The 257,173-nt window shown below is 34.4% G+C and overlaps 1 protein-coding gene and 1 pseudogene across 1 annotated transcript; both read right to left on the bottom strand.

The window, feature by feature from the left end:
- Positions 1–31,667: 31,667 nt before the first annotated feature.
- Positions 31,668–151,382, bottom strand: LOC149574904 (DEAD-box ATP-dependent RNA helicase 31-like; annotated as a pseudogene).
- A 94,534-nt stretch (positions 151,383–245,916) lies between these two features.
- On the bottom strand, positions 245,917–249,397 carry LOC149574903 (uncharacterized). The gene is made up of 2 exons (XM_089812147.1): positions 249,264–249,397; positions 245,917–247,933 (listed from the first exon to the last, which is right to left on the bottom strand). Exon 2 carries the CDS (start codon positions 247,877–247,879, stop codon positions 245,963–245,965), a length of 1,917 nt encoding a protein of 638 aa, XP_089668273.1. The 5' UTR covers positions 247,880–247,933; positions 249,264–249,397; the 3' UTR covers positions 245,917–245,962.
- Positions 249,398–257,173: the final 7,776 nt, after the last annotated feature.

The raw sequence follows: 257,173 nt of genomic DNA, 5'->3' as shown, positions 1-257,173 counted from the left end.
TTCTTATAGAAGAATGCCTTTTGGGCTGATGAATGCAAGGGCTACATTTCAACAAGCCATGGACAAATCTTTTAAAGGATTGATAAACAAGTTTATATTCATCTACATGGATGACTTAGATATCTTTTCAAAGGACCAAAGCACTCACATTTCTAATTTAAGATAGGTATTCAATAGATGTCATAAATATGACATATCACTCAATCCTAAGAAATGTTCGTTTGGGATTACTAAAGGGAAGCTCCTAGATCATATCATCTTTGAATCTAGAATCTCCATTGATATAGATATAATTGAAGCTATCTTGAAGTTATCACCTCCTCACAATAAAAAAGAACTTAAGTCTTTCTTTGGAAAGATAAATTTTGTGCAAAAATTCATAAGTAGATTTGCAGAGATATTTCATCCCCTTAATGATTTACTCAAAGAGGGACAAAAAAACATAATAGGTTCCAAAGATTAAGAAATAATTTGAGGATATGAAAGTGGCCATTTCTATAGCCCCAATACTTGTGAGTCTAGACTATGGACTACCTTTGAAAATATACTCTTTTGCTTTAGAACATTCATGTGATGGGATTCTCATGTAGAAGAAGGAAAAATAAGATGAAAGGACCATTGAATTTATGTTCTTCCCTCTAAAAAATGCTAAGTTGAACTATTCTAACCTTGAAAAATGGTCTTGTTCTTTAATCAAAATGGTAAAGATGTTCTGCCATTATATATCGAGAAGAAAAGTATATGCAATTGTGCCTGATCCAATGGTTAAGACATTGTTGATGAAAAATGAACTTGGTGAAAGATGAGGAAAATGGATGGCAATCCTTCAAGAATTTGATTTATAGATTCAAACCATGAAGTTAGTAAGAGACCAAGGATTATCAAAAATGATAGTGGATAACCAAATTGAAGATGAAAATAAATTCTAGTTTGATGGAGAAATAGATGTGGAAGATCATAAAAAGATTGTAGCATCTCAAGTCGATATTGACCAAGGTATAATAACAATTGTGTGGAATGAGGATATTGTTTACTACCTTTTACAAAATTAGTACCCCAATTGGATGAATAGTTCATAGCATGGTAGAAAATTATAAAAAAGGAGTTATGAAGGAATTTTCTTAAAGTGTTTGGGATGCAAGGAAGGAAATGAGGTTTTAGAATAGTTTCACAATAAATATGGTATAGGGCATGGTTTAGTAGAAGCAACTAGTCATATGATTTTAAGATTAGGTTATTTCTAGCCCATGATATTCAAAGATACTTTTGAACATGTGCATACTTGCCATATTTTTTAGACTAGTGATAACAGAGAAAGACATCCTACAATGCCATTACAACTAGTGTTCAAGGTATGCCCCTTCACAAAGTGGGGACTAGATTATATTGGTCTAGTGAACCCACCATCATCAACTGGGCACCCTTTTATTCTCATAGCTACTAATTACTGTACATTATATATAGAAGCAAAGATGTTCAGAAATTGCATGGCTAAGGTGGTTACAAATTTCTTAGAAGAACACATTGTTACTAGATTTTGGATACCATTCTCCCTAGTGTATGATAACGGATCAACTTTTGCATTGGTATTCCTAACTCAATGTCCACTAGAAAATTAGGTTATTATCAAGTTATCTCCAAATTATTATCCACAAGGAAATGGTGTGGTTGAATCTATAAAAAAGAACTTGATCATGGTAATAAGACGTTTGCTGAAGGAAAATCCTAAAGATTGGCATACACAACTCAAATATGCTCTATGGATAGACTGAGTTAGGGTCAAGAATGCTTTAGGGACTTCTCCATATCTTCTTGCCTACAGATAAGAGCTAGTATTACCACTTAACCTCAGGATTCCTATTTTGAAATTCATGAGTGGGTATGCTAAAGATGTAGACAGAGTACAAATCAGATTGATGAATCTTTTAGAGATGGATGAAAAACAAATAGCTGCTTTGGAGCATATGGTGAAACATCAAGTTTTTGTCAATAGATGGTTTAAAAAGATGGCCATGATAAAGTCTTTCAGAATATCCAACCTTGTTCTACTCTGGGACAAGGCAAAAGAAAACTTGGGTAGCCACACTAAGTTTTAATGCTTGTGGATTGGTCCTTAGGAGATCACGAAAATTCAAGGAGAAAATACTTTTAGGTTGATTTCATTACAGGGGGAATTGGTTCCATTGTTAGTTAATGGGAAATTTTTGAAGCATTACTTTGAAGCTTAAAAAAAATATAAAAAATAATAATTTGTAAGTGTGTTTATTTCTACAAGTGTGTTTCTTTTTAGTTGCGTGTTTTCTTTCAGTTGCGTGTTTATTTTCAAAGTTGTGTCAGTCCAAGGGTAAATGTATTCAAGATTTTATGTTGACATATCTTAATAACCACTCACTTAGTTTTGACTTTTGGGAAGAGGTATTTCTTTTTCACAACATTTTTTTGATTTTGTTTCTTATACCAACTGAGGAATGGATGTTACTTGCAGTAATAGGGGACTTTCAGTCTTGAATTTAGAATTGTAGATTAACAAGTTCTCAACACTTTGAAAATTTAAAGATCAATTATAAATTGGGTTTTTTCAAACTAAGGTTGAAGGTAGCAAGGGATAGTCTAAACCCTACTAGTTCAAACAAAAGGGTCTTCTTGAAGGAATTGCTAAGATCATTGTTTGGCATGAGAGTTTCTAAAAAATTATTAAAAGATGAATGCAAGGGATGTTCACAAAAGATTGAATCTGAGAAATGACATCAATGTCTTGGTCACACAGTCTAAGTGTGGTTAGGGTATAGAAAGAAAATAAAAAAGAAAAAGGTGTTAAGAATTAAGGATTCTACAAAGTCTAAGAAAGGTGATCTAACTATAGGGATATGCACTCTAAATAAGCTATCCAGTATCAAAATCATTGCTTCATCAAAGAATAAAATAAAGATATTATGAGCTACATGAAGCAAGTATTAAAAATATTACCTAGGACTTCAAATGAAAAGTGACAACCTATTAAGAGCCCTTAGAATTGATTCTCTCATTTGGTCAAACAAAGGACTGATAAACAACTTTCGTGAAGATTCCTAACAAATGGATCAGAAGGGGTGGAAGATTGTTTCCAAGTTGTTGGAAATTTTTTATAGACTACATTCTAAGATAATGAAGGAAATGAATAAAATGAACACACATTGATCTTAGAGATTCAAGATTTTGAGGTTTTGACTATAAAGTGACTCAAATTATGCTTGGAATATTCAAGATTTAGTTGGTGTTTGACACATATAAGACGAATGTTTGTTGATGAAGAAATGTATTTGTCATTTCTTCATTTTGTCAAGGCTATTTTTTGTGGTTTCATAATGCATGCCCCATTTCACCTAGATATGGGGACCCCCTACTTTATTTTTTAGCTTTCTAGATCCTTAGTTTGAGGTCTGAGTCTTTTTTAGGGTTTTTGCCTAGTGTCTTTGGTCAAATCTATGTCCTAGTTTGAAAACCCAAGTTTGGAAATTAGAATTCAGAGGGAGACTCATTTTTATAAGGAAAATGGCACACCTAGTACACCTCATTAGGTGCACTAGTGTGCCAAACACCAAAGAGAAAGCTCTTTCTCTTGGAAAGTGTGCAGTAGCGCAACTGCGCACCTCCAACAGGTGCACTAAGTCCTGGGTTTATAAAACCTGGGACCCCCCTCCCCTCCTTAATTTCTTCCCTCAAGTTTTGCTTCCCACATAATCACACCTCCCAAGGTGCACCTTGCCTCCTTTATTCCACCTGCACTCAACATAAAACATCCAACATCAAAAGAAGGTGTGTAGCAACACACTTATCTAGGTGCACTATTGTACACCTTCTTCTATTTTGAATCCTTAAAAACTAACTAAAAACTAAAAATCCTAAGTAAAGGTGCATAGCTACACACCTTTATACCCATAAGTATCCCTTAAAGGATAAAAGGGTACACATTTAATGCACCACATGAGGTGCACTAAATGTGCATCCTTTTGTGCCTATGTATTCTAAGGGTGTGCACCTTGTGCACCCATGAGGTGAAGATGCACACCCTTAGTAATAAAAGGGTCTAAGTGTAAGGTAGAACGCCTAGCACACCTCTAAGGTGTGCCAGGTATGCTCTTTTTTGCATTTAAGGGATAAATTTAGGGTTTTAGTTTTTTTAATGCTTAGGGTTTGTGGGTTTTTTCCATGTCATCATTAGGGTTGGTATTAATTAAATTTTCTTCAACTCTAGACTAATAGACAATATTTTTGTGCAAGATTCAATGGCTTCTTCATCATCCTCCCTAGCTACAAAGCTGATCCTGAAACCAATGGTGTTCAAGTTTCAAGGTGTTCCTGCAAAGTCATGCGTCCAAGATGATTATTTAGAGATTTGGGATGTCAAACTTGGTCATACAGATTGGAATGCATTCTTAGTATTGTGCAACAAGCCTATAGAAAGGTCCCCATTGATATCCACTCTTATATGATCAAGACTAGTCAACGCTACATCACACCCAGTATGAGTACATTCTTTAGAGTTGATTATGACACTCGTAGAGAACTATGTTTTTGAAGAAAGGGTCATGAAGAGTATAACTAGATAGATCATCCTTGATCTCTAACCTAAGAACATAGAGAAGGTGTTCTATCTTTCAAGGGCAGATCAATTCATTAGACTAACTTATCACTAGAGAGAAAGATGGTACACAGAACATGTAGAGGAAGCATCTAAAATCATCCAGTCCTCATACCTCATTGAGAAGACTCCTCTAGGGTGTAAAGTAGGCAAAGTGGACATGACAAGAGGTTATATGAAGGAAGATATTGGATATTCTATAATACTCTTGAGTAGAGTCATGGGGTTGCTAGCTTCAGGACACCTGAATATATAGATGGTGCACTTTATTGAGACCATCAAGATGGTGAAGATGCCAATTGATTGGGATTCTATTCTTAGTGAGAACTTGGATGAATAGTTGGTGATGGATAAGAATAATCATAAGTTCTACATGACATCATATTTGGTATACTTGTTAGCTACAAGGGCAACAGATTATTCAATACTCTTCAAAAAGGGCAGTATGTAAGATGCAAATGCATGGCCCTATATGGTATATCCCTAGCTAGTGAAGAAAAAGCTTCTAGAGCACAAAAATTAATATAGGTTAGTAAATGATGCATTTATATTCGTAATTATCTAGTTCATTAAGGGGGATTATGCGAAGAGGATGTTAGAGGAGGTAGCGACAAAGATTTCAAAAGTTAGAGCCTATTACATCCAATATTGAATATTCATTTATTTTAGGGTAGTGGGTATGACAATCAATCCCAAGAAGCTCCTGAGGTATCCAAGTGGAAGACTTATACTACTAGAGATTGCTTGACAACTCTTGTTTGCCTACAATAGAGTAAGGAAGCAACATAAAATAACATGGTTATGGCCTATTACTATAGGACCATTTAGTGTGGTCTAGAGACAAGATATTCCATCTTTTGAGTCTAAATGGGATCAATATCCCTTGGAGGAATATAACTCTCCTCACCCTTATTTTGATAACATTAGAAGGGTGTAATATTTAGCTAGTAAGACATTTCAACATGAAGATGCAGTTGAAGACCACTGGATGAACATAGTAGACGACTATGATATCTGTATAAGGGATTATTATAAGATTACTCTCTATCTAGCAAGCAGTACCTTGAAGATAAAGGTTCCCTTGAAGGTTATACAACAATATACTAAGGATTTCCTTGCTCCATTGTTCAATAGAGACAAGATTGGTGATCGACCAATTATGAATGCTGAGATTGATAAGGAAGAAAACTCAGATATTAATCACAGGGCTAAGCATGTTATCAAACTAACCAAGGATTAGATTAAGAGACATTTCAAATTGGATCCAATTCCTCAAGTGGTAGTCTTCCACACTACAAGCTACCTAGCGAAAGGTTGAGGAGCTAAGGTAATAGTGTCCACTTTTACAGTTCAGTCCCTAGTGAGGCTAGAAACAATGCACCAACTTGATAGAGAAGTTGGGTATTATAAGGCTCAGAAAGCTAAAGGAAAGAGGAAGAGAACTTCTCCCCAACAAGCTAAGCCAAAATAATAACCAATTCAATCACCTCCACAGCTAGGGGTAGATAATGTACAAGGGTCAAAGAATGTTGAAGCTACACAGACCCAGGATAATCCTCAAGTGCTACTGACTAAACAAGGGCAAGGAGGAGCTAAAGTAGAAGTAAAAGAAGTGTCTCCACCTCAACAAGAGGTACAAGCCTCCCCATCTACTCCTAAGAGAAGAAAAATGAAGACTCTAGTCAAGAGGAGACAAAAGGTGATTAAGAGAGTTATTCCATTTCCATTTGTCCCAAAAGTTATCCTAGAAGAAGAGGAAGAAGAGGATGATGGGGACAAAGAAGATAGCCTTCCTTTGAACTGGAGGACTCATCTTGCCAAAGCCATAGAGTTGGAACAAAGAAGAAGCTCCACAATTACACCACCATCCTTTCCTAGATAACCTATTCAGTCTACTACATAAGAAGATGAGCTACAAAAATGCATTGATGAGTAGGAGGGGAAAGGGAATGATGTCTTTTAGATGTTAGATTTTGATTTTATGTTAGTTAACACTAAATTGGTAGGAGACAAAATAAGGGATACTTCAACTAATAAACCTCAATAAGAGGATTGGAGTTAGTTGCCACCTGAGACACAAGGACCCAAAGTAGCTCCAACATTGTCAAATTAGGTTATATTTTGCATGGATAAAGGTTCTACTACTTCTCTCCTTCTAAGAAATGAAGAAGAATAAGTCCAAGAAAAATAGGAGGAAGAGCCACAATAAATATCTACTAAGGAAGTGTTAGAGGAAGGGTAGATCTGTGACTACCCTCAACAAACTTCCCAAGACATAGAGGTGAGAACTGTAGACTCCACAAACACAAAGACTCCTGATGTGGATCTCTCACAAAAGGAGAAGACTCCATAGAGGAGTGATAAGGGGAAGAGCATAGCAAAGAAAACTCCTTCATCTTTAAAAGGTAAATCTCCAATGGAACATGTTCCAAGATGGTGTAGGAAAGAGGTGATTAAAAGCAAAAGGCAAAAACACTCCATTGAGGAGGAGGATATGAGATAATTAATTGAAGTTCTTAGAAAACTTGAGTCATTGCCAAAAGATACATGGGAATTTGCCTTCATTATGAGCGATCAGAACCGAGATTCATTTTCTCATGTTGCTATCCCTCCTCTGCATACAAATGTTGAAGAATTATATAATCAAGGAGGTTATACTTGGGAAACCCATGTTGGACACTACCAAGTTGATGGTGACAACTAGGATTAACGAAGTGTTTAGGAACTTAGAGTAGGATGACACAAAATTAATAACACTTTGAAAATAGAATGAGATCCTAAAAGGATATGTGAATGAAGTTGTTGGTCACTTAGATCCTAAAAATCCTGAAGAGACTTTGAATGCAACATTGGAGAAAAGGGATAGGGAGATAGTGCAACTTGATCCATTTTTAAGAGCTTGTTAGCAATGGAGAGAAAGTTTTGAAGAGAAAGGTGTGTAGATCATACAAGGAAATCTTAAGCTGCTACACCATACACAAGATAATGCGAATAAGCTAGTGGCCATTTGGAATCAAGATTTTGGTTTGATGGATGAAGTACATACCTGGGGCAAGGACCCACAAATATTATAGTCAATCAAAGGTCAAAGGTATCAGATATTAATGGTAGTATATTTAGAGGAAGAGTTAGATAAAATTGATGATTGGATAGAGAAGATTGTGGATGGCAATTAAGTAATGGTAACATTACATAAGGAGATTCATAAGCTTAAGGATCAAACCCAAGAGTAAATTTTGGAGGTAGAGAAACATTATAGTGAATCATGCTTAGATATTTTTGAGGATGATGCAAGGGAAAAATTAATTATGGTACAAGTAGTTGTTGAATAGTTTCAAAAGAATTTTGAAGAAGCTTCTAATGATGATGATATTAGACAAGCATTCATAACATAAGAAGCATTATTAGACTTGGATGTGAAACTAAGAGACTTTGCGGAGACTTGCATCAAGGTGGGCAACTATAGGCAGAAAGTGAAGGACAAATATGAAGCTTTAGATTTGCTAGATGTAGCTCAAGTCCTTGAGCTTATTGAGAAATTCAAGAGAAAATAACCAGACATAACTCTAGTATGAAGGGGAACAAAACCCAAAAGCTAGAATTTTAGTTTTGACACTTGGTGAAATTTTACATTTTTTGAACCTACTTCTGAGGTGTGTAGGTGTGTTAGGTGCACCAGGTGCGTAGGTGAACTTCTTCTAAGGTGCGTTGCTTCCGAGGTGCACTAGAATTTTTTGAAGAAGGTAGATGTGCGTCGATAGTTAACTACTAGTTCTAAATTTAGAGCTTTCCATGCATCAAAAATGCATTCTAATGGTAGTTTAATTCCTACAGGCACCTAGTGAAGATGGAGCTTCTATTTTTGGCACTTCCAAAAACTCCTACATCATCTAATGGCTTTATTCTTCTTATTTTCTCATGTTTTCTTTGTTTTAAGACATGTAAAGGCTCATGCATCCATTTAATGATATAAATATTGATGGAGTCCTACTAAGCACCAGTTAAAGAGTCAGTTTGTATATAAATAGATTTATTTTATTAGTTTAGAAGCATATGTTTGCATAAATTCATCTCTCACTCTCAACACAAATTGAGGAGAAGATTTCTTATAATAACAGGAATGTAATATGTATTGCAGACAACCATTATTCTGATGTAATAATATATGCTATTGGCGCTCACATCTGGAGTGTAGTGATTCTTGCTTAAGTGTGTTATATTTTGTGGATTTATGTTCATGGAATGTAATTGAGCCAATAGTTTTATTGTGTTTTTCTAGTTGTGCAATCTTTTAATTCTGGTGTTTGCTGTGGGTCTACAAATTTCATTGATGTACTTATGCCATATTGTTCCTGCATAGCTTTTTGTCTCTCATGAAAGCACTTTTTGTGGCCTTGCAATATGATGAAAAGTGAAACATCTTATAGTTATTGAATTCCCATTGATGATTGCATCAGTCGAATTAAGGAAGCAATGCTCCTATTTTTATTGGTTACCCATTGATCTTTTCAAAGGCTTAACTCACAAATGCATTGTTTCTGTGGCTTATGTCCATTAGGATTTTACTTTTTATGTTATTTTCTTGAACTTCTTGTTACCCTATCTTCATTATTTTCTTTTACAAACACTTGGTTAATTTAGGAATTTATATAGTTTCATTGTTAGATTGCATTCATTTAAAAAATAGAAAAATAGAAAAATTTATTTCTTTTTTGTATGTTTTATTCTTTTGAGAAAACGAGAAAATTCTACATCTAATTTGAATTGTTTGAACCAGAAAAGGCCTCCTCGTGAACACTCACATTTATCTTCTACTAAACAAATTTCAGTAGGTTGCAAGATCCCCTGAAACCTTGGAGTTGATCCTAGATTAACTTTTCAAGGGAGGAGTTTGAAAGTAAGTATCATTTAAAATAATAGCTCAACAAGACCACTTCAATTAAAAGATTTAAAACTTACAACAAAGTAAGTACTATGTTAAGAGATTTAAAAAGGCCTATTAAGAATACTATGTTAAGAGATTTACCCTAATTCACTAGCTAGAATGTATGAGTGCCTAATCTTTTAGTTAGCACTCTGATGCTTGATTACAAATCCCCCCTTTCCATTCCTAATCCTTTCCCTGATCTGATAGACTCTTTTATGTACTTCACTGCTTGGTTGCTCTACCTAATTTTTTCTTCTAACATCCAAACATAGCCTCTTTCACATACATAGTTCTCTCATTTTCTCACTCTGATTTAGGTTTTGGATCCTCCTTAAATATGCAATAGGTGAAACTTCTAGATTAAAAAATGGTATGTATTCAAACTTTTTTCATTTATGCATTCTCTTTTTTTGATTGGTTACATGTCTTGCATAGGGATGCGTGATAAAAAAAAATGTTAGTTATCTCCTTGAATTACTCCTTCATCATTAAAACATGAATAAAAGTCATCCAATATGATCTACCTAAGTACTTGTGTCATTTAAAACATATTTAATAAAACAATCTTACTCAACATAAATAGTCATGATGCTCGACCATAACTTTTATACATATGATGTCACTCGACATTCACAATACTCTGATTAAAATGTCATTTTTTATACTTGCTTAGCTTGACACATAGTGGAGTACTTGACAACCATTTATTTTTTTGGTAGTAACTATTTCTATGTCCATATGTGATATTTACACAAATCAAACACATTACTTGGCCTTAGTAGGATGGCTCTAATGTAACTAGATCCAAAACTCCAAGTCTAGGTCTCACTTACCCAAACTTCCCAAGGATTATCCTAATCCTATAGCTTTACTACTTGACCCTATTCCTAAGATAATCTCTCATAATTATCCCCTTCTACAAGATCTATTCCACCAATTTATACTCCACTTCTTTTCTCCCTTAACCCACCTAGGCTCCTAGCCAAACATTTCTTGCTATCTTGCAAGGTAAGGCTCAGATCCCAATGCAATATCCAAAATACATCAAAGCTTCTTCCTCAATATTGATATAAGCTTCACTATAAATCTTGGCTATTTTCTCACAAACTCACTTCACCCAACTCCAAATATCTCTTATTAATCCTAGTAGCCCTCAGAGCCCCCAATTAGGCCTCCTATTAAGGTTTACAATCAATAAACCTTAAAAATTGAAAACAAAACCTACTAAAATATCTAATGATCTAGATACTCTTTTCAAATATCTTTTATATTTTTTAGTTTTCAGAATTCTAACCTATACATACATAACTGGAGCATAAATACCTTATTTTTAAGGGTTTTGAGGGTTTGGATGCAGCATAGAAAATATTGACTAAAAAGTCTTACCAAATGATCTTGCCTAGTAACCAAAATTGTCTCAAGGCACCTCCACACCTTTTTCTCCACCTCTACTTCTTGTATTGGCACAAACCAATCTCATATACTCAACTGCTAGCTCTGTATCAGCATGTAACTCCTAGTCGAGTACACTAGATTCGCCTAAGGAATGCTTGGAAATATATCAAACCAAATCTTGTGCACTCCAAAATTAATATGTACACAATATAAAAAATTCTATTCTTTTTTCCAAAGGGCCATGGCTATTTGACTAGTGGAAATTGAAAAAGAGCCATTAAACTAACTACAACCCAAAATAAGATAGTGAATTGTATAATAACAAAATAAATTTTAAACACCTATTTTATCATCACTTCAAGAAAAAAAAATGATAAAGAAATATTTACACCCACTCCCCTAACCATCCATGAAACAAATAAATCCCAATCAATCCATTGACATTGGATGTTAGGGTATGCAAGTAGACTATGATTGGAAATACTTCAAAAATGTACTCTTATTCAACTCCAATTCATACAAATTGAACACCAACCATTCTCCTGGGTGTGTAATGGTTTTATATAATGTTTGTGCATGTGTGGAAACCTCCTTTATGGACCCCATAATTGAAAAATGCAAGTTTATTCATTTTGGGCAAAAAGTTATCGAAGTTTTCAAATGCAACTTTTGCAAAATTATATAATTGCTTGAGTAACTTTTGCAAATTTTCCCTCTAACTATGTATGGATCCAAAAACCTTACATATGGGTTCCATATATTCCAAAACTAACTTCTAATACCATTCCTCAACATTATAGTTTTTGGCCGACTCTTTGTCAACCCTTTACCTAGGCAAGTCATTACAAGCAATATTAGAAATTGTAAGACTCTGCATTCATTCACCTATCTATCTACCCCTAGTCACACCCTTGGGGATTTATATTTAGCCTTTATTCATTTATGGTTGGCTAGAACCATCTACAAGCCAAAATGTGTTGGGACCTTAACCTAGATCCTAGGTGCTTATGCACCAATCTTCCCCTATAACAAAGAACTCAAGGTGGATCAACATTAAGAAGTTTAGTCAAGATTTCTTTCTTCTTGAACTCACTCTTAGCTATCCATTTTTACTTAGATTCTAGTTGATTCCTCCATTTGATGAGATGGTCCATATAGATACCATATCTAATCTTCTTCTTCACTCTAGAATCCATAGCTTTTTCAACTTGAAGCTTGGATTTGGTTGGAATACTAACCTCCTTAGTGTCCTCCTTGACCTTTTTTTCTTGATTTACCTCTTTAATGTTAGGTCCTTTATGTTGAATAAGATCTTTCACATTAAAGGTAGAAAAAATTTCCAATTTTTGTGGTAAGTCTATCTTGTAACATTAGAATCATACTTTTCTAGTACTATACATGGCCCTGTCCTTCTCATCTATAACTTTGCAGGAATTCCTTTAGTAAGTCTAGCTTTGTTTAAATGCACTAACACCCAATCTCCTACCTCAAACTACACATATTTCATGTTTGTGTCCATTTTTTACTTCAACTTTTGAGTAGCTTCACCCAATTTCCTCTTAACCTGTTCATGTACTTCCCTCATGGATTGTTGAAAATCATCTACATGTCCATTCATTTCTTCATGTTATTTTAATTCTCTAAGCTCATGTATGTCTCTTAGATGATAACCATATACTATTTGAAATGGACTTTTCCTTATAGTCATGTTCATACTTTCATTATAAGAAAACTCCACTTGTGATAGGACTTGATCCTAAGTCCAACCATACACTTTTTTTAGACACATTACTAGGTTTCCAAGTACCCTACTATTCACCTCAGTTTGACCATATGTTTTTGGATGGTAAGTTGAACTATGGGCTAAATTTGTGCCTAATCTCTTCCATAAACTTTTCCAAAAGTGTCCCATGAACTTAACATCCTTGTCAGAATCAATGTTGATGGGTAACCCATGTATTCTCACAATCTCCTTGAAAAAGAGATGAGCTATGTAATTGGCATCATGTGTGGTTCTACTTCTATATCCTCCTCTAAAGATGCTAACTATGGCATTCATAATGTATAGGTTATGTTCCACACTAAATAGGTTGTATTCCAATGACATGTGCATTGTAATCATTGCTTAATTATTTAAAACAAATATAGTCACATTTTATGTTGGAAATTAACATCAAATAGATTATTCCTCAAGTACTCAATTTTAAATTATCTTTATTTAGCTTATTTTATTGATTGACAAATGCACTAGAATCTTTTGTTTTCCCACTCAATCCTTCTAGACATTTAACTGTGACTCCATAGCCTTCCTAGAAGGTAATTTTCTTGTCATCTTCTGTGGGTGTTGTAATGAATTCAAATCCCTACATTTTACTTAATATCATGAGTTTTTATTGTATTATTTGATAATTAAAAAAGGTTTTTTTTTCAATTTATTATTTCAATGCAATATTTCATTTATTGATATTAACAATACATGTAGAAACATTATATAGCCACTAGAGTTGAGTTTGTCTATCTCATGATTTTCTAGTCTTTCCTTAGTTACCTTTGATGTGTTAAGATGTCTATAGAAATGTTGAAATATGTTATATAAATATAAAGAGTAATTGGTACATAATTTCATTGTTAATAGTATCATATACCTTCTACTTGGTGCTGTATGTCCTTTTTTCTTTTCAGATTTCTCCTTTGCATCCAAAAATTAGGCCCTTTCATCCCCTCTCTATAATCATGGGGCAATGCTCGTACTTTTTGTTCTTCTTTAAATGTGTCCTATTGGTTCCTGACATACTTCATATGTTATATATTTTTGAGGGACCTTTCTTTTTTTGAATGTGTCATTTCTAAACAACATAGCAAAATAGTTAATCAGATCCTCTTTTAACTTTTTATCTTTTTCATTCTATCATTTACATATGGTGGGACCAAAGATCTCCAATGAATTTTAATTTAGATTCTTATAAAAAAAAAACATTATTTATTACAAAAAAATTATTGGATCATAAGTCCAAAATGAGTGATCAATAAGTAAATTATGATTGGACTATATACAATAACAATTTTATAGCACTTGGAACATTCTCTATCTTAATGGAAAGAAAATACTTAGTCACCACAAATGTGATTGACAATGTTCTTGTACTAGAAATAAGGAAGATATAGGAAATGATACTATGAAATCACCACTAGTGGCCTTTGCATCCTCAGGTACATGTCCTACTACAAAGAAAAAATTCCACTATTAATGCCCCCAAGAAAGAACACTTAAAGGGAAATAAACACATAACAAAAGAGAATGAAAATATGGATCTACCAACTCTGGAGTTAGTATGATGTGTAATAGTCAATGTTTTCATGTTGTTTATTATCAAAATTGCATTCAAAGATATATGTGGGGGTGATGGACTTAGATGAGGCGGTGTTTGCAAAGTAACATGTATAGAAACTGAAGAATAATACATTAAGTATATGATCAATAACACATTGGTAGAAGTACAAGGATATATAAAATTATGAGTTGATTTATGTATAGAACATGGTCATCACCTGAACTACTTGAGTACCCTGATCATGGCAACCAACTTCATGAGGATACAAAAATTCTTGTAAAAATAATAGGTACATATTTTAGTTCATGACATACAAGAGTATAGAATATAAATCATTAATGAACTTATGGTATAATTAAAGATTTTATGACTTCTTACTTGCAAGTCTTGTGCTCTCTGAATCAATTACCCCACCCTCTCTTTTATCTCATTAGTTTGAGGTATTATGTATGCTAAATAAATAATTTTATTATTATTATTTTTACAACTTATTATTATTTCCACAGTGTTTGTGGAATATGTGATGCCTTCATCACATAATGGAGAGTTCGGCTTTATATCAATGTCCTTAAGTATTGAGGGTGACTTTCCTTGAACATCCATATGTGAAAATAATATTAATAATATTATCAAAATTAATCCAAACCCTTAAACAAAAGAATATAATAATATAACATTTTACCTTATCTAATATGCGCCATTACAATAGGTTTACCTACTAGGTAGAAGCACCTAGACCCACATTCCTTTATGTGGTATGTGTAAAATCAATGTTGCACTATGACAAAAAATACATATAAAAAAATGTATTGGCAAAATGATTCCAATGGACTTAGCAAAACTAATTAATAATAAAATAGTATATTGGAGTCACTAATTGGAGGTTGGTTTTAATGGTATATAGTAGATACCACCTCCATGATAGTAAGTTTTCTTTATATCTATGTGATTTAAATTATAATTGATTAGCAACAATTCCCTCACACTTATATATTTTATTCAACATAAGAATGCACAATTTCTCTTACATGCCTCAAGTATGCACTTAAGTTGCTTATTAGTTGACCTAGGTGATGTACTATTTATAAACCTATAATGTTCCCAATTGATTTTGGTCATATATCAACATACATAACCAGTCTTTAAATTTGATCATTATCTTTCTATTGTATATAATTTTTTGAGAGTTCATATCTATGCATACTTTTTTTATATCAAATAAGTTGTATTCAATTTTTATAATTGTAACAAGGTCTAATATACTCCATCAATTCAAAAAAATTTTGGTAATAGACCTTCATGTTTGTTGAGCTATCATTTTGCACAATGTTGAATGACAAGGATCCTATTGAATCCCTCTCTTAAAAAGTTGATAGAGGAAAAACTCCAAGGTTTTAGATGGGTTTTTCAACCTACTAGGTTTTCTGAATTGAAGATAAATATGTATGTTCATGAGGAGGCCTTTGCTGGTTCAAACCAATCTTCACAATTTTTTGTTGTCTAAAATATAACCACAAAAGAGATATATTTTTGTATTTTCTATTTTAAAATGAATGCAATTTATCATATGAATTCCTATTTTAACCAAGTGTTTGGAAAGAAAATAAAAAAGATAGAGTAATGAGAGATTAAAGCAAATAATTAAAAGGGAAATACCTAACAGACATAAGCCAATAGTAACAACACATTTGTGAATTAAATTATCAAAAGAATCAGGTAGGAAACCAATGAAATTAGGAGTAGTGCTTCCTTAACTCCACTGATGCAATCATCAATGGGAATTCAATATAAATTGAAAGATGTTTCATGTTTCATCAAATCGTGAGGTCATGAATAGTGCACTCATATGAGACAAAATGATATGCAAGAACAAAGATGATCCTTTCTCCAATTCATCACAACAATGGAATTTGTTAACATAAGGAAAACACTAGAACTAAAAGGTTACACAATCATAACAACACAATAAAATTGTTGGCTCCATTATTATTCATCAATGTGCACTCACAAAAATAACACACTTTGGCAAGATTTACTATACTCATAATGAGAGCACCAATAGCATATATTATTGCATCAAAATAACAACCTAGAGTATATATTATATCAATGTATTTATAAGAAATTATCTTCTCCATTTTTTTTGGGAGTGAGATCTCTTTAAATGCAAACTTATGCTAAAAAAGTAATAAAAAAATCTAATTATATACAAAATGACTCTCTAAATGGTACTAAGTAGTTATCCACCCTTGTATATATCTATTAATGGGTGCATGAGCCTTTACATGACACAAAAGAATAAAAGAATAAGAATATAAGAAGAAGGAAGTTTTGAGATGATTTGTAAGTCTTTGGGATCTTTAAAAATGGAATCTTTTACTTCTTTAGGCATTTCTGGGAGTTGAACTGCTGCTAAAATGTGGTTTAAGTGCATGGAATGCTCTAAATTAGGAACTGGTAGTTAACTATTGGTGCACTATTTATTCTTCAAAACCATTAGTGCACCTCTGTGAAAAGTGCACTTGTGCACCTATGCACCTTGGTGACATTTTTTAAAAATAAAAAAAATCTAAGTGTCAAAATTGAATTTCTAGCATCTTTCTTTTCTTCTCCTTTAGACCAAAATGATGTATGGATGTTTATTCTTGAATTTTTCTATCATCTTTTCTACTTGAGTAACTTCCATTAAATCTAAAGCATCATACTTATTCTTCACTACTTGTTGGTAATTACTAACTTCTATTTGAATCTCCACAAAATCCTCAAGCTTGGTGTCTAATTCCAATAATGCTTCTTCATTTTTAAACACTTGTCTAATGTCATATTTTGATGAAGATTTTTCAAATGTTCCTTTAAATTGTTGGACTAATGATTTCTTCTCAAAAAGATTGGTCTTAGTATCATCTTCAAAAATATTAGGGCATGCAACATTATAGTACCTCTCCACTTCCAAAAATTTCTCTTGAGTTTTGTCTTTAATCCATTGGATCTCCTCATGTAATCCCTCTATTAATTTATTTCCTTTAGAGAGATCAAATTTGCACAATCCATTTTATTACATTGATTTGTTTATAGATTTTATTATATAAGGATTTTTACCATCATTGTTTTGAATCACACTACGTGATCCATCATTAGGATGAAAGAGAGCAAGAAATGCAATCCAGTTATTAAACTTATCAAGCTCCTCTATAGCATATACCTCCATTAACATCTAGTAGCTCTAACCCTATATTGATCTTAATGCTTTTTAGTCCTTGGCCCAAGTACATACTTCATCCATTAGCCCAAAATATTTGTTCACTATGGAAACTAACTTATCAACATTTGATTGGATGTTGTGCAACAAGTTCAATTTGCCTTGTATTATTTGCACTCATCTCTCTTCAAAACTATCCTGCCATTGTTGAAATGCCTCCAAAAATGTATTCAATTTTTTTCCTACCCATTTTCTCCCTAGTGCCTCTCCAAGAGTGACCTTTAGACTCTTGATGTCGATAGGATCCACTACTTCATTCAAGTTTTGCTTGATGGGTTTTATCAGTTTTGATTCATCCTAATCCATGTGTCAGAACACCTCCTTCAAGCATGTGGTGATCATTACTTTATCCATGTCCATTGCAGGATTTCCCAACATAGCCTCCTTAATTTGGTAATCTTTTGGAGCCATTTCTTTGAGTTTAACGTGAGGAGGAGGAATAGCGATATGTGTGAGAAGGCATTGGTCTTGGTTTTTCATTATGAAGGCCAATGTTCTAGCATCACCCTTAGGTGGATTAGGCTTCTTTATCACTTTAATTAGTTCCTTCATTCCTTCTCTTTTGTCAGCTCCAACTACCTTTTCTATCAAAACATAACCTCCCTCTTTAGCCATGATGGTGTGGTCCCCATAGGTGACATATAATTAGCTAAAGAGGTTGGTTGTGTAGTAGGCTCCTTTTCCTTATCACTTCTCTCTAGAGTCCTCTCATGCCAAGGAAGATATTTAGAAAGAGTCTCTATGCTCTATGGGGCTAAGGAACTAGCCTCTATACTCAAGGAGTTTGTTGAGTTTCTTCTAGTATTTTTCCTTCCTCGATTCCTTGTTCTTATGTTTCTACTTGAATGACCAAAGGAGGTAGAGTTACTGATCCTTTGTCTAGAATGACCATATCTTGTGATGGTGGTCATATTGGAATGCCCACTTGAGACAAAGGAGGCAATTTATTCCAATCCTCTCCTAATGGCTTACTTGTGGGAGTATCTCTAATATTCTCTCCCATCATCTCAGTTCCCACTAGCATAAAGTCAAAATCTGAGAGGTCAAAGACATCAATTCCTTCACCCTCCATCTCTGCTATCCACTTTTATTTTTCATCTTTTGAATTTGATACTTGGATAGTCTCTCTTGGAGTAGATGGAGGTGTCATTGTAGAGATTCTTCTTCTCTCTTCCTCTACATCTTTGGCCAAGTGGGTTCTCTCGCTCAAGGGGACGAACTCTATTGTTTCTTGTCCTTCCTCATCCTCAGATTTTGGGATGTTCTCTAGAACTTATGGGGACAAAGTATTTTTCTTCTTCAATATCCTCCTCTAAGTACCCACCACACTTGTTTTTGTTCTTGCTCTCTTTGGAGATGAGGGGGAGGTTTCTTCCTCTATAGTTGTTGTTGGTGGGATCCTTTGTTCTTTTGTCTATTCCTCCTCTTGCTACTCTAGTTTTTCTTTCTCTAGAGGTTTCTCTTCCTCAACTTGAGGTTCAACTTACCCTTGCTTGGGTTGTGCATGTTCTGGAGGTTCTTGGGCCTTAGTTGCTTGTTTCTTTTCCTTTGGGGCTTCCCTTTTTATCTTGTTTCCCTTATCTACCTTGAAGTACTCAACCTCTTTCTTGTATTGACATACCTTTTCTAGCCTTACTAGGGATTGAACAAGGTAGGTTGGTATGGTGACCTTTACACCTTTACCCTTCTGAGGCCTAGTTGTGACTTGTAGAGGTATGGCCTGGGGAACATGATCCATCCAAAATGGCTTCCATATCCATTCCCTTGTCAGCTCAACCACATTTTTGGTGTGATGATCTATGTCATCATTTTCCTCTCAATCTTAGTGTACATGATCAACCTATCATAGATTTTGTCTCTATTATACAAAGGATCCATGACTTGGCCCATGTCTTCTTATGTTGTTTCCTCATCCTGTCATAAGAACAAGTGAGTTGGCATGCTATCTCTAGGAGTATCAATCTATCTAAAGGATATATTGGGAGCTTTTTGGGGCACAATAGAGTACCAGCTACCTATAGATATGTGAAAGTCTTGAATTGAATGTAGTAGGCATATATTTCTACGATTCAAGTTTTTGCCTCTACTGACATTATTTTTGCATAATCACCTTCAATGAATTGAATGATGGAAAAAATTAATCTATCATTGAACACTTTGTATTCTACACTCTACAGTAGGAGCTTCTTTTTAACCAATTGTGGGTATACCATATAGGTCAAAGAATTTTTATCCTATATTCTTCCCTTTCTATACAATCCTAGATAGTTAGTAGTTATGGATGCTAGCAAGTACACCATATATGTTGTCATGTAGAAATGAGGATCAGTCTTAATGGAGACTAGCTACTCATCTAAGTTATCACTTAGGATGGTAGCCCAATCAATGGGCATTTTTGTGGTCCTTATGGTTTCAATGAAATGAACCATCCATGTTTGAAGGTGACCCATTATAGGAAGGCCCATTACTCTATTGAGGAGGACAATATTTTTTATGTATCCTTAGGTCATATCCACCTTGCCTACTCTTTAGCTCAAAGGTTTCTTGTCAATAAAAAATGAGGCTTGCACTAACTATTTAGCCTCTTTCTCATTCTCTCTATACCAACACTCTAATTCATTGTATGACATCTACAGGTACTAGTCCACTCTTGGAAGGTGAAACATTTTCTCTATGTTTTAGGGTTAGAGGTCCAAGAATATTTCTCTTGTGACACTCTTCACTACCTTCTCCTCAATCACATAATCAACTACCAAAGTCATAATCAGTTTAGAAGATTGAATTGATGGGGGATATAAAGTTGCATTCACTAGCCCAAACTAAATCAATGTAGATACCATCGTTGACCTTTCCTTGGGTTTATTGCAGATTGTTAGAAAGGCATTCTAGTTGATGTGGCCTAGTTTTGTGTCTCGAATCTCAATGTGTCCATCTTGGAATCTTGATTTCTTTGGTGCTCCTTAGTACTTGAAAGAAACAATTTTTGGTGCCATTTTCTTAGCCATGAAAGATGATGATGATGTCATTTGATATGCATGAAAGAGGAAAACATTAGTCTTATGGATATCAAAGGCAAAAATGAGACCTAAAAAGAACCTAGAGTGACTCCAAAATAGGTCAAAATTAGTTAGAATAGACAAAAACATAGTTCGCCCTCTCCAATAGCCATTTGTGCATTTTAGTGCACCTAGTGCACCCTTATAGATGTGCCAGTATGCTTGTTTAGCCTTTAAAATGGCTAAGTGTGTAGTTGTGCATTAGGGTACATGCACACCTTGGCAAGGTGTGCACATGCACGAGTGGCATGTGTACAAAAGGGGAGTGATTGCCTTAGTATTTTAGTCCTTGTGTATAGAGGTGCACATGTGCACACCCCATTGAGGTCCCTTAGTTGTTTTTAGTTTATTTTTAAATATTTTTTAGTGTTTTTTGGATGTTCAGAGGTGCGCACATGTGCACCTCTTGAGGGTGCATAGGTGCGCACCTCTTAGGTGTCTAAGCTTGGTGTTATATGTAGGGGAGGATTGGAGCAACACACTTGTGGAGAGGTAGCGGGTGTGGAGGTGCATACCAGAGAGGGAGTGAGAGAGAATGGAGAAAGGGGAGGGGTTAGGGTCTATTTATAAATCCCTTTGGATGGGGTGTTCATGTTTGCACCTCTTGAGGGTGTGCATGTGCACACCTCCAAAGGATGTGCATATGTGCACCTCTTAAAGGCATGCATGTGTGCACCCTATTTTATTAAAGATGAATAATTGCCCCTTCTAATTCTGATTTTTAGCTTCCTACTTCTATCTAACTACACCTAATTGAAGGCCAAGTTCAACCTAGACCTAGGGGAGGGTCCAAAATGACTTGGGCTCTAGACTAGAAGCCTCAAAGGGGAATTTTAAAAATTGGGGAGGGGGGCATTTATGAGTTACAAAATGGGGCATGCGTTGTGAAACCACAATAATGTTGACCATGGAAAATAGGCCTAAACTGTGTAATAAAAATTGTTCTATGCAATATATCCCCTAGTTAACTCAAAAATTAGTTCTATTAAAGGAAGTTCATTGAATACACATTTTTTCTATAGATGGTGTTTGTACCTCGAGGGAACCTCAATGTTTCCTATGTTATCATCATCATAAGAACATCACCCACCTTGATAAATAAAAAATTTGATACATTTATTAAATTTTATTCTAATATTTTGACCTCTAGTTAATCTCCTTCTTTTAGACCTACTGCATGTCTCACTCTCATCTTCTCTTCCTGAATTTCCTTTGCTCAAGGAAAACACATCTAACAAGTACCTATTTGGTGGTACCTACACTCCATTAAATGAGATAGATAATTAGTAGAAGGAAAATCATTATTGTGAGGGGAAATAGATTTTAGGATGTCATGGAGGGAGATGATAAGAATTTTTAATAGATGTCTCACTAGAGGTTGTTGATATTTTGCAACAAAGGCTAATGTTGAAAAAAACATTTATCCATAAAATTGATGTTGAAATTAAAATTTGAATAAGCTCAACTAGAGCCTCACGTATTCATAACTATGTTAAATTTTTTCTAATGTTGATGTTTTCAAAAATGAGTAGTTGGAATGAGCTATAACATATAGGAGGGAAAAGAAAGTGGCATGAGTTATACCATGTGGATGGCAATGTGGTTTTGATGAGAAAAGAAATCAATATTTTGACAATATAGTCTTGTTTGTCCCTCAAATAATATAGGAGGGTCAAGAAAGTGGAATGAGCTATAACATGTGGATGTCAAGGTAGTTTCAATGAGAAAAAAAAATCTTTCTCAAAATATGGTTGCTAAAGCTTGGCTTATTAGTAAACCACTCCAAGATAAGTATGAAGAGAATGAAAGTGAGTAATAAATATTTCCTATAGGGTGTATTGAATTATACCTTTTGATCCATGACACTATCCACAATCCTTGTCAAAGGGGTTCAGGTTCCTACATATGTAACTCATTTACCTTATGTTAGCTTGCATTTTAATTGAAGGTCAATCATAATCAGATTTACATGCGCCAAATGATACATATGCAAAAAATTACATATTAGAAAATGTGAACAGATTTATTTCTTCTTACAATAAGAATTAATCATATCATTGTATATTTTTTATTCTTTACCTTTTGTTTATCCAGAATATGTAGGATCCTCAACAAAAGTGTTCAAGATGATTATACTCAATTGCTCATTTCCACCAAGGGTGACAAAATCACGCAACATATATACATTTAATCAACACCAACATTGGGAATCATAAGTATTACATTTTTTATTTGGTAAATAATATATTAAATATATGGGTAATAATAGAAACTTATGTACCATCATAAATATGTTATAATCTATCACATATATATCATCATAAATATGAAATCCATTACATATGTATCATCATAAATATGTTGCAATCCATCACATATGTATCAAAAATAACCATCCATCACATGACTAATAATTAATTGACATTCCATAAATAAACTCAAAGCTCAAAAAATGTCACACAAATTGAGGGCTAGCCAACACTCTCTATGTCTCCAACTCCTAGTGATGGCATGGTGGTACTATTATGACCCACTAGAGGTGGAACATGAATTGAAAATTAAAAGTTACATCATAAATTTATTATGTAATATAATTAGAATTCAAAACATAATAAATTAATGTAGCAACCATATAATTCAAATAAAAATATATCAAGGAATCAATATCAAATATATGATGCACTAATTGCATACCTCATACATTTCATTGATCTTCTTCTTCATCCAACTCATCATCATGACCATCACCATCACCATCACCATTATCATCTTCTTCATCACCATCACCATCACCATCACCATCACCATCACCATCACCATCACCATCACCATCACCATCACCATCACCATCACCATCACCATCACCATCACCATCACCATCATCACTATCACTATCACTATTGTCATAAAAAATATCATCACTTTCTTATTCTTCTTCTTCTTCATGAACATTTCCATCAGTAACATCATCAACTTATTGTTGGTCATGATCATCATCTACATCATCTTATACTTTTTCAGTATCTTATTCTTCATCACATTATATTTTAGCATCCTTCCTCTTAGATCATGTCTAACAAAAAATAACCAATCTAATTTATGTGAAACCTATAAGTAAAAACCTAGTCACATTGGCTTGGAAGAATATCAGGCTTATTTATAGCTCTCTCAAATAGCCTTACAATAAACATTGTAAATCTAGTATCATACTCAATAACAATTTTTTCATGATTAATTGTATTGAATCATATCTTGTACTATGTGGATGATGAAAATAACTAATTTGAAGTACCTAAAGTTGCACTCAAGTATATCATCCAAAATCCCATAGTATCTATTTTATGATACTTGGGGAAGTATGTCACTTTTAGGTGAAATTTTAGTCACTTGAATATTATAATTATTATAGAATCAAAAGTTTTCTTCATGTCTTCTATCTTTTTCATGCAAAAAGTATGACTATTGTATCACATACCCTTGTAGTGTTTCACCTACAATATGTTAAACATGTAAAAATGTAAGAAAAAAAACATGTATATATGTACATCATTGTAATAAAAAAATTAAATAATATAGGTGATTAGTACATATATACATATATTTTTATCTCTTAAGCTATAAGCTAAATTAATTTCCCTTGGTGTAACATTAGAATCTTTATTATAATGAGCTTCTTTAACCAATGAACTCACACCTTCCCATGGTAATGCATGACCTGATTGTTGACATTGTTGTCATCCAATCAAGATTTTTTGTGACATAAAAATGTGGTTCATCTCACCATCAAGAGACTATACAAGAAATAATTAAAAATTTACAACTGGTGTATATTAAAGATTAAGAATAAATGAAGTACAATACACACACACATAAGATTAAGAATAATTACCTCACTTTCCTCATTCCACATTTTCCCATTATGTATTCCTCTTCAAATTTTTTAATTGAGTTGAGAAACCTTTGATGTAAACCTAAGAAGGTATTCAGTAATGTACTCCATAGTCTGGTATACCATATATCCCTCCATGACATAGTAGGTTTTGTGCTCTTCTAGTCTAGAAAAATAGACTCATTTGGGGAGTGGTTTAACCTTCCAATATATAATTATATTAGGACATTCACAAGGCTCCTATGATTTGATTCCTTCCCTCCAAGGTCTAGGAAAATCCAAACTAGTCCCAATTCCCAAGCTCTTTAGGCTTCTCTAAGAAACCCCTACACCACAACTAGCACTCTTACCCCACAACTAGCACTCTTACCCCTTCTGCTACAAGATATTTCCAAGAAATTTTTTTGAACACCCCTATTGGTCCTCAAACAAAATAACTTTCCAACCCCAATAATGGATTTAAAACATCCCCTCAACTTAGGCTTCTAGCATGGAAAACTTGAAAATTAGGCCTAATACAATTAGCCCTCCAACACCGGTTCCCCATGTCATTCAAAAATAGATTGAAAAAGATGAAAATATATTTTTATTTTCAAATACCCATTTCAATGGGTCATACAATATCAAATTTCCACATGTGGGTTTTTTCTCTAAGTACCCTAACCACAAAAACCCTCAATGAACCAAGAGTTTCCTAGTTTTTCAGAACATCCAAAAAATTTAATAGTAAAATATTTGAATGAATTCTCCAAACCAGCTTAAACATTTATAAAATCCCCTCCCCGATTTACTTAAGCAACTAGTTCTTGTATCCACACCCACAAGACCTTTGGACTGCATCAAAACCTTAGTTCATTGGCTCAACACTCCAAGTGATCAACCAATGTCTCAACTCCAATATTTCCAACCATGAAATTATGGCCGAGTATACTTAGAAACATGTCTATTTTACATGTCCATCACACCCCACAAATCCATGATGGATTTAGCATGCAGTGTTTCAAGACTGTGTAATTCTTGCTTTAAAACCTTAGTCACAAAATGTTTCAAAACAACACTATATATATATATATATATATATATATATATATATATATATATATATATATATATATATATATATATATATATATATATATATATATATATATATGCAAACCTACTCTAGTACAATGAAACTATATACACAAAGATCAAAGTAGGATCTACTAACTCTTAAAAAAATACAAACAATAAGAAATGCAATAACAACAATGTACTCCAAAGCTTTCCAAAATTGGTTAAACTTGTAATAAGTGGCTTATTAAAAGCCTTATAGACCTCTTGAATTATTTGGACTCATCCCATAACTAATTCCACCCTTATTTTGCAAAGTTCTCAACTTTTGTCAAAAATTTGGAAAATTTTCAAGTTGTAACTTTGCAACTTTTACATCTTTTGCACAAAATAGCTCCAATCTTTACCAAGTGACTTCAAATCAAATGCATGGATGGATTTTGACCTAAAATAATATTTCAAGTTCTCGGTCAACCTTTTTACCAATTTTTGACCATAGTTGACTCGTCTAGACAATTGATCCTAGAAAACAAGAATGTCTATTTGACCATCAACTGATGTTTCTAAACTCATTTTATTTTTGGCTCAACCTAACTAGTTTTTTTGTCTCAAGGGTTTATTACAAATACACACATACACACACCTAAGTCTATTTCATTAGTTTTCACTAGGTGCCCCTACACCATACTCCTGAGGTATAAAATAAATCAATCCCCATGAGTTGTCAAATCAAAGATAGATTTTTCATGTTTTATGATGTCATGTTCATACATTCATGTGCCCTCTACTTTAGGTAGTCCAGACCACTTGAATAGATACTCCTTGTAATTACCCTTCCTTATGTTCTTCACTATCTTGGTGTCTATGATGCTTCCAAACTGTACTAGATGAGGTGGAGGAAGATTTGTAACCTAGTCATCTTCCTAAGATGTTTGAACCAGGGGCAGGGCCCTAGCTCGGTTGGCTAAATCTTCCCTGTTGTAGGGGGTTGGTCATAGGTTCTAGTCTCCCCCGTCCTCGTGGTACTGGTGGGCGTGTCGCGCCAATGCTATCGGTCACGTTAAAAAGTTTACCAGGCGCATTTTTAAAAGAAAAAAAAAAAAAGAGATGTTTGAACCTGTTTAGAATAAACATTTTGTCTAACCCCTTATAGGGATATAGGTTACATACATTAAAAATTGGAGATATTCCCAAGTCAGGTGAAAGTTCAAGGTCATAGGCATTGGCACCATACTTATGAAGTATCCTAAGTAGCCCAAGTTTCTTCATTTGTGACTTAGTGGGTTGTCCTTTTGGAATTCTTTCCCTCCTGAGATAATCCATGACCAAATCCCCCATTTTGAACTTAACTTCTCTCCTAGTTTTAACTTCATCCTTATGCTTTTCTACATTCTTTTGCAAAGCTTTTTTAACATGTTCATGTATATCTTTAATATGCTCAAAAATTTTTTTTGCCAGTGCACTTCTCTTTTCCATATATCTAATGTCTCTAAGCTCCAAAACTCTCCTAACATAATACCCATAAACAGTTTCAAAAGGGCTTTTTCCTATGCTCCTATTTACAGAGTCATTGTATGCACACTATGTTTGTCCAATCACTAAGTCCCACACTTGTCCATGTTTCTAGGTTAAGACTCTTAAAATTTTTCCTAAAGACCTATTAACCACTTCACTTTGACCATCTGATTATGGGTGATATGAAGAGGATAAAGACAAATTGGTGCCAAGTTTCTTCCACAATGTCCTCCAAAAATGTCCTACAAACTTAGAGTCTCTGTCATGCACAATGACAAGAGGTAGACCATGAATCCTCACATCCTCTTTGAAGAATAGTCCTACTACATATGAAGCATCATTTGTGCTCTTGCATGGTATAAAATGTGTCATCTTGATAAATCTTTCAATAACAACGAAAGCATTTCCATACCTCCTAACTATTTTAGGCATTCCTAGTACAAAGTACATACTAATTCATTCCCAAGGCCTAGTTGGAATTTTAAGGGGTTGGTAGAGTCCATCATTTGATGGGGTTCCTTTCTCTCTCTAGAAAATAGTACACTATTCTACAAACCATCTGACATCTTGATACATCATAGGCCAAAAGTAGGATCTATTCACCTGTTCTAATGTCTTATCTATACCAAAGTGAACTCCAAGGCTACCTTGCTGGTTTTTTTTGATGATATTGATCCTCATGAATCCTTGTGGTATACATGATTGTGATCCCTTGAAGAGAAATCCTTCTTGTAATATGTAGTCAACATAATCCATATGACAACCATTAGTAGAATTAGAATAATTCTCAAATGCTTCTACAAAGTCTACATGTTGTCCAAACCCACACTTTGGCATTCAATTTCCTACACTAGTGTAAGTTCCCTTCCATAGTACCCTATTATAAAACTTAATAACAAAGATATGATTAGATTTAGGAAGAGTAAGGAGATGAGATGTCATGTTTCTGTCTCTTGTGTATAAAATGTGAATTATATATTGTTAACATACACCTTATGATAGAATGATGATAAGATGGTTTTGGGATCTAAGTATGTCATGATTGGAATTTTTCTTATTAAACCTGAGATCTTATTTGAAATCGATATATATATTAGTTATTGTTGTGCTTAGTATTCTATTTGGAATTACGTTAGGTTGATAAGAGAAGACCCTATGGAATAAAGACTCAAGGTATCACAACTTAGAAACTATGTCAATGGGTTCATGATATTTTATGGCCTATTAAGATAATTGAATTAGATGGTTATTATGGAAAGATGAATCAACACCCACCCTTATGATATTACTTATAATTATTGATGAAAATTGTTATTAAAATTGGATAAGTGTCTACATGGTAGAACTTGATATGATGTAATGTAATGGATTTATTCTAAGATTGATTTTGAAACTATGTGACTATACAAACATCCTGATTACCTGACATAATTGATACACCTTATAATGTATTATCTCATAATGATAATGGGATACTATTAGTAATCAAACTATATTTAATGAAATCAAAGGATACTAGTTGTGATGTTTACATTTTGGTGATTTTGACCTAATATATGTATTTGGAACTAATTTTCATGTTGATTGATTTAATAGTATATATTTAACATTTCATTATTATGATTGGAAATGGATTATGATTGTGTTTAGAATGTAAGTTTGATCATTTGACTAGATATTAATCTTGATATGCAAATTCTGATATTTAATGTTTTAAATGCTTTATATGAAAATGATTAGAAAATAAAATTAATTTTGATGTTAAGGTGAATTATTTAATATGAAATTTTCATGCACCTATATACATGTATTTTATATGATTTTTCATTGGCCTATTGATGTTTGAGTTTAGTGTGCATGCAATTGGACCATAGAATTTAATCAGGGAAATAAGGTCCAAACTTATGTGAACACAATTTAGCCAAGACGAATCTTTGGAAGATTCAAAAGCCTGATTGTGATGTGTAAGTTTGCATGTGTGTGGTAAATTTAATCTCATAAATACATTAGGGATATGTCATGGTGATGTGTAATTTGTTTTAAATGTGTCATTTGACACTGGTGATTGTTTGTGTATTAATGACATGTCACCTAGGGTTTTGGTCATGGCAGCACTTAATCTTAAACTAATTTCCTTTCAAAAGATTTTAGCAAATCCACTTGGAGAAAGGATAGGATATGTTGGTTTTTTGATGCATTATGTTTTTGAATTACCCTGATGAAAATGAAATACATCTAAGGGCAGCTCCTTCCCATCTGCAATGTATCCTTTTAGACATCGGGCCAACTATAAGGCTAGACCCTTCTTCTACTTCAGGCTCTGCTAAACCTAGGCAAGTGGACCTATTAGATTCTTCATATGGTACTAGTATTCAAAGCATAGATTGAATCTAAACAAAGTAGATTAAATCTTTATATCTTCTATACTTATACAAAGATCATAGACATGAAATAGCTAATGACATGGCCTATAGAATTGATAAGCTAAGTGAGGGCATCCTTTCATCTCTTAAATGGTAAGGGAAATGGATGACTATAATTTTGATTTCAGAAAATCCCCAAAATATGTAGCAGTAAGAACAAGTTGATCCCATAGCTAATCAATGCCTTATCTATTGGGAAATACCACCAATTACATACATACATCTATGATACTAGTAAAATATTCCATACATAAAGATATCAGACCTATCTTATCACTTTGTGAATTAGATGTCATTGTTCATAAAGACCTCATTCTCATGAAGTATCCTTCTCAAATAACTAGCAACCCTATCAAATACATCAAGCATTTACTTGGCCCTTTGTTCCAACATCAAAACATAACCGACATACAACCTTACAAGGATGCGAATGGGTCTAAGTTATTTGTTCCTAAACCTCAAAACATTGTAGATTATAGAGATAGGAGACAAGAATTAGAATGAAACTAAGAATATTCTTTCTCATTTGTATTCATTTCTTTGAAACTATACATTTAAATGCATGTAAAAAACTCATAAAAACACTAAATACATCATAACTATCTATATTATCTTAACTATTGTTGTTCATACAAGAGAAATATGCTAAAGAATGGTATCACAATCATGAAAACATATAAAAAACTAGAACCCTAGTCTCAAAATAGTCAAAAAAAATCTCAAGATTGGAACCTCTACAATGAATCAGAAAGAGAGAGATATAGGAAAATAATGAAATCCTAGATCTAATCTAGATGTGACATGTGTCCAATTGAATCTTCATTCCTTGTTGTTGTAAAATATCTCTCATCTTTCTATAATTGAAACCTGATATGATTCTCATCATTGTTATGTAACAAACTTGAAATATCTCTTCCTCAATGATGAAAACCCTTATGTTGCCAAAATATTTGAAATGTTGATAATCCATCCAATGAATTGATTTGGAGATGACAAAACCCACCCTAACTGCATTTTTATTGCCTCTAGCATTCACCCAGTTCACCATTTCACTGAAAATCAAATCTGAAATATCCTAACTAAATGAAACTGAAAAATGGATACCTAAGACAAAACCTTGAATAACTTGAACTAGTGGCTTCCTATGTGAAAAAAACTCCAAAAATGGAAATTTTGTTCTCTCTTGGTTCCTACGATATATAATTGTGCTATATTTTCTTACCAAAAATGCCCAGAATCTCAAAATGAAAAATAGGCTCCTGTCATGGCTCAAAGACTGCAGTTTAGTAAATATTTAATTTCAACCTAAAGTTTAAACTATAGGTTAAAAACTATTTTGAATTAAAACTGATGCACATGATTTCAAAAGGAAAAATAATAAAATATTAAATTTTTCATTTTTTGTAATTCTCCCTCTAGAATTTCCTCTAGGTCAAACTAGGTTTGACCTTCCTATGACATATGTCACATTGTGATTTGCCTACTCTATGCCTTGTCATTTACCTCCACCACCTACACACCATGTGCCACACTGCTATTGGTCCTTGTCCTTCCATGCCATTCTGAGCCTGCTACCACATGGTGGCCTCTAATTGGGTTGCCATCTTGCATGACACCTCAACACAATGCCACATCATTGCGACATAATGATGTCACATGTGGCACCTCTATCCTTGTCATTGCCTCATCACCATGCCACATCATCCTACCATGTCATTGGTCCTTCCACATGGTGGCTTATCACTATGTTGCTATACCACCTCAGCGACTACCATGTCACTAGTGACACATCAACCCTTCACCATGTGTCACTACCTCGGTAAGCGCACTAGGCTCTGAAGACTCTACCATGTGTCACTATATAATTCATCATTTTTGTTTGCCACTTACTTGTCCAATTTTGATTTTTTAAGAGGATCCACATCATTCTCCACATCATCATTCTGGTTCATGTGTTTGTTCAAAATTGTCTTCTCTCTAGTCGGCCAAGTGGAACTCATGCACAAGTTGTTTGTGGCTTACAAAAGCCATCGTGTCTTTAAGACACTTAAGGTTATCAAGGCTTGGTATTTAAAAGCACAAAAAAACTCTCCCCTACCCAATGTGGGACTAAGAAAAGCATAGAAAAATGGCATCATACTAGCCCTAGAACATTTTTTAGACCCATCTTTCCAAGAGTTACTTTCTTTAATCACTAGAGGTGTATCCAAGCCCATAGAACAATAAACTCATTTGCAAGTTGAACAAGCCTAGTCTTATTTCCTTGCAATCCTTTTGTATTATTATAGTATCCAAGCCATGCCTAATAATTTGATGCTTTAGTGTCCACATTGATATGAGATAAAGCATGCTTTACCTTCATATCTATTTTTGAATCTGTAGTAGGTGGTAGTGTCTTTGTAATGATCAAGTTTTTCACATTATCCAAAAAATGCTCCTCCCATGGGGAAATCAACAAAATGCTCTGACCCTCTTTACCTTTGCATCCAATTGTACCAAGTCTATGTATGTATTTTTCTCAATCAGAAGGCATACCAACCTAAAATACAAGAGTGACATCAGGATAATCAGCTCCATGAGTTGAGACATTGGATGTAACAAGTATAAGGCCTTTTGATTTTTGAAATTCATCAGATATATGTCTTCAATAATTTTGAGATTTTCTTGAATGAATCTCACGAACATTTTGTTTCAACATAGATAAATTCTTAGCAACTAGCCTCGTAACCATAGTAGTTGTATAGAAAGCTAGAACCCTATAATTATGATCCTTTGTGATATACCCCTTTAGAATAGCATAAATTAAGGAGAAATGCATCTCATGTGAGACAACAATTGATGACTATATAATCTTTGAGTGAGTTTTCTTGCTACCCTCTTCAACTATGTTGATAAATCCATGTTCCTTTTTAAAAATAATTTGGGACATTTGGTTAACCTCTTTAGGAATTGTAGCTAAAAATAATAGAGTATGCCTTTCTTTGAGTAGAGAAACAATTATTCTTTGTATTGATTTACAAAATCTCATGTCTAGTAAGTGGTCTACTTCATTAGGTATAAGAACTTTCACTCCTTTTAAATGTTGTGAAAAAGCTAATGTATTTTCAATATGGTCCTGAAGCCTTCTTGGTGTGGCCATTAACATCTGGAAAGGATTTTCTTGAAGACAATTTTTCTCTTGAGGCAATTTTGTACCACCAATCATGACCTATACACCAATATGGGCATGGTACTTCAACAAAGTTCCAGCCTTTGTAGTTGCTTGAGATGCAAGTTCTTGAGCGGGAATAATTACAAGTATAATGATAGGAGGCCTTTTCTCATCTCTATAGATGGATGGTAACTTCAAAATAACCTCAATAGAAGGAAGCAATAATTCTATCATCTTTCTGGTACCAGTTTTAGCCTTGGCCAACAAATCTTTGCCCTTCAAGATAAAAGGAAGAGTTGTTTCCTAGACGATTGTCATTTGTTCATAACTAGTATCTCTAATTGCCCTTAGCAAGAGTGGTGAGATATTATAGTCCTCAAATCTTTTTCTTAAAAAGGCCACATCTTAAATAGTATAGTGATGCCAATTTCTAGCTCTGAAGCTCTATTTGCTTGATGGAACCAGCCGACCCCAAAGTGGGTCCAACAAAAGAAAAATTCAAACTAAAACAACTGAACTCATAAAATGGCCTACTAGACCCATCATGCTGATTAAAATTAAAATTGATCACTGGAAAATCAATTGAAAATTATTTCACCTCTTTCTATGAACTACCAATTTCTTGGCAAGGGGTCCTTTGACCGGCTTTAAAAAATGACAAAATAGATAACTGAGCCTTAAGACCTAACATGTTGGTTCTTTGTTCCACACTCTTGTACCTTGTTAGATATTGTCTCATGATGAATTTGGGGTCAAAAGATATTAACCATCAAAGATGCCTTCTCATAACTGCCTGCAAGCAAACATGTCAAACAACCATAAATTGCATTCAGATTTGGCTTTGAAAATAGGTCAAACTAACACTTGGGGGCATGAAAATTGGGGCATTGGTTCACTATCATGAGGAGAGTATAATTATAAAACTTGGTCTCATGATGAATAACTGAGTGAATTTGGCAAGTAGTCAAAGTGAGGTACTCACATTTGCAAAACTGGGAACAGTGGTAGAAAAATGATTTTTGCAAATGGAATGAACCTTGGAAAGTGTGTAAATGGATTTGTCAAGACTTGTAGACTGACACACTTAAATAATTTTTAGAGTAGAATACAGTGGTACTATCCATTTGATTTCACTTACCATAGATTTTCAGTTATGACATCCCACATAGGGGTACTAATCAACCTGCATTTTTGGACAACAGTAAAACATCACAAATTGCATTTGCAATCAAATTCAAAAATTGATCAAACAGATTTGTCATGAGCTTAAATATGAAACATAACAAGTCTCTAACCTCTAAAATTCAATACAAAAGGAATTTTATCATTTTGATCAATTGGGTCAAAGTTATAACTGGTCAAATAGGTCCTCCCAAAATTTTGAACAATTTACATCAGCATGACAATAATAAATAGCCAACTTTGAGAGATTCAAAACTTAGTCAAAACATGTCAAAATGACATGAAATTGGAAACATAGGTTACTTGATATGCATACTAAAAATTCCCAAAGTAGAAAGTCATGAAACATTACTAGGCACAAGATATTTAATTACAAACTAGGCCTCCTTTTGCTATTTGCCACTTAGGCAAAAATGCAGATTTGGACATTGCTCAAAACATAATTTCACAGAATGACTCAGAATGGAAATTTATCTTCATGTGATGCATAGATATACTAAATGTAAGGTGTTAGAAACATTAAAAACCTTTTAGGCCTCAAATGGATAGCCATGTACACATGCATTGAATGTGCTTTAAGGGGCTCAAAAGCTTGGAATGGTACTCAAATCAGGAAGGCAATTTCGAGTCCCAATATGATGGATCACTGTTAAGGGAAATTTTGAATTCAAACTTGACAAGGATTTTAGAGGGTCAATAGGTGGTCACAAAGTGCCTTTTTTATGAAAATATGCTACCCATATGTTAGCATAACGTGTTAGGGGCCTAAATTTGACCATTTTATTGCTTAGCTAGCCTAGGGGAGGCCTTAACCAATGCATTCTTCCACCAATTCGAAAATTGAGTTGTCCCATGAGTTCATCCCCATCTTTCCACTTGGTCAAAATAGCAATGTTGGTAGGGACAAGTTTGTAAAGGATAGTGGCTTGATGTTTTTGCCAAAAATGAGATGGTGGAAGAGCCTTTTTAAGAGACTTGGACATACTAGTGGGGTGTTCAACCACTCTCTAAATTTAGAAACAATTAGGGTTTGGAGGGAGCAAGGATTAAGGAGAAGGGAAATCTACAACAACTTTCATTTTGCCTTTATCTTGGACCAAGGTTGGTACCCATGCCATAACTCTTATTTGCACTTGCTCAATGATGTTGTTCTTGTTTATATTGTGTTAAAATTCATGTCATGTGTTTGTGTTGAGATTATTGGTATGTGCCATTGTTGTGATGGATTTATCTTGCATATTTTTCACTTTTTTTGTGTGTATGAATGTTAATGGGTGTGAAGGATTCACTCACCCTTGGAAGGGAAGAGGTACCTTGGGTGAAGGGGTTAGTTGGGCTCAACAAAGTTGAGATATTTCCCTCTTTGAGAGGGTTTTGTTGTTCATGGAGTATGGGCTCTATTGAGTCCATATGCCTTGTTTGTTATTATGGGAGGTATAAGTGTATTTATGTGATGAGGAGGATGCATTTTGATATCCTTGAAGAGGCATTATACATTTTCAAATGTATATGTGTATATGAATATAGCATTCTCCTCTTTAGAGAGCCCACCTTCACCCATTGTTTCATGATTCCAATGGTAAATCATTGTGTTAAGCCTTGGAAGTGTGCTATATGTTGTATGCATTATTGGTGCTTGAGTGTAACCTATTTGAGCCTTGTTTCCCCAACTTAGTTTGTGGCTTCTTAGAAGCCTAGGATGGGAGGTGAGCCTCCATGATTCTCAATTTTGCATTCCTTTTGTAGGTTTGTGAGGATGGGATCTATAAAGAAGTTAGGGTTTTCCCCTTGGCATTGTTGGAGAATCAAGTTTTGTGTTGATGTATCATGTAGTTGAAGGAATCAATCTTTTACATGTCATTTTGTAATGTGTTGTGATGGAAGAATCTCCATTGTGGTTTTATGTAGTTTGAGAGGGATTTACATCCTATTGTATATTAATGTGAATGAGTAAGCTAAGATTGGATGTTATACATATAAATGGCATTGTAGGAAAAGATGATATTATATTCATAGTTATTTAATAAAGAAAGAAATAGTTCATGTGTAAAGGAATACCCATGGTTGTGAAGTTTATGTTGAAGTCATGTAGTTGAGTTACTTCTCCTCATGTAGATTTATGTATCAATCTGTAGTTAAACTTTATAGATTACTTATGTGAGAGAAACATTGTAATAGGTATTCAATTTCAACGTAAGTGGTTTCATTATTTTGATGTAATGGAAATAATTTTTTATATGTTATAATAGTCATATGAATGCATGATAAATATTTCACTATGTTCCAGTTAATAAGCAATTCTAGATATGAGGTTATTTATCATTTGGAAACATAGCTTTGATTTTGTGTGAACGTATCTATGTGTTAAACTTTTGAGATGGTAAGTGTTAATAATCTTATAGAATAGATGGATGCAAAGCAATAATGTCAAATTTATAATTAAAAGGAATAAAGAAGCCATCATCAAACCCATAATCATAGTCTCCTAAAATGAGAAGAGAGAAAAAATGCATTAAACCCTTAGTGAAGCATACATGTACATGTAATTTTACTCTTTGGATTTTGTATGGCAAGTAGGAAAAATAATCCTCTACCAATTACAATCCAATATATTATTCAAATAGAATATACTCTTGCACCTTCTTACATAGGTAGATCAATAGGATACTTGATACCTTAAAATCCTATATCCTTTGATATCACATAGAAAACAAATGGGTATATGAACACTTCTTAAGATTCACGTGACCCTTGGGTCACATCGATATGCTTTAAAGAAAAAGATCTAAAAATTTGGAAAGGACCCCTTTGGGTTAGTGGCCCCCTCCACACCTCCCATCATAAGTCACCTTTACAATGTTCAACTGTGCCAAGTCCTCCCTTTGGCACGTGCAAATGGAGGGAGAGGGAGTGCTTCAATTACAGTGCAATCCTTGGAGAATTTGTACCTGTGCTTGAGTGCTTGGGAATAAAACTCACTCCATGCACTTAGGATGGGTTAGAAAGATGAGGAGGCATGTGTCTCTTCATGGAGCACTTGGTAAGAGGAGAGGAAAAAAGTTTAGCGAGTTAGGAAGATTATTGAGTTAGTGAGTTAATGGATAAGAGTTAAGATATAGATGATGGGTGTGTATTGATGGGTAGTAGTTAGGAATATAGTAATTTGGTTAGTGAGGAGATTAGGAGGATAACCACATCTTGGGATTGGTTGTCTTTTGTTGAGTTGATATAGAGATTGGCTAGTACATATACTAACATAATTAAATGATGTTCATTAGATATATAAATAATGACATTTCTAATATATGTTAATTAATATAGATATATTAAGTATTATGATTATAAAATTTTATTTGATATATATATCTATATATATTTAATAGATGTTATTTATTTGACACTTTGAGAATTGTGATTTCCTTGATATAATATATTAATAGAGTAGATGGGTTAGGGTGTCATAGAAGCATAGTATCTATGTTAGTGTGGATATTGATAATATTAAATGGGCATATAATAAATATTATTTAGTGTTAACATTGGAATGTATAATTTGATGGAGTGAGTTATATAGAAAAATATCTTGGATGTGAATGTGTGTGTGTGTGTGTGTGTGTGTGTGTGTCTATAATATTAAGATTAGTTTGCATTGTACAGAGAAGTGAAACTTGACATCAAAAAGATTGGTATAGATTACCTGATATACATAATAGTTAAATTATCATCTTCATATAGCGGCTATGATACTAAATAATAATCTATTTGAGTCACCATTATGTAGCATAGTCAACTTTGTAAGTGTGAAGATGTAATGTTGCTATATATACATATAAATATAATTAGATAGTTGATGTAATTGATAGTTTGTTTATTAATTCATATCATTTTGTAAATGGATTCCTTATCTTGAATTGGTAATTGTCACATCATCGTATTGATCTTTTAACTTATGTAGAAATTATTCATCTAGGAGTCATGATCTAGATTTACACGTTGAAAATTATGGATACATTACATCATACAAATGAAACTATATAGTGTCTAATGGTAAATATGGATAATTACTTATTTATGTACATCCATTTGAATACAATTCAATTGTGAAACTATGTTCAAAAGATTAGATGTGGTGTTTAAGGCCCAATTGGAATTATTAATACAACATGATACTCTTAAGTATATTACTCTATACTAAATCATTGTTTAAAGAGATCCTCTTCTATAAGTGAAAGTAGTAGGTATCAACATATACCATACTCTAATGAACATAACCATTATTCAATACCCTGAGTAGACATAGTATGAATGCCTAACTATTTGACAACCTAGTTTCAACATGCATATGTCAATTTGTGACTCCTTAAGATTGTCTTTCAAAAAAGGGAAAAAAATAGTTATGTTTTTGCCTTGTAAAATTTAGGCATGACATTCTGGTATCAGAGCCAAGTTTTGTAACACTGGGAATTAATGGGTCCATGAATGAATGCACAATTTGAATGTTAGTAAGAAAAGAGGAACTTCTATGAAACTATTTTTCAAGCTAGTTACCTCTATGAATGAGTCGAGTGAGAACATAATGCTCTTAGGTAGACAACTCAAGGCTAAGTGATATTGAATGATTGATGATAACAATGAGATTGTAATAACAATATAAAGATATGATAATACAATAAACAAAAATAACATCTTATTGCAAAAGAAAGTATGCTCTCCTAAGATAATCAAGCCTTAATAGGTAATGTCTTCTTAGAAGAAGAAGTAAATTTTAGACCTTAATTGGTAATATTATTCAGTCATAATACTTATATTTTGAAACTTCAGAGGGTCAAAATACATTAAAAGTATGGAGTGAGAGTAGTGTTAATGTAGACTGTGTGAAACTAAAATGCTTAAATAACATGAGAATGAGGAAATCTATATAATACCCCTTGATTTCTATAAGATCTAAGTGAACCATGATCATGTTGCATATAAAGAAAGTTTTAAGACATACGATGATTCAAAAGGATCGAGTGAATTTGTGACTTACTTCAATCATAGTCTATCCTTGAGTAAAACTCAGAAATCTTCATGAAATTACTTTTATTCCTTTGGATTAACATAGTACTCTTATTTAAAATTTATAAGAATAACAAATAGAAGAGAATCATAATATTGTCAATAGCTACCCTACTATGGAGTTTATACATAAATGGTAATGATGATGATTCGACTATCATGATAGTAACTCTATATTTTACAATGATGAAAGCCACACATGAAGATAGGGAGTAGGAGATTCTCATTAGAAGGTGAAATTTCAAAGGATTCTTATAGCCCTACAAGTACCCCCTTATGTAATACCTATTACAAAATTCTTAGTGTAAACCCATGCCTCATAGAATTGTTTAATACACCCTGAATGGTGCTTGTTACAAAAGTGTGTTAGATTAATATAAAGGATTCTGTGGGTCCTTCTAGTCATGAATTTTTTAGTATTGCATTCCAAGGTGTGTGATAAAAACCTTGATCCTTTTTGTATAGCCAAAAGGTTGTTAGTATAAATTAGAAGTTGAAGCCCTGGCTTCAGACAACTTTTGATAGTCTTTGACAGTAATAAACAAAAAGGTAAGAAACCATAGAATGAGCTCCCAGACTCAACAACCCCACCAACAATAAGAGTTGGATCTCACTCTTTCCTATTTCTAGAAAAGATTGAAAATACAAGAGACTTTTATTTGATTCCTCATGTAGCTATAAGACAACTTTCCTCTTCTTCCCATCATGAAACCTTGGTACGACTACATCATTCTTGAAATTTCAATTTGATGTGAATTATTGTTATTCTTGATTTCTATACATTTTTCCAATTACATGATGTATTTATTGCATTATGGTCCCATTGCCTTAGGTACATGCCTTGTTTTAATTGAAAATTTAACATTATGGCCACACTTGTGGTTGTTTTCCTTTAATTGGCTATTTTTCCTTGGATCTAAGTTATTATGAGGTATTTTATTGTGAATAGTGTTGATAATTATGTCATAATATAACTTATGAGATGGCTATTGATGTAGAGTGTCATAGGGAAGACTACAAAAAATTTGCTTCTAACCAATTAGGCTCCACAATATCACAAGTTTATCCAACTGACTCCAAAAAAATGCCAAGGTTTGGGAATGAATTATAAGGTGTTCTAAAAACTTCTAGGGTCATAAAAAACCTTCCAAACTCACTTATCAATATGCTATAATGAGTTACTAGCAGGCTCATAAAATAGGCTACTAGGCCAATTTAGCAATTTTCCAAGGATTTTATAACTACAACATCCTCAAAAAAATTAAATAGGAATGGAATTTGAAGTATTTGATAACTCTTAACACATACCAAAAGATCGAAACTTGGTTTATTCCAGCACTCCAAGGATCAACCTAGGTACACAGTACAAGTAGGGCCCTATTTGGCTTGGTTTTCAAAGGAAGACCAATGGAATGGGTGCATAAACCAACTATAGGTCTTTGGAACTCTTCAAGGGAATATTTTCATCACCAATCCACTCCCATTTGATCAAAACTTTATTGCTGATTCACAAACTAATTCAAAAACTGGTAAATTTAGACTAAATCTACCATGCAATTTAGTCTAGGGCTTGCAAGCATCATTTGTTCCCTTTGTTTCTGCAATCAAATCTTTTTGAATCTGAAAGATAACTCCTAAATCTACTATTTGGGTTAGGCTTTGTGCCATTCTAACCATACAACAAAGAACTATATGTACAAATTGCACAAAGCCCCCATTTTCACGGATTTTCAGGTTACCAGCAGTAAAACGCTTGTAACTTTTGTTATATAGCTCCAAATTCGATGAAACCAATTGAATTCAAAAGATAACTGAAAAGAGAAAATTTCCACAATAGAAAATCACCATTTGCAATCTGTACAACACACAAAAAACCTAGGAAAGAACACATTTAAGCAGAAAACAAGAAATTTTTTATTGATTTTTGAAACAAAACATACATTAGACAATTTTTTCTATAGGGAAGGCTGTATTAGGCTTATATACACTTGTTTAACTAAAAAAATACCTTTGAATTGCTTGAAAATAGTTATAAATCCCTTTTGACAACTTTTAAGCAATATTGCAAAAATTGCTTTGCAAGTTTTAAGCAACTTTTAGTGTATTTTGCAATATGAATATTGAATGTTGTATAAGACTTTTAAGACCTTCTTAAGACCTATCCTATACTCTTTTCACCCTTCTTAGGATGTATTAAGTATTCTAAAACCTATTTATTTCCCTTATAGGTCTCAAAAGTTCACGGTTTATAGAAACACCAAATGAACCTTGAGCCTTTACAAATGGGCTTATTAATAAATCTACTTTATCCTAAGACCTTTATTGCAAGCTTCTTCATATGTTGAACTCCATGGATAAGAAAGGTGTTGTCTTGGATTGGGCTTCCTTGCACTAGCTATACCAAGAGGTATTCCTAACAATCTATGTAGAAAATTGGGACACCATAAGATCATCTTGTTATAAGATATGAAGCTTTTAGATAGGGTCCCTAGAACATCACCCCTTTTTATATCATAAATATGAACTCATTTAAACTAAATGTAGCATAGAAGAAGGTTTTAATTCAACTAGTTATGATGTGAATAGACACCATGTTAAGGACCTCAAGTAACGGTGTTAAAAGTCATAAAATTATTTAATGAACACTTGAATAGTTAGACCTAAGTAAGGATGTGTATCATTACAATAAAAGAGAAGATGAAATGTTCAAAATAAGAATAAGGAACTTGGAGTAGATACTATGGAATATGAGTATTGACCAAATATCTATGCCAAACATAATAGTACATAGTGACCAGGTTGTCCAACTATGACTCAACCAAGAAGATAACATAGCGGACACCAAGTGTCTACATTTTATAACTAGTAAGTAAAACTCGATATTTAACTAAAATAATTTAATTCTTGGAATATTAATGGAAGATAAAAAACCCCATCAAGGAAAGATATCGTTCATCAATAAGTTAAATTTTTGACCACAATCGTAAAACTTAGTCAATGCCTAGGAATGTAAATAACTTAGGACAATGAAGAATAAAGTTAGTCTGTAAGAACTAATAGTGAATATAAAAAAATTAAAAGAAAATAATTACCAAGCACAAGGTATTTTATATAGAAATTAGAATTAGGAAGAAAATAAACTTTAAACTTAAGTATAATTGAGATAGAGGAACAATTTTGAGTAAATGGCACCATATGTAGGTTAATAGTACTATTGGTTAAAATATGCTACCCATATATTAGCATAACATATTAGGAGCCTAAATTTGACCATTTTATTGCTTAGCTAGCCTAGGGGAGGCCTTAATCAATGCATTCTTCCACCAATTCAAAAATTGAGTTGTCCCATGAGTTCATCCCCATCTTTCCACTTGGTCAAAATAGCAATGTTGGTAGGGACAAGTTTGTAAAGGATAGTGGCTTGATATTTTTGAGATGGTGGAAGAGCCTTTTTAGGGGACTTGGAAAAACTAGTGGGGTGTTCACCCACTCTCTAAGTTTAGAGACAATTAGGGTTTGGAGGGAGGAAGAACTAAGGAGGAGGAAACTCTGCAACAACTTTTGTTTTGCCTTTAGCTTGTACCAAGGTTGGTACCCATGATATAACTCTCATTTGTACTTGCTCAATGATGTTGTTCTTTTTCATATTGTGTTAAAACTCATGTCATGTGTTTGTGTTGAGATTGTTGGTATGTGCGATTGTTGTGATGGATTTCTCTTATAGATTTTTCCCTTGTTTTTGTGTGTATGAATGTTAATGGGTGTGAAGGATTCACTCACCCTTGGGAAGGAAGAGATAACTTATTTGAAGGGGTTAGTTGGGCTCAACATTGAAGTTGAGAGATTTCCCTCTTCGAGAGGGTTTTGTTGTTCATGGAGTATGGGCTCCATTGAAGCCATATGCCTTGTTTGTTATTATAGGAGGTATAAGTGTATTGATGTGATGAGGAGGATGTATTTTGATAGCCTTGAAGAGGTATTATACAATTGCAAATGTATATGTGTTTATGGATATGGCATTTTCCTCTGTGGAGAGCCCACCTTCACCCATTTTTTTCATGATTCCAGTGGTGAATCATTGTGTTAAGCCTTGGAAGGGTGTTTATATGTGTTGTAATGATATGTTGTATGCATTGTTGGTACTTTAGTGTAACTTGTTTAATCCTTGTTTCCCCATCTCAATGGGTGGTTTCTTAGAAGCCTAGGATGGGAGGTGATGTTGGAAATATAAGAGGAGTAACTAAGATGAGAGGGGTGAATAAATTACCACTAAAATAAATCCCAAATCCCTTTAGATGTCAATGAAAAATAAATTCTGAAAACTAAATGTTGTAGATGCTGGACAAACACACATAAAATGTTGTAACTCGATAAATACTAAATATGATTGGTAAGTACTTAACATGAAAATCTTAGATTCTATCTATGATTGCCATTATTTTAACTTAGATGCAAACATGTGAAATAAAATAGCATGAACACATTTGACACCAGGATTGAACATGGAAATCCAATTTGGGAAAACCACCAATTACAACTAGTTACTATTTTTGCTCTTCTAAAGTGAGCCCTATTAGGAGCCAACCCTGTTAAAGGTTACAAAACACACTGTCAAGCATGACTCTATTAAAGGATTTAATCACCCTGTTAGGAGTGGCCTTATTAGAGGTATTTAGACAATTCAATAGAACTGCCACCTTGTTAGAGGTTTTACAAATAGTTGTTAACCCAACTTTGTTAAGAGATTTAGATCACTACTACAATGGTTAGAGAGTAACAATGAGATGGCCTAATTTTTTATGCAATTGAATTACTAATTGTAGATCTCTATTATGGCTTGTACTTGATCTTTCTTGATCAAATATATATTTTTAGCTTCACAGGGATATTTTTCTTATCATTCTAATTCACTTCCTTGCTGCATCATTAGATCTTCAAAATCTTCCATGCATTCACATTTTTACACACTTTCAAATTCTCAACTTGACCTTATACTTATATCATTCATATTATCAAGTCAACTCATATATAACTTAGAATAACTAATATTTATCACCTCAATAGGCTGGAACTAATAGATAAATTAATTAAACTCAATATGCCAAAATAAGAAAATTCTTCTTTATCTAACCCTTCTTGGTAGACACTAACTCGAAAATGATTTTCTTTTGTTAACCAAGTGAACTCGGTTAACACTGCATATCTCTGAAGATCCTTTAGTAATTGAGTGAGCTCAATTAACATTGGTTCTATCCAAAATTTCCTTCATTAATTAAGTAAGCTCAGTTAAAACTCATATTCTATAAAATTTCCTTTGATGCCTAAGTGAACTCAGTAGACACTACCTTCTAAACTAGGAAAACATAGGAATGCTCAGTAGTTACAAAAAACTATCTTAACTACCCAAGTGAGCTTGGAATGCATTGATTGATAATGATATGACATTTGTGTAACATCAAAGACAATACACACTTAATCAATTGTATCCAATAGGTGAGCCTCCATGTTTCTTGGTTTTGTGTTCTTTTTGTAGATTTGTGAGGATGGGATCTATGAAGAAGTTAGGGTTTTCCTCTTGGCATTGTTTAAGAATCAAGTTTTGTGTTGATGTATCATGTAGTTGAAAGACTCAATCTTTTCTGTGTCATTTTTTAATGTGTTGTGATGGAAAAATCTCCATTGTGGTTTTATGTAGTGTGAGAGGGATTTACATCCTGTTGTATATTAATGTGAATGAGTAAGTTGAGCTTGGATGTTATGCATATAAATGGCATTGTAGGAAAAGATGATATCATATTCATAGTTGCTTAAGAAGGAAAGAAATAGTTTGTATGTAAAGGAATACCCATGGTTGTGAAGTTTATGTTGAAGTCATGTAGTTGAGTTACTTCTCCTCATGCAGATTCATGTATTAATAAATAGTTAAACTTTATAGATTACTTATGTGAGAGAAATATTGTAATAGTTATTCAATTTAAACATAAGTATTTTCATTATTGTGATGCAATGGAAATATAAGTTTCTATGTTACAATATTCATATGTATGCATGTAAATATTTCACTATGTTCCACTTAATAAGAAATTCTAGATATGAGGTTATTCATAATTTGGAAACATAGCTTTAATATTGTACAAATGTGTCTGCATGTTAAACTTTTGAGGTTGTAAGTATTAATAATCTTATAGAATAATGGATTCAAAGGAATATTATCAAATTTATAATTAAAAGGATTAAAGAATCCATCATCAAATCCATAATCATAGTCTCCTAAAATGAGAAGAGAGAAAGAATGCTTTAAACCCATGGTGAAGCATGCCTATACATGCACTTTTACTCTCTGGATTTTGTATGGAAAGTAGGAAAAATAATCCTCTTCCTATTATAGTCCAATATAATATTCAAATAGAATATACACTACCACCTTCTTACATAGGTAGATCAATAGAATAAATGATACCTTAAAATCCTATATCCTTTGATATCACATAGAACACAAATGGGTATATGAACACTCCTTAAGACACACATGACCCTTGGGTAACATCGGTATGCTTTAAAATATATATAGTTTTAAAACTTTGTAAGGGACGCCTTTGGGTCAGTGGTCCCCTCCACACCTCCCATCACATGTCACCTTCACACTGTTCAACCAAGCCAAGTCCTCCCCATGACACATGTAAATGAAGGGAGGGAGTGCTTTGATTACAGTGCAATCCTTGGCTAATGTGTACCCAAACTTGAGCACTTGGGAATAGTGCTCACTCCATGTGCTTAGGATGGGTTAGAAAGGTGAGGAGGCACATGTCTTTTCATGGAGCACTTGGTAAAAGGAGAGGAAAAAAGTTTAGCAAGTTAGGAAGACTAGTGAGTTAGTGAGTTAGTGGATAGGAGTTAAGATATAGATGATGAGTGTGTATCGATGGCTGGTAGTTAGGAATATAGTAAGTTGATTAGTGGGGAGATTAGTAGGATAGCAATGTATCTTGGGATGGGTCAGATTTTGTTGAGTTCATAAAGATTATTTATTACATATACTAACATAATTAAATGATGGTTATTAGATATATAAATAATTATATATCTAACATATGTTAGTTAGTATATATATATTAAGTATTATGATTATATCATGTTATTTATTATATATATAATAATATATTTACTAGGTGTTATTTATTCAACATTTTGAAAATTGTAATTTCCTTGATATAAAATGTTAATAAAGTAGAAGGGTTAGGGTGTCGTAGAAGTATAGTATCTATGTTTGTGTGGATATTGATAATATTAAATGTGCATATAATAAATATTATTTAGTGTTGACATTGGAATGTATAATGTGATGGAGTGAATTATATAGAACAATACCCTGGATGTGAATATGTATATGTGTGTGTGTGTGTGTGTGCGCGCATGCGTGTGTAATATATATACATAATAGTTAAATAGTCATCTTCATATAGGGGAAATGATACTAAACAATAATCTAAGTGTGTCACCATTATTTTGCATAGTCAACTTTGTAAGTGTGAAGATGTAATTTTCCTATATATATAAATATATATATATATATATATATATATATATATATATATATATATATATATAAAATGTAATTGATGGTTTTATTAATTCAAATCATTTTGTAAATGGATTCCTTAGCTTAAATTGTTGATTGTCACATCATCATATTGATCTTTTAACTTATGTATAAATTATTTATCTCAGAGTCATGATATAGATGTACATGTTGAACATTATGGATACATTACATCATGCAAATGAAACTATATACTGTTCAATGGTAAATATAGATAATTACTTATTTATGTACATCCATTTGAATACAATTCAATTGGGAAAATATGTTCAAAAGATAAAACATGATGTCTAAGGCCCAATTGTAATTATTAATACAACATGATACTCTTAAGTATATTACTCTATACTAAATAATTTTTTAAAGGGATCCTCTTCTATAAGTGAAAGTAGTAGGTATCAACATATACTATGCTCTAATGAACATAACCATTACTCAATACCCTAAGTAGATGTAGTATGAATGCCTAACTAGTGGACAACCTAGTTGCAACATGCATATGTCAATATGTGACTCCTTAAGATTTTCTTTCAAAAAAAAAAAGATGTAATTTTTCCCTGTAAAATTTGGGCATGACAACTAGCATCACTTTCCTACCAAGGGAACCAACTACCTCATTTGAGGTTCCCTTCTTGTTCCTTATAGTGAAGGTGTATGCTTGAAGTTACTTAACCCATTTTAGGTGCTTTTGACTAAGCTTGTTCTACCTAATCAAGAAAGTTAGAGCATGATTATATGTATACACAATGAACTCCTTTAGAAGAAGATAATGTCTCCATTGTTGAGAGACTAAACTATTGCATAAAGTTCTTAGTCATATGTGAAATACCTTTTCTTGGCTTCATTGAGCTTCTTTGAGAAGAATGCTACTAAATGTTCATCTTGACTTAAGACTACCCCAATGGCCAAGTTGCTAGCATCACATTCTACTATGAATTCCTTGTTAAAATTAGGCAACTTGAGGGTTGGACTCTACTACCTTTTTCTTGGAATATTCAAATATCTCATCTACTTTAGGGGTCCATACAAACTTGCATTTGACCCCCCATTTCAAGGTGTTAAGAATGGGTGCCATGACATGACTAAAGTTACTTATGAACTTCCTAGAAAAGGATGTCAAATCATGAAAAATCATAAAATATCTTGCTGACCTAGGAGTAGGAAAATTCAAAATGACTTTTACTTTAGACTTATCTATTTTTAATCTTCCTTGTGATACACCAAAAACAAGATATACCAGTTTAGTTTTAAGAAACTCACACTTTTTCAAGTTAATCATTAACTTCTCTTGATGAAGTTTCTTCGAGACTATATCAAAGTGTTGTAAATGCTCTTCCCTTGTGATGACCTATATTTTCACCATTCCAAAAAAATTGAAAATATTGTGAAAATTAGGTAAATGTATTCAAATATGGTTTCATGTATTTTATTGCAAATATTTTGGCATAGAAACCCTAAATTGATTAGCCCATCCCCTTTTTTATTTTAAAATTTTAAGTTATTTTACATAACTTAAGATTATGTTAAGTATTTTAACCATGTTTTTTACCTAGCCAAAAATATTTTATCCTATGGTCAATAATTTACCTTATCCTAAGTCATAATTTAGGAATATTGGTTATCCTTTCCCAATCTCCTAATGAAGTGTCAAACTTTAAATTGAAAAGGTTATTAATCAAGTACCCTAATCTGGTGCATAGGTTTTGAGAGTATCACTGTAAGTCTATTCTTTTAAAAAGTTAAAATATTTTTTGATCTTGTGTTCTAGTAGTTGAGCATAGGGTTGTAAGTCAAAATCCTTAAGTATAAAATTGAGCTTTGATGATACGAATAGAGATTGATCATAAATGCATAAGTGGTAATTTCCATAGGGCATCAAGTATCCCAATGATATGAATAAAGGGAAAGTGTAGAATCATAAGTTGTGTTACAAGGGTCATCTGATGCTATGACTAAGGTTAAGCATAAGACTGTGAGGTTTATTGCAATGCCTTCGAAAGTTATGACTAAAGTGAAATGTAAGATCATAGGATCATTTTCAAAGATAGCATTAATAGTCTAAAGCTACGATGAGAAGACTTTAACCACCAGCATAAGTTCATGGCTTCCAGGAGGATATAACTATTAGGGTCTCTGACTATATGATAGACTATGGAAGGTAAGATTGGAGGGTTATGGTTTTTAGACTCATGGGGTTATTATGAAAGTAAAATTCAATGGAGCTTAAGATTAGAACCCTAATGGGACAAAAATGCATAAAGTGACTTTTTTAAAATGAGAAAAGACAAAGGTTTCCAAACAATTAGAAATTTGAATATAAAATTAAAAGGGCTTAATTGGCTATTAAAGTCACCAGACTTTGAAGTGACACCTATAGTAAAAATTTTGAATCCTCGTGCATACAAAAATTTAATGGAGTAAATGAAGTTGATGAAGCACATGCATACATAAAGACATTCTCTATAATCGAGATGATTACCAATTATCGAGCTTTGAGAAAGTAATTGAGTTGCATAGCATCCAAGCTACTAAATTGTTGAATTCTTTCTTGTAAGCTTCAAGGATCAAGGTTTATTTACAGTAAAAATGTACAAGATTATAGGTGACAAGGGGAAATCCAAGGACAAATAGGTAGTCTAAAAATCAACATCAAATGTGGGAAAATCCAAACAAAGAAAGTTGAACAAATATGAAGAAGAATGGATGTGACTATTACTTGATACATCAAATGCAATTTTAGTGAGTGACCATGATTTTAGGGATCCATATATGTATTGTAGAGATGTCATATGCCTAGACAAAAATGGGTATGAGATTTTTATGTTCTTTTATAGTAATAGATTCAAGAAATCACCAACCTCAAACCCATGGTAGAGAAATTTGGAAAATATCACATCCTGAGAAGTATACATGGATGTGGATTTACTAAAGGCTCTTATAGCATCGTATAACCCTACAAAAAAATCCTTTCATAAGTAGGATAGGAGAATACTATTTATACTAGACTATGACTCTTACATTGAATATTTTGGGCTTGAAGGTCATATGAGTGTAGAGATTGATATCTAGGATTTTCAAGAGAAATCTGAGAGAAATGTTAGGTTTTATACTAGGAAGGTGATGCTCCATCATATTTCGTATGAGTTCAAATTAGTTGGATATATACCAAATATGGTTGATAAGATGCTCTCAATAAATAAATTCTATAATTATCTTCATAATACCATCTATGGCTTGCATAAGGCACTCAAGACTAATGGTTTAGGTGTGGTGTATGGAGGACCTTAGCTCACGGATCTAAATATTTTGAACCCATTTACAAATGTTGAGTATGATTATGTGAAATATATTATTGAAAAAATTCAAGAACAAATTGAAGCTACTTAGATAGGAAAATTTGGAAATTTGAAATTCTGTCATTATTCATTGGTGATGCATTTCATTTTATACAAGAACATTGTCTACTTCAGTATAGATTTCATTGATCAAACTTTAGACCTTGATGGAGAATTTCAAATTTAGCTTTGGACCTAGGTATGGGACATGAATTACCCTAATTCTAGTTATGTTTCATTTTTTAATAATTTCACTTCTTTTGTTATGAGAATGTTAGGTTCTCGACAAGTTAGGATTCTTGAAATTTTAAATAAATTGTTGAGGCCTTCCCTATTAAAAGATGATGCTAAATTAGATCATAACTAGGGATATGTACTTTTGTTTCAAAATATCTCAATTATGAGATTTTATGCTTTCCCTCAACCCCCATATATTGCCACTATATATACATACTAGGTTGGGAATAATTGAATTCATGTGGCAACACATTATGATGGATAGGGAATATATAGGCTCTAAGTTGCACAAAGGAACCTTTATGTATAGATGTTTTAATATTGATGATTTCACAATTGGGAAAGAAGCTATTGATCATATTAATAGATTTCTAATACATTATAATTTTTCTTCTGCTCCTTATAGAATTTATGATCCTAAGAATGTAGTCAAGAGTGCATTAAAAGAAATAAGAAACTACACTCTCCCTAACAACAAAGAATTAAATATGAAGATATCCAAAGGGTAGAGAGGGAACTGAAGAAGAATGACCTTAATTTTAAGAGTGTTTTCTTGGAAATTTCCTATCCTTTCAAGTTTCAAAAGTTATTAGAAAACTATAACCATATTATGTCTCAAAGGCCACAAAAACCATTAGGGGAAGAAGACAGAGTAAATCTAGACTCCCTTGAGCTGGATGTAGTTCTAGAAGAAATAAATGAACTTGAGAAATTGAGGACATTGCAACTAATGCCTAGAAAGAGCCAATACTTTTCTGATATGAGGCAAAACTTCTTGCAAGAATGGGTAAAGGAAATTGAAAGTTTCTTGATAGATTTGTAATTGATTATAGCAGGATTGAATGATGGGATCATTCAGGTAGAAAAAATCTTAGAAGATGATGAATTCATCAAATCAGAAGAGTTTTAAAATTCCATGTATAAAGTTAAGAAAATTGACATTGACATTGACATTAAACCTATGGGAATCAAAGAAAACTACCAAAGAACTCATTGATAAATTATTGGCATGTGACCTTGACAGTGAAACCATGACAATAAATGAGGCAAGAGACCTTTTACAAAGGAGCAGTATCTAGTGGTGCCTAGATGGGACTTAGGAACAAAAATTGTGTTGGATTAAATAAGAAGGCAAAGGAAGTTGATATCATATGAAGCATTTGGTGTATAGGGTCTACAAAGAGGCTCTGGTTTTAATATTGACACTAAGACATTAGTTGTGTGAAATATTTCTCCAGAATCAAATAAGGCATGATTGATGGATGTAAAAGATACAACTCAGTGTAGTGCAATAATATGGATATTGGACTCAACTATTAGTAGTGATATTTTAAGTGCTTTAAAGAATTTATATTTTATGAATGAGACCAAGGTTGAATATGTTAGAAACAATAGTCCACCAAGATAACTTGGCGGGGGGGGGGGGGGGTGTGGGGGTGTGAATCAATTATCTGACAATTAAAACATTTATCTTCTTTAAAAAAAGTTAACCATTCAACCAAAGTAAACAACAACCATAATAAGATGCACGTAGATAATTACACCAAATATGTTAACTATGGAAAGCCTTTATCAAAGGGAAAATTCCAATGGGAATGATGCCCACAAGGTGATGTACTAAAATAAATATTCTTTGTTAGAGGATGGACCCTATTAGGAGTCTATTACAACATTTAGTACATAAAGTCCCTATTGGGAGACTTTGAATCACTATTAGGAGATTCCAACCCTACTAGGAGTTGTGCCAACCCTGTTAGGAGTTGTAGTACAATGTATTCTAGATGAGCCCACTACCCAAACATGCAATTTCAACTACAATAAGAGCTCACTTCTCAAACATGCAATATAATGTTATGTTCTTCTTTCCTTTGTTCCTATCAATTGAACCACTTTCAGATCTTGTAGACCAAGTCATGAACCTTGGATCCAAATATCAAACCTTGGATCACTTAGCAAAACCTTGGCAATGAAGTTTCCTTCACTTTCTCTCTGCTCTACTCAACTCCACATTTTACGCTTACTATTGCTTGTCATTAATCAAAAACCATACCTCATGATAAAGGATAATGTCTTTCCTTTATATTGAGTCCTCAAAATAATTCCTTGAGTCACTTGTTAGACCTTCTTAATTAATCATTATAGGACCTCATTAAGAACACATTACACTTAGTGATACCATTAATATTTTGTGTTTCAAATTGAATAAATTTTTTTACACACAATATTATAATGAGAGAACTTATCCACATCATCACCAACATGTCTCCTTCATATTATCAACCTCGATTCTTAGAATAATAACTCTACTAAGAGATATAAAAAGTTTACTAGAACATGCCTCTGTAAACTCTATCTCAGAACAGGCATCACCAAAACCTACATAACTTCTTCCAGACTTATCATTTCTTCTTTCTAAATTAATTACATATACTAGATACTCATAAGTATCTCCCATAACCTTAGATAGTTAGAATACTCAACTAGTCATCCGTACAAACTTGATCTTTCTATTGTTCTTCTATCAGATACCACAAAAAAATACTATGTTGATACAATTAAAAAACTCAGTCATGAATGAAACATACCATCATAGTAGCATATCTACAATACTCCCCCATATAATATCATCAATGTTCATGCTTGCAATAATCTCCGACTTTAGCATTGATGACAGCATAGATGAAAAACATATAGTTGCAAGAATGCCAACAAACTATTGTTCATCTTTCTTTTCAAATCCTCTTCATAAATCATTATCCCCCATATACATACCTCAATGTGATTTCTATCAAACTATCATTCCATGCTTGTTGTACTCCTGCCAAACTTCTCCAACTATCATGTTGTATGTTTTTTTCACTATTTTTCATGTCAAACTTCTCCCTATTTGACATCAATGTCAAAGGTTTTAGAAAATTTACTACATCAAACTCTAGAACAATTGATTCTTACTAAGCTCAAGTGTCCAAAGACACTATTTAAAACAATATCCAACAAGAGTCCTAGATAACTTTGTCCATCATAGATACTCCCCCATATAGGAAGCATCAAAATTTAGTCAAGACAACAATGGTGCTCTGTTACACTAGACTAATGCACTCTTGCATCTTCTACTCTGATGTAGGAAGGGGCATAACCCCAAGCATGCCTCACAAATACTCAAAAGTCTCTTTGCAAAGAAGCTTAGTGAATATATCTACAATCTACTCTTTATTGGTTACATACTCCAATCTAATTTCCTTCTTTGCAAATGTGCTTGGTCTTAGAATGCAACACTAGATTCTTAGACATATTTACCATGCTTGTTTTGTAACAATGTATAACAATAGGTTCACTAATTTCTATCCTTATATCATTTAGCATCTTTTTCATCCAATTAACTTGATTTCAATTGTTTGCTACTGCAACATATTCTTCTTTCACTATACTTTGTGATGTACAATACTACTTCTTGCTTAGCCAAGAAACCAATCTTCCTCCAAGAAAGAAGGCTTCATCACTGGTGCTCTTTCTATCATCCACATTGCCTTCCTAATCTGTATCAGTATAAGCACTTAAAATGAAATCATTAGATCTATCATACCACAATATAAATTTAGATGTTCCTTTTAGATATCTAAATATTATTTTAATTGCTGCATAATGTGCTTCTCTAGGATTAGCTTGGAATCTTGCAATAATTCCAACTGCATTTGCTATATCCGACCTTATATGAGTTAGATATTACTATCCTCCAATCATAGATCTCTACTTCTTCTGCTCAACAATAGGTGTCTCATCCTTTGTAAATAACTTATGTCCAATTACCATAGGTGTTCCAATGGGTTTACATGTTTCTAAACCAAACCTTTTTAGTAAATCCTTCAAGTACTTAGTCTAAGAAACAAATATTCCTTCTTTATTCTATACAATCTGTAATCCTAGAAAATATTCATCTCTCCTATCATACTCATTTCAAATTCTTTCTTCATTTCTTCTGCAAATTTCTCACTTTCTTCATCATTTCCTCCAAATATGATATCATCAAAAAATATTACCAAAATCATCAAACTGTCATCAATTTCTTTCCAATAGAAATTACTATATGACATACTTTTTCTATATCCAAGCTTTGTCAAATGCTTGTCCAACCTTGCATACCAGGTTTTGGGTTCTTGCTTCAAGCCATACAATGCTTTCCTCAATCTTCATACTATGTCATTGACATCCATCAAAGTATAACCTTCAGGTTGCTCAATGTACACTTCTTCTTCAAGTTCTTCATTCAAAAATGTTGACTTGACATCCATATGATACTCTTTGAATTTATTTTGTCCTACATAGGCTAAGAATAATCTTATTGCTTCTATTCTAGCCATTGGAGCATAGGTCTCCTCATAATCTATTCCTTCTTGCTGTGAGGAACATTTACATACCAATCTAATTTTTTTCCTTACAAATTCATCTTGTTCATTCATCTTGTTCTTGAATACCCATTTAGTTCCTATCATATTCTTGTCTGCTAGTTTGGGAACCAATTCCCATGTCTCATTCTTTACTATCCAACCCAATTCCTCTTTCATAGATTTTTTCCAATGATCATCTTTACATGCTTCATCTACATTCTTAGGCTTGACTTGAGATATCAAACATAGTTCTTCATTGACTCTACTTCTTGTCATCACACCTTTATCTTTGCTTCTAATGATCTACTCGGATGGGTGATTTTTTATCATATTTTTTCCTAAAGTAGGAGTTGCTATCTCAACTCTTGGCTCTACTAAAATTTTTGAGCTTTGTTCCTACCTTGAATCTTCTTCATTCTACAAATCATTATTCATCTCAAGAAATACCTCATTGTTCCTTGGCTTAGTAACAACATCATCATTTGAATTGTAATCAACTATTCTTTCTTGTATCCTAAATTTCTCACTCACGTTTGCACTTTCCATAATAGTCTTAGTTCTCTGATAATAACATCTATAAGCCTCTATTTTCAATGAATAACCAAGAAACATAACTTCATCACTTCTAGCATCAAACTTACCAATATCATCATCTCTTTTGATATAACACATACTCCCAAAAATTATGAAATACTTAATTATAGCTGAGTGACCAAACCATAGTTCATAAGGGGTCTTGTTTCTATCTTTCCTAACTCACACTCTATTCAATAGTGTAGGCTATTGTATTCATAACTTCTCTCCAAAATGTTTTGGATACATCATTCATAGCTAAAATAGCTCTTGCAGCTTCTATAACTAACCTATTCCTTCTTTTTGCAATGCCATTCTATTCAGGGGTTCTCGAAGCTGATTATTATCTTTTGATTCCATTTTCTTCACAAAACATGTTAAACTCATTTGAAGTAAATTTTCCTCCTCTATCTGATCTTAAACATTTAATCTTCATATCAGATTCATTCTCAACTCTATTCTTGAATATCTTAAACTTATCAAATGCCTCATATTTCTCTTTAAGAAATGCAACCCACATCATTCTAGAAAAGTCATCAACTAGAATCATAAAATACCTTTCACCATACAATCCTTTAGTCTTTGTAGGACCATTGAGATTTATGTGTATAATCTCCAAATTTTTTGTAGTAGTAAACTTCTTGTAGGAAAAGAAGTTCTATTATGCTTTGCCAACACACATTCCTTACAAATTGTGTTAGTAGGCTTTACAGTCTTTTGCAAATCACTAACTGCAAACATACTACTAGTCTTCACAATACTATTAGAGTTTATATGAAAAAATCTCTCATGTCATAACCAATTGTCATCTGCCTTTACAACCAAACATATCATTTCAATGGGATTCAACTGAAATACATTACCTCTAGATTTAGTTCCTTTTCCAATTACCTTTCCATCTTTTTCTTTGATCATGCATGTCTTCTCTATGAACTGCAACTAATAACCTTTGTCCACTAGTTGTCCAACACTCAAAAGATTGTGCTTTAAACCATCAACAAAGTATGAATCCTCAGTGTTAGTTTTACAATCAAGAGTTATAGATCCAATACCTTTAACTTGGCATGCTACATTGTTTCCAACTTAGACAATTGCTTCCATCCTGACTTTTGAAGTTAACAAAATTTTTCATATCACTAGTCATATGATGTGAACAACCACTATCAATTATCTAATTAGATTTCTTCTCAACCTATGACACCAAAAATAATTTCTCTAGACTTTCTTCTTTAATTGTCACAAATCCTATTTCATCATCACTAGAACTCACTGCTTGTTCATCATAATTGTTATCTTCATTTGCATACAAACACTCTCTGTCTTTTCTAGATTTGTAATTTCCCTTATAGTTTTTCTCTCTTTTATGACACTTAGATGCATAATGACCATATTCATCACAAGTCAAACATTTAATGATTTTTTACCTCATTTTTCTATTTTTACTAGAAGGGGTACTCCTCCTTCAATCTTTCTATCTTCCTCAAATTTGTTGCTGCTAGAAAAATCTCCTCTAGCACTTGTGCTCCTTGATAAACTAGGTCGACTATTCAAGGCACTGAAAGTTGTTTATGTTTTGGTCAATTCTTCAAACTATCTAAGCTCATTCTCAACTACTTCAAGTCTTCCAAGAAATGACTCTATGAAATCTTTGGTACAAGATATCAAAAAATGTATCATCTAAACTGCTGACTCAAATGGTGGTGTTAGAGTCTTCAATATCTTCCATATAACCTCATCATCTTCTTTGGTTCCTCCTTGAGATCTAATACTTGTAGTAATTTTTGATATCCTTCTTATATATGTTCTTATAGATTCATCTTCCATCATTTTACCATCTTGAAATGCACAAATCCAACTTTGTAGTCTCAACTTCTTATAATGTGCATCACCTTTAAAACTAGTTTCCAAATCTTCCAAATCAAATGTGAAGTAGCAAGTGTTTTTACCTGATTCTATTCAGTTTCATGAAGTGTAGTCAATAGTGCTTCTCTAGCTCTCATGTCACACATAAAAACATCTCTTTCTCCCTCAATACAAGTTTCCAAATCCTTTTTAGCAATGATTGTCTTCGCTGATTTTGTCAAGATCTAATATCTTGGACCCATACACAATAGATGTGTCTTCATCTTTTCCTTCTAGTTGTCATAATTTGTTCCATTGAACTTCAGACTATCTTTCCTGAACATGCTCATCATGGATCTACCAAAGTTGTTAAACTTTATCTTCAAGGACCTAATGCTTTGATACCAATTGTTAGAAATAATAGTCCACCAAGATAATTGAGAGGGGAGGGTTGAATCGGTTGTCTGACAATTAAAACATTTATCTTCTTTAAAAAAACTTAACCTTTCAACCAAAGTAAACAAAAACCATAATAAGAAGCACATAGACAATTACACCAGATATGTTAACTAGGGAAATCCTTGATCAGAGGGAAAACCCCTATGGGAATGATGCCCACAAGATGATGGACTAAAATAAATATTCCTTGTTAGAGGATGGACCCTGTTAGGAATCTATTATGATATTTAGTATATAGAGTCCTTGTTAGGAGACTTTGAATCCCTATTAGGAGATTCCAACCCTATTAGGAGTTGTTCCAACCCTGTTAGGAGTTGTGCCAACCCTATTAGGAGTTTTAGTACAATGTATGCCAGATGAGCCCACTGCTCAAACATGCAATTTCAACTCCAAGAAGAGCTCACTACTCAAACATGTAATTTAAAATTATATTCTTCTTTCCTTTGTTCTATCATCTAAACCAATCACTATTAGACCTTGTAGACTAGGTCATGAACCTCAGATCCAAATATCAAACCTCAGATCACTCAGCAAAACCTTGGCAAAGAATTTTTCTTCACTTCTACTCTTCTCTACTCAAGTTCACATTCCTCTCTTACTGTTGCTTATCATTAATCAAATACCATACCTCATGATAAAAAAATGTCCTTATTTTATATTGAGTCCTCAAAAAATTTTCCTAAGTTGGCTATTATACCATCTCAATTAATCATTATAGGACCTCATTAAGAACATGTTACACTTAGTAATACCATTAATCTGCCATCTTGCAACTTGAATAACTTTGCATACATACAATATTACAATGAGAAAACTTAGCCACCTCATCACCAACATGTCTCCTTCATATCCTCTACCTCAATTCTCAATTTAACAACTCTATTAAGAGATATAAAAAGTTTACTAGAACATGCCTATGTAAATTCTATCTCAAAATAGACATTACCAAAACTTACATAACTTATTCCAAACTTATCATTTCTTCTTCCTATGTTAACTACATATACTAGATACTTAGAAGTTCTGCCATAACCTTTGATAGGTAGAATACTCAACAAGTCATCTATACCAACTTGATCTTTCCACTATTCTTTTGTCAGATACCACCAAAAACTACTATATTGACATCAATGACAAACTCAATCATGAATGTAACATACCATTATAGTAGCATATCTACAATACTTCCCCATAGAAATATCATTAACATTCATGCTTTCAATAGAATATATTGAGGATCAACTTTCCCAAATTTTTAGAGAATACATTGATACTAGAAATTTTTATGAAGAAGAGCTCAAGAAGAGCTATGTGCTAGAACAAAGGATGAAGGAATTGGAGGATAAAATGCAAGAATTAGAAAATGAGATTGTCACTTTGAAGGAGCATCTCAAAGATATGGAGGAAAGTAGAATTGAAGTTAGAGCTAAGGAATCAAAAAGACCAAATGAGAAAATTTCTCCCATGACTAAATACAAGGTAGTTGGGACTTAACATGCAGTTGTCATGATGGAGATTTAAGCTCCAAGTCAAAACAATGAACTGAAGGTGGGCATGCTAAAGGGGATGCTATATGACATATTAGAGGTATTGAAAAGGATATCCCAGCAAGTTCATAATGTTTTAATCTCCTTAAAAAGTTTAGAATATGTGTGCAATGAACCTCTCACATGGATTTCCCCTATTTTTAATCAATGGGGCCAATACATTCAATTCTTTGATAGGTTAATTACTCAAATTCTAGAGTTTCCTAAAAAGATCTTGTTGGAAATATAAGAGGAGTAACTAAGAGGGGAGTAGTGAATCAGTTACCACAATAATAAATCTTAGATCTCTTAGATGTTAGTGAATAAAAAAAAAACACTGTTCAGGCTGAAATATTGTTGTAAGCACTAAATCACTCAAAAAGCATGAAGAATTATTGCTACTCGACAATCACTAAAATAAATACTTCTTAAGATGTTTAATGTGATTAATCTTAATTAACTTAATTTTATAATCACAAAGCAAATAACAGGAACACATATATCACATAGATTTAATGTGAAAACCCAATTTGGGAAAAATCATCAATTGTAGGTAGCTGTTATTTTTCACTCTTGTAAAGTGAGCTCTATTAGGAGCCAACCTTGTTAAATATTAAAAAATACATTGTTGGCTGTGACCCTATTAAAGTATTTAAATCACCCTATTAGGAGTGGCCTTGTTAAAGGTCTTTAGATACTTAAATCTAGAAATAACACCTTGTTAGAGGATTTGGCAAATAGTTGTTAAGATAACTTTGTTAACAACTATGATACACTGCTACAATTATTAGAGAGTAACAATCATACAACCTAATTAATAATGCAACTATATTGCTGATTTTAGATCTTTTTTCTATTTTGAATAATTAATTCTCCTTGATCAAATAAAACTCTACAATTTGGCCAACTTAGGATACTTTGATATCCTTCCAATTTGCTTTCTTAATTTATCTTTTCAATATCATTCTTCTCTCATTCAATCCCACAACTTTACCTTATACTTATATCATTTACCTTGGCAAGTAATCTTGAATACTCTTTCAAATATTCAATATTCATCCTTTAAGTTGGTTGGACTTGACAAATAGATTCATCAAACTAAATATGTTGAATCAAGAAAATCCTTCATTAGATGACCTAGCTCAATCAACACTAACTTAGAAAAGACTTTCTTTAGACTTCCTTTTTTAACCGCATGAACTTAGTTAACACTGCATCCTGAACTTAATTCCCTTTGTTAAACAAGTGAGCTCAATTAACACTAGTTCCTTGTCAACTTATCTTTGGTGCCTAAGTCAACTCGACATACACTATCTTCCTACACTTGATTAACTTTGGAACACTTGGAAAACACTACAAACTATCTTCATTGCTTGAGTGAGCTTGGAAGACACTAACTAGTAAAGACTTGACATTTTGTGGAACATCAAAGATAATATACAATTGAACAATTATTTTCAACAATCTCCCTCTTTGACATTGATGGCAACACAACATATCATAATACAATGAAGTTTTAGAACAAAATAAAAGCGAGGATAATATCCTTAGTTTCATTTTGATTCTCATCCATGAGAAATCCCTTGATCAGTGTGAACTCCCTTTGTCATCAATCTCTGATTACAATGAATGCAATATCAAACTCTCTCTCTCTTTCAAGTTTATTCTCCCTCTTTGACATCTCTGACATATATAAAAATATCTCTAGTATATGAAAACAAACTCTCCCCATCAAACATAAAATATCTTTGATGTATGACATCAAACTCTCCCTCGTTGACATCTCATGCCAAAGATGGTACTCAATAAACTTGCATGTACTTGATGTACTAATTCATATACAATCTTCCCTTTACAATACCACATCAACTTGACTGATCTTCAACATGCTCGGTTGATGTATCACTAAAATTTGATTAGTGAGCTTTAGATATAGGAATAACCCCTAGCTCACCTCTTAGATACAAAAATGTAACATCAGGTAGTGGCTTGGTGAATATGTCTACAATCTATTCTTTTGTATTCACATATTCCAATCTTATTTCCTTATCTTGTACCAATTCTCTCAAGAAATGATACTTTATTGCAATGTGCTTGGTTTTGGTATGCATCATAGGATTCTTGGAAATGTTAATTGCACTACTGTTGTCACAAAAAACAATTGGATCGTTGATTTCTTCCTTCAAACCTAACAACATTTTTTTAGTACCCTTCATATAACTCATGATTCTTTTTATTGCCATCATATGATTTTCTTTAGGATTAGCAAAGAATCTAGCCACCATTCCAACTACTAATGCTATATCAGGTCTTGTATGCACCACATACTAAAGTTTTCTAATCATTTATATGTATGTAGTCTAATATACCTCTTTTGAGTATGATCTTTGGAAATCTAATGTCTAGTAGACATAGGTGTTCCAACTGGTCTAGAGTCCTCCATTCCAAACTTCTTTAATATCTCCTTCATGTACTTAGATTGAGTAATGTATATACCATATTTCTTCTATTGAATCTACAAGCCAACAAATAATTTGATCTCTCCAAACATTGACATTTCAAATTCCTTACTCATTTCATCAGAATAAATTTGCACAAATCATCATTTATAGTAAATAATGTATCATCCACAAATATTTCTACCAACACAATCTTCTTATTTGGTCCTTCTTTGATGTATAGGCTATTGTTATCATTAGTTCTTTGAAAACCAATCTTTATGAGATAATTATGTAACCTTTCATACCAATCTTTGGGGGCTTGTTTGAGACCATACAAAGCTTTATGTAATTTGCAAATCATGTCCCTTTTGCTAGGATCAATGAAACCTTCTGGTTTCTCTATATAGACTTCCTCTTCTAAGATTCTATTTAGAAATTATGATTTCACATCTATCTAATACACTTGAATCCTTTGTGAGTTGCATATGCAATGAGTGTTCTAACACCTTCAAGTCTAGCAACAAGAGAAAAAGTTTCTCCATAGTCAATACCTTCCTTTTGAGCATAACCCTTATAAACTAATCTTGCCTTGTTTCTTGAAACTTCTCCATTCTCATTCAACTTACTTTTAAATAACCATTTTGTGTCAATTACATTCTTATCCTTGGGTCTAGGAATAAGAGTCCAAGTTTTGTTCCTTTCTATCTAATCAATTTCTTCATTCATTGCTTCAATCAAAATTTCACTCTCTAATGCATCTTTTATAGATATAGGTTCAGATTTAGTAAGAAAACATGTAAATTTTAATTTTTTCCTTGTCATTGTACCAACTGATTGATCTCCAATGATTTTCTTGAGTGCATGATGCCTTCTAACATATCCAACAAGTCTAGGATCCTTCTTTTTGAAATCACTAGATTCACCATGATCTTTTGAATCATGTTTAGGTCCCACTATCTATGACTCTAGTCCATCAGACTGTGACTAAGTTTCTACTTGTTGAAACTTAGGTCTTTCTGATGATCAGGTTGCATTAGCTATAACTTAGGTTGAACTAGAGATTTTGGGGACTCATGTGGTGAAGACTATTGATTGCCACTTGCTTTAACTTTAGGTATGGTATTAGGCTCATAGTAAACAAATTTTCTATAGTCTTCAAGTTCCTTACTACTTTTTTCTTCAATCTTTTCTACAAACTCATCAATCTTCACATTTTCACTTTCTATAATTTTGAGTAGATAAATTTAGACATTTTTATGCTTTGCTCTAATTTAAGTATCCTAGAAATATGCCTTCATCACTTTTCACATCAAATTTTCCTTTTCTTGACTCCTTTAGAATATAACATTTACTACCAAATACTTTGGAGTAACACACATTAGATCTATAGCCATACCATAATTCAAAAGGTGTTTTCTTTTAATTCTTCATCAACTAAACTCTGTTCAAGGTATGAACTACAGTGTTGATTGTTTCCTTCCAATATTTGATAGCAATGATCTTCTCTATCATCAGGGTCCTTACACAATCTATGATTGATCTATTCCTTCTTCCAACAATGTCATTTTGTTGAAGTGTACCAAGTGTAGACACTTGCCTTTTGATTCCTCTCTCATTACTTAATTCATTAGAAATAAATTCTCCTCCTTTGTTTGTTCTTAAACATTCCACTTTCTTTCACATTTCCTTCTCCACTCTAGCCAAATACCACTTAAACTTTTGAAAATCTTCTAACTTATCCTTTAAGTACATTATTGTCATTATTCTAGAGTAATCATCAAAAAATAAAAGAAAGCACTTATTTCCACAATACATTTCTATTCCAGTAGGTGGTCTATATAGACTAGCTCCAACACTTCTTCAAAATGATAGTTTTTTTCTTTTAAAACTTGTCTTTCCCATCTTACCAATTTGACAATTCTTGCACATGCCCATGTCAAGTTTCTTGAGATTTGGAATGCCTCTAACTCTTTTGTTCTTACTTATGTTTACTAGGTTATCAAAATTCACATGACATAATCTCTTATGCCATAACCAACTTTCTTCTACTTGAGAAATGAAATATGAACTTTCATTTAGATCTAGGTAGAATAGATTACCTTTTGTTTTTTTGCCAATCCCAGCCAGATTTCATTTCCCATCTATCAGATTGGTCTTTCCATTCATGAATTCTACCTTGAATCAAATGTTATTCAATTGAGCCACACTAAGTAGATTATGCTTCAGTCCTTCAACCCAATAAGAATTATCATACCTTTCACATAACATGGTTCATCATTGCCAAATCTAACAGTTCCGCCATCATAGTGTACCAAGTTCTCAAATTTAGATTTTTCACCAGTAATATGGTGAGAACAACCACTATCTAAGTGTCATCTTATCATTCTCATCATTTGACTCATTTTTAATAGCAATGTAAACCATTTCATCATCTTCTTCACTACTATCAGAATCTTTAGCAATGTAACAAGATTTTTTACCTTTTACCTTGTAGTCCTTGTAGCTTTTGAAGTACTTCTTTCCATTGCACTTATCATGCTTCTTTTCTTCTTTTCCTTCTCTATTTGGACACCTTATAGAAATGTGACCAACTTCTTCACAAGAAAAGAAGATAAAAGGAAAATTTACTTTGTATTTCCCTTTTTTCTTGGGAAATATTCTTGCAAGTAATGCTTCAATGACTTCAAGATATTCATTAGAACCATCTTCATCTTCATTATAAAATTTCCTTTTTGATTTTGTAGCTTTCTTCTTGAGTGATAGCTTGGCTTGAAATGTGGACTCAAGGTTGCTAGAGTTAGGAACATAATTATCATAGCTATCTAATGCAAATGTTGTCAACCTTCCCACTAGTGCATCCAATGATATATCATTCTTGGGATTGCATCTCATCTCTTGAATTGCTGAAACTCTAATTGAATATATAGGAAGAAGTGTTCTAAGAACCTTTCTTACGACTGTTTCATCATCTTTTTTCCTCCTAAGGCTTGGATTGCACACAGACAGGCTTTGATCCTTTCACTATATTTTGAAATATTCTCATCTTCTCTCACCCTCGTTTGATCAAATTAACCTCTAAGACTTTGTGCCTTATCTCTTCTTACATTTTCATCTCCTCCATAGATGGCTTTAAGCTTGATACACATCTCATTAGGAGTACCACAGTCTTTGACTTCATCAAATTTAACATAATTGAGAGTTGAAGCAATATCAATCATCATAATGTTACGAATCTTCTTTTTTGTAATTTCTTCAATAGTCATAGTTCTAGTCGGTGCCACATACTTGGTGTCTTGGTACTTTAGGCCTAAGTCTCCAATGGTTTTCAAATGCAATCTCATGAATTACTTCTATGCCTTGAAGTTATCTTTATTCAGCTTAGGGATCTCCCTTTTATAAGATATCTTGATCTTTAGGTTAGGTCCTTGAAACCTTCTTTGCAAGCACCAAAAACTCTGATACCAATTATTGTAAATATAAGAGGAGTAACTGAGAGGGGAAAAGGGTGAATCAATTACCACAAAAATAAATCCCAAATCCCTTAGATGTCAATACAAATAAAAACCAAACACTACTAAAACTGAAATACTGTTGTAACTTGGTTAGCACTTAATCACTCAACAATCACTAAGAAAAATTACTATTTGTAAATCACTAAAATAAATGATGTTTAAGATGTTTAATTTAATTAATATTAATTAACTTAGTTGGAAAATAACAAAGAAAATAACATGAACACATATGACACCAGTATTTAACGTGGAAACCCAATTTGGGAAAAACCACCAATTGCAACTAGTTACTATTTTTCACTCTTCTGGAGTGAGCCCTGTTAGGAGCCAACCTTGTTAAAGGTTAAAAAATACACTATTAGGTGTGACCCTGTTAAAGGATTTAAATCACCATATTAGGAGTGAACTTGTTAGAGGTCTTTAGAAACTTCAATCTAGAAATGCCACCTTGTTAGAGGATTTGACAAATAGTTGTTAAGATAACTCTATTAAGAGATTTGATATACTACTATAGTTATTAGAGCATAACAATGATATGACTTGATTGTTGATGCAATGGTATTGCTGATTTCAAATCTCTATTCTAGCTTGAATAATTTATCCTCCTTGATAAGATTAAACTCTATAGCTCAGTCAACTCAGGATACTTTGATATCCTTCCAATTCACTTCCTTGATTTATCTTTTCAATCCCATGCTTCTCTCATTCAATCCTACAACTTGACCTTATAATTATATCATTTACCTTATCAAGTCATCTTGAATACACTTTTAGATATTCAACATTCATCCTTTAAGTTAGCTAGACTTGACAAATAGATTCATCAAAATAAATATGTTGTCTCAAGAAAATCTTTTGTTTGTCGACCTAGCTCGGTCAACGCTAACTTAGAAAAGAGTTTCTTCAAAATTCCTTTGTTAATCACGTGAACTCGGTTAACACTACATCCTGAATTGAATTCCATTTTTTAACCAAATGAGATTGGTTAACACTGGTTCCTTGCCAACTTCTCTTTGGTTCTTGAGTGAACTTAACATACAATATCTTTCTACACTTGATTAACTTTGGAATGCTCAGTAGACATTGTAAACTGTCTTCATCGCCCAAGTGAGCTCGACAGACACTAACTGGTAAAGACTTGACATTTTTTGTAACATCAAAGACAATATACAATTGAACAATTACTTTCAATAGATCTTTATAGTAAAAGAGGCATTAGAAATGGTGAAATAATTATCTAGTGTCTTTACAAACAAGTCACAGGTGATCCAAAGTAAAGTGAAGATAATGAATAAAGGTATTGATATTTTTATTTCTCCCATTTTTGATAAAGAAAATAAGTTGAAGGATTGGAAAGAGTTGTCAATATCCTTTGATCACATCATGACGTTGGAAAAGGTGGCAACAATCTTTGATGGGGATGATGATGACAACTTATTTTATGATCTAATAGTTTCTTTGTTCAAGATAGAAGTGGATCAAAAGCCCTCATAGATTTTAGGTGGAACAAATTTTTTAATGATCCAAAATCTATTAGAGGTACTAAGTGGTTGACTAAGAGAGAAGTGTATGTATGGGAAATAGTTAATGAAATCAAGGCCTTGCCCATAGGGAGTAGTTAGAATATAGTTGATGGAGACAAATTAAGACAAAATAAAGGAATAAAAAGACTCATATTATGGTATCATACATTTGCATTTACTTGATATGGATACACTTGTGCTACAAAAAAAGATTGTACCTAAACATGAGCTTGCCAACTATCAAATTTTGAGCTACTTCCTAAATCAATTTAGCTGTAGGGAATATTTGTAAAATAATTTTTTGTCTTCTTTGTATCTTTTTTTTGGATTCATGTAGTGACATGATTCTTCCCATATCTAAATCTTGTTTCAACCTTATTCTATAAAAGGATTTCCAAGACTGGGAAGAATGGTTTGAATTTCAACTAGGTGGTGAATAATATCATTTGAGTCAATTCAATATTTTGTCTTAAATCTTGAAGTGTTTAAGCTTAATCTATTTGAAAATTTTGAAGTGAATGAAATTTTGGTTTTAGCCTTACATTTTGTCATAAGTCTCATATCAAAAATATGTATAATTCTCAAGGAGATTAATACAAGAAATGTTGCAAAGTATTTGTGTCCAAAACTTTTTTCTCTATTTTCATGCTTTTACAATTTTGAGAATAAATGAACAAGTATTAATCTATTTGAATGGAATTTAAGTGCTTTGTATATCATTCTCATTTTTTATTTTAATTCAAGTAATTAATTAAATGCTTATATGGAACGATAGGATCATTTAAGGTATGACAGGGATATTGTAAGTAGAGAATTCAAAAGTCATCAGTTGATACATTTAATTGCAAGACAATTAAATAGATCTATTAATATTGATTGATATGATTCTATTGTGACAATGGATTAAGGTACTAGTCATTTAGTTGAAGAATCAAGAAAATCAACCTTAGCTTTGCATGAGTTAAATATTAAAAATTAAAATCATTAAATATTGCTGTCAAAATGTGATATAAAGTTGGTCATCACTTGTCGCAGTGATTTATCAAGTTAATTATTGCCTAATATAAATGTTTCTTTAAATTTTAATTATAGAAAGTTTCAAGACCAAATCTATTGTAGGGGATTTGTGAGAAAAGGTATTATTCATGAATTGTCAAATCATTAGGTTGACCCACCTTGGTTTAGCAAAGCCAAAAGAGTAGAAAGCATCATTGCTTTGTTGCTTGGTCCAGATCAAATAGGATGCACCAGGTATTAGAAATAGCTAACTCCTAGGTATCATCTTATTTGTTTTTTTATGGCATTATTAAATATTTTAAATTAGAAACCAACAAAAATGGAAACTCAATTAAGGAGTAATGTAGAGGTATATTGAAGTGTTATAGTACATGTTAGATTTTTTTCCTATTGGGTAAATCAGAATTATTTTGAGTCCAAATACTTGTTTGATGGGTGTTTTCTACTAAGATCAAGTCCTGTGTATTTTTTGATAGGTGATTTAACAAGCTTTCAAGGTTTTCTTATTTTAAAGTCAAAATTCCCATAATTAGTGGGTGGTGAGTTAGAGGTTATAAAACCAATGTCATTTTAGTTTGAAATTATGTATAGAAGAGAAAATACATGAGATTTTGTTAGAAAGAATCTAGAAGTAAGTATTCAAGGGGATCTTCTTCCAAGAGGAAGGAAAGGTTGGTCAAGAAAGAAAAATGAATCATCAAGAATGCTAGACCCTCAGGAGCAAGCTACAATCAGTAGGAAAACACATTTTTCTCTAAATGAAAAAGAATATTCTTACAAAAGCTCTAAGTCTATTAGTGAACCTTTTGATGATAATTTTTATGACACCCCATAGGTTATAGGTCAAAAGAATGTGATACATCAAGATCTAATAGATGTAGAACAAATGATAAATAACAATTTGTTCCATAACAACCAAATTTCTATTTTTTCAAATCCTCCTCATATGGAGTTAGAACGTATTTATTCAATTCATACAAATCTTGTGGATATAGACACGACTTCTAGTTCTGAAGATGTTAGGCCAAATCTTGATGATTTGGGAATATTGAGAATGCAACTTGTTGAGTAATTGGTAATAGAAAAATATCTCCAAAAGGATAGGGAGGAAGAGATTAGAAAAATAATAGAAGAAAGAGAAAATATACTTAGAAGCATTGCTACTCTGAAAGAGAAAAATGAAAGAGATGTTGCTCCTTAGAAACCAACAATGTTGGATGATATTTTTAATCTAAGGAAGGAGTGAGAGCACTTGTTGAGCAATTAAGAATTTGAGAAAGAAGGCTCTGTTGCTAGACATGTATCAAATTATAAAACTATACCAGTTGAAACTCATGAAGATAAAAATGCAGGATCCTCTATGGTTGAAAAGAACAAAGGAAAAAAAAAAGGTGACTAGTATTATAATCAATGAGCCTATAAAGTTAAAAAAGATTCAAGTTACTATGTCAGCCTATGATATAAAATTGGAAAAGAAAATAAAAGAGAGAGAAGATTTGGCATAGGAATTAGACAGAGTAGAGAATGATGTTGATATTGTTGAAATGAAGAGGAGGATTTAATTTCTCACAAAAACTTCCAATATCTGGACAAAAACTATTCCTAAAATAGGTATGCCTTCAGGTTCCATGTCAAAAATTAATGCTAATAAGACTATTAAATTCGATATTTCTCCTTCATCTTCTCCAAAAGTGAATGCTAATGTTAAGATAGTTTCAAACATTAGTACAAATAATACCTCTAGCTCTAGTGGTAATACTGGGGTTGGAACAAAAATAAGACCAATCGAGTTAAAGGGATATCTACAATTGTGTTTTAATGGGATTCCTGGCTATCCAAATGCTATTGCACAAGAATTGAGAAATAAAATCACTAAATTCTCTAGGAACAATGTCATTTCTTGCGAAGACCATTTGAGATGTTTGTTAGACTTGTTAAATGACTATGAGGTTGAGCATTAGGATTTAGTTATGAAATTTTTTGTACAACCATTAACTGAGGATGCAAGGGAATGGTTTAAGATATTTCCTAAAGGATCTATATCTTCATGGAAAGAGATGGAGTATTTCTTTAAGGAGTATTATGGTGATAAACCTAATGCAAGCCATATCTTGAATGAATTAAATAATATAAAAAAGCTCCATAATGAATCTACCCTAAATTTAAAGCTAGATAAAATAAGGGAATGCACAAATTGTTTCAAGTTATTGGGATTTATGATAAGTTTATATTACCACTTATTTTAATGTGTTTGATGGTAAGATGGGATACCAATGAAGAGGTAAGGATCCAAGAACTCTTAGAGATGCTTTTAGGATTGCAACAAACATTTAAAATAATATGAAAATATCTAGTAAGTTGGGTAGTAAAAGAAATGATGCAAGACTATTTGGGACTAAAGGTAGAAAAAAAGGTGATAAAAAACCTCCAAGGAACAAGAAGAAAGAGGTAGATAAGATAGATTAAGTTCTTAGTGCCATTAGGGATCTCAAAGTTCCTACAAATAGAAATGACAAAGGTCTTCCCATAGATAGACCTTAGTTCCAAGGGAATTTCAATAGGCAAACTAGACTTCACAAATATCCTTACAATACCCAATAGAAAGATGGAAAACCTATTTTTCCTCCTCACAAAAATAAAAATGAAAAGATCACCCTTGATCCTCTACAAAGAGCTTCTGTCAACATGACAAATGATTCCCAATGGTGCATGGTATGTGAATTACCCCAATCATTAGAACATTGTGTTGTTGCCATATATTTTTCTACTTGTCAGAGTGAAGATGATGAGAGATTTGACCAAGAAAACAACACTAATGATATAGTTTGTAACATGGTTGAATCTTACTATGATGATGCATCTAATTGTGATGATGATGATAATGATGTATATGTGACAAGATAGATTCATGATACTATACACCAGCAATTTTTCTCAAATGAAGATGAAGTAGATGATGTAACTTGCAATATGATATATTCAAAAGATGAAGTGGTTTTAAGAAGACCTAATAAGGAATAAATTGATAACATCACTGCTAACATGGTTGCATAGGTACAAACAAGAGGTATGTTGTGTAGAAATAATAGTGCTCAAGTAGCCAATATCTTTTTTAAGAAAATAGATCCTAAAGAGAATAAGATAAGAAAGCTCAAGGATGATCATGATATCAAGCTTAAGAATGTGATCAAGAGATGGGAATCCAAGAAATTAGATGCTTCAAAAGTTCCCAAGGCTCAAAATAGGGATGGGAAAAAGGGAGAAGAAAAATCATCTAATGCAACTACTAGAAATGAAGAACAAAAGAATCATGACATTGCTAATGTTTCTAAAAAATAGAAAGACATAAAAGGTATGCAAATAGAAACTCATCCTACCCATCTCATTGATATGTTATCTATGTTATCACAAATTATTGTAAAGGTTCCACTCTCAAAGTTGTTAAGAATCCCAGAGCATAAGGATAAAGCCATAATATGGATTGGGAGTGTTAGAGAAAATGTTGATGTAAATTATAACTCAAGTGAATCTTAGGAACTAGTATAAATGGATGTTATTGTGTCTCAAATCCCACCTATGTACTTAGATGATTTAGTAAATCAATGCTTGGGAAATATTGACCATTTTTCTTAAGTAATATTATAAATGGAAAGACACTAAAAAATTGTAGGATAGACTCTGGTACATTGAATATAGCAATTCCTTTTGAGTTCATAGAGAATTTAGGATTAAAAATAGACACTGCCCAAGGTAGTGTTAGAAATAGGGAATACTAAGAGGGGGGGTGAATCAGTATTCTAAAAACTTTAGCCTAAAATGGGACATTATTAATTGTCTTATAACTTGCATATGAAAGTAAACTCACAATGTTAAATAGTCAACATAACCATGCAATAAGAGAAATCCTAACACCATATTTTGTTAACTAGGGAAACACTGGTGATGGTACCCACAAAATGATCCATTAATAAAAAGTATCTAGTTAAAGATATTGACCATGTTAGGAGTCTATTACACACATATAGTTTCTTGGTCCTTATTAGAGGATTTAAGGCTTGTTAGAAGCCTTAACCCTATTAGGAGTTGCTTCAACCCTGTTAGGGGTTAGTGCATATACCTATACAAAATGATATACAAGCTGATCCCACTACCCAAACATGTAACTTACAATGTAATTTTTTGATACAAAAAGATAAATACAAAAACCTCTCGCTTGTTGGTTATATCTTCAAAATCTGATATGCCACTATTGCTCATCATATAATCCACAATATTTTGATCATACATTAGAATTTTCATCACATAAAGTTTGCATAGTCTTCATAAGAAGCACACTTTACTTCATGTATTGTAATATGCCTTTATACCTTTATAATTCACAAAACATTGTCCAATCTTCCTTCAAGCTTTCCCATGCTTGGATAAATATAAAATTAACTCTTTCACTCTTAGGGTTAACATCTAGGATGTCATCCCTAATTAGTCAACTAATTGTTTTGTAAAAAAAATAACTCCTTAACTCATAATTAACCTTTTTATGTTATGCTTTTTTCTATTTGTATGCTATCACAACTAGTAAAACTGTCATATCTTCATTTTTACTAACTATACTATTGCACAATTAATCCTTACACTTTGTACTATTTGTTCCTAACTATGCACATGCCAATAAAAAAATAAATTCATTTGTACATATCAAATCTTATCCTAAGACAATTTTCAAGTCTAACTATAGAATCTTCTTCTCCACATAATGCCTTATTTATAAAAGGTATATATTGCCAAATCTTTTAAAACTTATCCTACTTATCCAAATTTCCAACAAGTAGACGATGTAGTATGGACCAAAGAGAAGTTGTTTTTATAGGGACAATAAATGAATTTCCTCATAGATTGTCTACCTATCTTGACAAAGAGTTCAAAATCAGTGTATTGGTTGTGGATATCCCACCTCAGTATGGTATGCTACTATTTAGGAAATGTAGTACAAAAATAGGTGGAAGCCTTCAATGTGACTTATCCCATGTACCTTTTCATATTGATGAAAAATTAGTGAAAATCAATAGAAGACTCAAAAAAATTATATGATTGAGAAAACTATTGATGATGAGATGACATGCTTTGTAGATACTGCTATCAATTCATTCAAAGATGAAGTTCTAGTTTTAGAAAAGGAGTTTTCCAAACCACCTATTGTAGTAGAGGTTGAAACAAAATCAAAGAAAGGATACTTATGGGCTATGTACTTTGATGAAGCATGCTATAAAAATGGATCTGGAGTAGGTATTCTTTTGATTTCTCCTAATGGGATTACTTTTAATTTTCTTTCACCTTGATTTTCCCATGTACTGATAATGTTGCAGAATATGAGGCTTTCCTATTATTCTTAAGAATAGCCTATAAACATGGAACTAAATGTGTACATGTAATTGGTGATTTTGAATTTATTGTTTCTCAAGTGAAATTAGTCTATGTCTATAAGAATAAAAAGTTATGGCAATATAGAAATGTTGTATGGGATATAATAGAGAACTTTGCTACATTTGGGATATCTTGGGTGGAAATAAGTAACAAGAAGATGGCTGATCTATTGGAAAAAAAATTCTTTAAAGCATTATGATGTCACATTTGTTGGCATATCAAAAGTAGAAATGTAGACTAGACCATTTGTCCCTAATAACATTAAAAATAGGCAATTTTTTGGTGATGATAGAGATATTTTGAGATTCTTGAACTATGAGGACCAGTTCTAGGGTCAAGAAATTGATTGTGCTAAATTGGTTGAAATAGTAGAAGGTAAGGATATTATTTTTGGAAAAGAAGTGGTTCATCTTAAAACAAACAATATTCCCAAAGGACTAGTGGTCATGGAAATTGTTTTGATAATCATGATAGATCCAAGTTGAATGCTAAGGAACATGATGCTAAAGATTTAGAGGAGATTAATCTTGGGACTGAGGATGCACCATAAAAGGTATATACTGGTAAGAAATTATCTCCCAAAGTGAGAAAGGCCCTGATTAACTTGTTAAGAAAGTATAGACATGTGTTTGTTTGGTCATATGATGACTTAAAGGCCTATAGAGAATATTTCTTTCAGCATGAGATCCCAATAAAGGAAGTTTCCAAACCTTTTAGGAAGAAACATAAGCCTATTAATCTAGCTTTGGCACAAAAAATGTAAGAAAAGTTAATGAAGTTGAGGGATGCTAGAATTTTCAAGTCAATAAGGCATTTTTCTTGGGTATCTAATCTTGTCCTTGTCACAAAGAAAAATGGAGATATAAGATTGTGTGTTGATTTCAGAAAATTGAACATTTCTTCATTAAAGGATAATTATGGCTTGCCTAATATGGATGCCATGTTGTAAAGAGTTACTAGGTCAAAATTAATGTCAATGATGGATGGTTTCTCAGGATATAATCAAGTGATTGTCAAGGAATCAGAACAATATAAGACCACTTTCACAACACTGCGAGGAACATATGTATATATTAGAATGTCATTTGGTTTAACAAATATTGGTGCTACTTTCTAGAGAGCCATGGATGTGGCATTTTTAGAATTTATAGACAAATTCTTAGTATATTAGGATGACTTGACAACATATTCAAATAAAGAAGATGATCATTGCATGCATCTTGAAAAGGTGTTTGCCAAGGCTTTGGAATATGGAATTTCCTTGAATCCAAGGAAATGTTCTTTTGGAGTTACTGAAGGTACACTCATAAGGTATATTATTGGAAAGGAAGGAGTAAGGATGGATCTTGACAGAGTGGAATCCATTGACAAGATTTAGAAGCCAAAAAATGTGAAAGGTATTCAATCCTTTTTTGGGAAGATTAATTTTTTGAGAACATTTGTTACAAACTTTGCAAAAATAAGTAGACCTATCTCAATGATGCTCAAGAAAGGTTTTGAGATTAAATGGGATGGTGAACCAACAATTAATTTTCAAAAAATAAAACAAGAAATTAAGGATGCCCATGTTCTAAGAGCCCCTGGTTACTCAAAGCCCATGCACATATTTTCTTTTACTTCATTCCATATTGTTGTAGCAATTTTGTTATAGAAAAATGATGAAGGATTTGAGCAACCCATTGCATTTTTTAGAAAATCTCTTCAAGCTGCAAAGTTGAAATATCAAATAAATGAGAAATAGGCTTATGCACTAGTTAAGGCTATGAAGAGATTTAGGTTTTATCTCATGGGAGCTATTTTGATTGCTTTACCAAGTGTTGTAGTAAATGATATATTATCTTAGCAGGAGGCATCATGAAGGAGGTATAGATAGATCAATAGGATTCAAGAATTTAATATAGACATCCAAATTACTAAGTTAGTAAGAAGAAAATGAATTGCAAAATTCATACTCATGGGGTTATGATGAAATTAAAATTCAATGTAGCATAAGATCAGAGCACTAATAGAACAAAAATGCATAAAGTGACTTCACTAAATTGAGAAATAACAAAGGTTTCTAGCCAATTAGAAAAATAAATATAGAATAAAAAGGGCTTAGTTGGTTGTTAACATCACCAAATTTTGAAGTGACACTCATACTAAAAATTTTGAGTCCTTGTGCATGTAAAATTTTAATGGATAAAATGAATTTGATGAAGCATGTGTATACAAAAAGGCATTCTCTATAATCAAGAAGAGTACCAGTTGTTGAGGTTTCAAAAAATAATTAAGTGCCAAAGAATCAAAACTACCAAATTTCTAAATTATTTTTTATAAGCTTCAAGGTTCAAGGTTTACTTGCAGTTAAAATGTCTAAGATTGGAGGTGACAAGGGGAAATCCAAGGAAAAAGAGGTGGTGCAAACATCAACATCATAGGTAGGAAAAACCAGACAAAGAAATTTAAACAAATATGCATAAGAATAGATACACTACTTGATTCATCAAATGCAATTTTAGCTGATGGCCATGATTTCAAGGATCCATATATATATATATATATATATATATATATATATATATATATATATATATATATATATATATATATATATATATATATATATATATATATATATATATATATATATATATATATATATATATATATATATATTGTAGAGATTCTATATGCCTAGACACAAATGGGTATGCTCTTTTTATGTTATTTTATGGTAACAGATTCAAGAAGCCAACAACCTCAAACCCATGGCAGAGAAATTTGGAAAAAATAATATTCCTAGAAGTATATGTGGATGTGGATTTAGTGAAGTCTCTTATAGAACCATATAACCCTACAATAAAATCCTTTCATAAGTAGGATATGAGCATATTGTGTAAAATTGATTGTGCCTCTTTCATTGAAGCTTTTGGGCTTGAAGGTTAGATGAGTGTAGAGATTGATATCAAATATTTTCAAGAGAAATTTTAGAGTAGTGTTAGGTTTTATATTGGGAAGGTAATGCTCCATCATATTCCATATGAGCTCAAATTAGTTGGAGATATACCAAATAAGGTGGATAAGATTCTCCCAATAAATACATTCTATAATTATTTTCAAAATATAATCCACAACTTGCATAAGGCACTTGAGAGTGATGGTTCAAATGTGGTGTATGAAGGACCTTACCTCATGGCTCTAAATATTCAAGACCCATTCACAAATTTGAGTATAATTATGTTAAATATATTATTGAAAAATGTAAGAACAAATTGAAGCTTCCCAAAGAGGATAATTTGGAAATTTCATTGCTAATGCATTTGATTTTATACAAGAACATTGGCTACTACAAGACATATTTCATTCATCAAACTTCAGACCTTGATGGAGAATTTCCAGTTCATATTTGAACCCAAGTATGGGACAGGCATTACCCTTATTCTAGTTCTCTATTATTTTTTAATAATTTTAGTTTTGTTGTTATGAGAATGTTAGATGCCCAACAAGCTAGGATTCTTGAAATTTTAAAGAAAATTTTGAGACTTGCCCTATTAAAAGATGATGTTAAATTAGATTATAACTAAGGAGATTCATTTGTGTTTCAAAAGATCTCATTTGTGAGAGTTATGCTTTCCCTCAACCTTCACATGTATTGCCAAGATATATACCTAATAGGTTGGGAATAATTAAATTCATGTGGCAACTCATTATTATGGATAGGGAATATCTAGGCCCTAAGCCAATACTTCATTGATATGAGGCAAAACTTCTTGCAAGAATAGATAAAGGTCATTGAAATTTCCTTGACAGACTTGCAATTGTTTGCAGCAAGACTAAATGATAGGATCATTCAAGTAGAAAAATTATTAGAAGATGATGAATTCATAAAATTAGAATAATTTAAAAGTTTCTTGTATAAATTTAAGAAAAGGGAATTGACATTGACATTAAAGCCAAGGGAGTCAAACGAAAAGACCAAAGAACTCATTGAGAAACTATTAGCATTTGACCCTGACAGTGAAACCATGATAGTAAATGAGGCAAGAGACCTTGTACAAAGGAGTGGTATGCTATTGGTGCCTAGATGGGACTTGGGAACAAAATTTGTGCTAGTACAAATTAGAAGTCAAAGGAAGTCAATATCATATGAAGCATTTGGTGCATAAGGTCTGCAAAGAGGCTCCAGTTTTAATATTGACATTAAAACATTAGTTGTGTGGAATATTGCTCCTGAATAAAATAAGCCTTAATTGATGGATGTATAAGATACAACTCTCTATAGTGCAATAATATGGATGTTGGACTCAACTGCTAGTAGTGAGATTTCAAGTGCTTTGAAGCATTTCTATTTTATAAATGAGACCAAGGTTGAACAGATTAAGGATCGACTTGCCCATACTTTTAGAGAACACATTGATACTAGAAAGGTTTTTTTGGAAATGGAAAGGAGTAACTAAGAGGGGAGGGGTGAATTAGTTACTAAAAAAAAAATCCAAGTCCCTTTTAAGATGTAACCACAAATATAAAACCAAATCCCGTTGTAGCTTGGTTAGCACTAAATATTCTATTGTAACTCGATTAACACTAAATATATTATTGTCACTCAGCTAGCACAGAGATAATTAGATCTTAAGATATTAATGTGATTAGCTTCTATTAGATTAGTTTCAAAAACATAAAGGAAATAACATGAACACAAGAGACACCAAGATTTAACATGGAAACCCAATTTGGGAAAACCACCAATTGTAACTAGTTGCTATTTTTCACTATTCTCAAGTGAGCCTTGTTAGGAGCCAACCATGTTAAAGGTTACAAAACACATTGTTAAGTGTGACCATTTTAGAGGATTTAATTCACCCTATTAGGAGTGACCTTGTTAGAGGTCTTTAGACACTTCAATCTAGAAATGCCACCTTGTTAGAGGATTCATTGAATAGTTGTTAGGCTAACTCTATTAGGAGATTTGATTCACTGCTACAATTACTAGAGAGTAACAATGACTTGACCTGATTGTTAATGCAACTAACTTTACTAATTCAAATCTTGGTTATGGCTTGACTACTTGATCATCCTTTATCAAAATGTTCTTTGCAGCTCGATCAACTTGAATACTCTACCCTTTATAGATATCCTTCAAATTTTCTTCCTTAATTCATTTTCTTCAAATCCACTCTTTAATGCTCAACTTGACCTTTCATATATATGATTCACTTTTTCAAGTTGGCTTGAATACTCTTTTAATCAAACAACTTTCATCCCTTAAGTTAGCTTGTATTAACCAATAAATTCATCAATCTAAATATGTTGATAATTGACTAATACAAAATTGAGTATTCAATCAATATAGAGGATCCCTTTGTTAACTGACCCAACTCAGTTAAAATAGGAGTTCTAATTTTAATCAACCCAATTCAATCAATACTAACTTCATGTTGATTTTCCTTTGATAAATGACTAACTCGGTCAATACAAACTTTGAACTTGGTTATAACTAAATGCTTGACATATACAAGAAATTGCCTTCGATTCTTGAGTGAGCTCGGTTATCACTAAATTCTTGATAAAGGGTTCATATTTTGTGTAACATCAAAGACAACATACAATTGAATAATTATTTTCAATAATCTCCCTCTTTGGCATTGATGGAAATACATGTCATAATATAAAGAAATTTTAGAGCCAAATAGAAGTAAGGATAATATCTTTAGTTTCATTCTAATTCTCATCCATGGGAACTCCCTCTATCAATGATAACTCCCTCTAACTTTCAGATCTCTTCTTATGAAAAATGAACTTTCTAGTACAAAATTTATTTGATAGGACAAAAAACTCTCCCTCTTTGACATCTCATTCCAAAGAAAACAACCAATGTATTTTCCATGTACCTAATGTACTAATTCATATGCAATATACTTTGACAATACTACATCAACTTGACTGATTTTCAAAATGCTTGGTTGATGCATCACTAAACTTTGTTTAGTGAAAGACCCCTAGCTTACCTCTTAGATACAAAAATGCATTCTTAGGTAATGGTTTGGTGAATATGTCTACAATTTGTTCCTTTTAATTCACATATTCCAATCTAACCTATTTGTCTTACGCTAATTCTCTCATAAAATGATACGTACAATGTGCTTTTTTTTTGGTATGCATCACTAGATTCTTGGGTATGTTAATTGTACTAGTGTTATCACAAAAAGATAACTATTGGATCCTTGATTTCTTCCTTCATACCTAACAATAGTTGTTTGAACCAAATGATGTTGGAACAATTAACTACTGCTGCAACATATTCTACTTTTTTTTAAGACTTAGAGATGTAATTATATTTCTTGATTGTCCAAGATACTAACCTCTTCCCAAGAAAGAATTCTCCACCAATAGTTCTTTTCCTATCATCATTACTTCATGCCCAATTAGCATCAATGAAGGCTTTCAATTTAAAGTTGCCTCCTTTCTTACCACAAACCATAATCTTTAGTACCTTTTAGATACCTCACAATTATTTTCATTGCCATCATATGATTTTCATTTGATTTAGTAGAAAATATTGCCACCATGTCAACTACTAATATAATATTTGGTCTTGTGTGTACCACATACTAAAGTTTTCCAATCATTAATCTATAACTAGTTTGATTGACCTCTTTGGAGTCATCATTTTTGGAAAGTTTATGTCCAATAGACATAGGTGTTCCAACTAGTCTAGAATCCTCCATTCCAAATTTCTTCAATATCTCCTTGATGCACTTTGATTGAGTAATATAGATACCATCTTTATTTTGTTGAATTTTCAAGCCAAAAAAGAATTTAATCTCTCCAAACATTGAAATTTCAAATTATTTACTGATTTCCTCAGAAAAATATTTGCATAAGTTATCATGTTCAGTGAATAATGTATCATCTACAAAGATTTATGTTAGCACTATCTTCTTTTTTGGTCCTTCCTTGATGTATAGATTGTTGTTGTCATTTGTCCTTTGAAAACCAATTCTTACTAGATGACTATGAAATCTTACATAATAGGCTTTGGGGGCTTTTTTGAGAACATATAAAGGTTTGTGTAATCTACAAACCATATCACTTTTGTTAGGATCTATGAACCTTCAAGTTTCTCAATGTAGACTTCTTCTTCTAGGATTATATTCAAGAAAGTTGAATTTACATTCATCTAATATACTTTGAATCCTTTATGTGTAGCATAAGCAAGTATTATTCTAACACCTTCTAGTCTTGTAATAGGAGCAAAAGTTTCTTCATAATCAATACCTTCTTCTTGAGCATAACCTTTGCATATTAACCTTGCCTTGTTTCTTGTATCTTCTCGATTTTCATTCAACTTATTTATGAATACCCTTTTTGTGACAATTACATTTTTGTCCTTGGGTCTAGGAACAAGAGTCCAAGTTTTGTTCCTTTAAATTTGTTTAATCACTTCATTCATTGCCTTAATCCAACTTTCATTGTCCAATGCATCTTTTAATATTTCTAGGTTCAAACTCAGTAAGAAAACATGCACCTTTTAGTTTTTTCCTTTTCATTATTCCTTTTGACTAATCTTTAATGATTTTCTTAGGTCCATGATGCCTTTTGACATATCTAGAAAGTATAGGTACCTTCTCTTTGTATCTAGAACTTGTTTCACTCTATTCACCATGCTCAAGATGATTTTTTGAATCATGCTCAGGTCCCACTATCTATAACTCTAGTCTTTTAGATTATGACTCAGTTTGCACTTGTTGAAACTCGATACCTTCTAACTAAGACTTAGGTCCTTCATACTATGACTCAGGTTGCATTGGATGTAACTCTGGTTGAACTAGAGAGTTAGGGGACTCGGTTGGTGAAGACTGTTGATTTCCAATTACATTTTCTTGAATTTTAGGTGAAGTATCAGGCTCAAAGTAGATAATTTTTTTGTGGTTTTTAGGTTCTTTTCTACTTTGTTCTTCACCATTTTCTACAAAATCATCAATTTTTATATGTGCACTTTCTATGATATTGTGAGTAGTAAGATTTAGAGATTTATATACTTTTCTTTTGTTGGAGTATCCTAAGAATATGCCTTCATCACTTTTCACATCAAATTTTTCTTTCCTTAATTCTTTGAAGATATAATTTTTTCTTCCAAATACTTTGAAATAAAAAACATTAGGCTTATAGCCAAATCATAATTCATAAGGTGTTTGATATGTGTCCTTCTTTAGCTAAACTCAATTTAAGGTATGAATTACTATACTGATTTTTTTCTTCAAGTATTTGACCATAACATTTTTCTTTATTATCAATGCTCTTGCACAATGCATAATAGATCTATTTCTTCTTTCTACTATGTCATTCTATTGAGGTGTACCAGGTGCAAATACATGTCTTTTGGTTCCTCTTTCATTGAAAAATTCATTGGATTCATGTGAGATGAATTCTCCTCCTCTATCTGACCTTAGACATTTTAGTTTCTTTCCTATTTCTTTCTCCACTCTAGCCAGATGCCACTTTAATTTTTGAAAGGATTCAAATTTGTGTATTAGGTACATCAATGTCATCATCCTACAATAATCATCAACAAATAAAATGAAGTACTTGTCTCTGTAGGACCTAGAAAATGGGCTAATGTCTAACATACTATGAGCAAATCACAAACTCAATAATCATATGTTAACACCCTCTAGTCTACCATGAAAGTCAAATGAATCAAAATAAGAAAGCAAATCTAAAACTCCCTCTTTCATTTGTAGCTCCCATGTCCTTCTTTCTTCTCCATATGATGTAGCTCCAAAATTTCCTACAGTGCACACAATATTGAAGAAAAAGCCTATGATAATGATGGTGCTATGAGAATACTTGAAGTTTTGATTTGAATGTGAAAAATGGTGTGAGAATACAGAGAAGCTAAGGATCCAAGAACTCAAGAATTAAGGACTAAAAATGAGAGAAAAAAGTGCTCATTTTATAATCAACACACAAGGTGAGAGCATAGGATTTTTCACCCTCAGATATGTGACTTGGCACAAGATTCTTTTGAGAATCCATGACACATATGACACAAGATGCCAAGTGTAGGATTCTATGATGCTTGGAAGTCAAACAAGGCTAAATGTGGAAGAGAATCTATGACAAAGGAAGCCAAATATGGATGTGTAAGAGAATAAGAATATTGGATTATGACATATCGTGGCCAAATGTCAATGAAGAATCAACATGGTGTCGTACCCAAATGTCACAATGATGTCAATATTTTGTGGAATATTTGAATTAAAAATCCTTTATTCCACAAAATAGAAATTAATGAAAATGGAATTAATGGTGGAAAATGTGACTTAGGAAATTAATAATTTCCATGGTTTGTGAATGATAAATCAATTAATTAATATAATTAATTAATTGATTAAGGATGACAATTAGGAAGAATAATTAGTAAGAACGTTAGGATTAAATTATGGGTTATTTAATCCTATAGAGAAAATTAGTAAATGATTGGCTAGTTTGATTTAATAAGTGTGACAATATCCTTTGATGAAAATGTGATGATGATACAAATTGAATAGGATGATGATAGGTAGACCAAAGCCATGGTCAAATTGATTGATTGATTGAAATTGATAACATGCCAAGGACACATGACATGAACCAAAGATATGTAACATTTAACTAACATTGTAAATGCTATAGGATTGAGATTGATTGATAAGATTGATCATAATAATATCGATGGACATAGTCAATATTATTAAAGTGGTTTGATGATGTCATGATCTGACATTGAGAGCCTTGGCAATGTCAAAGATTAGATGCCATGAATGATAGTTTAACCTAGCACTGGGAGCCATGATAGTACTAAGGCTAGATTGATAGGATTTGATAGATTGATAGGTTTCCAAGGCAATAAAAACCACAACAATACCTAGGAATAGACAAATGATGGAAGCTTTGGGATGTTTGACATGTTTTGTGATGATTTAGACTTATTCCAGGCGATTCTAAGTTGATTTGGGGTGATTTTGAGTTGATTTGAAATGGTTTTGCAATAACATGCAATTGATGTGAAAGAGGATAAGAATGATGACAAACACTTTTGAGATATGATCAAGTTGGCCAAAAGATTAGAATTAGTAGAATGAGAAAATGGGATGAATTAGTATGGAAAAGTGATGTCAATTCAGGGGCTCGAGAGTATTTTCAAGGGCTAACTCTCAAGATAGTGACCAAATAAAAAAAATGATAGCTCAATTCTTTCACAATGAAGATACAAATCCAGTGCAACTAACGGTTCAAAAATTGAAGTTGAAATGCAAAAGTTATGCCTTCGAAGTGCAACATAGGGTCTCCGAGAGTAGTTCCAAGCATCCTACTACCCCAAGTGTGCCAAAAACTCACCCAAGCACACCCAATGCACATTTGGTAATTCCAAGTGTGCCATGACAATACCAAGTGTGCCAATGGTCCACTTGGGAAGCTCAAGTGTGCTTAGAAAGTGTAGAATGTGCCTTGGAAGGCTTCGGGGGCCAAAAACAACCTGATTGGACTCGTAATGACTTGAAAATTTGTGTGAGTGTCCAAAATGGTGGAAAGAGGTCAAAAAATGAGTGAAATAAGTCAAACATGGTCAAATTTGGTCAAACTTAGTCAAAGAAAGGTCAGGTTGAAGCTGGACTAGGTGGAAAGCCCTAGAAGGTTGACAAACAATGTAGGATGATGCAAGAATGTAAGAATGCAAGATGAAGATGATTTGGTGCATCAAAATACATGATAATGGTGATGAATGAAGAAATGAATGAAATAAGACCAAAGAGATGAGATGAGGACTAGTTAGAATGAAGAGAAGTCTTTTGCTTTCAAAGAGTGCACTATATGTCAAATGGAGTTTCATTTTGATCAAACTATAGATGTGAACCATTTTTGAGCATCTACATTTTGCCCCTCTTTGATACAATGTGATTTAGAGTGTTGTGTCAAATAACACTAATGGGAAGGCCATAACAACATGTCCCAGTAGGAATGATATCTATGGGTGCCCCCTTGAGAAATTGATTGAGATATGTATATGGTGGGTAAATTTGTCGATAATGAGATGCAAGGTAGCAGATGAAAAAGACATAAAAGATGGATGAGATGAGAAGACTTTTTCTTTTTTAAAGTGCTCAATATGTCAAATGGAGCTTTTTTTTGATATGGAAAATGGAATGAAACACATCATGGCATAAAGGGCCAGAGTGCAAAATGTAGACCTCTTTGCACAAATAAGCACGATGCAGACAGAAAATGACATTGTCCTTCCTAAGGCATATATACATGCCCCAACCTCTCAAAGATACATTTTAACCAACAAAAAGTAAAAAAAGACCATGAATCATCCGAACCACTCTCATAGATCAATTATATCATCAAGTAGCATAAGAACATGATCAAAGAAAAACAAAGCAAAAAATAAATCACTCACTAAACAGCATGAGCCAATAGCTATTCTTATCCATTATTACTTTCTTTTTAGTGTTTGAGGTCTTCAAATGGTGTTTGATAGGTTGATCATGTGATGGTTGTGATTGTGGATTCAGTTCATAGGTTCATAGTGACATGTTGGACTGAGTGTTGGTTCACATTGCTCAGATAGTGTGATTGTCTTGAAAGTGCAGTGCTTTAAGTTTTAGTATACAAAGTGCAAGTGTTTATGCAAAAGGGATGATTATGTACAAGGTTTATTACAAATTTTTTATTTGTTTTGTGATTTTTAGGGTTTTTTGGGATATTTGATGTTTTTGTGTGACTGGTTTCTTTAGGACATTTTATGATTTTTAGGGTTTTTTTAGGACATTTTCTGATTTTTAGTGATTTTTTTAGGACACTATGATTTTTTATATGATTATTTGAGGACATTTTATGATTTTTTAGCAAATTTGTTTAGGACATTTTATGATTTTTAATGAATTTTTTAGGATCATATTTGAATGTTTGGGATTTTTTTAAGGATCGTATTTGAATTTTTAGGATTTTTTCAAGATCGTATTTGAATTTTTAGGATTTTTTCAGGATCATAAAAGCATATACAAGTGTTATCTCCAATCTTTTATGTGATAATTCCAATGGATAAATAGTGCTTAGGGATATGCCCCTAGTTCAAATTCAAACTCATGCACCATGTAGGTAATATGCCTCTAGACAAGACACAAACTATGTACAAAGGCCAATCGCAAAGTATGTGCAGACTGGTAATGTGTTAGGTAAGATAACAATCTATATTAACCAGTTCATGAGCCATGGTCAAGGAGCCAAGGGTGTCTTGTAATATGAAGGATATGATTAGGGAATAACAAAAGGGAAAAAACCAAATGGAATCCCGATAGATGGAGGAGCAACAACTGATTACACATGGTGCCTATTTGCTAGGTTTTCACCATGGTACTTGCCCAAAGCACCTATTTTCCAGGTTTTCACTTTTCGACAAAAAATTTATCTTGACTCAAATTTTCATGCCAAGATGCCTGTTTGCCAAGTTTTCATTGAGGCATCCATTTTTTCATGACTATTTTCACTTCTTTCTTTTCTTTTTTCATGATTTTTTTCACCTTTTTTTTTTCTTTTTTCAGGACTTTTAGACAGAATCACAAATGTTGTTGATGAATTTAGGGAAGAAATTTGTTGTTGGTGCTACTAGCTAATAATCTAGGGACCCACAACTGACCATAACTACGTAGGATTTTAGCCAAATCTATAGCTAAGATCAAACCACTGGAAAGATCTCAAGACATACCATCATGTACTATATGTAAGACAGTGTCTGCCTCTTATGAATCAAGGCATCTAAGGATAAATGGGTCAATGGATATGTTGTGTGGGATGTCACTAATGATGGCGTGCTCAAAGGCTTGCTAGATAGATGTTATATTTTGGGTGTTGGGAAAATTAGGTAGCTGGATTTGGGGACAAACAATTGGATATAAGGAAGGATTGGGAGGATTGAGACCAACGTCTTCCCACATGAAGGTTGATTGATAGTGCTCAAAAAGGCTTTGTGGCATGTTGAACACTGGAACATTAATATTCATGGCATCATCTTTTTCACCTTGTATCCTTGGAAACTACTTAGCTTTTGATTTTTTATGGTCTAATGCCACCTTTTGGTTTTCACCAAGGGACCTAATTTTGTAATTTTTTTCTCTTTTTTCTTTGCAACTAGAAGGTGGAGTTGGCTCCCCAAAATATGCCAATGTGTTCTCTTTAGGAGAAATTTCTTCTTTATGATTTTCAATCATAATGCCTTCATAGATTTCAAAGTCTTTTGTGAGAGCATCATCATTTTCGAATTGATCAAAAATTGGTGGTCCATGTTGGTCCCAATCCAATAGTTCAAGATAACTTGGGGGGATTCCATCATCAGTGTTGAATGGGCTTTGGTTAAAGGTATGGATATGGGCATTATATTTTTTTGTATCATTGGGGTTATACTCAGAAGCTAGAGGAATGTTGGTTTAAGGTGGGATATCCTCAAATGCCTTTTCATCGTTCAAAATATCCATAGTCTTACATGTAGGTACCATAGTACTAGGAGAACCTATTCTCAATGGTTTAAATCCAAGCCCCAAACTAGGAGGTTGTCCTTTTGTAGTGATAGGTTCAATTATACCTTGTTTCTAAGAACCAAGACCGCTATAGCCATCATAGCAGTGTTTCTATATGATAGTAAACCCAAGTCCATACTTGCTAGGAGATATCAAAGTGGGTTTTTGTTTTGCTTTATCTTTCTCAATGCATTCAGAAGTATTCTCATAGACATGTTCTTCAGCTAGGCCATGTCCACTAATGAAGTTGATGGAAGTGGAATTTTGTGTACTAATCTTAGAATGCTGGTCTTGTAATAAATGTGATTTACCATAAGATTGGGGAGAAAGTGGTGACTCCCTAATGTGAGACACTTGAGACATAAAGTACTCTCCACACCCATTATCTTTAGTCTTCATATTTTCCTTGGCCTTACTAAGGAGTATATCTACATCAACATATTTAGAGGAATCTGTGGGTTGTGCTTCATTTTTTTTTGGGACTTGGTATGTAGTAGCATCTCTTAGATTGGGACAAAATTGGAAAGGGTCTAGATCACCAGGGATGGTAACCTCCACATTATTATAGGAAAATTTTAAACATTGATGATATGTAGAGGGAACCACTTTCATAGCATGAAGCCAAGGGCATCCTAGTACCATGTTACAATTCATTTCTATATCTAGGACATGGAATAATGTATCTTCAGTAGCTAGACCAACTCTGATGGGTAATATGATGATGCCCTTGGAGAAGTGTTCACCATCATAATAAGCTTTTATTGTGATTCTCCAAGAAGGATCCACATCATCTTCAGAATAACCCAAAACTTTGACAACCTTAAGAGTATAGATGTTTAGTCCTACTCCTCCATCTATCAAGACATGTCTGACTTTAACATTGTGGACAAAGACTTCAAGGTGAAGGGGATCATTGTGGTTGGGTTTGTCTTTAGCAATATCCTGAGGGGAAAAGGTGATATGTTGTGATGCAAAAATAGGTTCCCCACCATGGCTTGGAACTGGGCAACATCAATGTTATCTAGGACTATTGAATCTTTAAGGGCTTGATCCAAGATCTTTTGATGTTAGGGAGATGTACGTAGTAGGTCCAATATGGATATTTGAGCAGGCATCTTGCTAAGCTGTTCAACAAGGCTATAATTAGATGAAGTAGGAACAACAAGTCTACTAGGGGGTGGAGGTCTAGTAGAGGCAGTAGGCCTGGAAGGAGCTCCAAGTAGGGTGATCTTGGTATGACATGTAGTGACAGTACAATGGAGGTCTTCAACCTTTAAAGTGAATGTGGATATGTGGGAATCAGACTCATTGAAATAGTTAATAGTGTAATCATATATAGTGTGTGTGTAGTTCACATTACCTTATGAGTTAGAGTTTGAACTAGAGGGCTTCTCTTTGTCATGATTACCCAAAGGATATCTGAAGATAGTGTGATCAGAGTTGGATGCTAGCAGTGATGGATCAACTATGATTATACCATCATCAATGCGGTCTTATATTGTGTGCTTTAGTAGGAAACATGATGAGGTCTTATGTCCTTTGGTACGGTGGTAATCACATAATTTTTGTCATCCCACCAATCTGCTTTAGTTAATGGCTCATCTTTGATCAAGGGTAACTATAGGAAGTTATTATTGAGTTACTATTGTATTGCCATCTCAAGAGGTATCCTTAATGGGATGAATTTTCTATCCTTGGTTCTAGGGTGTCTTCGGGGTTTGTCCTGCATGTAAGTCTTAGTTTTCTATTGTAGAGCTGATGTTTGATTGGGAGTTTGTGAATTTTTAGGATTTGCACCTTTCAAAGTCAGTTGAGGTTGTGATGTGCTAATCATATGGGCATCCACAATGCCATCATTGGTCACATTCTTGTTTTTGGAGAAAAAATTTCCCTTTTCATTAAACAAGTTGGTATTTGTGTTCTCCTTATTTATCTTGAGGATTCCCTTACGGATAAGAGCATCTTCAATACTAGCCCCTTTTTTCATCAGTTTAGAAATAGTGCTTGGACTCTTGATTTTTAATTCATGCATTAAGTTTAGGACTAAGTTTTCAATGCACAAGTTCACTTTTTGTTCTTCAAGAATGTCTAGTGAGCATTGAATGACTAAGCTTCTCCAACGAAGTAAGAATGTGATGAATGGTTCTCCCGTCTTTTGTTTAGTTGAGCATAAATTGGAAAGTGTCACCTCATTCATGATGTTAAAGGAAAAGTGGGAGATAAACTTTTCTGCTAGCTCTGACCAAGATTTGATAGTACCAAGAAGTTTGGAGTACCATTCAAGTGTGGGCCCACCTAGAGAACTAGGGAACAATCTCATGAGATAAGTGGGCTCATCACTGAGTTTGGTATAAGAGGCACAAAATTCTTTGATGTGATCAATAGGGTTTCCTTTTCCTTGATATTTTTCAAACCTTGGAGCCTCAAAGTGTTTTGGGAATGGAGGCATATACAGACTTTTATCAAATGGATTAGGGCGTAAGTCCCTTTTTGTATATAGACCCTATTTCTTTTGGACTCCCAATGCCTTGACTTGTTTGGAAAGTTGTTTGAATTATTGCAATAGCTCTTCATTAGGGTTTTGCATGATAGCTTTCCCTTCAAGTCTTTTGTGCCTATGAGTAGACTATTTTCTATGGCAGGAGCTATGTCTATTCAGTTCTAACATTTCTGTGTTTGATGAGTCTAGTGATGTGTCACTAGGTGGTGGAGGTATGTTGGCACCTCAAAGAAAAAAGGGTCCCTATTGTGACACATGTTGGGGTACTTGTTGTGGTATTTGATATGGCACTTGTTGCAGTATTAGCTGTGATTGATGTACCATGTGTTGTTGTTGTGCCATTTGTTTTGGTTGTTGTTGCGATGCCTTTGTTGGTTGCATGTGAGACCATGTGTGTGATTGTTGTTGTAGAGGTATCTACTGGGATTGTTGTGATACATGTTGTTATTGTAACAGATGTTGCTGGTATGCAATTTTTTGCTCAAGGCATCTTTGGTATTCCAACTATTGTTTGAGTTGCCCTTATTGTTTAGTAAACATGGCTTGTTTTTGTTGGAATTGTTGTTGATACATTGCATGTAAGTCAAGTGGGTTTACATTGGATTGTGTGTTAGGAACATTGGATGCTTCCACCACTTGAGGTTGTTGTTGTTGTTGTTGTTGTTGATATATCACATGTGTATTGGAAACATTAAGTCCTTGGACTATCGTGGGTTGATATTGCTAGGGTAGTTGGTTATGTCCTTGAGAAGTGATCATCATGTTGGTATTGTTGCTTTGGCACTTTTGTGTGTTAGAGGTTTCTTCTTGGGAAATCATATTGACTTGACAATGAGGTGCATTCCTTTTGGGAATAGGTGTAATGCCAATAAGAATTTTCCTTTGTGTATCCATAGGAATTATTGTAGTTGATGTTTCACATGATGTACTTATGGGAGGCTCCATTTGACATCATAAAACTTGGTAGAGTTAGGAGAAAAGGTGCACTTTGTTGATTTGTCTCCAGAGGAGGTATGTCTAGAATCCCTAGAGCACAAGTCCCTTTAGGTGTGTCTTGTTGTTGCATCATGTGACTAAAATCAAGTCTTAATGTCCTCTTGGGATATTTAGGGAGAGGCTTATTTCCCTTCATTGGTTGTGGTTCATCAAACAAAGGATTAATATTGATGTGTTCAAATGTACTTTGGAGGATTTCAATTGTTGGTTCTTGATGGGACCTTATAGGTGCCATTATTGCATTTGAAAACTCCAAAGGTTTTTTTCCCTTATCTAAGTGCAAATTAATCATGGGTTGTACATTTTCAATTATTGTGTTGGTTTGATCTTTGGACTTAGGTCCTGTTGGTGTTTTTGAACTACTAAGCAACAAAATTCTCAATACCAAGATGACATTGCTCACACAATCTAAATACTAGCCAATTCTTATTAACAATTGTATGTGCAAACCGTTTGGGCCCAACTACAACAAAACCAAGGGTGGTTTTCTACTCTTCAGGGTCTGCAAAACTAGGGGGGGTATACCCAGGGATGATTCAAGACTGGGAAACACTGTATGAGGAATATTTTAGTTTCATTCTGATTCTCATCTCAAATCCTCAAATACATGCATAATTCATGACAATTTTCTAAACACATCCCATATAATAGATTTGACCAAAATTATTCTATAGGTCTGCAAATGTTCTCAGTAATAGTGGCTTACTGAAGCTAAACATTCCATGCAAACAAGTATAGGCCAACTTTGAAAATCTTCAGGAAATAAAAGTAAAATTGATTATAATTCTACATTTGAAAACCATTTATCATAAATTTCTCTTTCAGCTAAATCAATTTGACCAGTGCCTAATCCATTGGGGTTCAAAGTCTACAAATAATCCTTAGATCTAATTTGTTGCCTTACAAATTTTTTTATTAGCAATTCTTATCAGAATTCATCATTTAAAAATCCTTTCCCCTACTACAACAATCTTATCAAATTCATCAAAGCTTTTACTTAATCCATTGAATTAATAGCAGTGATGAATAGATATACAACCTAACTAGATTGCATTCAATTGCACAAGCCTTTACTTATACAATATCAAGATAACCAAGTAATCAAAAGGAGACAAGATTCAAAAAGAATTGATATGGGGACAACTCATAATTTGTATTCATTTTCTTTGAAAATTGTATACATTTACAGTAAACTCAGAATGACCTTCAGAAGAAACATAAGGATCATTCTATTATTCATATATTCTCAAGAACTAACAGAGAAAATACATCACAAACTTACTCCAAACAATGGACCAAAAATAGACTAAGTATATCACATAGCAAAAATAGAATTCAGACCCTTTCTCTAGCCCTAGAATCTCACTTATATAGTGTGAGATGCAACAAGCTTCAGGCTAAGAGAAATTGATAGGTGTCCTTTACAAGGAATATTTACATACACCTATTACAAAATGACAAAAATGTGGGTAACAAAAGATATCCAAATCAAAACATTCTTTTTTGGTGCGTTAGCTTCTGTCACATGTTCTAATGTTGCTGAGTTGGCTATTAATCTGATTTCTCTTCATATGCAACTGCTAAATTAGCCAATGATGAAGTTTGTTCTAATGATGGAACATTAGCCTCTACCTATAGGCTTTCATCATTTTTATCCTATATGGTAGGAACAACTTCTACCTTTTCCCCTTCTTTAGTTGTATCAGCATCTTGTGGTCCTGAGCCTATAACTGAAAGTGACAGATTATTCTTGTCTTCTTCTTCTAGTTGGGCTTGAGTAGTGATAGTGTCAATGATTTGGATTTCCTCACCCTGCACCTCATCACTGTCAGTTTCATCTTCATCAAACTATTCACCATGAGCCATTTCTACCATCCACTTGTCAAATTATGCGTCATCTGGCCAATTGATTTGCAAAAATCCCTCTGTCTTTTTCATATACACTCAGCTTCATTATCAATATCAATGAATTCTTGCTTTAAAGAATCAAAGAATATTTGGGCTTTCACCATTTCTTTTGTTGTGGTAGCCCACCATGCATGCCCTGTTTTATTTATAATTCTGTTCATCCTTAAACAAAAAATATCATCAAGCTCTTTCGCCCATTCATCTTTGTTTTTCAAATTATTGCTTTTATCTAGGGCACAAGGAAACAAACTAAATTTTTGGCTCTTTTATTTGTTTAAGTAGCCTATTATTATCTTCTGTAAATGTATCCTTTTATTGTCAAAATCAACAAGATCAGAAACAATGTTAAAGGTTTTTTCAATCTGATCATGAGAATTATTTATAACAAATAAACACAAAAATGTCATTACTTTCTCCCTTCTCACCCATTTATTCACAATAGGCTTTAGAGCCTCATCATTGGCTTTCAAATCCTCCTAGATACTGATCACCTTGACCAAGTGATCATGAATTAGTGGCCATTCAAATTTGTCTCCTAAATATGTGAGAGCTTTTCTTAGTTTATCTTCATATTTGGACTCCAATTCTACATGTAAGGCCCACAATTTACTCTTTTCTTCTTCAAAATCCTTAGTAGTGTAGTATTGTGGCCTTTGGGGTGTATCTGGCATTTCTATGAGGGTGGTAGATTTGAAGGGTTCAACTGGGGGCGAGGGTATGTTATTCTAGGCCTGTGGATTTTCCCAATAGCTTGTTCTCAGGCTCAACTCTCTTTATTAACTCTTTATTGTAAGCATCCACAACTGCCTCATATTTTCTCTATAATTCAATCATTTCCTTTTCCTCCCTTTTTGCAATAGCCAAGGAAAATTGAGAATAATCTACATTCATGTGGGCTGCCTGTACATGTGAAGTATCAACAACTCTCCTTACAATAATATTCCCTATTAGTCCTAAATCATCAGGCTGTGATGATATAATCCTGGATCCCCTTCTTAGTGACCACATAACAAGAGTAGCTTGGTCATTACTAAAAGCAGTTCCTACAAACTCCTTTTTATTTGGGTCTTGTAACTCCAGTTTATTAGAAACAGAATTGAAAATCAATGCATCTGCAATATCCCAATTAGGCAACAATAGTATGTTAGAAGTCTTTACCATTTGCCTTCCCTCTTCAGGGGCAATGTTATGGAACTCTTGCATCATTTGTTCCTTTATTTGGTTTTGGATGGAGGCTTCATCCATTTCTGGATCCTCTATTTTCATGTTCTTACATCTTTCCTCAAAATTGTGCATGTTTGCCCTCCAAGAAAACTGATGGAAAGCCCTAGAATTTACAAAACTATCATCTGAAAAAAATTGTTGGCTATTTTGTTCCAAAATAGGGTCCAATTCTGTTCTCCTAAAATCAGCTACAGTTAGCTCAAAGCTTGGCACATGAGGATCCTGGGGGTTCCCTTCATCAATCTCTGCTTAGGTAACAAAAACTCCCCCTTGTCACCTAATTTGTTCAATTTTCTCATTAGTGAGCTACTCCTCCTCAATTCTCAAAGGGGTCTGTGAAGGTGAATACTCCTCAACATGAGGATCCTCCTCTCTTATTATTTTTCTCTTCTTTGGGGAGGGCTCAGAAGGCCTCTCTTCCAAAACATTACTAGTGGACTCAATTATTTGTTTGTCTTTGTCCACAGTATTCCTTTTATTTTGAATAACAGTATACCTCGACCTTTTCTAGATAGTTAATTGACCTGCCCTTATATTGGGAGTAAAACCCAATCTTCCCATTACTTCCCTGGCCTTATCCAGGTAGAAACTAATAAATAATTGCTTCTTCTCATTCATTGCCTCTATTATTTCAGGAAAATTATTCATAAGTTTTCTCATCTTATCTACATTTATAACTGCATCATCCAAAGGACAATAATCTGGATCAAAACAATGAATGCAATCCAAAATTTTAGAAAAGACTCTCCACTTTTCTTTTCTAGTCTCTTGCTCCTACAAGGAGTACTCATTCCTTATTAAGTCTTTAGTAAAATAAAATTCATGCTCAAATTTACCAAGCTTAATTGTGTGCCTCAGAGCCAAATGATAAAAACCTTCAGAATCACAAAAATGAGGGTGAGAAGTAGCCATCTTATAAGGATCCAAAATCTTGTGCAAAGAAAGCCAACCCCCTTTTGTGATTACAAAATGATGACCCACTATGAAAGTAGGAAAAATTGTCCCCTTTGTCTCTTCAATAGAAGGGTTTCCTCCACTCCTCCTAGTTGCCACAATATTTTAGCAACTCCTACCTTCAAAGGCAGTTGGTAAGGTAGTACGTGAGGGCTTCCTTTAAAACCATATATTCTAAATATAGTAGAAATAGAGTATGGAATAACATCTCCCCAATTATGTGAAACTTTCAAACCACTTGGATTGTCCATAGGCCTAATGAGATTCATTAGTGCTTTGGGGATTCTGGGATTGTCCCTCAATAGGAGGCATCTCAGCTTTGAAGTGAAATACCTATCAAACCTGACAAAATTGGCATTCTCTGCATCCCAAGTCATATCTGCACTCCACAATTGAACTAGCAGTACTTCTCCACTCTCTTCTCTATTTAATTCTATTTCTTTACTAAAATATGTAACTCCCTTGAACAAGAACATGTGCATTAATAGAGAATAATGGCCAAAAGTTTGTTCCACCTTACCCATAGCAATTCCAGTCAGTCCAATGTGAATCTCCTCAGCTAAGTAGGAAGAAAAATCAAAAATTATATCCACACCAAAAGAGGAAATCTGAGTGATCATATACATAAAATCCACAGGCATAAACTCCTCTTCATCTTTCCAAAAAACTTTACACAGGGACCTATATATTTCTATAGCCTTGGAATTGAAATATGCCCTTTTGAAAGGCTCCCTAGAGGATGCTATTATTGCTGGCAGTGTTCTAATTCTATCTATGTGTTCCCTCAACACACCTTTCCTAACTGCATCTTTCTTAGACATATATTCATTCTCTAACCCTTTCAAATCAATGGGCACATGATAATAAGTGACAGTTCCTAAACTGAAAACCTCCCTAATTTCCTCTGTGCTGATTGTAATCAAGATTTCACCATTAGTTCTCCTCACTACTCTAAGCACTTGGTCATAATTCTTAGCTATAGCTTCCAAAAGATCAAAGTCCATGAAAACACTGGGAACCACTAGTTTCCCTAGATCAAAATTCCAGATATTGGCATGTGGGGAAAAAAGGTTCCTGTCTGAAAACCATTTTTTGAACAAAACAAGACCAGTCTGTGAAGTTTTTGCATCCCTAACCTAGTTTCCCTTATCATACAACCCATTTTCTATTCTCAGCCTAGGGTTTAATGAAGTTAGCCTTTTAACTTCTACAGTTTCAACGGTGGAAGGAGGGAGCAGTTCGAGCAAATCATCGTGGACATTCCTATCCAAATAGTTCTCTTGACCAGAAAACACTTTCTACTTTGGAGCCATTTTAATTAAATTTTGAAGAAATTGAAATAGTGCAAGGATTATAGTGCAAATACTTACTTTGAATTTTGCTCTAGTTCTTCTCAGTGTTACCGCAATCTTTCTGCGAACAAACTACTTCACAGTCTTACCAAATCCAACACGGTCTTCTCAATAACTACTTCTACTTAGAAATGGTTTGAATCTTTGTTCATGTAAGGTGGAATCAAGAAAATCTTTTGTGTTATACTCTATTTTTCCTCACACGTGAAGTTGTCATCTCGCATAAATACACAGGGTGGCATCACCTTCTACATTCAAATTTACAAGGTAGATTTTCAAAAAATCCTACGATCCAAGGATGCAAGCAAAGATGACTCATGTTCCACTTGACAAGTTGGCAGTCAACCCAATGAAAATTTTCCATGTGTACCTTTCCTTCATTGTTGGCACTTCTGAACTGGACCCACAAAATTTTGAGGACACATGTCTCTGAGTCGCTATCTTGCTATACAATAAAAAGTGAGCACCTTGCCATAGCGAGATAATGACCATTGTTGATTTTGCATTGATCATGTAGGAGATATTTGATGCATTACTTAAAAGAAAAATGGTGGGCCCCTTTTCGCTATGTCATTGTTCGTAACCTTCATGCAACTCACCATAGCGAGATAGCGATGATCGTAGATCTAAGATAGATTTGATGATCAGAATCTTTCATATGTTTTATGAATTAGGGCGTGGGTTCAATTATTGATGATGTGAGGAAACCCTGCCCCATTGGCATTTAGATTCAATTTTAAAAAAAACTTGGCCATATTATCATGCTTCTTGGGGCCCACATTTGTTTATTTCTCAGTTGGGCACTATGTCACTAATGGCGAGAAGAACAAGTTTCCCAATAGGGACATAGCGACTTCTGGGGACTCATCAAAATTTAGGGCTAGAAAGATAAAGGCAAATGAAGTCATAAATACCCTCATTAATGCTTTTGACACACAATAAAATTGCACGTCCATCACGTAGCTTGGAAAACTTACAATCACCAAAAAATTTAAAAGTGATTGTCGGCCATTACTTTTTGTGAAGGCACCATGTCACTAACGGTGAAGTGCTGAATTTTTTTGATAGCAACAAAGTGACTAATCAAAAAAGTTGAGATTTCTATTGATGCCTTTTGTACTTCAGTGTTGTAACCCCTTTTCAGGTTCTGACAAGTCTGTCACAAAACATGATCAAATATTTATGATATAATACAATCTCTGATCACCATATCTCCATTTGATGGCACCACTCTTTAACTTAGCAGCGGTCACTATGTTGCTAAGGGTAAAACACTTGCATCTTTTCATAGTGAGATAGTGATCACTGTAGATCTTTTAGGGATCGGGCAGTTAGAAACATAAAAGAAAAGGTGAGACTCAGGGTGCGAAAAGTTTGAAAAGGAAGGGAATATTTGCATTTTTAAAGTTTTGAGCCCCAAAAATTTAGAAGGAAACGAGACCCTGGGTTTTGACAAGAAAATTCAAATGCTACCATGATTTTGCAGGATTAAAATGAAAACCCTAGTCTCCAATTGACAAATCCAATTCTGATTTTTTAAACAAATGGAAAAAAATATTTTGCAAAAATTAGACTAATAGTGGCTCTATCTGGGGACATTGAATCCTTTGGTTTCAAGTGAGGGCTCAAAATTTCTAGGAGAAGTAGACCACACACTTGATCTTTAAACTAACAACTTAGAGAGAGCAAGAACATAGAACAAAAGAATATACAAGGATTGTACAGAAAAGACAAAGATTATACAGAATGTAAAAGGAAACCTAGACTACTGTTCATGGAGAAAATAAGTATTTTTCAAGAAAAATAACTCTTCAAGAACTATCCATGAACTGGCAATTCAAGAATATTGTCTGATAGATCTTTGAGTACATAAGAATCCTCACCCCAAGTATTTTCAATTAGATAAGGGCCTAACTAGATAGGATCAAATTTTCCATGTTTTCCTTTATCTTCTATCCTAGCATTCCACATAAGGACTAAATCTCCACTTTCAAATTTCTTGCTAACTGTTCTCTTATCATAGAGTGCTTTAACCTATAGTTGCAACTTTTGGTTTTTGATTGATGCTTCTTTCCTGGTCTCAGTAAGCCCAACTAGTTCATCCAATCTTTCTTGCATATCATCAATGATGTCTTCATCATACATTTGAATGTAGTTATACAAACCTACCAAGTTGTTCTGGGGCATTTTTGCTTGAATTCCATACACCATATCAAATGGAGCTACACCAATGGCTTTCTTCACAGTTACCCTGTCAGCCCATATTGCTAACTGTAACTTGGAATCCCATGCTTTCTTGTTATCATCCAAGGTTCTCTTAATAACCTTTAACAGGCTCTTATTTATGGATTCAGCTTGTCCATTTCCTTATGGATGATAAGGAGAAGATGATGATTTTGTTATTCCATATTTATCAAAAAATTTGATGAATTCTTCAGACCTAAAGCACATTGAATTGTCTATTACAATTTTCTAAGGACAACCAAATCTAGAAATAATATTATTCAATAGGAAATTGTTGACAACTTTACTTGTTGCATTTCTTGTGGGGTTAGCCTCTACCCACTTTGTAAAGTAGTCAGTAGCCACTAGAATCCAAGAATAGCCAGTGCTAGACTTGGGGGAAATCTCTCCTATGAAATCCATACCCCATTGTTGAAAGGGTGCTTGGACCTCCACTGGCTTCAATGGAGTATTACCTGAGAACTTCAGTTTTCCAACAAATCTTTGACAAGGGTCACATTTTCTAATCATAATTTGAGCATCCTTGAAAAGAGAGGGCCACCAAAATCTAGCCCTCATCACTTTATGTGCAGTGGTCTTGGCCATATAGTGTCCTCCACACACTCCAGCATGCATTTCATTTAAGACCTCTTTTTCCTTTTCTTGATCAATACACTTTAGCAACACTCCCTCAAAATTTCTCCACCATAACTTTCCTTGGACAATTATGTATTTGATGGCTTGTAATTTAGTACTCCTCTTTTCATTTTTAGGCAAATGGGGAGGAGCTTCCATGTGTTGCAGGTAATATATAACATTAGTGTACCAATCACAATGATCCATGTCACATAAGTCAGATCTGAGGTCATCAACTACCACTTTTATTTGATTAGCATCCAAATTAGATTCAGCCATGAGTTTAGCCAAACCTTGACCTCTTACCAACTTAGTTATCTATATTTCAATATTGAATTATTGGATCCTATTGATCCATCTACACCTTCTGCCTGATACTTCCTGTTGAGAGAATATATCCTTCACAACTGCACTAGGTACAAAGGCAATGACAATAGCACCTACTAGGTAGCATCTAAAAGCCTTTATAGCCTTCACTAAAGCATATGCCTATTTTTCATTTATCTCATATTTCAATTCAACAGGCTGCAGTGACTTACTGAAAAAGGCAATGGGTTGTTCATATCCTTCTTCATTTTTTTGTAACAAGACTGCGACTATAGTGTGAAAGGACGCAAAAGAAAAAATATTCATAGGCTTTGTATAATCTGGGGTTCTAAGAATCAGAGCATTTGTTTATTGCAGTTTTAATATCCTAGAATGCTTGTGAAGGCTCACCATTCCAATCTATAGTACCTCCCTTCTTGAGCATCTTTGAGATAGGTCTGCTAATTTCAGCAAAATTGGTAACAAACCTTCTAAGAAAATTAACTTGGCCAAAGAAGGATTGAATTCCTTTTACATTCTTTGGCTTGGGGACTTTATCAATAGCTACTACTCTCTCAAGATCTATTTTCACCCCATCTTTAGACACTATATGTCCTAGTAATCTGCCTTCTGTCACTCCAAAAGTACATTTCTTTGGGTTCAAGGATACTCCATATTCTAGAGCTTTGATAAAAAATTTCTCCAAATGCCTGCAATGATCCTTGGCCTTCTTAGAATACGCTATAAGGTCATCTTGATACACAACCATAAATTTGTCAATATAATCATGAAATGCCACATCCATAGCTTTTTGAAAGTAGCTCCTATGTTAATCAAGCCAAATGGCATCCTTACATATACATGTGTTCCCCATGGGGTTGTGAAGGTTGTCTTAAATTGTTCATTCTCCTTTACCAGAACTTGATTATACCCAGAGAAACCATCCATCATGGAAATTAATTCAAAACCAGTTACTTGTTGTAACATGGCTTCCATATTTGGTAATCCATAATTATCCTTCAAGGATGCAATGTTCAAGTTCCTAAAATTGACACATAATCTTATGTCTCCATTTTTCTTTTTGACAGGTACCAAATTTGAAACCCATGTGGAATGCCTAATTGGTTTGATTATCCCCCCATTCCTTAGTTTTATCAACTCTTCTTGCATCTTAGGAGCCAACATAGGGTTTATTGGTCTTTGTTTTTGTTTGAAAGGTTTTACATTATACTTTAGTGGTATGACATGTTGGAAAAAATCTTCTCTATACGCCTTAAGGTCATCATATGACCATGCAAAAATATGTCTATACTTCCTAAGCAAGTCAATTAATGGTTTTCTAATTTCAACAGGCAGATTTTTGCCAATATAAGCCTTTTTTGGAGCTTCATTAGTACCAAGGTTTATCTCTTCTAATTCCTAAGGCTTGGGGTCCTTGACTCCTAGTTTGATTCTATCCTAATTATCAAAAATAATTTCCAAAACTACTAACCCCTTAGGCATCTTGTTGGTTTTCAACTGCATAATCTCCTGGCCAAAAATGGTTTCCTTACCATCTATGGTTTCGATTAAATCACTGCAATCCATTTCCTAGCCATGGTACTTGTCTTCATTTAACAAAAGATTTATAATGTCTTTTTCATCTTCAAAGACTTGCCAATTTTTAATGTTATCAGGTATAGAAGGTTTATTTTGTACCTCGATTTGAGAGATTCCTACAAATAATATCTCCTTAGGTTTGATTGCTACATTTGCTAATAAATCTACCATTTTATTTTGAGTCCTATCTCTCCATGAGATACCAAATGCATCAAAAGATTCTATTTGATCCCAAACTGCATTTCTATATTGTTCTAATCTCTTATTCTTGGATGCATAGGTTTCTTTTATCTAGGAGATAACTAGTTCAGAATCACCTATGACATGCAATTTTTTTATTCCATGATGTGTAGCAACTTTCAATCCTAGCAACAAGGCCTCATACTCTGCTATGTTATTTGTGCAAGAAAAATTCAAAGTGAATGAGTATCTGAAAGTATTTTTGTCAAGGGAAACAAAAACTACCCCTGCACCCTCTTTAGAACTAGCCCCATCAAAGAACATTTTCCATAATATTGGTGAATTCGTGTAACATTCAACTTCATGTTCAATTACAACAGGAAAATCTCAACTTCTTGAATAGTCAATTCAGCTTTGAAAGCATTGACACCAGTGTCCAATAAAAAAGTGGAGTCTCTGTCAATTTCTTCCCCTAAAATGTGACTAACCCTAGGCTCTCTATTCACCTTGACGGCTTTATCTCCAATATGAAAAGTTACATAAGTCAAATCACATTGCAGGCTTCCCCCCATAGCAGCACTCCATTTTCTAGAGAGCACCATTCCATAGTGTGGAGGTATATCCACTACAAGGACAGACATGGTTAACTCTACTTCAAGATATGCAACTAATTTGAATGGTAAAGAATTTATGGTGCCTACGACTGGGACTTCCCTAGCATCCATTCCTTTGCATCTACCCTACTTGGTATCCACTTTCAACCCTAAGGCTTCCATTACTTTAAAAGGCATTATGGTGTCAGAAGCCCCTGAGTCTATCATACTATTTTTTAGGGTCTTCCCTTTTATGATCAAACTGAGGAAAAATGGGTCATCTAAAAACATTTGGGGGATCTGGGATATGATACCACTATCCTCTACTACTAATGGGGTTTATGGGATAACAGTTTGTTCTACAATAGTATTATTGTTTCCTATCCCTCCCAACCATGATAACACCTTACTCTTATGTTCTTCAATTCTAAGAAGTTTAGACAAAGGTACTTTTACATTATTTGGGACAACATGGATATCATATCAATGGGTTCAACAATAGTGGGTTTTACAAGAATACTTGGAGCTGAAGTCTTTTGAACAGTAGGCACCACTATTTGCTTGATAGTGTCAGGTCCTGACTTCTTTCCTTGCACAATTGGCTTTGTTGTTTCATTCATTTGAAATTGAACCTTCTTTTTTGGTTCCCACTTCTTAACGTTGTTGTCTTTTATCTTAAGCACATCTATATTGACCTTCTTACTTTCATCATTCATTTATGGGTAATGTATTTGATGAATACAGGGTAAGTGCACCATGTTGTGGTGCCAAAAGGGGGGTATAAGTGGACACCTTTTCCTGAAATCAACAATTTCTGAACTTCAACAAGAATTTGAAGATAGTTACACTCAAAATTTTAAGATATGACAAAAATAAAAGTCATAGTCCTCTGAATCTAGTTTCTAAACTACTAATTTTTTTTCAAAATGGTTTAGTTTTAGGTCCTCAAAAATGGGGGCCACAAAAAGTGGTACTGCTTATTCCAAAAAAACATAACATATTACAAAGTGTGGCCCCCCTAAAATTTTAACTTTTTTTTTGAAAATCTTTAATCGCTCTAGTCAAAAGTTACCTAACACTATGTAGTTTATCCCAAATTTTTTGGGTAATTTTATAATGTGTATTTTTTTTTAATGAATTTTTTAATCAGACACATCCCAAAAATGTGAAATATCTGTGTGCTCCCCCTAGAAATGATTGAAAACTAATCTAAAATCAAAACCTTTTTTTTTCAAAGTGTGTAGAATGGAGTCTAGTTTCTAAAAAACTAAGTTGTTGCAAAATTTGATGAACGAGCTAAAATCTATAGCCCAATTAGTACATGTTGGTTTTTGACCAAAAATGGACATACATTCAAAAGAAATTATAGATGAAAGGCTTGAAATAGTTGAAATAAAAAATAAATTATATGGTTGTGTAGCTAACACAGAGACCTACAATGTCATGTAACCTGATTTTTACAATGTCATGTAACCTGATTTTATCAATGCTCAACCACAAGGAAACTGGAAGAAGAGCACACAAGAAAAATCAATCATTTTTTGTATGTTTGCAGAAAAACATGTTTGAGACCAATTTATAGACTCCAAAGCTTTGGGTTGGATCCCCAAGGCAAAGCCAAACATTAGGTTTGGTAGAACATAAAGGTTTAAATAGTGCATGTGCCCTATAGTGCATGTGTGCTATAACGCACCGAACTATTTAAAGCCTTTTAAATTTACTTTTAAATAGCATGTACGCGCTTTGTAATTTTATTTTTTTTGAAAAGTGCACACGCACTTTAATGCGTACACACTATAGCGCATACACGCTATGGCTTGGCACACCCAAGCCATAGTGCGTGCGCACTATAGTGCGTACACACTATAGCTCGTGCGCGCTTTGCAAAACTAGAATGAGAAAGAGAGGTGTCATCTTTTTGGCACCACAACTTGGTGCACTTACCCTACACTAGATGGCTTTCCTACATCATTATTTACTATTCTGTTTCTCAAATTGTAGTTACTATAGACTTGAGAAATCATTTCTGCTGTAATTTTGTCAATCTCCTCTTTGGAGGGCATTTTTAAGCTTGTGTGACCTACATCAGAAGATGTAACACATACCTTATCTACATCATAACCTTCAGCATCTGAAAGCACTTGTTGATGATGTAAATGATAAGAAATTCTTTGAATGGTAATATCAATTTCAAGTTCCTCAAAATTAGAATCTACAAAGTCATCACACATGCTCACCATATTGCAACTTATATCATCATGGCTTTTCTCTTCACTTTCTTCTTCAGGCTGCATACCTTGATCTTGGGCAAATGACTGAGCAATAGCACAATAATAAGAAGAATGAGGTGATTGACATATAATGTACCATGGTACATCATCATTCATATTTATAGTGTTCCTTTGTAGGGGATTTGGGGTACCCTTGTCCTTCACATTTTGTGTCTGGTTGGGGATTGGCTTACCGTCTTTCCACTAGGTGGTGTAAGGGTAATTTTGCATTCTAGGTTGCCTATTGAAATTGCTATTATTCACAGGGGTTCTCTCAGCAACATTTGGCTTATTGAAGTTAGTAGGATTCATCTTCTTTAGTATTGTAGGTTCTTCTAGCTTCTTTCCTATGGGATTTTTATCACCCTCCCTTTTGTTATTGTTCTTGGGATTAAAAAGCTTTGGATCATCCCTCCTACCTAGTTTTCCAGATGCCTTCCTATTATTCTCTATATTTACTGCAACTTTATAGGCATCCCTTAAAGTCTTGGGATCCTTATCCCTCAATTGATAAGCCATCTTGCTATCTAAAGCATTGAAATATGTTGTGAGACAAACATCCTCATTCAACCTCATAACTTGAAATAGTTTGTACATACCTTTCTAGAATCTTACATTGAAGTCGAATGTGGACTCATTTGGATTTTTCTTGATTTTATTGAATTCATTCAACATGAATTCTACATTAGCATTGTCTCCATATTGCTCCTTGAATAATTTCTCCAAGTCACTCCACGAGGTGATACTATCATCAGGCAACCTCCTAAACCAATCCCTTGCATCCTCAGTTAGTGAATGCACAAAAAGTTTCATTACCATATCTTCATTTTCAACTTCATAATCATTTAACATGTCAATGAAAATTCTCAAATGTTCTTCACCAGTAACAACATTATTTCCAAAAAACTTAACCACTTTGTCTCTTAAATCAAACGATATGGGATGTGGAGCACTAGGAATACCAAAAAATGATATTTGTCTATACTTTTCAAGGCATACAGGTTTCTTCTAAAAACTAGGAACATTTGAGGTACTTGCTATGTTAGCTTGGTTTAGAGGAGCAGCTTGGGATTGTTGAGGTTGGACAAAGGGGACTTGGATGCTAATGGTGGAAGATGAGGCAGGGGCAAATTGGAATATTCCCTGAGTTGAGATTATTGTACCACTAGCTGGTGCAGGAGTTGCAGGTGGGATAGACAAATTGGGCCATGAAGCCAATGCAAAATTAGATTTTATGAATTGGATTTTTCTCCTAGTTTCTGCAGCTTGAGCTACATTCTCAACCTTCTCCAGTTCTTTTGCAAGATCTTCCTTCACCTTTCTAGCCTTCTCCAGATCTAGATCTAATTTTGACATGGAAGGTTGTATGGGTTTTCTTGGTAGAGCTTGAGGTTCATTTATTTTGATTCCTATAGCTTTGCCTTTCCCTTTATCTATAGCTTTTGTAGTGGTCTCTATAGGGTCCACTTGAATAGGTTTATAGGCTTGGACTTGAGCAATAACTAGTTCTTGCCTTTGATTCAGGCATTTTTCTTGTTCTTGAACTTTAGCTCTCAGATTGTCTACATCTCCAAATACATCAGTATGGAGAGTTGTGGTATTTTCTTCTAACTTTTTATTCTACTCCTTCAAGGAAACCATCCTTTTCAACAGAGTATCCCTTTCTATTATGGCATCCAAGGTGGCTTGCTCCTTCTCCTTTTCAAGACGAATGCATTTAGCTTCTTCCTTAGCAATTCATTTCTTCAAAACTCCTATCTCAGAATGCACTTCTTTAGGATTTGCAGAAGTAGCTTCTGAATTAGCAGGATCATCCAGATCTATAAGATTGGGCTCCACGTATGGGGCTGCTTTGGGATTAAAAGGATCATCAAATGAACTCCTAAATCCTAACTTATGGTTCATATCTACTATGAGATCTGGTCTTGATGAAGAAATCCCTACCGTGGACACATCTTTGTCCTAAAAAACTCTCTCATCTGGTAATGGGGTACTGCAAATGCCTCCTAAGAGTCTTGTAGTCTTAGATTCAGAACTGAGTGAAGAAGACTCTCTCCCTAATACTGGTTGATACTAGGAATTGATGGATGCATTACCTCTGGGTTTCTAGGTGGGATTTGGATATGTCCTTTTCTTATTCTAGTTCTTCCTACCACCTTGGGATAAATTAGTGTACATAGGTACATCAAGATTGGCTCTCATGTAAGCTCTTGTGTTCTTTCTCTTGTCAGCCATATTCACTTTTTGTTAAAATAAGCACTAGCTTCAAAACCTCAACTGAATCGCCACCCTATTCTCAGGAAAATACACAATGACAATTATTTTTGACTCAAAGGAAACACCACACAAATAGAAATAGAAATATTTGACATAGATAGACCAATCACTGAGATCATAAGACTACAACTCTTGCTTGTTAGATAAGACACTTGGATAGGCTAGTTACGTCAGTGTGTCACTATGGTACTTGGGCTATTCTCTTTTTAAATTCTCAAGGTTTGTCACTAAAATACTCCCTTATAACCATGGAAAAAACTTAGATAACCTGACACACATGTACACAATAGAACCAAAGAAACTATAGTACTTTTCATAGACGTGTTGGACAACTGCCCAACAGAGTCGCCATTTTGTTGGTGTTTTTGAACTACTAAGCAACAAAATGCTCAATACCAAGATGACATTGCTCACACAATCTAAAGGCTAGCCAATTCTTATTAACAATTGTATGTGCAAACCATTTGGGCCCAACTTCAACAAAACCAAGGGTGGTTTTCTACTCTTTAGGCTCTACAAAACTAGGGTGGGTATACCTAGGGATGATTCAAGATTGGAAAACATTGTATGAGGAATATTTTAGTTTCATTCTGATTCTCATCTCAAATCCTCAAATACATGTATAATTCATGACAATTTGCTTAACACATCCCATATAATAGATCTGGCCAAAATTCTTCTATAGGTTTGTAGATGTTCTCAGCAATAATGGCTAACTAAAGCTAAAACATTCCATGCAAAAAAGTACAGGCCAACTTTGAAAATCTTCAAGAAATAAAAGTAAAATTGATTATAATTCTACATTTGAAAACCATTTATGATAAATTTCTCTTTCAGCTGAATCAATTTGACTAGTGCCTAATCCATTGGGGTTCAGAGTCTACAGAAAATCCTTAGATCTAATTTTTTGCCTTAGAACAAATTTTATCAACAATTCTTATTAGAATTCATCATTCAAAAATCCTAATGTCCCTCAATAGGAGGCATCTCAGCTTTGAAGCGAAATACCTATCAAACCTGACAAAACTGTTATTCTTTGCATCCCAAGTCATATCTACACTCCACAATTGAACTGGTAGTGCTTTCCCACTCTCTTCTCTATTTAATTCCATTTCTTTACTAAAATATGTAACTCCCTTGAACAAGAACATGTGCATTAATAGAGAATAATGGCCAAAATTTTGTTCCACCTTACCCTCAGCAATTCCAATAAGTCCAATGTGAATCTCCTTAGCTAAGTAGGAAGCAAAATAAAAAATTATATCCACACCAAAAGAGGAAATCTGAGTGATCATATACATAAAATCCACAGGCATAAACTCCTCTTCATCTCTCCCAAAAACTATACACAGGTAACTATATATTTCTATAGCCTTGGAATTGAAATATGCCCTTTTAAAAGGCTCCTTGGAGGATGCTATTATTGCTGGCAATGTTCTAATTCTGCCTATGTGTGCCCTCAACGCACCTTGCCTAACTGCATCTTTCATAGACATATATTCATTCTCTAAACCTTTCAAATCAATGGGCACATGATAATCAATGCCAGATCCTAAACTGAAAACCTCCCTAGTTTCCTTTGCACTGATTGTAATCAAGATTTCACCATCAATTCTCCTCACTACTCTAAGGGCTTGGTCGTAATTCTTAGCTGCAACTTCCAAAAGATCATAGTCCATGAAAACACTAGGAACCACCAGTTTCCCTAGATCAAAATTCTAGATATTGGCATGTGGGGCAAAAAGGTTCCTCTTTGAAAACTATTTTTTGAACAAAACAAGACCAATCTGTGAAGTTTTTGCATCCCCAACCCAGTTTCCCTTGTCATACAACCCATTTGCTATTCTCAACCTAGGGTTTAATGAAGTTAGCCTTTTAACTTCTACAGTTTCAATAGTGGAAGGAGGGAGCAGTTCGAGAAAATCATCGTGGACATTCCTATCCAAATAGTTCTCTTGACCAGAAAACACTTTTTGCTTTGGAGCCATTTTAATTAACTCTCAAAGAAATTGAAATAGTGCAAGGATTATAGTGCAAATATTTTGAATTTTGTTATAGTTCTTCTCAGTGCTACTACAATCTTTCTGTGAACAAACTGCTTCACAGTCTTACCAAATCCAACACGGTCTTCTCGATAATTGCTTCTACTTAGAAATGCTTTGAATCTTTGTTCACGTAAGGTGGAATCAAGAAAATCTTCTATGTTCTACTCTATTTTTCCTCACATGCGAAGCTTTCATCTCTCATAAATGCTTAGGGTGGCATCACCTTCTGCATTCAAATTTACACTGTAGATTTTCAAAAAATCCTACAATCCAGAGATGCAAGCAAGTATGACTCATGTTCCACTTGACAAGTTGGCAGTCAACCCAATGAAAATTTTCCATGTGTACCTTTCCCTCATTGTTGGTACTTTTGAACTGGACCCACAGAATTATGAGGACACATGTCACTGAGTCGCTATCTTGCTATACATAAAATGTGAGCACCTTGCCATAGCGAGATAACAATTGTCATTGATTCTGCATTTATCGCGTGGGAGATATTTGATGCATTACTTAAAAGAAATATGGTGGGCCCCTTGTTTCTATGTTGCTATTCGTAACCTTCGTGCAACTCACCATAGCGAGATAGCGATGATCGTTGATCTAAGATAGATCTGATGATCAAAATCTTTCATATGTTTTATGAATTAGGGCATGGGTCCAATTATTGATGATGTGAGGAAACCTTGTCCTACTGGCATTTAGATTCAATTTTTTAAAAAACCTGGCCATATTACCATGCTACTTGGGGCCCACATTTGTTTATTTCTCAGTTAGGTGCTATGTTGCTAACGACGAGAAGAACAATTTTCCCAATAGCGACATAGCGACTTCCAGGGACTCATCAAAATTTAGGGCTAGAAAGATAAAAGCAAGTGAAGTCATAAATACCCTCATTAATGCTTCTAACACACAATAAAACCACACGTCCATCATGTAGCTTGGAAAACTTACTGTCACCAAAAAACTTAAAAGTGACTGTCGGCCACTACTTTTTGCGAAGGCACCATGTCGCTAACGGTGAAGTGCTCAATATCTTTGATAGTGACAAAGAGACTAATCAAAAAAGTTGAGATTTCTAATGACACCTTTTGTGCTTCAATGTTCTAACCCCTTTTTAGGTTCTGATAGGTCTGTCACAAAATGTGATCAAATATGTCTGAAATAATACAATCTCTGATCACCGTATCTCCATTTGATGGCATCGCTCTTTAACTTAATGACAGTCTCTATGTCGCTAAGGGTACAACACTTGCATCTTTTCATAGTGAGATAGCAATCACTGTAGATCTTTTAGGGATTGGGTGGTCAAAAACATAAAAGAAAAGGTGAGACTTAGGGCGTAGAAAGTTTGAAAAGGAAGGGAATATTCACATTTTTTTAGTTTCGCGCTCGAAAAATTTAAAAGGAAACAAGACCTAGGGTTTTGACAAGAAAATTCTAATGCTACCATGATTTTGTAGGATTAAAATGAAAACTCTAGTCTCCAATTGAAAAATTCGATTCTAATTTTTTAAACAAATGGGGAAATATATTTTGCAAAAATCAGACCAACTGGTCCCTCCACATTTGGGTTGAACTTGATAATTTCTTGGGCTACCAAAAGTTTGAAGCTCTTGCAAATTTTTTTGTCTTAACATTCCCTAGCCATTTCTTCATTAGTGATTCCATAATTAGTAGCAAAGTCATCACTTAAGTGTACAACACCTTGTTGCATGTTTGATGTATTAGAGTTGAAGGTACGGGTGTTGGGTTTGCTGAATTCAAAGAAGTGTGTTGTTCATCCTCAGGTGTGGTTGGTACACTTCCACCTCTAGGTGGTATCGGCACAAAAATAGGTTCAAAGTTAGGACTCCATTGAACCATCCCATGTGTAGGGGAATTGTTTGGAGGAAACCTCATGGTAGGTGCATTGCTTCAGGTTTGTTGCATCATCTCTTTATTATGGTGATCTTGTGGAGACATGTTTAAGGGGTTCGCAAGTAAAGGTTGTGATGACTCAATTTGATCTTTATAAAATGTTTGTTGGGTATTCTTTTTCTTCTTTTGTCTTGGGTGAGGTTTTGGTTGCATTGATGCCTCTGAAAAAAAGGGTTGATGAAGTTCATCAAGCCTCTAAGTTGATTGTGTCCTAGTAAGTGCTGACATGATACCTAAGGATGCAAATGAAGTGGAGGAAAGCCTAAATGGAATTTATACCTCCCAAGTGTGCACCTAAACTACCAATTGTGATTAGACAATACCAAGTGTGCCCTTGGTACACTTGGGGCCCTAAAGGTAAGCAATTGGTAAGTAAGAGGTATGTAGTGGGTAAACAGAGGTGTTAGGGTGCCTAAAATGAAAAATGTGAATGTTTTGAGTGTTTTCTATGGTTTTGGGATGATATGAAGCCTATGGAAGTGCAGATTAGGGTTTTGGAACCTAGAATGAAGTCCCTAATTACCAAGTGCACTCTAAAACTACTAATTGCACACCTGAAGTGTGCAGTTGGTAAAACAGGGGTGTAGTTGGTAAAACAGGTCAAAACTTGATAATGAGGATGTGGGTATGCAAGATATGACTATTTTTTTGGATTTTTAGGTGTTTAAGGATGTTATGCAACCTAGGAAAGTGCCAAATGAATTGAGGTTTTGACATGCAAGATGCAAATGTCCTAGGGAAACTATGCAAATGCAAATGCAAAGTGATGTTTTGGAGGTTGACTAAAGGAGATGAAAATGATCCTATAGTATGAAAAATGAGGGTTAGGGTTGGATTTTGGACTTGGTAATAATGATAGGGGTTGATGTATGCAAGGTGGACTATGAAAGAGATGGTGTCCTAGGGTTGATAATGATGTTTGGGATATGCAAAATGAGGATAAATGATCAAGAAGGCAATTTGGTTGATAGGCAAGTTGATAAGGTTTGATAGTGGAAATGATGCTAAGGTTTTGAACAATGTAATATGAGTAGAATATACCACTAGGGTGAGTCAAAATGATGTTTAGGGACACTAGGAATGTGATTATGCTAATGACAAAGGTATATGCAAGGTTTTGAACTTAGGTGAAATCTTTAGAAAGTATTTTGTCTAGGAGTTTAACCTTGTGATAATGGACTTTGGATCTTGACCAAAAAGTGATAAAAGACAAAAAGATCAAAATGATAAAGATGAAAAGGTCAAATATATTAGGACATAGATATGGTTTTACCAAATCAAATGATAAGAAAAGATAAAAAGACTAGTCAAGATCCATCATCCATCAACACTAGGATATACTCTAAGACTCATACTTTGTTCAAATTTTTGACTAAGTTCAAAGGTTTTGGGGTTCAAAATGATATTTAGGTGACTTAAAATGATGGTTATGATGATTGGAAATGAAATATGGAAATTTCATAAGGTAAAAAATGATATTTTGGGTGCAAGATGTAGTTTTGGGTCAAATGCAGAATGAGGAGGTACAAAGGCTCCTAAATGTAGTTTTGGGGTCTTAAAGTGTAGTTTCAAAGCCTAAAATGGTCATACAAGTGCCCAACTACAACCTAATAGCACAATGTGTGCTCTAAAAATACCAAATGTTCCTATGGTGTAGTTGGGGCTAGTTTGGGCACAGTTGGTAGTTTCATGGCATAGTTGGGAAGCTAGGTTGAGTATCTGTTGAATCAGAGCAAGGTGGTTTCCAAATTGCTATGCTAGGAAGCTAGGATGCAAGGGTTGATGTTAGGATGGGTTAGAAGATGTAGAATGGAGGTTATGACCTAAGGAGTGATGTCCTAAGTGAAGACAATGAAGGCTAGGAGATGTAGGATGCAAATCGGGGCATGTTGAGACAAGGGGACTATCTAGGTACCTAAGAACACTGTTAAAGCCTCAAAATGTTGTCTAGAAGCCCAAAATGGGTTCTCAGACTACCAATTGCAACCAAAAACTACCAACTATGCCTATGGTGTAGTTGAGGCTAGTTTGAGTGTAGTTGGTAGTTTCGAAGCGCAGTTGGGAAGCTAGGCTGAAACTAAGGCAATTTTGAGAGCTGCGGTTTCCAGATTGATGTCACAGTGAGCCAGGTAGTAGAGGATAGTGTTAAGACTAGAATGAAGATTCAAAATGATTTTTAGGACACCTATAATTATGGTCAAAGTGTTCTAGATGAGGGTTGGTTATGCAAGGATGCAAGATGGACAATGCAAAATGCAAGTTTTGGGTTGAAATGCAAAGAATGAATAATGCAAACTAAACCTTAATGAATGCAATGTGAAGGAGGAGGGATGCATAGTGAGGACCAGAAGATGCAAGATTAAGCCTATATGATGCAAATATGAGGCCTAAACTATGGTGAATTCAAGTGGTTCTATGCAAGGATGCAACTTAAGGTATGCCAAGAACTTCTAGGGATGTAGTGTTCCATGTTTCCCAAGTTTAAGTTTGAAATTTTTTGGCCAAAGTTGTAATGTTTTGATAATGTTTGATTTTTGAGAAGGTGTAAACAATATCCAAGGTATAAATTTGAATGTTGTCTTTTATCTTGATTAATTTTTTACACACACACAAGAAACATTAAGACAAGAATAGATGTTATTAAAAGTGAACAAACACACCACAACCTAGGTTTTAAGACTATATCTACTGAATTCCTACTTGAACCAAAGTTCAACCACACTTATCTAGAGTGTTCAACCTAGGATATTGGCACCATAGGCTCCCCCTTATATTTCACTCACTTCTCAAGGCTACCAAGATTCGCTTCCCAAGGGGCATGACTTCTCAAGGGACTGTTGCTTCTACTAAAGACCACAAGAATGTAGGATGTCTTCACGGGCATGGGTGACCCCTTGGGCCAGTGGATAGAAAGAATTTTTGCCACTAAAACACAATTTTTAGTAAGGGAATTTCATTCAAAAAGTGAATGATAAACTTCCTCAAAAGGTCTCCCAGCCCCAAGAACTGGGGTTTGATGCACCACAAGGGTACTGGAGGAGAGCCATCACTCAGCAATACCGCTGACATGGCTTTCACTATAATTAAGTTTTATATAATGGCTAGAAAATTGACCTAACTTTTGGCTTGTTACTACGTTGAAGTTGTCCCTCGACATACCCAATATCAAGTATCTTGGTCCAAGGTAGGCTTCCTATAGAGGTTATACAGATTTCTCTTACACCCAAGATCCATGAATGGCGAGGGGAGAGGATACATCCAATGTAACCCCTAGGGTTTTAAACACTATAGACACACCAAGAAGAAAAGAAAAAGTTCATTTTACACACCAAATTAAGTGTTATATAATCTAGGAAATCCACACACACATGGTTTTGACAAACACACAATGGCCTTCAACAACATCCTACAAACAAACATTAGTAGTTTTCAATGATTAGTATTAATCCAATGATTGACACATACTACAAACAAGCCATCAGTAGCAAAAAAACCTCTAAATTATGTCCTAGAAGCAAATAGAAGTCCTAAATGCAGATTCTAAGTGATATGTGTGCTCTTTGTGAAGTAGGTGCACTCTGACAAAGCAGAATGCACCCCAAAAGGCCAAAATGGCTTAGAATGCCCCCAAGTGTGCTAAAATAGTGATAACTATTCCCATGGTGTAGTTGGGTCTAGTTTGGGTAGAATTAGTAGTTTCTAGGTGCAGTTGGGAACCTAGGTGTAGATTGTGGGGAAATAGTGCATAATCAAGACCCAGAAACTGAAGATTTTGAAACCTAAACTAACAAGTGCACCTAGATAGTGTAGAGTGTGCCCATGGTATAGTTGGGTCCTAGAAGGGTGTAGTTGGTAATTTCTAGGCATAGTTGGTAAGTTAGGAGCAACAGACAGGGGTTATGGTGTCTCCTAGGCCCTTAAAGCTGCTTCTAGGTGTCCCAAGTGCACCCTTGATAGAGTAGAGTGCACCCTAGGGCAGAAAGCTAAAAAAATGCATGAAATGAAAGGATATAACCATATTAATAGAACCCCTATTTAATATAGGTGTGATAAGGAAGTGCAGATAGTTGTTATACCCTTCCAAGTGAGCTTTTTCCTTGCACCTACAAGCACAAAACAAGAAAACCCAAGTTAGATAAGCATGTTCATGTTGGGTTCACCAAATGTAGGACCTAGAAAATGGGCTAATGTATAACATACTATGAGAAAATCACAAAATCAATAATAATATGTTAACACCCTCTAGTCTACCATGAAAGCCAAATGAATCAAAACAAGAAAGAAAATCTAAAACTCCCTCTTTCATTTGTAGCTCCCATGTCCTTCTTTCTTCTCCATATGATGTAGCTCCAAAATTTCCTATAGTGCACAAAATATTGAAGCAAAAGCCTATGATAATGATGGTGCTATGAGAATACTTGAAGTTGTGATTTGAATGTGAGAAATGGTGTGAGAATACATTAAGCTAAGGACCCAAGAACTCAAGAATTAGGGACCAAAAATGAGAAAAAAAGTGCTCATTTTATAACCAACACACAAGGTGAGAGCATTGGATTTTTCACCCTTAGATATGCAACTTGGCACAAGATTCCTTTGAGAATCCATGACACATATGACATAATATGCCAAGTGTAGGATTCTATGATGCTTGGAAGTCAAACAAGGCTAAATGTGGAAGAGAATCTATGACGTGTCATATGACACCTCAATCCCACCTAAAGCCAAGAATCTATGACAAAGGAAGCCAAATATGGATGTGCATTAGAGAATTAGAATATTGGATTATGACATATCTTGGCCAAATGTCAATGGAGAATCAATGAGGTGTCATACCCAAATGTCATGATGATGTCAATATTTTGTGGAATATTTGAATTAAAAATCCTTTATTCCACAAAATAGAAATTAGTGAAAATGGAATTAATGGTGGAAAATGTGACTTAGGAAATTAAAAATTTCCATGGTTTGTGAATGATAAATCAATTAATTAATAAAATTAATTAATTTATTGAGGATGACAATTAGGAAGAATAATTAGTAAGAATGATAGGATTAAATTATGGTCAAATTGATTGATTGATTGAAATTGATAACATGACATGAACCAAAGATATGTAACATTTAACTGACATTGAAAATGCTATAGGATAAAGATTGATTGATAAGGTTGATCATAATAATATCAACAGACAAAGTCAATATTATTAAAGTGGTTTGATGATATCATGATCCGACACTAAGAGCCTCGACAATGCCAAAGATTGTATGACACGAATGATAGTTTGACCTAGCATTGAGAGCCATGACAATACTAAGGCTAGATTGATAAGATTTGATAGATTGATAGGTTTCCAAAGCACTAAAAACCACAACAATACCTAGGAATGGACAAATGGTGATAGATTTGGGATGTTTGACCTGTTTTGTGATGATTTAGACTAATTCTAGGCAATTTTGAGTTGATTTGGGGTGATTTTGAGTTGATTTGAAATGGTTTTTAAATGACATGAAATTGATGTTAAAGAGGATATGAATTATGAAAAAAACTATTGAGATATGATAAAGTTGGCCAAAATATTAGAATTAGTAGAATGAGAAAATGGGATGAATTAGTATGGAAAAGTGGTGTCAATTCAGGGGCCCGAGAGTATTTTCAAGGGTTACCACTCAAGATAGTGACCAAATAACAAAAATTATAGTTCATTTTTTCACAACAAAGATAAAAATCCAATGCAATTGACGATTCAAAAATCAGAGTTGAAATGCAAAAGTGATGGCCTTTGGAGTGCAACATAGGGTCTCTGGGAGTAGTTCTGGGCATCCTATTGCCCCAAGTACGCCCAAAACTCACCCAAGCATGTCTAGTGCACACTTGGTAAGCCCAAGTGTGCCATGACAGTACCAAGTGTGCCCATAGAAGACTTTGGAAGCTCAAGTGTGCTCAAAAAGTGCAGAATGTGCCTTGGAAGGCTCTGGGGGCCAAAAATAGCCTAATTGGACTCAAAATGACTTGAAACTTTGTGTGAGTGTCCAAAATGGTGGAAAGAGGTTAAAAAATGAGTGAAATCAGTCAAAAATGGTCATGTTTGGTCAAAGTTAGTCAAAAAAAGGGTAGACTAAGGTTGGACTAGGTGGAAAGCCCTAGAAGGTTGATAAACAGTGTAGGATGATGTAGGAATGCAAGATGAAGATGATTTGGTGCATCGAAACACATGATAATGGTGATGAATGAAGACATGAATGAAAGAAGACCAAAGATATGAGACGAGGACTAGTTAGGATGAAGAGAAGTCTTTTGCTTTCAAAGAGTGCATTATATGTCAAATGGAGTTTCATTTTGATCAAACCATAGAAGCAAACCATTTTTGAGTGTCTACAGTCTCCATAGTAACTTTCTATGCTAGTAGGTCCACAAAGATCCATATGAAGCAGCTCCAAAACTTCTTTAGAATGATAATTCCTACTTTAAAAACTTTTTTTCCCGTCTTCCCAAATTGACACTACAACATTTGTGATCGAATTGTAACGGTAGTATAATTTGTGTTGATTTTCATGTTTTTTTTGCAATTGTCTTTGACATTGTGGCAATACCGATGTTGGCATTGTAATTGTGATGCCTCATGACTATAAAAAAAAAAAAAAAAAGAATACACAACATAAATCATTCCACATTTTTTTTTATTGTGGAGAGTTGTGCAGGAAAGAGGGTTGAGAGCTCCAACAAGGGTGGAGAGATGTGAAAATTGTTGTGCCCTTCATTATTGTGATCTCTAAATTTTGTTGATGTGATCTTTGCATTTTGTTGTTGTGCCCTTGGTCTGCACTTTTTTTTGTGTGATATGTTTAGTTCATTGTCATGCTCTTTCTTTGTAATTTGGTTCATTCCCTTGTCATCTCTTTATTTTTTTGTCATGCCCTTGCTCTACATTTTGGTTGTCATGCCCTTGTGATCTCTATATTTCATTTATGTGCCCTTACTCTACAATTTCATTGTCATGCCCTTGCTCTACAATTTTGTTTCCATGTCATGCCCTTATGATCTATGTACCCTTGCTCTATGATTTCATTGTCATTCCATGCCCTTCCTTTGAAATTTCATTGGTGTGCTCTTGCTCTACCATTTTCTTCAAGGGCTATGTAAATTTTTGTTTTTTTCCTTCTAAATAGGTATCTCTTTATATTTCCTTCTGAACATGTATATTTAGAGATCTTTTTTAAGGTTCTTATTACATCTTAGCACAATAAAAAAATTGATCTAGCTACATATGTATTCTAGAATCTAAATAATAAAATAATAAAACTCACTCAACCTATGCTAAGTGACTTACCTCAAGATCCTGCACAAAAATAATGCAGACTAGGAAAAAAGGGTAGAGTTCACAAAGAAATTTTACAAAAACATGTCATAGCATATATTTTTAGAAAGAAACTAGCCATAACCCAGTAAATTGGGTCTAGTTGTTGATTAGTTGGGTTGATTAAAAATTCCCATAGAATTGTCATCAGATTAGGTACAATAAAATGAACAATCATTTTTTCCTATCTAGTAGGATCAAATATGGTTTTCCATGGTCTTTTTCCAAGCCACATTACATATGGTATTTCTGCAAGCCATATTTTGTATGAATATTTCTCATAAAACAAATAAATTCCAAAAAAAATAGTCTCTTGAGGCCTCTTACCCAATTGTTCATGTTCTTGTCTATGCTTCCATATTGTGCATATTCTACTATCATTGTATTCTATATAATTATTACTCCACTTTTTATCCATCTCATGGGATGACCTCTCTATTAACACATTGCAATAAATGATTCATGCCTCCCTTCACTATGGTACCTCTACAAGATTTCTCCATTCCATGTGATCATGATTTCCTCTAGTTCCAACGTGATGCCTACCAATGTTTGACTTTTGAATAAAAGTTTAGACAATCTTTTTAACAAATATCATGGTAGCATTCTATCAAATAGTTCATGTGCCTTGTCTATATTGCTTGATTGATGAGTTGCCACTAAGAAGTGTTGTTAGATAAGAAGCTTCACATTTATTTTTATTCCTCACATATCATTTTGTGGATACCGGCTTCTTATCCTGTTTCTTCAAGTACCCTTGAACATGGATTATTTTGAAGTTGATTTGTATTTTGTTAATGCTCAATATTTCATGGCTTGGTGTGGACCTTTAGTTTAGAAACCCAATTTGTGAGGTGGTGATTTAGAGACTCAAAACCTCTTCCACTAAATATTTTGGAAATATTCTATATGGGATGTCATCGAAGAGGACAAGTCACAAAAGTTTTGAAAGCTATCCAATAATTTTATAGGAATGTTCTTTGATCGCAGGCTAGAAATTGAATTATTTTGTCAAATGGTTCATATGCATTGTGACTCTTGTTACATTCTTGTCTAGAGAAACCTTTAAAGATTTGAAACACCAAGTTTATAGCAAGCATGAAACACCAATCTCTAAAAATCATGTAGTGTGCTCTCAGGCTGGAAATATGATTTTTTGTTCTCTTGAATATCACTATAGTGGAAATCAAAGACTCGACATCTTCAAAACAACATGGAATAAGGTGACATCAAGTAGCACATATTAAAACCAATTCTAAAAGTAAATTATGACGAAACTCCACTGAATACATTTGATCAAACACTTGGAATCCCTCTTTATTGAATTGCAACTTATCAAGCATTTAGTATATCTATGATTTCTCTCATATAGAAAATAAGGCATGTGGAGCAAGGTCAAGTGGTGTAAGTTGAAAATGGGGCCTAGATCATGGCATAATTCTTAAGGCTCTAAATCTCCAACACCAAATGGTCATACATGTGCAGGTATGGAATAGAGAGAAACCATTTGCCTTCCCATGTGGTGGCTCTAAGTCATTTAGAGGTGATATAATGTAGGTAGAATAATGAAGCTTGGATTAGATTATCACTTATATTCCTCAAAACTTCAAACTCACTAAATAATAAGCTTAAACTTCATTTTTGTATGATCACAAAATGCAATAAACCATGCACATTATCCCTTACCATGTAGAAAATTCAAATCATTAAGAGGTACATGTTGTTGGATGGGGCACCAAGATCAAGGTCAAAATAGTTTGAGATGGTTCATCTTTGAATGCTCCCAGGAATTTGTAGCAGCATTTCTCATTAATGGAAGAATAACTTCAGTGAAGGATTGAATGTAAGGAGTTGAAGAAACAAGTTATGCTTTTGTGTAAATGCCATAATCATGAGGCTTCCATAATATCCTCAATGTTGTCTAGATGTTTTTTCTACAGTGTAGTATCTTTCTAAAGCCACTCCTTCTCCTTCTCTCTTGTGCTTAAATTTTGATTATCAAACTTCTAAATATCTATCTCTGCCTTATCTAAAATCAACTTCACATTATGTTGCAACTCTAGCATAGGTGTTTGATCATTGATAGCTTTCATTTCAAAATTCAAGTTTTCAAGATTGGTCAACACCCTCACTTGAGGACCTCTCATGTCAAGAAATTTTTGTATTGTTTCAAAAACATTTTCTTGCCTCTAAGCTAATAGTTCTTCAAGTGCATTTTCTTGTAAAATATTAATTTTGTTGAACAATTGTAAACTCTTAGAAAGTGCATTGTTGTTTTCATGTATGTCAAAATAATAACTAACATTACTATTGGATCATATAATAATGAAGTAATCAACCTAGTTAATCAGAAATTAGACTAATTTAACTGGTGTTTCCAATGCCATAGTACCTACTGCAACATTTTCCTTGATTATATCTAGTGGCTCCTCTAATATCCTCTATGTTGTCTAGCTATTGTTTCTATCATGTAGTCTCTTTCTAAAGTTGCTCCTTCTCCTTCTCTTTCTAAATTTGTTCCTTCTCCTTCGCTCTCATGCCTTACATTTTGATTATCAAACTTCTGAATATTTACCTCTACCTTATCAAAATCAATTTCAGCATTCAAGTTTTCAAGATTGGTCAACACCCTCACTTGCATACCTCTCATGTCAAGCAATTTTTGTATTATTTCAACAACATTTTCTTGTAAAACATTAATTTTGTTGAAAAATTGTAAACTCTTAGGTAGTGCATTGTTGTTTTTATGTATGTATGTATGTATGTATATGTATGTATATGTATGTATGCATGTATGTATATATGTATATTTGTTTGTATGTATGTATGTATGTATGTATATATGTATGTATGTATCTATATATATTTGTATGTATGTATATACATATATACAGATGTATGTGTGTGTCTATGTATGTATGTATGTATATATACAAATAGATCTTGTGGATTATGGATTATGGATTATGGCACAAAAGAGGGTGGAGAGCTCTGAACGAGGGTGGAGAGCTCTAAACATTGGTGGAGATCAATAGAGATCTAGGATTTTGTTGTCGTGTCCTTGTGATCTTTGCATCTCGTTGTTGTGCCCTTATGAACTTTGTATATACATGTATGTATGTATGTATTTATGTATACATATATATACATATTTATATGTATATTTATTTATATATGTATTTATGTATGTATATAAATAGAGAGACCTTGATAAAATAGAAAAACAATAAAAATCACTCAACAGGTACCATGGCCATAGATGCAATGGCAACGCCTATTTGTAAGTAGATTCCTCTTTTTCTCTCTCATTTTTCATGAGTTTATTTCACTTGAACTATTATTTCTTAGGGGGAATTTTGTAATATTGGATTCATTTAATGCAGGAGGCAATGAGGACATTCCTGCATGTACCCATGTGATAAATTTCTCATTAGAAATGAAGATGGACTTCCCCTAAGAGTAGTAGGAGGTGGTGAGGACATTCTAGGTACTTTAAAGATTAATCTCATGACATTCGAGGTAACTTACCATGCTTATACAAGTATGGATGTTTAGGTAATTAAAATTACATTTAATAAAATGAATATGTGCTTTTAAACAAGATTTTGTCACATTTATTATTGTCACAATCTTTTAAACATAACTATATAAGGAATGAGTTATGATGTATATAGGTTAACCTTACATTAACTGTAAACTAAAACACAATAGTTGCATCGGGGTATTATAGTATTGTAATTATAGAAAATTGCCTAATTCACCTAAGTGGGTGTATGATGGTGAAGAGTTGTATTAGGTGAGTAAAGCTCACCAGTGGTTATAGGAATACAGATATGCCAAAACAATTAGAAACTAGAACTACATAATCATTAGAGTGAGTAGTTTAAAGGTCTTGATCCCATGGATATGGGTATGTAGGTAGCCTAGTAGGTAGATTATACCTCTAGTTTGCAAATGCCTTGGACATAGTTAGGTAGCACTTAACTATTTTAAGACATTATATGTAACAAGTAGCAATTAGTTTGACATGAAACCTTGACAAATTCTTTTTTTCCTTTTAGATACATTCGAATCCACCATGAACCAACAAGAAGTTAACTTTGAATAACTTAAGAAATTTTACCACCAAAAAAAGAGTGGCCTATATGCTTTTCAAATAGAATTTCTCATTGCATGATGCATTTGAGGTAAAAATGAAGTTTCAAGTGAAGTACATTTTTTATTTTAATCAAAAAACCTTCTAATTATTTTCAAAATGGTGAGCCCAAAAATATTGTTTGGCCAATTTACAAATAGAAATCTATTTTGAAATATAGCAAAAAACAAATCTTGCAATTACCAAATTCTAATATATAACCTACCATACCATATTACGGGTCAATGCAAAACTAAAATATAAAACCTTTTACTTCTTAGTAACATGTCTACAGAAAGAGAAAATAAATCTCATACCATGTACATACTAAATTGTGAAAAATAATATCTCAAGGAGCTTGTAGGCTCATGCAAACATTCTCTAACTATTGTGCTATTATAATTGTTGACTTAACAATCACATTTATTACTGTCTTCCTTGTGCTTTTTACCTATCACCATCAACATCTCTAACCCAATTATTTTTTTCTCCCATTATCTCAACCCTTATAGGCTCTGCATCATCTTGAATTTTTACAAAGCTACGATGCTAACCAATTCTATGATCAGAAAAATTATTTTCCATATCTCTGTTCTCGTATTTTCCCTCTGCATCATATATAATATCATTGTGTTCAATACCTTCATAAATCTATTCCTCTTACTAGAATCTTCTGTCGACTTTCTATTATATTTCTCTAAATTCATTTAGTATGTCCATAGTTTTTATTTTTACTATTGTGGTCATCATAATATCTTCTCTTTTTCTCCCTTTTTTGGTACCCTCTCAAATGATTCATTGTCTAAATCTCTTTTCTTAGGGACTTCATTCATAGATTTTATGCCTTTGTCACTATAATTTATTGGTCTAGTTGTTGATTAGCTGGATTGATTACAAATTCCTATAGAACTGTCTTCAAATTAGGTATGATAAAACAAATAATTAGTTGTTCCTAGCTAGCAGAACTTTCTTATTACTGTCTTCCTCATGCTTTTTACCTATCACCATCAGCATCTCTACCCCAATTACTTCTTTCTCCCATTGTCTCAACCCTTTTAGGCTCTATATCATCTTGACTTTTTACAATGGTATGATGCTTACCAATTCTACAATCAGAAAAATTATTTTCCATATCTGTGTTGTATTTTCCCTCTGCATCATATATAATATCATTGTATTTGGTACCTCCATAAATCTGATTCTTATGATCAGAACCTTTTGTAGAATTTCTATTATATTTCTCTAAATTCATTCTAGTATGTCCATAATTTTTATTTTCACTATCGTGATCATGATCATATCTTCTCCTTTTCTCCCTTTTTTATGGTACCCTCTCAAATGATTCATTGTATGAATCTCTTTTCTTAGGGACTTTAGTCACATATTTTATGCCTTAAGCAATATGATTCATTGTTCTAATTTTTTATTAGCTAGGTTGATTAAAAATTCCTATAGAACAATCATCAGATTAGGTATGATAAATTCAACAAGCAATTGCTTCCAGCTAGAAAGATCAACTGAATAACCTTAAATTTTGTAGTCATAATAGAAAAAAATTATGTAATGTGTGATGTTGGAGAGAGTTCTTTCCTAACAAATCTATTTCTAAAATTCAACATTGGTTATGAACATTATTAGGAGACTACAACACTCTTACACTTATAACTCGTTTTCCTATTATTTTTATATTTTGGGAGAAACTAGATGGTTCTTTTTTGATAATCACAAGAATCATCTGGTCTCTCCCAAAAGATAAAAATAATATAGGAAAACCAGTAATATGGGTAAGCGTTTTGTAGTCTCTTGATGATGTTCATAACCAAAGTTGAGTTTTAGAAATAAATTTGTTAGGAAAGCACTCTCTCCAACATCACACATTCCATATTTTTTCTATGACATTGTTGTCCCAATTCTAATGGCTAGTCGTTGGTTCTACAACATTGCTACCACAAATCTATCTTTATTGTGATAGATAGTTTGATGGCTAGTTGTCAAACCCAAAGCATAGTTATCACATAAATGTCGCATGTGTAACTGTGTCTCTGACGTATAGTTGTCACAATTGTGATGGTGTATTGACCAGTCTAGCCTCAATTCATGATTGCTTTATGTGTCACCATTGCAATAGAAGCCCTTGCCCTCACAATTTGTGATGGAAAAAGTTTGACACCCATCTGATGGGAGCTAATTCCTATTGGTGTCACTTGGGCAATGGGTGGTTGTAGCAATTTGACACCAAATGTAGTAGTGTGAAAATTTTTGTAGATCGCCATATTAGGTTTCATTAGACCTTGAATGCCTCTCACTCTTTTATTATTGGTTATGTTGACCAATTTATCAAAATTCACATGACACAACCTTTTATGCCATAACCAACTTTCCTCTACTTGAGCTACGAAACATGAACTTTTAGTTAGATCTAGATAGAATAGATTATCTTTTGTTTGATTGTCAATCCCAACTAGATTTCCTTTCTCATCTAGCAGCTTGGCCTTTCCATTCATGAATTCTATCTTGAATCCAATGTTGTTCAATTGATCCACACTAGGTAGATTTTGTTTAAGTCCTTCAACCCCATAAGCATTGTTACATCTGATTTCATTAGTCAATGCAATGCAACATTTTCCTTTTACATAACAAGGTTAATCATTTCCAAAACTAACACTTCCACCATCATAGTGTTCCAAGTGCTCAAATTTTGATTTATCACCAATCATGTGGCAAGAAAAATCACTATCAATAATCTATGTATCATTCTTGCCAATATGAGAAATGAGGACCATCTTATCATTTTCATCATTTGATTCATCTTTAATAGAAATGTAAACCATTTCATCTTCATCACTACTATTAGAGTCTTTAGCCATGCAACAAGATTTCTTACCTTTATCCTTGTCGTCTTTGTTGTTTTTTAAATATTTATTTCCTTTCAAGTTATCATACTTATTTTCTTCTTTTCCTTCTTTTTTTGGACACCTTGTAGCAATGTGACAAACTTCTTCGTAAGAAAAAAAATATTAGGGAAATTTCACCTTTGTACTTTCCTTTTCATTTAGGGAATTTTCTTGCAAGTAGGGCTTCAATGGCTTCAAGGTAATCATTAGAATTATCTTCATCTCCACTATCATACTTTTTTCTTTTAGATTTTTCACCTTTATTCTTGAGTGATAGTTTAGCTTGAAATGTAGACTCAATGCTACTAGAGTTAGGAACATAGTTATCAAAGTTATCTAACTCAAAAGTTGTCAACCTTCCCACCAATGCATCCAAAGTTATATCATTTTTGGGATCACAATTCATTTCTTGAATAGCTAAAAGTCTAATTGCATAAATAGGAAGAAGAGTTTGAGTACCTTGCTAACCACTATCACATCATCGATTTTCCCTCTTGCAGCTCTGATTGCACTCACACTTGCTTTGATTCTTTCACTGTATTGTGTAATGTTTTCATCTTCTTTCATCCTCATTTGATCAAACTAACCTCTTAGAATTTCTACCTTAGCTCTTCTCACATTATCATCTCCTCCATAGATATCTTTTAACTTGATCCACATTTCATGGATAGTAGGACAATTTTTTACTTTATCAAATTCAATATAATTGAGAGTAGAAGCAATGCCAATCATCATTATGTTGTGATTCTTCTTTTCCACAATTTGGTCCATAGACAAAGGTCTAGTAGATGCTACATACTTGTTCTCTAGGTATTTTAGGCATGTGTCTCTGAAGTTTTTCAAATGCAACTTCATGATTTCCTTTCATGCTTGGAAGTTATTTATGTTCAACTTAGGAATTTACCTTTTATAAGACATCTTGATCTTTCGCTTAAGTCCTTGAAACCTTATCTACAAGCACCAATAGCTTTGATACCAATTTTTGGAAATGGAAAGGAGTAACTAAGAGGGGAGGGATGAATTAGTTACTACAAAAAAAATCCAAGTCCCTTTTAAGATGTCAACACAAATATACAACCAAATCATATTGTAACTTGGTTAACACTGAATTTATTATTGTCATTTAGTTAGCACAAAGATAATTAGATCTTAAGATATTAATGTGATTAGCCTTTATTAACTTAGTTGTAGAAATAAAATAATAATAACATGAACACAAGAGACACCAAGATTTAATGTGGAAACTCAATTTGGAAAACCACCAATAGAAACTATTTAATTTTTTTCACTATTCTAAAGTGAGCCCTATTAGGAGCCAACCCTATTAAAAGGTACAAAACACACTGTTAGGTGTGATTCTATTAAAGGATTTAATTCACCCTTTTAGGAGTGGCCTTATTAGAGGTCTTTAGACACTTCAATCTAGAAATTCTACCTTGTTAGAGGATTTGTTGAATATTTGTTAGGCTAACTTTGTTAGGAGATTTCATTCACTACTACAATTATTAGATAGTAACAATGACTTGACCTCATTGCTGATACAACTGACTTTTCTGATCTAGATCTTAGTTCTAGATTGATTACTTGATACTCCTTGATAAGAATGTTCTTTGTAGCTTGATCAACTCGAATACTCTACCCTTTATAGATATCCTTCAAATTTTCTTCTTTAATGCATCTTCTTCAAATCCACATTTCAATCCTCAACTTGACCTTCATATATATTATTCACCTTGTCAAGTTGGCTTGAATACTCTTTTAATGAAAAAAAATTTATCCCTTAAGTCAGCTTGTATTAACCAATAAATTTATTAGACTAAATATGTTGACAAATGGCTAATACAAAATTGAGTACTCAGTAAACATAGAGGATCCCTTTGTTAACTGCCAACTCAATTAGAGAAAGAATTCTAATGTTAACTAACCCAACTTGGTCAATATTGACTTCACATTGACTTTCCTTTGGTAACTGACTAAACTCAGTCAATACATACTCTGAACTTGGTTATAAATGAATGCTTGACATATACAAGAAACTGCCTTCGATGCGCAAGTAGGCTTGACTATCACTGACTACTCTGTAAAGGGTTGACATTTTGTGTAACATCAAATACAAAATATAATTGAATAAATGTTTTTAAAAGTTGTATGGAGAAGGTCTCAAGAAGAGATATGTGCTAGAACAAAGGATGAAGGAATTGGAGGATAAAATACAAGAATTAGAAAATGAGATTGTCACTTTGAAGGAGCAGCTCAAAGCTATGGAAGAAAGTAGAATTGAAATAAGGGCTGAGGAATTAGAAAGAATAAATGAGAAAATTGGTCCCATGATTGAAGACAAGGTAGTTTGGACTGAATGCACAATTATTGTGATGGATATTTAATCTCCAAGTTAGAAAAATTAATTGAAGGTGGATGTGCTAAAGGGGGTGCTATATCACATATTAGAGGTATTCAAAAGGATATCCTAGCAAGTTCATAGTTTTTTCATCTCCTGTCAAAGTGTAGAATATGTGTGCAATAAAGCTCACACATTTCTCTACCCTATTTTTAATCAATGGGGCCCATACATTCAATTCTTTGATAGGCTAATTATTTTGATGGCTCAAAAGCTAGAGTTTCTTGACCAGATCTTTATAGTAAAAAAGGTTTTAGAATTGGTAAAAGAATTGATTGGTTTCTTTACAAGAAAGTCACTGGTGATCAAAGTAAAGTAAAGCTAATGAATGAAGGTATTGATATTTTTATTTCACCTATTTTTTTATAGTGAAAATAAGTTGAAGGATTGGCAAGAGTGGTCAACATCCTTTGATAACATCATGACTTTGAAAAAGGTTGCAACATTTTTTGTTGGGGATTTTGATTACAACTTATTTTATGATCTAATTAATTCTTTGTTCAAGATAGAAGTGGATATGAATAGGTTTGTGTTGAGCTATCATTTTACACGATGCTAAATGGCAGGAATTCTTGCAAACTCTTCCCTTGAAAATCTGATTTTGTGAATCGACTCCAAGGTTTCGGGCGATCTTGTGACCTATTAGAATCTACCTAGTTGAAGATAAATGTGAATTTTCACAAGGAAGCCTTTTCTAGTTTGTTTTGATTTCGGATGAAATTAAGAATCTACACACTGTTTCAAAAATAACACTAAAAAAGAACTATGTTTTTGTATTTTTTATGTTTATTATGAATGCAATAATTCATAATAAAGTAGGAGTAGTACTTCCTCAATTCCACTAATGCAATCATTAGTGAGAAACTTAGTAATCATATGATATTTCACTCTTCATCAACTTGCAAGGCCATGAAAAGTGTGCTCATGCAAGACAAAGATTTATGCAAGCACAATTTGATGATTTCTTCTCAAGCTAGTTATGTCAACAGAATTTTTCAAACTGTAGCAAACACTATTGGAAATGATTGAAACGATCATGAATGAAGAATGATGGAACTGGTAAAGAATGTTTTCAATCATTTTTTTGTCATTGATGTCAAACTTGCTACTTGCAGGAATGACAATTGCTTAAGTGATCCAAATACTATCAATTGGTTGATTGACAAGGAGGAGGCAATTAATAAGATGTAACTAGAGCACCTAGAGAAAGGATGAAATTATGATGTTGTAATGAAGTATAAGGATCAGCTAAGCCATTGATGAAATAGTGTATTGATGACATACTCTAAGACATAGGGAATGGACACACTAAGACACATCAAAGATGTAAGGTTTAACTAAGTCATTTGTAGAACCTGACTAAGTTCATTTGTGAGTGTCGAGCAAACTAGTTAAAGCCAAGAAAGTTCAACTTTAGTGTGTGCTGAGCAATCCTTTAGGTGCTAAGAATCAAAAAATGGTAGTGGATGCCGATAAAATCAAGAATCATTCAGGTACTAAGTGATCCAAAAAATTGTATAAGCTGAGTAACACAGAAGGTGCTGAGCATCAGTAAACCAATGATGTCGAGTTGTTGCATTATTGATAAGACAAAAAGATTCGCCAGATTAGTAACGATAAGTTTGTTACATTGAATTTTGTGATTTAGTTGGATGATAAGGATGATGAGTAGATGTCACAAAATTTTATGTAAACCATGCAAACCAATTCAAGGCAAACACTAATGGACTTATCATGAAGTTTCTGGAAAAAATAATTTGGAGGGAAAACAATATCATTCTCTCAAATCAAATCAAAGTTATGAGTGGGAAGATTTGAGTGGGAAATGAAGAATATAACTTATTTATAAGGAGCTACAGGTAAGAGATCAAAAGTCTGAGTGAGGGATTTGGTCATAAGTGTGGTCGTGTAAAGAAACCAAGAGAAGGCTACTGTGAAGTGTCAAGAAGAGGACACAGTGAGGAGTAAGCATAGAGCATCAAGACTCTAAGTTGATCAAGTGACCATAGAGTGAATTGGCATAATGAGTGGAAGAACTCAAGGAGACAGATCTTGAAGGGTGAACAAGTTGTTACACTGCAAGGAAGAAAAGCCAAGCAAAGAAAAGAATTGAAGAGTGATCTGAAATCTACAAGGTTAGAGTTATAATCTTTATCAGGTCAAAACCTTTCTAATACTTTCTTACCATTGTATTAGACATTGAAATCCTACGTTGCTAGGTTAGTGTTGTCACTTAGGTTTTCACCCTTGTCCAAAGCCTATGTGTGAGGACAACCTAGTGAAACATGGAAACAACCTCCAAGCTATGGGACTTGAATTGTGAGGTTGAGTCTCCGGAGAAGGCCGGTTTCCTCTTACTATCAGGATGCACCTAACTACTCTTGGAGAAGAAAAGAGAGAAGGAGAGCATGAAAGAAAATCTACCTAATCTAATCTAAAGAGGTGATGCACCAAAATAGAGTGTTCAAACCAATCTCTACCCATATATGCACTATTGAACAAGAATGAAATTAAGGATATACACATTCAGACTTGCTTTAATCAAATAACCACACGCAAATCAGAAAACCAAAATGAATGACACAAGGAAGAGATATTCACTTATATTATCATTCATAGGCCAAGGAGATATAGTCATGTGGATCAGAGATCTCTACAAAACACCCGTAAGAGGCAAAGAATTCTTGCACTTTCATACCAATGGCTAAAGGAGATAAGGCAGAAATCATATAGTTTAGAGGCAAAGGAAAATTTTACACTAAAATTGTAGAGCAATAGTAGAGAAAAGGCAGAGAAGGATTGACCTTAACAAAATCTACAAAATTTTCCTTTATAGTGCAAGCATAACTGAGATTTTCCCTCCAAAACTATCTTGCAACCACCCCCATTGAGTCCTGCAGGGAACAATCATGGGGATCTGAGGAGATCTGATCCTTTGTGTCAAATAATGCCTTGAAGAGATAGAAATGGTGCCATTAAGTCACTCTGACCAGGTAGATAGATAGGTCAAGGTGGTAGAGTGTTCCTGTATGTTTCGTATTCACTTCTGGTAGCTGGAATTGATCATGAAGATTAGATTCATGTAAAAATCTTGACTTTCTTAGTTCCTGAGCACCTGAATCAGAAGAGTCAGCAAGTCAACCTATCTTTGGAACTAAGATGAGCCATGTGGAATAATGAGTTTATTTCCTTTTGCCAGCTCGCGAGGTCCTCCTGAGTTGACCATGCCTTTTAACTAACTGCGCCATCTTTTCTCAAAAAATTGTGACCGCTACGTTATACTAAACATTTGCCACTAACTGTCAATGCCTCCATCGGACCCACTGGGCACGTGTCACCTAGGTGCTATGTCGCTATGGGTATCCTTTGAGAACTTTCCCATAGCGAGATAGTGCCCAACATTGATCTTCTTTAATCTAACGATCATGAAGACTTGTCATTTCCTGCACTTTTCCTTTAAACTTCTGGGCCCACAAAACACTGTCAACACACTTGGAATCTGACTCAACCTGGCATCTTTATATTTTTGAGACCTGGCCCCATTGATCCACGTGGAAAAAGGGCACTATGTCACTAACGTTAACATCCTCACAGTTCTCCATAGCGAGATAGTGCCTGTCGTGGATCTTCCTTTAGATCTACGGTGAGCCACACTGTGCATCAAGATTGCCGAATGGACCAATGAAAAATTGCCATCGTAATATGACCCATCTAACAACTTCCATCAAGGACAAGTCATACTATCACTTTGGAAAAGGGCAGGCCCATTATGTCATTTGTGCCACATGTCGCCCAAGCGCTATGTTGCTATCATTAAAATTCTCACAGCTTTCCATAGTGACATAATGCCAACTGTGGATCAGATCACATTGGATGGTGAGGGCTCATCAAGTACCTAGCTATAGGGAGGGTGGGAAAATGACATCATCTGGGACACATGCCCTCCACCCGCTTTCTCATATTTTTAAATTTCCTTCTATCTCCATAATGCGGGGAAGAGGGGAACTGTAGATCAACTTGTATCAGATGGTGCTTAGAGATCTATAGAACTGTAAGCCAAGTCAGCTAGACTGACCAATGAGATGCTCCCTATCATACACTGACTCACTTGACAATTTGCCATAGAGGATGAGCCATAATGTTACTTTTGGGAAGGGTGGGCCTATGACGTCAACTGAGACAAGTGTCGCCAAATTTCTTCCTCGCATTATTTAAAGTCTTGGCAATCTTGATAATGCGGGGAAGCGCTAGCCCTAGATCCTCAAAGATCTGATGGTGATCAAAACATGTGCTCTAAAACCTCTACAACCATCTATCATGACATCACCTAGGACACGCGTCACCAAGGCATTATGTCGCTATGGTATATAGTGTGCAACTTTCAATAGCGCGATAATGCCCACCATTGATGTTCCTTAATCTGGTGGCGAGCAAGATGGATCTGACCTATTAGTATACCAATAATGAGAACTGGCCATGTGCCAACCCATCTAACAAAACTTCATTTGTGGCTCGCCAAGGGAAGTAGGACCCACAATCACTTGATGTTGCCACCATATCATTTTTTGACTAGGCACTATGTCACTAATGACGAGAAGCATGGATTTTTTGATAGCACCATAGCACCCTCCAGTGCCGTAACTTTCCATTGAAACTTGACGAAGACCTCACGTGACATCATGCTATCCATGCATCAGAAAGGGGCATTCCTACATTTTTTAAACATCTCGCATCTTGAAAATGCGAGGATGTGTCGACCGTCGATCCTCTGAGATCTGACAATGTGCAAGGTTGCAGGCTAGTGGAAGGAAATTTAGGAAATAAGGAAATAACATAAGGTTTTTTATTCATTTTTAATAATTTTGGGCCATTAAAATAATATAAAAGCTGGGAACTAGCTGTTGGACAGGTTGGGCATTTGAAATTTGAATTTTTGGCAGGAGACAAAAAATGGCAACATTTTTGGCAACTCATAGGGGATGCAAGCCTACTACACATATGACCAGTGGCCTGAAGCATCCATTGGGCTACAAAGTTGAGAAGATATAGATCCTGAGCACTATGAAACCCTAACCCTACCTCTGAGAGGAAAACCATAAAACCCTTGTCTCTACAACTGGGACCAGAGACGAAACCTTCATCTACAACCTTCAAAATTTCAAAACTTCTTGTCTCATGGAGACAACTGTGCTCATGCACTTCTTGGAAAATAGGAAACAAACAAAAAGGAAAATACTCTAATATGTACATGGAATCTCAAACCCTATCAAAAACATGGCTTAAGATAAATCCCATTGACTGGGATAAGCAGAATCTCACCATCAGGCTTGCCTAACTGGAAAGCATTGGCCTGCTTGCAACTGATAATTAGATAGGGGCCACTCCATAATGCATCAAACTTTGAGTGTCTTCTTGGTTTTTCCCTATTTGCATCCCATTTTAAAACCAAGTCCCTCTCCTTGAAGATCCTAACCCTAGCCTTTTTGTCAAAACTCTTTTTTACCTGCTGCTGGTGTGTCTCTAGGGTTTGCATAGCTTTCTTTCTTTTCTCTTCTAGCTCCATCAACTCTGCCATTCTTACTGTCATGGCATCATCTTCAATCAACTCTGGCTGATGAGCTAGCTCTAGTGAGGGGAACTCCAATGAAATTGGAAGCCTTTCTTCTCTACCATAAACTAACACAAATGTTGAATTCCCTATTGACCTTTTAGGCTTATTCTATCAACCCATAATGCAGTCTTCAATTTTTTATGCCAACACCTCTGATTATCTTGTATTGTCCTTTTCATGATCCTGATCAGGTTCTTGTTGGAGGACTCAGCCAAACCATTACCCTGGGGGTAATAATTTGAGGATGTACTCAAATAGATATTATGGTCCACTGCTCATGCACAAATCTGAGTTCCAACAAATGATTTTGCATTATCTAAAATAATAGTTGAAGGGGCACCAAACCTGGTCACAATTCCATCGAGGAACTCAACAACTAAAGATTCAGTGGCATCTTTCAATGCAACTGCCTTTGTCCATCTAGTGAAGTAATTTGTAGCAGCTAAAATCCACTTGTGACCAGAACTAGAAGAAGGATTGATAGGGCCTATTAGATCCAATCCCCATTGAGCAAAAGGTTGATCCACCTTAATAAGATGAAGGGGAAGAGCTGCAAGCCTTTGCTTGCAAGAGAAGAAGGCACATTTTTCACACTTTCTTATGTACCTATGATGATCATGAAATAGAGATGGCCAGTAATAACCAACCCTCATGATCTTCATTGTAGTTGTCCTTGCTGAGAAGTGGCCACCATCAGAACCATCATGAAGCTCTTTGATCATTCTTTTAGCCTAGTCTATTTCAAGGCATCTTAATAGGGCTCCATTAAAATCTTTTCTAAAAAGGATACCATCAACTATGACATAAGGAGTTGACTATAATCTATACTGTCTCCTTTTAGTTCTATCTAATCCTTGAGGGTATACATTGCCTAATAAGAAACTCTTCATGTCATCCATCCAACTCCTTGGGTCACCATTTCTTACCTCTTATTGCTCCATCAGTATCATAGTAGCTTCCTCATCAGGTTCCTAAGATGATAACATCTGATTACACAACCCCCTCCCTCTTACCAGCTTGATGATTTGGATGTCAACATCATATTCCATCACTTTAGTAATCTAGCAAGCTCTTTTCTCACCAATATCTTTTCTCAAAAGGAAATCCTTCACAATGGCATGGGGTACTAACAAATGAATCTTATTATGAGACAGGAGGTATCTAAATTTCTTTAAAGCTCTGATGACTGGAAGGGCTTGCTTCTCTACATAGTTGTATTTATCTTCATACTCTTTAAGCCCTTCACTAAAGAAAGCTATGAGCTACTCTTCTTCTTGTCATTTGTTTGAGTCAAGATAGTAGAAATACTTGACTCACCACCTAAGGTATAAAGAATGAAATCTTTCTCAAAATTTGGATTCATGAGAGTAGGGGCTGAGGCTATGGCTGTCTTGATCTCTTCAAAAATTTCCTTCCCTTCCTTGGTCCATGTAAAGACCATACCTTTCTTGAGAATAGCTGTAAGAGGTTTCACCATGGTAGCAAGATTGGGGATAAATCTTCTCACAAAATTTATCCTACCTAAGAAACTTTGCAGCCCTTTCTTGTGTTTAGGAAAAGGGAGGGAAAGTATTTCTTTTGTTCTCTCTGGATCAATGGTTAAGCCATCCTTAGATACAATATTTCCTAACAATTTTCCTTGGTTAGTAGCAAAGACACACTTGCTTGGGTTAAGGGAAACCCCAAACTCTCTGCATCTTAGGAATACCTGTCTTAGATGACCAAAATGATCATCTACATTCTTTGAATACACAGTGATATCATCAAGGTAAACAAAGACAAACTGGTCAATCAATCTTTTGAAAGCCATCTCCATTGCCTTTTGAAAGGTAGCACCTACATTAGTTAGCCCAAATGGCATCTTACAATAAGCATAGGTACCCCACTTGGTGGTAAATGCAGTCTTGTATCTAGTAGACTCCTTAACCAGAACTTTCTAATACGCTCTTACCATTGTATTAGACATTGAAATCCTACATTGCTAGGTTAGCTTAATAGCTAGGTGGATAAGCCTCAGGAAAAGGATAGAAGATCCCCAGGAGAAGGATAAGAGATCCTCAGGAGAAGGATAGGAGATCCTTAGAGAGGGATAAAAGATTCTTTTGAGAAGGTGACTATAAATCCCATGGACTTGGGTGGGCCTAACAACTCTATGTAAATCCTTTAATAGGGTGACATTTTATGTTGAATGTTCTTAAGTCCTCTAATAGGGCACACTCCTAACAGGGTGTAAAAATCCTTTAATAGGGTCACATCTGACAGTGTGTAAAGCCTTTAACAGGGTAGGCCTTTAATAGGGCAAACCATTAGAAGTGGTTGAAAACTATTGCATAGTAATTTTGTGGGTATCATCCCCACCCTAGTTTTACCTTCTTATTCTTGGAGTGTTTCTAGGTCACCAAAATCCTTAGTGTTATGTGGTGGTGCATGTTTACTTTTCATGATTGTTTAATTTTTAATTGCATGCATAATAATTTCAATTATATGCCATTAAGGATTTGAAAATTTGTATTGAAAATTATTGGACCTTGAATAACTGATTCACCCCCCCTCTCAGTTATTCTAAAAGAATTCTAACAAAGATCAAAACTAAAAGATTGCACAACCATAAAAAAAGTAATAAATCTTTGGCTCAATCACAATTCCATGAACAAAATTCACAAAAAATATGACACATTTAGGAAAGAATCACTACACTCCAAATGTGAGCACCAAAAGCATAATTTTATTGCATAATAATGGTAGCCTTTATTACATATTACAATGGAGTATTTATAAGAAATTGTCTCCTTAATTTGTGTTGAGAGTGAAAGATATCTTCATGCAATAAATGCTTTTAAACAATAAAACAAACTAATTATATACAAACTAACTATCTAACTAGTGCTTAGTGGGACTCCATATATTTTATATTCATTAATTAGGTGCATGAGCCTTTACATGTCAAAAAAAAAAAAAATTATGAGAGAAGAAAGAATGAGAAAGCTCTGAGTTGAGTGGAAGTGTCCAGGAGTGTCAAAAATGGAAGCTGGTCCTTCATAGGGTGTTTGTAGGAGTTAAACTACCATCAGAATGCATTTTCGATGCATGGAAAGCTCTATTTTTGGAACTAGAAGTTAACTAATAGTAGAACATTTTGAAAATGTACACCTATGGAGTTGTGGACTTGTGCACCTGTGGACCTAAGGAGCTATGCACCTCAAAATTGTCCAAAATCTCAAAATTTTACTAAGTATCAAAACTAAAAATTTGGCATTTGGGTTTTGTTCTTCTTCATCCCAAAGCTATGTTTGGATGTTTGCCCATGAATTTCTCTATAATATTAGTAATTTTAGCCTCATATTTATCCTTGACCTTTTGTCTATAATTGTCTACCTCAATTTGGGTGTCAACAAAATCCTCGAGTTTGGTATCCAATTCTAACAAACCTTCTTCAGTCCTAAAGGCTTGCCATATATCTTCATCATCAACAACTTCCACAAAAATCTTCCTAAGATTCTCTACCACTATCTCTACAAGAAACAACTTCTCTCATTCCTCATCTTCAAAAATATCCAAGCAAGCATCACTATAGTGTCTCTTTGCTTCCAAAATTTTCTCTTGGGCTTGGTCCTTGAGCCAATGAATCTCCTCATGTAATGTTTCCATTACTTTATTGTTGTTTGTTATTTTCTCTATCCAATCATCAATCATATCTAGCTCTTCTCCTATATATACATCAATCAAAACTCTATACCTTTGCCCCTTTATGGCTTGCAAAGTTTTTAAATCCTTACTCTAGTCCCTTACTTCATCCATAATGGTAAAGTCTTGCTTCAAAATCACTATGATTTTATTCATGTTCTCCTATGTAGCATGCAATAACTTCAAATTTCCTATGATAATCAGAATACCTTTCTCCTCAAAACTTTCCCACCACTACTGAAAAGCTTTCAAAAATGGGTATAGTTGTACACTCCCCCTTCTCTGAGTATAGTATTCAAAGTCTCCTTGGGGCACTTAGGATCTAGAGGACCAACTACTTCAGTTAAATATCCCTTTAGGATCTTGATCTGCCTTTGAAGTGTTTGAAGTTTGACATTGTCTTGCTCCATGATTTTTAAGACTTCTATGATTCTCATGGTCACCATCAATAAGGCTATATCTCATGTGGGTCTTCCCAACATAACCTCTTTCAACTGATAATCTTTGGGACCAAGGCTTTCTACATCTGTGTCTTCAGGAGGAACAACCAGTTGCACAAAAAATTCATGGTCCTATGTATTGGTAACAAATGCCAACAGTCTTGCCTCATGTGATGGGGACTAAGGTTTATTCAAAATTTCAATAATCTCATAAATGTCTTCCTCAGTAGCATGGAATTGAGGTCTTGTACTCATTATTTCCTTTTGGAGCCATCTCGAGATGCGCCCAGCTGAATACCTGCCTCTTAATGACCAAGGAGTATGTTCTACTACCTCATTCCCCTTATCACTCCTTCTTAGATTTGTTTCCTATTGTGAGGGTTCTCCTTCCATGTTCTCAATCTCGATAGACCTTGCAGCTTGCACCTTAATGACTTGGGAAGGTGACTGAGAATACTCCACTATTTGTCCCTCCTTTGACACTTCATCGGTAACCATTTGTTCTGGTTCCTCCCCTTGTGATGGTTCCTTTTGAACGTATTCTTCTTTTGAACTCTAAGGTAGAGGAGTAATCAAGCCCTTATCTACCCCCATGACTTGTGACAAAGATGGGGGAGCAAGATCAGGACCCTGTGAATTTGGTGGCATCTATGTCTAGTCTTCATGTTGAGGTTCACCTATAGGGGTATCCCTTATCTTATCCCCAACTAGTTTTGTACTGATGGGCATAAAATCAAAATCTAACATTTTAAAAATGTCATCACCTTCTTCACTTTGCTCATCCACCCATTGTTGTACTTCATCTTCTAAAGAAGAGACTTCCAAGGGTCCTGCTAGGGTGGATGGCAATATGCCTGTGGTACTTCTTCTTTCTTTCTTTCTTGGTGGCTCTGACTATCCAAGTTCTTCTCTACAAGGGTAGCTACTCTTCTTCATATGTCTCCTATTCTTCCTCCTCTTCTCCTTCCAAAATGGTTTTAGGAATAGACAAAAAAGGCACCATTCTCCTAGTCACCCTTTTCCTTTTCTTCATTTGGATTTTGATCCTCTTTTGTTTTATGGAGGCAAAAGGGGATGTTGGCTCTTATTATGAAGGAGGAATGTAAATATGTTTACTCTCTCCCTCTTTTTATTCACTGGGCACAAAGGGAGGCAATCGAGGGTCATCTTGGACTTGAGTAGCTCCAGTATCCTTAGACCCTTGTACACTCTTTTCCTATTGTTGGGGAGGTACTTGTGCTTCACCTTGTCCTGTTTGAATCCTCTGAGGGGAGGTCCTCTTCCTCTTGTTCTTTCCTTTCCTCTCTGGAGGATGATAGTATCCAATTGGGTGATCAAGTTGGTATATTGTCTCTAGCCTAGACTAGGCCGCAAAGGTAGGAATTGTGACTTTCCTCCCTCTACCTTTCTTAGGGCAAGCTTGAGCATGAAAGATCACCATGTCACATATTGGAACAAGTTGAAAAGGTTTCTTGATCCAATCCTTGGTCATTTTGACTACATGCCTTTCTCAATGATTAATATCATCACCCTCCTCCCTATCAACCTTGGCATTCATGATCGGTCTCTCTCCTATTTTGTCTGAGTTGAACTGGGGGTGCAATAACTCCCATGAATCTTGTTGCCTTACTTCCTTTGGAATGTCCAATTTGAGAGCCTTCTCTGCTAGATACAAAGTCATCCTACAATAGTCCCTTATGTAGACATCATAGTCATTTGTGGCATTCATCCAGTGATATTCAATGACATCTTCATGGCGAAACTCCTTACCAGCCAAACTCTCCACTCTCTTGATATTATCAAAATAGAGCCTAGGGTAATTATACTCCTTGAGGGGATAATTCTCCCATTCTGAGTCAAAGGATAGAATATCTTGCTTCCATTTGACCTGGTATGGTCCAATGACCAAGGGCCATGTCTAATAGGGTCTACTTTGTCTCTTCACCCTCTCATATGCAAACTCAATCTGTCAGGCAATCTCCAATAACACCAATTTGTCACTTGGATATCTAGGGAGCTTCTTGGGGTTGATAGTGGAACCAACTACTCGTAGATATGTGAATGTCTTGAATTAGATGAAGTAGGCCTTGAGAGCTATTATCTGTGCTTTTGCCTCATTGGAAAACCTCTTTGCATAATCTCCCTCTATGAATTGGATGACCACAAAAATGAATGCGTCATTCACAATTATGGATTCTTGCTCTGTACAGAGAGCTTCTTTATTACCAACTGAGGGTAAAAAATATAGGGCCAAGCATTAGGATCCTACATACTACCTCTCTTGTACAAACTAGGGTAGTTTTTCACCCTTACTGCAAGTAGATATATCATGTAAGAAGTCATATAGAACTTCTTCTTGTCCTTAACTACCCCTAATTGCTCGCACAAGTTCTCATTTAGTGTGGTTGTCTAGTCCAATGGAATCCTTGCCATCGTGATTGTCTCAATGAAGTTGACCATGAAGGCGTTGAGGTGGCTAGCTACTCATAAACCCATGACTCTTCTCAAAAGGATGATGGAATATCCAATGTCATCCTTCATATATCCCCAGTCATGTCCACTTTTCCTATGACCTTTCCCAAAGGAGTTTTTTCAATGAGATATGAGGACTGGATGATTTTCAATGCTTCTTTAGGGTGCTCCTTATACCATCTCTCTGTTGCTTCATAGGAGAGTCTAATGAATTGATCTACCCTCAAGAGATGGAAGACCCTTTCAATGTTGTCAGGGTAGAGGTCCAAGACCACTTCTCCTATCATGCTCTTAACTACTCTCTCCTCAAGGACAATGTGTTGTGCCAGTGTCATAATCAAGTCCACTGACTATATTGATACTGGATGTGAAGGTGCACTTACCAACCCAGAATGTATCAAGGTAGATACCAAAGTAGATCTCTCTGTAGGTTTTTTACAAATTCTAAGGAACTCTCCCAAGTTTATATGCCCCAAATTGGTATCTTTGATTTCTGCATGATCATCATGGAACCTCAATTTTGATGGTACACCTTGGAACTTGAATACAATAGGCTTTGGTGTCATTTTCTCTTTGTGCATGACACGAGGACAATGTTTATAGCTCAAAATAATGAAAACCTTTAAAAAATAAAAAATGTAAATATATAAAAATATAAAAATGTAAAAGCACTCAATTACTCTTTAATTGACTATTTATGGAAAATAAAAATTTAAAAAAAGGTGGGTCCTTTTATTTTATTTTTAATTTTTTAATTTTTTAATTTTTTTTTTAGATTGAAGGCACGAGAAAGCGTGCAACATTGTTTAATGCATGCAGCAGGTGGAGGTGCACGACACCATTTAGCACATGCGACAGAGTGGAGGTGTGTGGCACCATTTGGCATACGCAGTGAAGTGGAGGCATGTAGCACTATATGGCACATGTGGCACCATTTGGGGCACATGGTGGAGTGGAGGCATGCAGTATCATTTGGCGCATAGACCGTAGGGTCTGTGGTAGTAGTGACTGCACATGGTGCAAGATGCATTGTAGTGGTACTTTGTGGATGCAAAGTGCACAGACCACAGGTGCGAAGGCTTGCACAATGCAATAGCATGCATGGCACAAGACTATACATTGTGCACACCTCAAAATAGGTGTGGAGTGTGTTCAAAGATGTTGCAAGAGCTTCGGTAGAATGATCAAATGTTTGTGATCTTGGAAATGAATGAGGCTTTGGAGGGGGAGGCAAGGGTTTTATAACCCTGCCCACCCGTGAGGTGCGCAGCATGGACCATGTGGGTGGTGTGCACCTCACACATTATATGTGGTGCACGGGTGTGTTTTTAAAAATAAAATAAAAAATTTTGATTTTCCAATTTTTGACTTTTCTGGTTTTTTAATTTTTTGACTCTAACATTTTCCCAAATCTTGAATCATGAATTCAAGAACTCAAAAAAAAGTAGGGGGCCCCCATTCCTAGTAGGGAATGGGGTGTGCATTGTGGAACCAAAATAATTTGTAACATAATCAAAGGCCATCACATATGTCAGGTCAAATTTTTTTTTTAATGATCTAGAAGTTGTTAGAGGTACTAAGTGGCCAACTAAGACAGAAGTTTATGTGTGGGAAGCAATTGGTGAAATTGGGGCCTTGCCAATGGAAAGTAGTTAGAAGATAGCTAATGAATACAAATAAAGACAAAATAGAGGAAGGATACAAATAATATCAGGGTATCTTACCTTTGCATTTACTTGCTATGGATACACTTGCACTACAAACAAAGACTCTACCTAAACATGAGGATGTCAGCTATAAAATTTTGAGCTACTTCCCAAATGTAGAGAATATTCATAAAATGATTGTTTCTCTTCTCTATAACTTATTTTTGAGTCATGTAGTGACATGTGTCTTCCCATATTTGAAGCTTGTTGCAGTCCTTATTCTATAAAAGGATTTCTAATATTGGGAAGAAGGGTCCATATTTTAGTGAGGTGATGAATATTGCTATTTGAATCAGTCAAATATTTTGTATTAAGTCTTGAAGTGTTTAAGCTTGTTTTCTTTGGAAATTTTAAACTGAATAAAATGATGGTTTTAGCCTTAGATTTTGTCATAAGTCTTATATAAAAAATATGTATAATTCTTAGGAGATGAATACAAGAAATGGTGTAGAGTATCTATATCTCAAAATTCTATCTCCATTTTCATGCATTTATGATTTTGAGAATAAATAAACAAGTTTCAATTTATTCAAATGTGATTTAAGTGAGTTGTATATCATTTTCATTGTTACTTTTGATTCAAGGAATTAAGTAAATGCTTCTATGGAATGATAATGTCATTTAAGGTATGAGAGGGATATTTTAAGTAGAGAATTTGAAGGTTAACAGTTGATACATTTAATTGTAAGCCAATTAAATAGATATATTAACATTGACTGATATATCTCTATGTGGCAATAGATTAAGGAACTTTTCATTTAGTTGAAGAATCAAGAAAATCTATCTTAGCTTTGCATGAGTTAAATATTACAAATCAAAATCATTAAATGTTGTTGTTAATGTTGAAACAATTGATTAATTGTGTATTGTCTTTGATGTCACACAAAATGTCATATCATTATTAGTCAGTGTATGTTGAGCTCACTCAAGCATTGATGATATTTTTTTTATGTCTAGTGAGCATTCTAAAATTTGTTCAATTCAAAAAATAGTTTCTACTAAGTTAACTCAGGTGCCAAAGGAAAGTCTACGAAAGACGAGTGTTAACCAAGCTCACTTGGTTAATGAAGGAAATGTTGGATGGAACTAGTGCTAATCAAGCTCACTCGGTTACCAAAGGAACTTTGTGAGTATGCGGTGTTGATCGAGTTCAATTGATTAACATTGGAAAATCATTTTTGAGTTAGTGTCTACTGAGAAGGGTCAACTAACAAAGGATTTTCTTATTTTGGCATATTGAGTTCAATTGATTTATCTATTGGTTCTAGTTGATTGAGGAGATGAATATTAATTATTCTAAGTTGTATTTGAGTCAATTTGACAATATGGAAGATATAAATAAAAATTCAAGTTGAGGGTTAGAATGTGTGTGAAGTGTGAATGCATGGAAGATAATTGAAGATTTGATGATGCTAAGAGGAAGTGAATTAGAAAGATAAGAAAAATATCCTTGTAAAATTGAAAAGATATATTCGATCAAGAACTATCAAGTATACAAGCCAGAATTGAGATCTATAATCAACAATTCAGTTGCATCTAAATCAAGTCATGTCATTGTAGTAGTGATATAAATCTCTTCATAGAATTGGATTAACAGCTATTTGTAAATCCTCTAACAAGGTGGCATTTCTATTGACATTTTTAAAGACCTTTAACAAGGTCACTCCTAACTAGGTGACTAAATCCTATAATAGGGTCACATGTAATAGTGTTTTTTGTAACCTTTAATAGGGTTGGCTCCTAATAGGGCTCATTTTAGAAGAGTGAAAAATAGTAACTAGTTACAATTGGTGGTTTTTCCCAAATTTAGTTTCCATGTTAAATGTTGGTGTCAAATGTGTTCATGCTATTTATTTTATGTGTTTGAAAATAATTTAAAGTATTAAGTAATCATAGATAACATCTTAAGATTTTCATGTTAAGTGTTTTTTGAGAATTCTCAGTATTTACCAAGTTACAACATTTTTAGTATGTTTTCTGAGCATAAGTAGAGTTTAGTTTTAAAGATTTATTGTGTACTGACATCTAAGGGATCTGGGATTTATTTTGTGGTAACTAATTCACCCCTCCCCTCAGAATTACTACTTTTATATTTTCAACAATTGGTATCAGAGCTTTTGGTGCTTGTAGTAAAGGTTTCAAGGACCTAAGCTCAAGATTAGGATGTCTTACAGAAGATAGATTCCTAGGTTGAATAGAGAGAACTATGTAGCATGGAAATGATTTATGAGGTTACATCTAGAAACTATTAGTGATTTAGGTTGTACGTAGCTTGATACTGAATACAAGACTCCTTATGGAACATTATCAATAAAAGATATTGTTGAAAAGAAAAATCATAACATCATGATGATTGATATTGCATCTGCTCTTAGTCATGCTAAATTTGATGAAGTAAAAGACTACACTATCAGCTCATGTAATATGGATCAAACTAAAAGACATTTATGGAGGAGATAAAAATGTAAGAAGAGATAAAGTAGTAAGTCTTAGTGGTCAATTTGATCAAATGGAAATAAGGGAAGATGAAAACATTGCAAAATATGTAAAAAGAATCAAAGCAAGTGTGAGCGCAATCAAAGCATCTGGAGGAGACATTGATGAAAAAATAGTTGAAAGAAATGTACTCAAAAATCTTCTTCCTATTTATGAAATTAGAGTGTCTTCTATTCAAGAGATCAAATGAGATCCAAATAAAAAATAACTTTGGATGCTCTAGTTGGAAGATTGATAGCTTTTTAGTTGGATAACTATGATAACTATGTTCCTAGTTTCAAAGGTATTGAGTCTACATTTGAAGCCAAACTCTCACTCAAGAAAAAGAGTAAGAAATCAAAGGCTAATCAATTAGGAAGTGAAGGAGAAATAGAAGAAAGTTTTCACAATGATCTTAAAGTTGTTAAATCCCTACTTACAAGAAAATATTTCAAAGGCAGAGGAAAGTACAAAGGTAAAATTCTGCTAATTTGTTTTTCTTGTGAAGAAGTTGGTCACATTGCTGCTAGGTGCCGAAATAGAGAAAAAAAAGGATGAGAAGAAAGGAAATGAGTACAAAAGAAAGAAGGAATTCAAGAACTACAAGGGCAAAGGTAATAAATCTTGTTTTATGGCTAAAGCTTCTGATAATAATGAAGATGAAATGGTATATATTGTTGTAAAAGATGAATTTGATGATGAAAGAGATGAGATGGTACTTATCTCTAATATTAGAAAATGAAACATGGACTATTGATAGTGGCTACTCACATCATATGACTAGAGACAAAACAAATTTTGATCACATGGAATATTATGATGGTAGTAATGTGAGATTTGGAAATAATGAACCTTGTTGCATAAAAGGAAAAAGATGTATTTCATTAACCAATGAACTTACATGAGATAATGCTTATTGGGTTGAAGGACTAAAACATAATCTACTGAGTGTGGAATAGTTGAGAAACATTGGATTCATGGTAGAATTCATAAATGGGAAGGCCAAACTACTAGATGGAAAAGGGAATCTAATTGGATCTGAAAAACAAAAAAAGGTAACCTATTATATCTTGATCTTAGTGAAAGTTCATGTTTTATTGCTCAAGTAGAAGAAAATTAGTTATGGCACAAAAGATTATGTCATGTAAACTTTGATAATTTGGTAAAGATAAGAAAACATAGAAGAGTAAGAGGTATTCCTAGCCTGAGGAAACTTGATATGGGTCTATGCAAAAATTATCAAATTGGTAAGATGTGAAAGACTAGTTTCAAAAGCAATAACTATCATTCTAAAGAAGTATTAGAGCTTGTGCATGCAGATTTATGTGGACCTATTGGAATAGAGAGTTACATTGGAGATAAGTTTTTCATTCTTTTTGTTGATGACTATTTTAGAATGATGGTTGTAATGTATCTAAAAGAAAAATTAGAAGCTTTTCAAAAATTCAAGTGGTATTTGGAAAGAGTAGAAAAATAAACTAGCAAGAAGTTACAATTTTTGAGATCAGATAGATTTGTTGAATTCATCTCCAATGAATTCTACATAGAAAAAGGAATTAAAAGACAAGTAATAGCTTTTGGTACACCTCAATAGAATGACATAGCTAAAAGAAGGAACAAATCCATCATGGATTGTGCAAGAACACTAATGATAGAGAACAATATTGTAATCAAATACTGGAAGGAAGCTATTAGCACTGTAGTTCATACATTGAATAGAGTATAGCTAAAGAAAGACTCAAATAAAACTCTTTATGAACTATGGTATGGCTACAAATCTAATGTAAGTTACTTTAAAGTATTTAATAGCAAATGTTACATCTTGAAGGAATCTAGGAAAGGAAAATTTGATGTCAAAGGTGATGAAGGCATATTCCTAGGATATTCCTATAGAAGTAAAGCATACAAATGTTTAAATTTGTCTACTCATAAAATCATAGAAAGTGCACATGTGAAAATCAATGAGTTTGCGGAAAAGAGTGAAGAAGAAAGCAGCAAAGAGCCAGAGGATTATAGAATATTTTTTTTACTGTGAACCTGATACACTGCCAAACCTATCTGGAAGAAAGAAGGCTTCACCTCTTGAGTCCCCAAAATCTCCAACAATTATCAAGTTATAGACAATGCAACCTGAGTCATAGTTAGAGGCTATCGAGCTAGAGCAAACCGAGTTTGATGGACCCGAGTCATAAATAATGGGACTTGAGCTTGATATTGAAGTTGATGATGAAATCAGTGAAACTCATTCCAAATCCAAAAAGCTTGTGTTAGAAAAATATGTTAGAAGGCATCATGCACCTAATTAGATCATTAGAGATAAATAAAATGGAATAATGACAAGAAGCAAATTGAAAGGTGCATGTTTACTTGCTGAATTTGAACCTAGAAATGTTAAAGATGCATTGGATAATGAAAGTTGGATTGAAGCAATGAATGAAGAAATAGAATAGATAAAGAAGAATAAAACTTGGACTCTTATTTCAAGACCTAAGGATAAAAATGTAATCGGCACAAAGTGGGTATTTAGAAATAAGTTGAATGAAGATGGAAAAGTTTCTAAAATAAAAGCAAGGTTCGTATGTAAAGGCCATTCTCAAGAAGAAGGTATCGACTATGGTGAAACTTTTTCTCCTATTGCAAGATTAGAAGATGTTAGAACTTTACTAGCATATGCAGCTCATAGAGAATTTAAAGTTTATCAAATGGATGTAAAATTTGCATTCTTGAATGGAATTATTGATGAAGAAGTCTACATTGACTAGCCTAAAGGTTTTGTAGATCTTAGCAAAAAGGACATGGTTTGCAAATTAAACAAGGCATTATATGGTCTCAAGCAAGCTCCCAGAGCTTGGTATGAAAGATATCATAACTACTTGATGCAAATTGGTTTTCAAAAATCTAATGATAACAATAGTCTATATATCAAAGAAGGACTAGATAAGAAGATTGTGTTAGCAGAAATATTTGTTGATAGTACTCTATTCATAGGAAATGATGACTTATGCAAGGCATTTTTAGAAGAAATGAGTAAAGAATTTGAGATGTTTATGTTTGGTGAGATAAAATTCTTTATTGGATTGCAGATTTAGTAGAAGAAATATGGTATCTACATTACTCAATCTAAATATATCAAGGAGATATTAAAGAAATTTGGAATTGAAGACTCAAGACCAATTAGAACCCCTATTTCTACTAGACATAAGCTTTCCAAAATTCCAAAGAGCTAGATCAAACCACATATAGATCAATGATTGGAAAATTTCAGTATGTAGTGCACAAAAGGCCTAATATTGCATTAGCAATTGGTATGGTGGCAAGATTCTTAGCAAATCTCAAAGAAAATTACATGATGGTAGTTAAAAGAATCATGTGATATCTAAAAGGTACGAAAGAATATGGTTTATGGTACAAAATAGGAGGCAATTTGGATTTAAAAGTAGTCACTGATGTTGATTGGGTAGGAAGTATTGATAACAAAAAAAACACTAATGGTGGAGCATTCTTTCTTGGCAAAAGACTAGTGTCTTGGACAAGAAAGAAATAGAATTGTATCTCTCAGTCCATAGTAGAGGAAAAATATATGGCATCAATAGTCAATTGTTCTAATATTGTTTGGTTCAAACAATTTTTGGTAGGTATGAGGATAGAGATCAAGGATCCAATAGTTATATCTTGTGATAACACTAGTGCAATCAATATATTACAGAATCTAGTGATACATACCAAAATGAAACACATTGCTATAAAATATCATTTCTTGAGAGAAGTAGTACAAGATAAAGAAGTCAGATTGGGATATGTGAATAAAAAAGAACAAATTACAAACATATTAACCAAGCCATTACCTAAGGATGCATTTATGCATCTAAGAGATAAGGTAGGGGTCATTCCCCTATTTGAAGCTCACTAAATGAAATTTAGTGATGCATCAACAGAGCATGTTGAAGATTAATCAATTGGTGCAGTATTGACAAAGGAATATTGCAAATGAATCAATACTTGAGGTACATTGATATTCTCAAATTATTGTCTTTGGCATGAGATGTCAAAGAGGGAGAAGTTTTTTGTCATATCTTATAGAAATTTTGTGGTGAAGTTTTCTCTCCTAGAAATTTTTTAAAGAGATGCCAATGAGGGAGAATGAACTTGGTCAAACAAAAGTTTTTTGAAAGAGGGAAAAACTAAAGATAGAAAGAGTTCACATTGATAGAGAGAGTTCTCATGGATGAGAATATGAATGAAACTAAGGATATGTTCTTTACTTTATTCTTGCTCCAAAATTTCATTGTGTCATGACATGTTTTATTGCCATCAATGCCAAAGAGAGAGATTATTGAAACAATTGATTAATTCTAGATTGTCTTTAATGTTACACAAAATGTCATATCATTGTCAATCAATATATGACAATATCACTCAAGCATTGATGATAGTTTTATGTGGCTACTGAGCATTCTAGAGTTTGTTTAGTTTAGAAGATAGTTTCTACTGAATTAACTTGGGTGCCAAAGGAAAGTCTACAGAAGATGACTATTAACTGAGCTGACTTGGTTAATGAAAGAAATGTTGGATGGAACATGTGCTAATTGAGCTCACTCAAGTACCAAAGGAACTTTGTGAGTATGCAGTGTTGATCAAGTTCACTTGGTTAACATAGGAAAATTATTTCTAAGTTAGTGTCTACTAAGCAAGGTTGGCTAACAAAGGATTTTCTTGTTTTGGAATATTGAGTTAAATTGATTTATCTGTTGGTTCGAGCTGACTGAGGAGATGAATATTAATTATTTTAAGTTGTATTTGAGCTAACTTAACAATATGGAAGATATAAATAAAAGGTCAAGCTAAGGGTTAGAATGTGTGTAAAGTATGAATGCGTGGAAGATAATTGAAGATTTGATGATGCTAAGGGTAAGAAAATTAAAAGGATAAGAAATATATTCTTGTGAAGCTGAAAATATATATTTGATTAAGAATGATCAAGTATAAAAGCCAAAATTAAGATCTATAATCAGCAATTCAATTGCATCCAAATCAAGTCATATCATTATAGCAATGATCTAAATCTCTTAACAAAGTTGGCTTAACAACTATTTGTAAATCCTCTAACAAGGTGGTATTTCTATTGAAGTGTCTAAAGACCTTTCACAAGGCCACTCCTAATAGGGTGATTAAATCATCTAATAGGGTCACACCTAATAGTGTGTTTTTTAACCTTTAATAGGGTTGGCTCCTAATCGGGCTCACTTTAGAAGAGTGAAAAATAGTAACTAGTTGCAATTGGTGGTTTTTCCCAAATTGGGTTTTCATATTAAATCTTAGTGTCAAATGTGTTCATGCTATTTCTTTTATGTGTTTGCAACTAAGTTAAAGTATTAAGTAATCACCGATAACATCTTAAGATTTTCATGTTAAGTATTTGTCAAGCATTTTCAATATTTATCGAGTTACAGTATTTTCAGTGTGTTTGTCGAGCACTAGTAGAGTTTAGTTTTAAAGATTATTTTGTACTAAAATTTAAGGGATCTAGGATTTATTATTGTGGTAACTAATTCACCCCTCCCCTCTCAGTTACTCCTGTTATATTTCCAACAATTAAAATGGGATATAAAGTTGGTCATCACTTGTTGCAATGATTTTTTAAGTTTATTATTGGCTACTATAAATTTGTCATTAAATTACAATTATAAGAAGTTTCAAGACCAAATCTAATGCAAGGGATTTGTGAGAGAAGGTATTACTCATGAATTTTTAAATCCTTAGGTTGACCCACCTTGGTTTAGCATAGCCAAAAGAGTAGAAAGCATCATTACTTTGTTAGTTGGTCTATACTTAAATAGGATGCACCAGGTATGGGAAGTAGCTAACCCCTAGGTATCATTTGTTATTTTTATGGTATTATTAAATATGTTAAATAAAAAATGAACACCTTGTCTTGCTAAAGATTAGTATGTCATCAAGATAAAAAATAACAAAATTACCTATGAGTTCCACAAGTACCTCATTCATTAGTCGCATGAAGTTTCTAGGTGAAATTGTGAGACCAAAAGGCATCACCAACCATTCATATAGGTTGTTGTTAGTTTTAAAAACTATCTTCCACTCATCTCTAGGCTAGATTTTGATTTGGTGGTATCCAGACTTTAAGTTATTTTTTGAAAAATAACAAGAAACTCCTAGGTAATCCATCAAATCTTCAATTCTAGGCCTGAGAGATCTGTATATAATAGTGATTTTCAATTTTCCACATAATCAATTTTCCATCCTTATTCAAAGATAAAATAGTAGGCTCTACAAAAGGATTTAAAGTCTTCCTTATTAGACCCTTATCCAAAATCTCTTGAACTTGTTTTCCTATTTCCTCATTTTGAGAAGGGCTAAGTTGCCTTGTTTGGTAAGGTAGATCTTGGTATCAAATATATTTGATGATTCACATCCCTCATAGGTGGTATATTTTCAAGTATGTCTTTTAAAACAATGTCCTTCTACCTATCTAGTAAGTTCTTCACTTCTTTATGCACCTATACTTCATTCTACTTCCTAGGTTCCCCTTTTGGTTTCAACACAAATACATAACCCTCTTATTCAAATTTTTGTTGAGATAATGGGTGTTGCACACATTGCATAATATTGTTATATTTTATTATTTTATTTTTATTATGTAATGTTGTACCTAGATAGACGTGCAACATGTAAAGATTCCCATGGAATATTCTTGATGAGTTGTATTGTAACATTGTGAAAAAATTTCATGTAATTATTTAATATTGGGGAAAAGAATTAAATGCCCAATATTAAATGTGGGGTCAGTGGGTTAGGTAGCACATGGTTTTAGCACATGGTTTATGTAATACCACTTAGTGGTTTTGTGGGACTTGCTACTATATAAGCAGCCACAAGGGTAGTTGTTGTAGAGAGAGACAGTGACAAGGAGAAGACAAAAGGCAAGATTCAAGCGGGACAAAGCTTGACAGGTTAGCCAAGGGAGCATTTGTGAAGGTTGAAAGCATGGCATGGGATGTGTGGATTCATGTTTCTTCACATAGTTTGCTCAGTTGTGGCTATGGCCATGAAGGCTTCCATGGTTGTATGGCAATGGTATTTTTTGCTGAATAATACATGATGATGGATACTTTTGGAGGCTGGGTTTTTCCCTCAATGAGGGTTTCCCAGGGTATATCTTGTGTCACAATTTTGTGGGTATGTTGTCTATTCTCTTGCATGTGGATTTTAATTCCATGTTTATTTTCAAATCTATTATGGGTTATGTGGAAACAGTTATATTCTTTGTTGCCAAGTTTCCTTACAATTTTTACTTTAAGACTTTAAGGAACTCCTTTTCTCCTAGAAACATGACACTAGGTCTTATTAGTTTGTCTTATACCACATCAATCAATGGATCCATTTGGAAATTTCTCACATTCTTGGTTATGACGTAGGTATTATCTCCCCATCATGTACTGCTTTAACATCAAATTTCCAAGGACTTCCTAATAGTAGGTGGCAATAATTCATTGGAAAAATGTCACATAGGAATTTATCTTTGTATTCACCTATTTCAAATTCTACATAAGTGTGCTCATCTAAGAGGACATGTTGATCCTTGTTTAAACAAGATACCTTGTAAGAGCTGACATGGGGTAACCTATTCAATTTCAACTTGTTTACCATCTCTAAACACAAAATGTTTTTAGTTGATCTTGAATCCACTATCACTTTACATACCTTTCCATGTGATTTGCATGTGGTCCTAAATAGATTCTTCCTTTGTAATGGCTCCTTGTGTCAAGTTATCTTTAGTAAGGTCCTCCATAGCATCATATTCTCTCCTTCACATACTAGTCTTGCCTTTCCCATGGGTGTTGTCACATTACTGGTCTCATCCCCTTGAGTTAGTGTAGTCCTCCTCTCCACTATTTGGGTATTGGCATTCCTATCAAGATACCTTCCCATGGTGTGCCCAACTTATTCAAAATGGTAGCATTTCCCTATGAATACAGTAGTACATCTACTTTGTCCTCCAAAACTTCCTCTTGATGGATTTTTGCCCCTATAGTTTCCCCTATTGCTTCTTACTTGGTTTTCTTCACTTCCTTCAAGTGGTATATTCTCGTTGTTCCAACTAGAACTCTGTCCTCTACCAAAGAATCCTCTTCCTTTGTACCCTCTCAAATTTTGACCTCTTTGACATTGCTCCCCTTTCCTCTTCAACTTATCATCTTCCCTCAAAGCTAGTTTAAATTACTTGTGAACATTATCTAGAGCTCAAATGGTATTCATCTTGGATGTTTTGTCTCAAACCATGAAGATACCTGGCTACTTTTTCTGCCACATTTTCTTGTCTTTTTACCTAAAATTGAGTCTATGGAACTCCTCATATATCTACTAACATCTAGGTCCTTTTGTCTAAAAATTTGCAATTTTTTTAAATTTGGACTTGATAATATGCAAGCAGAAATTGGATCTTGAACCTGATCACCATCCTTTCCCAAGATGTGATCTTCTTCCTACATGTTTGTGCTCTTTCCTCTTGCATAACATTCCACCATATCAAAGCTAGTCCTTTCAACCTAGCCTTTTCCATAATTACCTTATTTTCTTCTTCCACTTCCTTGATATCAAAGTGGTTATTCAAAGCATCTACCCAATCTAGTAATTCTTCTCCATTAATATTTTCATGATAAATGGGTGATCCATCAAAGTGATCTCTATTCAGAGATTTTAAACCCTCCACAAACATCTTTTGTTTATTTTCTCCCTCAGATGGTGAAGCGACATGTTTATTCAATGAAGTTCCCTCTAATTCATCCTCACTATTAGTGATATATCCCCAATTTTTCATCTTTCATTTACCTTTGCCCTTACTTTGTTCTTCTTTCACTTCTTTTTTCTGAGCATCTAACGTTTCTTGGATGATTTTCTTAACAACATCTTCATTCAAAGCCTTAGGAGTCATGGTTCCAACTTTTGTCTCTCCTACGAAAACTGGTTCTGTAGACACCTAAAAACCTTTAGAAATAAAGTATTTTTATTTTCTGAAAAATTCCTAATGACATCATCATTTATTAATTATTTATTTATTTAATCAATTAATTTATTTTTATGCCATTAAATCCCTTTATCTTAATTAAAATATTTAATTAAGGAATCCCTCCCAAAAATGTTTAAATCTTATTTAAACATTATTTTCTTATTTATTAATTATTTAATTAATAAATTGACCAAAAAACCCAAAATAAATAAAAATTTTATTTTTTGCCCAAAACTTGGCCAATTTCCTTAAGACCACTAACCTCTTCCAAAATCTTCTAATCCTTCTTTAATTTTGATTAAAGGCTAATCCCATCATTTCCTACCCTTAATCCCAACTCAAAATATTTAATTAAGATTAAATATTAATCCTCATGTTTATTAAAAAAGTTTTAATAAATATCTCCTCAACCCAAACCCTTGAAGTAAATAAAACTTTATTTATTTCCTAAAAATCTAATTTATCCTCATCCTAAGAAGTTCTAGACTCTTTTAGAAAGTCTTCATCCTCATCCTAGGAAGTTCTAGACTATTCTAGAAAGTCTTTATCCTCATCCAAAGTCTAGACTCTTCTAGAAGATGTCTTTAAACCTAATCCTAATCCCCTCCTAACCTTGTCACATTCCCTAAACATGGGTTAAAAGTTACTAACCCAAGCCAAAGTTAACAAATATCTCCTCCTTCACCCACCCTCATTAAATGCCATCCACTTGCCTATCCCTAAGATAATCCTAAACCATCCTAATCCTTCCTCTAATCATTTGAACAATCCTAAGCAAGCTTAAAACCTTCCTAATCAAGCCCAAGTCAAAATTTCTCTCATCTCCCTCAAAATATCTCAACCATAAAACTTTATGAAGCCCACTAGGCCATAAATGACTCTTCCAAGCCCTTTTATTGCTCTTACAATTCATTATGAGGGTCTTTATGAAGATTTTATCCCTTGAACCTCCTTTGTTGACTCATCCTTCCCCTTTCCTCCATCCTCTCACCCTGTGACATGTGTCACTCCTTGATTGGCTGTAAAGAAGCACAATCCATGTGCTCTCCTCTCATGCAATCTGAGCCCTCCATGAGCTTTTTCCCATCCTTGCATCTTAGCCCTCAATCCCTCAAGCCTCTTGCCTATAAATTGGATCCTTCCCCTTTGCAAAATAACACAATCCATGAAGTAAAGTCATAATGCCATTTTAAGAAGCCATTTTACATCAAAACCATACACTCACACCCAAATTCCAACTCTATTTGAAGCCCTTTTTGAAGCATAATCTTGAGCATACATCCTATCTATTTAGACAAAGCCACTCAACAAGAGAGCTTCTCATTGAGAGAGTCCATTAATGGCTCATATTCTCAATTGAGAGTTTATCTTAGTCTATCTTGAAGTTTATGAATTTTGTTTAGTTTGTAGAAGCTTTATTTAAATTTGGTTTCTATTAGCATACTAACATTGCTCATATACAGGTTCCTCTATATCTAACATAAACTTCTCTAAATCTTGCTCTAATACCACTATGATGCAGTGCAGTTTTTGCTCTTCTAGTCTAGCAAACTAGACACATTTGCAAAATGTCTTAACCTTTCAACATCTAAGTATGTTAGGACCTTCCAAAGGCTCCTAATATTGAATTCTTTCCCTCTAACTTCTAGGAAAATCCAAACTAGTCCCAATTCCCAAGCTCTTTAGGTTTCTTCGAGAAACCTCTACACCATAACTAGGACCCTTACCCCTCCTGCTAAAGGTGTTAGAATGAATGTTGATGATACTACTTTGGGGGAGTATCCTAAGCATTGGAGAGTATTGACATATTTCATTCATGACTTGTTTGTCATTGATGTCAACATAGTAGTAAGTCTATGAAGACTAATAGAGTAGTAGACAAAGATCTTAGTTCTACGAACAATGTCTTCATTGTCTAGTGATGTGCATTCTTGGACATGTTCAGTATAGTGTCCTAATGTAAAGGTTCAATACACAACACATAAGTCAAAGATGTATAGAATTTGTACCTAATTTGTAGAGAATAGTATGGACATAGAGTACCTAAGGATTGTTAGAAAAAAAAATAGTGCTCCCCTTGGGATTCATGACAAGGGCTTAACCACCTCCTGTGTACTATAAGTTGAGTGGTTGTATCAAACATTGATAGAATGATCTTTTGGTACAAAAAAAATCCCACTCTAAAAAGTGATATCAGAGCTTGTTCATAGGTTTGAATCCTCAAACCCTTGGGTAATTTTAAGAGGGAGATTGTTAGAAAAAATTTAGTGATCCCCTTTGGATTTGTGATAAGGGCTTAACCAACTCTTGTGTATTATAAGTTGAGTGGTCGTATCAGACATTAATAGATCAGTATTTTAGTGTAATGGAAACCCCACTCTAACAAAAGGATCTTGCCAATACAAGGTTTCCAACACCCCTATTGGTCCTCAAACATGTTAACTTTCTAACCACAAAATGGATTTTAAACATTCTCTCAACATAGGCTTCTAGCTTGGTAAATTAGCATAATAAGCCTAATACAACTAGCCCTCCAACACCAATTTTTCCTCTATAATTTAAAAATATATTGAAAAAGCCCCAAGTATATGTGCAGTTCTAGATACCCATTTGGATGGGTCATACAACATCACATTTCCATAGGCAGGTTTGGTGTCTAAGTACCCTAACTATAAAAATTCTCAATAAACCTAGGGTTTCTGAGTTTTTTGAAATACCCACAAAGCTTAATGGTGAAATATTTAATCAAAGTCTCCAAACCAACTTGAACACTTCTAAAATAATCTCCCTTATTCAATTAAGTGACCATTTTCTGTATCCATGCCCAAAAGACCTCTACACTGCATCAGAACCTTGGTTCACTGGCCCCAACAATAAAAGTAATCAACCAATATCTCAACTACAATATTTCCAACCATTAAATTATATCCAAGTATAGTTATAAATATTTCTATTTACATTTCCATGAGACCCAACCAAGCTATGATGGATTTATCTTGTGGTTTGTTAGGATTGCATCATTCTTGCTTCAAAACCCTAGTCACAAAATGCTTGAAAACAACACTATATATATACAAACATAGTCTAGTATAATGAAACTATATGCAAGATAATAAAAGTATCATCTAACAACTCTAAGGAAAAAAACTATTCTATGAGACTCTTCTCTTTCTAGAATATCAACATTGATTGTACAAACAACAACAAATGCAAGAATAACAATGAACTCCAAAACTTGACAAAATTGATTGAACTTTGTATAAATGGCTTCTTAAAATCCTTATAGACCTCTTGAATCATTTCGACACATCCAATAACTGATTCCACCGTTATTTTTCAAAGTTGACAAGTCTTGTCAAAATGTTGCAAAAATCGCAAAGTTGCAACTTTGCAACTTTTACATCTTTTTGTACAACTTTTACATATTTTGCACAAAATGCCTCAAATCTTCACCAAGTGACTCCGAATCATATACATGGATGGATGGATTTTTACCTAAAATGATATTTTGAGTACCTAGTCATCCCTTTGACCAAGCATTAACCAATGTTGACTCACCTAGATAATTGATCCAAAAAGTAAGAAGGCTTATTTGATCATGAACTGATTCCCTTAGATGACAACCACCTACAAGTAATTCAAGATACAAATATATTAACAAGACTTAACAAGTTAATATACATTAAGTTACATAACAAGTAAAATAAATCACAAATATAATAACTATACAATAAATTGAACAAATATCACTACTTACCTTGTGTATTTTTAAAAATCGTCTATAACTTTCTTGACATTATTGTCAAAGTGGTTTAAAAGTGAGATAGAGGTAGAACATACTATAATAATTATAAGAACATACAATGAAAAGTACATGCAATACACAAATATATAGTAAATTCACAAGAATGTGAATTAACTTAATGAAAGTATGCCAATTGTGTGTTTTCATCCCTAACCAAAATTCACTTTCCTTTGTTATGATTTTTATATGTTCACAACAAATCTTTTGGGAGTGTGACTTCTTTTATGGCATTGATTTTCTTCTCTCTCAATGGCCATGAAAGGGAACTTTTATTAATCTATTCTCCAACGCTATTTAATTGAATGACAATTTTCATTACATGATTGGATTCCTAAATGTCACTACAAAATTGACATTTTTTTCCTTTGTTACACCTTCCAACCAAATTTTATATCACATCTCTATTATATTATTTCTAATATGCATAGTATCAAATAAAAGAATAATTTTTAGTTTCTTGTAGTAGGGAAGCCTACTAAATTATTTGGGATAACTTTTTAGTCCCTTTGGAAGGTGGTCATCATCCATGAGGCATATAAGTTAAAAAAGGTAACAACAAAAATCATAATCAATAACATCATTTGTAAACATATATATATATATATATATATATATATATATATATATATATATATATATATATATATATATATATATATATATATATATATATATATATATATATATATATATATATATATATATATATATATATATATATATATATATATATATATATATATATATATATATATATATATATATATAGATAGATAGATAAATTTCAAATATAAATAATTAGATTTAATGACATTACCTTGATGATTAATTATATTATATTCTAACTTCCATAGGAAAGGTATCATTATTTGTGGTTTTGATGTAATCTCCTCTTTCCCATTGAGAAGAAATCTTTCATTATTTTGGTACTTATAATTTTTGTGGAGGAAGTGTCTATACTCATCAAACACATGCTTTCCTAAAAATTTCAATGATGAGATTTCATCTTTTGACCACAAACTAGACATGCAAATTTTACCTTTGTTTGAAGACCTACAAGATCATGTATACTTATATTAAATATGTTAATTTTGTAGTTATAATTATGCATGGAAAGATATAGAATAATTTTTTGAGAGCAAGGAGGCAGTCTACAAAATTGTACGGACCCAACTCATCTAAGTTAGTGTGGTGTTGTTGGCTGGTCTTGGTGGCCCTGTGTGTCACTGTCATGTTTCGTCCTTCTTTTTAGTGATTTTGTATCTTCATGTGGGCTTGTTTATTATTTTGGTTTTGTTTTGTACTACTTTCCCTTTCCATTAGGTCTTGCCTTGTCTTGTTTCTTTTATGTGTTAGTTTGCTTTGGGTGCTCGACTCCTTCGTTGGCTTGTGCATGTGACTCAGTGTAGAAGACAAAAATGATGATGTTGTGGCAAGTGAGCTATTGAGAAAGGATATGATGTGTGTTAATGATGGTAAAGAGTTGGAGGCAAACACTTTAGGAAATGATAAACCATAGGATTATGGTAATGATGGAAAGAATGCCCTTGATGAGGGTATCATTGGAAATATAGGCTCTGAGAAAAAGTGTGAGAAGCCTTCTTATAAGGTAGTTCTTACTGATGTTTTGATTCCAATTTGTCCCAAGTTGACTTGTTTTGAGGGTAAGTTTGAAAAGAAAGAAGTTGCAGATTGTTCTAATGGAGTGGGAAGAACCATAGCCCATGGAGATAGATGAGTTTTCAGAGATGGTGGCGAAGCTGCTCCTAGAAATGGAGATGGTAGGAATCCTTCTGAAGGTTTAAAAACCCTAACCTTTTCTCCCAATGAGGATATGGTTAAATTAGTTAGTGTTGTAATGTTCAAAATGGGAAGAGTACTTCTGAAAGGGGGGGGTGAATCAGAAGTACCACACTTTTAACCTTTTTCAACCATTTAAGTATATAACTTAAAACTAAACTACATGCATGTAAATATATAAATGAACATAAAGTAAACACACATAACACCAAATTTTGGTAACCCAAAAACCCTCCAGGAATAAGAAGTTAAAACTGGGGTGGGAATAAGACTCACAAAAATTACTGTAGAAATAATTATTTGACCACTTCTGATGGTCTGCGTTGTGAGAGGCCTACCCTATTAAAGGCTTTACATTATATCAATAGTGACCTAGTTAAAGAATTTACAAACACTTTACATGAAGTGTCACCCTATTAAAGGATTTACAATAGCTATTAAACCCACCTAATACATAGGATTTTCAATCACCTTCTCCAAAGGTTCTCCTACCTAGCTATTAAGCTAATCTATCAATATAGGATTTCCAACTTCTAATACAATGGCAAGAAAGTATTAGAACAATAAACTTGACAGTATGCAATCTTTAATTGTTAGATTTTAGGCACTTGATCTACTCTCTCTGATCTTGATCCTTTAAGATCTAATATCTGATTGTGTCCCTTATTCCTTGTGTTGTTCTGATCAACTTGATGAATAATTATTGCTTTGTTCCTCTTAGTCTTTTACACTCTCACTCTAAATTTCACTATAATCTCCCCATACACTATTTTCATCCACTCCTCTAATGGAATTTTTGACCTTTTAAAGATTGTGAAGACTTATGGTTAGGTATGGATCTATGATCCATATTGAATCTCAAATTCCCACTCATTCCTTGCATTTTTCTTATTGGTTGCATGTTGATCGCATAGGAAATGTAAAAGATTTGATCTTATCCTTTTTTCCTTCAAAATCCTTCTATGTCCACTCCAAAAATGGTTTACATCTGAGTTTGTGAGGGCATAAACTCATATGTTGATTCTGTGTTACTCGGCACATACTGGACTATTGATGCTTGACACACATACTATCCTAGATTTCTTGGACCCTATTACACTTTGTCTTGCTTGGCACATACATGGTTATGTCTCACTCAGTATATTAAGCATTCTGGATTGCTCGACATCAACTATGACTCAACACCTGTATATCACTAGGCACTTATATACTGCTCGACACTTGAAGTCACTCGACACCTATTGAAATACTAGCTCAACACACACTATGGCTTGGCATACATAGTGTACTCAACTTCAATACAAAAAGTGATTAAGTGTGTTGACACTCAAATGCCAAAATTATCCAAGGACTAACAATTAGAGCATAGTAGAGTCGTTTAAGAAATATTTCAATTTTTTTTTTTTTAATATGTTAACACTTTGCCTTCACATAAATTTCTTGATGAATGGTTGAATGTAGTTTGGGGAAAGAAAGTTGGCTTACATGTTAGTTTTTGTAGAATGCTTCAAAAAGGGCTCTTTGTTATTTTTAAAAAAAATCGTAATATGGAAGAAAGAATCCTAAAAAAGGTGTTTTGGAATGTTGGTCATTCTCTTTTAAGAGCATATGCATGGTCAAAAAATGGGAATGGGTGGAAATTAAAAATATTCAAGCTAAATTTTGGCCCTTTGTTTCACATATCTTGAAACCTTTCAGTTATGTTTTATAGATTGAAGAATCTAGAGTTATTCTCCCTAGTTTGAATGCTTGAATCCTTTTGGCCCTTGATCCTAAGGTGGTTTTCCTAATATTATTTCTCTAGACCTAGAAGGTGAAAATTTCTCATGGGAAGTCTCTCTATTAGGAAATTTACATGCGTTTTTTCATTGTAAGCTTAATGGTCATATAAAAAAAAAATTCTTGGCTCTTACAGTACATTTTGATAAAGCTAAAGTGAATGTTAATAATGGTAAAGAACTAGTTTTGGAGATGGTTAACAATGATGAGGCCATGGTTAAGGATGCTATACCACCTACCCTAAAAGTGTAATGCCTACCCCTAGTTGACTTTTCTAAGTATATTGTCAGATTCTTTTAGGCCTAGTTTATGTTTATGTTTATGATTATCGGTACTTGGTTACCAAATTAGATTAAATGTGTTTCATATTTAGTTGATATATGTGGGGAGTTATTTAGTTATTTCAGTTATTTTAGGATTATTTTGATGATGATATAAATTTTCATTTAGTGACTTTCAGTTATTTCATGATGTTAGTTAGATGAATGATTTATATGCAATTTCTATGGTTACCCCATACTTGCATGTGTAGGGTGTACTTGTATGTTTTACTTTATGTTTGACATTTTTGATGTGGTTGAGGGAGGGAGTCGTAGTCACCTACTAGTCAAGATCTACACGATGTACCACTTCCCACCATTTCCTCTTTAGTTTAGAGTATATTAGTATGTACATACATAGATTTTATGCATATTACAGGAATCAAGCATTGACTTCCCTGAATTGCTAGTATGAGTGTTCCTTATCGCAATATGTCAATGGTAAAAGTGAAGAGATAATTCTTGAGTCTAAAACCTAACCTAAGCCAATTGTCCTAGAAAGTAGGAAAAGTATCTAAGTTTTTTACCTGTTTGAACTCGTCCAGTGACATGAATTTGTGATTTTGACCCTAGAGTTTGATTATGTTCTTTGTCTTCAGTTGAGTTATTGTATTTAGTCTTATGGATCTATGGTGATTTTTAGTTATAATTTAATCAAATTAAATCATAATTTAATGAAAATTTTATAAATAAAATACAATATTTTTATATTTAATTAATTGAAAAATTAATTAAATTAAAGAATTAAATTTAAGGATTTATGAAAGTTCTACTTTTGGCGTAATTATATTTATTTAACTTAATAATTATTATTTAGGAGTTTCATTTTAATAATAAACTCTAAATATTAATATTAGTTGAATTAATAAATATATAATTAAAATGTCATGGGACCCTTAAGAGATATAATGTATTTTATGAAGGTTGTTATGTATGTCAATTAATGCTTCCACTATTATAATATATCTATTGTTGTCTAATTGATATCTTTATTAAAAATATTTGACAAAACTTGGTGAAATTTTAGGTTAATTTCTTTTGGTGCACCTGTAAAAATTTTAATTAATTATTTGAAAATATAATTTATTGCTTTATTATTTTAATATAATTTTAAAGTAAATCTAAAATCAAACAAATTAATTGAGAGAACTAATGTTTTCTTTTATAAGCTTGGGTGTGTTTATATGGTTCAGATATATGAAAATGATTTGTAATACTAGGGAAATTCTATTATTCAAAAAACTTGGTAGTTATAATACTTTGAGAAAATAAAAACATGAATCCTAATTGTAATAAAAAAAACTCTATAAACTGTAATACTTAGAAATGAGAACTGAAACCCTGGTTGTATACCAAACTCTTACATTTAAGGAAAACCTAATGAACTATGAAAAAAATTTAAAAGACTCTAATGAGATGTGTGTGGTTTTACATTTGGAGTTTTATGTTTAAAATATTTTTAATAATTTGTTGAGAGTTGAGACTCATGTGGACTCGAGAACATTAGCAAACTTGTGACTTGAAAATAAAGTGGAAACTTGAAAACCTTGAGCAAAAATTGAATTGTTGCATTTTCAAAACCTAATGAAATATGAAAGTTACTTTTGTATGTATTGTATGCGATGTGTGGTTTACTAATGTTGGGTTCAAGTTGACTTGGTGTTTGACCAATCAGGTTGTATTACTAGAGGCTTGGGGGTTTTGTTCTGTGATGATGTTTTGTAAATGATCATTTATCCTTGACCATTATGATAAACTCACATGTCTTCTATGATGAGTTTGATCTATTGATTGTTATTGCTTTCTAGTGTTCTTCTGTGGAACTAAAGTGAATGGTGTGACTTTTTTAGTATAACCTTTGAGTCTTCAATCAGTTATCTTTGGATTGCTTCCCAGTTGCTTGTATAGGACTGAGTTGATTATGTGATTTTTTTTTGGTGATGTCATGTTATGACATGGTTTGGTATATGTGTACTTGACTTTGGATCAGTCTTGTTAGGATGATTGTATTGGTGAAATATGTGATTTTGATCAGTCATATTTTAGTGCTTTCTAGTTGCTTGTTTAAGAATTGATGTGTATTTTATAATCTTATGAGACCTTATATTTTTACTGAGCTTAGGGTAAGTTATCTATATGTGATACTAGGAAGTGGCTTGCAATGGAGGCCAGAGCCCTAAGTGGCTGCCTAGGTAACCCATTTTAGGTTGTTTTAATAAGTGATAACATTTCATTAAATGGTTTTAAAATGAATTAATAAGCTATCAGTACCACACAAAGTCACTAGGGGCCCAGAGTCTTAAGAGACTAATAGGGTAACCTTAAAGTTGACTTGTTAGTATGCCTTGTCTATACGAAAGGATACCAATGCCACATAGAGACACTAGGGGGCTAGAGTCTAGCAAGGCTACTAGGGTAACCTTAGAATTGGCTCATGCAATGACACTTACCCACTTACATAGTAGATTTCCTACATGTATTTGTTACCTCTCGAATTAGTTGATACTTGTGTCTTGGTACCCTTTGAGATAGATTACTTCCACGTGTTTCCTTCACCTAGATGTTGGTTATCACTTGTGTCTTGATATTTGTATGGGACTTGAGTTTATCTCCTCAGTGTAGTGGGAGTGGGCCATTTAGGTTCCATGAGGTCACGTGGTAGTGCCTTTTTCTTATACCATTAAGATCTGACCATTGGATGTCATTGTTGAATGTACTTGTGCATTTGATCCTTTCTCTCTAATCTTATGTTTATGTTGGATGGTTATATCTTGTTATATTATACTTTATTTGTAATAGATTATATGAGATGATGTATTTTATATTTTTTGTGTATTTTTTGAGCTTATCATACCCTATAACTTGTACATCAAATGATTATGCATTTCTGATTATTGTCAAGTGGCATCTTATAAGTGTATATGAGCAATGTTAGTATGCTAATAGAAACCAAATTTAAATAAAGATTCTACAACCTAAACAAAATTCATAAACTTCAAGATAGACTAAGATGAGCTCTCAATTGAGAATATGAGCCATTAATGGGCTCTCTCAATGAAAAGCTCTCTTGTTGAGTAGCTTTGTCTAAATGGATAGGATGTATGTTCAATATGCTTCCAAAGGCTTCAATGGATGATTGTGAATTTTTAGTGTGGATAGATGGCTTTAGTATGGATTTGGCTCTCAAAATAGCATTATAACTTTACTTCATGGATTGTGTTATTTTGCAAAGGGGAAGGATCCAATTTATAGGCAAGAGGCTTGAGGGATTGAGGGCTAAGATGCAAGGATGGGAAAAAGCTCATGGAGGGCTTAGATTGCATGAGAGGAGAGCACATGGATTGTGCTTCCTTATAGCCAATCAAGGAGTGACACATGTCACATGGTGAGAGGATGGAGGAAAGGGGAAGGATGAGTCAACAAAGGAGGCTCAAGGGATAAAATCTTCATAAAGACCCTCATAATGACTTGTAAGAGCAATAAAAGGGCTTGGAAGAGTCATTTATGGCCTAGTGGGCTTCATAAAGTTTTGTGGTTGAAGATATTTGTGAGAGATACTATGAAATTTGAATTTGAGGGTTTAGGGAGGTTTTAAGCTTGCTTAGGGTTGTAAAAATGATTAGAGGAAGGGTTAGAGATGGCTTAGGACTAGGCAAGTGGATGGCAAGTGGATTTCAATTAATGAGGGTGGGTGAAGGAGGATATATTTGTTAACTTTGGCTTGAGTTAGCAAGTCTTAACCCATGTTTAGGGAATGTGACAAGGTTAGGAGGGGATTAGGATTAGGGTTAAAGACGTCTTCTAGAAGAGTCTAGGCTTTGGATGAGGATAAAGACTTTCTATAAGAGTCTAGAACTTCCTAGGATAAGATTTTATGAAATAAATAAAGTTTTATTTATTTCAAGGGTTTGGGTTGAGGAGATATTTATTAAAATATTTTTAATAAACATGAGGATTAATATTTAATCTTGATTAAATATTTTGAGTTGGGATTAGGGGTAGGAAATGATGGGATTAGCCTTTAATTAAAATTAAAGAAGGATTAGAAAATTTTGGAAGAGGTTAGTGGTCTTAAGGAAATTGGCCAAGTTTTCGGCAAAAAATATTTTTTTAATTTATTTTGGGTTTTTTGGTCAATTTATTAATTAAATAATTAATAAATAAGGAAATAATGTTTAAATAAGATTTAAACATTTTTGGGAGGGATTCCTTAATTAAATATTTTTAATTAAGATAAAGGGATTTAATGGCATAAAAATTAATTAATTAATAAATGATGATGTCATCAGGTATTTTTTCAAAAAATAAAAATACTTTATTTTTTAAAGGATTTTTAGGTGTCTACAATAAGATTGTATATTGTTTAAATTGATTTGTACTTTTGATTATTCTTTGATGTGGTTATGTTGTGTATTCGATTTAGTATTAATTAAACTTAAATGTGATTCAACGTCATAGAACCTTAAGAGATATAATCTGTTTATGATGGTTGTATGTATGTGATTAATGTTTTTGCTATATTATATATGTTGTTTTTTATTATCTTTCGAAAAAAAATGTTTGACAAACTTAGTAAAACTTAAGGTTAATTTTTTTGGGTTCCCTGGCGGGGCTTTATAGAAAGATAATTTGGATAGTTGTAATTCTAATCAATCTTTTCCCTCAAAGATTTTTTCTTAGGTTGATTCAATGGAGTGTGGTGAGTTTATCTCTTTATATAATCCAATATATGATAGTGAGTTTGAGGTGATCCTAGCTACATAGATTGGACATCATTCTAGTGAAGTCCATCCCATGACCCTCATTGTGGCTTCTCCTATTGTTTCTACTGAGACTAGTCGTGATGAGATCCCTGCTAGATTGAATGCTCAGAAACTTTCTATCATATCCATTAATGAGAAGGATAGGGCTATTAAAATTACTATGGCTAAACTTAAGGAGGTCAATATTCCCTCACTTGTGATTCAAAATACTTTAGATGTAGACTCGGTGGGGCAATTCAATGAAGTTGTTAAACAAAAAAGTCATATGAAAAGAGATCTATCTCTAGTAGTGATGGTAGAAAGAATGCTATCCCAAATTGGTTTAATAGGATTTATAAGGCTCTAAAGCCTCCCTCTAAATAATCCCCCTCATGATGATCAATATACATAGTCAGAGTGTTAGAGGACTTGAAATGACAGACGTGAAGTATATTGTTAGAAAATGGCATAATAAGTTTCAGGATAAGGGCATTATATGTCTGCAAGAAATTAAAGTTGTCAATTTTCAAGCTTCTTGTATGATAAAATTTCTATGGGACAAAGCCATAAGGTTTTAGTTTGAACATGAAAAAGGTAAAGCTGGAGCGACTACTTTGATTGGCCCCAAATGGGCTAATTCCATCTTTTAGCATGGTTGCTCTCCTCAAAAAGTTCTTTGGGTGACTTTCAAGTACGATGAGGGATTTATTGGCATATGTAATATATATGCTTCAAATGATTACAGAGAAAGAGTTAAGCTTTGGAATTGGTGCTCAATGAAATTGCCTAAAGCATACTGGATTTTTACAAGAGACTTTAATATGGTGGAATGTGGGTGTGATACGCAAGGTGGATCGAAACACTCATGGAAAGGTAATGAACAATATTTTTTGTTAAAATTCAAAAGATGGTTTTATTTGATTGATCCTCTAAAAAATAAGAGAGATAACTTCAAAGATATTTGGTTCACTTGGTGCAATAATCAAGGTCATAACAGAGTCTTCTATAGATTAGACAGGTTATACTGTGAATCTTCTTTTTTCTTCTTTCAATCTGAGGATGGTCACTCTCCAATAATGGTTTCACCTACTACAATTGTCAGATCACTCTCCTATTTATGCGAGGATCTTGAATAACAAGGATGAAAATGCAAGCAATAAGAGTAATAGATGCAAATTATTTAAGTTAAATACTTCATTTTTCATGGATCTTGATAATAAAGAGGCTATTAGAAAGGTGACATTCTTGTCAAAAATGTGTAATCGGGTTCAAAGGCCAATTAAAAAATGGTGCCAACTAGTAGATACTTGGAGGAAAATGTATCAGATTATTGGAAAGAAAGTGGATAAGTATAGAAATGAGGAAGAGAATGATTTTCAAACAAAGTTAAATGAAGTAGAATTTGCAATATAGAATCAATGAGATGACCCATTGCTTCTTCATGAATTGGTCTACATCAAGCATCAATTAGGTTTCCTACAAAGATACAAGATATAAGGACAAAGGGTTTAGGCTAAAAAAAATTGGTTAAATGAGGGAGATAAATGATCTATATTTTTTTTAAACATTATCAGGGCTAAAAAAAAGGTATAAATGATAGAAGATATTCAAGCAAAGGGTGGTAGAACTAATGATCTAGGGGTTATTACGGAGGCCTTTTTAAGTTTCTATTCTGAATTGTTTTCTTCAGAGTTTGGGCAAGACCAGCAAGAAAAGTTGAAAATTTGCTTGAAGATGATCCCTAAGAAGTTTTCTAATATTGAACATGATAAGATTAATAAGAGAATCTCATTAGAGAAGATTCAAAAAGCCATCAAAACTATGGCTAATGACAAGTCCCTAGGACTAGATGGGCTACCTATTGAATTTTATAAAGATAATTTAGATTGGATTAGGGAAGATATTTTGTTGTTTTATAATGATTCCTTTGAGTATGGTTCTTTGGCTAGTTGAGTGACAAGAGGGGTCATTAAATTAGTTTCTAAAGCTGAGGAAAGATCCCTAGTTAAGAATTGGAGGCCTATCACCTTGCTTAATTTATCTTATAAAATTATTGCTAAACTGTTGGCAAGAAGAATTTTACAAGTTACTAAGAATATTGTTTCAGTCACTCAAATTGGTTTCATGAAGGGAAGATATATTTTGGAGAACCTTATCACTAGGTTGGAAGCTATGAACTAGGAAAAATCTAGTGGGCAGGATGTGTCTATGATTCTTATTGATTTTTAGAAGGCTTATGATAGAGTTGAGTTTCCCTTTGTTGTTTTAATGTTGAGAGATTTTGGATTTACTCTTTATTTTTTAAAATGGATTGAAATTATGTTTCAATATTCTTCTACTGTTATTGATGTGAATGGGGAATTATCATACCCTATTGTTCTTCAAAGGTCTATCAGAAAAGGCTTTCCTATTGCACCCTCCTTATTTGTGATTGATGTTGATGCTCTCTTCTACACTCTAAGGGAATCCTCTTTGGGGACTCCTATTAAGGGCATTACTCTCCCTAATTCAGAGGAATTGATTAATGCTCAATATTTGGTTGACACTGCTCTCTATTTGGAACTGTTTGAAGGTAACTTCTCTTTGGCTCTCAGCAGAATTAATTTTTTTTACTTTGTTTCTAGAGCCAAAGTGGCTCCTCACAGGTCAACTATTATGGGTTGGATGGAGATGCCTCCTAGTTGGATTCTAAAGATGGGTTGGAAATGGGCTGGGCCTAAAACCATTACTAGATATTTAGATATCCCTTTTTCTTCTGAACCTTCTTTTTCTAATATGTGGGAGTGGATGTTCAACAAGATTAATAGAAAGTACATCAGATGGAAAACTTGTTCCCTTCTCTTGGTTAGGAGAGTTTAGGTTGTGTAGAAAATCCTTTCTTCTCATCATATTTATTTTACTTTGGCTTGGATGCTAAATCTCAGTTTGATTTTCTTGAAAATTTTCTCAAAGATTTCCTATGGTTAGATGGTTTGGGATCCAAAAAAAGACATTGTGTTAAATGGGAGTGGTGTTTCCTTCCTAACTACTTGGGGGGTTGGGGATTAAAGCCATTACAATTCATGGGCTTGCTCTTGAGGCCAAGTGGATATATAAAGCTTTCTGGGGGAATGAATCTTGGAAGATTCTTGTGAGAAACAATGTTGAACAGTTTGCAATTAAGGCAAGCACTGGGCTGACATTCCTTTTTGGGATATAATATATTACATGATATTTTAAGATGAATATTTTTCGGTCCAAAGTGTTGAAATTTTTATGGTCTGCATGGGCATAAGTGAAAGAATTCATCTACTATAGGAATGCCACTGGAGGACCTCCTAATTATATTGTTGCTGATAGATCAATCTAGTGGGGATTGTATTTTAATAATAAACCTCTTTCTCTTACTTAGAATTATTTTGCAAAAAAGTGGAATGATAAAGGTGTTCCTCTTATTAGTTATTTAATGGCGAACAATAGTATTGGGTCATGGGATGAGATATCCAGTACGTTTGGTATCCCTAAGTCTCAAAAAAAGACATACACTCTTTTGTCCAAAGTGATAAGCAAGGATAAAGTTAGCAAAATCATAAATGGTGATACTTTTATTATAAATAAAAAATAGAAGGATGGTATTTTTATTGATAACACTTCTACTAAATAGATTTATGGAATGTTTAAAGATGATCACTCTCAAATGTTGGGGTCTTGATTGTCCTTTCTCAAACTAATGTTTTTTCTTTGATTATTTTTGGAAGGGTCCATGTGATCCTAAACTTATTCATTTTAGATGGTTGTTATTGATTAAGAAGCTTTTTGGTGGGTCAGTGTTGTCTTCCATTAATGTTGAGTCCGTGACTTGCAAGTTGTGTAATAAAATTGAGAGTTTTGAGCATGTTTTCTTTGAGTGTATTAATGAAAATAAAGTTCAAACCATATTTTTTGGCTCTCCTATTTATTGAAATAATAGTACTAGTGTCTCTTGGTATGAAATTTTGGTTGGTTATGTGAGATCTTTTGACTTATCTTTTAACAGATTTTGATTTGCTCTTACTAGTGAAGTGTTGTGGTTTCTTTAGGAGGAAAGGAAAAAGAAGATATATAAAAATGTCAAAAGGTACCCTACTGAATTTAATATTAAACTCACACATTTTTACATTATGTCATAGGTGTCCTTCTGTCTGGAGATTCTAAAGTCTAGATTCATGATTCATGAAGTTGATGCATGATGGAGTTCTGCAAATCTACAAAGATGAAGTTAAGGAAGCATAATATATTGAGAAATATCAAAAATTTCTTACTCAAGAAGAGATTGATTAGCTTAGTAGTCTTCTGGAGAACTATCATCTGGATCATGATGGAAACAATACTATATATAGTCATCATTATGATGAGAACATAAGTGATAGAGGGGCAAACACATGTGTTGTCTCTATAACAGTACCTATTGATATTACTGTTCAGTCGGGTCATGATTATCAAAATTCTTAGAATATACTTTTGTTTTGTATATGTTGATCTTTTTAAATCCAGTAATGTTTTGGATGGTCACGTTAAAAAAAAAAGTATGCAGTTCTTGTAGGGCTAAGTCGCTAGATGGTTAGTCCATAGAAGGTTAAGGCACCTCCCTCCATTTTTGTATCTTAATGAGGGTTGGTCTATGGGCTTACTAAAAGTTCTTTGTGATGTTGTTTATACTTTTTCAATATAAAAAATATATATAATTATGCACAAGTTGAGCATTACAACATACAACAATCATGTGTTAGTCATGGGGCCTCATGAATTATCCATACAAGAATCAAATGGAATTAAATTTGTCTTTGTTCTATTGATCTAGAGACATCATACATAGTGACACCATTTCATAACTCAAACAAATTGTTTATAAGAGACTCAATATATACATTTATATCTTTGACTTGGTACTTACCTAGTTGAATACATAAAAATATTACATAATTATTATTATAATTTTACTTCAATATTTATAATTCCATGTAGATGACCTTAAAATGAGAAATACCCAAAACAATCAATGCCAACATTATGTGCTCCATCTTTATTTACATTCATGAAGGAATTTAATTTTTTATAACAAACACCAATTAAAAAGATCTCAACTCTCCAAAAGAATTGACATTGTCCACTTTCAATGAAAGCCAAATTATGAGGTTCTTCTTTAACGTATGCTCATTTTTTTTTATCTATGTACATATATATAAATACAAAACTATTTGCAGGAATTCAAATAATAACATTTCAACTTCTATTGTGTTCATGGTAATACATACACTGCACCAAGCTCTCACACCTAAATAATCATTACAAGCATGGAATAATGGGAATATAATGAACAACCTTGGAAGGAACCTTTTTTGTTAGTTGATCTATTTGATATTTAATGATATGACATTAAGGGAATTCTATTGAAAAGACATATTTATTATGATATATAATATGACAATTGGGCCATGCATCTTTTACTTGATACTTCATTCCAATATCTTTCATAATGGCATATAAGTCTTGGTATGAGTGAGGCAGAATATTTGATGGTGGTGAAAATAAAATAAAATTTGTTAATATAAATAATATTAATGGTACTTGCTTCAGCCTTTATTAACTATGATAAAATAACAACAAAAATAGATGAAAAAATATAACATGTATGATATACCTTAACATACATGAGATTTTTATGTTGGATAAACCATTCATAAATAACAATACCAAAGAGAGAAGATTTATTTGGGAGCCTTCACAAAGGGGCTTGTATGTCTTATCAAGTAGAGGTAAATCATGAAAAACATCAAAATCATCTTGATCATCATGATCACCTATGCCAGCACTAAATGTGTCATGGATCAATGTATTTGTACCATCATCTTCAATTTTATTTCTAGCACATGATCATCTTTTTCTATAGGATCATTATCTTTAGGTTTGATGTTCACACCTCATGTTCCTTCACTTTTAAAACCAATTTTTTTGGGTTGTGGTATTCCATATCATGTGCCCTACGGTTCTCCAACTATATAAAAATGATGAACATAAATAAACCATGATCATTATCTCATCGTCAAGTGATTTATTATGTACATAAATTGTTAAAATGATATAATGAAAAACTTATCAATGGAAATTATTCATGCTCCCCTTTACTATGACCATGTTGCCTACAATGTTTATCAATTGTAATTATCAAAGTCATCTATTCTTTAAGCCCTTATAGTTTTTGTGGGGACAAGATGTAATGCCCCATCCAAAGATCCTTGGAACAAGGATTTAATTCAAGCCAATATAAATAAATAAATAAATAAAATTTCAAGTATGAATGCACATGACAACATCATACATGGATAAAAAAGATTGCAACTAAAAAATTCACCAAAATCTGAGCAACCAACAAATCTTCAAATGCCACTACCAAACAAAATGACTAACAACTGAAGATGCAAAACTGAATTCAACTTGAAACATTGTGAATTCAAACTGTGACACCAAAGGATTGAAGAGCACCTAAGAGGGTAGCCAAAACACTTCCTAAATTTTTTGGGTCAAATAGAAAAGTTCCTATTGTCTACCTAGACAGGTTTTTCCAAAATTGGGGTGATACTTCAAATTAGCACCGTACAATAATTTCCAATATTGTATGACCTTTCTAAAGAAAGCATGTGATACAATCAGGGTTTGGGTGACACTTCTTATGAAAACATGTGATACTTTACTAGTATCGTATGACCTTTCTCCAAGAGGCATGTGATACAATAGAGTGTCACATGATAGAGTTTACAAGGGCATGCGATACTTTCTAGTATTGCATGATTCTTCTCCTTTAGACATGCGATACTTTAAAGTATCACCCAATGCTTATGCATGGTCACCTAAAGAAAGAAAGAATTACTCTAAGTGTCAAAACAAGGAATTAAATAAGAAATCAAACCTCTACACTAGGAAGTACAAGATCCACATAGATCGAGGGACAAACACTCAAGTGCATAAGCAACAAGATGCTATGAAACAAGAAATAGGAACATCTATCCATCTAAACCACAACAGTAAAAAGGAAGTTCTGAAAGCAACATCACAGTGTATAGACACAACATCACAATGTATAGAAATAACATCACAATAACTGAACAACCAAACTAAGTACATGGTTCCTCCAAACCATAATAGCATCATAAGACCATCATGGGCCCTAGCCATCCCCCGCTCATAACATCCCAAACTATGGACCAAATCATCAATGCTATCTTATTAGGACATCACTACTAAAACATGCTACAACATAAGAATAAGGAAATATAGCATGATAGAAGTAAAGCATAAGATAATCCTACAAATAAAAATTATCGTCTAACATATGCTAAACATTATATAAGGAAATGTGTCAATACTAACATCATCTAAACATGATATACAAGCATTTCAATGAAAGCATAAATTACAAGATAACATACTCTAGAACCCCAAGTACCAAGTGAAAACATCAAACAATGGTGGCACTAGGACAAGGGACCTTCTTTGTGCACCAATCCCTACTAGTGGTATAGGTAGCTATGCCTCCCAACCATGTGGAACCTATAGACCCACTCCTAATGTGTTAATGGAGATAATGATCCAACCACAAACACACACAAAGAAAATGTCCATGGCTAACACACACACACCAGATAGTATGATGACTAAAACCAAGACATAGATAATGCATAAAATACAAGCCCTAGTCAGACACTCAATGGGATACTAAGTGGGGGTTGACACCATGGAGAGTCGCTTGGCATCGACAAGCCCAAACTAGTTTTGGTAGTTGCTCTCCACAACAGAAGGCACACAATCTAGTTTTAATTATCTTAAATTGTATTACCACTCACACATTTTATTTAGTTATCACTTAATTAAAACTTCCTCTGTCAACCCTCTAGGCACAATGATCACTCGGCTGTGAGATAGAAGTCTCCTCCATGCGACCCTACTCTACCCATGCTCATCCAATGATGAGTGCCTATAGGCATGCAAATTTCCAACCCAACCCCAATGATCATTACTTCTGGAAGTACCATGGAAAGATTGGGCCTTGCAAGTCACTTAAAAAATGTACACACATGTACTCATGTGTAGCACACCACCATCATGAAGATCATAACACAAGGATTGGATGAGAACACAAGAAAAATATCACTCAACTGAAAAAAAATTAGGAGGATGGATTCTACACAAATCCAAAAGACAATAAAACCATACATCATGAAATCACTCAACTAGCCTCAATCTAGGATTATGGATTCTACATGAATCCAAATGATGCAACAAGAACAAACATCATGAACTCACTCAATAGGCCTCAATCTATGAATATGGATTCTACACAAATCCTAGTGTCCACAAAATAACAAGGGTCCAAAAGAAACAATAACACCAAGTGGGTAATGGGGAGGGCATTTTGTTCTAGTTTGATAGTTCGCTTTCTCAGAGCCCCCTTATGAACAACCCTAGCTATGGGTTTTGGTCTAATGATTGCATCAACCTTTATGGGAACAAAGTCAGTAATTATAGGACCGAATAGGTTTGGAGGGACCTTTCCATTATCTCAAATGACCTCAAACAAATCATGATCATGCTTAATTCCTTTTCCCTTAGCAACAATAAGGATGAACTAGTTTGGAGGGATAATGCCAATGGGCTCTATTCGGTTTCCTTTGGGTACTCTACTTTATGGAGCTTAAAAGAGTCTCCCCCTTGGTCGAGGGGTTGGATCCCTGGCCTCACACCAAAAGTCAACATGTTTTTTTGGTTGGCTCTTCAGGACAAAACTCTAACCCAAGAAAATCTCATCAAAAGAGGTCACATCATGCCCAACAGATGTGTTTTGTGTAAAGAAGAGTTGGAGATAGGCACCCATATGTTCATTCACTGTTCTTTCTCCAGGACAGTTTGGGGCATCCTCACCCAGGACTTAGGCCATAGCTAGTGCTTTCCTTCTAACCTTCTAGACTTTTTCTATCAATGGCATGGCTTGTTCAAAGGGTTTGTCTTGCAGGAAATTAGCTCCTAGATCCTGCCCCATTTTTTTTGGAGCATATGGAAGGAGAGAAACAATCAAATTTTTTAGAGATAGGGAGGAGACAGCTTTAGTTGTTGGGAGAAAGATTTTCAGTTACATAAAGGAAAACTTTTCTGTGAGGAAGGGGGGGAATTTGAGATAGGAGGCAGGAAAAAGGAGAAGGTAAAAGACAGATCAAGGAAAAGATAGGAAGCCAAGTGGCTCTCCCCCCTTAAGGCTGGCACAAAGCCAATTTTGATAGAGCCTCCAAGGGCAACCCTGGCTCCTCGAGTAGTGGAGGTGTGATAAGGAATGAATATGAAGATAGTATTTCAACTTTTTCTCTCCCACTGGGATTCCAAACCAATCACTTTGCGGAAGAAAATACCACATGCAATGTTGTAAAACTAGCTTTTGAAAATGGTGTTACCAATTTATGGCTCGAAGGGGATTCGAATAACATTATAAAGTGCATCATTGGCAACTCACATCCATCATGGACAATTGCAAATCTAATTGATTAGACACATGACACCCTCACCAAATTTAATAGAGTCCATGTCACCCATATTTTCTGGGAAGCAAACCCAGTTGCCAACAAGTTTGCAAACATTGGGGTCGACGCAGACCAAAAAATGACTTGGCATCTTGAAATTTGTTTGCTGGCAGACATTAAAAGTTTCATTAACTTAGACAAGATCCAAGGAAGTACGGATAAAATCAAGCTATAATTATGATTATGAAGGTTTTAGGAAATAAGGGGACTTTTCAAAATGGAAGCATGGGAAATCATAACTGTAGTGATTCATTATTGATTAATCGACACGCTTTGTGGGTTATTTTTTGCACTCGTTTCAGGAGCAATAGTAGGGCTATTTTTCTTTGTTTATTGCTTACTCTTAGAGGTCCCTTTTAGTCATAGAGTGAGGAGCACATGAGTAAAGAGGGTGTGCAGTGTGCAAAAATGGTAGGTGAAAGGTGCAAAAAGGAGCCGGTGGGAGATTTTGAGAAATGGAGAAATAGGGAGAAAGTGTGGGAAAAGCTAGAAGAGGGTGGGGTTACCAATTATATCATGAAGTTGCATGGATTCGATTAGGAGGTGACCAAAAGTATGGTGGGGTCCTAGAAGGATGGTAGGGTGAAGGTGAACGGGGTCTGCTTTCGAATAACGGAGGAGGTGATTGTGACTGTCACCGAAATCCCTATTGAGGGTTTTAAATTCTTCAAGGATAAGAAGCTCTCGGCTAATGCGGTTAGGGACTTTGTGGAGAGTGAGAAGGAACTGAAGGTGCTGAGAAATATGGACACCTACTATGTCCCTGACTCCATGAAGAAGTGGTGGAGGTATGTTCTGAGAGCTGTTATTGAGTACATCACGTTGGACCCTAGGTTTGATAGAGCTTGTACCCACCACTTTGTTATTTTGAATCATTTATAACATAATGCTAATATTTCCTTTCCATATTATCTATTAACCTCTATGAGCAAGGTGTTGGACAACTTCAAAAAGAAGCCCATCGCAAACTTGGCTCTGCACGAGGGGCTATTGTTGCTTATCCATGAGCACTTCAAGGCTCGGACTATAAGAATCGCTCCCCCTCAGGTAGAGAATGTGGAGTCTGGTAGTTCTAGTTACTCCTTTGACTCGGATGAAATTTAGAGCCTCAGCTCTGAGGAAGGAGGGATCTCTTCTTTGAGGAAATTAGCAACTCACCAAGCCAAAAAATTTCCCTCCCCCATAACCCCTAGCAGAAAAAGCCCTAGGGGTCTTGGGAAAAAGCCTCTTGAGAAGGATGAGGAGGGAGACAACAATGATGAGGAGTAGCTAGAGTTTGAGGAAGTGGTTAAGGAGATGTAGGAGGAAATTAAGGATGAAAAGGGAAGGAAGAAATGCAAGAGGGAGAGTTTGGAGGAAGTGCACTCATAGTTTGAGGAGGTGTCTGTGTTGCCCCTATCTCCTGTCCACCTCCATACCCAACCTGAGGAGTAGAAAGAGGAGAATGCAGGGCATGTAGAAGGGGAAGTGTAGGTCAATGATAGGAGGAAAGCTTGGATAAACTTTAATGTCAAGACTTCAAAGATGGGCATCTTCAGGGAGGCCATGAATCCCCAAATCCTCATGGAAAATCAAGAGAAACAATGGCTGGAAGAACTCATTGACCCAACGACAGTGGCTATTTTGAACAGAGCCAAGGAGACATGGATGAACCTCTTGAATAATGCTCATAATAGTATGATTAACAATTTTAGATCAATCAAATGGATTTTCCATGAGCTGGAGGAGGCCAAAGAACAAGTGAGACATATTGAGGCAACAAGGGATGGGATGGATGCTAATAGGAGGATGTTTTCAGCTGATAGGTTCAGTCTAGTGGAAAGAAGGATACACAACCTAGAGAACTACAATCATAACCTTGCGAATCAGATATTCTCTTTGTTAAGCTCCATTAACAACAACATCATCTCTCTTACGGGCTGGATCAAAGATAGAGAAATGCAAGATGATGAGGAAGGAAAAGAAAAGGATGAAGCTAGAATGGAGGACAACTCTACAAAGAATAACACCATTCCTAATCAAGACTAGGGGTACCAAAGGGTGCATCAGCTAGAAGTGGAGGAGAATCAATTGGCCTTCGAGGCTGCTCAGGTTATGCAAGAGCTGGAGCGAAAGAGCAAGGAATAACTCTCGCATGTTCTTATGTTTTTCTTTTTCTTTTGGCTTTTGTTCTAGCTTTAGGCCGTGGTATTACTTGTCTTTTTTCCTGGTCTTTTCTTAGAACTCTACTTTTTGGTTGGGCTTTATGCTTATTATTAGCCTCTGAACTTATACTTTTTCGGCTGGGCTTTCACGCTTATTATCAGCCTTATATGTTTTAACTATTGGGTTTCAGGATCCTTGTAAAACCTATTTATCTAATCAAAAACAATAAAACCAGGTGTAAAATCACTCAACTAAACACAAAGTCAGGAGTATAGATGTGACATGCATCCCAATTCAAAAATAAAAGTGCAACAATAGTTTGACTGACATCCTATAGATAATCTAAGTCCACAACCAACATCATGCCAATAAAACCTCAAAAAACTAGGTGGCACACAAATTGAGGAAAAAAACCTCAAAACTCAAAAACTTTGAAATTAAAACCCATTTGGTCTTAGGATACAAAAGCCTTAAATATCAAATAAAATCTGGGTTTGGAGTCTGTATGCAAAAATGGCCAACATAACAGTACAAAACCCCAAACCCTCAACCTAAAAAATAGGGAAATGCTCATACTCGCCCAATTGGGTAGAGCTAGCATACAAAAATAGAGGGGAACAATAGTTCTCAGCTTCCTGAAAAATGGCTACCAAAAATAGAAGCAGAAATGAAACTAAAACAATAAAACAGGAGAGCCCTATCTCATGGGCAAAAGGGGCAAAATGGGAATCTAAACCATAAAATAAAGAGCTCATAAAAGTATTTGAAAATCATGGCAATCCAAGTTCTCCCTAAGCTGGATCCAACAAGCCTAATCTCACGATGATCCCATACCCATAGCTCCCACAATGAACAAAATAGTCATTCCTCATGAAGAGGATTTTGGGTTTTACTCTTAAACTTTCTAGTTCAAAATTGAAAAGTGAGGAATTGAATCCCTTTTTCAATATTTATTCACTTTTCAAGTGAATAATCGATTAGGGCAACAACTAGCCAACCTAGTTAAACCCCAAATCAACCCAAACAATAATAGGCTATTCCTAGAAATAGGAATTCATCTATGAAAAAGCTACTAGAAATTAAATTCAATAAAATTTAAAGCTCAAAAACCCCAAAATCACATAATTTCCTTAACAACTTTCATGGCAATGCGAACCTCTAAATGGACAAACATACTCACTAGTCTAATCACAAAATACAAATGAGTTCAGATTTAATAATCACCAAAAGGATTAATTAAACAATTAAAATAAGGATATGTCAACCATACAGGGACGACATTGGTAAAATATGAATGGTTGAATCACTAACTCCATGTGCCACTACCAAGGATATAAATCTTGCACACTAAAATACATGATCAAGTGCAATTACATATAATAACATAGCTGAAGCAATAAATGCATTAAATCACCTAATTTAACCATTTATTTAATTATACTAAAATAATCGCATAACAATGTAGGAATGGAGTAAATAACCATAGCATGAAATCCACCACATAACATAATTAGAGATATGTCCAAATACTAGATAACTAGATATCATCATAAAACATATTGTCATCTCAAAATGGCATCATCATGCAATATGATCAACTAAATAGCATAGTAGTCTAACATCTATGATACTAAAATTAAAGTATAACATCTAACCCTTAGGTCACCTCAAATGTAAAACATAACATGAGTAATAGATATCTCTTGGATTAGAATATAACAAGGTAAATATCCACAACCCAAAACCAATGAATCCAACATGGACAATCCATTTGTAATAATTTAAGCAATTAATAATGGTTGTTTAAACAACATAAAAAATCACTTAAAACACATAAGTGAACACTATCATAAACATGACTAACCACTTCTATAGGAACCCAGTCTAGTGTAACATGGTTATAGCACACAGTGCAAATTCTACACACATCTCAAGGTAATCATGGTACAAAATCATGATACCACATCAATCTTGTTTACCACTGGCACAAACCTTGGTGAACCATCTAACACATCATAATCTCAGACATCATCCATAATCATAAACAAAGCAATTGATACAATAGCATAAATCTAATCACCTCAAGGGTGTAGACCACTCATGGTCCCAATCACAATCCCATCATAGGAAAGATCATCAAGGTTGCATCCATCAAGATGACTTATAAAAATCAAATGGGAGAGGCACTACATAATCCCCCCTAAAGACTAGGCTTACTTCTGGAAGCCTGCAATCCATGAATGGAAACCAAAACACACCAAGAGTAAAATCAAAATTGAACACAAGGAATGACTTACTAACTTCTTCACAAGTCCAACCAAATCACTCCAACATTCTCAAACCATCATGTCAACCCCCAAATAGGTCAACCATAAGAGAATAGGTGTCACATTGACACAAGGTCCTCCAACAAGGAACTCCTTATGCGCTAAAATAACCCATCTAGCCATAAAGTTAACATTAAAAGGTAAGGAAAAAGCCACTCTACCTCATCCATAAGTGCCCAACTAATCATTCACCTACCACATGACCACAAAATTATGTTAAAACACTACACACTTTCAACAAGAGTTGGAAGCATGGGGTATAACCATCTCATATTTTGAAGAATACTATCATGCCAGACATGAGCATCCTTGAACCCACATAAACTCACCCTTTGAACAAAGTGAATCATAATTTACTGACAAAATTATACACTCAAAAAGCATACTCACCACCAAGCATAGGAGCACTTCATCTCTCTCTAAAGTACAAAGGCTCAACTATCCCTGGGACTAGGGCTACTTAACCCAACTAGACAAGATATCACCTTTTCACAAGTGAAAAGACTTTCATCAGTGGACACAATCATGTAATATCTTCATGCCAACTCATAAGATGGTAACATGTGTCCAATGATACCATGTCCCTCTAGCACCATTCTAGGAATACTACACCCAACCTATTGCTAGTCTTGATCTTTTGCCTCAAGCCAATTGTTAATGAGAAACTTGATTGAGACACTCCTCTAAAAGATACAAGGTTAGAGAGGTCAAAAATATGGAGCATTAGGGCTTAGAGGGAGTCTCTCTCAACCTCTACACTAAATCAGCCCATGATGTATTAGGGAATCTCACCATTCCACCAACCATCAAAATACTCATCCAACACTAACTAAGCTAGGGGCATAACCATGGTAGCCTACTCTCTCTAGAGAGAAATAGATATAGAGATGCACCAAAGCTAATTTCCAAAAGGTGGATCTAGACTCACTGAATGATTGATTCACTCTCCAATGACAAGGAAACATTAACCTCAAGCAAGGAATACTCACAAACCACACTTCTCCTCACAAGGGTGAGTCACTGCTATAGGGAACACACAAACCCAAGCATGAATCCCAACAAGTACCTAGTAGATTATGAATCCTTGTTAACACCTCCCTTAAGAATATCATGAAGAGTTAAATATCTCCAATGGCCATAAATGTGATATGTCATGATTGAATTGGCCTCTACTCGATAAAGGGTACTCAAAATATCGAGCTACACCTTCAGAAGTGCAAAAGAGTTTCTCATTGTTCCCTAGGAAAAATTTTGGATTAACACAATCTCGCATGAATTTTCTCACTAAACAAGGTGAGAAAATGCAAAGAACCAGGCAAGAAAGTGCATGACCACTTGATTCTTGCACAAAATTCCAAATTAGCACAAAACCTGCCTTCACTCCAGAGGCCATAACTTTCATGTCCAGACTCTGATTGACTCCATTTGAAAAGTGTTAGAAAGATATTAACAAGGCCTACAACATGATGGAGCTTATAGAGTCTAAATACCTAAGAGTTTGAAACACCACTCAAGATAAATATCATAGGCAAACTCAAGCTATCTCGATTACCAAGACAAGCAACAGATGAAATGTCCAAAATAACCAAAGAGCACACATGCCCAAAATGACATAAGAAATGAAATGAAATGTAATTCATACAATGAAACCATCATTACTTTGCTTTCATAATTTCATCAATTAATAATAACACAAGCATTAATGCACGACGAAACTGAAAGGTTTTCAAAGCAAGGGTTCAAGAGTCACTTTCCATAAAACAAGTACATATCTTTTCAAATTTCTTTCTAGAAAATCATTACATTTAATCATCACTTAAATAATCCAATTATGCTCATAGTTTTACATCTACTACAAGCACACTAGCATGTTCTCTATGACATTATCCCTTGTATGTACTAGTAGAGGTTCAAGATGAACGCGATAGAGTCACAACATGCAACTAGGTAGCGTTAAAATACATATAGAATAGCCATCATGGACCAAAATGAAAATCCAAAATTGGGAATTATGAATTCTAATAGTAATATCAAAAAGTGCACATTTCAACAATAAGTCAAATGTGACAATTGTCACAAAGAGAGCGATAGATAAAATTGGATGACTAGTCCAAGAAGAAAAATACTAAAAACCAATGCTAGCCCAAAAACATGAGGAAAGTACCTCCAACCAAATAATATAAGGCATCAAACAAATCACATTACATGTGATGACTAAGAACAGTCACACAAGAGGGATAGATCACCACGCAATGCTAAGGATTACATCATCCCAGTAGTGTTAGAGAACACACTCACACATATCAAGTAGTATACCATCAATAAACTCATGCATATGTAGACTATGATAATATTATTCATTATTTTTTCCATGCAATGCAACATTTAGATATCCATCAATTATTACAATTTATATAATTTTATGAAGCAATTAGATTGGGTACTTAAGTCATTAACCCAAGGGATCTAATGCAAACCTACTACTTTGCAATGATTTTACAATAAAACTCATTTCTCAATGAAGGGAACCATTCTATTACTATAATCAAAAAACATAGAATCACAAATAAGATTCATTCATTTACTTACAATTAGGAGAAAATAGGGAACAATGCACCTTACTCCATAAGGAGAACAAAACAAGGCACTCAAAGCCAACACATAGACACCAATTAGTAGCTCCATCCAAAAATGGTTACACACATAACCAACCAAATAAGGCACATCAATTTCATCTACAAAACTAAGAAAGACTCATTTCCTTCTCCTCACACTGCTCTAGTTGTATCTACTAGACAAACAAGTCCATCACAAGTAGATACCAAAGCAACAAAACTCATAAGCTCTCACCAAGACACTCTCATTCACACAATGCAACATCAACCATATGGGCAATATATACATAGAGATCCCAATATTTGAATATGGGCTATGATACCAGATAACTAGATATCATCATAAAACATACTATCATCTCAAAATGCATTATCATGCAATATGATCAACTAAATAGCATAGTAGTCTAACATCTATGATACCAAAATCAAAGTATAACATCTGACCCTTAGGTCACCTCAAATGTAAAACATAACATGAGTAACAAATATCTCTTGGATCAAAATATAACGAGGTAAATATCTAAAACCAATGAATCCAACATGGACAATCCATTTCCAATTATTTAAGCAATCAATAATGGTTGTTTAAACAACATAAAAAAGGCACTTATAACACATGAGTGAATACCATCATAAACATGACTAGCCACTGCTATAGGAACCTAGTCCAGTGTAGCATGGTTATAGCACACAGTGCAACCTCTACATACATCTCAGGGTAATCATGGTATAACATTATAATACCACATCAATCCTGGTAACCACTAGCACAAACCTTAGTGAACCATTTAACACATCATAATCTTAGACACCAGCCATAAGAAGAAATAAAGCAAATAATACAATAACATAAATCCAATCACCTCAAGGGTGTAGACCACTCATGGTCCCAATCATGATCCCATTACAATTAATATCATCAAGATTGCATCCATCAGGGTGACTTACATAAATCAAATCCATGGTGAGGTACTACACAATAACATTTTTCGACACCTTTTATTTTCAAACTAGACCATAATCTAGTATTTGTCTCCTTATTTTTTATTCTTCATTGATATTATTTGACATGATCTTTCTTCACATGAAAAAAAATATGGGCTATGGAAACGTCATTCTATAACCCTCACAAACTAAGAAAAATAATGTTGCAAGAATATAAATGTCACAAGACTATAACCTTTGTCACAGTCCCCATCAACCTTCATCTATTACCTATACTTATGATTAAATTTTTTTTAGCCAATTTCATTAATCCTTGTGGGAGATCTTATATACATAATTAGATTAATTAATGGCTTTTCACTCATAGATTTAAAAAACTAAATAAAGGAGGTCAACCACACAATCTTGCATATTAAACCTGGACTTAAATTCTACTTTAAGTATCTTATAACCCAAATAGAAAATACCTTGGACATATTTATAGATATCAACAATTGTATATTCATATACATGGGAGTAATAAATTAATACACTATAGAAAAAAAAAACTACTACAATGGGCTCAATTCATTTTACAAGTCACTAGATGCTAAACAACAACATTTTTTTGGGTGATGTAGAGTGTCTTGTAAACTAACCCTTTTCAAGCATCATAATGATCCAATCATAAAAGAATCACATAAATAACATATTAAAAGCTTATGAAATTGTGTAATCAGCATATTCATCAATACAATTAGTCTTTAATATGGAATCATGATACATTCTTCAATCCTATCGAAGGTTGCATATTGCATGTCTTGTCAACTCAAGAGTTTAGTCAGGACTAACAAATTTCAAGGATTCATTTCAAGTTCATCATCTTAGGGATAAAAAAATATCATGTTCAAGGTATTTTTTCTTCATTAGATGTATTACTTAGCCAATTATGGCTTTACAAGAACACCTTTTTAATATTCTCACTCAATGCTTGAACAATCAACTCATTAGACAAGAAATATTCATGAACATCCTTTAACTCAATCAGTAATTTGTCATGGAGTTTCAAATTGCAACTCCGTCGGTGGGTCCTGATGGTCTCAAAATATCAAAACAATTAGAAGGATGGGGACTTACAAATCCATGAGGAAGGTATTGAGGAAGTATAAATCCAAAAGAATGATAATGAAAATCTATCTAGAATCTTAGTAAATAGAGTAGAAGATTCACTAGATGGAGTTAACCCTTCGGAGTCATAACCCTTCTTTGAGGAACAAATATGTGACATTTTGGGTTTTGAGTCCCCCTCATTTGAATGTGTGAAGTCAACCAATCTGAGAAGATTATGCTAGGATTGAGGATTCTCAAGAAAATTTACCTACTAAGAAAGGGATCTTAGCTACAATGGAAGAAAAAAGGCAGAAAAATTGAAACAAGAAGAAGATAGAGAAGGAAGGGTATTCCTCACCTTCTTTGGTTGGGGTGTCAACCAGAAGAAAGAAAATGGATCTAGTACCCCCTAATGTTAAAGAGGATGTTGGTTCTTGTTGGGATGTCATTTTGCACAATGTTGAACATCAGGGACCCTTTCAAATTTGTCTCTTGAAAAGATAATTGACTAGGATGAACTCGAAGGTTCCAGGTGGTCTTAAAACCTACTAGAATCTTCTCAATTGAAGATAAATATGTATGTTCATGAGGCAGCCTTTTATGGTTCAAACTAGTTTTGGATAATCTATTTGATCTGTTGTTGTTTTAAAAGTGTAACCATAAAAGAGATATATTTTTGTATTTTCTATTTATGATGAATGTAGTCTACTAATGCAACTATATAAATTCCTATTTTAACCAAATGTTATAAAAGAAAATAAAAAAGATAGGTTAATGAGAGATTAAAGAAAACAACTTGAAAGGGAAATTCCTAATGGACATAAACCATGGTAACAACATGTTTGTAAATTAAATCATTAAAAAGGACCAGGTAGGAAACCAATGAAATTAGGAGTAGTGCTTCCTCAACTCCACTCATACAATCATCAATGGGAACTCAATATAAGCTAAAATATGTTTGACGTCTCATCAAATTGCAAGGCCATAGAAAGTGCACTCATGCGAGACAAGACATTATACAAGAACAAAGATGATACTTTCTCTAATTTGTTATGTCAACGAAATTCGTTAACACAAGGAAAACACCAAAACTAAAAGGTCACACAATCATAAAAACATAGTAAAACCATTGGCTCCATTATTATTCATGAACATGTATTCACAAAAATAACACACTATGGCAAGAATAACTACACTCATAATGAGAGCGCCAATAACATATATTATTGCATCAAAATAATGGTCCATAATACATATTACATCCATGTATTTATAAGAAATCATCTCTTCCCTTTGTGTTAGGAGAGGTCTTAGAATGCAAACTCATGCTAAAAACTAATAAAACAAATCTAATTATATACAAACTGACTATCTAAATGATGCTAAGTAGGTCTCTACCCTTGTTTATATCCATTAATGGATGCATGAGCCTTTACATGACACAAAAGAATAAAATAATGATAAAATAAGAAGAATGTAGCTGTAAGATGATTTGGAAGTTTCTAGAAGCTCTAAAAATGAAAACTTAGCCTTCTCTAGGCATTTTTGGGAGTTGAGCTATCATCAAAAATACAATTTTGGTGCATGGAATGATCTAAATTAGCAACTAGAAATTAACTATTGGTGCATTGCTTCTTCTTCAAAAATGTCAACGCACCTCTGTGAAAAGTGCACATGGGCACCTTGGTGACAGGTTCCAAAAAATCTAAAATTCTTCTAAGTGTTAAAACTGAATTTCTAACATCTAGGTTTTATTCCCCGTTATACCAAAATAATATTTGGAAGTTTTCTCTTAAACTTTTCTATTATCTCAGCCACTTGAGTATTATCTAGTAAATCTAGACCCCCATACTTATTCTTTAGTAGCTGTCGATAAAAATTGACTTCTATCCAAGTTGCTACAAAATCTTTAAGATTGGTGTCTAGCTCCAACAATACCTCTTTAGTCTTGAATGCTTGTCTTATGTCTTCATCTGACAAAGCATCTTCAAATGTTGCTTTGAATTGTTGGACCACTGATTGCACCACAAAAATATTGGTTTTAGACACATCTTCAAATATCTCAAGGCAAGTGGCATTGTAGTACCTCTTTGCTTCCAAAGATTGCTCTTGAGTTTGGTCTTTAATTTGTTGGATCTATGTGTGTAATATCTCTATTACTTTATTCTCTTCTAATATTTTCTCAATCTAATCATCAAGCTTGTCTATCACCTTAGTATTATACACCTCCATCAAAATATGATACCTTTGACCCTTTATTGATTTCAAAGCTTGTAGGTCTTTATCCCAAGTATGTACTATTGGAAATATAAGATATGCTAGGTTACTGAGAGGGGAGGGGTGAATCAGGAACCAATAAAACTTTAACTTAATTCTCCAATTAGTCCTTCATTTATTATTTTAATCTAATTGCATGTATGAAAGAATTAAAGCAATAAAACATTCATAACACTTTGACACAAGATATGGTGACCTAGAAACCTTCCAATTAGAAAGTAAAACTAGGGTGGGGGATGATACCCACAAGCTTTAGTACTATAGTATAAAGTTGGCCTATTAAGGCTTACAATTGACCGCATCTAGTGATCTTCCCTATTAGGAGTAATAAGGACTATTAGGTACACTTTTTTAAAGGATTTACAAACATATAGTGAAGTATGCACTCTGTTAGGAGATTTAGAAAAAGGCTATTAAGTCCACCTAGTTAAAGGATTTGACTGATACACCTATTAGAATGAATTAGTGGTTGATCTCTTATCTAAAACTATGATTTATTGAATAAGATTCCTTTAATTACAATGATCACCTAATTGTAATAGATAAGTCTTTGATATACCATATATTTCTTGTAGCCTTTTTCAATTTGCACACATCTTGTTCTTTTTATACTCATACTTAGTTTCACATTTAGATAGGATACAATACATTATATATATATATATATATATATAATTACTCTAGAAGGTAATTAATTAGATTGATATATATATATACATATATATATATATATATATGTATATATATATATATATATATGTGTATATATATATATCAATCTAATTAATTACCTTCTAGAGTTAGGTACAATACCAAATTCATCATAATTCATAAAGTCGACCCATTGTTGTAACTTGAGTTCAAAAGAAAAACTCGATGATGTTTTGAAACTTGGAAAACACCATCAACGCTTGGAAAACTCTGACACTCAGTTGAAGTTGAAGCTTGGTCCATACTAATCAATTCAAGTAGCACAAACTTGGTCAGCTCTATATGACTCAGTGAACACTAGTAAACTCAGTAGATACTGAATCACTTGGTTAACACTACATGACTCAGTCAACACTAGATTCACTTCGTCAACATTACAAACTCGGTAGAAACTATAAAACTTGGTTAACACTACAAAGCTTAGTTAACACTAATATCGTCATCACTTCTATTGGATAGCTCAGTAGACACTGCTATTCTTAGGCTATACTATAAACTATCTTAGATGATCAATAGATGCTATGAAGCTTGGCATGAACTACATTCTGAACACTTAGCTCGATTGGAACTGAAACACTTGGTTAACACTATTGGATGAATGATAAGCTCGATAGCAATGTAACCAACTAACTAAGTGTTAAAGAACTAATAGACAAATTGACCTTAATTTTGACAATCTCCCCCTTTAGCATTAGTGATAAAAACACTTATTGTACCAAACATATGAATTCTCAAAATTACAAGTCAAAAAATTCCTTTATCAATATTTTGTTTCTTCAACTTGGTTTTGACTTAATGTTGTTGTAGCTTGGTAAATTACTTTGTTTTTATTTTATTTTTCAAAATTTCTTTTGTAACGATTTTACTCCTTAGTTGTACATATATCTACATATTACTACTCCCCCATACATATATCTTTGATAATCTTTTCTATAGATAATCTTCTTCTGTCCATTTAAACATATCTTCTTCCATACTCTATACAAATAATCTTCTTCTCCTCCTTTTTGACATAAATTCTAAAGGTGTATAATATCTATAAGTTAATACCAAAATGTGACAAGAAATTAGTGTGTACCTTCAAAATGATTGACATAGTATTGTCCCAATTCTCTTGCAATACCTTACTTGCATGCAAGGCTATATGTACCTCTATGGGTAGTTACATCATGTGGTCATCTATGGAGAAGTTGTTTTCATGGATGAGTGTCTTTGCATGTGCAATTTAATTTTGTAGTGCATCCATGTTTGGAAGAATTGTGCCCTGAATTTCTACAAGTGTGGCCCTAATTCTAGCTTCTTCCCTCAATAATTCTACATGGAGATTTTTCAGATATTTGATCCTTCTAAAGTGTGCAAAACTATAACTAGGATCAAGTGATAGGTGATGTGCACTTTCCTTCATATCCTCATCTATCTTGGATAATTTATCCTTAATTTCCCTTGTAAAGATAGATGTATCACTCAATTTGACAAATAATGAAACAACATTATTTACAAATGTTTGTAGTGAAGTAATAATAGTAGACAACTCTACTTGATCAATAGCAATTTTTTGTGCTAAATGTTCCAAAACTTGATTTTTAAATTTTCTTTTAGCTCTCTACAATAGTCTTTCTTGTCCATTCAAATCTTCATTGTACTTGTGGATAGTTTCAACTAATTGATCCAAAATAGGTTGTATGCTTCATTCATCTCTAGGGTTCCAATCTTCTGAATAGAATAGTGATTAAATGATTAGATATCATGAACAAGAAGTACCATAGATGGAATTTGTGATTGTGCTCAAATAGGGTCAAGTTCCTCTACAATTTCCAAACTCAATTTGAATATGGAAGCCTTCTAATCAACTCTACAAACCAACATTTTAGAACCTTTTTAACCTTGCTACATGAAAATTTCATCACTTGGTAGGGTTCTGAACATGGGAGAATCTTCAACAGCAACTACTTAAATCACTTGGAGGCTTTGAATTTTCTCTATGCTCTATGCTTTGAAAATTTGTGGTGAAATAATACATTTTGTTTCCTCCTTTTAATGAATGTCAATCTTCACAATCATTGTTAATGCTTCATACACATATCCACTTGGTGACAGGCTTTCCTCCACTCATTTTGGTCTTTAATGCTCAAAAGACACCTTCAACTCAATAAGGTCTCCTTACTTAGTAGGAAGTACTAACTCAACATCTACATCCTAAAATAGATATGTAACCTAACCTTGCTTAGTAAGTTCTTGTGACCCGACTTTGCTCAGTAAGGTCTTGAACTTCCATCATCACTCAGTGATCCTCATGCATCTTAAATGTTGATATGTATATTTTTTCTTCCTAGTTGGAACTAATGTTATATATCTTCTTCATAATCATACTTCTAGTGATCTCTATAGGGGACTAAGTCAAGGTGTTTGAGCCACCCAGCTCATTGACTTGGGCATCAACAACTTCAGGACTTTGGCTTGCATTCTCTAGATATTTCTTCACCTATTGTTGCCTCATTTATTTTTTGATATTTTTAGCTTTGGCTTTCTTTTCATCTTCAATTCTACCTGTGTTCGTATAATTCTTGGCAAAATTTCCAAATTATGTACAAACAAAACATCTATTTGTAGTGCCAATTTTCCTTATCTGATGTTTCACACAGTTTGCTCCAATGAGCCCTAACTCATCATAGTAGTGAGATCTATAGCATGTATTTTAATCACAACCAAATATTGCTTTTATAATTTTCTCTATTGGGTTCCACTTCTTAGTCTTACACTTTGAATATTTGTGTCCTTGTTTGTGCAATTGTGACACTTTCCTTCAAACTTAGGTTTCTCTATGCATTCAATTTCTCTATGGCCATGCTTATTGCAATTGTAACACTTTCCATTGAATTTTTTTTTACCATTGCTCCAACACTTATTTGACATATGACCTATCTTACCACAATGATTGCAAGTAGGTCTTTTGTTCTTTCAAGATCCTTGCTAAGATGATTCACCTTCTTCTGTATATCCTAATCCAACTTTTCCTTTGTGTCTATATTGAGTTTTCTCATTCAAATGATTCATGCTTTCTTGTGATTTCATCATTCTTTCTTTGGTGTTATTTTCCATACTAAGATCATTCTATAGTCTTTCATTCTCTATCCTTAGATTGATAAGCTTTTGATTTGCATCATTGAGTTGATCAATAAAGCTTGCTTGCTAAAGGGATAATTGTCCTTTTCTTCTATCTCTTCTTTGGCTTTGTCTTTTTCTTCCATGACTTCACATAATCTGACTGATTGGATTTCTTACTTTCTTTTCATCTTATTGACTTTTTCTTGAAGATTGGAATTTTTCTCAAGTAGGTCTTGGATTGCTACATCGGCTTCATCTGAATTTATTTATGGATATAAATCTTCAATTCTTTCTTTAATGTAGACATTGTCACCCATTTGTGTTGTAAGATCTTTCCTTCTTTGTAATGATAGAGAGAGTTTCTCCTTTTCTTTCTTGAGTTTTCCAATAGATAATTCAAGATCCATCTTTTCATTCTTAATAGCCTTTTCTAGCGTATATAGCTCCATTGCCTCTAATCTTATCTCAAGTTGTTAAACTTATGATGTGAGAACCAATAGATCTAATACCAATTGTTGGAAATATAAGGTACGCTAGGTTACTAAGAGGGGAGGGGTGAAACAAGAACCAATAAAAATTTAACTCACTTATCCAATTAATCATTTATATATTATTTTGATCTAATTGCATGTATGGAAGAATGAAAGCAAGAAAACATTTATAACACTTTGACATGGGATATGGTGACCCGAAAGCTTTCCAATTAGAAAGTAAAAGTGTGGCGGAGATGCTACCCACAAACTTTAGTAATGTAGTATACAATTGGCATGTTAAGGCTTACAATTGACCACTTCTGGTGATCTATCCTATTAGGAGAAATAAGGATTGTTAGGTCCATCTCATTAAAGGATTTACAAACATACAGTGAAGTATGCACTCTATTAGGATATTTAGCAAAAGACTGTCAAGTCCACCTAGTTAAAGGATTTGAATGATGCACCTATTAGAATGAATTAGTGGTTGATCTTTGATCTACAACTATGATTTGTTGAATGAGATTCCTTGAATTTTAGTGATCACCTGACTGTGATAGATAAGTCTCTATTATACCATATATTTCTTATAGCCTTCTTCAATTTGCACACATCTTCTCATTCTTTTTAACATACTCATACTTAATTTCACATTTTGATATGATACAAGAGATTACATATATATCAATCCAATTAATTACCTTCTAGAGTCATCTATAATACTAAATTCATCATAATTCACAAAGTTGGCCCATTTCTATAACTCGGGTTCAGAAAAAAACTCGATGATGTTCTAACACTTGGCAAACACTATCAACACTTAGCAAACTTTAGCACTCAGTTGAAGTTGAAGCTTGGTCCATACAGATCACTTCAAGTAGCATGAACTCAGTTAGCTCTGTATGACTCAGTGAACACTAAGAAACTTAGTAGATACTAAATCACTCAATTGACATTGCATGACTCAATCAACATTGGATTCACTTCGTCAACACTATGAGCATGGTAGACATTTTAGAACTTGGTTAACACTATAGAGCTCGGTTAACACTAATATTTTCATCACTTCTACTGGATATTTTGGTAGACAGTATTATTCTTGGGCTATACTATAAACTATCTCAGATGCTTGGTAGATACTATAAAGCTTGACATGAACTACACTCTAATTACTTAGCTTGATTGCAACTAAAACACTTGGTTAACACTACTAGATGAATGATAATCTTGTTAGCAACTATAGATCTTAGTAGATATGTAACTAGTTGACTAAGTGTTAAATCACTAATAGACAAATTGACCTTAATGTCAACATGTACTTCATCCATCAGCCCAAAATATCGGTTCACTATGGAAACAAACTTGTCGGCACTTGATTGGATGCGATGCAATAGGTTCAAGTTGCCCTGTATTATTTGAACACCTTTCTCCCCTTTCTCCTCAAAATTGTCATGCCATTGTTGAAATGCTTCCTAAAATGGATCCAACTACATTCCTATTCCTTTTCTTAATAGTGTCATTGCAAAAGCGATCTTTGGATTCTCATGGTCAATGGGTTCCACAACATCATTCAAATAACCTCTCAATAGCTCATTTTTCCTCCATAGCATTATCAAGTCTAACTCATCCTGGTCCATATGCTTGAACACTTCCTTCATGCCCTTAGTAATCATCACTTTGGTTGTATCCATCATGGGCCTTCCCAACATGACCTCCTTGATTTGGTATTGTTTGGAGTCAATTCTTCAATGTCAACATGAGGGGGAGGAATGGAAATATGTTCAAGTAGGTCCTAATCTTGGTTCTTCCTTATAAGGATAATATTCTTGCATCACCCTTAGGTGGCTTAGGTGTATTTACTACTTTGATTAGTTCCTTTATTCCTTCTTCTATTATCAAGTCTAGCTACCTTTTCTAATGAAACATAACCTCCCTCTTCAACCATGTTGGTGTAGTGCCCATGGGTGACATATACTTTGTTGAAGAGGTTGGTTCTCAAGTAGGGTCCTTTCCCTTGTCACTTCTTTGTAGAGTCTTCTTGCATTGAGAAAGATCTTGAGAAGGAATTTTTGTCTCTTGTTGGGCTAAGGTCCCAACCTTTGTATCCTAGGGAGTTTTCTAAGTTTCTTCTAGTATTTGTCCTTCTTCAGATACTTCATTAGCAAGCTACTGTTAAAAGTCCCCTTTCTTGGTTTGTTGTTCTTTTGCCTCTTCTTGAGTGCCTGAAGGAAGTGGAGTTACTAACCCCTTATCCAAAATCTCCAAATCTTGAGATGGTGGTTGTGGAATGCCCAGAGGTTCTTGAGGCAGAGGTGGAAATTTATTCCAATCATCTCCTAAGGGTTTTCTCATGGGAGTGTCTCTAATATTCTCACCTACCATTTCAGTACCCACTAGCATAAAGTCAAAGTTATAAAGGTCAAAGACATCAGTTCCTTCACCTTCCATCTTTGTTATCCACTTTTGTTGTTCATCTTTTCAAGTTGATACTTGGATAGGCTCTTTTAGAGTAGATGGAGGTGTCTATTTAGAGCTTCTTCTCCTTTCTTCCTCTGAAACTTTGGTCCAGCAAGTTCTTTGGCTCAAGGGGACAAATTTAATTTGTTTCCCTTCTTCATCCCTAGCTTCTAGGATATTCCCAAGAACCTTTAGGGATGTAGTTCTTTTCTTCTTCAGTATTCTCCTCTGTGTACCCACCATAGCTATTTCAATCCTTTCTTTCTTTGGATCCATTAAGGGGGAGTCTTCTACCTATATAGTTATCACTAGTGGAACCCTCTGCTCCTCTACTTTTTCCTCCTCTAGTTTTTTTGGATGTGCCTATTATGAAGGCTCTTATGCAAGCTCTTATGGTTGAGGCTCATCTTGAGGCTCAACTTGTTCTTGTTCACATTGTACATGTTGTGGGGATGCTTGAGCTACTTGTCAATTTTCCCTTGTAGGTACCCTTTTCCTCTTCTTAGACTAATTAGCTTTGAAGTATTCAACCTCATGCTCATGTTGATGAACTATTTTTGACCTTACTAGGGATTGAGCGGAGAAGGTTGGTACAATGACCTTTGCACCTTTTCTTTTGATAATCCTAGATGTGGCTTGTAAGGGTATGACCTGAGGAACTAGATCCATTCTAAATGGCTTCTTGATCCATTCCTTTGTCAATTCAAAAACATGCCTAGCCCAATGATTTATATCATCATTTTCAACCCTCCCTATTTTTGCATTCATGATTGACCTATCATATATTTTATCCCTATTATATAAAGGATCCATGACTTCTTTGGAATCCCTTTTCTACCACCTTAAGAGAAATCTTCATCTTTAGCATATTTTCTGCTACATATAGACTCATTCTACAATACTCCCTTATTTGAACATCATAGTCATCTATCACATTCATCTAATGATCCTTCAAGGCATCAACATGTGCAAAAATTTTCCCTACTAGATGTTGTACCATCCCAATGCTATCAAAGAATGGGCGAGGGAAGTTGTATTTTCTTAAGGGATATTGATCTCATTCAGAGTCAAAGATTGCAATATCTTGCTTCTGCTTCACCTAGAAGGCACCAATTGTGATGGGCCATAACCATGTCTTCTTATGTTGTTTTCTCACTCTGTCATATGTAGAATTGAGTTGGTTCACAATATCCAAGAGTATAAGCCTATCTGATGGGTATCTTGGGAGCTTCTTGGGGCATTCAAGAGTACCTCCTACCTAAAGATATGTGAAGGTTTTAAACTAAATGTAGTAGGTGTCGATCTCTATGATTCTTTCTATTGCCTCTACTAACATTCTCTTTGCATAGTCTTCTTCTATGAACTTGATGATTGCAAAAATGAACCCATCATTCACCACTATATATTCCATAGTTTGTCATGGAAGCTTCTTCTTTACCAATTATGGATATACCACATAGGGCTAAGCATTTGCATTCTACATGCTTCCCTTTCTATCAAGGTTAGGGTAATTGTGGTTCTTGCTACCAAAAAGTACACCATACATGATGTCATATAGAAGTACATACCTTCTTTGATGGCTACTAATTTCTCATCCAAGTTATCACTTAGGATGGTAGCCTAATCAATTGGCATCTTTATCATTTGGATGGTTTCAATAAAATAGACCATCCAAGTTTTAAGGTGACCTACTTCTAGGAGGCCCATAACTCTTCTTAGAAGTACAATTCCATACCAAATATCATCCTGCATGTATCCCCTCGTTATATTAGCTTTTCCCACTCAGTGGCTAGCTAGTGTTCTATCAATCAGGAAAGAGGAATGAACTTTTTCCCCTGCCTCTTTCTCATTTTCCCTGTACCATCTCTCTACACCTTCATATGAGACTTGCAAGTATTGGTCCACCCTTGGAAGGTGAAACAACTTTTCTATGTTATGGGGTTAGAGGTCCAAGACTATCTCTATTGTGACACTCTTTATGACCTTTTCTTTGGTCACATAGTATTTTGCAAGGGTCATTATTAGTTTCGAGGATTGAAATGATGTTGGATGAGATGTTGTGTTCACAAGGCCTAACCTAATGAGTATCAATACTATTGCTGATCTTTCCTTTGGTTTATTTTAGATCATAAGGAATACATTCCAATCAATGTGTCTGAGTTTCATGTGCTTAATTTTTGCATGTCCATCTTGAAACCATAATTTTTCTGGTGCCTCTTGATATTTGAATGCAACAAGTTTTGGAGCCATTATCTTAGCCATGGAAGAGGATGAGGAAGCCATTTGATCTACACAAGAGAGGTAAACATTAGTTTAAAGGTAAAAACTTGGCCTAAAATAGACTCTAACTAACTCCCAAATAGATCAAAATCATTGCAAAATATAACAAAAATAGTCCATCCCTTCAGAATGTCATGGCATGCACTTCAACACATGTAGTGCATCTTGATAGGTGCATTGGTTCACTAAATTAAACCTTGAGATGTCTTTTCATGCATTTGTGCACTTGCACACCTTTTTAAGGTGCACACATGCACATGTGTGTAGCTGTGCATGTGCAGTGCATCTATGGAGGGGGGAATTCTAAGTATATGAATTTTCTTGTAATGGCATGAAGGTGCACATGTGTGCACCTTCATGGTGCCTAGAAGGGATTTTGCATTTATTTTATAGTATTTTATATGTGTGGGAAGGTGCACACCTACATTAGGTCTAAAGAATCTTAGTTAGGTTTTCTTTTTTTTGCTTTTTTTCTTTGTTAGTGTAGAGGTGCACACATGCGCACCTCATGGGGTGCGCATGTGTGCACCTTCATTAGATTTCTAACCTTGCATTGTGTAAATGTGTAGGAGGGAGAAGAGAGTTGGGAGTTGGTGGAGTTGCACACTAGAAATGGTAATGGCTAGAAAAATCAAACCAGTGATGATGTTAGAAATTTGTGTGACCAAATTTTGACAATTGTATAGATTTCACAAGAAAATTCCTGCTACCCTTGTTTGACATCTTGATGTTAGTCAATTTCAGATGATAATTTGGAACTCGTGGAAAAAAAGGCCCAATTAAAGGAGGACTAGACTACTAACTGGACACCTGATTGGATGTTGATGATGTCACTAATGATGTCAATAATGTGCTAACTAGAAAGAAATTGATATGTTTGTCCCCATTTTTCTAGGAAGGCCAAGTGATTCAAAAAATCCAAGTAATGGTGGTATGTTCACAATGAGAAATTTGTAATTAGGCTCATGCTTGGAAGATGAATTAGGTTAAGGAGGGACAAGGTCTACTTGAGGGACCCTGACTTGGGATCTAGGAATCTTGTTAGCTGAATCCAACTTCAATGTCAATATGTGACTAGAGCTTAACTATCAAATTTTTGGTTTGAGACCCATGTGTGTGGTGTTGCCAAAATCTACCACAATGCTCGCTTTACTACTTGCATCGATGCCAATGTGCCAATGCAATGTCAAAATCCAATGTGTTCCAACCTCCTCTGATCTTGGGTTTGGATGTTGAATGAAAGAGTTATGATAAATGCAAAATAGAGATGGAGCTTTGTTCAAATGTGTGAATTCCATTAGGATGCACTAGGTCTCCAATGTCACTATTGATTGTGTGGACTGGAAGAACCTACGCTCCACTAATAAATGTTGGTGAATATGGGGTGTGTATAGATGTCATAGATCATGTCCTTTATTTTAATTGGCTTTGTCCTAGATTGAGAAAAAAAATTGAGCACCTCCTCCTAATCGGACAATGAACCAATCGAGGTCAAATGTTGATGTCACCTTTTGATTTGATCGCATGGAGTTGCAAATGTTTGATCAAATCAGATCAACTACTTGGGAGGTAGGTACTCATTATAGTGATGGATGGGGAGCCTTTGATCTCAGTGTTGGATTTTTAATCCCACATCCACCACCTACAAAGTAAACCCTTCTTTGTATGATAAATTCTCCACTCATTAGAACAAATAAGAATTGTTGACAACGGATGTGAAAAGAGTGGTGTACTTTATTTGATTGTCTGATAAAAATGACACTTTCTTGTATGTAATATAACATTCATACAAAGGCCATTTCAACCAAAAATAATAATTTTCTTGCCCCCATTAAATAATGTATAAATTACAAAGCTCAGAACCAAAAAAAAATTGAATTTTTTAAATTTTTTATATAAACAAATTAGAGCTCAACTTGTAGATTGGGCATTAGGGTTTTGATTTGTCCAAAAAAAAAGGACCATTTATAGTCAAAATTCACTAGAACAAATGCAATACTGAGGCTCGATCCTTCTCTAGATGCTCCCAATAACTATTGATATCTCAAATTTGAATCATGGCCTTCCAAAAGATGAAGCAAAATGATCTCCAATGGGTATGCAATAAAATGCTCCTTTGGCTTTTGTTGTGGTTTCACAATGCATTGCTCATTTTCTCCCCCTAGTTTCAAAAGTCCTATACTAGGATACTACTCTGGAGCCCTAATTATTTTGGACCCTACCCTAGGTCTGGGTCAAGCCCTAGCATTTGACTAAGAAGTCTTGGGCACCTAGTGATAAAAAAAAACTCTTTTTTTTCCTCTGATATGCTTCAAGTGTGTACATGTACATTGCATCTTGCTTTGGGGATGTACACATGCACACCTGCACATGTGCACACCCTCGAAGGGTACACACTTTCATAGGTGTGCACCTACAGGGGTGCACATTAGGAATAAGGGGTCCATATAAGACCTTGACCCCCTCCCCCTTTCTCACCTTGTTTTTGCTCCCTCCATTTGTCACACCTCTACACCTAGTCACCATGTGCATCTCCACTTATCCTTGGTTTGGTATCCTACACAAAATAGAGCACAAGGTTAGACCTTATGCTCACCTCCGCACATCCAAAAAAATGAACACTAAAACCTAAGACCCCAACAGGACTTCCCAAAGAGGTGTGCACATGCATACCCTCATGAGGTGCACATGTGCGCACCTCTACACACATTTTAAACAAAGAAAGGGAAAAAGATTCCCCCCTTGTATAGTGCACATGTGCATGTGTGTACCTACCCAAGTGCACACATGCACAACTGTATTAAAAAAAAATTATTTTGGGGCTACTAAAGCACACCAGCACACCTATAAAGGTGGACTAAGTGCGTTAATTTTCATAATAAGGCATTATGGGGGGGAAAGCTACATTTTTATTTTTATTTCACTAATTTTGATTATTTCTAAGTTGGTAGAGTCATAATTTTGTATTTTGATAATGTAAGTCTAATGATTCCCTCTATCATGTAGATAAAATGACATCCTTATCCTCTTCAATGGCAGAGAAAGTGGCGCCAAAACCAGTTGCTTTTAAATATCAAGGAGCCCCAAAGAATCAAGATTCTAGGAAGGGCACTCAAAGATCAAAGACATAGAGTTGGGAAACATAGACTAGAATGCTTCCTTATCATCTACAACAAACCCAAAGAAAGGTTGCCAATGGTATCTACACTAATTTGATCAAGGCTAGTGAATGTAGCACCTCATCAGATGTTAGTTTAGTCTTTAGAATTGATAATAACACTTTTTGAGCACTATATGACTAAGGAAAAGGTCATGAAAAGCATAACTAGAGAAATAGTCTTGGACCTCTAGCCCCGAAACATAGAAAAAGTGTTTCACCTCCCAAGGGTAGATTAATACCAACAAATTTCATATGATGGCATAGAGCGGTGGTATAGGGAAAATGAAAAAGAAGCTAAGGAGTTTGTATGGAGTTCATTTCTGATTGATAGGAAACCTTTGGGTAGCAGAATAGGCAAGGTGGATATGACAAGGGGCTACATGAAATATGATATCAAATATTCAATTGTCCTACTGAGAAGATTCATGGATCTTCCTGCAACGGAACACCTCCAAACATGGATGGTTCATTTTATTGAAACCATTAGGACTATAAAGATGCCCATTGATTGGGCCACCATCTTAAGTGATGTGAGCAACTAGTCACTGTCAAAGAAGACCCTTGCTTCTACATGACATCATACATGGTGTACTTGCTCGTAGCTAGAACCACAGATTATCCAGGCCTTTATAGAAAGGGAAGTATGCAGGATGCAAATGCTTGGCCCCATGTGGTATACCCACAATTGGTAAAGAAGAAACTCCCACTACATAGTGTGGAATACAGAGTGGTGAATGATGGTTTCATCTTTTCAATTATCATATTTATTGAAGGAAATTATGCAAAGAGAATGTCAATAAAGGTAGTAGCCATAATCATAGAAATAGATGCCTACTACATTAAATTTAAGACCTTTACATATCTTTGGGTAGCTAGTACTCTATTATGCCCTAAGAAACACCAAAGATACCCCTCAAACACATTGATACTCCTAGAGATTGCACACCAACTCTCTTTGATGTATGAAAAAGTGAGGAAATAACATAAGAAGACATGGATCTAGCCCATTACAATTGGTGCATTAAAGGTGAAGTAGAAGCAAGACATTTCCACCTTCAAATTTTAATGGGATCGGTATCCCTTGGAAGAATACAACTCCCCTCGCCCATTCTCCAACAACATTAGGATGGTGTAAAATCTAGTAGGAAAATAATTTGTACATGTTGATGTCTTAGAAGATCACTGGATGAACACAGTACATGACTATGATGTCTGAATAAAGAACTATTGTAGGATGAGTCTATACCTAGTAGAAAATGTGCTAAAGATGAAGATTCCTCTTAAATTCATGGAGAAGGATCCCAAATAATTCATGGATCCTTTGAATACTAGAGATAACATCTACAATAGGTCAATTATGAATGCAAAGATAGAGAGGGATGAGAACTATGACATAGATCATCAAGCCAGAGATGTGGTCAAATTGACAAGGGAATAGATCCGAAACTCATTTTAGATGGATCTAGTTCCTTAGGTCATACCCCTACAAGCCATAGTTGGGTTGATCAAAGGTAAAGGTGCAAAGGTCACCATACCAACTTATCCTACTCAATCCCCAGTAAGGCCAGAAATGGTTCATCAACACGAGTGAGAGGTTGAGTACTTTGAGGATAACAAGGGCATGAAGAGGAAGAGAGTACCTCCTAGGGTGAAGAAACAAGCAGCTCAAGCTCAAGCACCTCCAAAGCAAGTACAACCTGAGTAGGTGCAAGTTGAGCCTCAAGCAAAGCCAACACAAGAACCTCCAAAGAAGGAACAACCTCAATAGGAACAAGTAGAGGAGTAGAGGGTTCCACCATGAACAAATATAGAGGAAGAAGCCTCCCCCTCATCTCCAAAGAGAGCAAGGATCGAAATAACTGTGGTGGGTACAATGAGGAGAAGATTGAAGAAGAATAAAAATACTTTGTCCCCATAGGTTCCTGAGACCATCCTAGAAGCTAAGGATGAAGAAGAAGGGGAACAAATAGAGTTTGTCCACTTGATCAAAAGAACCCACTTGACCAAATCTATAGATGAAGATAGGAGAAGAATCTCCATAATGTCACCTCCATTTGCTCCAAGAGAGCCTATCCAAATATCAACTTTAGAAGATGAAAAGCAGAAGTGGATAACAAAGATGGAGGGTGAAGGAATTGATATCTTTGACCTCTTAGACTTTGACTCTATGCCATTGGGTACTAAGATGGTAGGTGAGAAGATCAGAATCACTCCCACTAGCATTCCTTTAGGAGAGGATTGGAATCAATTACCTCCTCTACCTCAAGGACCTTTGGGCATTCCACTACCACCATCACAAGATTTGGTCATTCTGGATAAAGGGTCAATAACTCCACTTCCTTTGGTCACTCAAGTAGAGTCAAAAGAACAAAAAACTAAGGAAAGGGATTTCTAACAACTTAATGCTAATGAAGTATCTAAGGAGGGACAAATACTTGAAGAAACTAAGCAAGCTCCTCAAGACACAAAGGCTAGATCCTTAACCCAATAGAATACATAGACTCCTATTGAAGATCTTTGATGTGAGAGACTCCAGAGAGAAGTGATAAGGGAAAGGATGATGTTGGAGAAAAAACTTCTTCAACCAAGTACATGTCACCCATGGGCACTACACCAACATGGCTGAAGAGGACTATTATGTTTCATTAGAAAAGGTAGTTGGACCTGATAGTAGAGGAAAGAATTAAGTAACTAATTAAAGTAGTAAAGAGGCCTAAGCCACCTAAGGGTGAAGTAAAAACACTGGCCTTCATAATGAAGAACCAAGACCAGGACCTATTTGCACGTATTTGTATTCCTCCTCCTCATGTCGACACCAAAGAACTGACTCTGAAAGATTACCAAATCAAGAAGGTCATGTTGGGAAGGCCCACAGTGGACACAGCTAAAGTGATGATCACCATAGGCATGAAAGAGGTGTTCCAAAACATGGATAAGGATGAATTAGAGCTAATAATGTTGCAAAAGAAGAAGGAGCTACTGAGGGGCTACTTGAATGAACTAGTGGGCCCTATTGACTTGGAGAATCCAAAGATCACTCTTGCAGTGACACTAAGAAGAAAGTAATCAGGAATGTAATTGGACTTATTTTTGGAGGCATGTCATCAATTTGAACCTATTGCACCACATCCAATCAGATCCTGACAAATTGGTTTCAATAGGGAACCAAGATTTTGGACTAATGGATGAAGTACTTATAGGCATTAAGATCAATAAAGGGTTAGAGGTACCAAATTCTTATGGAAGTATATGTGGTAGAGGATCCTAATAAGCTTGATGATTGGATAGATAAAATATCATAAAGTAATAAGATAATGAAGGATTTGCATTAGGAAATCCAGTGGATAAAGGACAAAGCTCAAGAGCAATTTTTGGAGGCAGAGAGATACTATAACGTTGCTAGCCTTCAGATTTTTGAAGATGAGTCCAAGGCCAAGGTTTTTTTAGTGTAATTAGTATTCCAATATTTTACATGGACATTTAAAGAGGCTTCTTCAGATGATGACATCAGAAGAGCATTCAAGACTAAAGAAGCATTGTTGGAACTGGACACCAAGCATGGGGATTTTGCAAAGACTCATTTAGAAGTTAGTATTATTGGAAAATAGTAGAGAATAAGTGTGAGGCTTTGGACTTACCAAAGGCTATCCAAGTGGCTAATATCATAGGGAAGTTCAAGAATAAACATCCAAACATCATTTTGGTATAAAAGGGAAGAAAACCCAAATGCTAGAAATGCAATTTGGACACTTCAAAAATTTTGGATTTTTTGGAACCTGTCACCAAGGTGCATAAGTACACATGTGCATAGGTGCACTTTTCATAGAGGTGCTCTGATAGTTTTGAAGAATTAGTAGTACGTCAATAGTTAACTTCTAGTTGCTAATTTAGAGAATTCCAAGCACCAAAAATTCATTCTTATAGTTCAACTCTTAGAAACACCTAGAGAAGGTTGAGCTTCCATTTTTAGAGCTTCTAGAGACTTTATGATCATTTCACAACTTCCTTCTTCTTGTCTTCTCATTCTTTTATTGTTTCAAGTCATGTAACGGTTCATGCACCCATTAATTAGTGTAAACAAGGGTATAGAGTTACTTAGCACCATTTAGAGAGTTAGTTTGTATATAATTAGATTTATTTTATTATTTTTAGCATGAGTTTGCATTTTAAGAGCTCTCACTCCTAAAAAAAAGGGAGTAGATGATTTCTTATAAATACATAGATGTAATATATACTCCAAGCCATTATTTTGATGTAATAATATATGTTATTGGTGCTTTCATTATGAGTGTAGTTATTCTTATTGAAGTGTGTTATTTTTGTGAGTGTATGTTTATGAATAATAATGGAACCAATGATTTTATTATGTTGTTATGGCCATTATTTTGATGTACTAAATATATGCTATTGGTGCTTTCATTATGAGTGTAGTTATTCTTGCTGGAGTGTGTTATTTTTGTGAGTGTATGTTCATGAATAATAATGGAGCCAATGGTTTTATTATGTTGTTATGATTGTGTGACCTTTTAGTTCTAGTGTTTGCCTCATATTAACAAATTTTTCTGACATAACAAATTGGAGAAACAATCATCTTTGATCTTGCATAGTCTCTTGTCTTGCATGAGCACACTTTCCATGGCCTTGCAATTTGATGAATCTGAAACATCTTTTGGCCTATATTAATTTCCCATCGATGATTGCATCAATGGAGTTGAGGAAGAGCTACTCCTAATTTCATTAGTTTCCTACCCAATCCTTTTGATAATTTAATTTGCAAGCATGTTGTTACCTTGGTTTATGTCCATTAGGAATTTTCCTTTTATTTATTTTCTTTGATCTCTTATTAGTTTATCTTTGTGTATGCAAGAAAACCTAACCTATCAGGAGCACACGTAAACAAGAAAAGTTAGTTGCACATGTATGTCAAATATTTAAATGAGATTGAAATACAACTACTTATACTTGAGTTTTACAACTTAATACAACTAAAATGAAAAGTCCTCATGCAACCTCAAAGTAGCTCAAAAAGGGCACCCATAAGAGGCCTTTTTGGTGTGTTCAAGTGTGAGAGATGTGAACGTGCTCTCCCAAACACAACTATGAAATAATCCCTTCAATGATTAAAGTATGAAGATGAGATGAATTAAGCTAGATCAGTGATGAATGCTTCAAGAGGAGGCTATGGAAGAAGCCATTCTCAAAACATCCTAAGAAGTGGAGGTGAATGAAAGAAATCAAACTAAACTATCAATGCAAGAATAAAATCTAACAACTACCAAAGGGTTAGTAACAATGCATAAAAATCACTAAAAGCTCTAGAACTATACTAGAATGATAACAATGTGAATGAGGGAGATGTAAAATGCTTGAGACAAGGGCTCTATTATAGGTTTGAAAGAGACCTTGTGGAGATGGCATCTATGTGGCATCCACATAGGTGCCACAAGGGAGACACGTGAGCTAAGGGGACAATTCATGCAAAGGTCAACATAAGCCTTTTGGATGAGAGTGATGGCTCAAGGTTTTCTCACACAAGTGTGAGAAACCTTGGAGAAAGGAAAGGAGGACAAAAGTGTAAGAGTTGTAAATAAAATAATGAAATAGAAGTTTTATTGGATCTTGAGTTTCTCACACATGTGAGCAAACACTTAGGGACTAAAATGTGTTTAGAAAGGTGTTTAATTAAGTGGGATTAAGATTAAATTAAATAAGATTTAACTTAATCATAGGATTAAAGAATTATAATAGAGTGGAGGGAATTAAATAAATTGAGATTTATTTAAAAGAGGATTTTATGAAGCACCATGCATTAAATAAATTTAATACATTATAGGGGATGTATTTAAATTAAATTTAAATACATTATGAAAATGAACCTATTTAATTAAATAAATTTGAATAATGTGACAAATATAATTAATTAATTGTAATGTCAAAGGAAATATTAAATGAATTAATGTAGCGTTTGGGACATTTTTAAGTGTCTAAACTTTGTTATTTTATTTTCTAACACTTGGTTGAAATAGGAATTCATATATTTGCATCGATAAATTGCATTCATCATAAAATAGAAAATTCAAAAATATATCTTTTTTGTGGTTACATCTCAAAACAACAACAAATAGATTATCTAAAATTGTTTAGAACCAGCAAAGGCCTCCTCATGAACATACACATTTATCTTCAACTGAGCAAACCTAGTAGGTTCAAGACTGTTGAACCGCCTCACAATAGGTGTTCCATAGTCATGTGCTAGGCCTGGCTTAGGAATAATATATTCAAGCTAAGGACTAATTTTCCCCTACCATGAGGTGCATTTAGATTGTCAACCCAGGGATGTATACTTGAAATGGTCGGCACAGTATGTGCACTAGGTACCTTGATGAGTCATTATGCTTGTGCTGCAGGAAAGTAAAAAAATGCAAAGGAAGGAAACTACTGAATCTATGAATGTTGAAAACACAATGACAAGATAATAGAGATTCCATCTTTACTCATCCATTAGACTGTTCTCGCAGATGCTGCAGGAACATTCATGAAGTGTGATACTACAGGAAGGAATTAACTAGCTATGTCTTACTTAAAATACTGCTAATGCTTAGTAAAATGAATCTATTCTATCCTAATCTAATCCACCTTCCAAGTGGGCCCCCTTGGTTGGCTTCTCTAATCTACCAACACAGGATAGAAACTAAAGAGAACTAATTCATTTTATTAATCAATCATTACATAATTCAGAATTGTAAAACACAACTGCAACAAACTATGAATAAGTGTTTTCTCTTACTCGATAAAACTTATCAAAACCAAAAATGGAAAACTAAAAACTTCACACACAGGAGTTGATCCTGACATATATAGGGAATCGACTCTTTATTACATAACAAAAAAGTAACTATCCTAAGTTAAGTCCGCAAGAGAGAATATAGGAGAACAACTGAAAGCAGAAAGGAAGGATAATGGAATTGAGGAGGGAGCAATGAAGTCACAACATCCACTTGTTAGAACATAAATGTAGAGAAGGTAATGGCTTGTAAAAACTCCTTCTTATTCGCTGCCATGTTTCCTGAAGTGGTTATAACTTCCTTTTCGTGGTTGTTCCTTGATGCTCATTTCTCCTTGAATGTTGTCAACAACCAACTTTTGGATTCTTCCGCTCATCCTTTAATCCTTATCATCAGGTTAGTTATGATATAAAACATATTTGCAAATAAACATCCATCAAACTAAATTCAAGCATAAGAACGCACATTTGGATATTTATATGAAATACTACATATTAGATATAATTTAGGCAAAGGATGACATAGTTTTTCTACCCCATAAATTATCAAAGGTTTATCAAACATAACCTTATAAGTGTTAAAACAAGGATGAATAGAGTATCATAAAGTATCTTAAACATAACAAAATAAAGGCATTTTTTTAGACTCATCATCTGCCCCCTGCTAAACTAATGCTTGTCCTCAAGCATTACACTTCGTTGTCAAAGATCTGAGCTCCCCAACTTCTGTCTTTCCCTTTTTGCTGCTCTTGAAGGTGTAATAGAATCCTCTAGTCCTTTCCCATACTTCTCGCCTATGGTCTTCCTACAACTTATCAAGTTTTTCAACATCAATATCATATAGGGGCCATAAAAGCATTGGAGGTTGCATGGTTAAAGGACACCATAGCTCTGGCCTTAGTTGCTTTCCTAGTTCTAAATATTTTGGAACTCTATATGATGCTGCTTCCAAATTAATAGGACTATATGGCTCTGATTTCTTGAGAGAATCAGGTAACCGTGCCCATCTACCTCTTACTCTGGTCATCGCTCATTGGAACACAAAGTAGGGAAAGTTTTCATATTCGGCATATACTTTGGCTCTAGCAGAAAATACCTTCTTTCTAATGTCTGGATTACTCTTCCCATAGGTTAATGTAAACTAGTCTCGAAGCATTTCTTCTGGCTGTTTACTTTCCATCCTCAAGGGTAAAGGTTTTGTTCTCTCCTCATCTCTGTAATTAACCAGTTGTCTATCATAATTTGCCTCATTAGACATCCATGAAATTAAAGCTTTCAAATGCACATCTCCTATATAGAGCAAAGGATTCCACTCAATTTTTGTAGGAATGACAAAATTATGAATATACAACTCACACAATAGATTTTGCTGCCATGATGGTAAGGTTTGATACAACCCATAAAACTCTTGTGCGGTTTTAAATTCTGCATTTACATTTTTGAGGGTTAACATCAACTGAAACAAAAGATATTGTTCTTTCAAAAAAAAAGCATATACTCGAGGAGGTGGTCTGCAAGCAAGAGCTTGATCAACTAATTTAAGTGCATGTTCCATGCATTATTTCTGTCTTTCTAGCTATTCTTTCAATTCTTCAATCTCCTCATTTTGTGATGTTATGATCTTGCTCATTCTTTTCTTCTCCTCTTTTCATAGTGCTTCAGCAAATAAATGTTGTCCATATAACTGGAAAAGGAGTTTTTGCAAGGTGACGGCACTATTATCCTTTTCATAATCCTTTTTCTTTTTTTGTTCCCGCCATAGATGTTCTGCCAAACTATTGATCCATGTTGACTTATAGGGGACTAAGGCAGTATTCAAATCATGACGTTCAGGAACTACTTTATTCTCATGGCTTGAAACACCTGGTAAATCCATTAAGGTTTCATTAATTTCTTGCTCACATGTTGTAGGAGGACTACCAGAAGCTTCTGTTATCTCAGTGTGAAGGGGAGAATGGTCAAAAATTATCTGTACAGGAGACTCTGGAGCAGGTGCTTTGGACAATATAGGATTTTTAAAAATCTTCCCTCTCATTCTAGGGCTTCTCTGCAAAGGAGTCTCTTCTTGTACTATTGTCTTTTGCCTACTTTTCTGTTTTGATATCACTACTGCAAGATTAGTTGTTGCAGGATCCTTCTTTGTTTTCTTCTATTGTTGAATTGCAGGACTAGGTTTTTGTTGAGTAACAATTTCTTCTGGTGACTTCCATTTCCTTTTAGCTTGACTAGTAGTGGGTTTCAAGATGTCCTGCTCAGGTGGAGGCACATTCGCTTGAGTGGAAGCAAATTCTGGTTCAATCCCTTGTGTGTTTTCTATTTTAGCTCCCTCAATATTTTGTTCTGCAGGCTCACTACTGGGAACTACGTTTTCCTCACCCTGTTGTTCACTAGGGTCAACTTGGGGTTGTAAAGTTTTAAATTTCACAAAGTCATCCCATGTCAAAGGGGATACGTCCCTAAGAGACCTTTCTATTAACAACTTAATCAAAGCATGGTGAGTGACAGAATTATCTTTCCCTTTTTGAGTCTCTTCCGCACTAATACAGAGCATATTATACAGAAATTTTGGGAGATTCACGGCAATATTGTGCCTTATAAAAATAAGAAACTTAAAATGGTGTGCATGTAAGTGAGAAAATCTGCCTTCACAAGTAAAATACCTAATGACATGCATTGCTAGGTCAGGGTATGGAGGCGACAAAGACAATCTCTTGTACCCCTGCTTTGTAACATCCAATGGAGGGTCATGTGGGGTAGTGAACTGGGCCCTTGCTGACCTAGTGTCATGCGAGCTCGGATAATGCTCTCCAATAGGAGGTAACCCTGTTACTTTCATAATTCATTCTTCTATTGCAATTACTGTCAAACCCCACACAGAAGCTTCACCTTCATCATATGCTGTTAAATTCAAACAATAACCTAACCACCCGCATGCATTGAATCTTCTTATTGCTTCTACATCAGAGAGCAACAAAATGTGCTCAACTGGCTCTTTTCTTTCTAAACCTCCTCCCATTTCTTGATACTTCTGCTACTCCATTTCCCTCTCCCTTTCTGAATGCAAACTTCAAAACTCTACATTATTTCTTAGATGCTTCATCGCTTCTTTTTGGGAACATTAAATGCCATAACCAATTGTTATGTGCCATAATTAAACTTTAGGTAAAAGTAAATCATGAATTTGCATGGAAATCGTCCGAAAACATGGTTCAAATGCCAAAATTTTAAAAAATAGGTCACATCATGGCTTGGCACAAAAAATTTGGCACGAACAAAGAAAAATTCATTCAAAAAGTGGGAGTACAACACTTGACATGGCATACTTATGGCAAAAAGTTCTCATTAATAAAGGGTAATGCCAAGATTTTCGAAAATCATCACAGTTAATCAGGCATGTCATTGGATAGTATGACACTCCCCTACCCCCTACTAATTTTACGACAAGTGTCCTCATGTGTCAGACTAGTATGGGTTAGGGACTGGAATACGTTGTAATTATAAAGACTATGCAGTATTAGATATAATTAACAAAATTTGCAAACTTATAAATGAATAATAATTTGAAAATTTTTATACCTGCCAAGTGGATTGTCACATACTCCAAAGAAAAGGTGGCAGAAATAATGTCAATGGCAACATCCATTAGCATGTGCAGATTTGATTGAAAACACAAAAATGTAAGTATGTAGAAAGTGAGTGGATGGAAGATTAAGAAATGGAGTGAGGTGGGTGGATGGAAGATTAAGATATGAATGGAAAGAAATATCATGAAAAGAAAATGGGCTTTATGTGAACATAAAGTTATTATTATGGACATGCAAATTAGAATTAATGTTGAAGAAGAGCAAGCAGAAGGTTTTCAGCTTCGGCTGCAGGAAGAGATACTTGAGTTATTGTTGGATCCGGTTGGTCGAACTGTTGCATGAACTCAGCTTTTGTTTGAGGTTGTTCATAAAGTTTAAGTCGATGACCATTGATCAGCATTTTGAAAGGCTTATCATCAATTGTGGTTAGTTGAACTATTCCATTGTCAAAGACATGGATGATTTTATATGGTCCTAACCATCGCGTCTGCAGCTTCCCTGGCATATCCTTGAAGCGGGAATCATACAATAATGCCAAGTCACCAGCTTTGAACTGTTTGTTGAGGATATGAGAATCATGCCAATGTTTTCTCTATTTTTACACTAGTTTAGTATGTTCTAAAGCGGTCTTATGCATTTCATCCAAAGAATTAAGATGTAGGAGACGTTCTCTTTGTGCTGCAGGAAGATCAATATCGAAGGTCAAGGCTGTTCTTAAAGTCTTGTGTTCAAATTCAATTGGAAGCATTGCCACTTTCCCATACAAAAGCTCAAATGGTGTGAATTCAGTAGTGGTTTTCCAAGTTATTCTATAAGCCCAAACAGCTTCTTGTAATTAGCTGGTCCAATCCCGACGTTGCAAATGGACTGTTTTGGTTAGAATATTTTCCAGCTCACGGTTGGTAACTTCTGCTTGTCCATTGGCTTGTGGATGATAAGGACTGGATCTGCGATGCCTGATGTTATACTGCTTCCTCAATTCTGAAATTAGGTTAGAAGTAAACTATGTGCCTTGATCAGTAACCAATTCTTTAGGAACTCCATAACAGGTAAAAATCTCTTCATATAGGAATTCGGCAACTTTTTCATCACGGGCATGTTTCATAGCCTTAACCTCAACCCATTTGGTTAGGAAGTCAGTACAAACCAGAATATAGGACTTCCCATTGGATGGAGGATCAATAGGATCGATGAAGTCCATTCCCCATTTGTCAAATGGTGTTAACACCATTTGAGGGTTCAAAGTCATTTCATCTGTTTTGATTGGGCAACCCATTCTTTGGCATTGGTCACACTTCCTTGTATAATTGATTGCATCTTTATGAAGCGTAGGCCAATAGTAACCAGTGGCTAAGATTTTGAAAGTTGTTCTTTTGGCTGCAAAATGTCCTCCACAGGGCTCATTACGACATGCATGCAAAATATCATATGTCTCATCTTCTCTTACACATCTGTGCATAACTTGATCAGGTCCAGTATAGAACAGAAAATTGTCTATCCATGAGAAATGGAAGCTTTTTTGTATGAGCAGCTTTCTCTCCTTATACGAAAAATGCCTTGGTGTCTTATTAGTTACAATGTAGTTAGCAATATCTGCATACCATGGAACTTTAACAGCAATATGAAACAAATGTTCATATGGAAATGCATCATCAGTTATAGCAGGTTTGTTCATGAGATACTTGATTGATGCATGATCAGTATGAACATAGATAGGATAACCTGTGATGTAATGCCCAAATTTATTTAGAGCATAGACTACTACTAACAATTCTTTTTCAGTCACTATGTAATTCATTTCTGGACCATGAAGACTCTTACTAATATAATAAATGGCATTCTCAAGATTTGAGTGTTTCTATGCTAAAACTGCTCCTATGGCATAATCATAAGCATCTGTATATATGTGAAAAAGTAGGTTCCAATTAGGGCCTTGTAAAATTGGGGCTGTGGTCAAAAGTTGCTTAAGCTGCAGGAAAGCTTTATCACACTCAGGTGTCCATTTGAATTCAGCTTCTTTTGTAAGCAACTTATACAAGGGACTGGCTATTTTACTGAAATCTTTTATAAAACGCATGTCATATCTAGCATGTCCCAGAAAAGATCTCACATCTTTTAATTTAGTGGGTATGGGTAATGTTTGAATTACCTCAATTTTAGTTGGGTCTACTTGTATACCTGCAATAGATATGAAATGACCGAGTACCACACCCTCTTGCATGAGCATGAAACACTTTTCACTATTTAGTGCCAAATTATGTTCTTGACATCTTACCAAAACTTTTTCAAGATTTATCATTGCTTCTTTAGAAGTAACTCCAAATGTTGTAAAGTCATCCATATAGATTTCCATACAATCATGTGATATATCAGCAAAAATACTAATTACAGCCCGTTGAAACGTTGCAGGAACATTACAAAGACCAAATGGTAAAACAGAGTATGCAAAAGTACCCCATGGATAGGTAAATGTAGTTTTGTCTTGGTGTTCAGGAGCAATATTGATTTGATTATAGCCACTGTATCCATCTAAAAAGGAGAAGTACTTCTTTCTAGCTAGTGTATCCAAAACTTGATCTATGAATGGTAAAGGAAAATGATCATTTTTAGTAGCCTTATTCAACTCCCTATAATCTACACAAATTCTCCATTTTCCTCCTTTCTTAGGTACTATAACTAGTGGTGATGCCCATTTACTATTAGATATAGGATAGATAAAGCCAGCATCAAGCAGTTTTTGCAATTCTGTTTTGACTATTTCTCTAAGGCTTGGATTTAGACAAACTTCATTAATGTATATCTTATGGGTACACAGTGCAAGGCTTAATCCTTTCATATCATCATAATCCCAAGAAAAATTCTTCTCATGCTTCTGAAGCAATTCTTTTAATTGTTCCATCTATACGTATGTCAATTTGGGGTTAACATGCAGTTTATGGCCTTTACTCAGTTCAATAGGAATAGTGGATTCTACCATAGCAATTTCAGAGATTGGGCTTCCTTCTACTTCACAGGGAAGTAGTGAACAAAGATTTTCAGGTTCCTTAAGTAAAGTACAACTTGTATCACACTCCTCATATGTAATCAGCTCTAATATAGAGCTTTCAGACACATCTTTTCCTATCACACAGGTGTTGGTAAGGATGCTCTGGATTACTGAATCTTCTTCTTGCAACTTTAGAAAAGATTGCCTATGTAACATCATAAGTTGTACTATGGAATTTATCTCTTCTTCTTCATCTCCTAAATCTGGCCAAAAAGATGTACTCAAATATAATAATGGTTTTGCAGGAGGATATAGATCAAATTGCTTGGTTGCTTGGCCATTTGATATGGTCATATTCCCTCATCTGCAATTTATGTTTGCATCAGTTGTGGCCAACCATGGTCTACCTAGAATGACAGGATAGCCAGATAGGTTTACTTTAGGGGACAAAATCATGAAGTCTGTAGGATATTCTAGGGAATCTAAGGTCACAACAATATTTTCTATCATTCCATCAGGAGTGACAGTGGAACTATCTGCAAGCTGCAGAATAGTTGGTGTGGACCTTAATCCTTCTATTTGTAACTTCTTCATGGTTTCTTTAGTCATCACATTTATAGCAGCTCCCAAATCTATTAAGGCATTTTTAACAAATTGACCATTGATGCTGACACTTACTACTGGACTCCCTAGGTCAGAATATTTTGGTGTAATCACTCTTCCTAACATGATATCAGCTAAATGTCCAACAACATGAACTGTGGTAGGATCGTTCTTCTTCCTTCCAGGTTTCTTTAGACAAGCTTACCTTATAGCTTTTCCATAAGCAGGAATGTCCTTAATAGCTTGAAACAAAGGTATTTGGACATGCATATTCTTCAACTGGTTAACAATGTCAAAGGGTTGTTCCTTGATTTGTTCCTTTTGTATTAGTTGGTCTGGAAAAGGAGGCTCTACTACTGGTTGATCTAGTATTGGTATGGTAACATTAGTTGGGTCAATAGGTTCATCAACCAAAGGTTTTGATGCTGCAAGAGAGTCTGATACTTCAGTTATAAGAGGTGGCCTTGGTGCTGGTAAGGTTGTTCCAGATCTCAAATGTATATTTGTGACATCTAGGGCATAAGTAGGATACTGCTAGGTATCAGTACTATACATGGGTTGCTATGGTTTGCTATTTGGATTTGGCTGAGGCTGTGAAGGTAGTTGTGTTTGCTTTTGAGGTCCACTATTTGTAGGTGGTGGCATTAAAGCAGGTTGTTGAGTTGGAGGGGGTATTTATGGAACACCAGTATTTTGGTTAGGCCATTGTTGAGATCCCTTCCATTGGTTTGGAGATTGCCAATTCCCTTGGGGTGGTTTCCATTGGTTCTGCTGGTTCTGGGGCCATTGGTTATTCTACTAGTTAGGCCAAGGTTATTGGAAATTTTGAGACCATTGAGACTGTTGTGGGTTATTTTTCCCAGCATTATTCCAATTGGGTTGGTTTTGTGGGGGGACCTTGGGTATTGTGGTTTTTCCATTGATTACCATATAAATTTGAATTTTGCAAGGGGTCTTGAGTCATACCTTGACGTTGAGCCCATGGTCGGCATTGAGCAACAAAGAATACTTGCTCATCATCCCCATCTATCTTCACATATTCAGTTGGAAGATGCTAGTTCTCCATGCTTGCAACCAATTTACAGTGGCAATCTTTCTTTTACTTTCGGCAATGAGGACAGTACTCAACTAGTTGTAACTCAACGTCTACTTGCTTCTTCTTTGCAGTCATTGTATCCAACTGTGTAGTGACATCATTACTAATGTCTTGTTTTAAATCTGACAACAAATTGGATATTTCAAGTTTTGAAATGCCTTGACTAATTCCTTTCATAACCATAGAATGGGGTCCTTGACCTTTCTTCATGGTTGACCTTGAGTAGTTCTGACATATCTTTTTGAGGTCATCCCATTGAGCTTGATATACATCTCCACTGGCCATCAAGTCCAATGCTTCCAAACAGTCTTCATTCACTCCTCTTAGAAAGACTAGTTTTTCGGAATCTTCAAACAATGTGTGCTGAGGATTCTTTTGTAGTGTATATAAAAATCGAGAAACATAGTCTTCTAATGTCTCTTCCTCCTTCTGTGATGTCCTAAATATATCATCTCCTCTTGTGCCAGATGCTTTGCAATATTCTTTATATTTTTCCAAAAACAAGGCATGCATTTCATCCCAATTTACAGCTGCATTGGCTCCTAAGCCCATGAACCATCGTAAAGCTGATTCTTTCAATGTGGCTGGAAATAATTTAAGCTTATGGGCATCAGTGTTGTAGTCAAAAATATGACAAAGGATGTTGAATTAAAACAAGAAGGTATCAGGGTCTTCAATTGCAAGGCCATAGAACTTCGGAAGAGCAGTGGGAGGTATATTCTTGAGATTGGCATTGGTTATGAGACTTGGGAGTGGAAATGGAAAAGTGGGTTATGCCATGACTGGTGAGACTGGATTATGAGGTTGCTACTGAAAAGGAAGGTTAGGCACTGGGTGATTAACAACTGGTGGATTCGAGGTAGTGTTATCAAGAAAACTAGTCAATATTTCAATGAAGGACTGGAGACTAGATATATCTAGGGATTCAGCTCTTGATGATGATACTATGGGGAAAACAGGACTTGCATCTTCAAAGGGCAACTCAACTTCTTCTTCAACTTCTTCATTCAAATTAATAGATCCCTGTGGAAGAAATCTGCCATATTCATCTCGTCATCTTCCTCTTCGATGCATGCAACTAAAATTTTCACACTGGTAAAAAAAAAACTTAATCTAAAAACTATGACTCAAAAATGCTCCTAGCTTGACACCATCCCCAACAATGGCACCAAAAATGAATTGCCTCACAATAGTTGTTCCATAGTCATGCGCTAGGTTTGGCTTAGGAATAATCTATTCAAGCTAAGGACTACTTTTCCCCTACCATGAGGTGCATTTAGATTGTCAACCCAGGGATGTATACTTGAAATGGTCGGCACAGTATGTGCACTAGGTACCTTGATGAGTCATTATGCTTGCACTGGAGGAAAGTAAAAAAAATGCAAAGGAAGGAAACTACTAAATTTATGAATGTTGAAAACACAATGACAAGATAACAGAGATTCCATCTTGACTCATCCATTAGACTATTCTCACAGATGCTGCAGGAACGTTCATGAAGTGTGATGCTACAGGAAAGAATTAACTAGCTATGTCTTACTTAAAATACTGCTAATGCTTAGTAAAATGAATCTATTCTATCCTAATCTAATCCACCTTCCAAGTGGGCCCCCTTGGTTGGCTTCTCTAATCTACCAACACAGGATAGAAACTAAAGAAAACTAATTCATTTTATTAATCAGTCATTACATAATTCAGAATTGTAAAACACAACTGCAACAAACTGTGAATCAGTGTTTTCTCTTACTCGATAAAACTTATCAAAACCAAAAATGGAAAACTGAAAACTTCACACACAAGAGTCAATCTCGACATATATAGGGAATCTACTCTTTATTACATAACAGAAAAGTAACTATCCTAAGTTAAGTCCGCAAGAGATAATATAGGAGAACAACTGAAAGCGGAAAGGAAGGATAATAGAATTGAGGAGGGAGCAATGAAGTCATGGCATCCACTTGTTACAACATAAATGCAGAGAAGGTAATGGCTCGTAAAAACTCCTCCTTATTTACTGCCATGTTTCCTGGAGTGGTTATAACTTCCTTTTCGTGGTTGTTCCTTGATGCTCATTTCTCCTTGAATGTTGTCGGCAACCAACTTTTGGATTCTTCCTCTCATCCTTTAATTCTTATCATCAGGTTAGTTATGATATAAAACATATTTGCAAATAAACATCCATCAAACTAAATTCAAGCATAAGGATGCACATTTGGATATTTATATGAAATACTACATATTAGATATAATTTAGGCAAAGGATGACATAGTTTTTCTACCCCATAAATCATCAAAGGTTTATCAAACATAAGCTTATAAGTGTTAAAACAAGGATGAATAGAGTATCATAAAGTATCTTAAACATAACAAAATAAAGGCATTTTTTAGACTCATCAACTGCCTAGAACCTTGGAGTTGGTCCTCGGTCATCTTTTCAAAAGAGGGATTCAAAAGGATCCTTGTCGTTCAACATCGTGCAAAATGACAGCTCAATGGCTTTGATACCATGTAAGAATCTTCCTAAAGCTCTGATACCATGAAAGAATTTGCCTAAGGAAAAGAATATAATTCCAAGATATAGAATCTCCAGAGATAGCACAAGAGAGATTGGTAGTGATGATCAAAGGATTAAGTTAGTAATGATGAAGAGTACAATGCTTATGTCTTGTGATATTCAGATGAATACATAATAGATGTGTCTGAATATAAAGGTAATGCAAGATAACTTGGATTCATACAAGTGATAAGAATGAGAACTAAGAACATGTCCACCAAGGGTGGATTATCCTCCATTGTGCATGAAAGTATGTACAACAATGAGAGGATAAGAACACAATGGTGTATCACACAAAGAGAGGTGTAAGACAACATGTAGTCAAATAAAGTACAAACTCCTATGTGTCAACATGACAACTAATATGAAAATGCATTAACCAAAGTAAACTTAAGTAAAGTATAATTAGTAATATTTGATTACACCAATAGAGGTACCTTAATCCCAACAATCTCCCACTTGACAAAGACCTTACATGATTCACTAGAAACACCAAGATTTGCATTGCCAAGAACCATCCACTGAAAAGAGAAAACATGTCATCGCCACCATCCATGAAACTACATAGATCCCAAAATATGCTCTCACACCCAACAAGACACAATTTCCAAAGAACAAAAGCATAATCCTAGTGGCATCAGAGGCTACAAGATAATGCACTAATCCACTATGCTCATGAGCTATTCAAAAGTGTTAACAACATCAAGCTCAAAGCCTACAACTATAAAGTAATCCTCTAGAAAATGAGATAAAACACCAATCAAAACATGAGTCAAAATGATTATTCTCATCCAACTAACAAACCCATGTGACTAAAAAATAACACCTATAAGAAATGGTAATCCATTCAATCCCCCACTCTTTGAAGGTGAAAAACATTATCAAACTCATGTTATCAACACAACCAACCTACAAACAATGATCTCAAGATCATTGTGCAAATGAGGCAATGAAGACCAAACATATACAAGAACTCTCAATTCATAGATAATGTCAAACCCAAAAGATCAAAGGAATATCAAATCTACCAATCACAACACACAGAAAGTGTAACCTTGTAGTACAAATGACCATCCACAAATATATGCAAAATCTTGCAATAAAATTATTGCAAGAAGCAACCCTCTCAACTAGCCTTTTCAGCTCTCCATGTTCTCCACATTTGACAAAAAAAGAGATAGAGGAATCTATGTGTCATTGCCCAAGAACCAAGCCATTTATCACTACAACTCAATATAGAGCCTCACATCTAATATCAAGTGAATTTAAATATATAAGAAAAAAAATAAGACTAAAGAGATGAATTAAAAACCATTAAAATGTGGCATATCATTCCAAAAATACCTCTAAATGCTAATTGTGACAATTATGATCTTGTTCACAACCCCAAGAAAAAATCCACAACAACATCAAAAATTGTTCAACCTCGAGAGATCAAACATAATATAATATCAATTATTTGTATGGATACAAGCCTCTCAAAGAAGATCAAACTACTCCATTTCCCATTTTAGGAAATAAGCCAACTACCATCTCCTATGATCATATAAATGAAAATACTCCTCATGAAGAAAACCATGATATCCATATGTCATAATAAATCTTCCAAAGCCACTTTATCATAGCTCAAGTGGGAAATAGTGGGGAATAAGAAGGATCCTCTAATAGAGGCAAGTCATCACCACTCAAGCAAAATCAATCTCCTCATTGGTCTCTATTGAACTAAAATTCAACTAAGGTAAAGATTCCTCATACTTCCTATAGAAATATCATCAAGAATAGCCATCTCAATATATTACCTCTCATCTCAAGACAACTCCAACCTTACTTAAGTCTCGATGTATCTATAGTACCAAAAAAAGATCAATGTGTGCTAAAATCCAAATGCATCTATGCACTCTCATGAAGCTTCTTAAGAATATCACTAATGCATGCAATACAAATAGATCTCACTAGACCATTGCTAAAACTCCAAGTGTATAGTCATGAGCTCATTATGACTATGGTCTCAAGATCAATGTAGAATGTCAAGGTTCCAATGCACAATCAAGAGTGTAGTACTATGACATAACACCAACCTACTCTTAACCAGTATCATTTTTTGAGCACCAATGACACATCAACTAAAGACTGAGAGTTCTCCATGGATCTAAGATGTCACACATCCTCAAAAAGTGTGCATGCAAATGTAAAAGAATCATTTTGCAATAAAAAGATCTAAGAAACCCTCCAATCCATTTGCATCACTAAAGAATATCATCTATCACAATTTCATGAACACAATCATTGCTAAAGCTCTTGTTGAATGATGATGCTAGGATCTCCAAGCACATGACACACCATCTCCCAAATTCAAAAATCATCTATGTCCACACACATGCAAGATTACTACTAATCAAATCAAGTCAAGTCAATTTCTCCAAACTAAGAAAATACACCTTTCCACAAGACCCCATAACTAACTTTTAAGGTACTCACTTACCATAAGTCTTCTATCTTGAAGAAACCACACTAATGCACAAGTGACCACATATAAGGCTAGCTAACAATTCTACAATAATATTGAAGATCTCGTGGATATAGGAAATCCACATGCATATTATCTCACTATAATTGAATAGATAAATATCTCACAAAAATGCATAACTCATAGGTCCAATCATTGTAAATTGCAAACCCAATATCACATCAGTGACATACAAAATGAGAACTATTAGAGAAAAATCATGTTAACAACATGACTCAATTTTTAGATCAAACATAGATTAGATTTGCCAATTAACTCCACATCAAGCACCATAGCATTAGTCCATCAAACATTGTCATGAAAATTTTGAGTAATCTTCATACCAACATCCTCATGTAGAGAAATCATCACAACTCCTCTAATTATGCACAAAGCATGTATAGAGAACTATAACTATCTCATCCAATAACAACCTAAAGCAACTAGGGTCCAAAAAATAGTTCTTTGGTAGATCCATAAAACCAAAAAATAATTCTTGGTTGTGTAAAACCTACAAAACTAGTGTTAAGAATACCCATGCCATCCATACTCACTTCTCATCTGGAAAACTTATAGTCTAAAACATCCCCAAATAACTTAACTCAAAACAATGATTTTTCATAGATGGGAATCACTATAGATTTTTGAGGAAAATATATAACCCCTTAGATCTAAAGGAAAATGAATCCAATAAATGCAAGTACAGACATCCTTGAGGAAAATTGGGTCAAGAATTGGATGTCCATTTGTTGGTCAACCCCACAACCACCATCAGTACATGCATATGAGGAAGATGGGTTATTTTGATTACTTTCTAGATTATCCAATGATCAATTTCATGGTAACAAAAGTAGCACCTTATAGTACTAGAAATAATTAAGCACCAAACATGATAAGATCACTCCATAGTTAAAAAAACACAAGTGTCTCCACATTATCAAGGAGCCTCTCATAGACAATCAATATGAAAAAAAGATTGCATTCAACCATAAAGTATAACAAGCACACTCTATGCATCAAGAGTTATTTTGCTCTCAAATAAGAGCTTCAGATCAACATCATTTCAACATTAACAACTCCATTTCTTTGTCTACACCATCCTTCATATTGTGTGCTACCTCCTAAGACTTAAACAACTATAAGATTTTCATTTATCACAAGATTAATTTTCTGCAATCAACTCCTTCAAATTCCCTAAAACTTGTTAGGTTAAAAAATCTTCTCAGAAGGAGTACCTAAAACTTGAAACACTAAGAAATCTTAAATGTATTTCCATGTAAGCAACATGTCCATGCAAATACATGAAACTCAAAAAACAAATCTATGAAACTCACAAAAAGAACGTATAGACAATCTACAAGTCTTAGAATAAAGATTTGATAGCAAATGAAGGGATATTGGGGATCCCAAAAAAGAAATTTGAGATCAATATGTACATTCAATATTTATTTCTTTACAAGTAGGTGATAATATGATAATAAAAACACATACTACTACATGTCATAAAGAAAAATTAGGCAAAATTCATTTCTCATGATTAAAACCTTAGAGGAAATTACATGAAATTTTAGATCTTGATAAGTCAAATAGTTTCGCCCACATGCATAAGTTAACAACAATATAAAACCATTAAAAAATAAAAAATAAAAATTGTAGAATACATCATTTACGTAGAGAAAGCTCTTTTTGGTAAAAGATCCTCACACTCAATCAGCCCTACTATTAATAGTCACTTGTTAATTTCTTCATAGCCTTAATCAAACTTGTAGATTGGAACCACTCACCTAATTCCTCATGTTAAAATATCCTTCAGATCAATCAATCCTCATCTTTGGTTATTGTTGAACCTTCCCTTTGAGTCAGTTTGTTCCTTTCATAATAAACCCTTGGTACTTTGAGTTATCTTTTTGAAGGCCTTGAACTTTTGAAACTCCTTGATGTTAGCCCTAGTTGATATTGTAATTGAAAATGGGATATTATTAGGTGATGATTCTATGAATGTATGCAAAAGAGTCATATCATTTGTTATATTTTCATTGATGTCAATTTCTTAACTGACTAGACATTATGCTAACTGAGGAAGGTGCCATATCATTTGATTTATAGAGGATTTGAAAAAAGTATAATGAAGATAGATTTGATAAGTATGGTATTCAGTTGATACTTAATGAGTTGGACAATGATTATGTAATATTAGTTTAATTATTCTTCAATCATGTATTGTTGTAATGAATTGAAAGATACAAGCTTAATTGAGTCACAAGGTTAATGAAGGGAGATTGTATTCACTGAGTGAGTACAGTGTTGCCTGAGAAATTAGTAAAGAAGGAGGAAAATAGTGTTGCCCAAGAAATTTAGTATCAAACAAGTTATATGTTGCCTAAGTAAATGTAATGTTTACCAGGTGACAGCAAGATGAACAAGTTTGGGAATTTGGAATCTGAGGCTGACTTTTGATGAAAATATGGAAAGATCAAGAAGGTCTAATGTGAGAATCAAAGTTTGTTGCAAGATCAATGATGGAGAAATTTCAAGAAGGATCTAATGAAGGAAAATAAAGAAGGATAAGGATGGACACAAATTTCTATGTAGAGTTATATTTTCTATATGAAGGAATTTGGTTGTAAATCTAACATCGATGATTCTATTTAAGCAGCAAAAGATGGAAGGGTCTAGAAGTTTTGAGAAATCTATTTAATGAGGAGAAAATGATAGTTTAGGTTGTTGAGCTATTTCAAAGTTGATGCTAGAGTTGGAGAACTAATTGAAGGTTGTTGTGGAATACGAAGACATTGAAGGTGAAGAAGGAAGAGTTAAGCCAGGTGAACCGAGGAATAAAAGGAGAACGAGAGAATTTAATGATCCAAGTCAAAGGACAAGGTGAAGGAAGATTGAAGAGAGAGAGATCAGACAGAGAAAGAGAAAGAACAGAGATCTAAACAAGTGAAGGTAGTCGTTATTCTTAACATATCATTTTATATTGTTTACAATTTAACCTTTGTAGTATAAAATCTTGGAAGTACTGAGTGGATCTAACAAGTCTATGAAATCTTATATGGTAATACTGATTAGTGATGTTTGTAATTCCTTTAAGTTAGGCCACTCTTTTGGTCCTAAATAGAGAGTGATATGGTCTAGATGATCTTTTGATGAAATCCTCTAACAAGGTTACTTTAACAAAGTGTATGTAACCTTTAACAAGGTAGTCTCCTAGAAGAGATCACTTTAGAAGAGTGAAGTTTGTGGGTTGTCAATCCTAGGTGGTTTTTCCCTTAACAGGGTTTCCACATTAAATATTGCTATCAAAATTGTGTGAATGTTATTTGTGTTGCAAGTTGTTTTACAAGTTTTTACAATTTACTGCAACTTGGTAATAACTAAGATATCACTAGGTAATTACTAGATATTTTACTACAAGTCAGTAATGGAAGGAACATTTTGATAAAAGCTTGGATTTAAGTGTTTAATAAGTTTATCAAATACTATACTGAGTGATTGAATTGTTAAGGATATTGTTGTTAATGTTTATGATGTTTTGATGGTGTTGAAAATTTCGAAGGGACTATGAGATGACTGGATATAACTAATTCACACCCCACCCACCCCTTCCCCCACCCCCAGTTATCTAACACTTGAACTATTTGAACCAAGTTTAAAATGGTTCAAATGGGTTCAAGTGGTACAAGCATGTTCCAAATTGTCGATCGTAATGAGCCCCATACTCCAAGTTAGAATGCCATGTATGATGTTTTCATGAGATGAAGAGGCCCAAAGCTTAGGGGAACATGTTACAAAGTACTACGACATGGTAGGACCTCATGAAAAATAGGACATGTTAGATGATGCTAATCTTTAAGGGTAATCATTAATTTGAGAGGTAATGGATAATTAATGCATGTTAGGTGGTTTAAGTAATAAAAAGGGCTTCTTAGGTATAGGTTAATAGCAATGAACTAAGGAAGAAATTTAATGAAAAGAGAAGTCTTTATTTCACTACTTGTAAGATGTCAAATCCACTAAAACTACATGGCATGCAAATATTTCTTTTTATACCTTGAGATTTGCTATAAATTGCCTCTTTAGTTTAAAAGTTGCATTTACAAGGTGACAATTTGCTAAATTTTGAAAGTGTCGACTGAAGAGGTAAGGTACAGAGGTTAAACGGAGTTTTCTTTGGGCTTTTTCATCTAATTCAAGGTAATTTTTCTATAGCTCTACTCAGTATTATTTTCCTACATTTTTCTTTGTATAGAAGTTGGTTGTTGTTGTTTGTTCTCAGTTAAAGAAGCTATGACATCATCTTTGCATTCGTTTGGTAGTGGTCTCGGTATGAAAGATAAGGTACCTCTAGATACAAATATAGATTTAAAAGGAGAAGATGTAGAATCTATCCTAACCAAGTTATGTAATTAGGCAGATAAACCCTATTTTGGTGAAATTCTTGACTTTGGTGCATTGTCATCCACAACGTTCCCACCAATTGTTGTAAGCCCTTAACTAGTTTTTGAATGTGTAAGGCATTATGATATCAAGTCCAAATGTATTAGGGGAAATGATGGCAAATTATTTCTCTCGGTAAACCAAGAAACTATCATGTCAACTTTCAAAATCCTTACAAACCTTCTCAGATTACACTTCTACTCAATTCCTAGTCATGTTCAATGAAGCCCCTAAGAAGAACCATTGTGTCATAACAAGGACTTGGACAAAGAAATTCTATAAGGGAGGTTTGTGACTTCCAAGGAGCATGAACAAGGATCACATGAAGAGCTATATATATGACTTGGTGGTGTTTTTGCATAGGGTTAAGGGGTTTGTCGAAGCTTGTCTTTTTGAGGTTAGATGTATGGCTATGTAGAGATTATATTGGATGGAAAATAATACAAGTTAGAGATTATTTTTGGCTTGCTAAGGAAAAAATTGAGCTTACTCAAACAATTAAGAAAGACTTTTTTATGTCTTCATATCTGATCTATTGCTTAGCCTGCACACAAGACTTGACTCCAATCCCACATGAGCGTTGGACCAATGACATTGTTATTTATGATTGCTACCCCTTGTTACAAAAATATTGTGTCCTTGTTGATTATAAAAGGATAAATGATATGCTCATGGGAAAACTATTTTTTGAGTTGGTTGGCATGTCAAAAAAGAGGATTTCCCTTGAAGCCCATCAACTGGTTTGAATATATGGTAATGTATGCATTCAATTCCCCAAGTTTGCTTACATTACAATAGGAGGTTTTGATGATGAATTCACAAGGCTGCCTAGGTTCTCTACATATTATTTTGTACTAGCAGAGGTATGTAGATAAGTGGCTTTTGTAGTAAGTAGATACCTTCCTAAGGAGGATTGGGAGACTATTTTTCTTGTCAAACTGGGTAAACTCTCTTGTGAATTAATGAAAGATGTAATTAGTATTGATTGTGATTTATGTACTTTTGATTTTAAGTTATATAAGGGAAGGGAAGGTTTTGATGAAAAAGGATTTGAAAGGACAAGAGTGGAATTAGAAGGACATATATTATCTTCCCCTCATATTGAAGATTTTGGGAGAATTTCCTCAATTGAGAGAAGTTGATAAGCGGCATCACTATCTCAAATTGTATTTCTCCAATTAAATATGAATATACATGGGTTGTAGGAAGATGGTTCAGAGGTTGTTGAATTAGAAAGAAGTGGCCTTCCCATTGTAGATTGGACAAAGGATGAAGAAGTTGATATCACCCAAAGGATCAAGCCCATTATTGAGTGCACAGGTGCCTAGCTAAAGCAAAGAAGAAACAGAAAATACCCAACATACAATAAAAATAACTTAAAAAAATCTCACAACCTTCATTTGTAGTTAATAAAATTATCTCAATTGATCATGCATGAAAGAAAGAAGGTTCAAGTGGGACAAACTATGAACAAACTAGTAACAAGCCTATAGTTTGTGGAACCCGATCATATACTAAAGTTCAGAAGTGTGTAATATTTGAACCAAAAAGAAGTGACTTTCTCATTATAGATTAGATAAAGGATGAAGAAACTGATATCACCCAAAGGATCAAGCCCATTACTGAGTGTACAAGTGCCTAGCTAAAGAAAAGGAGAAAAGAGAAAAACACAGCATACAATAAAAAGAAATAAACAAAATCTCACAACCTTCCTTTGTAGCTAATAAAATTCCCTCAATTGACATGCAAGTGAGAAAGAAGGTTCAAGTGGGAAAAACTATGAACAAACTAGTAACCAACCTATAGTTTGCATAATTTGGTCCCATACTAAAGTTTAGAAGCACACAAGAATTGCAACCAAGGACTTTGGTGTAATGGATTTGAACTGGAATAGGACACTGCATCCATAGACAATGAACTTTAGGTTCAAGGGACTATGGATACCATCTCTCAGGTGTTTGACACCTTGGTCATCCTAGTTAAGGATACATCGATGAAATATACTCCTAAAGTGGTACCAAACTAGCTATCTAATTCAATAACTAAAGAGAGTAGCTTGGTATAAGTGTCCATTCCAATTAAGGATGTTGTGAGAAAGTACATTGTCAATACTCCCAGGACTAGGAGAACCAAGAATGTTGCCAAGATGTTCACTGACTTGAAAAAAGGGGAGGGGAGGTTGCTATTGAAACTTAGTCACTTTTGCAAGCCTCATAGTGATAAAGGGACACCAAGACTTCTACCACTCCCATTTCAAATCTCATCATCTTCATCAATTCCACCTTTGAACTTACCTCCACCTAATCCCCCATCAATGACCTTTGCAAATGTAGTAGATTCATCAATCAATTTGCAAGATCCACTCAATGACCTTCCTAAGAACCCTAAGAAATTCTTCCCAAGGTTCATCTACGGAGAAACATGGATAGTTGAGGATCACATCAAGGTTTTCAAAGAAATATGCAATTGAAAATAAATTCAACAAGAGAATGTGGTCCTTCATTTGTTCTCATATACATTGGGAGGGGTTGCATTCAACTGGCATGTGAATATGTCATCAAGATCTATTCAGAACTAGGTAGCTTTTGAAAATTTGTTCTTAGATCAATTCAAACCATTCATCAATCCAGCTGTGATACACCATCAATTCATATCTATGAAGCAGGATCCAATAGAGACCATTTCACATTTCGACCATCGCTTTCGTATGGCATACCATAAGTTGGAAACCCCTTACACCATACCAGTTGGGGCTGCAATTCAAATTTATCTTAACTCTATGGACCACCTCACTACTATCTTCCTAAGGAGATTGCCTGCTATAGATATTGATACACTAGAAAAGGTCTTCGAAGAAGTTATCACCTGTACAAAGCAGACTGACCCAAATGGAGGAGGGATGATGGTTCCAAATCATGCTAGTATGACAATACCAACATATCTTGCTAGAGCACAAGTGATGCCTAGTCAATTCATTCCATTAAATTGAATCCCACTACAATAGGCACCAATTGTGTCAACTCCAGCTATAACCTACCCAGGATACGAACCTCCAAAAGTTTCCTTCTTGGAGCAAAAGGTAGCACTATCCACTAAGGTAGAGAATAATGTCACAACCGAGCTAGAAAAAGAACATGTCTCAAATAACTAATGAGATGACTTGTTTGTGGTTGTCACAAGGGAAAAATAACAACTTCCAAAGAACAAATGTGGCCCTTTATAATAATAACTATGGTCATAATTACAACAATAATTTCAACGGAAATAATAATGCAAGGAATAATTTTAACCCTCTCAATCGTAACAACAGTTTCTAATGATAGAATCGACAATGGAATACCCATCCAAACAATGGAAGTATTCCTGCAGACAACAATAACAATGCTCAGTTTGTGGACATCAATCAAAACACACCCAATGATGGCAGCTCATATTTCAATGGAAATCAAGAAGTGAACCAAAATTTACAATGCCCTAATAATGAGCCCCCTATTTAGTTCAATTTCATCTTGTTAGAATCTTATGATTCTCCACATAATACTAAAATGGGGTAGCAAATCAATGAAGAATTTGTCCTTCCATTCAATCAAGAATTAGACCCTGAACCAATAGATGTTCACTTTTTAGAACGACAACCAAAATAATTACAACTTACGAAATTGAAGGGAACCCATGATTGATGGAATCCCCCCTAGAATGTAGCCAACACCTCCAGACCCAAGAGAAAATAATAATCTAGTACCTGCAAGAGCACCCTATGCTGGACAAAAAATTCAAAACCAAGGAAATAACCTACAATATTGAAGAATCTTGGTTGGTCAACTGAAAAGTACAATGTCATTGAAGAGTTGAAAAGGTCAAAGGACAATATCTCCATGTTTAATATGCTACAAAGTTGTCCTAGTCAAAGAGAAGTACTACTAAAAACTCTTGATCATACAAAGGAGATGCCTATCATAGGCCCTCATAAGATGGTATCACTTCTCTAAGGCTATGGCCACCATGTATAAAGACAAGGGCGAAGTCCCCTCTTTCTTTCTTAGTCTCAAATTTTTTGGGAGAAACCTTCACAATTGTCTCATAGATTTAGGAGCTTCTTGCAATGTCATGCCACTTTTAATAGCTCAAAAGTTGGGAGTCACCCCACAACCTTTGAATTGAATAGTGATTCAACTTGACAAAATAAAAGTGAATGTCATAGGGGTATTAAAATATGTTCGCATACAGTTGACTATAGACCCTCAGATTCAAGATATCATTGACATACATGTAGTGGAAATTTTGAAAACATGCGGCCTATTGTTGAGCAGAGAATGGACTCGATGCCTAATAAGGTGGTTCTCAACTAACTTCACTCAATTATGGCTGCCTTGGAAGGGAATGAACAACTAGATTAAAATAGATGATGAGCCAAAATTAAAGACCGATCATAGAGTACAATGCTCCAAATGAAATAGTCTTTCTTCAATCAAACTTTAGGATCCTATAGGGTAATGGCTCTTGACATAACTTCAGTTCAGAAATCGGACAATCTGAATGAAGAATCATTGAACCCCACCCCATGGGAATAGATTGTGACTCAATTCATAGATAGCATGGTTCCAAATTTGTAGTGTTTAGGGGAAGAAGCAGACCCAAACATCTTGCTCCTTCTAGAATCTTGCAGGTTGCACAAAGTGAGTCATTCAGATTTTGAATGCTCACATTATCAAGAAGAAATTACTTGGGTATTAACTCAAATAATGCACATGAAAAATGGTCAAGCCACAAGTGAAATACCAAAAGGAAGTTCAAGTCCTACATACATGTTTGAAGTAGTGAATAATGAAGAAGATGGAAAAGAAGATCTAAATGTGTCATACAATGACACCTCTTTAGATGGTGGATCTTTATCTTCTCCTCTGCTAGGGATAATTAAAGTTCTTAGAAGGAGATGCTTTGTGAAAGGCAAAGGCTAAACCTCAGTGATTTTCCAACCTAAACCACAAATTGATAAAGTCACAAAGTTGATTGGGGAATTGAAGATGAACAAAAGAAAAGGACAGTCTCTATATCAAGAATGTCTAATAGTAATTCATCAAGCCCTACACATGAGACAATGCAATGGGTCCCAAAGAAAAAGTCTTTCAAAGTCCAAGTAAAAGAAAAGCTTCAGACAAATAAACACAATTCAAGAAAACAAAAAGAACAACCAATATGGACACTCAGGTTTGATGGCTCTAAATGCAAGTTAGGAGCCAAAGTAGGTATTGAACTAATTAATCCCAAAAGCAGGTCTTTTTATGTTGCATATCGTTTACAATTTAGGTGTACTAACAATTTTGTAGAATATGAAGCCTTGATCTATGGACTTCTCTTTGCATTAGAAAAGGATATCAAAGCTCTCATAGTTGAAGGAGACTCCCAATTGGTGATTCAACAAGTTAAATCAATCTTCTCTTGCAATGATAGAAGACTACTTGCTTACCAAAAAAGAGTTTGGGACTTGATGGAAGATTTTGAAGCCTAAACATGAGGTCTATTCCAAGAATAAGAAATATGGTAGTCAATGTCCTTCCAATTTCAGCCAGTGCATTACAGCCCACTGAAAGAATGAAACTCAAAAGGTTTTCAGTTGAACTTGTGGCTACCCCATCTATTTTGGATAACCTTACTAACTTGCAGGTCTTCCAAGATTATCAACATATTCTAGAATTTATTATGTGCAATGTTTTGTTCAAAGGAAAAGAAATTGATGTCACGCTTGATGACAAACCTGAATAAGATGAACTAGAAGATGAAGATGTGATCATAAATCTGAAAACTAATACTATTCCTAGGGGATGGTGGAGTTGAAATGTATATTTGATCAAGACAAATCAGTGCACAGTAAGAGGGTCATTCAAGAGAAAGGAATTGAAGAATGAAACTCTTATAATCTAGGCACTGAAGACCCTAAGTTGGTTAGAATTGGGAAGGCATGTAATCCCTAAGAAAGAGAAAGTTTACTCTAGTTACTCACAAAATACAAAGATGTCATTGTGTGGAGTTATGAAGAATTCAAGACTAATGATCTTGACATCATCACTCATGATATTCCGTTGAATCCTAATGCTCATCCTTTTCATCAAAGATAGAGATCGGTAAACCCCATTATTGAGTCATTGATAATGAAAGAGGTCCAAAAGTTGCTTGATACCAAGATTATCTGTCCAATCTGACATTCTACCTAGGTTGCTAATTTGGTATCAGTAAGGAAAAAGATTGGAGACATTTGTCATTGCATAGACGTTCAAAATTTGAACCAAGCATCCCAAAAAGATAATTACTCTTTACCTTCACTAGATGAAGTATTACAGATTGTAAATGGGTCTAAGATGATGTCTTTTCTAGATGGATAGTTAGGATATAACTAGTTGATGGTAGATGAACAAGACAGATTAAAGACTGTGTTCACAAAAAAATGGGGAACATTTGCATATAGAAGGATGCCCTTCAGATTAATCAATTCAGGAGCTACATTTCAAAGGGCAATGGGTGAGGCATTTAAAGGGTTGATAAACAAATGCATAGTTAGCTATATGGATGACCCAAAAGTCTTCTCAAAAGATAGGAGTACTCATATTATTGATCTAAAATAAATTTTCAATTGATGTCGAAAATACAGTATATCTCTTAACCCTAAGAAATGTTCATTCAAGGTTACCAAAGGAAGACTATTGGGTCACATCATTTCTGGAGTTGGTATTTCCATTGATACTAAAAGGATAGAAGTGATTCTAAAGTTGTCACCTCCCCATAGTCGAAAAGAGCTTAAATCTTTCTTTGGGAAGATTAATTTTGTACAAAGTTCATTAGCAGGATTACCATGATAGTTCTCCCCCTCAATGACTTATTAAAGAAAGGAGCCAAGATTGATTAGGTTCTTGAAATCAAGAAAACTTTTGAAGATATCAATGTGACTATTTCTACGACCCTAGTACTTGTAAGTCCAAATTATGAATTTCCTTTCAAAATCTATTATATTGCTTCAGAACACTCATATGCAAGAATCCTCACACAAAAGAAGGATAAAGAAGATTAGAGACCTATCGCATTTATAGTTTTCCACTGAAGAATGTCGAATTGAACTATTCCAATCTTGACAAATAATCATTCACCCTGATAAAAGCAGTCAAAAAAAATTTGCCATTACATACTCAGGAGTAAGGTATATGTCATTGTGTCGAATCCTGCAATCAAATCATTGCTGATGTAGAATGAGTTAGGTGAAAGAAGAGGAAAATGGATTGCTATACTATAAGAGTTTGATTTGGAAATTCAACCAATGAAGCTAGTGAGAGGATAGGGGCTAACCAAGATGATAGCTGATAATGAAGAACAAATCATAGTGTCTCAAGTAGACACTAATGAAGGAATAATCACAAATGTTTGGTACCAAGATATTGTATATTACCTTTTGCAAAATCAATACCCTCAATGGATGAATAGTTCGCAATGCAGAGGACACAAAATAAAAATATCGAGTCTCTGTAAAACTCAACTTCCCAATTATGTAGACCAGATCATAAAGATGAGATGGGATAGGGACAGCTAGAAAATGAGAATATTGAGCTTGAAGAACCCAAGCATAGGTTTCATTCAAGAATTGGTGAACATGTACCAGAGCTAGAAGTTGACACGTGGAAACATCTGAGAAGATGAACAAACTAAACAAGTAGTGAGTGATTTGCCTATTTATTTAGCTCTATTTATGTTTCTTGATGTATTTGAACATTGAGGACATGTGTCCTCCATTCATTGTTAATTTTAATAATTTTCTTAACTATCATCAGGAGGTCGGGTTTTTAGGAAGTCCTCCTGATGATCTAAAACTATATATAGGGAGAACTAAGTATTTTAGGGTTAGAAATAGATTTGGGGGGAAAAGAGTATATCAATTTTTAGTTAGAAATTTTGATTTATGTTTACTTGGACAAGTTGAACCTAATACAATCTGCATGCTATGAATGGAATTATCTTAGCCTTTTGAGCTCTGATAATAATAGAAGATAGTGTTGCGATCTGAATCTTTTGTGTTCATATCGATGAATGGGATATTTCTTTTGAGAATATATCCTTTCATTTACTAAACTATCTTATCATTCTAAATTTGTTTATGGTGGAAGTTCAATTGTCATCTTTTAGTGGTGCATTTTAATGATTTTCATGAGAACTCCAAAAGCTTTGTTCTTTCTCTAAGGTCTTATGATTGGATTGAGATTATATTTATTGAAGTCACTTATCAAAGAATAAGTAGGACTGCCTTTATACTTTCAGGTTAAAAGTATACATGTTTTTTTAAGAATAGGGATTCATTGTAAATCCAACAAGGGAGTTGTACCATGTGCAACTCAGAGGGAAGCAATAAGCATGTGCTTACCTAACTGTAATGAACTTGTATGGTCTCCAATGAGGTGATAGGGTCAATTGAAGAGAGTATTTGTAAGAAAATAAATTTGTTCACCAACACACTCCAAAACCAAAAAGTCATATTATTTAGCAACATAATATGTTTACAATACAATCTTCAAGCTCTCGACCTTAATATGGTGATTTACATCTTGCTCCATCTTGGAGAAAATACGATAGCATATCCCCTCTAAAGTGAACTCTCTCTTACATCTCCTCTAGCAACACTTCCATTTATAAAGCTCACAATGCATAAAATAGCATCATATCAATGTGTCCACATTCAATGCATCTACATCATATAATCAAAAACTCCATTTTAGATAATTATTCCATAATTATTCATTTATACTTTTACTTTAAGCTAACTCTGATGGAAGATTTGGTCATGCTAAAAATCTTTCCAAAAAACTTGCATAAGAAAGAAGCAAAATTGTTCTACCCCTTGCCACTTGGAGTGAGCTTTTAAGAATGCCTTAGCAATTATTTTCTTAAAACTCACCTTCTTGCAACAAGTGTTAGAACCTCTCTATCTCCTCAATGTTAATTGCACCCAAATTCCCATTGGGCCCCACAATTAGGGTATGCACTTTCAAAACTTATAATACTATATAAATTCACTAAATCAACAATATATTACCAATTAAAAATAAGTAAATTAAATCTTCTTGGGACTCCAAAGGTTGAGGCACCTTAATCCTAACACTCAATGGTGGTTTCTGATAAAGATGTTGTCGAAAGCATATACTTCTACTAGCATATAAGATTAGTGTGTCATTTTTCTAACCACTAGTCGAGTCGTCTTGATTCACACATTTTGGTTCAAGGTTTTTGGAAGCCCCCTAACACTAGTAAGATAGAATTCTTCCCTTGTGCTAAAGGTGAATTTACTGCCTTTTCCTCTTTTAAGGGATACAACTTGATTATAGGCCATCTTTGGGCAAAGTGTTATGTCTCCATCAAACATTGGTTTACTTCTTTTAGCTCTCTTATCAAACCACTCAATGTGCATCTAGTGTGGGTGATATTGTTGAATCTTCTCCTCAATTCTAAGATGATTCATGCTATGAGGTCATTGACAATTTTGTTGGTTGTTTTTTGGAGGTCAACAATTCTTCTTTCCATATTGGGCCTTGTTTAGGAATCTTTCTCATGAACTATAATCCTCATCCAACATATACTCATCACAAGATATGATCAGCATAAGGTGAAGAGAGGGAGTGGGAGATGAGGGAACATGCTAAGGTAGCAAGACAAGATTTTGTTAATGTCTTCTCATAATAATCTAGATAAGGAAAATTTCTCAAACATTATTGCAAGTTATACTTTAAGAATGTTAGCATAAAGTAACCAAGAAAAATAACTTGGAAAGTGAAGGCAAAAAGTTGCCTCTATTTTCCTCTGCCTTAACTAGCTTTTGGTGGATACTGAAATCTCCTTGTCTCTTTACAAAAAGGTGGTCTTGATTGTTGGGGATAGGCCTTGGGTGCAATTATTGGTGTAAAAAGAGGAAATTAGATCATGGTCAATATCCACAAATAGATTAGTAGACTCAACCACAAAGTTCCACTAAATGCAATAATTTCAGCTCATTCAAGAAAGAAAAGACATGATAGTCAATTGCATAAATTATGAATAACCAAATAAAATTTAAATTGCACAAGACATCACCATAATCTTTCTTGTTCATCTCTTCTTTATTTTGTTGAGCTCTTCGATTTTCTCTTTTGACTTGATAGCACAAAGATTCAATAATTGAAGGTTCAAAGAATAATAAGGAACAAAGTTCCTTTTATAGAATTTAGGACTTCAATGGATGGGTGAGATTAAGAGGAGAATACCAACCCTCTAATTTAACCAAATGGGGAAAACTACATAAGGAGAACATAGAAGAAGACATCTCTCAATGGTCTTACAGTAATGAAGAGGTCATAGAACCTATTAAGCTACAGGTTGAGAAATATGGAAAAGGTTTTATAATCATGGAATAGGCTATGATGGCCATAGTGGCCTAGGACTACAAAATCAAGGAATCAAAGAGGAAATTCAACCTAAACATCTATCTAACAATAAAGGGCTTGGTTGTCAACCATTGAGATGGACTGCTCCTAGTTTTGAGTCTCTTTTGATTGAGAAAGTTAACCCTTCTAATTGTGTCAAGACTTTTGATGAAGACACTAATATAAACCTAAGAATAAGTAGACAAATGATCAACCTGGACCAAAACACTTTGGGACCTTGACAATTCCTTTGTCTTTAATTTAACCACTACATCCTTAGCCTTGACTCAAATCGATGATAACCTCCCCTTTATCCATCAAAACGTCATCAATTGGGATGAACAAGGACCTCTGAGCTTGGACATATTCAAAAAGAATGAAGCAATGAGTCCATAGAAATTTAAGAGGGTATACCCTTAGGAGATCATAAGGCTAGATCCACCATAGATCTTTGACACTACTACATACTTTGGTGAGTGTGCCCAACTCCCAGTTGCAAAAATCTAAAAATTAAAGATAAGTCTCTAAGTGAAAAATCAAAATGCACCATTACGCTAGAAAATAGTAAAAATAAAGGAAGCATCTCAGGGTGAAAACCTTTCTAAGGCACCCTAGGATGGAAGGTTAGATACACTCCCCACAAATCAAAAGAGATCCCCACTTTTAGTTAAAAAAGAAGTAGAGAAGATTAATATCAGTACATCCAAAAATCTGGAAACCATACACTTTGCAGCATCATTGATTGAGATAGAAAGAGCAGATTTATCAAATTCTTTGTAGAGACAGAACAATTTTGCTTGGTTTAGGTCATCATGCTTGGGCTTGATCCAGAGCTGGTCCTACATCATTTACCACTGGTGCAAAACCTATCAAGTAAAGCCTTAAAAAAATGCACCCTCAAATTGCTTTATTGGTCAAAGATGTTCTGAAAAAGTTACTAGATGTTGGCTTTATCTGACCAATAGACTATGTTGTAGATATAAAATCTAGTACCACTCACCAAGCCGATTGGGGGCACCTGAATATATACTGACTTCAGAGATTTGAACAAAGCATGTCCTAAAGATGACTTCATTTTTCTCCTACTGCACCCTTCTCAGCTACTAAAATTCAGTACTCACTGCTGCTCAAGACTCCCTTCATACTGATAAGATGGAGAAAACAAAGGGCATGATCTCTCTCAAACAAAACTAAAAATAACAAATAGCCAACGGTACAAAATAGTGTGACTCATCCTTGATTGTTTTACTCATTGACAAAATACATATTTATACATGTAGCAGACCCAACAGCCTGCATGTGATTATGCTAACTCATCTGACAACAAACTAAAACTATTGCCAGCGATCTTTAACTAATTAGAAGATAACTGGATATTATTGACAAAAAAGTAAAGCTAATGAACAGATTATTATAGACTAATAACCAGAACTAAAACTAACACCTAAAAGTTGTTGGAGCATGTATATCAACATTCCATTGCCGTGATCAACCAACATAAAAAGGATATGTTAGATTTCAAATCCAATCATTGTATAACCACTTAGTGTTATCAAATACTTAATGAGCATACTTCCTTTCACATTATTTGATTCTATTTTGTTTCAGTAAGTAAAATGGAAAACCTAAATTGGTTGATATGCTTGTCCCAACAACTAAGAGAAGCAATATCCATAGAGTCCCAGGATTTGGCACAAAATATGTGTATCACTATTTGGATCTCCTAAAGGTCTACACAAATTGCACAATAGGTAATGAAGCTGCTTTGATGGATCTACATGCCCCTCGAAAATGACTTTCCTAGCATGTTCATTTAAGAGTTAACAGTAAAGAATTGTAAAATATATCATATGAAAATTACACCTGAATCTTGTGGGATAACTGATGTTAATAATCTCCTTCCCAGTCAGCTTTTACTTGTTTTCCTTTGCTAGTGCTTGTTTTCAGCCACAACTATGTACGTCATGACTTTTAATTCATTAATTGTGTTGTTTTCTAAATTATTTATGCAAAAATTATTGCTTTTCAGATTTTTGCAATTGAGTTGACAGCTAATTTACTAGTTAATATGGTGTTATTTTCTTCTATAACCAATGAACGGTTCCCATGCACAGTCATTTTGATGCAGCACCTACACTAGGTAATTTACATCCAAGAATTTTGCAACAAATGGTATTAATCTAACATTTTTCCTTTAAGAAAAAGAAGAAAGATTTGACTCACATCAATGCATCACCTTGACTCGCTGAGAATCAGAGGTAATCTTCACTTCTTGCATCACTTACAATAACATCAGCAAGTTAAGATGCACGGTAAAATTGACTTACAACCCCATTCAGTTAGATAAATGGGCACTTAAAGCTAGCTAGGATATGCCTTGAAAGAAGCAAATCTTACCTGTGGATATCCTGATCGCATAAAGTGATAAGCATGCCATTTAACTTGCCGAAGTTCATATCTGTCATGTAGTGCCTCTCCCATTTGACTTTTGTAAGTCGTCCTGATGGATGCAACCTTGGTGATCTTTTGTTGTGATGGATCATGATTGTGACCCTGAGTGGTCTACACTGTTGAGGTGTTTAGATTTATGTTTTTGTATCAGTTGCTTTGATTATTCTTTTGACTGATCTTTGAGATTATGATGTGATTTTTGGTTCACTGAGGTTTGTGCCAATGGTTACTAGGATCGATGTGGTATCATGAGGTTGTTCCGTGATTACCCTGAGATGTGTGCAGAGATTGCACTATGTACTATTACCATGCTACACGGGACTAGGTTCCTGTAGCAGTGGTTAGTCATGTTTATGACTATGGTTGTTTATATGTTTTAAATGCCTTTTTAATGTAGAGTAATCAATCATTATTAAATGCTTAAGTAATTAGAATGGATTGTTCATGTTGGATTCTTTGGTTATGAGTTGTGGACATTTACCTTGTTATATTTTTTATTAGAGAGATATTTGTTACTCATGTTATGTTTTACATTTGAGATGACCTAAGGGTCAAATGTTACTCTTTGATTCTAGTATCATAGATATTAGACTACTATGATGTTTAGTTAATCATATTGCATGATGATGCCATTTTGAGATAACAATGTGTTTTATGATGATATATGGTTATCTAGTTATCTGGTATTTGGACATACCTCTGATTTCGCTATATGATGGATTTAATGCTATGGTTATTTACTTCATTCCTGCGTTGCTATGCCTTTTGTGAACGTGAGTGATGTAAATAGATTATTTTAATATAATTAAATAAAGGGTTAAATTAGGTGATTTAATGCATTTATTGCTTCGGCTATGTTATTATATGCAATTGCACTTGATCGTGTTGTTTAGTGTGTAGGATTTATATCCCTAGCAGTGGCACATGGAGTTAGTGATTTAGCCATTCATATTTTACCAATGTCGCCTTTGTATGGTCGACGTATCCTTAATTAAATGTTTAATTTAAACCTTTTGGTGATTATTAAATCTGAACTCATTTGCATTATGTGATTAGACCAGTAAGTGTGTCTGTGCATTTAGAGGTTCGCATTGTCGCGAAAGTTTAAGGAGATTTATGTGTTTTTGGGTTTTCAGGATTTTTAATTTATTTATTTTAATTTTTGGCAGCTTTGCCATAGATGAATTCTTATTTATAGGAATAGCCTTTTTTCGTTTGGGTCGATTTGGGGTTTAACTAGATTGGCCGGTTAAATGCCCTAATCGATTATTCACTCGAAAAGTGAATAAGTATCCAAAAAGGAATTTAATTCCTCACTTCTCACTTTTGAATTGGAAATTTTGGAGAGTAAAACCCAAAATCCTCTTCATGAGGATTTACTATTTTGTTCCTTGTGGGAGCTTCGGGCATGGGATCGTCTCGAGGTTGGGCTTGTTGGATCCAGCTCGGAGAAACCTTGGATTATCGCAATTTTCAGCCGCTTCTGCGGGCGTTTTATTTTCTGGTTCAGTTTTTCATTTTGCCCTTTTGGCTGTGAGGTAGGGCTTTCCTATTTTATTGTTTCTACTCCGTTTCTGTCTGTTTTTGGTAGCCATTTGTTTGGAGGCTGAGAACTAGTGTTCCCCTCCGTTTTTGTATGTTAGTTCTACCTAGTTGGGCGGGTATGAACATTTACCTATTTTTCGGGATGAGGGTTTGGGATTTTGCACCGTTATGCTAGCCATTTTTGCATATGGTGTCCGATTCCATTTATTTTTGGATTTTTGGGGTTTTTGAACCCAAAGGCCAAATGGGTTTTAATTTTGAAGTTTTTCAATTTTTAGAGTTTTTACCTCATTTTGTGTGCTGCCCTATTTTCTCGAGTTTTCTTGGCACAATGTGGGTTGTGGACCTTGATGATCTGTTTGGATATCAGTCAAACCACTTTTGCACTTTTATGTTGCATTGGGATGCGTGGTGCACCCGTACTCCCGACGTTGTGTTCAGTTGAGTGATTTTACACCTGTTATGGTTTCTTTTGGACCTTTGCTTTTGTTTCGTAAATGCTAAGATTCATGTAGAATCCATACTCTCGGATTGAGGCCGGTTGAGTTAGTTCATGATGTTTGGTCTTGTTACATCATTGGGATTCGTGTAGAATCCATACTCTCGGATTCAGGCCGATTGAGTGATTTCATGATGTATGATTTTATTGGCTTTGGGATTCGTGTAGAATCTGTATTTCAGTTCATTGCGATGTTTAGTTCAGTATGTGCTTTGCTTTTATGTTTTAGATGGTTAGATGTTCCTCTTTCCTTGTTGTTAGTTCTCTCGAGTGTTCATTCCTCGATTTACGTGGATCCGGTACTCCCCGGTGTGGAGGTTTCCTAGTTTGTTTAGCTTTTTGTATGCATTTTGTGTCACGCTGATTTGTTTCCTCACGCGAAATTGTATTTTCCTCGTGCAAGACTTTTTCTTCCTCACGCGAAAGAATACACTTCCCACGTGAGAATGTAAATCTTCGCGTGGCGCGTAGAGAATCCTCACGCGAGAATGTGAATCCTCGGGCGAAGCTCAGTAGTCCTCACGCGAAGTGCGCACTTTCTCGCGTGAAGCGGTGGAAGATCTCGTGCGAAACTCGAGACCAGTTTTCTTTCTCGCGCGAGAAATAGGGGCTATCTAGGCTTGTCGGATGAAAGTTCGAAAGTTGGTTTTGGACACCCTTTTGGTTTTTACACCTTCCTGGTTCAAAACAGATTTCGTAGGGGTTTAAAATATATCATTTAAGTATAAGTTGACGTAACTTATACTTAAGATATATTTTAATATATGCGACAAATCATTTGAGATAGGTTTGAGACCTCTCGGAGATAAGTTATGGATTCTAGGAAATTTCAGGGCTTCAAAAATCCAGACTTAGCCAATTTTCAAGGCTTCAGGATTTCAGGCTTAGCCAAATTTTGAGATTCTACATTTTACCCCAGCTTGGTGTTTTGTTGATGAGTGGTCATTTCTTGTGCCCTCATCTTGTTGTGGTGGTTGTTGGCTTTTGTTTGGGTGTGTCAGTTGGGTAGTGGTGTTCAGAGATTCATTGGTTTTCGGGATTGCGTTGAAGTCTTCCGTTGCGATCTTTGTGATCCTTGTATGATGTTGTCTTGTGCATTCGTACTTGTAAAAAAAAAATATCTTGGCTTGATTTGAATCTTTATTTCCAAGGATCTTCGGGCGGGGCATTACATCTGGTATCAGAGCCAGGTTTCAAACATTGGGATCTCTGTGTTATGTTGCCCTTTTAGTTGTTGCTGCGTTGGTTGAGTGCGAATGTCCTGGTGAGAACTCGTGATCTTTGTTGCTTTGGTATCTACTTGGGATGGATTTGCTTGTCCAGTAGATGTGACTAGAGCAGTTTATGGAGAGGGAAGTGAGTTTTCCTGGTTTGGTAGCGGAATCAATGTGCCTTGGTTGCTTGCTTGCTTGTGTAACCCTGTTTGGATGGAACCACTAATTGGTTTCCATGTGTTGGCTTGTGTGCCTCTTTTTGGTTTCTCCTTGTGGAATAGGTGCATTGTTTTCCTATTTTCTCCTGATTGTAAGTTGATGAATGAATCTTATTTGCGATTCTATGTTTTATCTTTAGGGTGATAAAATGGTTCCTTTCATTGAAATCAGTGTTATTGTGAATCATTGCAAAGTTGTAGTTTTGCATTATATATTTGGGTTAATGACTTAAGTCCCCAATCCGATTGTTCTTAAGCTTATGTAAAACTGTATTAATTTGATGGATATTTAAATGTTGCATTGCATGGAAATTATTGCTTTATGCATATGCATGAGATTACTGATGGGATATTGCTCGATGTGTGTGAGTGTGTTCTCTAATGATGCTAGGATGATGTATTCCCTTAGCATTGTGTGGTGATTTATCCCTCTTGTGTGACTATACTCAATCATCACCTATAATGTGATTTGTTTGATGCCTTATTTTATTGGGCTGGAGGTACTTTCCTCATGTCGTTGGGCTAGCATTGGTTTTTAGTATTTTCCTCTCTTGGAGTAGTCATCAAATTTTATCTATCGCTCTCTTTGTGGCAGTTGTCACATTTGACTTATTGTTGAAATGAGCTCTTTTTGGTACTTACTGATGGAATTGGCAATTCTCCCATTTGGGCTTCTTATTTTGTTTCATGATGACTATTCTGGATGTGTTTTACTGCTGCCTAGTTGTGTGTTGTGACTCTATCATGTTCATCTCGAACCTCTAGTAGGACGTTCAAGGGATAATATCATGGAGAACATGCTAGTGTGTCTTTGTTAGATCTAAAGTTGTTATTGCAACTGAATGGTTTAAATGGTGATTTAACTTAATGTTATTTTTGAAAGAAATTGAAAGGTATGTACTTGTTCTATAGTGACTCTTGGACCCTTGCTTGAAAATCTTTCAGTTCATTATGCATTAGTGCTTATGTTATGCTTAATTAATGAATTTATGAAAGAAAAGTAATGATGGTTTCAATGTGTGATTTACCTTTCATTCCATGCCTTATGTTGTTTTGGACATGTGTGCTCTTGTGTGGATTTGGACATTTCATCCGTTGCTTGTCTTGGTGACCAGGGCTGTTGGTTTTGTCTTTGTTGTTTTGATTTGAGTGGTGGCTCAAATCGTAGGTCTTGGTCTCTCTTAGCTTCTTCTTGTTGTAGTCCTTGTTGATATCTTTTTGACGCTTTTCAAATGGATTCAATCCGAGTCCAGCGGTGAGGCTATGGCTTTTGGAGTTGTTGATCGATGTTCTGAGTACCTTTTCGAGTAGAGGCCAATTCAATCATGACATATCGTATTTATGGCCATTGGAAGTTTAACTCCTCATGTTATTCATAATAGAAGAGTTATCTTGTCTTCATAATCTACTAGGTACCTATTGGGGTTCGTGCTTGGGTTTTTGTGTTTCCTATTGCACTAAACTGCCTTTGTGAGGTGTAGTGTGGTTTGTGAGCATTCCTTGTTGTGGATGATGTTGCCTTATCATTTGGGAGTGACTCAGTTCTTTGATGAGTCTACATTCTCCTTTCTAGATGTTGACCTTGGCACATCTCCGTATTGTTTCTCTCTTGAGAGAGTAGGCTAGTGTGGTTATGCCACTAGCTCAGTTAGTGTTTTCAGGTGAGTATGTTGATGGTTGGTGAAATTGTTCCTAACGCATCATGGACTGGTTAGTGTAGAGGTTGAGAGAGAGACTCCCTCTCAATCCTAATACTCTGTAGTATCCTTCTCCCTAAGCTTCTATCTTCATGTGGATTGTCTCAGTCAAGTTTTCTCTTTAACTATTCACTTGAGGCTAGAGATTGAGTTTAGCGATAGTTTGGGTGTAGTTTTCCTAGCATGGTGTTGGAGGGACATGGTATTGTTGGACACATGTTACCATCTCGTGAGTTGGTATGCAGACATTTGATGATTGTGTCCACTGACGAAAGTTTGTGCAACCTTGTGGAAAGGTGATATCTTGTCTGGTTGGGTTGTGTTGCCCTAGTTCCCAGTGTTAGTTGAGCTTTTGTACCTTGGAGAGGTGTTGTGCTCCTACACTTGGTGGTGAGTAGTCTTTTGGAGTGTGTCCTTTTTTTTTGGTAAACTTTCATCCTCTTTGTTCTAAGGGTGAGTTTACGTGGATTCCAGAATGATCATGTGTGACATGATATTATTCTTGGAAAGTTTGGGATGGTTATTCCCCATGATTCCAACTTTTGTTGGAAGAGCTTAGTGTTTTGACCTGGTTTTGTGGTCATGTGGTTGGTGCATGTCATGGTTGGGCACCTATTGACAAGGTAGAGTGGCTTGTTCCTTACCTTGTATTGTTGACCCTATGGCTAGATGGGTTCTTCCTAGCGCATAGAAGGTTCCTTGTTGGAGGACCTTGTGTCTGTGTGACACCCATTCTCTCGTGGTTAACCTATTTGGGGGTTAACGTGATGGTTTGAGAATGTTGGAGTGATTTGAGTTTGACTTGTACAGAGTTGTTGAGTCATTCCTATTGCTTGCTTAGGATTTTGTTCTTGGTGTGTTTGGTTTCTATTCTTGGATTGCAGGCTTCCAGGAGTAAGCCTAGTCTTTGGGGGGGATGATGTAGTGCCTCTCCCATTTGACTTTTGTAAGTCATCCTGATGGATGCAACCTTGCTGATCTTTTGTTGTGATGGATCATGATTGTGACCCTGAGTGGTCTACACCGTTGAGATGTTTAGATTTGTGTTTCTGTATCAGTTGCTTTGATTATGCTTTTGACTGATCTTTGAGATTATGATGTGATTTTTGGTTCATTGAGGTTTGTGCCAGTGGTTACTAGGATCGATGTGGTATCATGAGGTTGTTTCGTGATTACCCTGAGATGTGTGCAGAGATTGCACTATGTACTATTACCATGCTACATGGGACTAGGTTCCTGTAGCAGTGGTTAGTCATGTTTATGACTATGGTTGTTTATATGTTTTAAATGCCTTTTTAATGCAGAGTAATCAATCATTATTAAATGCTTAAGTAATTAGAATGGATTGTTCATGTTGGATTCTTTGGTTATGTGCTGTGGACATTTACCTTGTTATATTTTTGATTAGAGAGATATTTGTTACTCATGTTATGTTTTACATTTGAGATGACCTGAGGGTCAAATGTTACTCTTTGATTCTAGTATCATAGATATTAGACTACTATGATGTTTAGTTAATCATATTGCATGATGATGCCATTTTGAGATGACAGTGTGTTTTATGATGATATCTGGTTATCTAGTTATCTGGTATTTGGACATACCTTTGATTTTGCTATATGATGGATTTAATGCTATGGTTATTTACTTCATTCCTGCGTTGCTATGCCTTTTGCGAACGTGAGTGATGTAAATAAATTATTTTAATATAATTAAATAAATGGTTAAATTAGGTGATTTAATGCATTTATTGCTTCGACTATGTTATTATATGCAATTGCACTTGATCGTGTTGTTTAGTGTGCAGGATTTATATCCCTAGCAGTGGCACATGGAGTTAGTGATTCAGCCGTTCATATCTTACCAATGTCGCCTTTGTATGGTCGACATATCTTTAATTAAATATTTAATTTAAACCTTTTGGTGATTATTAAATCTGAACTCATTTGCATTATGTGATTAGACTAGTAAGCGTGTCTGTGCATTTAGAGGTTCGCATTGTCGCGAAAGTTTAAGGAGATTTATGTGTTTTTGGGTTTTCGGACTTTTTAATTTATTTATTTTAATTTCTGGCAGCTTTGCCATATATGAATTCCTATTTATAGGAATAGCCTATTTTCATTTGAGTCGATTCGGGGTTTAACTAGATTGGCCGGTTAAATGCCCTAATCGATTATTCACTCGAAAAGTGAATAAGTATCCAAAAAGGAATTTAATTCCTCACTTCTCACTTTTGAATTGGAAAGTTGGAGAGTAAAACCCAAAATCCTCTTCATGAGGATTTACTGTTTTGTTCATTGTGGGAGCTACGGGCGTGGGATCGTCGCGAGGTTGGGCTCGTTGGATCCAGCTTGGAGAAACCTTGGATTGCCGCAATTTTCAGCCACTTCTGCAGGCGTTTTATTTTCTGGTTCAGTTTTTCGTTTTGCCCTTTTGGCTGTGAGGTAGGGCTTTCCTGTTTTATTGTTTCTACTCCGTTTTTGCTTCTGTTTTTGGTAGCTGTTTGTTTGGAGGCTGAGAACTAGTGTTCCCCTCCGTTTTTGTATGTTAGTTCTACTCGATTGGGCGGGTATGAACATTTCCCTATTTTTCAGGATGAGGGTTTGGGATTTTGCACCGTTATGTTGGTCGTTTTTGCATACGGTGTCCGATTCCATTTATTTTTGGATTTTTGGGGTTTTTTAACCCAAAGGCCAAATGGGTTTTAATTTTGAAGTTTTTCAATTTTTAGAGTTTTTACCTCGTTTTGTGTACTGCCCTATTTTCTCGAGTTTTCTTGGCACAATGTGGGTTGTGGACCTTGATGATCCGTTTGGATATCAGTCATACCACTTTTGCACTTTTATGTTGCATTGGGATGCATGTTGCATCCGTACTCTCGACGTTGTGTTCGGTTGAGTGATTTTACACCTGTTATGGTTTCTTTTGGACCTTTGCTTTTGTTTCGTAAACGCTAAGATTCATGTAGAATCCATACTCTCGGATTGAGGCCGGTTGAGTTAGTTCATGATGTTTGGTCTTGTTACATCATTGGGATTCATGTAGAATCCATACTCTCGGATTCAGGCCAATTGAGTGATTTCATGATGTATGATTTTATTGGCTTTGGGATTCATGTAGAATCTGTCCTTTCTGTGTTGCTTTCAGTTGGGTGTTTTCTTTGCATTGTGTTCTCATTCCTGTCCTTGTGTTATGATCTTCGTAATGGTGGTGCACCACACACAAGTACGTGCGCGTACATTTGTTGGGTGAGTTGCGAGGCTCGATCTTCCGTGGATTTGCCGAAAGTTATGATCATTGGGGTTGGGATGGGAGTATGCATGCCCACGGGCACTTGTCGTAGGATGAGCATGGGTAGGGTAGGGTAGCATATGGAGGGGGCTTCTACCTCGTAGCCTGGTGATCATTGTGCCCAGAGGGTTGGCAAAGGAAGCTTTAATTAAGTGATAATTAAATAAAATGTGTGACTGGTAATAAAACTTAAGATAACAAAATATTCGGGGTGCAAGACCCTTTCCGTTGAGGGATGTTGAATCTGCGCAAGTCCTAGCTTGGGCTTTTTGATGCCAAGCGACTCTCCATGATGTTAGTCCCTACATAGTAGCCTATTGAGTGTCTGACTAGGACATGTACTCCTTGCTTTGTCTTAGGTTCTTGGTTCAGCCATCATACTGTCTAGCGTGAGTGTTAGCCTTGGATGTTGTGATTTTTGTGTGTTTGTGGTTGGATCTTTATCTCCATTAGCATGGCGGGTGTGGACCTATGGGTGCCACGTGGTTGGAAGGCGTAGCTACCTTCGCCACTGCTAGGGACCGGTGTATAGAGACGATTTTGTCCTAGTGCAACCATTGCTGGATGTTTTCACTTGGTACTTCGGGTTCTGGAGTATGCTTTCTTGTGATTTATGCTTTCATTGGAATGCTTGGATATCATGTTTAGATGATGTTAGTTTATTTGATGCATTCCCTTATCATGATGGTTAGCATATGATTAGATGATGTTATTTGATTTAGTAGTACATCTGTTGCTTATTGTTGTTTAACATGTAATAGGAGATGTTATCTACTGTAGGATTATCTTATGCTTTACTACTAGCATGTTAGATTTCCTTATGCTTATATTGTTGCATGTTTTAGTAGTGACATCCCTATTACAACAGTACTGACGATTTGGTCGGTGGCTTGGGATGTTACGTGCGGGGGATGGCTAGGACCCACAATGGTCTTATGATGCTATTGACGGTTGGGAGGAACCGCGCACTTATTTGGTTGTTTAGTTCTGAAATGTGTTTTGGTTTATTGCGATGTTTATTTCAGTATGTGCTTTGCTTTTATGTTTTAGATGGTTAGATGTTCCTCTTTCCTTGTTGTTAGTACTCTCGAGTGTTCATTCCTCAATTTAGGTGGATTTGGTACTCCCCGGTGTGGAGGTTTCCTTGTTTGTTTAGCTTTTTGTATGCGTTTTGTGTCACGCTGATTTGTTTCCTCGCGCGAAATTGTATTTTCCTCGTGCGAGACTGTTTCTTCCTCGCGCGAAAGAATACACTTCCCACGTGAGAATGTAAATCTTCGCACGGTGCGTAGGGAATCCTCGCACGAGAATGTGAATCCTCGCGCGAAGCTCAGTAGTCCTCGCGCGAAGTGCGCACTTTCTCACGCGAAGTGGTGAAAGATCTCGCGCGAAACTCGAGACCAATTTTCTTTCTCGCGCAAGAAACAGGGGCTATCTAGGCTTGTCGGATGAAAGTTCGAAAGTTGGTTTTGGACACCATTTTGGTTTTTACACTTTCCTAGTTCAAAACAAATTTCGTAGGGGTTTAAAATAAATCGTTTAAGTACTTAAGATATATTTTAATATATGCGAAAAATCGTTTGAGATAGGTTTCAGACCTCTCGGAGATAAGTTATGGATTCTAGAAAATTTCAAGGCTTCAGAAATCCAGACTTAGCCAATTTTCAGGGCTTCAGGATTTCAGGCTTAGCCAAATTTCGGGATTCTGCATTTTACCCCAGCTTGGTGTTTTGTTGATGAGTGGTCATTTCTTGTGCCCTCATCTTGTTGTGGTGGTTGTTGGCTTTTGTTTGGGTGTGTCAGTTGGGTAGTGGCGTTCGGAGATTCGTTGGTTGCCGGGATAGCATTGAAGTCTTCCGTTGCGATCTTTGTGATCCCTGTATGATGTTGTCTTGTGCATTCGTACTTGTAAAAAAAAAATATCTTGGCTTGATTTGAATCCTTGTTTCCAAGGATCTCCGGGCGGGGCATTACATGTCAACTATTGTCTTTTTGAATACTACCCTTACTATTTACATTGCATTATTGTTTGATATTATAAACAACTCTGTTAAACAAGTGGGATAGCCAAGGAATCTTGCAATGCTACAAAGGCAAACAAATGGGGCCTTGAAACAGAGGCAGTTGGATGAGAATGAAGTAACCAAGCATACAACATTCTAGGAAACTTATTCAAAAGCAAACAAAATACATGTGACCTCTAACTCATTAAGGTTCAAATAGTATTTGTCCAAAGTAATTTCTACAAATAACAGAGTGAAAAAACTTAATTTCAATGCTTCTTGAATTGACTGCATGAACATTATTCTATCACTGGTTCCTAGAAGATGACAGGAATTGGCTTTTTCAAAATCTGGATTTGAAAATTTTTGAGTTTGTTTCAAAATTGGCAAAATGGAATTAGCATACCGGACTTCCAATTTTGCCTCAAAATCAGGTTTTCCAACTTCCTACTAGCACGTAGGAATTGAAAATCAAACCTGGTTATGTTTTTTAAGGAGTGTAAAAACAATAGATTGGACTATCTTTTGAAATTTGCCTTCAACCCCAAGCTTATACATAAAAATGTGTCTTCACATGCATCTTCCGAGTGAAATGGTTCAAGTAAAATCCCAAAAATTGGAATTAAGATTTGCAAAACCTTGATTTGGCTAAACCAAGGTTTGTAGAAATCCAGGTTTTTTAAATTCCATGAACGAAACGGACCCTCAATGCTTTCGATCATACTCTATCATCCATCATTAGGACAATGTGATCTGGAGAAGAGAATGAGTGAATAGAAGAACAGGACCCACTAAAAAGAGAAGGGGGGTGAGGCAACATGGGAACCAAGACAGAATAAGGGAAGAAATTGATGAGTCTAATCTAGACAAAATTTATGAAAAGAAAGAGAAAACAGAGGAAAGGGAAACAAAAAAATGGCAAAGTAAAAGAACAAATAAAATGAAGGTAAAATACTGTCATCTCTTTTTCAAAACCAGTTCTTGCTCTTACAAACACAGAAAATTGCCAGTTTTAAAGTTGTATTCCCCCAAGTAAAAGTCTGTGAGCCCTTCAGAAACAGATGTGATAGTAATTCCAGAGAGTGTGCGCCCTTGGACAGCAAACTCTACACGGCCTTCAATTTCAGATTCCTTCCTGCGAGGAACCTTATCTGTGGAATCCTGTGCATTAGAGTTGATTGGCATCTGAGCTCTTAAGCAACCAGGATGGCCTCGTAGTGGGATCTCCCGAACGTGCCATCTTAACTCTTGGCTTTGGCGGTTCAAAGTAGCTTTAGGTGTTACTTTTAATAATGTAGGATCCTCTGGTAATTTCGCAACAAACACTACATTTTCAAGAGGTGCAGGCAAAAAAGGATTAGCTATATATTGTATCATTAAGGAGAGCAAGGTTTCACTTCGACGTGTGACCAATCGAACTCTCAAAGGTAAAGGAGTAAAACGGCTGTGAAGACGGTACTTCAAAATTGTCAAAGGCTCTTCTGACACCGGAGTTCTAATGTGAAATAAACCCTTCCCTAGGCTACTTACAATGGCATCCTGCATGATAGCACTCTTGATGCCAGCTGAACCATCAATTCGAAATGAAAACTCATTATCCTTAATGCTGGAATCTTTTGCGGAAGTAGTCTTCAAGAACAATGTACCCTGAACTCCTATCTTTCTGAGTGATGAGTCTTTAAACTCAGCATTGATCTCCTCGTGCAGATATAGTAGAGGACCTTTGCTTGTAGATGCTGCCCTCGCAGTCAGAGCTTCCCCAGGAGGAAGAGTTGGTTCAGATGATATTTTTGATGCCATCTGCCCATTCTCTAACAATTCAAGGCCTCCAAGCCCTCCAAGCCCTTTTGTGCTTGTAGCTTCTATAGTTGCTCCAAATTCAGATGCATCCAGACCTCCACCGAAGGCATCATCTATACCTTCAAATGCCTCAGCTAATGAGGCCTGCTCATTACCAAATTCAATTCCTCCGTAGTCTCCTTCAAATCCCTCCACTCCAATAAATGTGGAATCTGCCGTTGAACTTGTTTTCAAGGTTGTAACTTCTAGCTCAGCAAGAGCTAATGTAACATTGGATGGTGACTCCTTATCCTTTTTAAATCCACCTGCAAGCTCATCAGTTTTGTTTACAGCATCAATGACTACAAATGGATCCTCATTGGCCGGCTTTACAGCTGATTTTTGCTGTGATGTCTGAGCTACAGAACTCTGTTGAGCAGGAGTAAGAGTTGCTGCCACCTCATCACCAGCAGATAATGTCTCTTCTGGCAACTCAAACATAGCCTGTGAGAGAACTTGTACATTTGCCTGGTGCTCAAGCGACTGCCCTTCTAGTTGATTCCAGCTTTCTGCACCACGTACACGATTCCCTGTATCTACATCAGAAAGAACTATCTTTGCAATACTCTCTCCACGTATAGATGCCAAAATAGTGGAAAGTCTTGTGCTACTTGCCCCACGCAAAACTATATCTAGGGCCGTGTAAATCTCCGTATACTTGCGATGAAGCTTGTCAGGAGTAACATCAACACCTCTACAAGCAGCCACAACTACACTCACTGCTTGACTTACCATTCCAGTACATTCAAATACATTGTTTGCAGTATCATCATGATCTGCAGTTGCAATACCCAGAACATAGATGCTATTCACCAAACAGTATACTATGCGATATTTGCTCTCCTTTCTAACTATTACTTGCCCACTTGAGACTGCCAAAGGATCATCACCAAGACTTTGATTGCCATCATCAGCTGTTCTACTTTTTCCACTTGCAAAGGCAAGACGAGTGGCTTTAAAACTAGATAGAGCTACCAATGCTCTTGCTGGAGGGAACCATTCACGGGTTTGAAGCAGTATGTCGGGCCCTTTTATTGGCTGTAGAGAAAGTGCTAGGCACGCCATCCTACAACAATTCCTTCAAATCTAAGACCTTTAGCCTCTGACTGACAAATTATGCTGCACAATAAAACCACCAATTCATATAGTTAGACTGAAGTGATATAGGCGCCATGCCACATAATGATCCCATGAAGGTAAGGTACTAAGAAGGGAAATATGCATCAAAATCAGAAGTCAATGAAACAATCCAAGATAAATTTTGTAAGGTAAAACTAAAAGCCAAAGGAATGGCAAATGTGACATGACGAAGTCTACAAAGATGTACTAACTTTAGCATTAAAGCATTGACCACGGATAGCATGGACTGATTTTCGCACGGTTGTGTGACACATTGACATTGGTTTGAAGAAAATAATTAAAGACCAAAGAAAAAAAGAACTATCCTGTCCGAAAACCAAAAGAAGATTTATTTTACTGGTTGAAGGAAGCTCAAATGGAAAAGCTGCATCCGAGATACTCTTTCCTGATTATAGCCTGCTTCAGCCCTGTACAAGACTTCCTAACACCAAGGCTTCACTAGACGGTTGTTTCGTTTGAAATAACTCCACATGCCAATTCCACCCACATGGAAATAAATCTCCCAGGTAACCATCGAAATTGACTTTTGTTCATATTATTCGCATAGGTTTAATCTGTATTGAGGATCATGTGCAATGGCAAACTGATGCACTCTTGTTTGAAGGCAACTGCTATACAATTCCTATGTTGCAAGCATTCTACACAAAAAAGTATTCAAGGAAAACATAACAAGAAATCAAAGATTGAAGCAAATGACCCTTGAAGCAATGCAGAGACAGTGAGATTAATAGAAATAACTAAGCCGATTTAAGATTCGGTAATTAATTACTCTAGAGTAGCAAAGGTGCTTTTCAACCAATGTTGTATGTTCTTGCATTAATCTCCTATCCTTCCATCTAGTGGTGCGTTGCATTTACAATCGAGCTATAGATTTATAGATGCATTTTCTGGTCCTATCCATCTCAGTTTTGCATGGACTAGGGTCCTCCTGTGACTTATACAATTCTAAATGAAAATTTAAAAGACAAACTCTTAGCCAACAACTAAGAGATTCCTCCAGAATGGCTTCTAATCTCTTTCACAAAATCCAAGTGCTCAAAGCATTGAATGAGGAGTATAGTCGTGAAAAAACGCTGGCATCTACTTCCAACAGAATTAATGGCTCTGTTATCGGATCCTACTGGAAGTTGTATCACACACCCTTTAAAAAAATGAAAAGCCTGGAAATAAGGCTTCAACAAATTGGTCAAAAAAAAGACAAATGACTATAAAAGATGACCAGGTTTCATTGATATCAGGTCTCAACCATGAAAACTACAAGCGCCGCGGGATTTAGTAAATTCAATCAAAACAGTTGTTCTGAACATACCTTCTTATTCCGATCGAGTAAACGAACATAAGACCTTATATTTCTCACGGTTGCAGATTCAGATCTGTTCAAATATCATAAGACCTTCGTCGCAGCATTTTGTGTGTGCATATCCATCATTTGATGAAATTCGAACCGATTAAGCCAAGCAAGTCTCTAAAAGAGGAGTTCATCTAAATACTTGGGGGCTGCCCCAACCCATGGTTCGCCTCGCAAGCTATCTTAAAATATATATTTTTTAAATTACAAAAAAATAAAAAGAGATGGTTCAAAGTTGTCTATAATATTTAGAAGTAAAAAGACATGGATGCCACAAAATATTAAGTGGATAAATAAATATAATATCTAAATATGTGTCTTACAATAACAAAGAAATCAATATTTTTGTAGTGAAGATATTTTATTTTAAAAATTAGGAGAATGAGCTTGGAAGGAAGAAAATATAGAGAGTTTAACTCCATATGTGATCAACATTTTTAAAAAATTGCTTAAGTGATAACCAACTCTCATCAACTTCATTGTGAGGCCGTACATTGGAAGAAGCCAAAAGAAGCTTGGGAAGTGAGAGTTTGCACATTTTACAATTATGAAAATGTAAATCGAGCAACACTTTATCTTAGAATGTGATGCATACTCTTAACTTATTTAGTGAGAAGTGCATCGAGAAGTTAGGTGTATTCATCATCAACTTGTACAAGGAAATAATCAAAGTACTAAAGTTGGCTTAAGTTGGCCGGTTGTCCCATTGGCTATATTTAGCTTTTTGACATTAAAAACTATATATGTATCTATTATGAATGGATGTTTTCTAAATCAACTCTTGTTAAGGAAACTATCTTGAATTTAATTTGATAAAAAGTTATGTTGATGGGTATGAAAAAGGCACCACTAATCATTATAGTTAACTTTGCATATCTATATATTTCAAACAATATTCGATTTTGATGATTTTTTAGTTGTTTTCATAGATAACACAACTACCTAAAGCTAAGTTTCAGCATTTGTGTATTAACAATGCATATTGTAAGAGTTGTTATGTGCAAAAGGGTCAAAAAGTGGTCAAAAAGTCACCCCATATAGGACCCCTATTGGGTCGATAACTTTTAGAAGACAAATGATAAAAAAGAAAAATTATTTCCAAATACAATTTTAAATAACACCTAATTTTAAGTGTTAAAGTATATGAGTTCGTTCACATTTTTCACTTTTGCATTAAAGAAAAGGGTGGCCACTTAATTCCCTCACCACCCTTTTATATCACTAGCAGCCACATATGTGCCTTCTCTTCGATGTATTTTCCAACATTATGCAACCCTAAAACCCTAAGTTTTCATCATGTTTGGGGATTTTTGTTTGTTGTCATTTGCTTCCCCCAAAATTGAGTTTGTAACCATTCGACCTTCGTTATCACCTCAGATTAGGTAACATGTGTACACCCTTCGTCCTTGTTGTATTAATAAATGTTCAATGATGAAATTTGTTCCTTCCTAATTGAAATATGCTTTATTTTTTCACCGTTTGTGTCCATGTTGTTGAAGGTTTCTTTTAATGATTTCATTATGTTGTGAAATGATTTTATGCATGCCCTTGAGTGTTTCATTATGTTGCAAAATAAGTATCTCAATGTTGTAAAGGGTTACATTAAAATGATTATTTTTTACTTATTCCATTTGATTGTGAAATAATTAACGCTATGTTGTTAAGGGTTTCATTTTGTTGTTAAATGATTATCTCTATTAAGGGTAACATTAAAATAATTATATTTTACTTATTTCATTTAGCGTCAAATAATTACATGTATATCATTAAGGTTTCCATTTTGTTGTCAAATGATTATGTCTATGGCATTAAGGGTTACTCAAAATCATTATATTTTGCTTATTTTATTTTATTGTAAAATAATTATTTGTATGGTCTCAAGGCTTCCACATTATTACTAAATGATTATCTCTATGGCAACAAGGGTTACACTAAAGTTGCTCTATTTTACTTATTGAATTTAACTATGAAATAATTATTTGTGTTGGTGTCAATAACTATTTACTATTTATACTCTACTTAAGTTTACTTAGGATTATGCATTTTCATATTAATTGTCATGTAGGCACCTAGGAGTTAGCATTCTATTTGAGCAAGTGTTGTCTCACACCTCTCTTTGTGTGATACATCTTTGTGTTCTTATCCTCTCATCATTGCACAATGGAGTATAATCCACCTTTAGTGGACATGTTATCACTTGCATAACTCCTTGTCATCTTGATTGCCTTTATATACAAGGCACTTCTATGATCCAATTATCTAAATCTAGTTATCTATTATTTGATCAATATCGAATCATTCATTTGATCACATCAATTTGTCTCTCTTGTGCTATCAATTGAGCTTCTAGATCTTGGCATTTTTATTCTTTGCATAAGGCAAATTCTTACATGTTATCAGAGTCGAAGGAGTGTTCATTACATAGCCATTGGAGAGAAAACAAATTTGCAGGCCAAGGTTGGAGCTTGTTGGTACAAATTAGATGTTGGCATCACATTTAGAAGGTCAGAATACCCCTAAACTAGCTTTGGTTTCCTCTAAATTGGACATCTAAGGTGAAATCTAGAGTCATTTGAATTTTGGAGGTGTGGCAACAACATTTCATTAAAAAAAAATTTAAAAATTACAAAATTACAAAGGTGATTTTCAAACAATGATATCTTACTCATCTAGACTCGTTTTTTCAAGCAATATTTTTTGTTTTGGGGTAGAATTTTGTGATCTACACATTGGTGTAGGTTGTTTGTGATCTTTGTGCTTGAATTTTTCTATATATCACAAATCCCAGTTTTTACAACTTCAGAGGCTTTGTTTAAGTTCATACAGACACATTTGTAGGTGCTATTTTTTTAAGTGCATATTTTTTGTGTCTACTTTCCATATCTGGTATTAGAAAAAGTATAAGTCGACATACTACTTCCAAAATTTAATCTCATTTTGGCCTATTAGGTACTTGTACTTTGTGGATCCTTAGAGATCTAGTGTCCTATTTGTATTGAGTCTTTTATTGCTTCATATTTGTTATTGTAATAATTATAATCGAAATTTCACTTTGGATAAATTGAGCAAGTGGTAGTTCTACATGCACTAAATATAAAGTGCCAACGCATCCTTTTAGAGGGATTTCTTTGATTTATTATTGGGGGTTCATTATTGAGGTAATCATGGAACCACATCCTACTATCAACAGTTAACTAATAATAATTATGCATTATGGGAAAAAGGCATTATCACACATTGTAGATGGCTTAATATCTTGCCCAATCTTTATGGACTCATACCTGAGCCAAAGATATGTGGGAAGCAATCAACTTGGTGGAGTAAAAATGAACATATTAGAGGTACAATTTGTAGGAGTCTCACTTCCTAGGGATATCATGTAGTCTATTGTACAACCAAGTATAATGATTCCCCTTTCCTTGCTCAAAATACTATTTGGTACCATTTTGGAGATCCATATATTCCTCTAGTACTAGTTGATCGCATTGTCGATTGTCTAATTCCATTTGATGATGCAAATAATGTTCCCTATGATGATATTACATTAGAGTTCATCACAAGACTTGCATTTGAAGATATTCTTGATGATCGAAAGCCTAGAGTTGCATCTCCTACTCCTCTAATTGAAATCACATCTACTGTTGTTCCTAATTATCATTACATTCACACAGTCATGGATTTAGGTGATTCAGTACAACAAGACATTTCTTGTCTTCCAATTATAGCCTATTGGGATGATTTCTTGATCGACATTGTAGATTTTCTTATGAAGTCATACATTTTTAATTTGGGAGACATTATTGATGACATTCATCTTCTCTTTGTTGAGGATGATCCTTCTTCAATTGTTGTGAGGGAACACTTTGATCCTGATGATTCTCCACTTGATGCTTCTTTTGAGTTTGACATGATTGTAGATCCTTTCTTACTACAGATGCAGGAGGTCTCTTTCAATTTAGAGAAGATAGTCTAGTCTTTGGAGATTGGTTTTTAGGAGTCTCTCACTTCACTTGAGATGTCATATTGCATGGTTGATCATACTCAAGTATTAAAGATTCCTATTTAGTTTCCTGAGACATCATATGTTTTGAGGGTTCTTCCTACTAATTGGGGAGGATTCTTTGATACACCTATGGAACCATATCATCCTAAATGGAAGAACATCACTCAATTTTCTTGGTCCAACTTCTACATTAATCTTGGAGCATCTTTCATGGATGTAGATTCAACATTGAAAGGGGGCTTCTTTGCTTATCTTTCTACTTCTTCTTTTGAGGAGACATTCTTGTCTTTAGAGGTTGAACCAGATTCTTAGGTAGATCAGTCAACATAGTTCCTTGTTTGTCACCTTCTTCTTTGGGCTTGATCATAATTGGTTCATAGTATCTTCATCATTCAAGGACATGGGGACACATCATCAGACTTTAGAGGCACCATACTTCATATGGATTCCCCTTCCTTTTTCCTATCTATAGTGGGAAGCCTTCTTTAATTAATATTTGGTATATCTTCTTCATAAGGGGAGAAACATTGTTTACAAGCATTGGACCACCTTTAGTCTTCAAACACTTGCCATACATGCAGGATATTATTCACTATGGGAGGGATTTCATTTCTCATTATTTCCTTCCTCTGGAGGTATTCTATGTATATGCATGGTGTATGCCATAATAGGGGGGTCTTGATTACTCCATCTATGCATGCATCTTGCCTTCCTTTTTTGTCTCTTTTGGGGGAGGGTTTTTCGCTCTCCACTTTATGACAAATTGTGTTGCATATCTTTTGCACTTTCAGTTTGTACATGGGTACCTAGCATGGCCTAGTAGCCAGGATTCATTATGCATTATCATATATCTTTTGTGAGCTTAAGTGAATTCCCCTAAGTTGCACTTACCAGGGGGGTTGTTGGTATAAATAAGTATTTACTATTTACAATTTACTTAAGTTTACTTAGGATAATGTATTTTCATATTAGTTGTCATGTAGATACCTAGGAGTTCGCACTCTATTTGAGAACATGTTGTCTCACACCTCTCTTTGTGTGATACACCTTTGTGTTCTTATCCCCTCATTGTTGCACATACTTTCATGCATAGTGGAGGATAATCCACCATTAGTGGACATGTGCTTAGTTGTTATGCTTATCACTTTCATAACTCCTAGTCATCTTGATTGCCTTTATATACAAGGAACTTCTATGATCCAATTATCTAGATTTGATTATCTATCATTTGATCAATATTGAATCATTCATTGATCATATTAATTTGTCTCTCTTGTCCTATCAATTGAGTTTCTAGATATTGGCATTTTTATTCTTTGCCTTTGGCAACTTCTTACATGGTATTAGAGCTTGAGGTGAATTTATTACAATTTGTATATTGTCAAAGGTTTTGTTTTTTGTTAAATAATTTTATCCATATTATTAAGGCTATATGAAATTGATTCTCTTTTTTTTTTTCATTTCAGTGTGAAATTGTTATCTCTATTAAGTTGAGCAATGCATTTTACTATTAGATGATATCGATACAACATTAAGGGTTACATTAAAATAATTTATTTTACTTATTTTAGTTCACTATAAAATAATTATTTGTATGAGGCCAAGTGTCTCATTTTATAATAAAATGGTTATCTTTGTGGCATTAAAGTTTACATTTAAATTATTCAATTTTATTTATTTCATCTTATTGTGAAATACTTATTTGTATGACATTAATTGTTTAATTGTACAATGAAATAGTTTTTTTTTTTTTTTTCAATCCGTAAATGGCCAAGGCTATGATATATTTTATTATTAATAAAAATGTTTATGTACAATGAAATAGTTATCTAGATATGAAATCAAGAGTTTTAATATGTTGTTAAATGCTTTCATCAGATATATCTTGTCCTGCATTTTTTCACTACAAAATGTAGGTAATAGTACGAAACTTTTTCAACTTAGTTTCACATTTCTCTAAGATTAGTTCATTATATAATTGGTTTAAATTGATCAATCAATTGACTTCAATTCATTTAATGAACTCTTATACAGAAGGCTTTTGTCATGTCTTTTTTGTTTTTTCTATTTGGTGAGTTTGTGCTCAATTTTTGAAGCCTTCAACGTCCTTTTTTTGTATTTTCGAGTGCGTGTTTGTTTTATGTGGTCTTTTTTATTTTTTTATCAAACCCTTGCTTTCAATTTTTCCTTTGATTTGGTATATTTTAGGGCTTAATCAGGTTTGACAATCAAAAGATATGACCATTTAAGTGCCCAAAAAGTGTTGCCTCAAGATGAAATTGTATATATAAAAATATCATATTATATTTTAATGTTGACATTCACTTTTTGGTAAATATAACATAAATGGTCTTTATGTTTTTTTTTTAAGTTACTTTATCACTTAAGTGACTATATAGCACTTTATGTTATATTTTCATGTTGAGTTGCCTTTTAATTTTTTTACTTAAGTGACTTTTTTTTATCGATAAAAGGCCGAAGCCATTGATTTATATATTTATTATATTAAAAACGTCTTACAAGATCCTCCATTCAAATGGGCACTAGTAGGAAAGAATGGAGAAAGAAAGTCTCCAGTCTTGCCTAGGACTGAAGTCCTATATTATTACAAATTTAAAGTGGCATACCCAAGTTTACAGAGGCTTAGCTTTGAAGATTCTCAAATTTATAATCCTATTTTCTTGGTTACAAAAAATATCTCTGCCTTCTGTTAGATTGAATTTTAATAATAAAAACTCTTCAATATGCTCTTTGAACTGCAAGAAAGGTTGCAATGGGGTCCAAATAGGGAAAGAACTACAAGATCTGAGATGTCTGCAAGGGAGAGGATGGAAGCACTCATTGTCTACCTATTTTGAAAAATGATTAAAAGCTTGCATGTTGGAAATTGGGTTTTGAAAAATTCTAAAGAAGTGTCCCGAGTGTACCTAAATGGGAAACGAAGCTAAGATCCACTCAATGCTCTGTAAGAGTAAAAAGAAACTCTTCTTTCCTACATAAATAGATTAGGTACTACCAAAATAGATGTATAGATGCCAAAACCAACTTAGAATTAGATAGCTACCAAAATTACCTTTAGTTATGCCTAAAGATTAAGAAGAGATCAACATATTGACAACTATAAACAACAAACAATAGATCAAACTATATCTATTCACATAATGATTGTCACTAAAGTCTAAAAAATAAAAGTTTAAGGAAGTTGTTAATAAGAAGAAGGAAGAAAATGACCTACTCCCTAAGACAAAATGGGAGAACATGATAATAGAAAAGAAGATAGAAGATAAAAGCATAGCCTAAACATCTATCCTAGACTGAGATCTCACTATGAAGAAAATTAATCTGAGTCATTTTCTAACTCCTCTCTCAGCTCTTGCACCACTTCCTCCATAGCTTCATCTTCCAAAACCTCATCCTATGTTATGTATTCTTCAACCTAGTTAAAGTTAGTAGGATAAAAAACCCCATGATAATGGGCTAGGAAGCTCAAATTTCTTGCAAATATAGGTTGGGTTGCCCAAAAGCCATCTTCATCTTTTGTGAAGATGATTGGATAAGTTGGAACTTCAACTCCTCTAATATAGAGCATTCCATAGTTGGCAACAGATGGGATGATAAGGTCTCCCCTAATATTCCATTGAGCTTCTTTGAGACCAAGTTGAATATTTGGAATGAAGATCTTGGAATAGAGTTCTACAACCATGTCATTATCTCCATAAACATTATACGCAATGGCTACAAACATTGCCACTATATCACAATTAGATCTCCACTAGTCTAGCCATTTGATGAATTGATCTCCCAAGACCCTCATGACTACCCTGATAACCACCTTGTTACTTTTGAGTAACATCAATCTCAAATGGTT

Source organism: Cupressus sempervirens, chromosome 2, assembly GCF_028749045.1.
Source record: "Cupressus sempervirens isolate cs-2001-9-10 chromosome 2, ASM2874904v1, whole genome shotgun sequence".
Classification (NCBI taxonomy): domain Eukaryota; kingdom Viridiplantae; phylum Streptophyta; class Pinopsida; order Cupressales; family Cupressaceae; genus Cupressus; species Cupressus sempervirens.
This window is presented reverse-complemented; position numbering and strand designations above follow the sequence as displayed.

Excerpts from the sequence above, each read along its gene's own strand:
- LOC149574903 (XM_089812147.1), bottom strand. The coding sequence starts at position 247,879 with ATGGCGTGCCTAGCACTTTCTCTACAGCCAATAAAAGGGCCCGACATA.